Consider the following 279,979-nt stretch of genomic DNA (forward strand, 5'->3'; position numbering starts at 1 on the left):
GTACATAAAAGAAAAGATACGTTCATCAAGGTACAACATTTACAACACAATTGATGATCAATATATCAATATAAATCATATGGATTGCCAGCAACAAGTTATAGTCATACAGTCATAAGTGGAAAGAGATTGGCGATGGGAACTATGAAACGATTAATAGTAGTGCAGATTCAGTAAATAGTCTGACAGTGTTGAGGGAATTATTTGTTTAGCAGAGTGATGGCCTTCGGGAAAAAACTGTTCTTGTGTCTAGTTGTTCTGGTGTATAGGAAACAGTTGTAAAAAGGGAACGTATGTTATGTGTTTTGTGTTTGTTATGTTGCGTTGTGTTATAAATAAAAAAGTTATTAAAAAAAACAGCATGGTAGAGTCCTAGGAGATTTTTGTGGTCACTTTTCAGCTGGTCTATCTCAAAAGGCTGAGACTCGGCCTCACCTTTGAATAATGGCTGCAATCATGAGGAGATACATGGCAAAGTTCACCACAGCGTGCCAGTAGGATATCATAATGCCATATGCTGTGCCCAGATAAGGCTCACCCTGCAACCCAGAGAAGAAAACATCATCAGAAAAAAAAAATCGTCTTGAGTTTGCTCCTTTCCCAGATGCCTTCAGAGCAAGTCAATAGACTAGAATAGAATAGAATTTTTTTATTGGCCAAGTGTGATTGGACACACACGGAATTTGTATTGGTGCATATTTATTTATTTATTTTATTTTATTTAATTTTTATACCGCCCTTCTCCCGAAGGACTCAGGGCGGTGTACAGGCAAAAATAAAACAATACAATATACAGATTAAAATACCATTTAAAAAACTTATTTAAATTAGCCTAAGATTAAAATTTTTCCATACTAAAAGCCCCATTTAAAATTAATAAAATTTCCCCTTAAAACTAATTTAAGCCAGCCCCGCGCGGATAAAAAGATGTGTTTTTAGTTCGCGACGAAATGTCCTAAGGTCAGGTATTTGACGTAAACCCGGGGGAAGCTCATTCCAGAGTGTGGGCGCCCCCACAGAGAAGGCCCTTCCCCTGGGGGCCGCCAGCCGGCATTGCTTGGCGGACGGCACCCTGAGAAGTCCCTCTCTATGGGAGCATACGGGTCGGTGGGAGGCGTGTGGTAGCAGCAGGCGGTCCCGTAAGTACCCAGGTCCTAAGCCATATGCTCTCAGTGTACATAAAAGAAAAGATACGTTCATCAAGGTACAACATTTACAACACAATTGATGATCAATATATCAATATAAATCATATGGATTGCCAGCAACAAGTTATAGTCATACAGTCATAAGTGGAAAGAGATTGGCGATGGGAACTATGAAACGATTAATAGTAGTGCAGATTCAGTAAATAGTCTGACAGTGTTGAGGGAATTATTTGTTTAGCAGAGTGATGGCCTTCGGGGAAAAACTGTTCTTGTGTCTAGTTGTTCTGGTGTATAGGAAACAGTTGTAAAAAGGGAACGTATGTTATGTGTTTTGTGTTTGTTATGTTGCGTTGTGTTATAAATAAAAAAGTTATTAAAAAAAACAGCATGGTAGAGTCCTAGGAGATTTTTGTGGTCACTTTTCAGCTGGTCTATCTCAAAAGGCTGAGACTCGGCCTCACCTTTGAATAATGGCTGCAATCATGAGGAGATACATGGCAAAGTTCACCACAGCGTGCCAGTAGGATATCATAATGCCATATGCTGTGCCCAGATAAGGCTCACCCTGCAACCCAGAGAAGAAAACATCATCAGAAAAAAAAAATCGTCTTGAGTTTGCTCCTTTCCCAGATGCCTTCAGAGCAAGTCAATAGACTAGAATAGAATAGAATTTTTTTATTGGCCAAGTGTGATTGGACACACAAGGAATTTGTCTCGGTGCATATGCTCTCAGTGTACACAAAAGAAAAGATACTTCATCGAGGTACAACACTTACAACACTTAATGTTAGTCATAGGGGATTAATTTTAACACTTAATGATACAACACTTAATGATAGTCATAGGCTACAATTAAGCAATCAGGAAACAATCAATATTAGTGTACGGATACAAGCAATAAAGTTACAATCATAAGTGGGAGGAGATGGGTGACGGGAATGATGAGAAGATTAATAGTAGTGCAGACTTAGTAAATAGTCTGACAGTGTTGAGGGAATTATTTGTTTAGCAGAGTGATGGCGTTCGGGAAGAAACTGTTCTTGTGTCTAGTTGTTCTGGTGTGCAGTGCTCTGTAGCCTCGTTTTGAGGGTAGAAGTTGAAACAATTTATGTTCATGCTGTGAGGGGTCTGTAAATATTTTCACAGCCCTCTTTTTGACTTGTGCAGTATACAGGTCCTCAACGGAAGGCAGGTTGGTAGCCATTGTTTTTCCGGCAGTTCTAATTATCCTCTGAAGTCTGTGTCTGTCGTGTTGGGTTGCAGAACCAAACCAGCATCAAAACAAAACTGAGCTAAATTTTGGAAGAAAGCTCCTAATAGGACAAGCTTCCATGAGAGAACGGTAGGGTCTCCTCCATCGGAAGTCAGCAAAGCTGTGATCAGACCAAAGGATGCAAGATTCCTGAGGAGAACTCTGGATCTCTGAGCATCCTTTCAACTCGATCGGAGCTCACATGACACCTCAACCACGACAGTTAAAAACTCAGCAAGTGACTTTTCACAATGAAGCTGTACAGGTAGCCCTTGACTTATGATCACAACGGAGCTCCACATTTTTGTTTACTAAGCAGGGCAATTAACTGTATTTTTTGGCCTATAAGGATGCGCCGGAGTATAAGACTCACCAAGATTTCGAGGAGAAAAAAAAGAAAAAAAAGACGGGTTTAAGCAGGTTCTGACCAGTTCTGGAGAAGCAGTAGCGGAAATTTTGAGTAGTTCGGAGAACCGGTAGAAAAAATTATGACTGGCCCTGCCCCCAACTATTCTCTGCCTCCCAAGTCCCAGCTGATTGGGAGGGAATGGGGATTTTACAGTATCCTTTCCCTCCCACGCCCACCAAGCCACGCCCACCAAGCCACACCCAGAGAACCGGTAGTAAAAAATGTTGAAACCCACCACTGCTCCGCACATCCAGGTTTTGCCCATCCCGGCCCCCAGGAGTACTCTGTAGGCCTCCCAAACCCTTTGTGCATCCTGTTTTTGTGAAAAACGGGACTGGTTTTTTGGCAAAAATGAGACACGCGGGGCGGGGTTTTGGGAAGCCAAAAATGGCTGTATTCCACTGTATTCCAACCACCAAAGCTTTGCTGGCTGAGGACTTCTGGGAATTGAAGTCCACAAGTCTTAAAGTTGACAAGGTTGGAGATCCCTGAGCTAGTTGGTGACAGGTTGAAGGGCAAAGCAGCTGAACTGCACCACTTTGAATGGCATCCAGAACCAGCCAGTTAGCAGTCAAGGAGCACAAGGGGTCAGCTTTAGGATAAGGGTATAGATTGCTCTCAATGGGGCTGTCCTTTGGCAACAGTGCAGAACCGATCTCAAAAAGTTAACGCGAGTCAGGAACTAACGGGGAAAGAGATCCTTAGGAAATTCCAGAATGGTGTCAAAGACTGGAGGATTTAAAAAAGTATCTGAAAGAAGGCATGGTGGCTGAAATTCAGTTGGTTTTTTTTATCATGTTGCCGATCTGGGGAAGATCAAGGAAACTAATTTTCCTAACTCCCCTCCCTATCAAGCCTGAGACTGCATCTCTCAAAGGACCAATTATCCCCTAAAAGTGATCGAAAAACTCAAATAGGCAATGCACAATCAAAGCTTGCCTCTTTCTTTCTTTCTTTCTTTCTTTCTTTCTTTCTTTCTTTCTTTCTTTCTTTCTTCCTTCCTTCCTTCCTTCCTTCCTTCCTTCCTTCCTTCCTTCCTTCCTTCCTTCCTTCCTTCCTTTCTTTTACAGACATCATTGCTTCTCAAAGCAGGCTGCAGAAACAGCATTTAATGGTGGGTTTCCCCTACTTCCAAAGAGCACAGGCTGGGTCCCTGCAGACCAACCTCTCTGATGTAGAAATCTGCAAAGCTGCTGGTGTAGCCGTCTTTCTCCAAAGCGATCACAGCATCAGTTCCAGCAATGAAGCAAAGGACCATGAACACTGGCGGGAACAGAAAGAGCCAATAAGTGGGTATGCTCACATGTGTATTTTCACAGGCTTTGAACTCATGAGGCAAGACTAATATTTCTTAAACAAATTCATTAATTGGATATTTTATAGTCATCCACTCTTCTAACTCAAGCTTAAGGCAGTGAACCCCCAACCTTTTGGGCACCAGGGACCAGTTCCGTAGTTTTTCCGCGGACTGGAGGGGGTTTGGTTTCGAGTGCTGTCTTGCATCCCATGGATGAGGCTTCGCTTGTTTGTGCGGCCTGGTTTCTAGCATGCCACAGCCCAGTGGTGGTCCACAGACTGGGGGTTGGCAACTCCGGCCTTAGGGGAACTAGCAATTCTTTTAATCCACTGAAAATGATCTATAAAAATATGAGTTGTTCATTTAGTCTCCAGATCAGTGTTTCTCAACCTTGGCAATTTTAAGAGGTGTGGACTTCAAGTCCCAGAATTCCCCAGCCAGCTATGCTATGCTGGCTGAGGAATTCTGGGAGTTGAAGTCCACACCTTTTAAAATTGCCAAGATTGAAAAACATTGCTTTGATAGGTGCTGTCCTTATAATTAAAGCAAAAGGATGCAATCAAGAACAAGCCCAAGGAATTCTGGCTGGGGAATTCTAGGAGTTGAAGTCCACCCGTCTTAAAGTTTCAAGGTTCAGCAACAGTTTCAAGGCTCAACAGACTAATGCAGTCTGTTATTAACAGCAGCTGCTTGCAATTACTGCAGGTTCAAGTCCCACCAGGCCCAAGATTGACTCAGCCTTCCATCCTTTATAAGGTAGGTAAAATGAGGACCCAGATTGTTGGGGGCAATAAAGGTTGACTTTGTATATAATATACAAATGGATGAAGACTATTGCTTGACACAATGTAAGCCGCCCTGAGTCTTTGGAGAAGAAGGGATATAAATGCAAATTAAAAATAAAAAAATAAATAAAAATAAAAATAAATTGCTCCAGAGGCTCAGATCATACAAGCAGTTTGTCTCAAAATTTCCCACTGGTTCCTTAGCGCCATCTACTGAGAGCAGAGTGAGGTTAGTGGCCAAGACACTAAGCCAGAAACCAGGACCTGGTGAGTTCTAGTCCTCCCTTAGAGAAGGAAGCCAGCTGGGTGACTTCGTATGGAATAATCTTTTTCCCCATCATCGAGGTTCTAATAAAAATAATTAGCTCTCTTTCCAATGTTCAACCAACATTTCCCCAGTGGGTGAATACAGACAGTCCTTGAATTATGACTACAATTGAGCCCAACATTTCTGTTGCTAGGCAAGAAAGTTGTTAAGCGGATTTTTGCCCCGTTTTATGACTTTTCTTGCCACAGTTGTTAAGTGAATCACTGCAATTGTTAAGTTAGTAACCCGGTTGTTAACTGAATCTGCCTTCCCCAATGACTTCGCTTGTCAGAAGGTCACAAAAGGTGACATGACCCCAGGACACTGCAACGGTCATAAATATGACCTATGTTGCAACAGTCATAAGTAGTAAAAAACCAAGCATAAATCACTTTTTCAGTGCTGTTGGTCACTAAACGAATGGTTGTAAGTCAAGGACTGCCTGTACGAAAATGCAGAAAAATGTTCAGAAAAGTTCAGAAATCTCCTTTTTGTTTATCCATCCTGCAATCGTCTCCAGATATTTGACAGATACATATTTGCTTACCGTAATCGCAATCTGTTCAGCTACCTTCAGGGGCCTTATTTATGCAAAAATCACTGAGCGAAAACTTCCAAACCGATGTGATTTAATGTAAAAATATTTCACAATCACGCTTTCCTGTTCAGTGATCTAATCCAGTGTTTCTTAGTCTTGACAGCTTGACGATGTGTGAACTTCAACTCCCAGCATTCCCCAGCCAGCACAGCTTGGCTGGGGAATTCTGGGAGCTAAAGTCCACACATGGTCAAGCTGCCAAGGTTGAGCAATGCTGATCTAGCCGAGGTAATCAGGAAGCCAGCAATTAATTTCTATTTGTCCCTCATGGTCAAAGGATCAACCAAGATGGGATTGTGAGGCGAAGAAAAGTGTCATGCATGACGAACCAGACAAGTAAAATGGAAAACGAACATACCATACAAAAGAGGATCCTTGTAGGAGCGGCTTGGGAGATAAATCAGAGCAAACAAAGGCGACAGAATAATAATGCCGAGGACTGCAATCACCAGAGGGCTGTAGGGAGGAAGGAACAAGCACAGAGTTCAAATGCTAAAGTCGTTAATTAAAAAGCCACCACTGGGAACACTATTTGGGGCTCTCCAGGCATTGGAATTTTAAAATACATTTAAAGGGCATGGGATTCCCTGGGAATTGGTGCGGTGGCCTAGAGGTGGAGCTCTCGCCTCACAATAAGGCGGTTGTGGGTTCGATTCCTAGGTAGGGGCAGATATTTCTCTCTCTGGGTACAATGAGAATATATCTGCTGAATATAACTCCGCATTGGCGACAGGAAGGGCATCCGGCCAGTAAACACTCAGCTCCATTCAGTTGCCCAGATTCCACCCTGCAAGGGATTATGGAATCATTAAAAGATGATGATGGAATTCCCTGGGATAGAATACAAGCAGAGATGCTGACAGGGAGAGGGATCAACAGGATCACGATGGCAATCACCAGGCCTTCCATTCCCAGCATGGACTCCTGTTCCCAGGACTTGGCTTACATTTAGTGGTGCCCATGAGGTGGGCAAGAGGTCAACTAAGTCAAAATGGAGACCACCCCTATGTGCTCAAAGCCCTGCCCCTTTTTACATGACCCACATGAAAAAGAGGGGTGAACATACCTAATATTCCTACCTCCTCCTGTTTTCCTCACAACAACAATCTTGTGAGGTGGGTTGGGCTGAGAGAGAGTGACCAGCCCAAAATCACCCATCTGGCTTTCAGGTCTAAAAGGTAAAGGTAAAGGTTCCCCTCGCACATACATGCTAGTCGTTGCCAACTCTAGGGGGCGGTGCTCATCTCTGTTTCAAAGCCGAAGAGCCAGCGCTGTCCGAAGATGTCTCCGTGATCATGTGGCCGGAATGACTCAACGCCGAAGGCGCACGGAACGCTGTTACATTCCCACCAAAGGAGGTCCCTATTTTTTCTACTTGCATTTTTATGTGCTTTTGAAACTTCTAGGTTGGCAGAAGCTGGGACAAGTAACGGGAGCTCACCCCGTTACACGGCAGCACTAGGGATTCGAACCGCCGAGCTGCCGACCTTTCAATTGACAAGCTCAATGTCCTAGCCCCTGAGCCACCGCATCCCTTCAGGCCTAAAGCAGGATTATAATTCATAGTCCGCTGGTGACTGGCCTAAAGTCCTCCAACAACTTTCATACCTAAGCCAGAACTAGAACTCACTGATTTCTAGCCTGGTGCCTTAAAGCAGGGGTCTCCAACCTTGGCAACTTTAAGCCTGGTAGACTTCAACTCCCAGAATCCCCCAGCCAGCTTAAAGTTGCCAAGGTTGGAGATCCCTGGTTTAAGGCACCAGACCAAAATAGCTCTCTTATAGAATAGAATAGAATAGAATAGAATAGAATAGAATAGAATAGAATAGAATAGAATAGAATTTTTATTGGCCAAGTGTGATTGGACACACGAGGAATTTGTCTTGGTGCATATGCTCTCAGTGTACATAAAAGGAAAAGATAATATTATTGCTTCTATGTGATTTTTACTGGGGTGGTTTCAGGGGTGGGCTTCAAAAAATTTAGCAAGGGGTTCTCTGCCCAGTTGCTGGGTAGGCGGGGCCATGGTGGGCGTGGCCTAGTCGGCCTCCTGTACCATGGTAGGGGAGGTGTTTTTGCCCTCCCTGGGCTCCGGAGGCCTCCAGGAGGGCGAAAACAGCCTCCCCGGGCTCCAGAGGCCCTCTGGAGGCCGGAAACAGGCCTGTTTCCAGCCTTCCCAAACTTCCAGTAGGCCCGGTTTTCGCCCTCCCTGAGCCTCCGTGCATGCCCTGAACTTACCTGTATTCAAACTGGGCTGCGTGGGGACTCCTGGGAAGGGCGGGGCGGGCGAGGCCAGCCAGGAGTGGGATTTGGGGGTTCTCCGAACTGCACGGAATCTTAGCTAGACGTTCTCCCGAATCCCTGCGAACTCCCAGCAGCCCCACCCCTGGGTGGTTTGGACTCTCCCTCCAAGTGGGGAGGGATGGAGCCTTACAAATAAATACTTTATTATTCAATTTATTACATTTCTATGTTATGAACCAAAGCAGCTGTCAAGGTTCCAGAAAAACCTTTTCTGCATAAAAAAAACTCAGAAGCCATTGTCTTTCAGAGTTCTTTACTAGCATGAGGAAACTGGCACACGATGAGTGAAATTCCAAAACTGAACTTCCGGATTCTTTTCCCAGTTATACAAACCCCAAGAGTCCCACCCCCCTGACCCCTTTGCTGGTCACATGGTCCCACGTTCTCCCAGTTCATTCGAATATCTTCTCGCCACTCCTCCTGCAGATGTGAACACCATCCGACCTGGACCGCTTGAAGAATGTTACCATACCCCTCAACCCCCCTTCTTCCCCTCAGGGGAACAATGTGGCAGCGTCTGGAACCCTAAAGTCTAGTATGGTTTCCAGGCCTGACAGCAGCTCTGGGTCGCTTACAATATAGTATAATTTTGCTCATTTGTATTACGGCATGGAGTAATTCCATTGCCCATAATATAGGTCCTACCACAGAGGGTGCAGGATTTAGCCTTATGATTTTAGCCATATGACAGAACCTGCAATAAAAAAATCATTCCTTCATCGACGATCAGCTGATCATCAGATTGGGGGGGGGTGGTTGCTAAATGCCCACCTATTTATTCTTAATTGACTGGTATAAAGGTTCCACATTTGCCCATTTACAGTACTCCAAAACTGCAGTTTCCAACTTATTCTGATTTTTTTTTAAAAAAAATTAAGAGTCTAAAAGCAAAGGAAGGTCTTTTCTGCTAGGACTCCTTTCTAATTGAAAATGCGAGAGTTTGACCTGCCCCGGCTTATGCATATATTATAGCACATCCCCCAGTACTGCCCCAAACCAGACAGAAATCCCCCCTGAATGCAAACTGCTCAGCCGGTTTGGTTTATGGTCTCAGCAGCCAATGCACCGAGCTCTGAGTGGCGCTGCAGAAAACAGCTGGCGCCTGGTGTCGAACTGCAATGCAGATCCAAGCCTGGGATTTATGCAGTGAGCCCGCCAGCTGAGTGAGGTCAGAAAAGGCCACTTAGCATCTGCAGAGCTGCATGGGGTCTCCAGATTAATAGTTACAGCTGAAGAGGCAAAAGAGGATATGACAAGGGGAAACACAGGGCTGCCTCCCATCCCCGTGGTAGTGTTTTTTTTAAGAGGAACTCAAAGCTCAGCTCCCTTTAAGCAGGCAAATGCTGATCCAGCCAGCTCAGTATTTAGCTAAGCATAAGACGGCTTTCTCTTTGCCTGTTGAGTTTTTCTGTTCTCTACAAGTATTGAGAGGGGGGAAGCATTTTTCACTGCTTCTAAAAAAAGTATGCCTCACAAGTATGTTTATTTATTTATTTATTATTTATTTATTTATCAAATTTTTATACCGCCCTTCTCCCGAAGGACTCAGGGCGGTGTACAGCCAGAGATAAAACACAGAATATGTACAATTAAAACCAAATTAAAAAATAGCAAATTACAAAAAAAGGCTGATAATCAAAATTTAAATTTAAATTTTTTTAAAAAAAAATATTAATAAAACCCCAATTTAAAATCAAACTATTATGCCAGTCCCGCTTGAATAAATAAGTATGTTTTTAGCTCACGATGGAAGGTCCGAAGATCAGGCACTTGACGTAGGCCAGGGGGAAGTTCATTCCAGAGCGTTGATGCTCCCACAGAGAAGGCCCTACTCCTGGGGGCCGCCAGCCGACACTGTTTGGCGGACGGCACCCTGAGGAGACCCTCTCTATGAGAGCGTACGGGTCGGTGGGAGGCATAGGGTAACAGCAGGCGGTCTCGTAAGTACCCGGGTCCTAAGCCATGGAGCGCTTTAAAGGTGGTAACCAAAAGCTTGAAGCGCACCCGAAAGACCACAGGAAGCCAGTGCAGACTACGGAGCAGTGGTGTTACGTGGGAGCCATGAGTGGCTCCCATTACTACTCGCGCAGCCGCATTCTGGACTAACTGCAGCCTCCGGGTGCACTTCAAGGGCAGCCCCATGTAGAGAGCATTGCAGTAATCCAACTGAGACATAACCAGAGCATGAGTGACTGTGCATAAGGCATCCCGGTCAAGGAAGGGACGCAACTGGCGCACCAAGCGAACTTGGTAAAAGGTGTGTTAAAAATGTTAAATGTGTCTCAAAGCTTTGCTGGCTGCATTGTTCCTCTTTCTCTTTCTGCAAGGGTCAGATCATTCCTTGAATAAAAGCAGTCCTTAGGACCATGATTTGAGACCAAAATTTCCACTGCTAAGCAAGGCAGTTGTTAAATGTCTACTTTAATGAAAAGAAGGACTAGGGGTGACATCATAGCAGTGTTCCAGTATCTCAGGGGCTGCCCCAAAGAAGTGGGAGTCGGGCTGTTCTCCAAAGCACTTGAGGGTAGAACAAGAAGCAATGGGTGGAAACTAATCAAGGAGAAAAGCAACTGTAGAACTAAGGAGATATTTCCTGACAGTTAGGACAATTGATCAGTGGAACAACTTGCCTCCAGAAGCTGTGAATGCTCCAACACTGGAAGTTTTTAAGAGATTGGATAACCCATTTGTCTGAAGTGGTATATAGGGTTTCCTGCCTGTGCAGGGCATTGGACTAGAACAGGGGTCTCCAAACTTGGCTCTTTTAAGACTTGTGGACTTCAAATCCCAGAGTTCCTCAGCCAGCTTTCTATTCTATTCTATTCTATTCTATTCTATTCTATTCTATTCTATTCTATTCTATTCTATTCTATTCCATTCCATTCTTTCTCTATTCCATTCCATTCCATTCCATTCTTTCTCTGTTCTATTCTATTCTACTCTACTCTATCCCATCTCATCCCACCCCTATCCAGTGGTGGGTTTCAAAAAAATTTTACTACTGGTTCTGTGTGTGTGGCTTGGTGGGCATGGCATGGCTTGGTTGGCGTGGCTTGGTGGGCATGGCAGGGGAAGGATACTGCAAAATCTCCATTCCCTCCCAATCAGCTGGGACTTGGGAGGCAGAGAATAGATGGGGGCGGGGCCAGTCAGAATTTTTACTACCGGTTCTCCAAACTACTCAAAATTTCCGCTACCGGTTCTCCAGAACTGGTCAGAACCTGCTGAATACCACCTCTGCCCTATCCCTATCCTATCTGTGTAGTGCCCAATTTTATGACCGTTTTGTCACAGTCGTTAAGGAAATCACTGCAGAATCAATTAAGGGGCCTCTGGTGGCTCAACAGACTAATGCAGTCTGTTATTAACACAGCTGCTTGCAATTACTGCAAGTTCAAGTCCCACCAGGCCCAAGGTTGACTCAGCCTTCCATCCTTTATAAGGTAGGTTGTTGGGGGCAATAAAGGTTGACTTTGTATATAATATACAAATGGATGAAGACTATTGCTTGACATAGTGTAAGCCACCCTGAGCCTTCGGAGAAGGGCGGGATATAAATTCAAATAAAAAAAACCAAAAAACCAAAAAACTGTTAAACCAAGCATGCAGTCGTTAAGCAAATCCAGCTTCCCCCATTGACTTGGGGGGGCCGTTGTAACTTTGAACGCTCACAAAATGAACTGTTTTAAGTCGAGGACTACCTGTAACGGATTCATACACTGGACTAGATGTTCTCTAAGGGACCCTTGAAGCCCTTGTGTTCTATAGCAGTTTGGTGTAGCGGTTAAGGCATCAGGCTAGAATCCAGGCGACCTTGAGTTCTAGTCCCTCTTTATATCACCAAACCAGTTGGTTGATTTTTTCAGCCAGTCCCTCTCTCTCAACCTCGGGAAGGGGACAATGGCAAAGCATTCCTGAAACCTTGCCTACAAGGACCAGCTCAGGTAGTTGCCAGAAGTCAACACTGAGTCAAAGGCATTAAAAATGTTAGGGAAAGGCTGTTTTGACCAAATGTTGAAGGCTCAATGTTTGAGGAACTTCTCCCTGCAAGAATCATTTCCACAAACCCTCTCTTGTTAACCAGGTTTCAAAAAGTGACAGGTCCCTCCCCCTTGTTGTGTTAGATCCTTGTAGCTCTGGGACACATTTCAAAAACCCTCTGCAAGAAATCAGCCTTCCATTCAACTGCTGAGTCTAATACACAAGAGTGAGCTGCTTTTTGAAAGTCTTTATGTTCAACGAAGATGATTAGGGGACTGGAGGCTAAAACATATGAAGAACGGTTGCAGGAACTCGGTATGCCTAGTTTAATGAAAAGAAGGACTAGGGGAGATAGCAGTGTTCCAATATCTCAGGGGTTGCCACAAAGAAGAGGGAGTCAGGCTGTTCTCCAAAGCACCTGAGGGTAGAACAAGAAGCAATGGGTGGAAACTAATCAAGGAGAGAAGCAATCTAGAACTAAGGAGAAATTTCCTGACAGTTAGAACAATTAATAAGTGGAACAACTTGCCTGCAGAAGTTGTGAATGCTCCAACACTGGAAATTTTTAAGAAAATGTTGGATAGCCATTTGTCTGAAATAGTGTAGGGTTTCCTGCCTGGGCAGGGGGTTGGACTAGAAGACCTCCAAGGTCCCTTCCAACTCTGATATTATTATTATTATTAAAAATAAGAAGATGACACACTATATTCCTTTATGCCCTCTGCATATATTGCTCTGCGGCCTAAAATATAATGAAAAGCTTAATAAATGCATTAATTTTGTAACATGTATTATTTATCCTATGGATGTTTCATCTGTTAATTAACTTTGGGTTATGTTTAGTTCATTTTAATTACTGTAACACACTTTTTTTCCTTCATTGCACAATTGCTATTTAATGGAGGCATCGTAGGAGGAGAGCTATGCTGTTTATGATAGCCAAAATTAAGCAAGAATCTGATAGCATCTTTACGGATTAACAGTTTTTCTTAAAGCCATCAACTTTCACGAGCTGCAGCTCACAAAAGCTTCTGTCTTTTAATAAAATATATTGATTGGAAAAGCTGCTACTTGCTTCCTCTTGAGCAAAGATAGTCCTTGCTTAACAACTGTCTCATTTAGCAACCATTCCCAGTTACAAAAATGCTAAAGTGACGTTACGACTAATCGTATTTACAACCTTCACAGGTCTGTAAAGCAAAGCTCAAGCAAGATCATAACTTGTTAACCTCCTAACCTTTGAATTTTTAACCCTATTTATTTTTTACTTGTAAGTTTTAACTTGTTTTTAACTCTGTTAAAAATCTGTTTAAGCTATGCTTTTATTCTCGTACTAATCTGGTTTTATTGTGCTGTTGTAAACCGCCAAGAGTCACTTAGGTGAGATGGGCAGTGTAGAAGTTTAATAAATAAATAAACACAGGTGTGGTTTCACTTAGTGACCACTTCACTTAACAAAAAAGTTACCAGTTTCAATTGTGATCACTAAATGAGGACTACCCGTAGATCTTGGTTGTCCAACTTTTTGGCTTCCCTGGGCCACATTGAGTGAAGACGAATTGTCTTGGGTTGCGATTTACAACCACAACATTTGAGCCCAACATTTATGTTGCTAAGTGAGACATTTGTTAAGTGAGTTTTGCCCCGTTTTACGACCTTTTTTGCCACAGTTGTTAATCACTGCAGCTGTTAAGTTAGTCACATGGTTGTAAAATGAATCTGGCTTCTCCATCGAATTTGCTTGCCAAAAGATCGCAGAAGGTCATCACATGACCCAGGGCCTGTCATAAACATGAACCAGCTGCCAAGCATCCGAATTTTTATCATGTGATCATGAGGATGCTGCAAATTTTGTAACTGTAAAAAAAAATGGTCATAAGTCACTTTTTTCAGTGCCGCTGCAGCTTTGAAAGGTCACTAAATGAACTGTTGTAAGTTGAGGACTACTTGTAATATAAACGGACAACATTAGGCCTATACCTCTATGTAGATCATCAGCACCTCCATTCTGAGCTCAGAGAAAACAATCTTTATAAACTTGCAGGACGCTGTGTCAGCTTGCAAGTTGTGTCAGAATTGGGTCCAAAGGGCAGCTGAGTCATCAGCTCCAATCAATCTGTGTAACATCCAGTTAAGCCGGTCCTTCAAAAATTGGCAGCTTGTGAATTAGTCAGATTATTGTAAAAACCTTCTGTCTTGAAATCTTTTATCATATCTGGCGTGTATTTGCAAGTAAGAAAATCAATTCATTTTTATACCTTGTGTTTCTAATTCTTGCCTATTTTTAAGTTCACCCTTTTCATTCAACAATTCACTATATCTAACAATTTGTTCCTTTCTAAATGTTATTTTGTATGAGAATGCCTCAATGGTTGATAATCAGACTGGAATTTTTAACTAATGATTTCTCTTGATCTTTTCCCAATTTAATAACAAAGCCTCTCTTATAAAATGTCTTCTGAAGTACCCTTGCGTTTTGCTTCCTTATACCATAAAAAGGCATGCCATCCCAATAACAATGCTGATGCATTGCGTGACCTTATGGACTAGAAACTTGGAATGTTGGATTTTGGGCTACCGTGGACTACCAAGACTCATCTATTTTATTTATTTATTTTATTAATCATATTTATATACCGCCCTATCTCCCGAAGGACTCAGGGCGGTTTACAGGCACTTAAAAATACATAACACAAATACAATATAAAACAATTAAAAAACTTATTCTAAAGCCCGTTATTAAAATATAAAAACAGAACCCAATTAAAACCCATAAATTTAAAATCTAGCTCAGTCCTGCACAATTAAATAGGTATGTTTTAAGCCCGCGGCGGAAGGTCCGGAGGTCCGAAAGCTGACGAAGTCCGGGGGGTAGTTCGTTCCAGAGGGTGGGAGCCCCCACAGAGAAGGCCCTTCCCCTGGGCGTCACCAGACGACATTGCCTCGCTGACGGCACCCTGAGGAGACCCTCTCTATGAGAGCGCACGGGTCGGTGAGAGGTATTCGGTAGCAGTAGGCGGTCCCGTAAATAACCCGGCCCAATGCCAACGTTCTCCCAGAACGTTTCCTTCTATGGAAAATTCAAAGGGAATTCGAGGGGATGGAAAATTAAAGGGGAAGTGTGGAATTGAACTTGTTGATGGTGGCTTTTTAAGCATGCTGCTGAGGAATTCTGGGAGTTGAAGTCCACACATCTTCAGGTGGTGAAGGTTCAATGTTTTAATGCATTAATTCAATGCAAACTCAGGTACCCATCCAGAGTAGGATTTAATGCAGAGGTAGCATTTTAATATGGACATTTCAAAAGTGCTTTTTTTTCTCTTTTGTTTTAAAGAAGGAGAGGAGATCATATGTTTTAAGGATTGCAGTGAGTGACTTCATCACCTGCGAAGTTTTGGGTCCTAATATTGCTCCTTAAAGGCTCCAACATTAAACTAACATAAACATAGCAACATTTTGGCCACACCTGCTCTGGGGTAGTCCAGGAGGGCAAAAAAGGGTTGCATTTGGGTTGTATGATGTCATACCTAGGCTGGTTTTCTAAAAAAATCTCCAGCCTGGAGTGCCATGCAAACATATTCGGTGGGTAGAAATGATGGCGCTGTAGTGGCAAAGTGGTTAAAATACAGTACTGCAGGCTATATGCCGGCTACCTGCAGTTTGATTCTCACTGGCTCAAGGTTGACTCAGCCTTCCATCCTTCCGAGGTGGGTAAAATGAGGACCCAAATTGTTGGAGGCAATAGGCTGATTCTGTCAGACGCTTAGAGGGGGCTATAAAGCACTGTGAAGCCGTATATAAGTCTAAATGCTATTGCTATTTTGGGAAGAGAGAGAAATGCTGCGGAAATAGAAGGGAAGGGAAGGGGAGGAGAGGAGAGGAGAGGAGAGGAGAGGAGAGAAGGGAAGGGAAGAGGAGAAGAGAAGAGAAGAGAAGAGAAGAGAAGAGAAGAGAAGAGAAGAGAAGAGAAGAGAAGAGAAGAGAAGAGGAAGGAGAAGGAGAAGGAGAAGGAGGAGGATTTTGGAGGTCTTGTAGTCCAACCCCCTGCTCAGGCAGGAAGCCCTATACCGTTCCAGACAAATGGTTGTCCAAACTCTTCTTAAAAACTTCCAGTATTGGATCATTCACAACTTCTGGAGGCAAGTCGTTCCACTGATTAATTGCTCTGTCAGGAAATTTCTCCTTAGAAATGACTTCAGTGTCAAGCTCTAATTAATAGTATAAAGTTGGAGCTATCGCTGCCCTGCATTCCTTCGGAATTGCTTTACACCAGCAACGGGCAAATTGCCACAGCATAGATTATCTGGCAGACCCCGGAATATATTTTTAGGCACAATCATTAATGATTTCCCTATTTCCTGCCAAAGGAGGCAGGCCAGGAGCCCTGGCAAGCCTGCTTGGCGAGAAGCAGTGAAACTAAAGATCAGACGGATCATCGTTGTCTACAGTGGCATTTCGTTAATAACTACATATTGCTCAACTTTCGACTCAAACCCTGCCACTGAATCCTGGGATTTGATCCCTGGATTTGAATTGGACTCTTGCTCTATGGTCAAGGATGCTCTCTACAACAAGGCCCTCCCTATTCACCAGGGCAATGCGCAACCCATCACCAGATTGAAACCCTTTAGGCCAGCTTGAAAAACAGCTGTTCACTTAACTTCTACCAGTTTAACCCCTAGAATGCCTGGAGAGAAGAACAATCCAAGGTAGGGGTCTCTAACTGTGGCAACTTTAAGACTTGTGGACTTCAACTCCCAGAGTTCCTTGGCCAGCATGTGTGTGCGCCTAACGTGCTTGCAAATACAGCAATTTGCTTCAAATACAGCAATTTGAAGCTCAGCTGCTTACCTTCCAAGGCAGTGAAGGCTAACCTTTTTGCCGCTGCGTGCCAAAAGCAGGTGGAGCACAGGGGGTCACGCGCGTGCGTGCCCACACCCATAATTCAATGTGCCCTGCCCCCCACATAAGCGTGATCAACCCCACCCCCAGTGCTCCTCCCACTTTTGGCACGCAATGGCATGGTGGGCCTAATAGGCCTGTTTTTCGCTCTCCCCAGGCTCCTAGAAAGGCGAAAACAACCTTCCCCACCTCCCAGAGGCCCTCTGGAGGCTGGAAAAGGCCCATTTCCCAACTTCTGGTGGGCCCGGAAGGCCCGAAAATCAGCTGGCTGGCATGCTCATGTGCACTGGAGCTGAACTAGGGCAATGCTCGCATGCCCACAGATATGGCTCCACGTGCCACCTGTGGCACGTGTGCCATAGGTTGGTCATCACGGTTTTAAGGCATCCCCGGTAAGTAGAACAGCGGAGGTGCAGAAATCAGCTGAGCCAGAAAGGAAATATAGGACAGGATAGGGCGGAGGTGGGTGGGCGGGGCCAGCTGATTGTTGCAACTACCAGTTCGCCCGAACCGGTCTGAGCCGGCAGCAGCCCACCATTGGGTTGGAGACCACTGATCTAAGGTACCTTCTTGTGGCCTGACCATTACTTGGTCCCTCTGCCAAACCACCTGATTTTAAGCTGCCTCCTTTTGTCTTTTTGAACAGAATTAGGTGTGGTACTGGAAGAAGCACCTCTGCCCTGTAGCGGTGGGGATGGAAAGATTTCTCTTGTCATGATTGTGGTGCTGATCTGCAAACTATTAAACACTTTGGGCAAGATTGCCTATGATGGGTGTGCTCCGGTTCGCTAGAACAGGTGTCGTGTCCCACTCCTCCGCTGACGGCCGGGTCAGGGAAATCCGAATCAGGCTTGCCTCTGCAGCTCTGCCCAAAGTCCTAGCAAAGTCCTCAGAGCAGGCAGGAGACCAGTAAGTGACTTCAGCAAGATAAGTTCGATTTTTGCCTGACTCAGAGACTGCCAGAAAGCAGATCCTTTATATAGGCCATGGGGTGTGGCTCCATGACTCAGCACTCATTAAGGCCTGCCCCTCCCTTCCTTCTGTTGCCTCCGCCTATCCAATCTTCTGATGCGAGGGTCACTCCAATCAGCTGTTGGTAATAAACCCTCCTCAGGCTCACATGCTGTGGAGGAGGGGTCTAGCTGCTCCGTTTGCCTGGGCATGGAGTCAGGGCTGGGGCCGGGAGGTGCTCCTTCTTCTGCAGTTTGTCTGGGCATGGAACCAGGACTGGGGCTGGGAGGCATACAGTCCTCCGTGTTCGGGAGCAGATAAGAAGGCCCCGGCTGCTCTGAGGGCGGGCAAGACACAACAACAGGACTCCCCAACCTGTCGACCGCGGCCTATTTGCAACCAGGCTTCACTCACGCAAGTGTTGAAGGGGCTCGTGGCCACAATCACACAAATGTTGCAAGGGGGGTCTTGCCTGCCCCTCCCACAAAACCATCCCTCTTTCCCTCCTCTCCCCCACTCCAGGCACCCAACCCAGGGGTGAAATTTTCCTGGTTCAGACTAGATCGCCCGATCCGGTAGCGATGGCTGCAGGTGGCTTGGAGAATCAGTAGCAAAAATCCCTGCCCACCCCCAATCCCAGCTGAGGTGCGGGATCTTCAGAGATTTTTTGTTTTTATTTTTAAAAGCATTTTTTCTTCGGCCAAAAAATGCTTTTAAAAGTAAAAAAAAAAAAGCCCCAGATGATCGTGTGGCTCAGCTGGGATCTTCAGAGCCTTTTAAAAGCATTTTTTTCTACAACCTCTTGAGCCGAAGAGGTTGTAAATAAATGCTTTTAAAAGGCTCTGACAGTCCCAGCTGAATTGTCTGATAGGCAGAGGCTTTTTTTTTCTTTTAAAGGCAAAAAAAAATGATTTTAAAAGAAAACAAAAGCCTCTGCCGATCAGGCAACTCAGCTGGGATCGTCAGAGCCTTTTAAAAGCATTTTTTTACAACCTCTTCAGACGAAGAGGTTGTAGAAAAATGCTTTTAAAGGTAAAAAAAAAAGTTGGCCACGCCCACCCAGTCACATTATCCCTCCCACCAAGCAACGCCCACAGAACCGGTAGTAACAAATTTTACATTTCACCACTGACCCAACCTGGAAAGATCGGACAACCCTTCCTAAAAGTTCTTCATGAAGCAAGGCCAGAGGCCTTGATAGCTGAATTGGACATCCGGTTATAAGCCCACTGCGATACCCCCATAGAATTTTTACTTATAATTACGTGGACTGTGTTTACAGGTAATCCTCGATTTATGACCACAACCGAGGCCAAAATTTCTGTTGCTAAGTGAGACATTTGCTAAGTGAGTTTTGCCCCCGTTTATGACCTTTCTTGCCACAGTTGCTAAGTGAATCACTGACACTTGCTAAATTAGTTACACGGTTGTTAAGGGAATGTAGCTTCCCCATTGACTTTGCTTGTCAGAAGGTTGCAAAGGGGGGGGGTCATCTGACCACCCCCCCGGACGCTACAACCGTCATAAATATGAGTCAGTTGCCAAGCATCTGAATTTTGATCACATGACCATAGAGATGCTGTAATGGTTGTATGTGTGAAAACCGGTCATAAAGTCATTTTTTTCAGTGATGGGGTAACTTTGTACGGTCACTAAAGGAACTGCTGTAAGTTGAGGGCTACCTGTATATATTTATTTCTGTCATGCTCTCATCATAGGATAAATAAATAAATAATAATAATTCCTGGATTTGAACTGAACTCTTGCTCTGAACTCCAGATAGAATAGAATTTTTTATTGGCCAAGTGTGATTGGACACACAAGGAATTTGTCTTTGGTGCGTATGCTCTCAGTATACATAAAAGAAAAGATGCCTTCATCAAGAATCATAAGGTACAACACTTAATGTTAATCATAGGGCATAAATTTAACACTTAATGATACAACACTTAATGATAGTCATAGGCTACAATTAAGCAATCAGGAAACAATATCAGTATAAATCGTAAGGATACAAGCAACAAAGTTACAGTCATAAGTGGAAGGAGATGGGTGATGGAAACGATGAGAAGATTAATAGTAGTGCAGATTTAGTCAATAGTTTGACAGTGTTGAGGGAATTATTTGTTTAGCAGAGTGATGGCGTTTGGGGAAAAAATGTTCTTGTGTCTAGTTGTTCTGATGTGCAGCGCTCTGTAATGTCGTTTTGAGGTAGGAGTTGAAACAGTTTATGTCCAGGATGTGAGGGGTCTGTAAATAGGGATATTTATAGGGATTTACAGGGATAAGCAGAAAATGAGGACCAATTCCGTAAACCAGAACATCTCATCCACTGACCGACCAAAACACTAATCTCATTTGTCTTCTTCTCGCGGAATAGTTTCCTGCTTCTCATTTTAATAACCACCATTTAATTAAGAGAATTAAGCGAAGAGGTCTCTCCTCTCCCCGACCCAATGCTCTTTCCCTCTGCTGTGACTTTTTCACGGGCAAATTGTGAGGCGCAGCAAATGACAGGCAGATGCAGTTGGAGAACATTACCAGATTGGGCGAGACGCAAACCTGCGGATTTTATAAGGAGGTTCAGGCCTGCCAAAATTTTTAAATTTAGGGGTTCCCCTTCCCCAGCGATGATTTTAAATAGGATATACCTGCCCGAAGGAGAGAAGGCACTGGGGCAAATTGGCAGTCAAAATTGTAGCTATGTCAAGCAGGACTCTATTATTATGGTGGTGGTTGTTACTATCCTTATGCAAACATCGTTCCCTAAAGGCATTAAATTTTAAACTACCTCATTTAAACCCCCCTACATTCAACTCCCTGCCTTTAAACAGCCTACATTACATTATATTTTAAAGCACCGAAATTTGCTAAAACAAAACAACGGCTTTAAATCAGGGTAAAATTGGAATTGAAACTAATGAAAAGCTACTAAAACGATCAAAAGTCAGGATTTTTTCCCCCCAGGCTTATTTAAGGATCACCCGAAAACAATCCAGCCTTACAGGGAAGGTGTGTGCCTTTACCGAAAACCAAAAAGCTTCGTCAGAACTGAAGAAGCTTCCTGGATGAAGAGTGAGATATCTTCAAAGAAAAACCAGAAAGTCCAGTTGTCTCTTGGAAGAAAAAAAAAAGCACCTTTGGGACAAACCTGGCGCTAACATGGCCATAAATGTAGGCGCTACCGCAATCACTGATGGTTTCCATCTTTGCAATTTCTCTCTTGTTCTTTATCCTGTGTTTCCTTCCAGTGGTGGGTTTCAAAATTTTTTTGAACCGGTTCTGTGGCGTGTGGCTTGGTGGGCGTGGCAGGGAAAGGATACTGTAAAATCTCCATTCCCTCCCCAATCCAGGGGAAGGTTACTGCAAAATCCCCATTTCCTCCCAATCAGCTGGGACTCGGGAGGCAGAGAATAGATGGGGGCAGGGCCAATCGAAATTTTTACTACGGTTCTCCAAACTACTCAAAATTTCCGCTACCGGTTCTGTGGCGTGTGGCTTGGTGGGCGTGGCAGGGAAAGGATACTGTAAAATCTCCATTCCCTCCCCAATCCAGGGGAAGGTTACTGCAAAATCCCCATTTCCTCCCAATCAGCTGGGACTCGGGAGGCAGAGAATAGATGGGGGCAGGGCCAATCGAAATTTTTACTACGGTTCTCCAAACTACTCAAAATTTCCGCTACCGGTTCTCCAGAACTGGTCAGAACCTGCTGAAACCTACCTCTGTTCCCTTTCCACAACTCCACCTGTGACAGGTCAAACCAGGGCGTGCCAAACTTTCTAAGCCCTTCTTCCTGGTTCCCCAGAAGTCATGGGAAAAAAGTTTAAACCAGGGGTCTCCAACCTTGGCAACTTTAGTCCTCCAGGCTTAAAGTTGCCAAGGTTGGAGACCCCTAGTTTAAAAGGCTCAGGGGAGGATGGGATGAAAACAACAACAACCCCGGGGCGAATCCGTGTCTTTGGTGCTTCGTTCACACACGACACTTACCTGTGCAGGGCTGCGACGGTGTTCAAGAGGTAGAAGAACGGGAAGGCGGAGAGGAAAAGGCCGACGGCGGCCCAAATTGGATGCAGCCGCATGGCCAGAGGCGCGGAGAGCAGACCTGGAAGAAGAGGGTCGTGGGAATGGGCGATCGCTCCAGCAGGAAAGGGGTCGATCGGCCAAGCGGCGGGTTCAACGGGCGTTGACACAAACCTCCTCGCCGCTCGTGCGATCCTCTCGCCCAAAAAAGAAAAAAAAAAGGTCTTTTTTTTTTTTTGTCCTCCTCTATCCAAAGGTCGTGACAATTGGCAGCTTTTCTTGCTCAAGCGATCCCCGGGGGAAAAAAAAAAGCACCTTTGGGACAAACCTGGCGCTAACATGGCCATAAATGTGGGCGCTACCGCAATCACTGATGGTTTCCATCTTTGCAATTTCTCTCTTGTTCTTTATCCTGTGTTCCCTTCCAGTGGTGGGTTTCAATTTTTTATTACTACCGGTTCTGTGGCGTGTGGCTTGGTGGGCGTGGCAGGGAAAGGATACTGTAAAATCTCCATTCCCTCCCCAATCCAGGGGAAGGTTACTGCAAAATCCCCATTTCCTCCCAATCAGCTGGGACTCGGGAGGCAGAGAATAGATGGGGGCAGGGCCAATCGAAATTTTTACTACCGGTTCTCCAAACTACTCAAAATTTCCGCTACCGGTTCTCCAGAACTGGTCAGAACCTGCTGAAACCTACCTCTGTTCCCTTTCCACAACTCCACCTGTGACAGGTCACACCAGGGCGTGCCAAACTTTCTAAGCCCTTCTTCCTGGTTCCCCAGAAGTCGTGGGAAAAAAAGTTTAAACCAGGGGTCTCCAACCTTGGCAACTTTAGTCCTCCAGGCTTAAAGTTGTCAAGGTTGGAGACCCCTGGTTTAAACTTTTAAAGTCCTCCAGGCTTAAAGTTGCCAAGGTTGGAGACCCCTAGTTTAAAAGGCTCAGGGGAGGATGGGATGAAAACAACAACAACAACCCCGGGGCGAATCCGTGTCTTTGGTTCTTCGTTCACACACGACACGTACCTGTGCAGGGCCGCGACGGTGTTCAAGAGGTAGAAGAACGGGAAGGCGGAAAGGAAAAGGCCGACGGCGGCCCAAAGTGGATGCAGCCGCATGGCCAGAGGCGCGGAGAGCAGACCTGGAAGAAGAGGGTCGTGGGAATGGGCGATCGCTCCAGCAGGAAAGGGGTCGATCGGCCAAGCGGCGGGTTCAACGGGCGTTGACACAAACCTCCTCGCCGCTCGTGCGATCCTCTCGCCCAAAAAAGAAAAAAAAAAGGTCTTTTTTTTTTTTGTCCTCCTCTATCCAAAGGTCGTGATAGTTGGCAACTTTTCTTGCTCAAGCGATCCCCGGGGAAAAAAAAAAAAAAGGGCAAGACACACCTTTGTTGGTTCTCTCTCCCCTCTTCCCTTCCCCCAGCCAGCACCCCTTCCAGGATCGTTTATTGGGTGGCTCAGTGGCTAAGACGCTGAGCTTGCCGATCAGAAAGTCCGGCGGTTCGAATCCCTAGTATAGGTCTATAGAGTAGGGGGTTGGACTAGATGACCTCCAAGACACCCCCTCCCCTTCCAACTCTGTTACTGTTACCGCCTTCCTGCAAACCGACTCGGAAAGAAAACAGCGCAGAGGACGCTTTTATTAAAAAAAACAAATGTGTTTTTTCGCGGGTACTATAATCCCGGGTAGACTCAGGTCCCGGGTTGGCGCAGGAGACTCTGAATAAACCAACCGCTGCAAATGTTACCTTTGCCAAGTGTGGTTCAGCCTCTGGCTGGCATAACGAAGCCCTAGCAGCGGGATTCCTCCCCTCCCTTCCTCCGCCCCCCTTTAAGATTTGCGCAATTAGCTGCAAAGTCCAAAACCAACGTGCCTTTGCATCTATGGAGATTTTCAGTCATCCCGGTCAAGATTGTCCCAAAGGTGCTTTTTTTCCAGCTGAGCTTTCTGGTTTTTCTTTGAAGGCGTTTCGCTTCTCATCTCAGAAGCTTCTTCAGCTCTGACTGGATGGTGGAGAATGGAAGGATTTATACTCCTTGCAGACAGCTGGTCGTTTGTTTGTTTGCTTTTTGCATTCTTTTAACCACTGGCTTAAAAGGATGCGAAGGAGCAGCTGTCTGCAAAAGCCTATAAATCCTTCCATTCCCCACCATCCAGTCAGAGCTGAAGAAGCTTCTGGGATGAGAAGCGAAACGCCTTCAAAGAAAAACCAGAAAGTCCAAGTTGCCTGTTGGGAAAAAAAAGCACCTTGGGGAAACGTGCCGGTGTGGTTTCATATTGTCGAAACTGCCTGTCAGTGAGATGTTTTAAATTCAGACGTTCAGCAATTCAAGTTTGCAAGTCCCCGTGGCTAGGACCAAACAAAGACGGGGGTTAAGAAAGGCATAACGCCCTAAATGGCAAGTCACCCTAGAGGTCATCCAGTCCAACATCGCCACCACCCCCATCACTGCTGGATTTGCTACAGCACCTCTGATCGAAAAGCATATTTAGGAACGGCCTTGTCATCTTTTTCAGGGTCACCAGGTATATATTTTGCTCTGCTGTGCAGTTTACTGGGAGGCCAGTGTTAAAAATACTTGACAAGAGAGAGAGCTGCCTATCAAGGCAGAAATGTCTCTGGCAGAGCTTTTCCTATTAATCCATCATTTCCAGTGCGAGCTTCCCCTGTTTCGGCTTTGTTGTGCTGGCAGATTGCTGTTAAAGTCATTGCAAAATATATATACGGGTATATGTGCCAGGGTGGGTTGCAAATCATTTTTTTTTTTTAAAAAGGAGAACCTGCATGGTTATAAGCTGGCTAGCTTTTAGATTATTCTACAATGCTTTCCTGACTCTGAATTTAGAACAGTAATTTTTAAAACTGGGGGGAATTTTCCCTGAGGGAGAAATTTGGGCACATCCTGGGGGGTAATGGAGCAATTTGCAATTGCTTATTTGTGAGTCGAGGATCCATTTTGGGATTGCTGTGGCTGAGACGCTTGTTTAAAACTAGTCTTTTTTTTTTTTTTTAAATGGGCGTAATAGTATTATTTGAGAAAAAGGGATAATTGGCTGCGACAATTTAAGTGCCACTCTTTTAGATTACATTTTAAGGCCTTGCATCTGTTCTCTCCTCCCAAATCGGTAATGTTGATTTTCCTCATCAACTGCTTTGTTAATTCTTTTTATGTTGTATGATAGTGAGCAGAGTCTCATTTTGAATTGGGCAGACTTACAAATCCAGTGCACGGAATTAAAATAACATAAACTGCTTTTGACTTGTGTTTCCAAGTAGTCCTCGACTTGCGATCACAATTGGAACCGGAATTTCTGTTGCTAAGGAAGGTGCACCCGATTTTGTGATCTTTTTTTTTTTGGTGGCCACCAAACAGTGTATTGCTGTTAATACAATGAATCAGGCAATCGTTAAAATAAATTTGACTTCCCCCACTGACTTGGCTTGTCATAAACCAGCTGGGAAGGTTGCAAATAGTGATCACATGATCCCGGGACCCTGAAACCATATAAATACATGCCGGTTGCCAAGTGCTTGAATTTTGATCACGGGACCATGGGGGTGCTACAACAGTTGTAAACGCGAGGACCAGTTATTTTCAGTGCTGTTGTAATTTCAGCCGGTCACTAAAGGAATGGTTGTAAATCGAGGATTACTTGTATTTATTTTGTCTGGGCCATTCTTGAGTTCAGAAAGCTATGTTTCTTATTTCATTCATGGTGCTCTTTTTGTCCTTAAATATCTTAATGCAGTGTTTTTTTAAATCTGGTACGTTGAAGACATGTGGACGTCAACTCCCAGAATTCCCCAGTCAGCATCATAACAACTCCCAAGTGCCCCAATCCCCCAACTATCTTGCTAGGATTGAGTTGCAGCTGGTTTGTCCCCATACGGGAAAAGGGGAGGCACCTGAGCAGGTTATACAGTCATAGCTTCATGTGTTTTATTGATTGATTTTACTGTAATTTATAGCCTACCCCAAACTTGATGGACTCTGAGCAGAGTACTGCAAAATTCCCTCCCAAAATTCATTAAAAACAGATATATATAAAATAGAAATCTGTAAAAGGTTTTCGCTGATACAGGATGGTACAGTAGTGGAGGTGTTGAATTATGAGTGGGGCAACCCAGATTTTAGTCTGCCACAGAAGCAGACTGTGCCTCAGCCACAAAAGCTTATTGGCTGAATTTGGACTAATCCCACCCTCCCAGTAGAAGAGCCAATCGGGGTAGTCTGGGCTGCACTAGGAAGCTCATTGATTCGTCTTTCAGCCAGTCCTGCCCCTCTCAGCCCAGCCTACTTTGCAGGAATGTTGTGGGGAAAAATAGTGAACTCCCCCAGTTAGACTATAACTCAAATAAATAAATATTCAGGTACATCAAAGGTGCCATTTACTTCACTTGAGGGTTAAATATATGACAGAACAATTGCTGCTTTGGTCAGTATTTTCAAAATACCTGAAAGGCCTTCCACAAATTGTGATCATCACATCAAAGAAACCTGTCACTTGACCAATGAAAGTGGTGAGCAACAGGGACCCAGTACAGGCCTTCTTTAAATCGCCAAAATGTGATTAATTAAAATATGATCCATGAAATCATTGTTTTGCAACGGGCCGTTGTTGCGTGGATCTTTTTTTTGCCTCCATTAAAAGACAGACTGTAACAGATACTTAATGCAGGTAGTCCTCGACTTAGGACCACAATCGAGGCCAAAATTTAGGTTGCTAAGTGAGGCCTTTGCTAAGTGGGTTCTTCTCCAGTTTACTTTCTTGTCACTGTTGTTAAGTGAATCACTGCAGTTGTTAACTTAGTAACGCAGTTATTAACGGAATCTGGTTTCCCTGATGTGACACTGCTTGTCAGGTTAGAAAAGGGGATCACGTGACCCCAGGACACAGCAACCCATCATAAACATGAGTCAGTTCCCAAACATCTGAATTTTGATTATGTGACCATGGGGAGGCTGCAAGGTTTGTGTGAAAAAAATGGTCATAAGTCACTTTTTTCAGTGCCGTTGTAACTTCAAACGGTCACTAAGTAAATGTTGTAAGTCGAGGAATACCCAAATAGAAAGCTGCTTTCAGACCAACCATTGGTCCAGCTTAACGGTAGTATTTTCTACACCAATAAAATATAAAGCATAAATACAATGGTCTTGCTTTTCCCTGCCCCAGAAAACGTGAAAACTGCAGCCAAAACTGAGAAGAGATGAAAATTAAATCCAGTGGGATTCTTATGTGCTTATAAAAAGCCGGTTTCCCGACATCTAAAGAATTATTATGAATGTACTGCAGACTGTAATCTTTCCTTTTTTAAAAATGTTTTTCATCTTGCAAGGGTACAGAGAATTTTCTTCTTGTTAGCAACTGGGACATTTATCAAGAGAATAATTTTTTTAAGCTGCCCTGGAGGATTTGGGATAATTTCTATAAAGGATGGCAGACTCAAGGAGGGAAGGAAAATATAATTTGAATGCAAAAGGATGCTTGTATCTTTATAGGCACATTTTGATAACAGGATCAAGGAACATCATGTAATCAATAACAAAACAACTGATTTTTTTGAGGGAGAGAGGGAGAGAGAGAGAGGGAGGAAGGGAGATTGATTTAATTATTTTCTTGAGGGACTAAGCGGGGGAGGAATGAGGGGTTTATGGGTTCTTACATGTGAAATTTAAAAGTTGTAAGCCGGCTGTAGTCACCCCGAGTTGGGCAGCCGTATAGATTCGTTTAATAAATACAGGTAGTTGACTTACAACCACAATTGAACCCAAAATTTGTGGTGAAGTGAGACATTGAAGTGAGTTTTGCTCCATTTTACAACCTTTCTTGCCACCGTTAAGTGAATCACTGCAGTCGTTAACTTAAGTCACATCGTCGTTCAGGAAATTTGGCTCACCCGCTTCCTACTGCTTGTCAGGAGGTTGCAAAAGATGGGGCACATGACCCGTCCCGGGACGCTGAAACCGTCATAAATATGAATCAGTTGCCAAGCGTCTGAATTTTGTTCACGTGACCATGGGGGATGCTGCAATGGTTGTTAAGTGTGAAAAATGGTTGCAAGTCGTTTTTTCTAGTGCCGTTGTAGTTTCAGACGGTCACTAAACAAATGGCTGTAAGTCAAGGACTATCCGTACATAAATAGCTGAAGATACTTGTGACCTCTCATGTGTTATTATTAAAAGATGAGATGACACCAGCAGGACAATGCTCATGTCCTTATGACCTTACTTAATGGCCAAGTACCACTTTTACCGACTAGCTGTTTCCTCCTGGCAACCAAGGAGAGGAAATTATAGAATAACAGACTTAATCCCACTTAGAAGGGACCTTGGAGGTCTTCTAGTCCCTGCTCAGGCAGGAAACCCTAGACCAGTGATGGCTAACCTTTTCTGGACCGAGTGCCCTAAGCACGCACGCCTGTGCGCGAATGCATGCTCGCACACCCAAACCCCCCCAAATGCAATGCACGTGGCTCCCGCACATGCGCCCCGCCCAGTGGTGGGATTAAAATAATTTAACAACCGGTTCTCTGCCCTAATGATTTCTTCCAACAACCAGTTCATCAAACTGCTCAGAAAGATAACCGGTTCTCCCAAAGTGGTGCGAAGTGGCTGAATCCCACCACTGGCCCCGCCCCACACGTGCGCATGGCCCCCTGCATGCGCCCCGCCTCTCGCGCATTCGTGGCAGAGACCCGAAGACCAGCTGGCCAGTGGGAGGGACACGCGCATGAGCAGTGGAGCTGAACTGAAGCGATGGCTTGCGTGTCATCAAAGAGGGCCAGAGGTTCGCTATCACAGCCCTACACCACTTCAGTCAAATGGTTATCCAATCTCTTCTTAAAAACTTCCAGGGTTGGAGCATCCACAACTTCTGGATGCAAGTTGTTCCATTGATTGTTCTGTCAGGAAATTTCTCTTTAGTGTTAGGTTATTTCTCTCCTTGATTAGTTTCCATCCATTCTTGTCCTGCCTTCAGGTGCTTTGGAGAACAGCTTGACTCCCTCTTCTTTGTGGCAGCCCCTGAGATACTGGAACACTGCTATGATGTCACCCCTAGTCCTTCTTTTCATTAAACTAGACATACCTGTAACTGTTCTTCATATGTTTTAGTTTCCAGTCTCCTAATCAACATTGCTGCTCTTCTCTGCTCTTTCTAGAGTCTCAATAACTTTTACATCATTTTATAGTCCCACCTGTCTGTTTTCCAAGTGATAAAAGCTATGAAGATGTACAGGCTATCCTCTCCTTATAACCATTTGTTTAATGACTGTTCAAATTTACAACGCTTCTGAAAGAAAGTGCCTTATGATCGTGCCTCACATATATGACCATTCCAGCATCCCCAGTCACATTATCAAATTTTGGTTGCTTGGCAACCCACAGGCATCTATGATGGTTGCAGCATCCCGGGATCATGTGATCTGTTATTAACACAGCTGCTTGCAATTACTGCAAGTTCAAGTCCCACCAGGCCCAAGGTTGACTCAGCCTTCCATCCTTTATAAGGTAGGTAAAATGAGGACCCAGATTGTTGGGGGCAATAAAAGTTGACTTTGTATATAATATACAAATGGATGAAGACTATTGCTTAACACAGTGTAAGCCGCCCTGAGTCTTCGGAGAAGGGCGGGATATAAATTCAAATTAAAAAAAAAAATATCACCATTTGCGGCTTTCCCAGCTGGCTTCTGACAAGCTAAGTCAAGAGGGGAAGCCAGGTTTGCTTGAGAGTCATTTAACAACTGTAGTTCTACACTTAGCAACCTTGACAAAAAAAAAAAAAAAGTCATGAAATTGGGCATAGCTCACTTAACAGCTGTCTTGCTTAGCAATTGAAATTCTGGTCATAAGTCAAGGACTAGCTCTACTTGCACTGAGGGATACTTGGAAGCATTGGCCCTATCTCTAGGATCCTGGCACGGTGGGTTTCTTGTGTGCATCACCTCCCAACCTTGGTGGGTAAGAAAGTCCATTTTTTCCCAACCATGCATAGAGGAATGCTGAGAGTGGCGTGGTGGCCTAGAGGTGGAGCTCTTGCCTCACAATCAGGTTGTGAGTTCGATGCTAGGTAGAGGCAGATATTTCTCTTTGGGCACACTGAGAATACATCTGCTGAACAAAACTCCTGTTGTGGTCCGCCAGCAGTCTACAGAGCTGGCAACAGAGTCGGACAGCGATGAGGCTGAGGTGGGGCCAGGTCCATCGGGAAGTGAGAGCGGACTCCAGAGCCTCCAGAGCCTGATAGTAGTGAGGCAGAGAAACAGGAGGAGCCTGTTCCTAATACACGCATGAGAAGAGCTGCCAGAAGGCAAGAGCAGCTCAAGCCAAAAGAACAACTCGGGAGTAGGGTCAAGAGATGATTGGCCCCTCCCATAAGGCTTAAAACAGACCAGCAAAGGCATTTGGGCTTTGCCAGAAAACAACGTTGGTAGCTTTGTCTTCTTCATCTAGGTCTTGCATTTATTTTTGTATCGGGGTCTTCTGAACTTTTGCCAAGAAAGGCCTTTGGCAGTTTGCCTAATTGGACCACGGTTTGCGATAGGACTGAGGAATTTGTGTTGGGAGGAATTTGCTTTAATTTAGCTGAACTACGCTGGGAATAAAGTAATTCTTAGCTGTTCGAATAAAGATGGTTTGTTTTTTCACGGACTGAGTTTCCTACTACCTACTTGGGCCTGGGTCACAACAACTCCACATTGGCGACAGGAAGGGCATCTGGCCATTAAAACATTCTGCTAGCTCCATTTAGCTGCCCAGACTCTACCCCACAAGGAATTATGGGGTCACTAAATGAAGATAATGATGGATAGAGGGATGCTGCTTCCTCATTTCTTCTCTATCGAGGACCATGTACACCCATCAATCATTCTTGGGAGTTTTGAAACAAAACCACAAGCTCATTGTCAGGACATTCAAAAGAAAAACAACAACAAAAACCTTCCTTGCATTATTTCTCTAGCTTTATTAACATGTTTGGTGAAAGCCCAACATATCGACTCTACATCATTAAGATTTAACAAAAATGAAAATAAGCATCGTTTCAGAGCCTACCTGAAGGAACCACAATTGTTTTAATGTTGGAAGATCATGGAAGAGAAGACCTTTGCCTTGAGCATGTATTTGTGCCAAGAAAAAGATTTTTTGGTTCCCCCCCACACTTCTCTAACCTTTCTCCTTTGGGACAAACCTGAAAGATTATTAAAATCTACTAATGAGAATCAGGCTAAAGATAGGTTTGGTTTTGGCCTCTGGTTTGGGTCTAAGAAGTAATTCAAACTTCCTCGCTCTTTGAAATAAGTAAAGAGCGAGAAAAAGGGGAGGAGATTGTCCTCTAAAAAGAGAAGGCTGGCCGATACACGATGGCTTTGCATGCTTTCACAAGATTACCTCAGAACTGGGATAAAAGTGACACCCTCACAGAGAGGTAATACTCTGGGATAATTTGTCCCCCCCCCAATTTAAAAACAGTTCCCTTTCCTAAATTACTGCAATCCAAATCTTGCTCTTTCGAACTGCAGCTGGAAAGCCTCTCTACCTTCCTTATTTCCACCTGTGCTGCTGCTCACCTGTTACATCCCATCCTGCGATCCTTCCCTGCAGGCCCCACCATTAACAAGGAACAGCAACCCTGAATTTCTGCGTTCATGAGGAAAGAAGCAGGGCTTCCAAAAAAAAAAACACAACTCCATGAAACTGAGTAAAATGAAGATTACGCATTATTTAACAAATGTTTTTAGGCCAATTCCCTGCCTTCTCTCAAATGGTTAGGCTATGTATGACTCGGGAACATTTTTCTGACCGTCTCAGTTCCAACTTACTCCTCTTTCTTTAATGGGGTTACATTAAAAAAAACCCCAACCAGCTCTGAGTTCTGCAACCACATCGAAAAGGTCCAACATCTGTGGGCGGGTAAACAGATGGAAAGCTAAACCTGAAACAGTCCTTCTAAATGAAAAAAAAGGGACATTTTTTTTAATAAACTTGTCACAGTAAACAATCCATCACTGGAGGACCAGGGAGTAGGTGGGAGGTGAGAAGAAACACACTGCTGCATCAATAATAAGGACGCCGAGGGTTGTTCTGGAGAGAGAAATAAAGAAGACAAAATTCAAGCCACCATGGTGACAGAAGGCCAGCAGAATCTGAGGGTCCAACCCAACACCCTCCTTTTTGAAGTGATCATCACATTGTTTGACATCACATGGGGTTTGTTTGTTTTTGTTCGTGGTTTTAACCCGTTGGATGATGCGATCACGTTTAATCCTGAAGGCTTAGAATGTTGCATCCATTCTGGTGTATCCAATAAACGTGTGATGAAACAAGCTACATCCTGTTGAAACATGTGAATCTGGCCGTTCTTTGAATTCAAGGGAGAAGCAAAACCAGAATAGGCTGACGTTGTACATCCAAGGGAACCTGCCCCCTCCCACTTCTTACAAGTAAACAGGCCTTGTCAATTGCAAAATTGCATGGTACCTTCGCAAGTCCAGTTGTTTGCGGAGTCAATGATACTGCAAATCAGCGGTTGGTGGCCAACCTAACTGAAAAGCAACCTAGGAAGGAGTCCCGGCTGTCTTAAATTCTGCTGACATCCCTCCCATCACCATTTTCCTGAAAAGGTCTCCCAAAGACCAAGGACTATCCCAGCGGTCTGGAAACTTGGCTCTTTTAAGACTTGTGGACTTCAACTCCCAGAGCAAAGCTGGCTGAGGAACTCTGGGAGTTGAAGTCCACAAGTCTTAAAAGAGCCAAGTTTCCAGACCGCTGGACTATCCCAATCTCTCTATCCTACTCCTTTATGGTAGACTGAGTGCAGACTGTCTGGAATTTCATCTCGAAAGGCGGACCTCTGGGAACGGGAGGGCACTTTCTTGTTGTTGGATGGGGCAGTGTGTCTCATGGACGAATTCCCACCGGGAAGAGATAATAGGACAAGAAACACAGAGGTAGTTAGTAACAGTAACAGAGTTGGAAGGGACTCATCTAGTCCAACCCCCTGCTCACGCAGGAGACCTGTACTAGGAATTCGAACCGCCGAACTGCCGGCCTTTCCGATCGACAAGCTCAGTGTCTTAGCCACTGAGCCACTTAGTCAGGCTAGTTAGTCCTTGATTTACAACTATTTGTTTAGTGACTGAAGTTACAACAGAACTGGGAAAAGTGACTTACGACCAGTCCTTGCACTTACAACCACTGCAACATCCCCATAGTCACATGATTAAAATCCAGGCACTTGGCCACTGGCATGTATTTATGCATCCCAAGGTCATGTGATCGCCATTTGTGACCTCCCCAGCTGGCTTCCGACAGGCAGTCAATGGGGAAAGATGGATTTGCTTAATGAACATGTAATTCACTTAGTGATTTGCTTAGTAATTATAGCAAAAAAAAAAAAAAAAGGTATAAAATTGGGCACAATTTTCTCACTTAACACCCATCTTGCTTAGCAATGGAAATTCTGTTCCCAGTTGTGCTCATAAGCTGAGAATGTCCTACACAACTTTCTCCCCGTTCTATATAGTTAAGTGAGTTTTGCTATGATTTCGCCACCTTTCTTGCCGCAGTTGTGGAGTGAATCACTTCATTTGTTAAGTTAGTCACCCAGTTGTGAAGTGACCCTGGCTTCCCCATTGACTCTTGTCAGGTCACAAATGGGATCGCATGACCCTGGGACGTTGCACCCGTCATAGATAGGAGCCAGTCGCCAAGTGTCCGAATTTTGATTATGTGACCACGGGGATGTGGCAACCATTTTAAGGGTGAAAAATGGCCATGAGCCTCTTTTTTTCAGTGCCGCTGTAATACTGGTCATTAAACAAATGGTTGTAACTTGAGGATTGCCTGGACTCAAGCTTCATTCCAAGAATGAAGAACAGCAGCTGTTCCACAACCTGCTGTTTTTGATGTTACATTTATAACTGTTGTTTGCATGTTCTATAATACTTTTCTCAACTGCTGCTATTTTTACTGTTCCCACAGTTAACATGGACTTAATGTTGCGTTATATATGCAAGATTAAATAAAAGCTGAGCTACAGAGAGAGAGCTGCTACATGTAGTTTTGAAGATTTACGTTTGAAGGATTTTCTCAAATGAGATTTAAATAGGACAGCAACATTGTGTGAGAACAGAATGGAGTCTTTGGAAAAAGAAAAGTTAGGCTAGCTGGCTGGCATCATAAGGGGAAGCCATCTTCCCCACAACAGATCAATATAGATCCCACTAGCAGGATCTCTTTCCTAAATATTCTTACGTGGATTCTTTTTGCAGAGTAAATGAATACAACATTTCAAGTGATTAACCTTATTTTGATGTTTGGTAAAACAATCCTTACCATAAAGTGCTGCAAAGTGTTTTGAATAGAATACAGAATAAAATAGAATATATAATCAATCAGGCTATATCAATATAGTCAATAGAATATAGTCAATTAGTTACAGTGAAGCAAGCAACCCGTTCATATAGTTCCTTCAATAATTTTTTTTTGCAGTCAAAGGTAACTCAGATCAGGGCATCCCAACGAAAACAGTCTGTCCTGGCACTTTTAGGGTAAAATGTCAAGAAATTAAAAGTTCATGCCTGCCCTGGTAGTGCAGTGGTTAGAATGCAGTATTGCTGGCTAACTCTGCCAACAGCCTGGAGTTTGATCCTGACCAGCAGTCAAACCTGTCTCAACTCCATAGTTGCCTGTACCTGCTTTCGTCCGCAGCTTTGCCAATCAGTGACGGGAGGAGGGTGGTGAATTCCTAGGGTGGGGGGAGGCTATAAAATGCAAGTGAACCGTCTCTTGCCGGAGACACCCCTTATCTAACAAGGCCAAGTGATGAGGAATATTTTGACCGAAGCTGACACAGAACTCAATTGGTGAACTATGAACTATGGGTGGCCTGGAAGGGAAAAAGGGGAGTTACCTATGTGGGTTTTCGTTGGAAAAACCCAGAACTGACTTTGCTTCTGCTGTGCCTAGATGGATTTTTCAATAAAGCTACACTCTTGGTTAATCTAAAGAACTGGGAGTTGTTGTGGTCCATCAGCAGCCTACGGAGCTGGCAACGGAGTTGGACTAAGGTGATGGCCAGGACCATCGGGAAGTGAGATGCAGACTCCAGAGCCTCCAGAGGCTGATAGTAGTGAGACAGAGGAACAGGAGGAGCCTGTTCCTAATGCATGCATGAGAAGAGCTGCCAGAAGGCAAGAGCAGCTCAAGCAGATAGGACTACTCGGGAGTAGGGCCAAGAGATGATTGGCTCCTGCCATAAGGCTTAAAACAGACCAGCACCGGCGTTTGGCCTTTGCCGGAAAACAACGTTGTAGCTGCGTCTTCTGCTTCATCTACGTCTTTGTTTTTGTGGCTTCTGGACGTTTGCCAGGAAGGGCCTTTGGCAGTTTGCCTAATTGGACCAAGGTTTGGACGCTGGAATGAGGTAATTCCCAGCTGTTCGAATAAAGTTTGTTTGCTTTTCCACGGACTCGGTTTATTGCTACCTACTTGGGCCTGGGACATAACAGCGGTTTCTTTTGTTGAATGTGCCAAATGGGACAGTGGCTCAAGTTGATTCAGTCTTCCATCCTTCTGAGCTGGATAAAATGAGGACCCAGCTTGTGGGGGCAATAGGCTGACTCTGTAAACCGCTTAGAGAGGGCTGTAAAAAACACTGTGAAGTCTGATTGCTAGGTTATTTCAAAAAGACTGTTCAAATTTATCCCTAACCTACTTTGGGTATAAATCAATTGTATAAGCATAATTTCTGACATGGGGAAAAGGGCCCCGAGGGGTGGGGCTTCTCTCACCAGTGGGTTGGGCCGGAATCTGTAGGCCAACATCATCCTCTTCCTAAAGGCTTCGTACTCGTCATCATCCTTGGACAAATCAGCAGGACGGTCGATTCCAAACCCTGCTCCATCCACGGCCGTCACCCCCCTGGTTGGGAAAGAGCTGCATTTACTTCTTGTGCATGGATATGAGGAAGCTGCCATAGACCAGACCTTTTAAGACAGGGCGGATTAAAACCATAGAGCAGAAGTCTTCAAACTTGGCAGCTTTAAAACTTGTGGACTTCAATTCCCAGAATTCTCCAGCCAGCTATGCTGCCAACTAAGGGGACCCTTGCCATAGAGTCATAGGGCTGGAAGGGACTACGGAGGTCTTCTAGTCCAACCCCTTTTCAAGGTAGGGGTCCTTATATCTTATTACAGGTAGTCCTTGATTTACAACCAGAACAGAGCCCAACATTTCCCCTGCTAAGCGAGACATTTGTTAAGTGACATTTGTTCCATTTTACAAGCGTTCTTGCCACAGTTGTTAAGTGAATCACTGCAGCTATTAAGTGAGTAACACAGATGTTAAGTGAACCTGGCTTCCCCACAGACTTTGCTTGTCAGAAGGTCGCAAAAGGGGATCGTGTGACCCTGGGATCCTGCAATCGTCATAAATATGAGTCAGTTGCCAAGAGTTTGAATTTTGATCATGTGATCCATGGGGATACTGCTATGGCTATGAGAGTAAACCATGGTTGTAAGTCTCTTTTTTCAGTGCTGTTGTAACTTTGAATGGTCACTAAATGAACTGTTGTAACTGTGTCAAGGTTCCGACTGACGAACCCAAGCAAAATCAGCACTCCAAAACTCGCATCTTGCAGCGTTCCGTATCATGTGATTACAATCTACGATGGGTTTCTTTTTGCCAGAAAAACTTATTTTCAGTTTCCAGCAAAAACAAAAAAACCAAAAACCCCACTGCAGACAACGGATTCATTTAATGACTACAGTGCTTAATTAATGACCGTGGTGATTCATCTAAGAACTACTGCAAAAAATATATATATATACTAAAATTGGGCGCAGACGTATGGTGACCCACTTAATGACAGGCAACTTGTTGACCATTATTCTGGGCTCAATTACAGTCATCAGTCAAGGACTACGTGCAAATATATTTAATTTCCCCCCCCCCTACACTGGGATACCTTGCTACCAAACCAAGACGTATGACTGCCAGATCTATCCCAATTGTGATCCAGTCTTTCCTCACCCCTTAAAGAAAAAAGAGCATTCATAGTGTTGTGTCTTGCCCGCTCTCACAGCAGCCGGGGCCTTCTTATCTGCTCCCGAACACGGAGGAATGTATGCCTCCCGGCCCCAGTCCTGGCTCCATGCCCAGACAAGCTGAAGAGGAGGGGGCACCTCCCGGTCCCAGCCCTGGCTCCATGCCCAAGCAGGCTGCAGAGGAGGGAGCACCCCCCGGCCCCAGCCCTGGCAAACGGAGCAGCTAGACCCCTCCCCCTCCTCCATAGCATGTGAGCCTGAGGAAAGTTTACTTCCAACAGCTGCTGATTGGAGTGACCCTCGCATCAGAAGACTGGATAGGTAGAGGCAACAGAAGGGAGGGGCAGGCCTTAATGAGTGCTGAGTCATGGAGCCACACCCCATGGCCTATATAAAGGATCTGCTTTCTGGCAGTCTCTGAGTCAGGCAAAGTCGAACTTATCTTGCTGAAGTCACTTTCTGGTCTCCTGCCTGCTCTGAGGACTTTGCTAGGACTTTGGGCAGAGCTGCAGAGGCAAGCCTGATTCGGATTTCCCTGACCCGGCCGTCAGCGGAGGAGTGGGACACGACACATAGTGACTTTGGTATGCGAAGGGGTTAGCAGGTCATCAGCAGGTTAGCAGGTGGTGACCTTTTGAGAGCTGTATGCAACAGCATTTCATTTTAATGTATGTCGATTAGTGTGCATTTAAAGTGACAGTAAAGTTATTCTAATTCACTCTTCTCTTCTCTTTTTTCTTCTTTTCTTTTCCTTCTCTTCTCTATTCTATTCCTATTCTTAATTCTAATTCCATTCTAATTCTATTCTTAATTCTAATTCCATTCCTTCCAAGCAGATTATCTAGAACAGGGGTGTCAAATTTATGTCGTCACAGTGGCGTCACGTGACGTATTGAGACTTCCCCCCCCTTTGCTAAACCGGGCGTGGGCGTGGCCAGCGTGTGATGCATCCGGCCTGCGGGCCAGGAGTTTGACAGCCCTGATCTAGAATGACCACTCATAGGCAGACTCATGGCAGCCTGTTTGTTCACAGGAGGAAGCAAACATTCCTTCCTGTGACAATGTCATTGTGTCTGGCCACATGAATACAGCGATGAAAAAAAAAAAAGAGAGATGCTTGTTTTGGTCTTCCCTCTGCAGCTTCTCCTCTCTACCATCTGCTGAAACATTCCTGATTTTTCATCTGTCTGCAACCAAACACCTGAAAAGCAAATTATTCTAAACAAACATGGACCTTCAACTGCTAACCAAGTATGCCATATCAGAAACCACTTGCTGGTGATGTTATATAAAAAGTAGACTTTATAACTGTCAATTTTGTAACTGATTTTTTTCTACACTGTTCTATATATTTTGGGGTGTTTTTTTTTTTTTTTTAAAAAACGTAAGTTTTCTAGCTTGTTTGCTGCTCTGTGTGTTTCTGAGCAGAGGAAAATGGAAGGATTTTTTTTTTCCAAATCAAGAAATGACAAAAGAAGGACCAGACACCTACTTGTTAACAGGAGCTTTGATACCCTGACCATCAGATCCCAGACCATCCCCTTCCTTCCAGCCCATTTTCATCAGCATCTGGTAACCTATGTTTTCCACAGTCAGTTTGAATTCTTTGTATTCAGAGTAATCAGGCTCACGGCCTTCCTGCGGAGGAAGAAAACAACAGCTTAAAAAGAAATCATGCATGAGGATCTGCTTCAGAGCAATGTTTCTCAACTGTGACAATTTAAAGAGAGGCGGACTTCAATTCCCAGAATTCTCCAGCCAGCAAGGAATTCTGGGAGTTGAAGTCCGCACCTCTTCTAGTTGTCAAGATTGAGAAACACTGTTCCAGGCTGTCGCTGTGATGATGAGTGATGTATTCTCCATGACCTTTTTCAGTCCCCTTTCAAAGGCCCAGGCCACCTGTCTGGAGGTAGTGACCCTTTAGTACAGGGGTCTCCAACCTTGGCAACTTTAAGCCTGGAGGACTTCAACTCCCAGAATTCCCCAGCCAGCAAAGCTTCACTTTAAGTCCACCAGGCTTAAAGTTGCCAAGGTTGGAGACCCCTGCTTTAGTAGGTCTTCTAGATCCTGGTGGGTTTTTTTTGGACAATCCTTCAGTTCAATTACTATTAGAGCAGGAGCATAAAAGAGTATTCTCTACTTTTATATAGTAACTTTTTCCAGACTGCAAAGCTCTGAACGGTTTAGGATTTCTGTAGAGAGGTGGTGCCTCAGTAAATCTCTGATTACTTTGGGTTACCCTTCTTTGCTCCTTTCCCAGTTTTGCGGCCGTGCTTTCTGGTGTGAACACGCACGACCATGAGGTGGAAAACATTCTGAATCTGAAACATTTCTAAGTTTGAAGGGGCCTCTTTGAGATTTTCAATGCTGTTCCAACTGCACTGCCGATATTTTCAGTTGCAACTGGTATGCTTTTTTTTTTTTAATTGAAAAAGTTTTAAAAAACAAAAACATTTCCCCCCTTTTTTCCCCTCCTCCAGAAAACCCCTTTCCCCTCCCCGGCTTCCCGGGTCAATCACAAGGTATTGTTATACATAAACCAAACATAGAGTAAAATTTTCCCTTCTAATCCAATTAACCTCATCCAAATCTTTTCATCTCCCAACCCCCTCCCCATTACATAAAATAATACTTCCTAATTATTCAAAGGCAATCTGATATTTCTTAATCTGATATCTGTTTTGTAGATAATCCATTTTTTCCATTCAATTAAATATCTTTCCTGCGTATTGTCTTTTAAAAAAGCTGAGATTTTAGCCATCTCAGCCAAATTAATGACTTTCAGTATCCATTCTTCTATTGTAGGTACCTCTTCTTTCTTCCAGTATTGTCCAATCAACAGTCTTGCTGCTGTTATTAAATTCAGAATCAATTTAGTCTCAATCCCTGTACAATCCGTTATAATTCCCAAAAGGAAAAATTGCGGCAGGAACTTTATCTTCTTCTTCAGTCAACTGGTATGCTTTTGATTTGAATGCCAACCCATTTGGAGCAAACCTCCTTTTGAAATGGTTTGGAATTGTTTTGCCTGTTGCATATATCTAATGCAGGGGTCTCCAACCTTGGTCCCTTTAAGACTTGTGGACTTCAGCTCTCAGAGTCCCTCAGCCAGCAGCTGGCTGAGAGACTCTGGGAGTTGAAGTCCACAAGTCTTAAAGGGACCAAGGTTGGAGACCCCTGATCTAATGTATTGCCCAAGGTTTCCCACCCCACAAACAGGAACACAGATCCTCTTCATCCTCCCCTTCCTCTTCCTCCTCCAGAAACATTCAATCACTCCGCATATGTATAAGCTGTCCTAAAGAGAAGGGCACTAAACATTTTACCTTCAGAGCTTTGAAGGTTTCCATGAACTTCTCAAGCTCATCCGGTGGCAGGAAGTCTCCAATGAAATGTTTTCCTCGGCCCATTTGAGTCAGCTGCTCCGCCCATTCTGAAAGAAGACCAGGCAGAACAGAATTACTTCTCAGCAAGATATGGTTTGAAGAACAGACAAGCGGTCCTTGGCTTACAGCCATTTTGTCAGTGACCATTCGAAGTTACAGTGGCACTGGGGAAAAAGTGATTTACAACTGGTCTTCACACTTACACCCCTTGCCAGCAACCCCAGGGTCACGTGATCAAAATCCAGGCGCTTGGCAAGTGGCTCATATTTATGACAGTTGCATTGTCCTGGGATTGTGACCACCTTCTGTGATCTTTCATCAAGCAAAATCAGTGGGGAAGCCAGATTCACAGAACAGCCGTGTTACTAACTTAACGACCGCAGTGATTCGCTTAACAACTGTGGCAAAGGAAGGTCGTAAAATGGCGCAACTGTCTCAGCAACAGAAATCTGGGGATGAACTGTGCTTGTAAGTTGGGGGCTTACCTGTACAGAGTCAATACATGTAGTCCTTAACTTACAAGCACAGTTCATTTAGTGACTGAAGTTAAAAAGGCTCTGAAAAAAAGTGACTTGCAACATTTGAACAAGCAAGGTCAATGGGGAAACCAGATTTACCGTATTTTTTGGAGTACAAGATGCACCTTTTCCCCTCAAAAAAGAGGGTGAAAATCTGGGTGCGTCTTATACTCCGAATGTAGCCCATGCAGCTTCTCAAAGGGAGGTTTCAGAGGCTGAAAAAAGTTTCAGAAAAAAAGCCCCAAACAGAGCTTCAGAAAAAAAGTCCCCAAATAGAGCTTCAGAAAAGAAGCCCCCAAACAGAGCTTCAGAAAAGAAGCTCCTAAACAGAGCTTCAGAAAAAAAGTCCCCAAATAGAGCTTCAGAAAAGAAGCCCCCAAACAGAGCTTCAGAAAAGAAGCTCCTAAACAGAGCTTCAGAAAAGAAGCTCCCAAACAGAGCTTCAGAAAAAAAGCCCCCAAACAGAGCTTCAGAAAAGAAGCTCCCAAACAGAGCTTCAGAGGCTTTTTTTCTGAAGTTCTGTTTTGGAGGCTTTCAGAGGCAGAAAAAAGCTTTTTCTGAAACAAAGTTTCAGAGGCAGGGAAAAAAAGGGGGAAAAAAAAGCAAAAAAAAAGCAAAAAAAAAAGCAAGGCTCACAACCAAGGAACCTGTTGCTAAAATTCACCTCTGGGAACAGCTGATTGGGGGTATTCTGGGAGGCCAATCCACCTGCCAATCACTTTTTTCTTATTTTCCTCCCCAAAAACTAAGGTGCATCTTATACCACGGTGCATCTTATAGTCCGAAAAATACGATACTTAACAGTTATGTTGCTAATTTAAGAACTGCAGTGATTCACTTAACATATGTGGAGAAAAAAGTTCTAAAATGGGGCAAAACTCACTTAACAAATTTTTCACTTAGCAACATAAATTTTGGGCTCCATTGTGATCGTAAGTTGAGGACTACCTGTACACACTAAGTCCATGTATTTGCTGGGATCAGCAACTTTATGTTGGATCCTAGAGAATTTCTTTGTAACATCCATAATTCCAGGCACCTGGCTTATAATTAAGGATGGGCAGGAAGTACATTCTAAAAAGCTTCTAAAATTTGAAGAAAGCTGAACTCCAACTCCCAGAATTCCCCAGCCACCATGGAGGAAGGGAAAGTCAAAACTGGTGAGTTAAGCTTTAATCCTCCTCTTGCAGTAGATTACTATAGAGCAGTGGTCTCCAACCTTTTTGGCCCAGGGATGGGTTTTGTGGAACACAATTTTTCCACGGACCATGGAAGATGAGTGCGCAATCTAGATCCTGCACATGTGCAGTTTCTATTACCTGCCGCTCACCTTCAGCTGTGCAATCCAGTTCCTAACAGGCCAGGCCTGGGCTTGGGGGGGGAACCTCTGCTAAAGAGATAGAAACTTTACAGGAAACTTTGTTAAGAGTAATAAAGAGTTTAAGCCTTGGGAAAATTCATAAAATGTAAGGGTTGAAAATGATTTATGAGAATCATCTACCATATTTTTCAGAGTATAACACACTCCCCCACCCCCAAAAGAGGCTGAATATTTGGGTGTGTTTTATACTCTGAATGTAGTTTTTTGAAGCTTTTTTCAGCCCTAATGAGGCGCTAGCGAGTGAAGTGATCTTCCGTGCTTCGCCTGCTTTTCTCATTGCTTTGCTCTCTGACAATCAGCTATGTTTTAGAAGCTGTTTTTTATCCCCAACCAGGGAATAAAAAACAGCACGCACTCAAAACCAGCGAACTAATGTGCTGAAGCTGACCAGACTAAGGACGCTAGCCAGATGAATACCTGGTAGGCAGAATTTTCCCCCCCTATTTTCCTCCCCAAAAACTAAGGTGTGTCTTATACTCAAGTGCGTCTTATTCTCCAAAAAATACAGTAGATTATTTTTGGTTTCCGGCCAAAAGCCCCATCTATTGAAGACAACGGATTCGTTTAACAACTGCCACAAAAAAAGGGCATGGTCACATAGTGACCCAAATAGCAACTAGCACAACTTATGACTGTACTTCCAGGCTCAATTCTGGTTGTAAGTCAAGGACTACCTGTATTGTCCAGATCAAGGTGGACACAAAGTCTTCCCCGTCTCCCCCCTCTAAATACTAACCACGGGTCTTGTCCATCTCCATGCGCCTCAGCTGGTGCTCCCATGTGCCTAGCTCATTGTCGATTTCCTCATCGCTGTCATAGCCGGACTGGTGATCTTTGATCGTCTTCTCCCACATGATCTGCATCTCCTGCATGGCCTGTTTGTGCTTCATGATCATGTCGTACATTTGCTGCATCTGTCGAATAGAGTAGAATTCTTTATTGGCCAAGTGTGATTGGACTTTGTTTCTGGTGCATAAGCTCTCAGTGTACATACAAACAACAAAGTGATAGATATCATAGATCGTAAGGAGAATATTTGTAAGGGGAGGGTGCTTTCTGAAGCATTTCGATAAACCAATTCCTTGATCTGGGCTCAAACCTAGATTGATGCTTTGGTAATGGATTCTCTTCCAGTCCTTCAAAGGTCATCCTCTAGTCTATACCATCTCTATATCTATATCTATATATCTCTATCTTAATTCCACTTTTATTATTTTACTATAACTGAAGGCAGTGAATATATCCAACATACCTTCCACCTCTTACTTTCTGTTGTGACTTAGAGTCACTTAGGCATAAAAGACACACTTAGTCTTAAACAAACCTATTTTATTATAATAGCTGGGAATTACTTCATTCCCAGTTTAGTACAAATTAATTCCAAAACAAGTCCTTCAGAAAAAGTCCTTCAGCCTTATTACAAACCTTTATCTGCTTTGGCACCCAGCCAAAAGCTTTTCTTGGCAAAACCCCACAAAGTTCAGAAACAAGAGATGCAGACTCAGAAAACAGGTGTAGCAACATTGCTTTCCCACAAAGAGCCCAAGAGCCCTTGCTGCTCTTTTAAGTCTTGTGGGAGGGGCCAATCATATCCTGGCCTTACTTCCGAGTCATCCTTTTTGCTTTAGCTGCTCTTGCCTTCTGGCAGCTCTTCTCATGCGTGCACTAAGAACAGGCTCCTCCCGTTCCTCTGCCTCTCTGCTGTCAGCCTCTGGAGGCTCCGGAGTCCGCACATTTTTTTTTAAATTTGCATTTATATCCCGCCCTTCTCCGAAGACTCAGGGAGGCTTACACTATGTTAGCAATAGTCTTCATCCTATTTGTATATTTATATACAAAGTCAACTTATTGCCCCCAACAATCTGGGTCCTCATTTTACCTACCTTATAAAGGATGGAAGGCTGAGTCAACCTTGGGCCTGGTGGGACTAGAACCTGCAGTAATTGCAAGCAGCTGTGTTAATAACAGACTGTCTTACCAGTCTGAGCCACAGAGGCGCATCACTCCCAGATGGCCCTGGCCCCATCTCTGTCTCCGATGCAGAACCCTCGTCTGGACCTTCCTCGGACTCCAGGACTGACCTCCTCACTGTCTGACTCCGCTGCTAGCTCTGCGGGCTGCTAGCGGACCACAACGCTTTCCCCACAACAACCCTGTGAGGTGAGTTGGGCTGAGAGACAGTGATTGGCCCAAAGTCAAGCGGCTGACTTTTATGGCTAAGGTGGCACTAGAACTCAGGCTCCTAGGTTCGAGTCTGTGTTTTCACCACTAGACCAATACACAGAAAACTGGATGGATGCAGCAGAGACACAAAAGCTAAAGAATGCAGTGGTCCCAACAAGCACACACAAGAATAAGGTGACCTTAATTTACCTCTTGCTGCTCCTTCAGCTGCTTCTTCTGTGCATCTGACAGCTCTGTCACACCCACCAATCCAACTGGCTTCCCCTTCTCGTAGCCAAGTCCCTTGAGGTCCTGGACTGGAGAAGAAACGAGGATTAGAAGAATTAACTTGCTCCTCCACTGGACCCCTCTCCCCAACTACTGTTGCTTAAAACCACCCTATCCTCCAGGGCAGGGGTCTCCAACCTTGGCAACTTTTAAGACTTGTGGACTTCAACTCCCAGAATTCCTCAACCAGCAATGCTGGCTGAGAAATTCTGGAAGCTGAAGTCCACAAGTCTCAAAGTTGCCAAGGTTGGAGACCCCTGCTCTAGGATAGGCTAGTATCTCTGATCCAGGTGCATCAAGCAGCATTTTAGCCTCGACATTCTTGAAAAACAGTTCTACTCCTTCTTTGGTTGTTCTTCAATGTGGCACATAGCTGCCATTGACAAGTTGTGTTCATGAGAATCAAGTTAACTTCTCCCGTTTTCCCTAAAGAGGCAACTGGCATAGCTTTCTGGAAGAATAAAACATTCAACATGCCCAACTCAAAAGCAATTTCTACCGAGCCCACTGAATGACCTATTTCTAGGAAGATATGTATTTGGTTGTGCTTGTGAAAGATACGTCTGTATATAGAACATAGCATTTTTCCCCAGCCAAGCGACATATTTAGTCTCGGAATGCCTTGCCAAAGTTAACCCTCTCCATAGAGAGAATTCAACTCAATAGCTCTGAGGCTAAGGCGCATAACAGCCAGAGCCACGGCTATGGTGGGACTTAAAAAAACATCACTGGAGCAGATGCGATCCCATTACAGGCAGCCCTCAACTTATGACTATAAGGACGACCCTGATTGCTGGGGGTAATATGCCGACTCTGTAAACTGCTGTAAAGCACTGTGAAGTGGTATATAAGTCTAAGTGCCATTGTGCCCATTACAGCCATAAGTCATGAGGTTGTAAAAACAGGTCAGCCATGTGATCATTCTTTGCAATGATTTGCTATGGGCACGATTTCACTGAAAAGTGGAAGTGCCCATTTTTTTTGGCAAAGTGTGCCCATAGGATTCTGCAAATGAGCTCACGCTGCCCAGTACTCAAAGAATAGAATAGAATAGAATAGAATTTTATTGGCCAAGTGTGATTGGACACATGATTGGACACACAGTTTGGTCACATGACCATGGGCGTGCCCCCACCCCACTACCATCAGAACTTCAAATCTGAGTTGTAAGTTGCCTCAAGGTACAGGCGATCCTTGACTTACAACAGTTCATTTAGTGACCATTCAATGTTACAATGCCGCTGAAAGAAGGACTTACGATCATTTTTCACACTTGTTACCATGGCAGCACCCCCATGGTCACGTATCTGTGTGTGTGTGTGTGTGTGTGTGTGTGTGTGTGTGTGTGACATGATCAAACTTCAGATGCCTGGCAACTGACTCACATTTATGACGGTTGTTGTGCCCTGCTATCATGTGATCCCCTTTTGCGACCTTCTGACAAGCAAAGTCAATGGGGGGGGGAGGCCGATTCACTTAACGACCGTATTACTAACGTAACAACCGCTATCATTCCCTTAACATCCGTGGCAAGGAAGGTGATAAAATGAGGCAAAACTCACTTCCCAACTATCTCACTTAGCGACAGAAATTTCGAACTCAGTTGTAAGTCGTTAAGTCAAGCACGGCCTATAGGTCTTTCGTAACTCTGAATGGTCAGCAAGTGACCGGCCATAAAGGGGCTGGTGAAATGAAGCTGCTTCTCTAGCACTACCCGCTGCTTGAAACAAAACTGGGTGGGTGGGTGAGAAATCTCACAACCCAACAGCCCCCTCACAAAGCCCCCATTTTAAAATGCAACAAGAGCTAACCAGACAACGGTGTTGGGGACGGTTCCTGCGTCTGCTGAGAGAGCTCTGGAGGAGGCAAGTCCACCTTCTCCTCCTCTGGGCCCCACCGGCTTTTCCGCTTTTTCTTCGCACTCGATGCGGCTGCCTGCTTTGGCAGAGAAACCGTGGGTGCTGCTGTTGAGGAGGAGGAGGAGGAAGAGGAGGAGGAGGAGGAGAAGGAGGAGGAGGAGGAAGAGGAAGAAGAAATGGAAGAGGAAGGTCCCCCCTCAGAAGAGGCCTTGCGCTTCAGGCTGGCTTCTGATATTGGCGGCATGCCCTCGATGTTACTGTTTGCTTTCCGGAATTCCTCCAGCTTCTGTTGGTAATACTTGTATCCAGAACTATTGGGCTCGTACAAAAATCTGCAAGCGTACACAAAACAAAGAAGAGTGTCAGCTGCCACCTCATGCTTGCACTTCGCTACCGTTCAGTTATCAGTTGCCATGAACCTTGGGGCAGGGGGTGGGGATGGGTGGGTTGGATGGGACAGGGGATGCTTCGAGGGAAATGAAAATGCACTGTCATCTCCCCGAGATGGGCTTCAAAATTAACTGGCTGGGAACAGGACCCAGCCGCATCACAAACCTTCGCCTGAAGTGACTGCTCTAAAAGCAACTTGCTTGAATTTGATTGGACAGGGGGGCACGAGTAATGGGAGGCAATTAAGGGAGGGAGGGGACAATTAGACTTGAGGATTTTGGCATGCGATTTTCAGTTCTGGCTATGCACCATTTGACTTCTAGTAAACTATACCTTTCTCAACCAATGGAGTTAAGGGTCGGTTCTTATCTAGAGGATCAAGCTGAAGCTGGTCTGACACAGAGACAATAAACCCAACAGCTTATCAGCTATTTTCAGGAGGGCATGGCTATCGCTCTCCCTTGATGAAAATGGCTGCTAGCTTTTGTGGGTCCATAGGTGTATTTCTATTTCCGTAACAGGAATTGCCAATACACACATACAGCCCCACCTCCACTCTGAATTCAGATCTGAAGTGTCTTAGAAGATAAACACAACTGCAATAGGAGTATGCACTTCCCACAGAAAACAGGTTTATGGCTTGACTTTGCTTTCAGTAACTCCCATATTCTCCACAGAAATCTGATCAAATCATTATCTCCTCAGATTTAAACTAAGATGACACACCAGGCTCAGGCTTGAAATCCAAGTTTAAATCATTTACCCATCTAAGTACCCATAAAAACAGAGAAAGATGGGTTTGGATGTTCAATTTGAATCAAACCAAAATTTCATTGGTCAAATGTCCAGATGGGGGGAGGGGAGGAGGGGGATAGGAACTGATTCTTTTTTTTTTTTGGCCCCACATACCCTGAAACCAGTGAAGAAGAAAGCTCCAGTCCTGAGACAGATCATCAAAAAAAAATTTTTTGGTGAGGTTTTCAGCATTTAAAAATCATTTGGGAATCTGAAAAGCTGGCATCGCTGCCAGGGTCTCCCTTCTCACCAGCTCTCTTTACCTGAATGACTGATTCTCTCGGTGGTTTTTCAGGGCAACCATTTCCACCACGGGTCCCCCGTCGGCCACAAACCGAGCCAGCTTCTCAGCACAGTCCTTGGTCTCCTCATCCTCTGGGGGTGAAACTTTAAGCAGGCTGTCAGTACGGTGTCCCCAACTCACACACCCAACAGTCACAAGATTAATCTGGCTTTAAGGATCCCAAAAGGTTGGAATAAGTGGGAAGAGGATGGTTGAAATGTTTGCTTTGTTCCCTCTTTTTTTTTTTTTTATAAATGCAAGTTAGGAAAACAAATGGAACTAACCTATGACATTGCTCTAAATAAGACTGGGAGGCGGCTAGCCTGGAGGTGTGGCAGTGATCTGGAGCAAGGGTCTCCAACCATGGCAACTTTAAGACTTGTGGACTTCAACTCCCAGAGTTCCTCAGCCAGCAAAGCTGGCTGAGGAATTCTGGGAGTTGAAGTTGCCAAGGTTGGAGACCCTTGATCTGGAGGTTTTCCTTTTACATTGCTAAACCAAGGAAATGCTTCTCAAGCAGGTTCTTAAATAGCCACAAAGGCTAAGCATGATAGTCCAGTACATTATTTCTCAATCTTGGCATCTTTAAGATATGTGGATTTTAACTCTCACAATTCCCCAACCAGCATGGCCGGCTGAGGAATTCTGGGAGTTGGTCCACATATCTTAATGGTGCCAAGATTGAGAACACTGCTCTAATGAAACCTCAGTGCAAAGGATTAATCTATCCTGATGAATGGCATCAGGATTACAGAAACGGCACAAATTGTTATAAGATACCCTCCAATTTAATGGTCATTCAAAAATTATCAACACCCCTCTCCTGAATTAATTTGATAAAAAAACAGCTTTCAACATTTTGAAGGTGCAATGCTTGGAAAGATGTTACTTCATTCAATCTAGAGCCTCATTTTCCCTTGCAATGACTACCCCTTTAGTGGTCTGAATTGTGCACAGGAGATATTAAGGGATGCAGGGTGGTAATGTAATAGGTTAAAAGTCTGTGCACTTTAAGCATAAAACATTCCCTTTTCTAACTGTAATAATAAATCTACCAGGAAAAGCAAAATATGAATGTTGAACGTAACAGAATTCTTCTTTAGAATAAGAAAACTTTAAAATACAACTGGTATAATTTAAGTATAGGGAGTCTTCAACTTATGACTGTAATTGAACCCAGAATTATACTTGAAAGTTATAAACGTTTAATTGGGGAACCAATTAAAATGCATCCAATCTCGTTAACTCTATCACATTCATTTTAACTACCTAATCTGACTAGCTCAGAAGTCTCCAACCTTGGCCACTTTAAAACTTGTGGACTTCAACTCCCAGAATTCTGGGAGTTGAAGTCCACAAATCTTAAAGTGGCCAGGGTTGGAGATCCCTGGACTAGCTGATCACAACACTGTAAGCCAGGGTTTCTCAACTTCGGCAAATTTAAGACATGTGGACTTTCAATTGCAGGGACGCCTGAGCTAGCCATGCTGGCTAGGGAATTCTGGGAGTTGAAGTCTACACTTCTTAAAGTTCTCAAGACTGGGAAACCCTGCTGTAAAGTGAAGCCAACGACCTAAGAAACTCTGAAACTTGTCTCACCTTTCTGAGAAGGGGTGGTCTCCTCTACATCTTGGCCCTTCTTCCACATCTCGGCCAGTTTCTTTCTGTAGTAGAGAAACTCTGGGCTGTTCTTATCTTGTAGGAACCTAAACGCAAGAAAGAAGGGTGAAGGGTATATTTAAGGCTGCTTTTAGGATGGGAACAGACCAATGTATCTCCAGGTCCCCAAAGTAGGAAAAGCTGATGTAAGGGGCCCTGGACATGCCCTGGGAGGAGAAGGAAGGGTCCCATGGATGGAACCACTGAGTGGGAAAACACCAGAAGCTTAGAGCTTTCGGTGATGAATGTGGACCCGATCCCTATCAAGGGAACTCTGCACATGGAGAAACAGGAAACAACATACGCAAATACTGGGTTATCCTTGCAGTCTTCCAGCGCGACCTTCTCCATTTCTGGGCCCCCTTCGGCCACCACCCTGGCCAGCTTCTCAACGATTCGGCGGGTCCGGATGTCTTCTGGGGGACAAACTTTAAGCAGGCTGTCAGTACAGGGGGCTCTCTACTCACACACCCAACAGGCACATTACCGCTAAGAGCCATGAGTTGGCAGGGAGAAGGCAGGGTGGGGAATGAGAAGAGGAGGAAATGATGGAGACATGGTGGACAGCAACGTAAGCCTGGCGCTTTTAATCCGGGAGGGGAGAAAGGAAGGTGCGTGGGAAAGACACGTGGTAGGGCTGAGGTTCATACATCTTCAGGTTTGGAGTAATAGCTACTAGATTCACCCAGGGCCCGAGGCAGCTTCTGCAACAACAGAACCCAATAACAAATCAGATCTTTGATCTGAGCTTGTGAAAGGACTGGACCTTAGACCCCGGGGCCCCAAAACCTGCAGGAAGAAAGGCTGAAATTCATCATCCTTGAGGGGTCCTTGGTGCTCTCTAAACTTGGTTGTTTTCCTGCAGATGATTCATTACCCGAACCAGGGGACATCGCTGCTTATCAGTGATTAGCACCGATTGATGTTCCCTATCTTGGGTACCAAAACGTCTGCAAGAAAACAACCAAGCTCAGAGAGCACCAAGGACCCCCTCATTTTAACCCTGAGCTACAAATATTCTCCTTTATTAGTATCATCACCCTTGAACACCTGTGAGAATTATACAAGGAGTTTAATTTCTCAGGTATCCCAAAGATAAGGCTACCAAATACAAGCTTTGCTATCTGCATTAAGGCAAGGGTGAAGAAACCTGCAACTCCAGTTATTGCTAAATAATTAACTCATAGCATCCCAAAAACAGAACAGACTGGCCGAGGCTTCTGGAATTCGGCCACAGCTTCCCTTCTACCTCCCAATTTCAGGCAATGGCTTTTGGGATTATACAGTCCTGTTCTGAAATCCGGAAAAGGCCCTCAGATTAAGTAAAGAATACAATCGTTCCTTGATTCTAGTCAAGTGAACAAAAGTCAAAAGGGGAAGTCTTGTTGTTTCTCCCCTAAACGGGCCCACTTTTTCTGGCAGAAGTCCAGCTAGAGCTGGCCTTCAGCCCCAGTTTGTCTGCCTGGTTGTGGGAGAATGGGATTAAAAGAAATTAAGTGTCTGCTTTTAAAGTACTGAGGTTTCCTGTGCCATCTGAATCAGGATTTATGACCAATGGAAACTCAGATTAGTTTAAATATATCGGCTTCAAAATTAGACAAAGCTTGTTTAGAAGCAACACCGATTAATCAGAATGACCTGATTAAATAGGGGTCAGTTCAAATCTCCTGGTTATATGTAAGGGAGATGAGATTTACGATCTGAAGGAGCCTAACAGTACCTTAATGTAACATCTGAATGCTGTCTGCTGTGCTCCTATTCTGAATCTTTTACAGTTGGCTGTTCAAAAGAATTTTGTAATTCTTTTACAAAATTCAGGAGAAGCCTGCTAGATATCCAAAGTGTAATCTGTTTTCAAAGCAGATCAGTGGTCAGGGGCAACTTCATCAAAGCTATACAGTCAGGGCTGTGAAAGTAACCTTGTCTGCCACAAGATACATTATTCCCTTGCACCGTGATGTCAGATTGTTCTGTTAAGCATTACAAGGGGAAAAACTGAAAACTGGTTTTTTTTGTTTTTGTATGATCTGAATAAATAAACAAACCAAAAAAAAAGGCTGGATTAGTACATCCTAAAAATAAAAATAACTCCTTAGTTGCCCTAGAGTAGACCTAGGAATTGTGGTAGCACAGCGGTTAGAATGCAGTATTGCAGGTTGACTCTGCCCACAGCCGTGACTTCAAGCTTGACAGGCTCGAGGCTGACTCAGCCTTCCAAGGTTAGTAACAGGAGGACTCAGATTGTTGAGGGCAATATGGTGATATTTGTAAACCGTTCAGAGCAGGGGTCTCCAATCTTGGCAACTTTAAGACTTGTGGATTTCAACTCCCAGAGTTCCTCAGCCAGCTTTGCTCTGGGAGTTGAAGTCCACAAGTCTTAAAGTTGACAAGGTTGGAGACCCCTGGTTCAGAGGATTGTAAAGCGATATGGAACATATATAGGTCTAAGTGCTACTGGTATTGCTAGACACTCAGTAACCAAGTGGATATCATTCGTTCTTAGCAATGATATGGAAGAGGTTTGTTACTGCTGTCATACCACTTTTTAAAAACAACAATAGAGTATCCACAAGCTAGTCAATTTAGCATGTGGCAAAGGCCAAACATACCTAGCTTCGTGTAAGCCATAGTTGAATTTACCTTGAGCAACTGTGCTAGCAAAAACAGTTTAGATGTTGCCATAATGTACAATTCCTGCTAATGGCCTGATTCGTGTGCCATGCTAACCATGATGAGGTGGAGCCTAGGGTAATATCTGAACCTGAGATATGGCTTTAAGTGATACTTAAGGAGGAGCACCCTCACCATGATTTGAAAATATGGTCTGAAATAAATGTACCCACCTAACACATAACTTAGATCAGTGTTTCTCAAACTTGGCCATTTTAAAATGGGTGGATTTCAGTTCCCAAAAGGCATATTGGCTGGGGAATTCTGGGAGTTGATGTCCACCCATCTTAAATAAAATATATGTGTATGTGTATGTATATATGTATGAGAGGGACACAAAGAACTTTGGGGAGGGGGAAAGAATCGTGTAGTGGTCTTTACTTGCATATTGGCTAGACTGATCCAATCAAAATCAAATCCCTTTGTATATATATATTGTTTAATATTGAAACAACTCTATAAAAAACAAACAGGAGTTTTTAGCTGAACAGCTTCTGATAGGACATTGGCTGGAGAACGCAACTGGCCCTGATTTGTCATTTTGTCCTGTATCAATTCAGTGGCTTAATATGTTGTGTAAATGTATTCAGTGATTGACTACAGGACCTTTTAGCCTGAAGCTGTCTTTTGGCTTGGCTCCTGAATCACAGTGAAATCATTCCACTTTCTTATTTGCTCCCCTTTTCTCCCTGCTATCTTTCTTATGTCACTTTTTTTAAAAAAAATTTATTTACATTTATATCCCGCCCTTCTCCGAAGACTCAGGGCGGCTTACAGTGTATAAGGCAATAGTCTCATTCTATTTGTATATTTACAAAGTCAACTTATTGCCCCCGCAACAATCTGGGTCCTCATTTTACCTACCCTATAAAGGATGGAAGGCTGAGTCAACCTCGGGCCGGGCTTGAACCTGCAGTAATTGCAGGCTGCTGTGTTCTAATAACAGGCTTCTAACAGCCTGAGCTATTACGGCCCTATGTCACTCAGCATTTGTTTTTAGCTCACAAACAAAACCAGCATCTTTTTTTCTTTAGGCATTCAAGAACTTTCAGCATCTTCTCTTCTATCCATTTTCTTTTTTTTAAAAAAAAATAAGAAAGTGCTAAAATACCTCAGGGAAGAAACCATCGCATTTTTAAGGATTCCTTGTTCACAGATGGCATTACAGAGAAATGGATGACCTCCCAACCAAGAAACTTACTTTTGATTTCCAGCCACTGCTCATAATCCTCTTCTTCCTCGTCATCTGGCGACTGGAAAACACTCAGGCGATTCGTTACCGGCGTCTGCTTGGAATGGGTGTAGTTTTTGACTTGATTCAACATGCTGCTCACGCTAAGATTGGGGCGCTTCCCAGTCAAGGTGGGTTTTTTCACCGTACTTGCAGGGGGAGGATGGGATGTTTCTGAGGAACTGGAAGAAGCACCTGTACAATTGAAGGGTTGTTTTGGTGGGGGGAGAAGAGATGGAACAAGTGATGTGATATAGCATTAGGAACATAATTTACTTCAGATCCCTGCTCAGATTTCTCAAGGATGCCTTAGCCAAGTAATTTTATTCACCTTCTATCCCACACATTTACAACATGGAAAGATTGGGGCATTTCTTAAGAGAACAAGATGGCTCTGCTGGATCAGGCCCAAAAAACCTCTCCCATCAAGCTCAAAATCTGGAGCCCAACAAACTGCATTCCTAAAATTTACCAATGTGGGCAAGAGGACAATTAAGTATTATTTTAGGGCTATCAGGAGATATTAATTTCTCATTTACAAGAAACAACTTTACTTTTTCAAATAAAAAGTGAGTATTCGTGTCCCAAGATAATGTTGCCAGATCCGATCTGGGTTGGTCATCGGGACCAGAGGTTTTTGTCTTGCGAGCTTTCGGCCTCCTGCTGAAGCCGGTCTTCAGCAGCTTACTTTTTGTTTAGTTGCCCATCCTAAGTGCTTGCCTCTTAATCAGGGCAATCTTTAACAGGTTCCGTGGTGTGAAAAACCTCTACTGAAACTATGATTCTAGATCAACGGGTGTTAATGTGACAAAACCCCTTGCCACTACCTTGTTTTTCCTTCTGTAGCTTCAGGAACTGCTGGAGGAAGCTGCCATCGTTAGCAAATTTGTTTGAAACACCACTTTCACCATCACCACTATCGTCACTTGAAGGGAAAGAGAGAAAGGATATTAAAAGTTGCAACAGCCACAGTATTGGGATTTATTTATGTTTCTCTATAAGCCCATCCACTCCATCTTCCAGCATAGGGAAGTTGTTTGAGGTGTTGGTTATGACCTTTAAAGCCCTATATGGCATAGGGCCAGGTTATCTATGGATTACTTCAGCCTGTCCTACCTGGACAGGCACTAAAGGTACGTTGCAGACCCCATCAGCTAAAGAATTTTGACTGGTGGGGTCTTTCTCTGCTGTTCCTCCACCCTATGGAACATTCTCTCTCCACAAGTGAGGTGGAACACCCACTTTCCTGGCCTTCTGGAAAGGTTCAAACCTCTGACCCTGCAGCCTTGCTTGGGGATTACATAGGGGGAAGCAGCCATGGGGCTGGTTACTGCCCTGAAGGCCCTCCCCACACCTTTTCATTAACTCTTTCAGTATAATCTATGTAATTTTAATGTTTTAATATTTTAATTATTTTTCTACCTGTTCGATCACTTCTAAGCTGCCCAGAGTCACCTTAAGAGAGGAGATGGGTGGCATAAACATGTAATAAATAAAACTTTTTAATGTTATATTATAACCATCTTTGCCACAATGCTCAGAGTTTCTCTGGGAGGGAGATGAGCAGCTCATGCGTGGGTGGGTGGGTGGGTGGACAGAGATAGAGAGGCAGGTAGGTAGGTATGGAAAGAGGCCGATACCCTTTTTTTTCTCAGCTAGTAGTTCAGTCACTCTCATCTGGAGAAAGAGCTGACTTGCTAGTTACTGGGTTAGCATAACACGGTAAGCCAAAATGCGGCTGATTGGTTTATGTCTATTGCAATTGGGTTAAATCAGGGGTCTCCAATCTTGGCAACTTTAGCAAGTGGACTTGCTAAAGCCAGCTTTGCTTTTCTGGGAGTTGAAGTCCACAAGACTTAAAAGTTGCCAAGATTGGAGACCCCTGGGTTAAATCAATAAACCACCATTTGGCATGTCGTGCAAACTCAGCCTACGGGAATCAGGAGAGTCTTTACACAATCTGAGGGCTCATCCACATAGTCTAGTTATTGTCCTGACTGGGAAAAGCTCTCCAAACTTATAGAAAAAAACTCCTCCTCACCACCTTATCCTCTTGAGCTTTTTTTTTTATACTAATCATACCAGGTCTAAGCAATTACCAATATACAACTCTTCCATCACCAATTCACATTCTTTTCTGCTGCTGCCCTCACCATCACCTGTTTGTTATTATATCACAATGGTAATTAAGAATTAATTCTACGTACTCGCTCCCCTGTGAAGCCTGCTGGGTTGGCAAGTGGTTCCGTTTGGCTTGCCGTTCCATCTTGGCTTCAATTTCCCGCTTCTTCTGAGCAATCAGCTTCTCCTGATGGAGGATGTTCACATTGGTCTTCACTGATTTAGGCATCGCAACTCCAAACCACCGGCTGGCTTTTCCTGGTTAGCAAAAAGAGGGGGCAGAGAATCATTTTGCAAGACAAGGCTGGTAGCTGAGGATTTGCTAAGATATAATTGCAAAGGAAGAGAGATCCAAAAGGACAAATTTTCCTTTCCCTCTATAAAATAAATGGATTTTAATAATTAAAAAGTGCTGGAGTGTGAATGTAGTACCTCCCTGCTTTAAGTTGTTAAATGTACTGTCAATAATATACTAATTTTTATGTGCTTTTTACTGGATTATGTTATTTTTGTGCAGCACTTAATTTTAGCATTTTAATCTTACTGCATCTGATCTTATATACGGACTATTGTAAATTGCTATAAAAAACTTAACCTGAAAGTTGATATAAAATCCATTAGGTAAACCAAGACTAACTGGATTTCAGGCTAATGGCTAATAAAGAATAGAATAGGAATAGACTAGACTAGACTGGAATAGGAATAGGAATAGAATAACAGAGTTGAAAGGGACTTTGGTGGTCTTCTAGTCCAACCCCCTGCTTAGGCAGGAAACCCTACACCACTTTAGACAAATGGTTATCTAACATCTTCTTAAAAATTTCCAGTGTTGGAGCATCCACAACTTCTGGAGGCAAGTTGTTCCATTAATTAATTGTTCTAACTGTCAGGAAATTCCTCCTTAGTTCTAGGTTGCTTCTCTCCTTGATTAGTTTCCACCCATTGCTTCTTGTTCTACCCTCAGGTGGTTTGGAGAATAGCTTGACTCCCTCTTCTTTGTGGCAAACCCTGAGATATTAGAACACTGCTATCATATCTCCCCTAGTCCTTCTTTTCATCAAACTAGACATAACAAATCTCTGCAACCCTTCTTCATGTTTTAGCCTCCAGTCCCCTAATCATATTTATTGCTCTTCTCTGCACTCTTTCTAGAGTCACCACATCCTTTTTTTAACATCATGACGACCTAGTGTTTCTTTTGGGACGTTTTTGATTAATGATATGCTGGCTCTGTAAACTGCTTAAGAGATGGTTGTAAAGCACTGTGAAGCCGTATCTAAGCCTAAATGCTATTGCTATATGTTCCAACAAGATACCCTTATGGCATGTATTATTTGAATACCGCACCTGGCAGTTCGGCATTTCGAATCCCTAGGACAGGCCTCCTGCGTGAGCAGGGGGTTGGACTAGATCGGGGGTCTCCAACCTTGACAACTTTAAGACTTGTGGACTTCAACTTCCAGAGTTCCTCAGCCAGCAAAGCAGGCCAACAAGTCTTAAAGTTGCCAAGGTTGGAGGCCCCTGGATTAGATGATCTCCAAGGTCCCTTCCAACTCTACTTTACCTATGGTTATCCATCCCATTCACCACCTGAGACATAACCCTCGTATCCTCTTCTCTTTCTCCCCCTCCCCCCGCTTTCTTTCTTGCCCTCCCCAGTACAAAAAACCACAAAAACCACTTTCAATAATTCCCAAGGGAAAGCCGTTTCCGATTACTGGATCTTTTTTTTTTCTTTTCATTTCTTCTCTTCTTCTTCTGCAGCTCCTCCAACCTTTTACAATTGAGACCCGTTGTGGTGGTGGACTAATTGTGTTGAATTAGTCAACACACACACACACACACAACTGGCACGGCAGAAAACAACCACCGAACACAAAGAGACCGAGGAAGACGAGAGGAGACCTTGCCGTCGGCGCGGCTGCTCCTGTCCCCTGGATGGGAATTGTAGTTCCCGCGCTCCATGGAAAGCCTTCGGGAGGGGATGATGGTCCCTGGCCACCATTCATAAGCAGGCCTAAGGCCTACGAAGCCACCACCGCCGGACAAAGGCCGTTGTCACTAGGCGTTGTTTCAAAAGAGCGGGGCGAGAAGCCTTCCCAGGGGCGGAGGGAGGGAAAGAGACGCTTCACCTGAGGACCGAGACTCACCTGGCGCATCTTTGCTGCTCTCCATGGCTGCAGGTTACCCCCCCTCCACACCCTCCGCTATACACGCACTATCGCTTCTCCCACAATGCACTGCGGGCGGGAACTCACCCGGATGGGCCGGGGAAGCAGAGCGGCGCGATGCATTGTGGGAGAGGAGGGAGCAAGGCGGCCGCTCAAAGAAAAGGATGCCGGGTATTGTAGTTTAACGGATTTGTTAATTTATTTATTTATTTTATAGAATAGAATAGAATAGAATTTTATTGGCCAAGTGTGATTGGACACACAAGGAATTTGTCTTGGTGCATATGCTCTCAGTGTACATAAAAGAAAAGATACGTTCATCAAGGTATTTTATTTATTTTATTTTATGTCACACAGTATATATAAGCATAAGCATGAAATAATTATACAATAAATAATTATTGAATAAGTTTCTTAAGGGTTGTTTTAATATTGTGTATGTTTTTGTTTGTATTTTACTTGCCTGTTCACCGCCCTGAGTCCTTCGGGAGAAGGGCGGTATACAAATTAAAATATTATTATTATTATTATACAGTATATAAACATATATGTAAGTATGAGTATGTAATAACTATATTAATTGGATATAACGAAAGGAAACAATAAGACAGGAACGGTAGATTTCCCAGAGTTGGGAAGTTCCAAAGGTGGTTTTTTTCAAGGAGGCAACTGGACTTTCTTGGTTTTTTTTTTCTTTTGAAGATGTTTCGCTTCTCATTCAAGAAGTTTTTTCAAAAGAAAAAAAAAAACCAGAAACAGGAAAGTCTGGTTGAATCCTGAAAAAGCACCTTTGGGACAACCATGACCTGGGTGACTTGAGAATCTCTACAGACTTTTGGAAGGGTTCTTGTAGGTCATCTAGTCCAGGGGTCTCCAACCTTGGCAACTTTAAGATTTGTGGACTTCAACTCCCAGAGTTCTTAAAGTCTTAAAGTGTTTTAAAGTCTTTTAAAGTCTTTTAAAGTCTTTTAAGTCTTAAAGTTTAAAGTCTTAAAGTCTTTAAGTCTTAAAGTTCCCAAGATTGGAGACCCCTGATCTAGTCCAAACCCCTTCCGCTCAAGTCCGTAGACCTGCAGAGGCTGGAAAATGAGTTCTCTGGGGAAGTTTTATGAGTCTGGGAGATTGTAATGCTACTGTTACATTTAAATTTTGAGTATTGTTTTGTCCACTGGGACAAAAAAGCATTATCCTGCACCAGAGGGCAGGACAAAAAACAATGGATGGAAACTAATCAAAGAGAGAAGCAACCTGGAATTGAGGCAAAAGTTCCTAACGGTGAGGAGAATGAACCAGTGGAATAGCTTGACTTTAGACCTTGTGAGTGCACCATCATTGGAGGCTTTCAAAAAGTGACTGGAGAACCATTTAGACTAGAATAGAATGAACTGGAAGGGACCTTGGAGGTCTTCTAGTCCAGCCCCTGCTCAAGCAGGAGAACCTATACCATTTCAGACGAGTGGCTGTCTACTCTAGACTCTTCTTAAAAACCTCCAGTGAAGGAGCACCCACAACTTTTGGAAACAAGCTATTCAACTGGTTAATTGTCCTCACTGTTAGGAAGTTTCTCCTTAATTCCAGGTTGCTTCTCTCTTTGATTGGTTTCCAACCATTGTTTCTTGTCCTGCCCTCCGGTGCTTTGGAGAATAATTTGTCTGGAATGGTATAGGGTCTAGAAGACCTCCAAGGTCCCTTCCAGCTCTATTTTGACACACTCCCGTCAGGCGCTCTTATGGCAACAGAGAAGGAAAAAAAATAGCGGTTCTCACTAGACTTGGTTACCGGCTGCAAAACTTCCTCTGAGTTATTCTGATCTTAACTATAGGAAACTATATTTCCCATGATGCAAAAGGAGTTAAAGGCCACTATTACTAAAGAATTTAACATTGTTTTGAAATGTGTCCTCTCTGCCACTTTAAGGTGACTGCTTTCGAAATGACTCCTATGATGAAAAAATCACTTTTCATCCCCGTAAGAATCAAAGATCCAAAACTCTAATAAAATGCAGGCAGTATAAAGTGAATGACTGTAACTTTGTTGATTTATACTGATATTGTTTCCAGATTGCTTATTTGTAGCCTATGACTATCATTAAGTGTTGTATCATTAAGTGTTAAATTTGTATCCTATAACTATCATTAAGTGTTGTACTTTATGATTCTTGATAAACGTATCTTCTCTTTTATGTACACTGCGAGCATATGCACCAAGACAAATTCCTTCTGTGTCCAATCACACTTGGCCAATAAAAAAAATCTATTCTATTCTATTCTATTCTATAAGCGACCGATCTCTTCATTATTTGCTAAAGTTCTAAAAATAAGCTATGCACTTTTTAAAACAATTAATCCCCAACACACTTTTGAAAATGAGGACCGGTGGATAGAGGTGGACGCGCATCCCATGTCGGTGCAAGGAATAGAATAGAATAGAATACAATTTTATTGGCCAAGTGTGATTGGACACACAAGGAATTTGTCTTGGTGCATATGCTCTCAGTGTACATAAAAGAAAAGATACGTTCATCAAGGTACAACATTTACAACACAATTGATGGTCAATATATCAATATAAATCATAAGGATTGCCAGCAACAAGTTATAGTCATACAGTCATAAGTGGAAAGAGATTGGTGATGGGAACTATGAAACGATTAATAGTAGTGCAGATTCAGTAAATAGTCTGACAGTGTTGAGGGAATTATTTGTTTAGCAGAGTGATGAAGGTGTAGTTTTGTTTCGATGTGATGCACATTTATTTATTTTTTTCAACGGAAAAACAGAGATCTAGAAAGCGGAGGGGATGAGATTCAACCTCTCGAGAGGAGGACCTGTTTCCTGAGCCGGGGAGGGAGAGGTGGGGATGGAGAGAAGAATCCTTTTGTCTCCCAACTCAAGTTTCTCCACGCGTGATGGGGGGGGGTTGGGGGGGGTTGGAATAAGCCACCGCCGTTTCCAAGGACTCGCTTTCCCATCAAGCGTTGCGGCGCCTGCGCCTGCGCGGTGAGTCTCTGGAGTCCGCCGCGCAGCGACCTCCCGTTGGCTCCCGGTCCTTACGGAGGCCAAGCCAAGATGGCCGCCGTCGGGGCGTCGGGCGGCTCGACGGAGACGGCGGGCAACGGGGGCGGAGCGCAGGCTTCCTCCTCCTCCACCGCTGCCGCCGCCGCCACGACGGCTCCGGCCTCTTCCTCCACCCCTTCGTCGTCTTCCGTGGCCGGGGGAGCAGCGGCGGCGGCGGCAGCTTCAGCCGCCTCGTCCGTAGCAGGACCACCTCAGCCCGCGGTGGGAGGGAGCGCCGGGCCCGGCTCGGGGGCGGCGGTCTCCGGCGGGGCTGAGGCCACGGCAGGAGGAGGAGGAGGCGGTGGCTCCGCTGGTTCCTCGTCGTCCACGTCCTCCGCGTCCGGGGCCGGCGGCGCTCCGGTGTCTTCGGGGGCCTCCGAGTCGTGGTACGTGGCGCTGCTGGGCTTGGCCGAGCACTTCCGCACCTCTAGCCCGCCCAAGGTGCGGCTCTGCGTCCACTGCCTCCAGGCCGTGCTGCCCCGCAAGCCCCCCGCTCGGGTCGAAGCCCGCACCCACCTCCAGCTCGGCTCCGTCCTCTACCACCACACGCGCAACGGAGAGCAGGCCCGCGGGCACCTCGAGAAAGCGGTGCGTCCCCGGGGTGAGGTGGAAGGGATGCGGGGTGACCCCCTCAGATTGGCCCAGGGAGGGAAGGAGGACTGGTGGGCTTGTGTACAGGTGCGCCTTGGATGTGTGGTCCCAGATAGGGGGAAAAAAACACAGGTAGTCCTCGGCTTACGACCACAGTGGCAGCTCCCCCCCCCCAAAATTTCACTTGCTAAGTGAGATGTTTGTTGAGTTTTGCCCAGTTTTTACCAACCCTTCTTGCCACGTTTTTTTTGTTAAGTGAACAGCTTCAGTTATGAATTTAATAACGGGGGGCTGATAAGTGAATCTGGCTTCCCCTTGACTTTGCTCATCAGAAGGTGGCAAAAGTTGGATCCTACAGGAGGTTCATAAATATGAGTCCGTCACCAAGTGTCTGAATTTTGACCGCGTGTCCGTGGAGATGCTGGAAATGGTCGTAAGGGTGAATAATTGGTCGTAAGTCACAGAAGCACCTCACGATCGAAGATTGTAACTTTGAACGTTGTACCTTCGAACAGTCACTAAGCAGGCTGTTGTAAGTCGAGGACTTCCTGCATTTGTATACCCAGGTAGACAGACTTGTGTATTTTCTTGACAGAAAAATTAATCTGTGGAATAACAAGCCTTCCAACGTTATGGGTGCTCCATCAATGGAAGTTTTTAAGAAGAGACTGGACATCAACTTAAATGTCTTAAATGATATAGGGTGTCCTGCCTGAGTAGGGGTTGGATTAGAAGACCTCCAACGTCCCTTCTAACTATGCAGGCCATTCTTAGAGTCAAAACTGCTGCTGTCCAGACGTGCTGGGCCTTCTCAGTGGTGGCCCCACAATCTGCAGTAGTTTCTCCTGAAGCACATCGGGTGCCCATTATAGCATTTTTTATCCTCTTCATCTGGGTCTTCCAGCCTGCAGGTGAAGATACGAGCTCCGTTCATGTTTTGATTCTGTTTTTCTTTTCATCCCTGCCCCTGACTTTAAAAATCTTTTTTTCCTCATTAGATTTTTATCTTGCCTTTTGATCAGTAGTGCAAGGTTGTTTGTTTAGCACTCCTTTCTCCTCCTTGTCCATAGAAGGACAAATATGTTACTGTTGTAGATGTTACTCCTAAACTTTTCCTGGTGCTGTGTTTGAGCTATTAAGAGGCTTTGAGAATTCAAGTAACAAAAGTGACATATTTTAAGTGGGAGTGATGTCGATTGTAAACCAGCACATCTGGAAGACATCAGGTTGAGCAAGATAGTTCAAAAGGAATCTGGCTTAGTGGTTGCTGCTTTTGCACATAAACTTGCAGAAGCCTAAGGATGATTGTACAGTTCTCTCTATTGTGTCACATATTGCTACGTTGTTATAAACAAATGAGTTTAAGGTACATAACTTTTTCCCCCATTTTTTTCTCTACATGCATAACTGGATAGATTTTTAAGGCAGTTGTACAATAAAAAAAAAAAGAGTTTATAGCTAAACTAAATTATTTCTAGGTATTAGCAAAGGAGGCAGGAGCTTCTCCAAAGAGTCTGGTGGAGAATAATGCACAGCTCTTAAATCCTGACATTTGAAATAAGATAAGAATGGAGTTGAACGGAAAAGAAAACATCTATTCTAGGAATAAAAGAGAGAAAATAAGTAGGAACACAGGAACTTTGTTTATACAGGTAGTCCTTGACTTACAACAGTTCATTTAGTGACAAAGTTCAAAGTTACAATGGCATTGAAAAAAGCGATTAGTGACCATTTTTCAGACGACTTTTGTAGCACCCCCCCATGATCATGTGATCGAAATTTAAATGCTTGGCAACTGACACATACTTACTACTGTTGCTGTGTCCCAAGATCATTGTGCGACCTTTTGACAAGGAAAATCAATCAGATTCACTTAACCGTGTTACCAACTTATCAACTGCAGTGATTCACTTAACAACTATAGCGAGAAAGGTCGTAAAATGGGACAAAATTCACTTAACAAATAAATGTCTCACTTAACAGAAATGTTGGGCTCAATTGTGGTCATAAGTTGAGGACCGCCTGCAATGAAATCAGACCCTCGTCTTGCATTATAAACTAACATTAGAAAGGGATCCCATTTCAGCCTCAGGGCTGCCTTTCCTTGTGGATAATCACCCGAGATGGCCTTGTGCCAGCAGTGGGCAGAATCAGTGTTCACAGACTCAGAAATATCAGTGAAAGCCGATAGCCTCTCCTTCAAGAGCAGCTTGTAACAATATTCCCGCCTTCCAGTCTCTTGGTTGTTTCCCAGCAATCAGGTTTTGAAGAGAGAAAAACAGGTGAAAATCCAGATGAATACATGTGTATTGGCCTGCCAGCTAATTTCCCATTCATAGTTTACACTGATTAGTAATGATCTTTCTGAGTCAAGCCTGTCCATCCAACTTGGGAGCTTCCAGAATTTGAATATTGGGGCTTCCGCTGAGCTTATTATAGCCCCTTAAACAGATACAGCATTTTAAGAGTGAACTTCAGGAGGTACAGGAAAAATGAAAAGTGACTATTTCAAGGAATAAAAGAATCAGCATTTCAAGAGGATTGTGAGGGTGAAGTCTGGATAAACAAAAATGATCTTTTCTAACTTTTGAGACTACAGGAAGAGTTCAGTTTGGCAGGAAGGGCAAGGACAGTGCAGTGCTGACACTTCACTGTGTCTTGATTAGCCATAAACCATAATAAAAATTATTTGTTCATTTGCTGCGTTTCAGAAATGCATCATTAACTGTTCCCTTTAGAGCAGAGGTCTCCAACCTTGGTCCCTTTAAGACTTGTGGACTTCAACTCCCAGAGGAAGTCCACAAGTCTTAAAGGGACCAAAGTTGGAGACCCCTGCTTTAGAGATTGCTGTAAATTCCACAGGGAGGGGATTTCAGGAATTACTAATTTTTTTCTCTCTCTTCTTTTTACAGTGGCTGATATCACAACAAGTATCCTTTTTTCTGATCTCATGAAAACTGGAATCATCTATTCTCAAATTTTTTTAGGTTGTTTTGAAAGTTAACACTAAACTTGGCCTGATTTCCTCACCACTTGTGCAAGTAAGGATGCGCATACGCGCGTTCACCCACCACTTCCACACCCTGGTAGTGGGCTGAGGCCCAGGGATTGGGGATCCCTGATTTAAAAATATTAGGGCCTAACTTTGCTGAAACTATTCAAGCAGGCTGGAAATGGGGTGGTCAGTTAAATACATTACAGACAGGAACACTGAGAAGTTACAGAAAGTATAGTTTCAGTGCTTGGCATATCCTACATTAAACACAGCGTTGGATCTTTTCCAACTAAAAATGTCTATTGTTTTAACTTTTAACAGAAAGTGTTATTAGCTTAACTTGGATACTACCAGATTCCGCAGTTTGAGGATGTCAAATTTGAAGCTGCCAGCCTCCTGTCTGAGTTGTACTGTCAAGAGGTAAGAAGAGTGTCTTTCCTATGCAGTTCTTCAAATGCTAATATTTAATGGATTTGATATATAAGACTTTCTTCCATACAAAATAGAAAAGAGCTAAGAGCTGTTCATCTTTACTGACTTATTTGGATGTCAATAGCACTTCCATTAAAATGAACTGAGTGTTTGTTCAGTCTGATTATGTTTTATTATTTTGATATTTAAGATGACACAATTGATAGCAACAGTAATTTATATAACGTCCCTATAGTGCTTTTACAGCACTCTGGGTGGTTTACAATGTCAGCATATTGCGCACAACAATAGAAGTCCTCATTTTACCAACCTCAGAAGGATGGAAGGCTTGAGAGTATCAGGATCAAACTCCTGACTGTGGGCAGAGTTAGCCTGCAATACTGCATTCTAACCACTGTCCCACCGGGCTCCTAACTCCTTAGAAGTAGACTTAGCATCTTGGTGCCCCTTTTTGGGAGCTTCTGGGTGTTAGGTGTTCAGAAGCAGATGTCATTTTGGGTGAATGCAGAATATCTGTTGTGGCCTGCCAGCGGATCTGGCAGCAGATTCAGACAGTGAGGAAGTTGGGGAGGAACGAGGGCCAGTCCTGGAGTCTGGAGAAAGCTCTGATGAGGGCTCTGTGTTGGAGGCAGAGAGGGGGCCAGGGCCCTATGCCAGTTATCGGCTGCCTTTGGAGGCAGACATCAGTGAGGCAGACAAACAGCTGGAGCCTCTTTGCATTGTGCTCGTGTGCAGGGTTGCCAGACGAAGGGAACAGCTAAAGAACAAGGGTTAACTTGGGAGTAAGGCCACAGGTGGACAATGAATGGCCCCTCCCAGAGGGAATAAAAGAGGAGCGAAAGGGGAGTGCAGGAGACAATTAGTTCATTACTGCATTCTTGCCAAGTGTTTCAGTGTCTGAAAGATAATGGCCTGGCCACTCTCCAAGCCTGATAAAGGTCGGTAATTATGAACTACCTTGAAAGACTGTGGGAGAGGAAAGACTTTGCTGGAGAGGAATTCACTGTAAATTAAAGGTGTTTATCAGGACAAGGACTCGGCTTTGTGCTGCTGGGGAAGCCTAGGTCAGAACAATAGCTCTCATAGTGTTTCCAGTCATTTATTCTGACTGTCCTTCTCTAGAAAGGTAAAACAATCTGCCCAGCGGATCTGTTTGGAATGCATTTAACTGTAGATACCATGGATGGAATCCCTTGGTTGACTTTGCTTCTTTGGACCTCTTCACACAGCTTTTACACAAATATATTTGCTACAGTGTGTTTTTGGAAAAAGTGATGTGTCATTTCTGCAAAATTGTGCACGCTCCAATTAATAGAATGGTATTCCATTTGCTTTACGAGGTGTGACTTTTTCCAATTGATTTTGTGTTTGAGTCCTTCTCCATCTCTGTATGATAATTTGATTTTTATTGTACATACTTTCCAGAATTCTGTTGACACAGCAAAGCCACTGCTGCGTAAAGCCATACAGATTTCACAACAGACTCCTTACTGGCACTGTCGCCTTCTTTTTCAGCTTGCGGTAAGCTCAGTTTCACTATTCTCAAATGGTTTAAGTTATAGCTAGACCTCGGTTAACAAACTTACTTGGAGCTTGAATTTCCACCACTAAGGGAAGTGGTTATTAGGTGAAACATCGTGCGATTCCACTATTTAGCGACAGCAGTTAATGGTAGTCCTGGTTGCAGTCTTTAGGTGAGGACCTCGCACTTCTGCCCTGCTGCACTGGCCTCTATTTCAACTCCCCTCACCCATTTTTCTTTTCCCATCACTGCTGTCCATTCATGCACACACACCCCCCTCTACACAACTGTTGTCCCCCACTGCTGACCTTCATTATCATCTTCTTCCCATGGGTGGTGAGATGTACCCTGCCATGGGAGCCGCTGGTTCACGCTGTGGATGTAAACGTGGACAGTTTTGCCAGGCATCCAAATTTTGTTGATAGGACCGTGCAGACACTGCAGTGGCTGTAACTTTGAGAGCTGGATGTAACTACCATTTGTTCAGTACTGCTGAAAAATGGTTGTTAAGTGAGGACCACTTGTATGAAAAACAGCTTAGAGTTTGGGGGGATTCTACAGGGAAACACATAAAGAGAGATTCTGCTGCGTTAAAAGCTTCAGGGTCGAAGTTATCACTGAGACAGAGTGTCCTTGCGGAAGAGACAAAACAACCCCAAGAATCTGCCCATTGAACAGCAGGAGATAAAGCAAGCAGGACTGCTCTCGGCTGTGTAAATTACTATTATTATTATTGCTTTTATTTCTGTAGCATTCCTCCTTCCGGGGGAGCCCAAAGTTGTTTATAATAAAGTAATAAAGCCTTCAAGAAAGGCTGCAAGAACTCCAGCACTGTTTAAAAACAATAAATACAAAAAAAGTGAAACAAGATTCAGTGGCAGGGGTATGAATAGAATGGAGGGGGGAAAAGCAGCGAAAGAGAATTTAAAAGAGAGTTTGGTCCTGAAGTAGCTACTTCACAAATGCCTAGCCATATCTTCTTTTAACCTCAGAAAGAAGATAGCACGGAGGCCTTCTGAATTAATCCTTAGGAAAGAGCTTGGTAACTGGGGTGCCTGTCCTTTGGTACAAAGTTTTATAAGTGAGCGGATGAGGGGTGACTCGTAAGCTCAGTTCTAAGTATTGAAGCAGTAATGGCACCCTCATAGTGGGTCAAAAGAAACAAAGTCATGGTTGCACCGTTGCAACCAAACCCCCAACCTCTTTGTCCTGGTATGTAATGTCACCACACAGACAGAGAGGAAATTTTATTACAGTGCTGTGACCACCATCCTGCCTGTCTTAACATCTGCCCACCTTACAGACTTTGTTCTACGAGAAAAATGTAAATAGGACATTCTTGAAGAGGTCAGTTACGTTAGTGACTTTTTGCTTTGTGGTACCAATGCTTAACAGAAAATAAATGGGGTTGTGGCATCAGCATCACTTTAGAGGTTGCAGAACCTTAAAAAAAGTTTGGGCTTGGAAAGTCTTCTTTGAAAATTTATTTCTTTGAATCCTATTTTTATAATTTTTACAAATAAAGGCAGTGAACACATCCAATACACCTTCCTTCTCCTATTTTCCCCACAACAACAGACCTATGGAGTGTCCCAAAGGTGTTTTTTTTTTCAAAAAGCAACTGGACTTTATTGGCTTTTCCTCATCCAAGAAGCTTCTTCATTTCTTGGATGAGAAGCAAAATTTCTTCCTTTGGGACAACCATGGCCTGGATGACTGAGAATCATTATAGACAATTCTATGGAGTGGTAAATTGGATTGAGAGAGAGAGTGACTGGGCCAAGGTCACACAGCTGGCTTTGAATGCATCCTCTCTTAGTTTCTAACCTGGTGGTCTTAATCAGTAGCCCAGCTGATTCTCAAAATCAAAATAAATGGCTGTCTGGACTGTTTCAGAGTTGTTTCAAGGTTAAGTGTGTTTCTCTGTGTATTCCTCATTAGCAACTTCATACGCTTGAAAAAGATTTGGTCTCTGCCTGCGACCTTTTGGGAGTTGGAGCAGAATATGCTCGTGTGGTAGGATCAGAATATACAAGGTGGGTGGCTTTTTCATTCACAGGGAGAAAGTGAACAGATAGAGTTATGAAATATGTTGTGTACTCTTTTGCAGATTGCAATATTTTTAAAAGATTTTATTGACGTCTGTCTTAATGTAAAATACAAATGAAAGAAAAAATAGGAAAAATGGGAAAAGAAAAAAAAGGGGAAAGATGTGAAGGAAACGGAAAAGAAGAAAAGCAGTGACTTCCACCTTTTTTTGGTGCAATAGTTGCAAAATAAAGTTACAGTCTCAACTTTTTAGTTTCATATAATCAGAAACTTAGCCATTTCTATAATAACAACAAAATAATCACAAAAAGTTACAGTTTCATTTTTTTCTGAAATATTTTTTGATGCAGTTTTAGGGTTAATGTGAGAATACATTGTATTTCTGGGATATCTCTACAGTGTTGGAATTTTAATAACTTTCCTTTCTTTTTCAGAGCGCTGTTTCTATTAAGCAAAGGCATGGTAAGTTTACTGGGGCTTAGACAAAATAATATTTTACTTATATATTACTTTAAAATCTGCAGTCTCGTTTGTTTTCCTTATTCAGATATAGAAGCAATGAATAATAAATAGATTTTGGTCTTGTAGAGCAGTGTATCTCAAACTTGACAACTTTAAGATTTGTGGACTTCAACTTGCAGAATCTTCAAGTTGGTATTTTGGCTGGGGAATTCTGGAAGTTTATATCTATATATTTTAAAGTTGCTGAGGTTGAGAAACACTGGTCTAGACGATTGATAGACGTCTGTTGAGACGAGCAATAGCATTTTGTTAACCCACACATCATTTCAAATGTGTGACTATCCCACCTATGTTTTAATGTTTGGTGTAGTTCAAAACCATGTGGAAACTTCTTGGAAACTTTTAAAATGCAATAAAGAGTCTTAAGAGGGGCAACCATAAAAAGGTAAATTTGTCTCTTGGATTGGAATAATTAAGATTCCATGAAATTAGGATATGGGAAGGTGATAATTACACTTCTGCTTGTTGCTGCCATTTTTACCAGTAGTGCTGGACTAAGCTGATCTCAGATTAATTTAGCAAATAAATTATATTTTGTGTGGATTAATTATACTTGCACCTGTTAAACAAAGGGTGGGCAATTTTGGGGTGGCTAGAGGCTGCATTTAATTGTTTCAAAGAACCTGTGACTATGGAGTAATGGGATAAAATGTGGGACTCCACCTTGCCTATAATTTTGAAAGTATTTTTTCTGGGTTTTTTTTTATATTTGGGTTTTTTTTGGGTCATCTTTAAAATTTTCTAGACTACCTGAAGACTTAAGTTATGGTTTATATACATTCTGCTCCAGAATGATGGGAAATCACACTGCTGGTTTGGAGCAACTGTGCTGTGTGTTTTTAACAGCTCAATCAGAGAAATCGCTGGAAGCCACAACAATGTGTAGACTGTTTTCTCATATCTTAAACAATCATTGAGAATAAAAGAGATAGTCCCCAGGGACTGAATCAGTGTTAGAAAGTGTCATTTAAAGCTCTGAAATGTCTATAATACCTAGGATTGTGTGCGTAAATAAGTTCCAAGCGATTGGCATGGAAGGTATAAATTGTAATGTCAGTTGGTGTTGCACATACAGGAGAACCACTGAGAGAGAAAAAACCTTCTTTGAACTTGTAGTTGAATTTTTACTGATTCCTGTTCTAACTGGGCTACCTTAATTTATTTTTGATGTCTTTGTTTTTTTGTATGTTCTTTGGGATTATCTTGAAATGATGAGAACCAAAGTTAATCACAGAACTGAGGACTTAGAAATTACTCTCCTTCTCACTTAATACAGATAGTCCTCAACTTGCAGCCATTCACTTAGTGACCATTCAGAGTTGCAATGGCACTGGAAAAAAAGTGATCAATGGCCATTTCTCACACTGGCAACTGTTGCAGCATCTCCATGATCACATGATCAAAATTCGTGTGCTTGCAAAGTGATTCACATTTATGACGGTTGCAATGTCCCAGAGTCCCGTTATCAACTTTTGTGACCTTCTGATGAGCAGTCAGCGGGGAAGCCAGATTCACTTAACAACCATGTTACTAATTTAACAACTGCAATGATTCACTTAACAAGTATGTGGCAAGAAAGTTGTAAAACAGAGCAAAACTCACTTAGCAACGTTCTCCCTTAGCAGCAGAAATTTTGGGCTCAGCTATGGTCATAAATTGAGGATTACCATACTATTATTTTTTGTTTTACTTCTTTATTTGAGGAGATCCAATCCAAGACTAAGGAAGCCTGAACTTGGAAAAGAGGTGCTTATCATTCTTTTCTCCTTCCTTCCTTCTACACAGCTGCTCCTCATGGAGAGGAAACTGCAGGAGGTGCACCCGCTGCTGACACTCTGTGGGCAGATTGTTGAGAACTGGCAAGGGAATCCCATCCAGAAAGAATCATTGCGGGTCTTCTTCTTGGTACTGCAGGTGACGCATTACCTGGATGCTGGTCAGGTGAGTTGCGAGCAGTTCAGGTGATCTTGCATGTCAAAATGCTGTCAAAATGACAGGTGCTCCATTACGACTGAACAGCCTCTCCTAAGTTGGCGATGGACATAAAGTGGATCCCCCATGCGATCGATCCAACTTTAGGATCTTTTTTTGTGTGTGGTGGTTGTAACATGACCATTGTAGTCATGAAGGAAATGAGTCACAATCACTATCGGGCCCGGAAGTCTGGTTGTCACTTGTTATAATTGTAAATCGAGGCAGCAGTGTGATTTGACCTTTTTCACGGCAGTCACTAAACAAATGAAAGGTACACTTGTTAAGCAAACCCATTATTCCTGGTGGGTGGTTTTTTGCCGGAAACCAGCAAAAAAGTCGCAAATCAGTGTCATGTAACTGCAGGATGTTGCAACCGATCTTAAAGGTAAGCAGGTTGCCAAGCACTCAAAATGTGATCACTTGATTGCTACAGGAACACCTTTTATGAGGGCTGGAGGTACTTTATGGGCCATAAAGCACCTGTTACGAGGCTGTCGTATAACTCTGAACTGTTGTAAAACGACAAGTCATAAGTCAAGGACTATCCAAGAATAGAATGACAGAGCAAATATATGAAGGAACAATGAGTGGAAGAAGACCAAAAAAAAAAAAAAGAATAATTAAGCTTGACAGGAACCTTCGGAGTTCTTTAATGTTCCATCTTTAGAGAAGATGAACTGAGAAGAGGACAAAAGCCATCAGGATAATGTGTGTGCTTGACCTTGGAGGCAGGGTGCCTTTGATTTGGGTGTCATGTTTGGTTTTGACTTTGTTGAGGCAGCTTCTCCTTTCCTCAGGTGAAGAGTGTCAAGCCATGTCTAAAGCAGCTGCAGCAATGCATCCAGACCATCTCAACCCTTCATGATGATGAGATCCTCCCCAGCAACCCTGCAGACCTCTTCCATTGGCTGCCCAAGGAGCACATGTGTGTGCTGGTTTACCTGGTGAGATGCTGCATCTGATCTTGCCAAAACAAATTGTACAAACTTGGCTTCAGTGATCCTTCCAACAGGGGCTTTTTAGGATCGGGGCCCAGAAAGTAGTCTTTTGCACATAAAGAAGGAGATCTCTATTTCTCCTTTAACATCGTCATGGCAATATCCTTTTGGATTGAAAGGATGAGTCGGTGACATTACCATTGCCCAGAGGAGACCCAGCTTGGGAGCCTCATTCATGTCCCCAGCAGGAGCTGGAGCAAAGGACGGGAACTCACCCTGCCCCACAGCAGCACTCGGGTCTCAAACACCAGGCTTGCTAGCTTCCAACTCAGCATCCTAACTACGTGAGCCACAGTGCTCCTCTAGTATCCCAACTTATAATTGCAGTAGCTAGCAGAATAGGGATGCATTACTGGCTTTCCTTTAAATTGCCTCTGGGTGATCTTTGTTTTTGTTTTCAATATATTCCAAATAATTGATGTCTTGTTTAATTACCAGCATTTCTAGGCAAGAGGTGGTAAGAAAGGCCTCCATACGTGGCTTTGAAAAGCCACCATTCATGCTAATAGACAATACTGAGTTGAATGGGCTCAGAAGATGGCAAGGTTTCCCGACAGCTTCATAGCTCATTGATGGAGTCCTTTCTTTGCTTGCAGAAATGTCCCAGTTTTAGTCCCTGGACTTTCAGCTAGCAGAATGTCTAGTAGCAGAGGGTTTTTTTTCTTCTACAGACTTTGGGGAGTTGTTATAATCGGGTATTGTCAGCATTGGCTTGATTGGGGGTGTCCAACTGTGGCAACTTTAAAACTTGAGGACTGCAAATCCCAGAATTCCCCAGCCAGCCAGTATTCCTGGGAGTTGAAGTTCATAAATCTTAAAGTTGCCAAGATTGGACACCCATGGGCTAGATGGGCTAGATGGTCTAATGGTCTAATCTTTAGGTGCCAGGAATTCTGAAATAGTGGTTTGGAAACGAATTTCAGACTTTAGCTTAAAACTGAAAGAAATGAAAATATAACCTTGGGAGTTGATGAGTAGAACTGTTTTTAACTACAGAAATATTTTGTGATATGGCTTAATCTACTTGCATTTTATGCTTGTATCTGTACTAGAGAGTCGGAAATTACTTTTTGTTTTCTCTCTGCACCATCCAATTCTGTGTTTTTCCTGCTTTCTTCTCTTTTTTCTCCTTTTTAAACCATTTAAACCATCTCTTCCTCCTCCTATTGATGTTTTGAAATTCGATAAAAGTTTTGTTTTGTTTTCTTAACAAAAAGCACCCTGCAATATTAGAAACTAAAGACAGAGATTTTCTGTGGGGTTTTTTTTTTGTACGTTAATTGCATCATTGGCGAGAAGGCTTTCTCAACGAGGGCAATTTGGCAGTGCCGCGTGCCCTGTTGTGAGGAAGATGAATGTGCCTGTTTTAATTGCACAGGTGGCGTGTCAGCATGGGCGTTCACAGTGTTGCTACCTGCGTGTTTTCTCGTTTAGAACTGTGCCCTGTCTTTGTATTTCATGTAAAACGAGTCGTGTTCCTTTGCAGCAGGGAGAACATTGAAGCAATTTGTTTCAGGATTGCAAAATAATCTGCCAAACAAATGCGGTATGGTTTCTTTTTCTTTTTTGTGCCAGGTGACTGTGATGCATTCAATGCAGGCTGGATATTTGGAGAAGGCCCAGAAATACACCGACAAAGCCCTGATGCAGCTAGAGAAACTCAAAAGTGAGCAGAGTAAACTTCTTTGGTGTGTGTCTTCACACAGATTCTGTTCTTCAATGCCCAGCTTGCATGCTCCATTTCTCTCTATTCTCCCTTTTACATTTATTGTTGCCTTTTCAGGGCACCTGTGCACCACTTTTTCAGGGCCGGTGATAGGTCCCCTCCTAAGCACCAGAAAACCCTGTTCTTGGTTTAGGCTCATTCAGAGTTGCATAGTCAGCCGAGATCTTTTCTGAATTTAAGGAAAGGAACCGATATCACTTAGCATTTCAATTTAGCAGTGCCAGAAAGAATTCCTCGATTCTTAATGATGGGAATATTTTTGGCATATTTCTTTTTTCCGCACTGAGGGAAGGATAGGATAGGGCAGGGGTCTCCAACCTTAGCCACTTTAAGACTTGTGGACTTCAACTCCCAGAATTCCTCAGCCAGCAAAGCTGGCTGAGGAATTCTGGGAGTTGAAGTCCACAAATCTTTAAAGTGGCTAAGGTTGGAGACCCCTGGGATAGAGGGTGTTTTTGCCAGCCTGAGCTTTAGCAAAATGCCTCATGCCTCATCTCCCTGCTTCAGAAAAACAATTAAAGGTAGTTCTTGACTTAACAACTGTAATGGAGGCTGCCCATTATGGTTGTAAATCACAATAGACATTAAGCAGGTCATCACATTCACCGACCTGATTTTACAACCCTTTTTGTGGTGCTTCAAACACCAGAAGTAAAAGGCTGGTTTTTGGTTTAAAAAAAGGTCATAATTTGCGGTCACGCGACCACAGGACAGTGCAAATGGCCACAAATTTAGGCCAGTTGCCGAGTACCCAAAATTGGTCACATAATAGTGTGTGTGTGGGAGGAGATTGGATGTCAGAACTTCAGAACCAGGTTGTAAGTACCATTTTTTTGGGGGGGAGGTCCATCATAACTTCGAACAGTCGCTAAGCAACTGGTCTTAAGTCGAGGACATTCAGCATGGCCATTCCACCAAATAAAGAGCTGTTCCTTTTCTCCCTTTTCTTTTCCTTAAACTGCATCGTTTCTTTCCTGCCAGTGCTTGATTGCAGCCCTATCTTATCATCTTTCCAAGTCATCTTGTTGGAACATATCATCATGTGCCGGCTGGTCACAGGGCACAAAGCTACAGCCCTGCAAGAGGTAAAGAAAATTGCTTTAGGGGCAAGGTTTCTCAGCCCTGGCCATTTTAATAAGGCCTGTGGACTTCAACTCCCAGAATTCCCCAGCCAGCCATGGTTGAGAAGTGCTGCTTTAGGGCAGAGGTCTCCAACCTTGGCAACTTTAAGCCTTGCTGGCTGGGGAATTCTGGGAGTTGAAGTCCGCCAGGCTTAAGGTTGCCAAGGTTGGAGACGCCTGCTTTAGGGCATTCGGTGTCCTTTGGAATTGCGGGTGGTGGTGATGGTGGTGGGAACAGATATATGGAGGTTCAACTGAGATCACCACTCTTTGTGGCTGTTGAAAAGAAGATAGTCTTGGAAGAGCTTGGAATGTCATTGCCACAATTGTTCTCACTGTCAAGAAATTTCTCCTTAGTTCCAGGTTGCTTCTCTCCTTGATTACTTCCATCCGTTGTTTCTTATCCTGCCCTCAGGTGCTTTGGAGCAGGGGTCTCCAACCTTGGCAACTTGAAGACTTGTGGACTTCAACTCCCAGAATTCGAGACCCCTGCTTTGGAGACCCCTGCTTTGGAGAATAGGTTGATCCCCTCAAATATTGGAAGGCTGCTATCAGGACTAGAGGTGACATGATAGCAGTGTTTCAATATGTAAGGGGCTACCACAAAGAAAAGGGGGGTCGATCTATTCTCCAAAGCTCCTGAAGGCAAGACAAGAAACAATGGAAGGAAACTAATCAAGGAGAGAAGCAACCTAGAACTAAGGAGGAATTTTCTGACAGAACAATTAACTAGTGGAACAACTTGCCTCCAGAAGTTGTGAATGCTCCAATACTGGAAGTTTTTAAAAAAGAGATTGGACAGCCATTTGTCTGAAATGGTTAGGATTTCCTGCCTGAGCAGAGAGTTGGACTAGAAGATCTTCAAGGTCCCTTTCAACTCTTGTTATTCTGAGGGCACCCAAGAGTCATGCATGGGCTTATTCTGGCCATTTCCAGCATCACAGATTATTTGAAAAGCATGGTGAAATGAAATGAAAGCCGGCCAAAGCCCCCCCAGTGAAGCTTTATCTGATATTTTTTATACCAGAGAAGGAGGGGGTGTTGCAGCAACAGAAAAGTGATTTTACAAAATAATTAAGCAATCCCAAAAGTGCAACTGGAATCAGCAGTTGTGTCAGAAAAGAGGAAGGCAAAGAAAGGAAGTGAACCCTTCTAGGCTGGGTAAGTCAGAAGAATCGTTGTGAATCTCCTAAGATATTAAGTCATGTTCCCTTCTGTTTACACCAAGATTTCACAGGTATGCCAGCTCTGCCAGCAGTCTCCCAGGCTCTTTTCTAATCATGCTGCCCAGCTACATGCTCTTCTGGTGAGTATAACTTCCCAGTTCCCAAAGCATACCGTGATGCATGTAAATCTAGGATTTTATTCAGTATTTTATTCAGTGTAGGAAACTCGAGTTCCATTCATTGAAAAGCTGCCAGTTTTCAAATAAATGGAGCCCCACAAGGCTTTAGTAACAAGTACAGGTAGTCCTTGACGTACAGTCGCAACTGGGACCAGAATTTCCATTGCTACGCAAGGCAACTGTTAAGTGAGTCACACCCCATTTTACAGCCTTTTTTTTTCTTTGCCATGGTCTTTAAACAAATCACTGCAGTTAAGTGAATCATGCCATCATTGAGCAAATGCAGCTTTCCTCATTGGTTTTGCTTGTCGGAAAATCCCAAATGGCAATCACATGATCCCAGAATGTTGCAGCATTGTAAATACATACCAATTGCCAAGTGCATACATTTTGACCATATGACTGCAGGATGCTGCGACGGTCGTATGTGTAAGGATAGTGACAGGATTCCGACTGATGCACTAATTAAATCATGAGCCTCAAGCCAAGCTTCAAAAGGAGTTATTTATTAGGAGTTTCATGTCGGCATGAACCAAGTGAAGCCAACTCTGACCTCACTTAATTTGTGCCTTGGCTCTGACCCTGTTTCCCACCCCACCAAGGTGTGTCATCAGTCATATTCCCCAACAAAGCAATTTAACGGGTTGTAGAAGTCACTGTGTGTCACCCTGGAGATGACCTTGATGTTGCAGGCTGGAATGTGCTTTGTTTTGACTGAAATGCAAGTTCCTTGATGCAGCTGCGAGGCTTGATTCCCCATCCCCCTGCCTATGGCAACTCAAGAGCAGGTCAGGAATGCTTCACAAGTTGACAGATAGGTTGTAAGTCACTTTTGTCAGTGCCATTGTAACTTTGAACAGTCACTAAACAAATGCTTGTAAGTCAAAGGCTACCTGTACAATTCAGTTGCCCCTGCATAAACAGAGGGGGAAGAGCTGTCTAAGTTGGCTATTCCTCTCATTTTCTAAGAGTGTGGCCTTGCTGAGAATTTGTTGAAATTCTTTCAGTTCCTATAGATCGGGATGGGGAACCGTGACCCTTTTATGACTGGTGGACTTCAACTCCCAGAATTCCTGAGTCAGTTGCTCAGGAATTCTGGGAGTTGAAGTCCAGCAGTCATAAAAGGGTCATGATTCCCCACCCCTGATCTATAGATCACGTGGCCTTGAATAAATCCTCCTTAATCCTCATCAGCAGGGATTGATGTTGACGGTTTCCCCCAGTTATCTGTGCTGTTTATAGATAGAATTTTATTGGCCAAATGTGATTGGACACACAAGGAATTTGTCTTGGTGCATATGCTCTCAGTGTACATAAAAGAAAAGATACGTTCATCAAGTTACAACATTTACAACACAATTGATGGTCAATATATCAATATAAATCATAAGGATTGCCAGCAACAAGTTATAGTCATACAGTCAAATGGAAAGAGATTGGTGATGGGAACTATGAGAAGATTAATAGTAGTGCAGATTCAGTAAATAGTTTGACAGTGTTGATGGAATTATTTGTTTAGCAGAGTGATGGCCTTCGGGAAAAAACTGTTCTTGTGTCTAGCTGTTCTGGTGTGCAGTGCTCTATAGCGTCGTTTTGAGGGTAGTAGTTGAAACAGTTTATGTTCAGGATGCGAGGGATCTGCAAATATTTTCACGGCCCTCTTCTTGATTCGTGCAGTATACAGGTCCTCAATGGAAGGCAGGTTGGTAGCAATTATTTTTTCTGCAGTTCTAATTATCCTCTGAAGTCTGTGTTTTTCTTGTTGGGTTGCAGAGCCGAACCAGACAGTTATAGAGGTGCAAATGACAGACTCAATAATTCCTCTGTAGAATTGGATCAGCAGCTCCTTGGGCAGTTTGAGCTTACTGAGTTGGCGCAGAAAGAACATTCTTTGCTGCCCTTTTTTAATGATGTTTTTGATGTTAGCTGTCCATTTTAGATCTTGCGATATGATAGAACCCAGAAATTTGAAGGTTTCTACTGTTGATACTGTGTTGTCTAGTAGTTGTCTAGCAACATTTCTATTGCTAAAATGCTGGCGGTTTCCCTCAAGACAACTAGATAACCTTAAGTTGAGGATAAGTTTAAAAGGCCAGGAATAGGAAAATTTGGATCTAATATCATGAATGTTCATCAAAGCTATGGAAAGCAGAAGCAGAATATGAATTGCTGTGATTGACTTTATTGGGGAGCAAGACTGACAACAGAAGGGTTTAAATCAGGGGTGTCCAAACTTGGCCCTTTGAAGAATGGTGGACTTCAACTCCCAGAATTCCCCAGCCAGCATGAGCTATAAACATGAGCAAGTTGCTTGCTGGGGAATTCTGGGAGTTGAAGTCCACCAGTCATAAAAGGGTCATGATTCCCCACCCCTGATCTATAGATCACGTGGCCTTGAATAAATCCTCCTTAATCCTCATCAGCAGGGATTGATGTTGACTGTTTCCCCCAGTTATCTGTGCTGTGTATAGATAGAATTTTATTGGCCAAGTGTGATTGGACACACAAGGAATTTGTCTTGGTGCATATGCTCTCAGTGTACATAACAGAAAAGATACGTTCATCAAGGTACAACATTTGCAACACAATTGATGGTCAATATATCAATATAAATCATAAGGATTGCCAGCAACAAGTTATAGTCATACAGTCATAAATGGAAAGAGATTGGTGATGGGAACTATGAGAAGATTAATAGTAGTGCAGATTCAGTAAATAGTTTGACAGTGTTGATGGAATTATTTGTTTAGCAGAGTGATGGCCTTCGGGAAAAAACTGTTCTTGTGTCTAGTTGTTCTGGTGTGCAGTGCTCTATAGCGTCGTTTTGAGGGTAGGAGTTGAAACGGTTTATGTCCAGGATGTAAATATTTTCACAGCCCTCTTCTTGATTCGTGCAGTATACAGGTCCTCAATGGAAGGCAGGTTGGTAGCAATTATTTTTTCTGCAGTTCTAATTATCCTCTGAAGTCTGTGTTTTTCTTGTTGGGTTGCAGAACCGAACCAGACAGTTATAGAGGTGCAAATGACAGACTCAATAATTCCTCTGTAGAACTGAATCAGCAGCTCCTTGGGCAGTTTGAGCTTACTGAGTTGGCGCAGAAAGAACATTCTTTGCTGCCCTTTTTTAATGATGTTTTTGATGTTAGCTGTCCATTTTAGATCTTGCGATATGATAGAACCTAGAAATTTGAAGGTTTCTACTGTTGATACTGTGTTGTCTAGTAGTTGTCTAGCAACATTTCTATTGCTAAAATGCTGGCGGTTTCCCTCAAGACAACTAGATAACCTTAAGTTGAGGATAAGTTTAAAAGGCCAGGAATAGGAAAATTTGGATCTAATATCATGAATGTTCATCAAAGCTATGGAAAGCAGAAGCAGAATATGAATTGCTGTGATTGACTTTATTGGGGAGCAAGACTGACAACAGAAGGGTTTAAATCAGGGGTGTCCAAACTTGGCCCTTTGAAGAATGGTGGACTTCAACTCCCAGAATTCCCCAGCCAGCATGAGCTATAAACATGAGCAAGTTGCTTGCTGGGGAATTCTGGGAGTTGAAGTCCACCACTCTTCAAGGGGCCAAGTTTGGACATCCCTGGTTTAAATGAATTATTTGTGTGGAGAAAAAAACCAGGGCAAAATCATTCCAAAGCTTCATGCCATGTTACAAAGAGAAGGAATAGGTTTACAGGTAGTCCTCAAGTTACGACCACAATTAAGCCCAAAATTTCTGTTGCTGAGCGAGACATTTGTTAAGTGAGCTTCACCTCATTTTACAACTTTTCCTGACACAATTGTTAAGTGAATCGCTGCGGTTCTTAACTTAGTAACGTGGTTAAGCGAATCTGGCTTTCCCCATTGTCTTTGCTTGTCAGAAGGCCACAAAAGGTGGTCACGCTGCACACGGGACACTGCAACCGTCATAAACATGAGTCAGTTGCCAAATGTCTGAATTTTGATCACATGACCATGAGGATGCTGCAACAGTTGTGTGAGAAATGGTCAGAAGAAGGGGTGAAATCCAGCAGGTCCTGACAGGTTCTGGAGAACCGGTAGTGGAAATGTTGAGTAGTTCGGAGAACCGGCAAATATCACCTCTGTCTGGTCGCAGAATGGGGTAGGAATGGGGATTTTGCAGTATCCTTCCCCTGGAGTGGGGTGTGAATGGGGATTTTGCAGTATCCTTCCCCTGCCACGCCCACCAAGCGATACCACAATCACCAAGCCACACCCACAGAACCAGTAGTAAAAATTTTTTTAATTTCGCCACTGGTCTCAAGTCTCTTTTCTTCAATGCTGTTGTAACTTCAAACAGTCACTAAACGAACTGTTGTAAATCAGGGGCTACCGGTATTTCTCTTCTGGAATTCCCGCTGCATTCTCAGGTGGGAAGAGAAGTTAGATTCATAACTATTAAAGCAAATCAAACATGAACATAGATCTATATTAGGAACATAGATCTTCTACACTATGTGCACTGTGGTACAACCTCCTCCACCGAGTCCTCATTCCTAAAACCCAAAGTATCTTTCCTTCAACTTTTTCTGTTTTCCTTTGAAGGGGCTGTATTGCATTTCTGTGAACTGCATGGACAACGCAGAAGCACAGTTTACCACAGCACTTCGGGTAAGATGGCGCTCAGTAGGGGGTTTCTTCTTTTGGTTTGTCCTTGTGGGTGTACCTCTCCTCTTCTAATAATTTAATTAATTAAATAACTCGGAAGACTCATGCAGCAGTCTTTGGCTTAAGTCCATAACGGGGACTGGAATTTTGGTTGTTAAGTCATTGCGGTTGTTGAGCGGTGGTGGCACAGTGGTTAGAATGCAGTCCTGCAAGCTAATTCTGCTGCCTGCCGACTGCCTGCAGATCGCTGGTTTGAGTCTCACCAGGCTCAAGGTTGACAAATCCATCCTTCCGAGGTGGATAAAATGAGGACTCAGATTGTTGGGGGCAAGAGGCTGACTCCGTAAATAAGAGAGGGCTGTAAAAGCCCTTGGAAGCGGTATATAAATCTGCTATTTCTATTATTTATTATTTTATTTATTTTATTTATTTATTCGCATTTTTATACCGCCCTATCTCCCGAGGGACTCAGGGCGGTTTGCAGCCTGATAAAAAACATACATATAAATACAGAATAAAACATCAATTAAAAAACTTATTAAATAAGGCCGAATATTTAAAATAGCATTAAATAAGGCCGAATATTATTAAGGCATCCATGTGACTGGGCCTGATTTCAACGGCTTTTATGACATTCATTAAGCGAATCACATGGTTGTAAGTTGAATCCTGCAACTGTAAAGCAAAAATATTCTGAATGTGCGTTGTTTGCCAGAAACCAGCAAAAAAACCTATATAGCAAATCTCAGTCACGTGACCCTGGGAAGCTGCAACCGGTCATAAATGCAAGCCGGTTGCCAAGTCCTTAAAATGTGCTCACGAAACCATTAGGGGGCAGCACAATTTTTTTTTACAATGGCTGGAAGTGTTTTTACAGGCGATAAAACACCCTTCACAAGGATGTTGTCACTTCAAATAGTTTTTAAACAATCAGACGTAAGTTATTTATTTATTTATTATTTATTTATTTTTTCGCATTTTTATATCGCCCTATCTCCCTAGGGACTCAGGGCGGTTTACAGCCAGAATAAAACATACATATAAATACAGAATAAAACAACAATTAAAAAACTTATTAAATAAAGCCGAATATTTAAAATAGAAATACAAATAATAAAAACCCATTAAAACCAAATTCAAAATTTAAAAAATTCTAGTCCAGTCCTGCGCAAATAAATAGATGTGTCTTAAGCTTGCGGCGGAAGGTTCGAAGGTCAGGAAGTTGGCGGAGTCCTGGGGGAAGCTCGTTCCAGAGGGTGGGGGCCCCCACAGAAAAGGCCCTTCCCCTGGGTGTCGCCAGTCGGCACTGCCTGGCTGATGGCACCCTGAGGAGTCCCTCCCTGTGAGAGCGCACGGGTCGGTGAGAGGCAATCGGTGGCAGCAGGCGGTCCCGTAAGTAACCCGGCCCTATGCCATGTTGAGGACTTCCTGTAAGAAGGGGAAAATGCTTTAACCTTTTTTTGGTTATATGTGTCTTTTCCGTGCTGTAGCTCACCACCCATCAGGAATTGTGGGCTTTTATCGTGACAAACTTGGCAAGCGTCTATATCAGGGAAGGAAACCGGCATCAAGAGGTAAATGTCTTAGCTATAATACTGGGGTTTAAATGAAATGTGAATGGTTGACTGCATCATATAGAGCACAACAGAGGGAAAGCAAGCGTTAACTTTATCCATGTTTTTAAAAAAGTCATTTCAAGATGTTCTGTAAACAGCATCTTTTTTTACGTCTTCTTCTAAAACGTTGTCTTCTTCTAAACTACAGTACAACTCATAGAACAATTCCAAATTTGCATTAGTGCTGCTCAGAATTTAGTACATTTATCTAGTTGTGAATAGAATGTTTTTATTTTATTTGCCTAAAATAGAAATCATGTGAAATTATCAGAAGCCAGGCAGGCTGGTTTGTAAATGTGGAAATCCTTTCACTTTATAAAAAATATTCTAAGCTGTATCTGAGAGAGAATTTTTGGCTTCCTCAGAAAACCTCTAAGCCCAGGGAGCCTTGGAGAATATTCACATGATAAACTCAAACTGGGACAAACTGCCTTCGTCCTATATAACTGTAAACATGATTTAAAAACTAACTAACTTCCTCATGTCTTTCTCCTCTCCAGCTTTATAGCTTGTTGGAAAGGATAAACCCAGACCACAATTTTCCAGTGAGGTAGGTAAATCAGTAATTCCCATTACAATATAATATAATACTATATAAGCCATATAAAGCCATTATATTAGATGGCTTGTAAAATTATTCTTTGGCACCAGCAACACTTTTAAATGTTGTAGGACTCTGGTGAACTCTCTGTTTCAGGACAACATTTTTATATGCCAGGAATTTAGATAGGTAATTTGATCAACAACAGTAACTTAGTAGTAGTCCCAGTGGACATTTAAAACAGTTTAATATGCCTTGTCAGTTTGCACTTCGATCCCTGTCCCTTCTTTTTACTTTAGTTATCAATTACATTTAGATTAGATTAGATTAGGATAGGATAGGATAGGATAGGATAGGATAGGATAGGATAGGATAGGATAGGATAGGATAGAATAGAATTTTTTTTACATCCTGCTATTCAAAGAACAGAAGTGACATGCACATTCTGGTATGAAGGCACAATACGGAAAGAATAAAACTGAAACCTGAATAACCTGAAACAATAAAACTGAATAATGGAGTGCATAGTCTGAAAGGTTGTGTTTAAATGTGGTGCTTCATAGCCCACATAAAATCGAGAGATTTTACCAATAGTTCTTCCTGGTGGAACACTTTCTGAGTAGGCCTTTGAAACTGACCTGAGGGCTTGGATAGCTTCGGATTTTAAAGGCACACTAAAGCAAAAGAGAGATGAGTAATTTGTCAGGAAGGTTGTGTGACAATTGTTCATTATTCTACTCCGAACTGCGGTGGTGCAATGGTTAGAGTGCAGTACTGCAGGTTACTTCTGCTGACTGCCAGCTGCCTGCAGTTTGGCAGTTCGAATCCCACCAGGCTCAAGGTTGACTCAGCCTTCCATCCTTCCGAGGTCAGTAAAATGAGGAGCCAAATTGTTGGGGGCAATAGGCTGACTCTGTAAACAGCTTAGAAAGAGCTGTAAGGCACTGTGAAGTGCTATTGCTATTGCTGCTCTCTCTACAAATCCTCTGCTCTTTAAAGAGAAGTCATAGAGGCTGTCTGTGTTAAACAGTACATCATAATCAGGCTGGAGGCCTTGAAACCCATCAGTTTTTGCCTCCATTCCAAGTTTTTCAAAACTTCTATGACCTCAAAACAAGCCTGTTCCAAGTTCCTGGACAGTTCTATTTAAGGTTTGAACTAGTTTAGCAGCCCCCAAAACATACATACATACATACATACAGGTCCTTGGTACTCTCTGACTGTGTTTGTTTTCTTGCAGAGATCTCATTATCCGAACTAAGTGACATCATCAGCACTGATGATTTTACCTTGTTTGGGTAATGAAATGTCTGCAAGAAAACAACTAAGCTCAGAGAGCACCAAGGGCCCCTTCATGCCAGCCCTGAGCTACAAATATTCTCTTTTATATATGTATGCGTACATAACATTCATTGTCAACTTTTATATGGCACTTTTAAAAAGTGACACGGGGACATTTTGCATTCAGCAAAATAATAAAATGGTAAGCATGATTTTTTAAAAAAACAAGCGCTTTTGCTTCCAGCACAGAACAATCCCTTGAGATGATTTGCTTGGAGCTTGAAATGTTTCATATGGGATGTTTTATTCTATATTTTCCATACATGCATAAAGATGTGGAGGCTAATCCCTCTGGAGAGGCAGAGAAGCAGAGAAATCAGGTTTCGGCTACTATTTCCGTTCATCTTGAGAAAAGCAACGCCAGTGGCAAAAGATGCGAAAAAGCAGTGGAAATAAAAAAAAGAGGAATAGATGAAAGGAACAAGAGTGGGTCAGATGCCTATTTTAGAAATGGGCTATAAGGCTAAGAGGCTCTCTAGAGCAGGGGTCTCCAACCTTGGGCCGCTTCAGGGTTGTGTTTGCTCCTCTGGCAATCCCAGCTGAGCTGCCTGATCATCAGAGGCTATTAAAAACATTTTTTACAACCTCTTTGGCCAAAGAGGTTGTAGAAAAAATGTTTTTAAAAGTTACAAAAAAAAAAGTTGGCCACGCCCACCCAGTCACATTACCCACACACACCAAGCCACACCCACAGAACTGGTAGTAACAAATTTTACATTTCACCCCTAGGCAGCAGCCTGCCTTGTCTAGGCTGGTGCTGTGTGAAGACTCAGCCCGCTTAGTCGTCATGAAGGATTTAATATAATGTTGACAGCTGCAGGTTGTGGTAGGTAATCTATGTGTTGATAAGAGAGATTCAGTAAAGAGGATTTCATTGAACCAACAAAACAAATACATAGTCGTCTGCCTATAATTTTTGTCTGGCCTTCTCCTTAACGTTTATCAATCCAATAGGAATCCATATTCCTAAATCCAGCACTTTATAGATAATTTTGTAGAATGATACACAACAGTGGTGAGTTTCAAATTTTTTTACTACCGGTTCTGTGGGTATGGCTTGGTGGGCGTGGCATGGCTTGCGTGGGTATGGCTTGGTGGGCGTAAAATCTCCATTCCCACCCTACTCCAGGGGAAGGATACTGCAAAATCCCCATTTCCTCCCGATCAGCTGGGACTGGGCCAGTTAGAATTTTTACTACTGGTTCTCCAAACTACTGAAAATTTCCGCTACTGGTTCTCCAGAACTGGTCAGAACCTGCTGAAACCCACCTCTGAAACACAACCTCTGTGGGCAAGTCTGACAACAATGTTTCAAAAGCAAGCCTCAATATTTTGAATAGCGTATCGGTTGGTAGGGTTTCCTTGGTAACCTAGAATTGGCCGGTTGGAATCCGTGATTTCCCCCTTGGGCCATTAATGCTGGCTTACTTGCCTGTGTGTCTTCTCTGTTCCCCTCCAGCTCTCACTGTCTTCGAGCTGCCGCTTTCTACATCCGAGGACTGTTCTCCTTCTTTCAAGGAAGGTACAATGAAGCCAAGTGAGTCACAAAGCATTTTTTCTTTTTTAGTGAAAAGACAGGTCAAAAGTGGGAGTCTGCTCAGTTGCACTGCTGTTTGATAACAGCTAAATTCTCCGCTAAGACTCTGCTTAACTTAAACAGGAAACGGGTTTTTTGTACTGAACCATCTGAATGAGGGCTCTCCCATGATCAAGTTAAATGTAAGGATGCCAGCAAGTCCCTCTTTTTATATTCTTACCATCTTGAGAGCTTACTTGGTCCTCCCCAGTTTCAGCGTGCACAGGTAGTCCTTGACTTACGACCACAACCGAGCCTAGAATTCCTGTTGTTAAGCCAGACGGTTAAATCTGTTTTGTCCCATGTTATGACCTTTCTGGCCATAGCGGTTAAGTGACTCATTGCCGTTGTTTAGTTAGTAACATGGTTGTTAAATGAATCTGGCTTCCACGTTGATTTTGCTCATCAGAAGGTTGCAAAAGACGATCACATGAGCCCAGGAAGGGCACTGTGAGCGTCCTAAATATGAGTCTGTTTCCAAGTGTCTGAATTTTGACTACATGACCATGAGGATGCTGTAGCGGTCGTAACTGTGAAAAATGCTCAAAAATCATTTGTTTCAGTGCCATTGTAACTTCAAATGGTCACTAAATGGTTGTAAGTCGAGGACTAGCTGTAATCTGTGTGGTTAGCAGACATCTCACTTAATTGCAACCGAATAAGTATAAAAATTAAATATTAGTAAAACTGTCTGAATTTTGTTGAGCTATCCAAGTCCATTATTGCAGGGACAAAATGCCTCCAGGCCACTACTTCACTATTGGTGCCGAATTTGAAGACCTGTAATAAAATTACAGTAATAGAGATACGTAAAAGATTTTTTTAAAAAGCAGAGTTACAGATACTACGGGAATGTCTAGATTGTGCAAAGGAGGTGCTGAAGTAGTTGCTGGAAGAGGCCGGTTTTTTGGTTAAACCTCTTACATTGCCCAAAATGTTTTCTTTCTTTTAATCTTTTGTTTCCATAGACGTTTTTTACGAGAGACACTAAAAATGTCAAATGCAGAAGATCTAAACCGATTAACAGCGTGCTCTCTTGTTCTTCTGGGTCACATCTTCTATGTGTTAGGGAATCACAGGGTAAGTCATAAATCCTTTTCAGTGGTGTTGTTTTGATACTTCCCTTTTTCTCTTGCCAATGAGTGTGAAATTAATCTTAACGCAAAGTTTTGCCAATGTGCTTACCAATGGGCTGATGGGTGGTGATGGTAGTCATATGGTGTGCTGGAAAATTTGAGGCATCTGCAGTAATTGAATCTTCAAATTGTAATTTATTTACGGTATTTGTTACAGTGTGGGGCAATCGCATACATATAGATATCAAAAAATAAACTCCAAACGCTTTCTGAAAAATACTTGTAACTATAAATCTTCCCATTTTTTTCCTCCTTATGAAATGTGAAAGATTGATACTGTATTTCTTTGCTACGCACCAAAGTATTCCACAAACACCGCCATTTATCTGCTTATTGCAAATAGTCAAACTGATGCCCTAAAGTAAAGTGTGAACTTGCAGTGAGAAATTAATTATGAATAATCCTCATTTAACGGCCACAGTTTTGACCAGCAACTCCATTACTAAGGCAGACATAGTCACTAAGGGAAATATCCGGCAATTGCACCAAATTTACATCAGTTCCACTCTGGTTGTTAAGCAAATCCAATCAGGGGCTCCAGCACGAATCCTAAAGCTTGGAAGACTAAACCTCTGGTCCCAGTGATTGACCCAGATTGTATCCTGCAACATTATCCTGGGACACATAAATTTGCCTTTATTCGTTAAGCAAATCACCCATGGTTGTTAAGAAGGACATTGCATGATTTTGCAATGCTACTGCCAGCTCCTTCATTTACTTTGCTTGTTGGATGTAAGCTGTGAAGCTAAAGAATGGCAATTGTATAACTGCAGGGATGCTGCAGCTTTTGTAAGTTTGACAATAGTTGTGAAGTTACTTTTTCAGCACTGTTGTAACTTCAGATGGTCACTAAACAGGGCAGTTGTTAAATATCTACAATGAGATTATTTAGAATAGAATAGAATAGAATAGAATAGAATTTTATTGGCCAAATGTGATTGGACACACAAGGAATTTGTCTTGGTGCATATGCTCTCACTGTACATAAAAGAAAAGATACGTTCATCAAGGTACAACATTTACAACACAATTGATGGTCAATATATCAATATAAATCATAAGGATTGCCAGCAACAAGTTATAGTCATACAGTCATAAGTGGAAAGAGATTGGTGATGGGAACTATGAGACGATTAATAGTAGTGCAGATTCAGTACATAGTTTGACAGTGTTGATGGAATTATTTGTTTAGCAGAGTGATGGCCTTCAGGAAAAAACTGTTTTTGTGTCTAGTTGTTCTGGTGTGCAGTGCTCTATAGCGTCGTTTTGAGGGTAGGAGTTGAAACAGTTTATGTCCAGGATGCAAGGGGTCTGTAAATATTTTCTTGTTGCGGTTGTTATCCCCATGCATAGCCTGCAGGACTCTGGATGTTAGCCTTGCCGCCTCTAATGATTTTTGCTGCATCTTTGAATGTTATGTGGTGACAAAGAAATAATAGAATCATAGTTGAACACTCAATAAGAGATTATCCATCATGTCCTGTCTTGCTTCTTTCAGGTTTTCTATCAGACAGACAGAGAAATGTTTGAAACAGACTCGATTGATTCACATGAGACAAACCTTTCTGAAAGAGGCTGTTTCTTACTCATTTATATATTTAGATAAAACTTTATTGAAAGGAAAAAGGCATTATTGTTTTGCTGGGGGTGGGGGGAAGTGAAATGAAGGCAGCTGTCTGAATAGGACATTTTATTTTATTTTTTTTAAAAAACAACATTTATATAGTCACCCAACATATAAATAACCCTTGGCTTCTCCCAGTCAAAAGTTAAAACAACATATAAACGTTAAAACTAAACATATTAAAGCATTAAAAGTAACAGAAATCTGGTGCCAAGGCAAACTTCTAATGTGCAGGAATCTAATGCTATCCCAGGACTTGGGGGGGGGGGGAGGCAGAACTTCAAAGCTTTATGGAAGGCTAGGCAGGTAGAAGCCTGCTGAGCTTCAGGGGTCAAAATGCTTCATAGGGCAGGGGCTGCCACAGAATAAGCATGCTTCCTAGTTCCCATCAGATTATTATTGCTATTTATTAAATTTGATTGCCGCCCATCTCGCTGCAAGGTGACTCTGCCATGGCAATATTTAGGGGAGAGGACTTGGAGAGGACCTGCATAGCTAACCTGGCTGGTTGGGTAGGTGGCCTTAGGGAAAGGTGGTCCCACGGATAAGCTGGCCCAGTGCTATATAGGCCTTTAAAGGTAATACCCAGAATCTTGAATTGCACCTTAAAAGAAATTGGAAGCCAGTGCAGCTCATGCAGTGAAGCTGTTAAAACATGGGCCTTACCTTCAACGAGAGATGTATTAAGTATAATGTCCCCAAAGGTGCTTTTTTCAAGAGGCAACTGGATTTTTTGGTTATTCTTTGAAGACTTTTTTGCTTCTCATCCGAGAAGCTTCTTCAGTTCTGACTCTGAAGAAGCTTCTTGGATGAGAAGTGAAATGTCTTCAAGGAAAAACAAAAGAAAGTCCAGTTGGGTCTTGAAAAAAAGACAACCATGATGGATGGCTTGAGAATCTCCATAGATATTTATAATATATTTATAAAAGTGGTTAGTGTTGATTGGTGACAGACAGTGCCTTGCAAACTCGTGTTTGATTTGTATGTGGTGGTCACAGTCAGTAAATTCAAGGAAAAATAACCACGTCCAATTTGCCATCTTTGTTTGATGAAGACCCCTTTTATCTCTAGGAGAGTAACAACATGGTAGTCCCAGCCATGCAGTTGGCCAGCAAGATCCCCGACATGTCTGTGCAGCTGTGGTCATCGGCCCTCCTGAGAGGTCAGTTAATGCAATGGATCATAATTCAGTGGATGTGTTTGTACGCTGTGATAAACTACAGTTTCTTTAATGATTGAACCTGGGTTGTTCAACCCAGCCCCAGGGAGTTGGGTTGAACAACATGCTGAGACATGAACCACCGTTTGCAAACCACATTGGGCATGTTGTCTTAATTAAGACAGATCATTGATTTTGCTTGTCAGAAGCAGGCAGTGAAGGTTGCAAATGGTGACCACGTGACCGCAAAGTGCTGTGACATCACAATTGTGAATCAGTTGCCAAGTCCACAGATCATGATCACATGACTGTGGGAGCACAGAAGACCACTTCTGTGAGTATCACTCATTCAGCACCACCGTAAAATTGAATAGTCGCTGAATGAGTGGTTTTTAAGCAAGGAGCACCTGCAGTCTGTTTTCCATTAAATATCATTTTTGTTTCTTGCAACTTACTCAGCACTCTTACACCTGTGTCAACTTGGCTATTCAGAATAGTTTAATCATAACTTACATTGCCATCTTAACGTAACCCAGGAGATAATAGCTTAGTATAAAAGTATGATGCTTCCTTTTTTTTCATGTACGTTTTAGAAAGACATGAATTTTTTGAAGAAATTGAAAGTGTAGATAATTAAATAAAAATGGATTTAGATTCTAGAGTACTACCGGTACTATTTTCTTTAAAAAAAAGTTTTATATCGACTTTTCTAATTCTTGATGCTTTTAATATTTACTTATTATTAGAGCCAGTTCGATGGTGAAATCCTACCGGTTCAAACCAGTTCGGGCTAATCGGTAGTAATAAAAGCTACTGGTTTGTCTGAACCGGTATTTCCGACAATCAATTGTGCAGTGCAATTTATATTCGCTAGAAAGCAGGAAATCCTGCTTTCTAGCAAATCTAAATAACGCGGCACAGCTGTTCCCCCCCCTCGCTGTTCTACTTACCTTGTTAAGTATCCTTTTTCGGTGTGAAGCGCGTGTTTGGCGTGCACCGCACATGCGTGCAGGCAGCCAACTGGTGGCAAACCGCAGAGGATTTCACCACTGAGCCAGCTTGATGTAGTGGCGTTATATACCAGGCCTAGAAACCAGTAATGAGGTCTAAGTTTTCCTTACGTACTGTATGAAAGCAGACTGGGTGACTTTGGGTCAGTCCTTCTCTCAACCCAGCCAAACTCACAGAGTTATTATGGGTGGGAAAACGAGCAGGTGGCAGCATTACGTATGCTTGAGTTGACCCAACATTTTTTAAAAGGTAAGATAACAATATACAGGTTGTCCTCATCTTAGGACCACTATTGAGCCCAAAATTTATGTTGCTAAGTGAGAAATTTGTTAAGTGATTCTTGCCCCATCTTATGACTTTTCTTGCCACATTTGTTAAGTTGATTCAGCTGCAGTTGTTAAATTAGTAACATGGTCGTTGAGTGAATCTGATTTCCCCATCGACTTTATTTATTTATTTATTTATTGTTTAAATTTCTATACTGCCCTTCTCCCAAAGGACTCAGGGTGGTTTACAGCCAAAGTAAAACAATTAATACAAAAATTAAAACCAGTTTAAAAAGGAAAATTTAAAATTGGCTGAACACTTAAAACCAATAAAAACCCCATTATTAAAACCCCATTAGGCCAGTCCTGCGTGACAGAACAGAAATGTTTTCAGCTCGCGTCGGAAGGTCCGAAGATCAGGGAGTTGGCAGGTACCTGGTGGTAGCTCATTCCAGAGGGTTGGTGCCCCCATAGAGAAGGCCCTCCCCCTGGGTGTCGCCAGCTGACATTGTCTGGCCGACGGCACCCTGAGGAGACCCTCCCTATGAGAGCGCACTGGTCGATGGGAGGTCGCCGGTAGCAGCAGGCGGTCCCGTAAGTAACCTGGTTCTATGCCATGGAGCGCTTTAAAGGTGGTAACTAACACCTTGAATTTGACTTTGCTTGTCAAAAGGGCACAAAAGGGGATTTTATAAAAAAAAGTATTTGCAATCTGATGGCTCTGTTTCTCTCTCCCTCCTTTCCAATGAAGACCTAAACAAAGCATGTGGGAATGCCATCGACGCCCATGAAGCAGCGCAAATGCATCAGAACTTTTCCCAGCAGCTGCTCCAGGATCACATTGAGGCCTGTAGCCTCCCAGAGCACAACCTTATCACCGTATGTTGGCCACATTTTTTCCTTTTGCTTTCTGTATGCCAGGGCTGGCGAATGATGGCCTCCCCTTTATGACTCGTGGACTTCAACTCCCAGAATTCCTGAGCCAGCCATGCTGCCTCAAGAATTCTGGGAGTTGAAGTCCATGAGTCATAAACAGGAGGGGATCATTTCCCACCCCTGCTGTATGTTAACCTGAGTGGGTGCCATGGGGAAGGGGGTGGGAAAAACAGAAGATCCCAGGAGAAAGATCCTCTGTTGCCTAGCTGCTCAAATTTAATATGGTAGGTAGTCCTCGACTTATGACCCATTGCTTAGCAATTGTTCAGAGTTACGACAGACTTCTCTGAGGGTACTTACGGCCCGTTTCTGAAGTTCCAGTGGTTGCCCTCCATCCACGGTTAAGTGACCGCACTTCGGCCACTCAGCAATTGGCTCTCATTTACATCTGTTTGCAGCGTCTTACAGTCATGTGACCATGTTTTACAGCATTTTTGCTGAAATCCAGTATTTCTGATTTTCGACAAAATTTGCTTACAGCAAAACCATTACCGTATTTTTCGAAGTATAAGGCGCACCTTCCCCCCCCCCCAAAAGGGGCTGAAAATTTGGGTACTACATTCACTTATACAGTGAATGTAGCCCTGCCCACCCTTTGGCCTCTGCCTCCCAGCAATTTACCTCCTTGCAGTAAGCAGCAAGAAGAAACAGCCCATTTCAGCTTCAGCACAGCATAATTAGCACAAGTTGATTGCCTTCCAACTCTCAGCTGTTTCAGGCTGCAGGGATTGCCATTGCCTATTGCTGCGGAGATGGGGTGGGGGTGGGCGGCTCTGCTGCTTGCTGCGAGGAGGTAAATTGCTGGAAGCAGATTTTTTTTCTTGTGCTAATCAAGCTATGCTGAAAATGAAAATGAAAGTAAATCAGACTGTTTTCTGTTTTGCTCCAACAAGGCAAAATTGCTGGGAGGCAGAGGCAGATTTTTTTTTCTTGTTTTCCTCACCCAAAAAGATAGGTGCGTCTTATAGTTCGGGAGCATCTTATACTTCAAAAAATACGGTATGTTGCTTAACAACTAACAGCTGCTGTGAAAAAGGTCATAAAATTGGGTTTGTCCTGTGGATGGGCCCTTTGACAATATGATGGGTAGGCTCCATTACAGTAATAACTAGAGGGCTACCTGTATTGAAACCTGTAGAATAGGTGAGAGATTGTGGGCATTCTTTTCCCAATTTTAATACTGGCCTCCTCGTTTTAGGACAGTAATAGCCTTAAGGAGTACAGAAAGTAGTGGATGGGCGGTTTGTAAAACAGCATATTTTTGGCTTTTGATAGAAATCACAATGTCTTTTGGGAATTTTTTTTGTTTTGTTAAGAAAACAAGCCAAAGCTGTTGATTTAATCTCTAGATCTTATGTTCTCTTCTGGGTATTAAAACCATCCTATTCTTTTTCTCCATTCATTGAGATGAATCGAAAGGTCTTGACCAGAGGCTTATTTAACAACATTTATCTGCTATCCTCCAAAAACTATTCAACTGGGCAGGCCCATATTAAAAAAAATATATGAGTAACTACGATAGTGAAATCCAGCATTATAATAATTGTAACAGACACAATTTAATATATAGCTCACAAACAGCAAAATGTTGCAAAGCTCTAAAATTCATAAAATGTGTATGATTTTAGAGTACTTGTGGGAAGGCTTAAAAAATCACAGAATATATTAATTATTTTAGAATTCTGGTTCATATTTGTTGAAGGGTGGTGACTGAAATCTCTGCCTATAGTTGAAAAGTAGTATCAGATGAATCACCACGCACCAGTCAATAAACTTCATCTACTGCTTTGTTTTTTCCCCCTGCCTGCAGTGGACAGATGGGCCCCCACCAGTACAGTTTCAGGCACAAAATGGACCTACCACCAGCCTGGCCAGTCTATTGTGAACCTACTGTCTTCACTTGGGAAGAAGATGGAAATCATTTTGTACACTGAGCTTTTTTTTTAAAACAACAACAACAAAAAAAGGATGGGCAGCGAACACTTCTCCAAGCCCTCTAGGAGTTGGCGTTGAGGTGATCTTTCTTAGACCCACAATTTGGCATGGCCATTCTGAGCTCTTTTTTAAGGTGTGCGAGTGTGTGTGTGTGTGTGCGTGTGTGTGTGTGTGGATCACCTACGTTGCAGGGATGTCTAATGTAAGTAAACACACAGGGCTGTAAGAGGCAGCCCTTCTTATTTCTCAGAATTTGATTTTACGTGACGTGGACAAAACAAGGGCCCCTTCAGATGAGATTTATTTAAAAGAGAAAGAAATCAGCCCATCTAATGAAAGTATACGGAGGCTGGGATGGAATAGAGAAAGCCATGCCTGCTTCCTTGCTAATTAAAACTGCCCCTGAAAATGCCATGTGCCTATATTTTTATGAAGGCTCTGTTGCCCTTTGTATTATCCAGGCTGCTAGATTTGCTTCTTGAACACACTTGCTCTAGAAATACCTGAAGTTGGGGCGTTTAAATCAGGGGTCTCCAACCTTGGCCGCTTTAAGACTTGTGGACTTCAACTCCCAGAATTCCTCAGCCAGCTTTGCTTGAAGTTGAAGTCCACAAGTCCACAAGCTTTGCTGGCTGAGGAATTCTGGGAGTTGAAGTCCACAAGTCTTAAAGTGGCCAAGGTTGGAGACCCCTGATCTAAATAGCATAGGCCCCATTCTCTGGCAGGAAATCTGTTTTATTGTGTTTCAACCTTAGCAACTCCCAAAATGCGTGGCCTCACATGTGGAAGTCCAGACATCATAAAATCACTAAGATTGACAAAACACTGCTCCATTTGCTTCCCTTATCATAGAAAGAACTCCGCAAATTGGTTACGTAATGTGGGAGGTGTTTCCTTCCTTACGTCACTTTAGGGCACTTGGGCTCTACATTCTTCAGAACAATTCTTCAGATAATTCATATTGGAGCAAAGCTGATGGTAATCAGCCTCTGACAGTGTTTCAAGTGCCTGTTTGGTTTCTTAAAAGAGGGGTCTCCAACTTTGGTCCCTTTAAGACTTGTGGACTTCAACTCCCAGAGTTCCTCAGCCAGCTTTGAAGTCCACAAGTCTTAAAGGGACCAAGGTTGGAGACCCCTGCCTTAAAAGGTAATCCTTTGGGTTTTTTCCCCTCAAGACACATTACCCATCTGGGTTAAAATCATGATCATTTTCATTTTTTCTTTACGGTAAAGGTGACTCGATTCACCTCTCTTTTTCAACTCTTGGGTCAGAAATAAGGACAAACGGTGGCTTGGAAAAAACAAGCTGGCCTGATCTGGATTTGTGTGATTTGTTTGAGACTAGGGTACAGTCGGGTCTTCCAAGACTCTTTAATTAGAATGTAGAATGTTGTATCTGGTGCAGAATTCAGCTTCTGAGAATCTTGGCATTCAGGATCTTTTAATGAGAAAGCTTTTAGCCCCTAATAGCTGCAAAGATATTTGAAAGGATATGGGAGATAACTTCCCATATCATGGACTCAACGTGGGAAGCTTAAACAAGTTTTCCAGTGATGTGGGTAGGAATTCTGTGCCCTTAGCCTTCCCGTGGTTAGCAAAATGATCATATATTATGCAAAGTACCTAATTTGGAATGATTATGCAAAACGAATATGCAAGTGACTGCATAAATCACGTTACACTAGAATCCAGCTTTTCCAACTACTGGTACTTTTTTTAATTATTATCTTATTTTTAAGGCAGGGACACAAACCCTGCTTCTAGTATGGTGTGTGCTGTACCAATTTCAAAAGGAGATAGTTTATCTTGTTACTACAGTAGTTCAGTGAGTTCTTAATTATGGATTTTTTAGCACAATCTATCATCCAAAAGCCATAGCCAGTATCCCCTAATCATGCGTTCTTGATATTTTCAGGAATAATGCAATCCAGTTGCTTTCCTAAGTAGGTTCGTGTAAAAAGAAAAATTGTTTGTAATATACTGGGAGAGAAATAGGGAGGAAAGTACAGGATAAGTTAGTAGTATCTAAAAATACTAAAAGAGGAAGAGCTGAATTCAAACTTTAATTTTGCCTATTATTTGGAATGTAGGTGTGTTTATAACATTCCTTAACAGATCTTGGCAAAAGGCAGTCGTCTCCCCCCCACCTTTTTTTTTTCTTTTCCTTCAGAGAATAACAAATCATGTCAGCATAGACTGTTATTTCATGTCAGCATAGACTGAACATTACTTACTCTTGAAGAAATGATTTGCTCCATGTTTTGGATCTTAAAAAAAAAATCCTGCAAGGGCCCCTCTCACATCTATTTAGGATTAAAAAAAAAACAACCCCATCTGAGAGGTCTCAACTTGGTCCCTTTAAGACTTGTGGACTTCAACTCCCAGAGTTCCTCAGCCAGCTTTGAAGTCCACAAGTCTTAAAGGGACCAAGGTTGGAGACCCCTGCCTTAAAAGGTAATCCTTTGGGTTTTTTCCCCTCAAGACACATTACCCATCTGGGTTAAAATCATGATCATTTTCATTTTTTCTTTACGGTAAAGGTGACTCGATTCACCTCTTTTTCAACTCTTGGGTCAGAAATAAGGACAAACAGTGGCTTGGAAAAAACAAGCTGGCCTGATCTGGATTTGTGTGATTTGTTTGAGACTAGGGTACAGTCGGGTCTTCCAAGACTCTTTAATTAGAATGTAGAATGTTGTATCTGGTGCAGAATTCAGCTTCTGAGAATCTTGGCATTCAGGATCTTTTAATGAGAAAGCTTTTAGCCCCTAATAGCTGCAAAGATATTTGAAAGGATATGGGAGATAACTTCCCATATCATGGACTCAACGTGGGAAGCTTAAACAAGTTTTCCAGTGATGTGGGTAGGAATTCTGTGCCCTTAGCCTTCCCGTGGTTAGCAAAATGATCATATATTATGCAAAGTACCTAATTTGGAATGATTATGCAAAACGAATATGCAAGTGACTGCATAAATCACGTTACACTAGAATCCAGCTTTTCCAACTACTGGTACTTTTTTTAATTATTATCTTATTTTTAAGGCAGGGACACAAACCCTGCTTCTAGTGTGGTGTGTGCTGTACCAATTTCAAAAGGAGATAGTTTATCTTGTTACTACAGTAGTTCAGTGAGTTCTTAATTATGGATTTTTTAGCACAATCTATCATCCAAAAGCCATAGCCAGTATCCCCTAATCATGCGTTCTTGATATTTTCAGGAATAATGCAATCCAGTTGCTTTCCTAAGTAGGTTCGTGTGTAAAAAAGAAAAATTGTTTGTAATATACTGGGAGAGAAATAGGGGGAGGAAAGTACAGGATAAGTTAGTAGTATCTAAAAATACTAAAAGAGGAAGAGCTGGAATTCCGAAACTTTAATTTTGCCTATTATTTGGAATGTAGGTGTGTTTATAACATTCCTTAACAGATCTTGGCAAAAGGCAGTCGTCTCCCCCCCACCTTTTTTTTTTCTTTTCCTTCAGAGAATAACAAATCATGTCAGCATAGACTGTTATTTCATGTCAGCATAGACTGAACATTACTTACTCTTGAAGAAATGATTTGCTCCATGTTTTGGATCTTAAAAAAAAAATCCTGCAAGGGCCCCTCTCACATCTATTTAGGATTTAAAAAAAACAACCCCATCTGGAGCAGGGGTCTCCAACCTTGGCAACTTTCAGACTTGTGGACTTCAACTACCAGAATTCCTCTGGAAGTTGAAGTCCACAAGTCTGAAAGTTGCCAAGGTTGGAGACCCCTGATCCGGAGTGCCAAAAATATAGGCTTGGGTTGGTAGGGAAGAGTATCGAGAAGCAGTTGGAGCTGTACAATGATTTTACCCTTTTGAACGAGCTTACTCTCTCAATTTTCCCACTGCATCTTTAAACTAGATGTAAATAAATAAGTCGGAAGGCTAGAAGCTTTTTTTTTTTTTAACAAATCTTGGGTGAAAATGGATTTATTCTTCCAGTCCGTAATTCAGGGATGTCTGTTCTCCATATTCCTAGGCTCTCTTCTCCATGTATAATTGAGGGACAGAAGCTATATATTTTCCAATTAACAGATTGTTCCCCCCACTTTCCTAAGCAGTGTTCAGCCTCCAGAACAGAATTACTAATGCATTTGCAATCAAGATTCATATTTAGAAAAGACTTCCTTTCCTATATAAAACCAAAAAGTAAAAAAAAAAAATTTCTTACCGTAAAGACGCTTAGACACGCGTCCTTACTAACAACCTGAGCAGACCCCGATAGATTGAATCTAGCTTTCAGGATGCTAAGCAGGCTGTCTTTGTTAAAATACACATACCTCATTTCCTTCTCAGCCCCTTCCCAAAGAATATACCCCTTGATATACGCTGTCCCATCTTCCTAGAAATCTGCATTTTAGCTCAATAGAGGGTGGGCGATTAGATCACTGAACTTGTGATTTTGCACAGTTGAAATGTGGAGTCTGCCAACACGCGTGTGAGTTCTTGCTGTTCACACTTCTGAGACACCTGCAGCTGTTCATTAACACTCTTTATGAAACAGTTCTTTTTATGTACTTAAAATGTGTTTTAGTAAATTTGTACAGTTTTGTCTTTTAGCCTTTTTTCCAAAAAGTGTTTAATCTTTCTTAACAATAATGTGTAAACATAAAAAAAATGTACAGGGGGAAGTAGAGTTTTTGTCTTGTTTTCAGGCTCAATTTTCTTCCTAATCCTGGGTGAGAAAATATCTGTGGGAAGCATATCTTTAATTCCACCCAGAGTTTATATAGGCCACTAAAGGCAAGAGCTAGGTAGAGCTTCATCTTTAAAATATTTTTACAATCTAGTTGTACAGGTATGCAAAAGAAGAGGAGGAGAAAGAAAGAAAAATGAACCCCTAATTAGAATAGATGTAAAATACTAACCTTGTGCCCATAGTTAGCTTTTGGGTTTTTTTCCCTATCACTTGGCCTGATCAAGACTTACATATTTTTTGTGATATTTTAGTGGTTGAAAAAAATAGTATTCCCAAATTATGCAGGGGAGAGAAAAACAGTCTCAGGATGCTATCATTACTTCTTCACATTTAATGATATAAACTTGGCAGCAGTTAAAAAAAAATGTGAAGCAAGTACAGATAGTACTTGACTTACGGCCACAGTTGAGCCCAAAATTTCTGTTGGTAAGTGAAACATGTATTAAGTGAGTTTTGCCCTTTTGACCACCTTTCTTGCCAGAGTGGTTAAGTGAATCACTGCAGTTGTTAAAGTGAGTAGCACGGTTGTTAAGTGAATCCGGCTTTCCCACTGACTTTGCTTGTCAGAAGGTCGCAAAAGGTAATCACATGACCCCGGGACACTGCAGTTGTCATAAATATGAGTCAGTTGCCAAGCATCTGAATTTTGATCACGTGGCCTTGAGGATGAGGCAAAAGTTGTAAATGTGAAAAATGGTCATAATTGCTTTTTTTACTGCTATTGCAATTTTGAGTGGTCACTAAGCGAACTGCTGTAAATTGAAGACTACCTGTACCATCATTGGAATAAGATCTAGTTCGGCGCTTAAGACTTGTGGACTTCAAATCCCAGAATTCCTCAGCCAGCATGACTGGCTGGCTGGGGAATTCTGGGAGTTGAAATCCATAGGTCTTAAAATTGCCAAGGTTGGCAATTTTGGTAATCCAAAGGTTGGATCCTGATTTAGATCTTAATAACTCTGAAAAAATACTGCATGTTTGGGTAGTCTATATCAGGGGTCTCCAACCTTGGTCCCTTTAAGACTTGTGGACTTCAACTCCCAGAGTTCCTCAGCCAGCTTTGCTTAAGGGACCAAGGTTGGAGACCCTTGGTCTGTATTGTTGGGGGCAAGATGCTGACTCTGTAAATTGCTTTACAGCCCTGTAAAGGACTGTGAAGTGGTACATAAGTCTAAGTGCTATTGCTGTGCTATTATGTAAGAGGTTGCAGTGGGAGATGATTTTGATTGGGCTTATCTAACTTCATTCTTCCAAATGTGCAACTCCCATTATCTCATGCCAGCACATGACCAAGTGGAACCAATCCAGTCTTTCCCCCCTCTAAATTATTAATATGATGTGTTTCATTACATGGGTACAGGTAGACCTCAACTTACAACCATAAATCAGCCTCCAGTTACAGTTGCAACTCTTGCTGGTCAACTTTACAAATTTTTTTGCTGTAGTTGTTAAGGGAACACTACACTCATTAAGAGAATGCCACAGACATTAAACAAATCCATTGTTTGCAATGGGTGTTTTTTTTTTTTGCTGGAAACAGGAAGCAAACACAGGATTCCAGAAAAAACAACAACCCATAATTTGCAATCATGTGACTTTGGCATGCTGCACACAGCTATAAATGTGGACTAGTTGCCAAATGCCAAAAACACAATCTTGTAAGGGGAGGGCAGAAGTCAGAAATTCAAAACTGGGTCTCATGTATCCTTTTTGGGGTCCGTCACAACTTCAAACAGTTATAAGACACCAGTCACTAAGTGAGGCCCACCTGTAGTAGATACTATGTTATAAAAGGACTAGTTTTTCTTCCTCAAATAATTTCCTTTTATGGGTCAACTTAAATTTCCTGAGCATACAGTAATAGGGTTGGGTAAAAAAACCAACTTTTGTTGCTTTTTTTTTTTGCTTTTGTTAACCAATCTTTTATGGGGAACAGTGGCAGCTTTTTAGACGAGTAAGTTTATGTATTCCTTAAAATCTTATTCATGCTTTCAGTAGGGAACTTAAAAGAATGCAAGATGTACAAGGATCTTGTGACTTTGGGCTTATCTCTCCATCCTTGTTGCTGCTTTGTCTCCATAAATATTCACCCACCACTGCAGTGATGATAAACTCAAGATTCTCTTGTAGAAGGATGGTCAGCTGCCTGCTCATTTTCCAGAATTGCATGGAGAAGTCTGGTACTTTCATCCTGGAGAGTAATTTTGTAGTAACCATGGCACAAAGCTGTGGTGATTGGATCCCTTTTTATGACCAAACATCTGTCACTCACCACAATTTAGCAGGAATTCCATTTCTTCAAATTCTCATCAGGTTCTTTGGATTTTGAGAGAATACAGGCAGTCCTCAACTTAGCAACAAATTGTGGCTCAGTTGTGATCATAAGTGAGAAATTTGTCAAGTGAATTTTGCCTCATTTTATGACTCTTCTCACTTTTGTTAAGGGAATCACTACAATTCTTAAATTAGTAACACGGTTGTTGTTCAATGAATCTGGCTTCCCCGTTGACTTTGCTTGTCAGAAGGTTGCAAGAGGATCATATGATTCCATGACACTGCAACCGTCACAAATGTGAGTTAGTTGACAAGCATCCAAATGTAAGTCACATGACCAACTGTCATATATGTGTGAAAAATGGTCGTAAGTCCCTTTTTTTCATGCTGTTGTAACTTTGGTAACTAAATGAACTGTTGTAAGTTGAAGACTATCTGTATAGGAAGATGATTTTAGTAAAAATGGAACTAGCACAGGGGTCTCCAAACCTTGGCAACTTTAAGCCTGAAGGACTTCGATTCCTAGAATTCCCCAGCCAGCTTTGCTGGCTGGGGAATTCTGGGAGTCGAAGTCCTTCAGGCTTAAAGTTGCTAAAGTTAGAGACCTCTGAACTAGCACACTGCTAATATTGCATGTTTCCTGGTGAGCTAGCTACCGTCATCAGGAGATCTCTTTTTATTTATTTATTTATTTATTTGATCATATTTATATACCGCCCTATCTCCCGAAGGACTCAGGGCGGTTTACAGGCACTTAAAAACACATAAATACAATATAAAAGCAATTAAAAAACTTATTCTAAAAGTCCGATAATTAAAAAATATAGACATAAAACCCAATTTAAAACCCATAAATTTAAAATCTAACTCAGTCCTGCGCAATTAAATAAGTATGTTTTAAGCCCGCGGCGGAAGGTCCGAAGGTCGGAAAGCTGACGAAGTCCGGGGGGTAGTTCGTTCCAGAGGGTGGGAGCCCCCACAGAGAAGGCCCTTCCCCTGGGCGTCGCCAGACGACATTGCCTCACTGACGGCACCCTGAGGAGTCCCTCTCTATGAGAGCGCACGGGTCGGTGAGAGGTATTCGGTAGCAGTAGGCGGTCCCGTAGATAACCCGGCCCTATGCCATGGAGCGATTTAAAGGTGGTCACCAAAACCTTGAAGCGCACCCGGAAGGCCACAGGTAGCCAGTGCAGTCTGCGCAGGATAGGTGTTATGCGGGAGCCACGGGGGGCTCCATCTATCACCCGCGCAGCCGCATTCTGGACTAACTGTAGCCTCCGGATGCCCTTCAAGGGGAGCCCCATGTAGAGAGCATTGCAGTAATCCAGGCGAGACGTCACGAGTGCGTGAGTGACCGTGCATAGGGCATCCCGGTCCAGAAAGGGGCGCAACTGGCGTACCAGGCGAACCTGGTAGAACGCTCTCCTGGAGACGGCCGTCAAATGATCTTCTAGAGACAGCCGTTCATCCAGGAGGACGCCTAAGTTGCGGACCCTCTCCATCGGGGCCAATGACTCGCCACCGATGGTCAGCCGCGGATTTAGCTGACTGTACCGGGATGCCGGCATCCACAGCCACTCTGTCTTGGAGGGATTGAGCTTGAGCCTGTTTCTCCCCATCCAGTCACAATCCCAGCAGTACGAAATGAGTTTAGAACCCCCTCCTTTAACTTCAATTTAAGCGAGTATTATACTTGAGGGAGTTTTATTTTCCCCTTCCCATTTGAAAAATTCCTTTTGGAGTTCTTTTTGTTATAGTTTTAAGGTCGATGATAATTTGGGACCATTTACAGTCGTTTTCTTTTAGTGGAAATGAATGGCAGGGCAAAGTGGGGAGGGGAAGGTAAAATGAAATGAGGTGAATTCAGATTATAGCAATCGGGGCGAGGCTCTGATGGTTTATATCCCGCCCGTTGCCCTTCATTGGCTCCCCGTCACGGTCCGGAACTTTTCATTGGTGGAATAACTTTGGTCGTCACCCAAGTTGGCGAATCAAAGTGAAGGCGAGCCAAGCGGGTGTTGCTTTGTACCAAGCGCAAGAAGATGGAGGCGCTCGGTTGCGGAGGCGGCGCTCAGAAAGAGAGGAAGGGGCGTGACCCAGGAAAGAACGAACTCTGAGACAGAGGGCGTGGCTTGATCGGTGGAAGGCTGACGTAGAAAGAGCGTTTCAGGAGGAAGGAGGCGCCCACAAGAGACGTGAGGGGAGGCGTCTCCAAACAAGCACAGCGGAGGAAGAGGCGTGGCCCCCCAGAGGGCAAGCGAACCTCTGAAGAGGCGTGGCTTCAAAAATGGGAGCGCGGAAGACGACGAAGAGGAGGAAGAAGAAGAGGAGGAGGAGGAGGAAGAAGAAAAAGAAAGAAAGAGGTGCCGGCGGTCCGCTGCGTCCGCGCGTGCGCAGACACTGGCAGCCAACTGAGGGAAGCGCCTGAGGAGATCGCTGAAGGGGGAGGGGGCGGAGCGTCGCTCGGCGCGAGACTAAAAGTTGCTCGCCCGCCTTTTTCCCCCCTCCGTCTTGAACGCTCCCCCCTTCTCGCGGCTTGTCCTCGCGCGTGCGTACTTCACTCGTGACCCCTCCCCTCCACGGCATCCCCTGTAGTCGTCCGCGTCCTCCTCCTCCTCCTCCTGTCAGTGGCCACCTGAGGGAGCCGCTCTCTCCTCCCCCACACCCCCCAGCCAGGCCCGGCCCTGTGAGTTGGAGAAGGAGGTGGCGGCGTCGACGACTTGAGGTAGTGCGGGAGAAAGGGGAGCGCCGAATTGGGCTGAGGTGGGGGAGAGGGAGAGGAATGGGTTTGTTTTTCTTATTATCGTCGTCTGAGTCAAAGTGGTGGGGGGAAGGGTTTCCCCTCGGGTGTGTAGAGACGAGGGCGCGCGTGGGGTGGCTCAGTGACTAAGACGCTGAGCTTGTCGATCAGAAAGGTCGGCAATTCGGCGGTTCCAATCCCTAGTATAGGTCGTCTGCGTAAGCCAGGGGGTTGGACTAGATGACCTCCAAGGTCCCTTCCAACTCTGATACTGTTCTCAGATCCCCCCCCCCTCCCGTCCTGCGTATGGGAAAGAGCCGTGTGATTGACAGGGGTGGGGTGTCTTCACTGGGAGGATGAGGCTGGAAATTGTTTTTTTGGGGGGGACGACACACACATTTTGGGATGGGGGAAAACATTTTGATCACGGTACTAATTAAAGCGCGGCGCGTATCGGCCCCTCAACCCGCACAGAAAACTTGAGTTGACTTAATTAAGCGCTTGGATGGGCGACCATCAGGAAATGCTCGGGCTGTCGGCTGGCCTGGAAAATTGGAAAAAAAAACCGTCGTGGAAGAAGGCGGTGCCAACCAAACTACTTCCATATTGTTGACAAGAAACTACATGGACTCAGTGAAGTCAATCGGAGGGTCAAGCTCAACTTGAAAAAAAAAAACCGCCAACTTTTTCTTAAATACCTGTCTGTTTCAGATAGGTGCCTGTGACTCCACCACTGATGGCTGGGGGAGAATTACAGTTAAGATGCCAAAAGTTTTTTGAGTGGCTGCCTGTTTGATCCTTCCTTGGTCAGCACTTTTTTTTTTTTTAAGGATTTTCTGTTGGGAGGTTTTAGCTGCACAAAGAGGCGTAACTAAACTTTCAGACCTCTTCGAAGAGGGAAGAAGATGTACTGTATTGTTCCCTCTTCGGTCAGTAATTGATACGTGGAGAAATAACTCTTCTGCTTGATGTTTAAAAAGTGTGTTGTGAAAGAAAAATGTACATTGGTGGAATTTTTATTTATGCAATCCCCACCTCAATCTGGAGGGACTTGAGGCAAGTTTTAATAATTATAGTATTTAAACACTACTTGTTAATACTTGTTTTCTTGATAGCTTGTAAAAAACATTTTAAAGAAATATCTGATTATGTCTTAACAACTGCTTCTTTTGTAGTAGTCTGCTATTTTTATGTTAAGAACATATTACCAAAAAGGGAATAGAATACTGTAGCTCTGAAATTTAAAGTTGATGGGTGTGTGGCTTAAAACTTAAACATGGTCACCTATTGTTTTAGATATTCATACAGAATGAAGGGAATTTACAGGACTGTGCCCAAATTGGGGACATACAGATTAAAGGATTCTTGATAACTGTTGATTCCATTGTGTTGCATGTTAATACTAGATTCCAGATGAAGAAAAAAGTTAACAGTCAGTGAAATAGTAGGATCAAAAAATAATTTGATCCAGTCAGCTAATCCATAAATAGTTAAGGTTAACTTAAATCAGACCTAATAATACACTGAATAATTTCATCTAGTCAAGACAACACCTAAAACCAATCAGTTGACCTGTTTTGCATAATCAGTCCTCCAAGAAAAAGAGCTGGGGAGAAAGAGTGACTGGGAAAAAAAATACAGGCTGCTTTGTTACAGAACTCAGGTGCCAAGTCCTGGCAGTACAAGACACACTGATTGGCTGTGATGGTCAATCTTCTTTTTCTTACCTGACCAATGGAGAAGGGGCTAGTGATGGGCTGGACTCTGGAGAATTGCCAGTATTGTCTTAGTTCAAGGGATATTAAACATTTCTTGAGGAAGATGAATGAGAATGTTGTATATGCTAATTTTTGATTGAGCTGGTAATTGGATGTTGGGACAACCACTATTAAGAAAATCTGATTGGATTAAATATATTGTAGAAATAAGGACTGCTAAATAATGAAAAATTGAGAGATTTTTTTATCCTTAAAGCTACTGTGGCAGAAGCTGTGGAATAAGACCACAGAGAAATATGCCAGTAGTCTGTGAAGAAAGTTGACTTTGGCATAATTGGAGGAGAAAAGAGGAAGCTGATTGATCTCAGTCAAAATCTAATTTTTAGCAGAGGGAATAGCTAGAAGCTTGTTACAGCAAGTTGTTTCTTTTGTGTAAGAATATACAAGGTTTAGGGGATGTGTAAATGAGCATCAGAGTGTATTTTTGCAAGGTAAAATTGTATTTAATCTTCTGGTTTATTCCTATTAACTCCCTTGAGAGCTAGTTTAAGAACCTCACGGGAATAGTTGGAAGAGGCACATTAAATGCAAAGTGCCTTTTGGGAGGTAATTGCTTGTGCTTTCATGGTGAATGTGTTCCAAGTGCAACAAAGTTTGTAAGGATTAGGGCTATTTAGATGTATTTCATGCATTTAGAACGAAAACCGGAATGGAGTATATCTGCCTGGAAGAAAAGACAGGTAGCAAAATAACATTCAGGAACATGAATGGAAATGCTAGGAGCACTAATAACTATGTAGGGGGAAAGAAAGGTAAGTACTCCATATTCACACTAATTGTTGAGCAAAATTGGCTGTACTCATCATGAAGTATAGAAATTGTGGCTGGGCATTTTGGACACTAAGACACAAGGAATTGGGCAGCGTTGGCTTAACTAGCTTGAATCCTGGTGACTTTATAGGAACAATGAATAAATTTGGGAGGAGACAATTTTGTGTTTCAGTGGGGAATCTTTAAAAGAAGAAAAGGCAGTAGTTATAAAGTCATTTTTCTTGTTTCTGGAGTATAAATGTTTAGAAACAAAATAAACCTATTTAAAAGATAAGCCTAAATGATTCCAGGAGAAAATAGTTTAGTTTCTTGATTTAAAAAATATAATTCTTGATTTAAAAAATATAATTCCAGTAGTTTTGAAAATTCAAATTCTTCATTTACTGGCTAAAAAATCTCTATCATGAATGGCTGTGAAATAACCATTGCATCACATCTGGATGAGAACTGTAAAATCCAAGGCCTATCTATGGAATGGTTAACAACATCCCCACCCATTGATTTGTTTCTAAAATAGCTCTGGAAGTGAGACATTTCCTTCCTTTTAAATACAATGACAGGGATGGGTTTTCAGGTGATGAGAATGCTCTATTTTTCAGGTTACTCAGCTGGGACATTCTGGGGGCACCAAATTAGGAAATTATTCTCTCATTTTGATACCCATTACCTTAAAGGAATGTTCTTATGAGAAAGACGTTTTCTGAATGAGATTCTTACAGGATACTTACAGGATACTAGAGATATACCATTTCATGCGAATAGAATAGAATAGAATAGAATAGAATAGAAATATAATTTTTTATTGGCCAAGTGTGATTGGACACAAGGAATTTGTCTTGGTGCATACTCTCTCTGTACATAAAAGATACGTTCATCAAGAATCATAAGGTACAACACTTAATGATAGTCATAGGTACAATTTAAAATTGTTTTTATGTAACATTAAAATTTTAAAATGAAAAATGACAAACTAATATTAGAATAAAGAAAAGAAAAAAGTGCAGAAAAAAATATAAAGAAATAATATCTGATTTTTTTTGCAGCAGTTATAAATATATCCTCTTACTCTATAGGAAAAAATAATTACAGGTAGTCCTCAACTTACAACAGTTCATTTAGTGACTTCAAAGTTACAACAGCCCTAAAAAAGTGACATCATTTTTCACATTATAGCATCCCCATCGCCACATGATCAAAATTCAGATGCTTGGCAACTGACTCATATTTATGACGTTTGCAGTGCCTTGGAGTCATGTGATCAGCTGCTGCAACCTCCTGACAAGCAAAAGTCAGTGGGGAAACCAGATTCAGTTAACCATTTTACTAACATAACTGGCAACAAAAGTTGTAAAATGGGGTAAACTTCACTTAAAAATTGTTTGGGTTCTAATATGATCATAGGTGGAGGACTACCTGTAATGTAACCATAATTGGGTTTTTTTCTAATCATCAAAACAAAATATAATTTCAGGTTTTTAGGTTCACACAAAGTCAGTAAAGGGTTTCCAATTGATATTAAACTTGCCTTGTCTCTAATTAAAACTATCAGTTTGGCCATTTTAACAAGCTCCATCATCATCTCTTCCTCCATTGTGAGTAGTCAAATATTTCCACCTTTAATAGTCTTGCCGCATTTGTCATAAAACCAAGTTCCAAGAGGTTTTTTCTTCTCAATTGCTTATCCATCAGTCCCAAAAGAAAAGTTTCTGGTTTCAAGTAAAATATTAATCCTTAAATTTTTAGGTATATGTAATTGAGTCTCTTTAAAAAATAAGTTGTACACTTCACTGTATGGATTTTTGTCTGTCTAGATCTCTAATATCAACTGAAAAAAGTTAGAATGGTTATAAAAATGTTTTACAACCATACTCCTCCTTATTTTTCTCCTGAACAAATTTAAATTGTGGGTAAGGATATGGGAGGGAACAAAGGAAACTAATTGTTTATACAAAGATTAACATATTTTATGGTATGCGCCTTTTTACTGTCTTTTTTTTACATCTGCTTCCTTTAAAACAAGGTATATTTATGTACTCAGAAGTTTGAAAAGTGGAATCTTTAGTTACTCAGAATAGAGCTGGAAGCTCCCTTGGAGGTCTTCTACAAACCCCTGCTCAAGCAGGAGACCCTATACCATTTCAGACAAGTGATTGTCTAGTCTCTTCATAAAAATCTCCAGTGATAAAGCACTGTTTACTTCCCTCCATGTAGATGTAGTTTGTACATGTACGTGTAGTTTGGGTATACCCCACCCCACCCCACCCGCTCACACATAAATTTCAGGTTGTTCGATAGGGCCCATTGTTCAAGTCTGTCAAGATCTTTTTGGATCCTGAGCTTGTCTTCTGGGGTGTTGGCTATTCCTGCCTGCTTAGTGTCCTCTGCAAATGCAATGAGTTCCCCTTCTATTTATTTATTTATTTATTTATTTATTTATTTATTTATTTATTTAATCAAATTTTTATATTCTATTCCCTCATCTAAGTCATTTATGAAGATATTGAAGAGTACTGAGCCTAAGATGGAATCCTGTGGCTCCCCACTGCTTACTTCCCTCCATGTAGATGTAGTTTGTACATGTACGTGTAGTTTGGGTATACCCCCCCCACACACACACACATACAGAATGCTACAAATTTTTGAAGGTACAGGACAAAATATTTGATAGAATTGTTGTTTCTAACATGTCATGGTACAGGTACTCTCTTAATGACCACTGTTGAATCTGGAATTTCTATCGTAAGTCTTTATGGTTATTAAGCAGGTCACTATGTGACCTGACTCGTTTTATGTGGGCTGTAAAGTAAGTCACCACAATTAAGGGAACCACAGGAGCATTAAGTGAATCCATTCTTAATGGTTTTTTTGTGCTGGAAATTGTCAAAAACAGTAGAAAGACAAATATGTTTCAAATTGTGGTCACATGACCACAAAGTGCTGTAACAGGTTGTAAATGTGAAGCAAGTGCTAAGTTCCTAAAATGCAATCATGTAACTGTAGAAGGGTAGATGTGGCAGTCATAACCTAAGAGGACTGGTTGTAAGTACCTTTATGTCTGTGTATATTTACCTATGCAGTGTGGCTGTAGTATTAATATTTATCCTTATTATTTTCTTTACTTCGTCCCTTTTTTTTTTTAATTTACATTTATATCCCGCCCTTCTCTGAAGACTCAGGGCAGCTTACAGTGTGTAAGGCAATTATTTTATTGGTATTATAATTATTATTCTGTTGGTTTGCATGTACACTAAATTATTCTGGACCATAGAAAAATTCCTTGTGTGTCTAATCACACTTGGCCAAAAAAAGTCAATTTAATTTTGGGATCTGATGTAACTTCAAATGATTGTTAAGCAACTGACCATTAAGTGACAGCTACTGGTGCTTAACATAATTATATGAACAACAGCAATGGTAAGGACTGTCTTAAGAAACTTACAATTTAAAAGTTAACAGAAGAAAGTTGGAGGAATGGTGAATATTTAATACTTTAAGGCACCCAGAGTAATCTCAAAGCAAAATGGATGGCAAACAAATAAATTTTATTTATTTAAAAATAAAATTAATATTTGGAAGATAAATTGGCACGAACCATTAGGGTTACATACATTTTAGATGAAGAATGCATAAGTCAGGAGGAAAAAATGGAACAGTATTGGGCAGAGAGGGAAGTTTTATACCTGTGGCAATTAACAGTTTCCTGAAGGAGGGCATGTTATCCTCACTGGAGGTGGTCCCCAATTACCCCAAAAACTGGGGTAAACTGGGACCTGAGTATAAGCCGAGGTGGGAAATGAGGCACCTACTTGGGGAAACCCTCCTCCTCAGCTGAGAAGGCTGGCCCCGCCCCCGCCTCTCACTGCACCGGCAGGGCTTCCGTCTGCAAAATGTGAAAAAAAAAACTCGAGTATAAGCCGTATATACTGAGTATAAGCCGAGCTTTAAAAAAAAAACTGAGTATAAGTCAGGAGGAAAAATGGAACAGTATTGGGCAGAGAGGAAGTTTTCAGCACAAAAACGTGCTGAAAAAATGGAACAGTATTGGGCAGAGAGGGAAGTTTTATACCTGTGGCAATTAACAGTTTCCTGAAGGAGGGCATGGTTAGCTGCCTCACTGTTATAAGGTGAAGATCACATTTTATTCCAGGTTTCTATTACTACTATTAATACAGGATTTAGGGTATGACCTGATGCATACTTGTGTCCCTAGCCTTAAGTATGATGTTGCTACCTGAGGTGGTGAAATAGTCAAGTATACAATATCTGTTCTATTTTCTGAGTATTCTGATGTGTAAGGGAAGCTAAACTTACCACTGTGAGCAAAACAAAACTTTTATTATTTCTTGGCTGCCACAAATTAATGTACAAATTCTGACCACAGCATAGGGTTTGTCTAGAGAACTCATTACTTCTGCATGTGTGTTCTGGACACATTAATTAATATTCAGGAAAGCAGGTGATGTAATCTTTGCTATTTCTGTCCTTAAACAGAACCTAAAGGGAAAATCCACTCTGGGTTTTTTTGTTAGCGTTCCACTAAGGTACCCCACTTGGCATGATGTTCCTTTGAAAGCTTTGATGTATAAATAGTAAAAATTGATTCTCCCCCCCCTGAAAATGCATGCTCATAATTTGTGATTCTGGCCATGGCTCATTATTATATGTAGAATTTGCATAACATATTAGTCTGCTTCAAGTCAATCTGCTTCAAGTTAATCTGGTAGTTGAAGAAGGTGCTCATCTCAGTTTGCACAAACATGTAGTTCTTGACTTATGGCCATTCTTTCTGTTTGACTGAAAAAAGTGACTTGACATTCCCTGAAGTAGCAAGTGTGCCCACAGTAACATGATCAAACTAAGGTGCCTTGCCCACAGTTGAGACAACAGGGGTGCTTCAATTCCCCCCACCTGCCTATCTCCCCCCTCCCATCTATGCCCTTTTGGTAGCACTCCTTGGAGCAGGGGTTTGCTGGCTGAGGAACTCTGGGAGTTGAAGTCCACCAGTCTTAAAGTGGCCAAGGTTGAAGACCCCTGCCTTGGAGGCAGTAGTGGGGCTGGGGCTGAAGAAGAGGCCCAGGGCTTCAGTGGCTGCCCCTGCGGGCCTCTGCTCTTTACCCTGCCACACCCAGCTGGTTTTCACCATCTTCCTCCCGCTGCTAGTGAGGTGCACCCAGCCTAGCCTGTGCAAAACAGCTGCTGACCATGCCAGTCCTTCTTCCTGAGGCTGTTTGCGCCATTCTCCAAATCACGTGCCTGTTCTCATGAGACCTGGGAAAGACGGCCTCTTGTGGCCAGCAGCCAGGACAGGCACAGCAGGAACAAGATGGCAAAGGTCAGCTGGGATGGCAAGGATGCAGAGTGGCTAGGACTTCCTGGAGCACTTGCTTTATGCAGCAGCAGCAGCTTTCATTGCACTGCTGGAGATTCCTGGGTGGCTGTTTTGCACCATGCTGCTTCACTGCAGCTCAGGGGCTTCTGATGGCGCCAGAGCTGGAGCACACCAAGAAAACTCCTGAGCCGCAAACTGTTCTTTTCCTGATCTTTTCCCGTTGCATTGCAGCTCACTTCCCAACTTGTTCAGAGTTTCTGCTGCACACACACAACAGCAGTCACCCATATTCTTTACTTTGGACTCTCCTCTTCCCACTTAAGGAACTGCACGTCTAAAGTTACGACGACAATAAGGACTGCTTGGATTTCCATTGCTAAGCGATGTGGTCACGTGACATCACAATTTACAACCACATCACTTAGCAATGGAAATTTTTGTCCCAATTATGGTTGTAAATTGGGACTACCTGTATTCCTGTCAGCTCATAGACAGGGTTCAGATATTTGGCCTAATGTGCTATGCAAACTGAATTATGTGCCATCACATCAGTGTCAGCCCTTAGAACTCAAACCTGAATGAAAGCAGGAAGCAGTAATTAGGTTCACGTAAAATGTTAAAATGTGGTTTGCTTGTTTGTGACTTAGTTTGCTGCATGGATCAACTATATAATTCAATAAACCCTGATTAATCAAACCATAATTTAATATGTTCTCTGAATACATTCACTGATGTGGGAAAAGGTAAAAGGAATAAATTTTGAGATAAAATTAAATCTACTTTGGGTGCTCCTAGTAATCAGCTGTTCTCAAATTCAGCAAAAGGACTACAGATCTATATGTACTATGAGCAATAAAACTTTCTCAAAAACCGTGACAAAGCTTCTGTAGATAATTTACTTTAAAATAAGTATCTGAAAGAGGCTTTTGTTGTGTGCCTTGAAAATTTGGATTAAAGACACATGCCTGTCTTTTCATGATGGATTGAGGAATGTCTAAGTACTTGGCTATATGCATAAGTTATCTGGCTATGAGCCATGGTAGCCCAGTGGTTAGAGAGGAGTACTGCAGGCTACTTCGGCTGCCTGCAATTTGGCAATCCAAATCTCACCAGGCTCAAGGTTGATGCAGCCTTCCATCCTGAGGTCATTAAAATGAGGACCCAGATTTTGGGAAGCAATATGTTGACTCTGTAAACCGCTTAGTGCTGTAAAGCACCATGAAGTGGTTTATCAGTCTAAGTGCTATTGCTATGCATAAGGCAGGCATTGAGGCACAAACTAGCTTGTGATGTTATCCTAGTGTATATATGCAGAGTGGCTGCAGCAGATATTGATCACCCATGTTGATGTCCTTTCATTTCAAATAAAGGTTAAAATCAGTTGCCAATCAAATATCCTATATTTAACTATCTCTTTGCATTAGGCAATAAAAGTCTCATTTCTATAACCTTTAATGGGACAAAATGATGCACCATAGAGCAAAGCATTTTGAACCAAGGTACCTCAAATGGGCTGATGTACAGATTCCATCAAAAACCCAGGACTCTTGAAGGAATGAATTCTAGGAAAGTTGTAGCTACTTCAAGTTGCTGCTGTGGTCACATGATCCTCATCTTGAACATGAGAGTCTCCTACCTACTGTCACAATCCCTCACTCATTGCCTGCTGGAAAGTGAAGAGAGAAGGAAAGAATAGTGAAAGAGAAAGAGGAAAAGGGAAGAAGGAACCACCTGTGCATCCTTCCTGGCACACTACCCTGTGAACCCTCCCCAACCCATATGGCACCTCATGCACATCCCCATGCACTCATCATTGTTGTGGTCCGCCAGCAGCCCCTGGAGCTGGCAGTGGAGTCGGACAGTGAGGAAGCTGGGGAGGACAATGGTTCAGTCCTGGAGTCAGGGGATGGCCCAGATGAGGGCTCTGCGTTGGAGGCAGAGATGGGGCCAGGCCCATCTGGGAGCAATGCATGGACTCCGGAGCTTCCAGAGGCGGACAGCAGAAAGGCAGAGGAACAGGAGGAGCCTGTTTCTGGTGCACGCGTGCGAAGAGCTGCCAGAAGGCAAAAACAGCTAAAGCAAAAAGGACGACTTGGGAGTAAGACCAGGAGATGATTGGCCTCTTCCATAAGGGTTAAAACAGCAGCAAGGGCTCTTTGTAGGAAAGCAACGTTGCTACATTTGTTTCTGGTCGGTGTCTCCTGTTTGTTCGTGGGGTTCTTGCCAAGAAAAGTTTTAGGCAGGGTGCCAAAGACGACAAAGGTTTGTGATAAGGCCGAAGGACTTTTTCTGAAGGACTTTGTTTTGGACTTAATTTGGACTAAGCTGAGAATGAAGTAATTCTCAGCTGTTCTAATAAAATGTTTGTTTAGGACTGTATCTGGTAATAACCACTTAGGCCTAGGTCAGAAGAATCATCTGCACACCCCAGCATGCCATCAATGATTCACACCACTCTCACACACTCCCGAGCACCACCAGGTACTGTATCTATGCCTCCCCTGCACCCCCCAGCCGACTTGCACACTCACAACACCCATGCAGCTTTCTTAAGCTGCACTACTGCCCCCTTCACAGCCTACACAACTATACAGCACCTCTTGGGCATGTTCTTCCCAACCTGCACTACCTTGCTCCTTCCCCCTACCCAGCAGCAGCTACTTACCTGCTTGTTGGCCTTAGAGTTGCAACTTCCTGCTGGCTTCCCCACTGACTTTTTCTCTCTGCAAGCTTCCCACAAGCAAAGTAAATGGAGAAGCCACCAGGGAGGGAACAGTCAAGAAGGGAGGGAAGACAAAGGGAGGAAGGCTTTCTGATGCTCTCTGTCAGCTTCCCACAGGAAAACTCAATGGGGAAGCAGGCAAGAAATTGGAAAGCACTGCTGTTCTCAACTGCTTTTTTGCCCACTTGTCGTTCTGTTTTTCTGTCTAGGTACATCTGAAATGGCCCAGCTGGGCATGAGTGTCCAGTTGTTCCATGAAATTCAGGAATAGCAAAAATTATGACATGAGATTCATTCCTGCTCCACCTCAGTTTCAAGGGTTTTGGATTTGAAATATGCACTGCACCAAATAAGTAGACTGGAAAATGTCTACGATACATTTATCCATCTATTGAATTTAACCTTCAAGGAATTGGTGTAGTTGCTGCGCTAAAGGACAAAACAAGTCCATCTCTGTTCATTTTCCCTCTAGAGCGATCTTGCTACTGCTGATCCACAAGGGAGTGTGATTAACAGAATCCAGCTGATGCCCTCCTGTATCTCCAAATATGATGTCATGTTAGGGATATGCCTTAGGATTTCACACTTCAGGGACCTTGGAATGCTGGCGGACATTTCAAGGCTTAGGACCAACTAAATTATATGTCTTTAATGATTTTGGATCTCATTTAGTATATTTGTTAAAAGGTAGTCATATCACATGTATTATTTCTGCTTTTTAGTATTGTACTAAGGGACGCAGTGGCTTAATGGGTAAGACACTGAGCTTGTCGATCGAAAGGTCAACAGTTCAGCGGTTCGAATCCCTAAGTGCCATGTAATGGGGTGAGCTCCCGTTACTTGTCCCAGCTTCTGCCAACCTAGCAGTTCAAAAGCACATAAAAAATGCAAGTAGAAAAATAGGGACCACCTTTGGTGGGAAGGTAACAGTGTTCCGTATGCCTTTGGTGTTTAGTCATGCCGGCCACATGACCACGGAGACGTCTTCAGACAGTGCTGACTCTGGCTTTGAAACGGAGATGAACACTGCCCCCTAGAATTGGGAACAACTAGCACATATGTGCGAGGGGAACCTTTACCTTTTAGTATTGTACTGTTCTTGCTTCGAATTCTAGAAAGGAAATCATTTAACAAACCAAGATAATGGGGATGAGGAGGGAATAAGTTATTAATAGCTTTTTAAATAAATAATTGAAAAATATATAATAAAGGAAGCTCAGGTTAGTTATCAATGGAAAACCTGGAAAGGGTCAGCATTCAGTTTTGGAGAATTGCTTTGGTTTCACATTCAAGAAGTTTCAATGCTATCCCCAGAATCTTAAAAGAAGTCCTGGCAACAAAGATGAGGGGAAAAAGCTCTTGTAGCTGAAAGACAAGAGGCAGAGCAACTCAATGTAGAAAATATTGGACAAAGAGACTGCCATGATAACTAAACATTCAGAGTAGTAATTATAGAGAATATTTGTTATACCTCTGTATAATTAAGTGTTCAAGACTCATTTCCTTTTGATTAATTTATGCAAGGACCTTGTCTTAATATTAAACTGATCCTCAACATTCACTCATTCCTAAAGCAGAAATCATTGGCACCCAGAAGTTGTCATTTGCTTCTTGGCTTGAGTCAGTGCTCTGTGTTTGAGTCTTTGATTACAAAGCACAATCAGGCTGTCAATGGATTCTGAGAGCAAGGGATCTCTAAATGTCTATTCTTTTAAAAAGCATGAGATTTGCTGAGTGAGATTTGAACAGCAAAAGTTAACATGTACCAAATCTGAATTTCAGAAGGTGTCTTAATAAGTTGGACCATTTTGGAATTTATAGTCTTTGACGGCATTGTCACAATTAAGAATTTTTATTTTTTTACTTGAACCCTCAGGTCCATTAACCAGATCCAGACAGAAAATAGTGTCTTGAAAGGATAGAATTGTCAACAAAGTGCTTTTGAACATATACTTTACTTAGAAATTTCTTTTCAATTCCAGAACTTAAGCCTTTTGCGTACAGTTCAATAGGTATTTCCCATCCATTCTTAAAAACTCAACTGATATTTTTAATAAGGAAAAAAAAAGTAATTGTGAGCCAGAACCAGTGCTAAAACACTACACATCACCAATAAATCCTGATTCATCTTCTGTTAGGCCCTTATCTAGTCCAATGCAATGTGTCACAATTCTTCTTCAAATCCCCTTTTCTTTAAACTAGAGACATTAGGAACGAAACCTTGGATTTAAGTCCGTGCAAAATATCCATTCTGTATCCTGAGCTATCTAGCATATTTACTCTGCAGGCTTTGGTTTCTTCATCTGCCAGAACCTGAATTCCCTTCCAACAGGGGTCTCTTGTTAAATTTGACTTTCAATAATTAATTTTCATTAATTAGAATCACCAAGTTGGGATCATTTAGACCAGTGGTGGAGAACTATGACCCTTTTATGACTTGTGGACATCAGCTCCCACAATTTTCCACCTCTGGTTTAGATTATCCATTCCCATCCTCTGCTCAGTACAGGAATCCAAATTAAAGCATCCACAACAGGAAGATATGGAACCTCCACTGAATAACGTTTTGCTGGGTTATTGGTTCCACTACAGAATTGCTGTTGCTGTTAGAAAGTTCTTTCTAAATTTCAGTTAGAATCTACTTTCCTGATTTGCATGACAGAAATCCCCAAGAATATCCATTCGTCAATGGATATTCCTGAATAAGGAACCCCTCTTCCACCAATCAGTTCATTAAAATGGAGTTTCACTCTTTTGACTTCTACTCAGTACTGCACATGTTCCTATTAAATTTCATTCTGATAATGCCCGCTAGTTCTTCAAGGTTTTGAATTCTATTTCTGCCTTCAAAAGTAGTAGCTATCCCATCCAAACTTGTTTATATTTCAAACTTCTTAACCACCCATCTCCTTCACAGAGGTATATACTTGTCATATATACATTTCATAAACACTTTCTTCACACCTTTTCATTCAAATTAATACAAATAATGACAAAATCCAGGACTGATCCTTGTGGTATTTATTTAATATCCTTCTCCAATTTGATGAGGCTCCATTAATTGAGCACTATTTAAATACAGTTTTCAAGAAGTTCTGTATCCACTTAAACTGTCTTGCTGTATCCAAGCTATCCTCCATTAATGACAATTAGGACTGAAATTGCCATTACTGATTCAGTCATAAAACACAGCATCATGTGACCACGCTGCTTGCAACTCCAGCAGTCCCAGTTTGCCATCATTAAGCAAAGACCTCACATGACTACAACTTCCTGCCAGCTTCCCCACTGATTCTGCTCATGGGAAACTAGCAGGGGACACCAGGAATCACAATCATGTAATAGCAGCTCACTGCAATATCATAAACTGCAAATCGGGCACTATGCACTCAGATCACCATCACAGGGACACTGCAACAGTTGGAACTGTGAGGACTGGTCGTAAGTACCACTCATTTAGTGCACAGTTGCAAGTTCAAACAATAGCTGAACAATGGATGCACGCCAAGGACTACCTGTGCTTAATTAGTTTGTTAATCAAGATAGCATGGGATATTCTGTCAGAGGCTTTGTTGAAATCAAGATACACCTAGTCCCAATATCAAGAAAATTACTCAATCAAAAATAAGCTAAGATTTAATCTGGGAATCTTACTTTTGAAGGCTGGGATACTAGTTATCCTCCAATTGCCTGATATGTCACATTAAAGATATTCTATAGTGATTAAAACTGATGCAATTCTGATCCCAAATAATTACATTCATTAAGGTAAACAAGTATTTTCTGATCATTTTTCTGTCAGTTGCAAACTTCAGTTCCGGCCTTTATTACAATTTTATGATGAAACACTTTTTGGTTAAAGACTGATTAGCCTTTGTCATTTCTAACCTGTTAAAACATTTTGTTTTCATTGAGGAGTTGGTATAGCAATTTTATTTTAGTTTGAATGTATCGAAGGAAGCCCTTTGTTATTTTTAGTATTCTTTACTAACATCAGCACATTCTGATAATTTTTACTGTATTTACATGAGCTCTGCGGTTCTATATTACCTGACTGTATATTGTGACTTGGCATTCTTGCATTTTCTGACAAGTCCTTTAAAAAAAAAATCTGGCATCAACAGTCAGCATCAACCACCCATTTTACTTTTTGCAACTCATAAAATCTCCATTAGAAATTTTCATCCGCCTTCAGCTTTCTTTCCTATTACCTGATTCATGTGGAATCTAATAAATACTTGGACAAATCCAGTTCTTAACATTCCAAGATGTGTGCTTAGTTTTGGATTCTTTTCGAATCAAGAACTCCAGCATTTACATAGTGACTGTTCCATAATGTTCCTGCTCCTTCCATGAGGCGCAGGGTGCCAAGGTGGTGTAGTGGTTAGAGTGCAGTACTGCAGGCTACTTCAGCTGACTGCTAGCTGCAGTTCAAATCTCACCAGGCTCAAGGTTGACTCAGCCTTCCATCTTTCCCACGTGGGTAAAATGAGGAACCAAATTGTTGGGGGCAATTGGCTGACTCTGTAAACTGCTTAGAGGGCTGTAAAAGCACTGTGAAGCAGTATGAGAGTCTAAGTGCTATTGCTATGTCCTCTTAGCACTAAATCCAGTATAGCTGATCCAATTGTGCCTTACTCTTAACATCTTTCAAAGGAGAAAACTGTCAGCAAGGCATGGCAAATTTCTCCTGGAAGGACCACGTTTTGCACAATTTCTCTCAACAGATTTAAGGGTACAGTTTGCTATCACTCTGGGCTTCATTATTTATTTATTTATTTTTATTATTTTAATTTATATACCGCCCTTCTCCTGAAGGGTGGTTTACAGACAAGTAAAACAAGGAATCACAAAAATTAAAAACTTTAAAAAAAAAAAACTAATTCAATTTGGCTAAGAAACTAAAAACTTTAATAACCCCCCCCTCATTAAAACTATATTAAGCCAGCCCTGCACGATGAAACAAAAATGTCTTTAGCTCGCTTCGGAAGGTCCCTGGAGGCAGCTCGTTCCAGAGGGCAGGAGCCCCCACAGAGAAGGCCCTCCCCCAGGGGTTGCCAGTCCCTATGGGAGCGCACAGGTCGATGGGAGGCAATTGGTAGCAGCAGGCGGTCCTGTAAATAACCCGGTCCTATGCCTTGGAGTGCTTTAAAGGTGTTGGAGTGCTTTAAAGGTGGTAACCAACACCGGAAGCTAGTGCAGCTTGCGCAGGAGTGGTGTTACATGGGAGCCTCGAGTTGCTCCCTCTATTACTTTCTTCTTGGAAAGATCTACCGTTTGCTTTTGAAACGCATTGTTTATTTTCTGATGGGTTGGATGGACATTGGTACCTTACAATGGCAGAAAACATCACAAATGACATTGTTCTAAACAAAATGTGATGGAAAGCAGGGTCAGGATGCTTGAATGCGCACCACCTGAGGGGGAAAAATTTCCCATTTTAGTGTTCCATTTTCTTTCCTCACCATTTTCTGGAAGGAATCTTTACTTGAAATTTACTTAGGAAACGCTAATGTTCTACACTATTTGCCATTCTAATGCAGAAGCACCGCTTAAGAATATATGGATCACACGAAAGTATAGGAGACAACACTGCTACTTATAGTCACAATAAAGCTTATGCAATATTTTTAACCCCAAGGACTTTTAAAAAAAAATATGTGCCATAAACATACAGTTCTATCCCCACCGGAATACTGCCCAAGGGATTTGGGGGCACTTAGTAAAATGTGAATGCAGATTACGGGCAGCATTCGCTCTCGCGAAGCCGAAGAGAGAGCCAGGTAGCATTCATAGCCTTCCAATGATGAGAATCCGTCTTCAGACTTAACTATTCAACGTGTGAAATAACATGCATCGATGGGAGTTAAATAAGCAATCAAAGTCGATGTCGGTTGTCGTCCTCACTATTCCTAGAATAAAAACGCCAGTGGTCTTGAAGAAAATTAAAATGACACACAACGGGGGGGGGGAACCCCTCCCACCATGCATAATAACAACACAGCAAAAATCCCAACCCGAGAAGAGCACTTAAGAGCGATCTAGCCTGTCGAAGCCTTTCCAAAGAATTTGCAAAGCCCGGTCGCGATTATGCAGCTTTGTCCGGTGAGTCCATTCCGGAGAGGCTGCCGTTTCAAGTTTTTGCAGCCGGGGATCCGATGAACGCCGACGGGAGGCAAGAAATCCCTCCCTCTTATTTTTTTTTCCTTCCTCCCCGAGCACGCGTTGCCAAAGCCCGTCGCGCTCCCGTTTAAAGAAACTCAGGGAGAAGCGACGCCACCTCGGTACGGCTAATAGGCTCGAGTAGGCCGCGCGGGATCCGAGCCCTACTTCGTCCTTCCCTCGACGAGGCCATCCCGGACAATCGGAGCGCCCTCGGAAGCACCGCCCTGCCCGGGCTTGACGGCGGGCGCTCCTCCTCCGCCTTTCAGGAGGCTCTGCAGGGCCGGATGTATCAGCCGCCGCTACCTCGGCTCTCCTCGGTGGGAGCTGCGCGCCCCAACACGTGGAAGGAAGCGCCCCCCCTCCCCAATCGCTCCGGCCACACACAAGCGGGCTGCGTGAGCCCTATTAGTCCGGCCTCTCCACGTGGCCCCCAAACTGCCGCGTAAAGAAAGAAGGGCGGGAGGGGGGGTTGGCTTTGCTGCATCATCAGCTCCCCGTTCTCCAATCTCCGGGCCGGCCTTCCGAGGCCGATTTCTTTTTAACCCTCGCCTAGTTCCAGGTCCAACTCTTACCAACTGTTACCTCTCTCTCCGCCCCCAACTCTTCCATTTTACGCCAAATAAAAAAGGGAGGGAGGAGGAGGAGGAGGATTTTTGCCAATGCAATCTAATTAATAGCTTGACCGGGAGGAGGAGGAGGGGGGGGGACAACCCAAGTGGAATTAGGCACCGTGTGCGCGCATGCTCTTCCGACCGACTGCACGTGTAAGAAGCGCATTCGGTAAAGGAGGGGGCGACGGAGCAGCAGGATCAGAAGGAAGGAAGGAAGGGATCTAGCCGGCTGATTTAAAAAGAGGAGAGGCTTCTTTTATACATTGTCCCCCCACTTTTCCCCGCGATTGTGGAGGACGAGGTGGGGGGTCGGAGGGAAGAGAGAAAGGAAGCGGATTCTAGAGGACGGGATCTTTCTTTTTTTCCCCTCCTTCCTCTGGATCGCGAGCCAGCAAGTCTTGTAAGTGCATCCTTTTCAAAGTTTTTTTTTCTTTTAATGAAACCGGGGTGGGGGGGAAAGGGAGGGGTGGAACCTGCGTCAAAAAGCCTTTGGCTTAAGGCCTCTCTTCAAGTTCGCTTTGCAGTTAGTTGGGCGACCCTAAAGCTCCCCCCCCCGACAAGTTGGAAGAGCGGGGGGAAATGTGGCGGTGGGGGCTTCTGCGGACCTCTACGTAGTCGCTTCCCCCCCCCTCCAAGAGCTCGAAATAAAATACGTTCTTGTACGAGGTTGTTTAAAAAAAATAACTCCAAGGAAGTTTGATTCTGGCTTACTTAATGGAGGATAGGAAGGGAGGTGGGGGAGAGAACCAGAAGCGATGATCTGGAGGGGTTTTGTCCTCCCTTCCTCCCTCACTCTTCTCAATGTTTTTATTTTTATTTATTTATTTTTTTAAAAAAACTTTTTTTCATTCCAAAACAAAGCCGCCTTCGGAAAACGCAGCATAGCGTGGGGGCTGATCCAAAAATGACTGTCTGATCGGTAGCCCGCCGGCCTTTTGCTGGTTTTGGGGAGGGGGGATTTGGGGGGCGGGGGAGAGAGAGAAGAGAAACAATATTTGTTCGGAAAGTTGTAACGGCTCCCTTCCCCCTTTGGCTGCCCGTGCTTGCTTCCTCTTCCACCATCACGCACGCTTGGGAAGCGAATTGTAGAGTTAAGATTTGGGGGGGCGGGCGGAGAGCAGAGGGGGGGGGGAGAAGGAGAGGGGTGATCCTCCCCCACCCCCTCCTTTTTTTTTCTTTTTTCTTTATAAAGCCGAGGTTTTAGAAACGAGCCCTCGTGGGACCGTCCGCTCTTTTGTTGCCCACCCCCACCCCCGAGGTGTGAGTTTTGGGGCCGCTTCGTTTGGAGGAGGCCGGCCAAGGGCTTGAAAACGGGGCTTCGGGGTGGACAATGGTGTCCTGTGTGTTCCAGAGATGATGGCCCTGGAGAAGAAGAGATCGCCGAGGCAGCTCTCGGGGAGTTTGAGGGGGGGGGAGGGAGGGAGGAGGGAGGGGGGGCGAAAGCAGCCTTAAGAGAGGGGGAGGGGGAGGGGAGGGGCAGGAACCTTAAGGGGACACCTCGGTGTTTTCTTCTGGCCCTTAATCTGGTTTGCAGCCGGAAAGAATCTGCTGTCAAAGTAAAAGTCCTTTTTTCTCTCCCCCCCCCCCAGTCCCGGTCCTGCTCGGGTATTATTTTTGCCTTCGCTTGAAACATGCGTAAAAAAAGTAGGGGGGGTGTATTGCAAGCTTCCCCCCCCCCCCAGGAGTCTGGTCGACCTTGTAGTTCCCCCTTTCTTGCCCCACCCCTTCCTGGATGCTCGTCCCCTCCCTCCCTGCCTTCCAGGACGGTTGTGGGTGTTCCCCTCCTAAAACCCCTTGCATTTTTTAAAACGTTCCACCGAAGTTTAGTAGAATTGCAACGTATTTTAAGAGATGGCACTCTTGGCAAAACTTTCCCTTGGTATTTCTAGGGGAGATACTCCCGTTCCAAGCCATAACTGACATACCTTTTTCAAAGTCGTGAGGGAGTCCCCCCCCACCTTTATTTAAGTTTCTAAAATTGCAAATGCAACATGCTCTTCTTCGTGTCTTAAAATATAAATGGTCACTGAGGAAAGAATTGGCACCACGGTTGTTCTTGCCCGACACAGTAAAACAGCAGCGGCCTCCAATTTAAGATGACGAGGGGGATGAAATCGGGAGAATGTTGACAGCCAACTATAGAACATCCACATATAGTAGCAGTGTATCTGTGAATATTTGACTGGAAGTAAGCCTGAGTGCACTCATTTTTATTCCCTAGCACCATAGATTCATTGTTCTGAATCAGTTTAGAAGCCTCTAACCATCATTTGCAGGATCCCAAATTAACCCAAGTTTAGATTCCTCCGGGAGATTTCTCTTAATGCTAAAAAGGCAGATGGTTGCTAAGCCAACCCAATGTAAAATGAATGAAAGGTATTTGGGGGGGAGGAGGGTTGATACTTGGAATTGTGGAGGGGAGACCTAGTAATCTTTCAATGCCACATAGAGAATCTTGATGGCACTTGACGGTGAGATGGGCAGCATGTAAATTTAATAAATAAATGGCACAGGGTGTCTCATATCTACTGAATTTCACAGATTTCCAGTGGGTGGGCTGAGATGACAAGCAAAATAGTTTGTAGGTAATGTAAGTACTTAGATTTCTTTAAAACAATGAAGTATATATGTTGTGTGTTGTAACATTGAAGGGCAAGTCTGCCTATTAATTAGCCACGGAAGTTGAAGACCATGGTTTTCTCTAGCCATAACACAATATATTATTAGAGCAATCGCTGGGAGCAAAGTGGTGCCTTCTTGTCTTATTTGTATACTTTGGAGGAGCATCAGACTGGTCAGAGTTTCTGAAGTCAGCGAAATTTTGCTGTGATCCAGCAAGTCTTTTACAGTATGATTGGAAATGTCAGGGGCCACTTGCAGAGGCCAGCAGTAAGCAAATTAAGTCACTTATTAGCCATGATAAATTTCTATGTTCAGAAGCTGGTCTATCTTTGAACACTAGGGGCTGAGAATACAGAAAAGAGAGAAGTCTTGCTGTAGGCTTTTCTACAGCAAGACTATTTCTATTTAACTGACCACTTTGCAGACTTTTTTGGTCTGAGTTTGATATCAGAGATGCAGCTTTGGTTTTAGAATTCAAGTCTTGACTGCATTTTCTTCAGTATAAGAAAACTGGGTTCTGATGAAGTCTAACTTGTGAAATGCGCAGGCCTAGAGTTTGGGGATTGAAGTTAGTTCGCATGCAACATGCTTATATTGGTTTTGCTTTTGGTTCTGAATTTCTGGACTTCCGCTTGCTTTTCATCTGTGAAGTTGAGATGTGTGGTTAATTTAAACCTGAACTATTCTGTTTAGCTGTTGCTTGATAGAGATAACTAAAGAAGAGTCAAAATAAATATCTTCTTCCAGAATTGTTGGAAACAGAGAGACAAGGGAGGAAGAGCAAACCCAAAGATTTGGAAGAATGTACCTAACCACTAAGGAGATTAGCTTAAAAGGGAAAATTGATGATCTCAGTTAACATTACTTCCTGGGGGGGAAATGTCCTCTCTAGTTTATAACATGAGGTTAATATCTTCAACTCTTACTGGTGGGAAGAGAATGCCTTGAAAGAACTCAAATGATTGAATCACTGCCATTCACAGGTAGTCTTCAACTTATAACCACAGTTCGTTTATTTTATTTATTTATTAAATTTATATTGCCGCCTATTTGCCCATGGTGACTCAAGGCAGTTTACAGAATATAAAAACCACATTTAAAAACAGTAAAACTAAAAAAAAAATCAATAAATTAATGTAATAAAATCACCAGCGACAGCCGATCACATGAGCCATTTAATGTGCTCCATCCCGTTTTGTGTTCCCCAGGCACACTGGCAGAACCAGGTCTTCAGCGCCTTTCAGAAGAGCATTAGAGAGGGGGCCGTTCTAATCTCTGGGGGAATGATGTTCCAGAGAGAGGGAGTCACTACGGAGAAGGCCCTTCTTCTGGGTCCCACCAGGTGTATCTCCCTCGGGAATGGGACCCGCAGCATTCCCTACCTCTCTGCTCTGATGGGTCAGGTCGATGTGACCTGCAAGAGACGGTCCCTCAGATAACCTTGTCCCAAGCCATGAAGGGCTTTAAAGGTCACAACCAGCACCTTGAATTGCACCTGGAAGCAAATCGGCAGCCAATGCAGCTGCTACAGGAGAGGTGATACAAGGGGTCTGCACAAAACCATGTGGGCTGCTGCATTTTGCTCCAACTGGATCTTCTGGATGCTGTTCAAGGGCAGCCCCATAGAGTGCAATAGTCAAGACGGGAAGTGATTAAGGCATGAGTGACTGTGAGTAGGGATTGCCGGTCCAGGAAAGGGCATAACTGGCGCACAACAGTTGGGACCAGAATATCCATTGCTAAGCAAAACAATAGTTAAGTGAGCTGTGCCTGATTTTACGACCTTTTTGCCACAGTGGTTAAGCGGATCACTGAATTTGTTAAGTGAATCATTCGGTCGTTAAAAGAATAAAACTTCCCCTTTGACGTTGTTTGTCGGAAGCCATAGGAGAAGATCGCAAATGGCGATCACCATAGCCCAAGATTCTTCAACCGTTGTAAATATATGCTGGTTGATTTTGATCATGCTGCTGTGGGCTCTTTCAATGGTCATAAGCCGTGATGTGGCTCAGGCTGTAAGAAGCCTGTTATTAAACACAGCTGCCTGCAATTATTGCAGGTTCTAGTCCCACCAGGCCCAAGGTTGACTCAGCCTTCCATCCTTTATAAGGTAGGTAAAATGAGGACCCAGATTGTTGGGGGGGCAATAAGTTGACTTTGTAAATATACAAATAGAATGAGACTATTGCCTTACACAATGTAAGCCACCCTGAGTCTTCGGAGAATGGCGGGATATAAATGTAAAAAAAAAAAAAAAGTGTAAGGACCAGTCCCAAGTCATTTTTTTCAGTGCCATTGTAATTTTGAATGGTCATCGCTCGAATGGTGGTATGTTAGGACTATCTTCATTCATTGTGTCCTCATTTGTTACATGTGGAGAGGTACTTTTCATAAGGTCTTTGATGTTGGTCTTTGGCAGCAATAACAGCAGCTAGTCCTTGTGGTACCCTGAAGACCCAAACATTTATTTTTGTTGTTAGTTGCGAAGTCGTGTCCGACCTATCGCGACCCCATGGACAACATTCCTCCAGGCCTTCCTGTCCTCTACCATCCTCTGGAGTCCATTTAAGCTCATGCCTATTGCTTCAGTGACTCCATCGAGCCACCTCGTTCTCTGTCGTCCCATTTTTCTTTTGCCCTCAATCTTTCCCAGCATTAGGCTCTTCTCCAGTGAGTCCTTCTTTCTCATTAGGTGGCCAAAGTATTTCAGTTTCATCTTCAGGATCTGGCCTTCTAAAGAGCAGTCAGGGTTGATCTCCTCTAGGACTGACTTGTTTGTCCGTCTTGCAGTCCAAGGGACTCGCAGGAGTCTTCTCCAGCACCAGAGTTCAAAGGCCTCGATTCTTTGGCGCTCAGCCTTTCTTATGGTCCAACCTTCACAGCCATACATTGCAACTGGGAAAACCATAGCTTTGACTATACGCACTTTGGTTGGCAGGGTGATGTCTCTGCTTTTTAGTACGCTGTCTAGATTTGCCATAGCTTTCCTCCCCTTGCACCCCATCTGCGGTGATCTTGGAGGCCAGGTAACATTTATTACTTCACTTTATTATTTCACTTCAGCCACGTGGAACAGATGGTGTCCTCTTGGATTAGAAAAAAGTGCAGGTAGTCCTCAATTTACAACACTTCATTTACTACTGTTCAGAGTTAACAACATTACTGGGAAAAAGTGACTTAACGATCGTTTTTCACACTTATGACTGTTGCAGCATCCCCATGGTCACGTGATCCAAAATTCAGGCTCCAAGTAATGCACCCGTCACGAACTCCACGAACTCCAAGGCATCGCTTCTCCTGAAATAACGAATTTATTTAGATATACCATGGCAACTGACTCACATTTATGACAGTTGAAGTGTCCCAGGGTTATATGTTACAACCTTCTGACAAGGAATGTCAGTGGGCATACCAGGTTCACTTTAACAAACACGTTAACTAACAACAACTGTGGCAAGAAAGGTTGTAAAATGGGGCAAAACTCACTTAACATATGTCTTGCTTAGCAACAGAACGGTTGCGCTCAATCGTAAGTTGAGAACTACCTGTACTTGTAGAATTGAAATTTGTAGTATCTTCCTTCCAGTAATAATGAGCTTGCTAAAATGGTATCTTCCCCTGAGGCACTTGCTGGGACGAGCACTTGTCTTCTTTTTTTTTTTTGCATCTCAGGTGGAGGAATGGTCAAAGAGGAAAGGGAAGATGTTGCACAGTAAAGCTGTGTTGTTGCATCAGCATCTGCTTGTCTTTGGCACGCTTCCCAAACCTGGATTGCTCACCTAGTACTTTTCCCAACTCTTTGCTTACTTTAACATCTGGATCTTAAAGAAGCCAGTGGGGAATGAGTTGGCACAAATGCCGCAGTGTAAAGAAAGAGACAGATTCTCAGCATACAGTAGATTTAGTGTTCAGGGCTACGTCATTCCTACCAGTTGTCCGGGGAGCTTCACCAATCTATGGCATTCTCCAGCATATCCCATTTCATTATTCTTAGTCATCTGATGGCCGCTTTTCAGTTACGGGCTTACAGAGAGGCTTAGACTTGGAAACGGTGGTCATGTAATGTCGTGGGCTACGTTTCATGTCCAGTGAAAAAGATTTCCACTTGCAAGGACGGTAGTTTTCTCTTCTAAACCCCAAACCTTCCAGTTCCCTCGACATTCTGGGGGCAGATAAGAAAAGAACATCCAATCCCCCAGATGATTTCGTTCTTAAAATTTGGTAAAAGACAAATTGTATAGGGTGAAATTAAAAACCTTAAAGCGCAAAGCAAGAATGAAAAAACAAAAACAAAACCTGCTAGGAGGAGGGTTTTATGAGTGTGAGTGAGAGAGAAAGCAAGTTTTCACCTGAAACTGAAAATAAAATAAAGATGCCATCAGATGACTCAGGAAGAGAAATACCAAAGAAAACATGCCGCAATTAAAGAATTAGGAGCAAGTAGCCCTAAAAGCACATTAGTCCTGACCAGGAAAAGCTATCTGCTGAGATTGGAGTTTTAGGGCTGGGTGAGTATGTTGTTACGTTGAGTTGACCATGAAATAATGGGGTCACTGGTCACAACTTTAATTGTTTCAAAACTGGCGTAATATTCTCTCTATAGCCCATCCCGATTAATAATGGCAGGGCTGTATTTGTCATTAACTTTAGTTTCTAAGCACCCTTTCAAAGGCAGCTCCAGGTAGAGGCATTGCAAAACTTTCTTACCCAGGTAGTCCTCAACTTACATCTGTTCATTTAGTGATTGTTTGAAGTTACAGCGGCACTGGAACAAGTGACTTATGACCGTTTTTCACACGCGTGACTGTTGCAGCATCTCCACGTTCACATGATCAAAATGCGGATGCTTGGCAACTGACTCGTATTTATGATGGTTGCAGTGTCCAGGGTCATATCATCGCCTTTTGCGACTTTCTGGCAAGCAAAGTCAACGGGGCAGGCAGATTAAGAACAACTTAACTGTTGTTACTAATAGCTGCAGTGATTCACTTAACAACTATGGCAAGAAAGGTAAATTGGGGCAAAATTAACTTAACAATTGTCTCGTTTAGCAACAGAAATGTTGGGCTCAATTGTAAGTCGAGGACTACCTGTACTGCATTCTCCCTTTATTGTCTGATGGGATTCCAGAACACGCTGAAAAGGTGTTTGCAAAAGATCTTTTTTTTCCTCTTGATCCTACAGCTTTTGCCTGCTGTTTGTCATTAAAAAAAAATACTCAAAATTTGTCGAACATCTAGAAAAATAATTAGCAGTTCAAGAGCCTGCTAATAATATAGTAAGCTGCCTAGAGTAGCCCCATGGCGAAATGGGCAGCAAATAAATTTAACAAATAAATAAATGAAAAGATTATTAACTATTCCCTAAGTTTTGTTTTTTTGGCTCAAAACAGATGTTTGATTGATTTGTTTGATTCTGGCAAGGAGTGCACCTCATCCATTATCATGATCATCCTGTAAATATTCCCCCGATTTATTTTCTTCCTCCAGAGTTCTTTTGAGGCCTCTTGTTTCTTTGATTTTGGTTGCCGCTGTTTTCCATCCTGATTTAATCGTGGACAGTAAATAATGTCGTTGGGTAATTTACCTGGAATTGGTCAATCCTGAAGGGTATCAACTCTTGACTGTTCTTTGGAAGGACAGATACTGAAGGTGAAGCTCAAATACTTTGGTCACCTAATGAAAAGAGAGGATTTATTGGGAAAGATACTGATGTTGGGAACCACGGAAGGAGAAGGGAACGGCAGAGGAGGAGATGGCTAAGTAATGTCATCCACACAATGAACATGAATTTAGGCAAATTCCAGGAGACAATGGAGGACAGTGGGGCCTAGCTTCTATGGTCCATTGGGTTGTGAAGAATCCAATACAACATAGCAACTGAACAACAACAAAATTTACCTCGACTGAAAGTTACCTTGAGGGAATTGGATTTTTTTCCTCTGGGAATTAACGAACAAATACCTATTAGAGGCTGCCAATTTCTTTTTAACGGTGCTGGAGATGTTTATCTGAAAACAGTTGATTCAGCGTGGGCCACAGCTTCTTTGTCGCATCACATCAACCTGTCCCACCCAGTCAGTCAGGGAAGGAATATTGTGGATATTCCCTGCCGTCTGGACTGTTCTCCCCCCACTACTCTCACTGTACACAGTTTTAATGTTTTATGTTTTAATATTTTATTTGTATACCGCCAAGTGTCCCTTTTTGCGGAAGATGGGTGGTTTCGAAATTTGATCAATCAGATGATCCACTTGATTAGTTTGAACTTCTATCTTGAATACCACATGTATTCAGGACTATTGAATTACCACATTATCACATTCAAGATCATTGTGATATAATCTTGGAACGTTATCTTGAGATACGTAACTGTATTGACTAAGAATTCTGGCTTTGCTTTTTCCTTTAGAGTGGACAAACCATGTGCTCTCTGGCATCTTGATAAACTTCAGAGAGGATCTGAGAATTGTTCCATATCCTTGTCCTTTCTTGGTATTACAGTAGCCTGATAATTTTTGCCCATAAATGTTAAATGTTAAATTTAAAAGGGTCCTTGAGTGGCGTAGGCTGCTAAACAGCCTGTTATTAACAACAGCTGCCTGCAATTATTGCAGGTTCTAGTCCCACCAGGCCCAAGGTTGACTCAGCCTTCCATCCTTTATAAGGTAGGTAAAATGAGGACCCAGATTGTTGGGGCAATAAGTTGACTTTGTATATAATATACAAATAGGATAAAGACTATTGCTTAACATAGTGTAAGCCGCCCTGAGTCTTCGGAGAAGGGCGGGGTATAAATGTAAATAAATTAAAAAAAATTTTTTTCCAAATGGAAGCACAATCTAAGAAAACTATCCAAAAGGTCTCACACCTGGAATTTGATTGAAAAACTTCCATTCCCATGTCCACACCCACAAAACTAGTACAGGTAGTCCTTCAATTTACAACCACAATTGGGACCAGAATTTCTGTCACTTACCAAGGTGGATGTTGCGCCCAATTTTACAACCTTTTTCTTTTTTTTTTGCTGCGGTTTTAAGCGAATCACTGTTGTTAAGTGAATCATGTCATTAACTGAATCTGGCTTCCCCCATTGACTCTGCTTATTAGAAGACAGCTGGGAAGGTCGCAACTCCTCGGGACGCTACAACTGTTAATGATACATGCCAGTTGCCAAGTGTCCGAATTTTTATGACTATGAGGATGCTGTGATGTTCAGAAGCAGGGGTCTCCAACCTTGGCAACTTTAAGACTTGTGGACTTCAACTCCCAGGGTTCCACAGCCAGCAAAGCTGGCTGTGGAACTCTGGGAGTTGAAGTCCACAAGTCTTAAAGTTGCCAAGGTTGGAGACCCCTGTTTGTGAGGACCAGTCATAAGTCACTTTTTTCAGCGCCATTGTAACCTTGAACAGTGGCTAAATGAATCGTTGGAAGTTGAGGACTGCCGGTATCACATGGCTGTGGTGATTTTTTTTTTGCCAGTGTATGGTCAGCTGCTTTCTGTGGTAGTTAGGGTTTCAAAAGATGAGCAGTTTCGAAATGCAAAAATGGAGATGGGCCGTTCCAAAAATGGAATAAATAAAATAAATGGTTTTCAAATAGACTTCTGAGGCAGCTCTGTGTTGCAGCCATCTAGCCTGGGGGAGATAAAGTCACGTTTCATCACGTGTCACCATTGCCAAAGTGTAGAGGCTTGTGGAGAGAGCCTTGGAAGAAGGAATGCACAGGCAGATACCTAAACACCATCTTAGCCTTGAGGAGAGATAATAAAGAAATTCGGGATTACTCTGCCTTGATTTCTCTTGGATATAAGAGTGGAGGAGGGAGGGAGAAACTCTCAGGCATTCAAGACTCAATCATTGCTTCCATAAATTAAAAGTTCCAGCAATCCTTATAGAGTCTCTTTCCAGATCTTGCTTAATTTGAAGGCTTGACGCAAGGCGTCCTGCCTCAGAGGATTATCACAGGTCGCCCCACCAAATCTTGCCAACGGCAACCACGAATCCAAAGGAATGCCTACATGGAAGACCTTGAAGAAGTAGCTATAGTATTCTCCTTCAGAAGAATACTACCCTGTTTCCCCAAAAATAAGACCCAACCGGAAAAAAAGGCCTAGCATGATTTTTCAGGATGCTCGTAATATAAGCCCTCCCCCCAAATAAGCCCCAGTTTATTTATTTATTAATCAAATTTGTATACCACCCTTCTCCCAAAGGACTCAGGGTGGTTAACAGCCAGTTTAAAAAACACAACATAATACAAGTTAAAAACACTATAAAATTAATATAATTTTATGGCCGAAAATACTAAAAACTAACAATAACAATAAAACTAAAACCCCATTAAAATTACATTTTTAGGCTAGCCCTGCTCGATGGAATAAAAGAGTCTTCAGCTCGCGGCGGAAGGTCCGGAGGTCGGGGAGTTGGCGAAGCCCCGGAGGCAACTCATTCCAGAGGGCAGGAGCCCCCACAGAGAAGGCCCTCCCCCTAGGGGCCGCCAGTCGACATTGTTTAACTGACGGTACCCCGAGGAGGCCCTCCCTGTGGGAGCGCACAGGTCGATGGGAGGCTGTTGGTGGCAGTAGGCGGTCCCGTAGATAGCCCGTAGTTAAGATTGTCAGCCAGATGGGTGCATTTAGTACCATATTTCCCCCAAAATAAGACTAACCAAAAAATAATGCATCTGTTGGAACAAAAATAAGACCCAGTCTTATTTTCTGGGAAACACGGTATAACACATCCAGAACCAGCATAGGAGCTGACAGAGATGCAGGCAGATTTTGGACAAACAATAACACCATCTTGCCAGGATCCAGTTTACATTGTTTTTCCCCACTCATTCTGTCCCTCCAGACAACAGACCCTGAGTCAAGACTTCTGCATCTCCAATCAGCAGACAAATGATATCTCACTCCAAATTGGTGGATTAGGTGTCGATGGTTTTTGATAAACGGGAGCTGAACCCAATGGCATTTCACAAAAGAGAGATCAGTTGTCTGATCACCTTTTCTCCGTACTGTTGATAGAGACAGCCCACTTGTGGGGATTGGGACCCCTGTTCAACCTTCTTCCAACCCCTGTAGATGGTCCAGAAGGCTATCCGTCAATAGTATTGAATGCCATTGTGAGGTTCAATAGGCCAAAGTCTTCCATAAAAAGGGGGAAATGGAGAGTGCTTGAAGTTGTCTAATATAATTAGATCAAGGCATGGCTCTTCAGAAGTGGGTTCACTATCACTTCCTTTTAAGGTAGTTGGTACTTTCCATGTACAACTTCCCAAATTGAACATATGTCATCTGGCAGCCCAAAGGAGCAAATAAGACATTGGTCCAGTCCACTGATGACAAACCTTTTGCTGTAAAAAAAAGATTATTCACTCACACAGGGAACACATGGTCAATTTAAGCCCATGTAACTTTGCTCCAGTCACATCTGGGCCTACTCAGATGTGGGTAGGTCCAGATGTGACTGGATTGAAATTTACCTCTACAGCTTGCTCTGATCTCTTGTTTAGATCGGCCAGAGCCAGCATGGCAAATTCAATGGCCAGAAGAGCACCTTGTGATCAGTTCAAGCGGGATTTAGCAGGTCCCAACCATTGTTTTAGAACACGGGTGTCAAACTTGATAGCGTCACATGATGTATCGCGACCTATGAGGGCGATAAGGGTGGGTGTGGCCTGCACGTGACGTATCCGGCCTGCGGGCCGCCAGTTTGACATCCGTGCTTTAGAAAAATTGCAGAAATCTGTAACACACATTTTTTGTTGTTGAAAGCCATCAGAAAAGCATAGTAAATATAGAAGCAATGCAGAGGATGGGGTGGAGAGTAACAGAAAATCTTGGGGAGGGATTATATAGCAGTGTAGCTTATTTTTTATTTGGGATGCAAAATAAGAGTATGGGAATGCAGTAGGCATAATAGATCTTGATTTTAGGGAACTAATGGACGGCCCTATTTATCTATCTACTACACTGCTGAATCCTAATGGCAGTTGACAATAGCAAAACAGAACAGTCTAAAATAAATATATGATTAGGTTTAAAACCCAAAAAAAGTGAGAAAAATATATTTAAATACATAGGTGTCATAAAGATAGCTAGCCTTGAATACCAATTCCTCTGAAGAATAATTTGGTTTTTACTGTTTTGTAGAATAGTGTTAAAGTCTGTGTTGGCCTACCCTCAAGAGGGAGATCAGTAGGTGTGGGCTGGATGGCATGACATACACAACTGGCTTGAAAATTACATTCAAAGATTAGTTAGTTCTGGTATTGAAAGGTATAAATGGGGTACTGCAAGGTTTGGTCCTAGTCCAGTAGTCTTCAACATTTTTATTAGTGACCAGTTGGAGAGAGTAGTTTTGAAAGTTGCTATGTGTGCAAAACTAGGTGGAACAGTTAATACTTAATGGGAGAAATGCAAAATGTTTTTTTATTGATTAGAGTAGTGGATCGAACAACATAAACTAAGGAACCAAATGCAAAGTTACTTGCTTAGGAGAAAGAAATCGAATGAACTAGTAGAAAATGTGGGATATCTACCTTGACTAAAGAGCCTCTTGATGCGTGTGAAGAAGAAGAGTGGAAAGTTGGCTTGAAACTCAACATTAAGAAAACTAAGATCATGGCATCTGGCCCTCTCATTTCCTGGCAAATAGATGGGGAAGAAATGGAGGTAGTGACAGATTTTCTTGGGCTCCAAGATCACCGCAGATGAGGACTGCAGCCAAGAAATTAAAAGACGCTTGCTCCTGGGGAGGAAAGCTATGGCAAATCTAGACAGCGTAGTAAAAAGCAGAGACAAAGTGCGTATAGTCAAAGCTATCGTTTTCCCAGTTGCAATGTATGGCTGTGAAAGTTGGACCATAAGGAAGGCTGAGCACCAAAGAATTGAGGCCTTTGAACTCCGGTGCTGGAGAAGACTCCTGCGAGTCCCTTCGACTACAAGGCAATCCAACCGGTCAGTCCTAGAGGAGATCAACCCTGACTGCTCTTTAGAAGGTCAGATCCTGAAGATGAAACTGAAATACTTTGGCCACCTAATGAGAAGGAACGAGACTCTGGAGAAGAGCCTAATGCTGAGACTGATTGAGGGCAAAAGAAGAAGGGGACAACAGAGAACGAGGTGGCTGGATGGAGTCACTGAAGCAGTAAGCATGAGCTTAAATGGACTCCAGAGGATGGTAGAGGATAGGAAGGCCTGGAGGAATGTTGTCCATGGGGTAGCGATGGGTCGGATACGACTTCGCAACTAACAACAACAACAATAATAACAACCTTGACAATGGAACTTGCAAAAATTTGGAATTGTAGTTAATCATAACTTCAATATGAGTAATCAGTGTTCCATATTTGCAAAAGAAGAGAAGTACGAATTGGCTGCCTCAATAGTACTGCAGGTAATCCTCAATTTACAACCATTTTTTTAGTGACTGAAGTTGCAGTGGCACTGAAAAAAAATAACTTACAAACAGTCCTCGAAGTTACAACCATTGCAGCATCTTCATGGTTACATGATCAAAATTTAGGCACTTGGCAGCCAACATATATTTATATTTATAGCATCACAGGTTCATCTGTGACCTTCCCAACTGACATTCAACAAGTAAAAATGGGGGAAGCCAGCTTTGCTTAACATCGGTTGCATAAAAGGCAATCAAATTGGGTGTGACTCACTTAACAGCCACCTTGTTTAGCAATAGAAATTCTTATCCCAATTGTGGTCATAAGTCAAGGACTACAAGTATTGTGGCCAAATCACAGGAGGTTAATCATTTCATTTTGTTCTATGATGCTTAGTTACTGTCTGTCTTGAGTGTTGTGTCTAGTTCTGGGTACCACCATACACAGAGTAAGAATTCAGGTAAACAGGTTGCAGAACAGAACATCAAGGCAGATTGGGCTCCTTCCTGTTCAAAAATATGATCGTTAATTTGGTTAGCACGGTTTTGACTTAACCACCTTCTAAGTGCAGTTTATTTGGCAGACTAAGCCTATATTGCCAGCAACAGATGAAACAGTATGTTGTCTATGCTTTGTATTCTGTCACACATACAACAAAGCACCATAAAACAACAAATAGGTCTTCCTCATTGCTTTGAGAATTAGCATGTCAGCAAGTAAGGCCCAGTTGTGTTGATTCAAGAAGCAGCTAGACTAAACAAATGGATTGCTGTAACATCTCTGTCCCAGCAATTGAGGTCGTATTATTGTTGATTGTTGTATATATATCCCACCGTTGAGGGTTGAATTGATTGCACTACATAGAAATTTGATAAATGTCTGCTTTGGAATCTACATGATGGGAAATGGGTGGAACACTTGCAGTTTACAGTTGCTAAATTTGCATCATAGAGACTCATTTTTTTAGCAATTTTTTTAGCAATCCAGCAATTGGATTGAAACAATACATCGAGCCAGATCCAAGCATACCTCATCATTATTGTTTCAGGCACATTGTGAACTATCCATTCGCTGTCTTTACACCTGATTTATCCTAAGAGTAGACATTCTAGGAAAGCCACTCTAGTCTGTTGGTGCAAAATAATAATAATAATAATAATCAGGAATCTGGTACACCTACTCCTTGGCTTTTGACCACAATTGAGCCTAAAATATATGTTGCTAAGTGGGAGAGTTGTTAAGTAAGTTTTGCCCCATTTTACGACCTACCTTGCCACAATTGATAAATGAATCAGTGCAGTTGTTAAATTAGTAACACGGTGGTTTAAGACTTGTGGATTTCAACTCCCAGAGTTCCTCAGCCAGCTTTGCTTTGCAGGCTGAGGAACTCTGGAAGTTGATCCAGAAGTCTTAAAAGAGCCAACTTTGCAGACCCCTGGTTTAAGTGAATCTGGCTTCCCCGTTGACTTTCCATGTCAGAAAGTCGCAAAAGATGACGGTCTTTGTCATAAAGTCGCAAAATGGACACTGCATCCCTCATAAATATGAACAAAAATATGCCAAACATCCACATTTTAATGAAGTGACCATGGAGATGCTGCAACAGTTGTAAGAAAGTCACTTTTTTCAGTAGTGTTATAACTTTAAACAGCCACTAAAGGAATGATTCTAAGTCAAGGACTACCTGTAATACCAATTTTCTTTACAAGTGTCAGCTTTCGTGAGATCCCGTGTTACCCCATTAAATGCATCCAGTAGCCACTATGCGTCGGATGAAACGAACTACAATATATATAAGCTTATGCCTTTTAATAATTTTTGTTTCCCAGAGTAAGACTGCTGGGTGCTAGTAACTTGAACCAAGCTTGGAATCTCACTACCATTTTGTAGAAGGATGACCAAGTGTCCCCTTGACAAAAACCAAGGAGCAGAAGGGTGTTGGTTTTGCCATTCCCTGAGCGATTCCTCTGTCTTAAAATTGGGGCAAATTAGTGGGCTAGCAGGACGGCCTTTTCATTGGGGTAATTATGCTGCCCCCTTTTGTCTGTCACCACAATCAACCCGTGTGGGCAAATTAAGAATGTCACTTTGATGATAATGACCCCCCTTCAATGTTTTCTGCCTTTTTCCCTCCCCCCTCTGCAAAGCTGGGCCTCAAGCAAACTTTGCAAAGATTTGCCTCTTTATAGGTGAGCTCATGTAAAGATTATGGAGGGGCCTATTAGGCCTCTTAAAATGGTGTCCATGGTGCAAGGTCCCCAAGGTGGTTGCTAAGCAACCAGAGGAGTTCTCTGGCGACTTCCTCCCAAGAAATTTAGAAGAAGTGGGAAGACAGAGATAATCCTGGAGAAGGCCAGGTCAGAAGATCCCAGCTGGTATTCTCTCGAGTCAGTGGGTCCTCTCTTAAAAATGAACAAAGACGAAACTTGTGGGAGTCCCGAAAGGCGGTGCATTTTTAAAATGCCAATGGGGTGGGGACAATTGTTCCTCTACTTTTGCTTGTGGATGCAAGAAATGGTAATTGCGTTAATACTGGGAAGGATTTTATTATGCAGGTCGTCCTCTACTTACAACAGCGCATTTAGTGACCATTCAAAGTTACAACAGCACTGAAAAATGTGACCTATGACGGTTTTTCATACTTATGACCGTTGCAGCATCCCCATGGTCACATGAACAAAATTCGGAGGCTTGGCAAGAGGTTCCTATTTATGACGGGATCATGTGATCAACTTTCGCAAACCTTGCAAGCAAAGTCAAAGGGGAATCCAGATTATTACTTAACAATCGTGTTGCTAACTTAACAAATGCAATGATTCCCTTAACAACTGTGGGAAGAAAAGCCGTAAAATGGGGGCAAAATTCACTTAACAAATGTTTCATAAATTTTGGGCTCAATTGTGGTTGTAACTCAAGGACTACCTGTGTTTGCACTGATGATAGAATATGTCTTGTTTTAACTAGCTACCTGATCCTCTAAAGTAGTACTTTTCTGCTCCATTTAATGATGCACTTGAGTTATTTTCTCTTAGAAGAATCACTTACACAAGCTTGGAGTTGTTCCGGTTCCTTTCCTCAGTCCCCCCATCCTCCTAACACACACACACACGGGAGTGACAACAAAGGTTCTTGTTTCCATGAGAACATGATGTGGGTGAAGTGAAGACAAAGGCTCATGGGAGGTTCCAGTCCAGCCCTCTGAAGACTTTAGGAGAAACATAATAATAACCAGAGAGGTGTTGGCCTGATTCATTGCCGTCCTTTTCAATAGAATTACAGGGCTGGATGGGACCTTAGAGGTCTTCTAGTCCAGGGGTCTGCAACCTTAAACACACAAAGAGCTGTTTGGACCCATATCCCACAGAAAAGAAAACACCGGGAGCCACAAAACGCTTCCCGTGACTGACTATTTCTTTAGCAGCCACAAAACTAGCATATGTAGTTAAACGTTCTGTTTTCTTCTGAAACTTTTCTTTTCTTGGATTTATCCATGGTTGGCCAACCAGGGGTTGAAAAGCTCAATAAATTGCGTGCCGGCGGGTGTCGCACATTGGCGGTTGTGACGCATATTTTGGGTGACGGAGCCACAGCAGAGGAGTGAAAGAGCCACATGCGGCTCCAGAGGCGCAGGTTGCTGACCTTTGTTCTAGTTCAACCTCCTGCCCAAGATATCCTGGACAAACGGTTGTCTAGCACTCACAACTCCATGGGGAAAGCTGTTCCATTGTTTAATCGTTCTCACTGTCAGAAAATTTCCTTATTTCCAGGTTGGATCTCCATTTGGCAACATCCATTCATTGCTTCTTGTCCTTTCCTCTGGTGCTTTGGAGAATAAATCAACACCCTCTTCCCTGTGATAGCCTTTCAAGTATTGGAAAGTCTCCCCCCCCCCTTCTCTTTATTAGGCTAAACATTTCTCTTAGCAGTTCATCATACAGTTTAGCCTGTAGACCCCTTATTATCTTTGTTCTTCTCTGCACTCTGTCTAGGATCTCGGAATCTTTTTTTATATTGTGAGGACTGTGTTGTGATCCGTCAGCAGCCTACGGAGCTGGCAACGGAGTCGGACAGCGATGAGGCTGAGGTGAGGCTAGGGCCATCAGGAAGTGAGGTGCGGACTCCAGAGCCTCCAGAGGCTGATAGTAGTGAGACAGAGGAACAGGAGGAGCTTGTTCCTAATGCACACATGAAAAGAGCTGCCAGAAGGCAAGAGCAGTTCAAGCAGAGAGGACAACTCGGGAGTAAAGCCAAGAGATGATTGGCCCCTCCCATAAGGCTTCAAACAGACCAGCACTGGCGTTTGGCCTTTGCCGGAAAACAACATTGTAACTGCGTCTTCTGCTTCATGTACGTCTTTGTTTTTATGGCTTCTGGAAGTTTGCCAGGAAGGGCCTTTGGCAGTTTGCCTAATTGGACTAAGGTTTGTGAGATAACTGAGGAATTTGTGTTGGGAGGCATTTGTTTTACAGCTGTTCGAATAAAGTTTGTTTTTCCACGGACTAAGTTTATTACTACCTCCTTGGGTCTGGGTCACAACAGACTGGGAGCAGTATTTCTAGTGCGGTCTTGCTAGTGCAGTATAGAGCAGGGGTCTCCAACCTTGGCAGCTTTACGACTTGTGGACTTCAACTCCCAGAATTCCTCAGCCAGCATGTGCTGGCTGGGGAATTCTGCGAGTTGAAGTCCACAAGTCGTAAAGTTGTCAAGGTTGGAGACCCCTGGTATAGAGTGTTCCTATCACTTCTTGTGGACTTCATACGATCCCTCTGTTGATGCAGCCTAGGAGCGCATTGGCCTTTTTGGCAGCTTCAGCACACTGATGGGACATGGAGTATTGCAATGGGATGAAAACATCAGGAGGATTCAGTATGGCAGACTTCAGCATAACTGCCTACTTTTATGCAGGAAATATGTGGATCCAGGTCATTTAAATATTTTCCTGGTTGCTATGTAAATTATTAATCACATAGTTTATCCCCACAGTTACCATGTGAGGTACTCAGGAGGCAAGGAAATAAATTTATGGCCAGGCATAAATAATACGAAGCTGGATCTCTTTGGATTGCATTCAACACTGTAAATGCTATTATAACTTCCTTTTTTTGTAAAAGATCCTTGGAATTCTCTGGCTGGCTGTGTCTTCGTTAGACTCCATTTATTTATTTAAATCGTTTATATACCGCTTCGCTTGGAAGGTATATTAAGAGTGAAATTTAAAAGCAGTATAATCAGATGACAGTAAATTTAAGCGAGCCACATAAAACGTGTGCATTAAAACGAACTGGGATGAAAAGAAGAAAATAACTCTCTGCCACTCACAAGAGAAAATGCTAGGTGAAAACAAAAATTGGCTACATTAGATGCCTAAATAGTATAATAGTAGGCCTCCTTCAAATATCAAAGAGCAAGCTAACGCCATTCACCAAATGAAAGTGAAAGTGATGTCCAGTTTACAATGCCTGTTGCAGAGCCCTCCCAAGTGATCGTTACGATTATTCAGGTTCTAATGCAGCGGTTCTCAACCTGTGGGTCGGAACCCCATTGGGGGTTGAATGACGATTTGCCAAGGGTCGCCTAAGACCATCGGAAATATGGGAAGTATACTTGCAAGTCGAAGAATCGCGCTCCAATGGTTGACTCCACAAGCCAGCTGCAGGCTTATAATAACAACAGAGTTGGAAAGGACCTTGGAGGCCTTCTAGTCCAACCCCCTGCCCAGGCAGGAAACCCTACATCATCTCAGACAGATGGTTATCCAACATTTTCTTAAAAATTTCCAGTGTTGGAGCATTAAAAGGCTCTTCAAATCACTAGCCAAATTCGGCTTCAGGCACGATGAATTAAAAAAGAGAGAAATCTTTGCTCTGATGTCTCCCTCTCAAGCCAGCTGCAATCATTCCCAATCGCTAGCCTAATCTGGCTTCAGGCACCATAAACTTAATAGGGGAGGAGTCTCGACTTTAATGCCTCCGTCCTCAAGGCAATCGCAAGCAGTTCAGATCACTAGCCAATACGCCTTCAGGCACGATAAATTCAAAATGAAAATAATTTTATGGTTGGGGTCGCCACATTGTGGGGAATTGTATTAAAGGGGTCGCAGCACTATCAAGGTTGAGAACCACTGTTCTAATGCCTTAGAGCAGGGCTCCCAAACCCTCCGGATAGTAACAAGCAGGGGTGAAGTGCTCTCAGTTCGGACCGGATCATGCGATCCGGTAGCGATGGGAGCGGGTCGTTCGGAGAACCGGTAGCAAAAATCCCTGCCCCCCTCCCCCACTGCCCATGCCTCGCTTTTCCTCTTCTATGTCCCTGAAGCTCTTGGTGGTTATATAGCTGCAAACGGCCTTAAATGACTGCTGCAGCACTTCAGAGGGCTGCACTACAGCTGATCAGCGCTGTAGGCAGCTAGTAGACCGGTGCCTCTATTTTTAAAGAAGGTAGCCTGGTGCGCTCCCAAGTTTTGTATACTTTATTATTTTTATTATTTATTATTATTGGCCATGCCCATTCAATCACCTGACCACCAAGCCATGCGCACCAATTAAGCCACACCCACAGAACCAATAGGGAAAATTTTTAGATTTCACCCCTGGTAACAAGTGAGTGTGTGCACAGTTGCACTTGTGCGAGCAACGGGTGAGTGCGCACACAAAGCTCCATTTGTGCGAGTGGCAGATGTGCATGCCCACCGCTTGTGCAAATGGAGCTGCACGCGCGCACACCCTTGTGTGGACCCATCCCCTCTCTTTCCTGTCCCCCCCCCCCAGTCCACAAAACCTTTAGAAAGGTTGGGGAACAGAACATTCACATATATATTCATTCATCTCTCGAAGTCCAGCCTCATAAAATCTTAGAATTGGGAGAGGCATTGAGTTCAACCCAGGGGTGAAATGCTCCTGGTTTGGACCGGATCGGCTGTTCCGGTAGCGATGGCAGTAGGTGGTTCAGAAAACGGGTGGCAAAAATCCCTGCCCCCCCCCACCCATGCCCACCCAATGCCCGGTCGCCCGCTTCCCCAGTTGCCACTTCTTTTAAAAAATGCTTTTAAAAGGTAGAAAAAAGGCTCTAACAATCCCAGCTGAGTCGCAGGATCGTCAGAGCCTTTTTTTACTTTTAAAAGCATTTTTTTTACAATGTATTTGGCTGAATAGGTTGTAAAAAAATGCTTTTAAAAGTTAAAAAAAAATCGTGTGCCACAGCTGATCACACACACACATCCGCACGCTATTCTACTTATCCCTTGCCTCCTTTTGGCATGCAATGCGCATGTGTGGACCTTGCATTTGGTGTGCACTATGCATGCACGCAGCGCAGCAAGTGAACCGGTAGTAAACCGATTCAATTTTCACCACTGGTCCAACCTTCTCAATACAAGAATCCATATTAAAGCAATTAATTGCAAGTGGCTTCTAAATCTTGTTTAAACACATCCAGTGAAGGGAAACCTTCTACCGCCTCTCATGGTGATCGGTCCCACTGTTGATCTGTTCATATGGTTCACATGTTTTGTCCTAACATCTGGCTCAAATTGACTTCCATGTCCTGTATTGGGGTGTGTGTGTGTGTGTGTGAAAGTGAATGGATTGTAAGTGAAACTTAACAACTATTTGAAGAAGGCTATCACATGCTTTTTGAGGCTAAGCAAACCTAATTTATTATATCTCTCCTCATAGAATATAGTTGGTAGAATGCAAAACAGTAAGTGTTCTGCATCGTTGATCGCCTTGGAGGGATCTCACTGCCCGCTTCTCACTTCTTTAGCTTGCTAGCACTTTTTTGGGGAAATCATTCCTTCCAAACTGACATGAAATCTCTAATCCTCTTCTCCATAAGAAGGAAAAACTACAAGGAATCAGCACGGCTGGCTCAGGAACTCTGGGAATTGAAGTCCAGGGGTTGTAAAGTTGCCATAATTGGCCACGCCTGCCTTACCTCTTTACAAGAAACTTCTATCTTAGTTACCAGATACCTAATCCATGAAAGTTTACTGGGTGAAATTTTGTTGTCTCAGCCCAACCTATTTAACAGGGATTTTTTTTTTCCTAAGGGGGAAAAAAGCAAAAATTGCCATATTAAACAGTCTTGAGCTCCTAAAAATAACACGGGGGTGTAAAATCAGTATAGAGGGATGGACTTGGTTCGTTGTACAAGCCAAGTAGAGATTCATATATGGACTTTTTTCATATTTGCAAGATAAGGAAACCCCACTTATCCAGGTTTTTTTAAGCATCTTCTCCTTTTAAGTCAAGCTTACTTCATTATCGGCAGGCAGGAAACAAACATCTGGAGCCTTTGTAGCAGCAGCTGTGGCAGCAGATATTCTTACAATCCAGGATTTTTCATTTAATGTAGCAGAACAAATATAGTATAAATATTAACCTCTGAAATTTTGGGGCAGCTAACTTAGGCCTCAGTTTATACATACTCTAAATTTGCCATACTCTGATCTTCTAGTCCAACCCCATCAAGCAGGAGATCCTATACCAGTGATAGCTAATCTTTTTGCCAACGTGTGCCAAAAGCGGGGGTTGCACGGGGGGGGGGTCACGTGCACATGCCCACATTCATGATTATATGCGCCCCGCGCATGCGTTCATGACACCCCCTGCACTCCCCCCACTTTTGGCACTCGATGGCCAAAAACTCGATGGTTTTTTGCTCTCCCCAGGCTCCAGAGCCTCTCTTGGAGCCTGGGGAGGGTGAAAACAGCCTTCCCCATCCCCCCAGAGGCCGGAAACGGCCCATTTGCTGACGTCAGGTGGGACCAAAAAGCCCGTTTTTTGCTCTCCCCAGGCTCCAGCACCTCTCTAGGAGCCTGGAGAGAGCAAAAACAGGCTTCCCCATCCTCCTGGAGGCCAACCGGAGGCTGGAAACAGCCTGTTTCCCTACTTCTGGTGGGCCCAGAAGGCCCGAAAATCAACTGACCAGCACGTGCATGCGCGCCAGAGCTGAGGTCGCCTGCCCATCAGTATGGTTCCGCATGCCACCCAGGGCCACACGTGCCATAGGTTCCCCCTCACAGTCTTATACCAGAGCCCTCTCTGCAGACACGCAAGCCGGCACCCCAGCCCAGCTCCACCACGCATGCACGAATGCCTCCTGCCAGCCAGCTGGTCTTCTGGTCTCTGCTGTGCAAGCGTGGGGGGTGGAACACAAAGGGGGATGTGGGGGGCAGGGCGCATGCAAGGGGGTGCTCGCATTGCATTTTGTCACCCCATTTTGGGCCTGGAAGGCCTCCTGCACCAACCTGGAAGCCAAACAGGGCACAGGGGTCTTGCACGCCCTCCCCCCCGTGCCCCGTTTTGGCCCTGGAAAGCCGCCTGCACCAAAAATGGGCGAGGGAAGGACGGAGTGCATGCGCAGGAAACTCGCGCATATGCAGGGGGCATGTGCAGAGGCAGGGCTCATGCGCAGGGATGAGGCGCGTGTGCAGGGGGCGCTCAAATTGCATTTTGGGGTTTCCGGCACACACGCACTTTGGGCACTCGACACCAAAAGGGTTAACCATCACTGGTGTAGACTCTTCTTAAAAACATCCAGTGATGGAGGGCCCACAATTTCTGAAGGCAAACTGTTCCCCTTGTTAATTGTCCTCACTATTAGGAAGTTTCTCCTTAATTCTAGGTTGCTTCTCTCCTGGATTAGTTTCCGTCCCTTGTTTCTTGTTCTGCCAGGAGAATAATTTGACCCCCACTCTTCTTTGTGTATCATGTCACCTCTAATTCTTTTTTTCTTTCGACTAGTCACACCCAAATCCTGCAGCTTTTCTTCATGTGTTTTAGTCACTTTGCTTGTCCAAAGAGTGCAAAAGTTGATCACGTGACCCTGGGACACTGCAACCGTCATAAATGAGTCAGTTGCCAAGCATTTGAATTTTGATCACGTGACCCTGCAGGAAATTATTATAAGTATGAAAAATCATCGTAACTTTTTCAAACAGTCACTCAACAAGTATCAGTGAAGGACTACTACCTATATTCTGTGGACCGCCAGAGAAAAAAAAACTTGACATTGAATTAGCAATAGTCAAATGCATGGGGTATATATATGTGTCCGTTTTGTTGTTCCGTTGATAGTCGCAGTATGTATAGACAGCGCCATCACTTACAATAGACAACTTGTGCATTGTAGCCAGACAATAGGTACTTGCTTGGGAGTGGTAGTTCAGCAATCTAATTAGTTAAAATCCAGTAGAATGAAAACTGTAGTTACTACTTTTCATTCACAATAAATTCGTACAGGTATGTGTCCATTGATTTGTTTATTTTGGTGCTTGGAGAAATTCCCCCAAATGGATATTTCCTGTCAAGCAGCTTTTTACTTGCCATATGATTTAATTAAATATTTTCTCTCCCCCTTCCTTCCTTGTCAATTTTTTTTTTTTTTTTTGCAGTAAGTCAAGTGACTTCTTCCTGTGTCATCTGTTTATAGGATACGGTGAGAGAAGGGGGAGATCTGGCATTTTAGAATGAAAGTGTCTGAATTTGGCAGGTTGGCGATGGTGTTAATGGCCGTGAGGAAACTTTTGTATTAAAAGAAAGGAGTGCGGCTTGGTTGACACTATAGGCCTGAAGCAGCGGGTGTGGCTTTTGCTATATTAAGTCCTGGACTGGTGCCAGCGTAAGTCTTGCAATGTCCATTTAAAGGCCTTGTCTCACGTAATGGATCCAGGCTGGCTTTCTGTAAAACCTTGGAATTTTATTATAGTTTATCCATACAGTATAAGATTTGAATGGCATCATTCTAGTTTTCCTGTACTTCTCAGGGATTGGATAATAAGTATTAAATAATCCCTATGAAATCAGACAATCAAGAAAGGAGTTGGGGGAGGGGAAGAGTGTATTAAAAGCAAGCAGTTACAGTACCTAAAATCAAATTTGCCATCCCTGCAGAAGAAGAAATTCATTCTCTCCTTACAAGAGAGAAAGTCTTAACCAATCAGTGGAAGAGCATCCAGAGCCATGGAGTTGTACAGTTTAGATCAGGGGGTCTCCAACCTTGGCAACTTTAAGACTTGTGGACTTCAACTGCCAGAGTTGGAGACCCCTGGTTTAGATGAGGTTATCAAGGATCTACTACTGTAGGTCTTGTCCCTCTGCCACAGTTGGATCCCAGATAGTTTTTCTGTCAGATGTCACGGGGCCAAGCAGGGTGTTAAGGAAGTGATCCCCCAAAATTATGCTAAGCCTTTTAGAGTTTCTAAATGAACCACTGAAACTTTCAGAGAGTCAGGAAGTGATAACTAGATTACAGGATTGGTGCAAATGACAGAATCTCCTGCCAACAATGCTGTCTACCATTTGAGTGATATTAGACAAGGCATTAGACTAGGCTAAGGAAAAAAGGCAGGTTGAAATTCATCCTCAGTGTCACTAGGTGATGTTAGGTCTTGGATTAATCTACCTCCCCAGGTCTTTCTGCTATAATGGTCAGAGAAGAATCTTTCCATACATTGCAATAGTCACATACTTTGGAATATAATGTCCTTATTAATGGTCAGGAATGTTGGTTCTTGCATATTCAAAACATAAGAAATGCCTTGTATGGATAATCCTTGACCCAAAAGTGCCTTTTTCAAGAGGCAACTGGACTTCCGGTTTTTCTCTGAAGATGTTTTGCTTCTCATCCAAGAAGCTTCTTCGGCTTTGAGCTCTGAGCTGAAAAAGCTTCTGGGATGAGAAGGGAAACGTCTTCAGAGAAAAACCAGAAAGTCCAGTTGCCTCTTGAAAAAAGCACCTTTGGGGACAACCATGACCTGGATGACTGAGAATCTCCATAGACAGATAATCCTTGACTTACAACCATTTGCTTAGCAACCATTTAACAGCACTGAAAAAAGTGACTTAGGACCAGTCCTCACACTAATGACTGTTTATTTTATTTATTTATTTATTTTATTAATCAAATTTCTAGACCGCCCTTCTCCCGAAGGACTCAGGGCGGTGTACAGCCATATTAAAATACATAGATAGACAATGAATTTAAAATAATTTTAAAATGAAATATTTAGCCGGCCAATTGAACTAAAAATAATAAAACCAATTAGAATCAGTATAAAATTTAAAATTTAAAATTTAAAAGCTAAAAAATCTAATCCAGTCCTGCACACCTGAATAAGTGTGTTTTAAGTTCACGACGGAAGGTTCTAAGGTCCGAGAGTTGGCGAAGTCCTGGGGGGAGCTCGTTCCAGAGGGCGGGAGCCCCCGCAGAGAAGGCCCTTCCTGGGTGTCGCCAGGCGACACTGCCTAGCTGACGGCACCCTGAGAGTCCCTCTCTGTGAGGCGCACGGGTCGGTGAGAGGTATTCGGTAGCAGAAGGCGGTCCCGTAAATAGCCCGGCCCTATGCCATGGGCGCTTTAAAGGTGATCACCAACACCTTGAAGCGCACCGGAAGGCCACAGGTAGCCAGTGCAGTCTGCGCAGGATAGGTGTCACCCGGGAGCCACGAGGGCTCCTTCTATCACCCGCAGCCGCATTCTGGACTAACTGCAGTCTCCGGATGCCCTTCAAGGGAGCCCCATGTAGAAACATTGCAGTAATCTAGGCGAGGGCGTCACGAGGCGTGGTGACCGTGCATAGGGCATCCCGGTCTAGAAAGGCGCAACTGGCGCACCAGGCGAACCTGGTAAAAGCTCTCCTGGAGCGGCCGCCAAATGATCTTCAAAGGACAGCCGTTCATCCAGGAGGGCGCCCAAGTTGCGCACCCTCTCCATTGGGGCCAATGACTCGCCCCAACAGTCAGCAGCGGCTGCAGCTGACTGTACCGGGATGCCGGCATCCACAGCCACTCTGTCTTGGAGGATTGAGCCTGAGCCTGTTTCTCCCCATCCAGACCCGTCGGCTTCCAGACACCGGGACAGCACTTGATAGCTTCATTGGGGTGGCCGGTGTGGAAAAGTACAGCTGGGTGTCATCAGCGTACAGCTGGTACCTCACACGAAGCCACTGATGATCTCACCCAGCGGCTTCATATAGATGTTGAACAAGAGGCGAGAGAATCGACCCTGCGGCACCCCACAAGTGAGGTGCCTCGGGCCGACCTCTGCCCCCGTCAACACCGTCTGCGACCGATCGGAGAGATAGGAGGAGAACCACCGATAAGCGGTGCCTCCCACTCCCAATCCCTCCAACCGGCGCAGCAGGATACCATGGTCGATGGTATCAAAAGCCGCTGAGAGGTCTAATAGGACCAGGGCAGAGGAACAACCCCTATCCCTGGCCCTCCAGAGATCATCCACCAACGCGACCAAAGCCGTCTCAGTGCTGTAACCGGGCCGGAAACCGGACTGGAACGGGTCTAGATAGACAGTTTCATCCAGGTGTAAGGGAAACTGATATGCCACCATACTCTTTACAACCTTCGCCGTAAAGCGAAGGTTGGAGACCGGACGATAGTTACTTAAAACAGCCGGGTCCAAGGCAGGCTTCTTGAGGAGGGGTCACACCACCGCCTCTTTCAAGGCGGCCGGGAAGACTCCCTCCACCAAGGAAGCACTCGTAATTGCCTGGAGCCAGCCTCGTGTCACCTCCTGGGTGGCCAGCACCAACCAGGAGGGGCACGGGTCCAGTAAACATGTGGTGGCATTCAACCTACCCAACAACCTGTCCATGTCCTCGGGAGCCACAGGGTCAAACTCATCCCATAAAATATCACCAAGACCACCCTCGGACGCCTCCCCTGAGTCACTGCAGCATCCTTACAGTCATGTGATCAAAATTAAGGTGCTTTGGCAACTGGCGTGTATTTTCGATGCTGGCAGTGTCCTAGGGTCATCTAATGAACATTTGTGACCTTCCTAGCTGGTTTCCAATGAGCAAAGTCAATGGGGAGAGCCGAAGAATCTCACGATTCATTCAACCATTGCAGTGATCCGCTTAACAACTTTTTTTTTTTAATTCACATTTATATCCCGCCCTTCTCCGAAGACTCAGGGCGACTTACATTGTGTAAGGCAATAGTCTCATTCTATTTGTATATTTATATACAAAGTCAACTTATTCCCCCCCCCCAACAATCTGGGTCCTCATTTTACCTACCTTATAAAGGATGGAAGGCTGAGTCAACCTTGGGCCTGGTGGGACTAGAATGTGCAGTAATTGCAAGCAGCTGTGTTTAATAACAGGCTTCTTACAGCCTGAGCCACATCGCGGCCCACAACTGTGGCCAAAAAGGACAAAATTGGGTGTGACTCATTTAACTGCTTTGCTTAACAATGGAAATTCTGGTCCTAAATGTAGTTGTATGTTGAGGACTACCTATAGCAGTGATGGCGAACCTTTTTGGCAAACAAGTGCCAAAAACACCGAGTGCCAAAAAGATTGTAGGGAAATGTTGCGGGCGCGCACTTGTTGAGGCCACTCTCCAGAAAAGCCGAACTTCCGGGTTCTAGCGCACATGAGTGCCCGATGATCAGCTGGCCGGCGCACATCCGCATGCTGGTTTTCGGCACTGCCACATACACAAAGGACAGCTGATCGTCGTGCGCACATGCATGCCAGAAAACCAGAAGACAAACAGGCAAGGCCACGCGTGCCAGGCAACATGGCTTCGTGTGCCATTTTGGGCACGCATGCCATAGGTTCGTTATCATGGACCTATAGTTTATTTTTATTTTATTTATTTATTTTTTCACAGCAATATATGTAACTATCATACAGAAAGGTTATATAGTATATAAAGGTATAGAAGAAAAGAAAAACAATAGGACAGGAACGGTAGGCACGTTTGTGCGCTTATGCACGCCCCTTATGGTCCTCTTAGGAATGGGGTGAGGTCAATAGTAGAAAGTTTTTGGTTAAAGCTTTTAGGATTATGAGAAGAGACCACAGAGTCAGGTAAAGTATTCCAAGCACTGATGATTCTGTTACAGAAGTCATATTTTCTGCAATCTAGATTAAAGCGGTTGACATTAAGTTTAAATCTATTGGTTGCTCTTGTATTATTGCAATTAAAGCTGAAGTAGTCTTTGACAGGAAGGACATTACAATAGATGATTCTATGAGTTAAACTTAGGTCTTGTCGAAGGCGACGGAGTTCCAAGTTTTCCAAGCCCAGGATTTCAAGTCTAGTGGGATAAGGTATTTTGTTGTTTACAGAGGAATGGAGAACTCTTCTTGTAAAATATTTCTGGATACGTTCAATTGTATTGATGTCAGAGATATGGTGAGGGTTCCAAACAGGTGAGCTGTATTCTAGAATTGGTCTAGCAAATGTTTTATATGCTCTGGTTAGTAGTGTAGTGTTTTTGGAAAATATAGTGTTGAAGCATGGGTTTCAAATCCCTACCTCAGCTATAAAGCTCAGTGGCTTAATTTAGATCAGTTATTTCTCAACCTTAGGAAATTTAAGGTGTGTAGACTGCAACTTCCAAAATCCCCCAGCCAGCATTTTTCCCCTATTCGTTACATACTGTTGTTATTTGAACATGATGTCCTCAGTTGCATGTCAGATGGACAACTGTATACATTGAATGAACGAAACAATGAATGAATGAAACAATCCTTTCAGGAATGTGATGGTTGTGATAATGAGTGTTTATTCTTCTTCCTAAGGAAGCTCAGAATGGTGAAAAAATAATAATAAAAAATAGGGTACTAAAATAGTGTGCACTATTATCTCAATCTAGTTAGGCTCCTGTTAGAATATATATCAAAGTATGCTTAGTTGTACTTTATGAATGGTGAATTTTGTAACACATGCTGCATTTGGCTATCTGGAAATATTTCCTTCACTGTTTTTTAAAGCTCCTGGTCTCAAAAACATACTTGAAAATTATCCCTCTGTTTCCTGTGACAGCTTAGTGAATTTCTAATCTTTCTGAAGATTAACAATGCAAAGCATTAGCAGGAAAAATCATATTCTGGTAACACAGCCCTCTGTTTTCATATTATCATAAGGGGGTTGTTGTCCAAGTAAGAGCTTCACCAAGTTTTGTCTTTAGTTCCTTGTGGTAGTAGCAGAAGATAAATGGTGCTGTAGCTTCTAATTCATATTTTTGTGTTTTATAGTATCTATATGACACCTAGGATATGATGATGTTGTTAGTTGCGAAGTCGTGTCTGACCCATCATGACCCATGGACAACGCTCCTCCAGGCCCTCCTATCCTCCACCACCCTCCGGAGTCCATCCAAGCTCACGCCGACTGCTTCAATGACTCCATCCAGCCACCTCATCCTCTGCTATCCCCTTCTTCTTTTGCCCTCAATCTTTCCCAGCATTAGGCTTTTCAGTGAGTCCTTCCTTCTCATTAGGTGGCCAAAGTATTGGAGTTTCATCTTCAGGATCTGGCCTTCTAAAGAGCAGTCAAGGGTTGATCTCCTTTATGACTGACTTGTTTGTTTGCCTTGCAGTCCAAGGGACTCGCAGGAGTCTTCTCCAGCACCAGAGTTCAAAGGCCTCGATTCTTTGGCGCTCAGCCTTTCTTATGGTCCAACTTTGGGATATGATATTATCCCAGAATAAAAACCAAAAATTATCAAAGGAAACGATCTTAAATGAAATCAATGATCACCTACAGCCCTGGGAGAAAGTTCCTTGAAAAGAAAAAGAGAAAGAGGAGGTAAGGAATCCAGACGACACCAGAAAGGACTGGTCAGTTGGTTTCCTTACCCCCAATAACATTAATTAAGCTGTGGGTTTGTTTTGATTATAGGTATCGAACACTGTAATATATTAGAATAGGAAGATATAGATATTTATACCTTCCTATTCTCTTTTGTGTGTGCGTGCGTGTAGGAAGAAGTTTCTTGGATGAGACGCGAAATAAATGTCCTCCTCAAGGAAAAACCATAGTCCAGTTGCCTATATATCAGTGATGGCGAACCTTTTAGGCACCGAGTGCCCCAATTGCGCATGCGCGCCAAAACAGCAAAGCTCCGCCCACCCGCCCGGATGTCATTACTTCCTGGTTTTAACCAGGAAGTAATGCGCTTTTTATCTTCTGCGCATGCACAGAAGGTTTTTCGCATGCTCAGAAGGTCGGTGCGTGCATTTGATGCACACGCAGCATGTGCACTTCTGAACTGGTAAGGAAGGTAAGTAGATTTTGCCCCTGCCGTGCATGCGTGCGCATCCCGCGCATGCGTGGCGGAGACCTGAAGACCAGCTGGAAGTACTCAAAAGTGCTTCCTATTTTTTATTATTATTATTATTATTTATTATATTTGTATACCGCCCATCTCCCGAAGGACTCAGGGCGGTTCACAGCCAATAAAACAACAGAAAACATATAATACATATAAAACAGCAAAAAAGAATAGAAAATTAAATTCAATTGATGCCCTAAAACTTTTAAATACAAATTTAAAACCCCAATTTAAAATCCCTGATTTAAAAACCCCAATTTAAAACTACGTTCAAGCTAGTCCTGCTCTTCGAAACAGCAACGTCTTCAGCTCGCGGCGGAAGGACCTGAGATCGGGGAGTTGACGAAGCCCCAGAGGGAGCTCGTTCCAGAGGGTAGGGGCCCCTACAGAGAAGGCCCTCCCCCTGGAGGTCGCCAGCCGACATTGTTTAGCTGACGGTATCCGGAGGAGTCCCTCTCTGTGAGAGCGCACTGGTCGGTGAGAGGCTAATGGTGGCAGTAGGCGGTCCCGTAAATATCCTGGCCCTAGGCCATGGAGCATTTTAAAGGTGATAACAAGTACCTTGAAGTGAACCCGGAAGACCACCGGGAGCCAGTGCAGATTACGCAGGAGGGGTGTTACACGGGAGCCACAAGGTGTTCCCTCTATCACCCGCGCAGCCGCATTCTGGACCAGTTGAAGTCTCCGGGTACCCTTCAAGGGGAGCCCCATGTAGAGAGCATTACAGTAGTCCAGGCGGGATGTAACAAGGGCATGAGCGTAATTTTGTTGAAATTACGAGCGCCTTGGAAAATGAGCAATGAAATTGGCGATGAAATGGGGGGGTTAATGATCACGTCATATGGGGCACAGCTACCATCTCTTAGCACTATATGACCAGCTTTCTGCTTTAAAGAAATCTATATCCATTTCTTCATATAATGTATAGTCATAAATCCATGTTTTTTAAATAGCTGAATGAAGCGTTTCAACCATTGTTGATTTTCTTCTGCTGTATTGAATGAATGAAATTAGATGCAGGGTTTAATGCCACTTACTGCATAATATCTCTCAACAAGCTAAAGTGTTTAAAGTGGATGTTAGACTAAGAAAATGATTCTATAAACCAGGGGTCTCCAACCTTGACAACTTTAAGACTTGTGAACTTCAAGTCCCAAAATTCCTCAGCCAGCTTTGCTTGGCTGAGGAATTCTGGGAGTTGAAGTCCACAAGTCTTAAAGTTGCCAAGGTTGGAGACCCCTGCTATAAACCATAGTAGCAACAGCTTTGTGGCTTTTTAAAAACTAACACATTTTTCTCATGAACTTTCATGGAAATTAGTTTAGACTATATTGGGTTGCAACGTGTGGATAAGTCTACTTAGCAGTAAGACCCACTGACTGGGGCTAATTTTCATGGAATAAAACAGGTATACGTTTTCATTTTTAATATGAATTAAGCTGCTTTGTTAAAACAAATTCCAAGCTTACTCTGACACTTGTATCTGAAAATGTGCCCTGCGATTATTTTTGGAACTTCCCAGTCCAAGTGATAATATATCTGGTTCTTGAGTTGCTTGCAAAATAGCTTGAAAAATAACAGGTTTCAAATGAGCGGGGGGAAAAACAAAAGAAGTTGCAGAACATTTGCAACAAAAGATTTTTTTTTTTAACTGCCTGACCCTTCAACAATTTTCAGTGGGTATCGTTGTGGTCGGGGTCCTTTATAAGGACTGCCAGCACACCGCATCATACATTTTATAGACTGAACTGTTTGCCAGACTCCTTTAGCAGAAGGTGCAATGTCCTGTTATATACCATTGTAGAAAAGGCTTCCACATAGCTAAGGCCTTGATATCTGGGGTACAAAAATAAGGATAGCCACTAGATGGCAATCAGTGTTACGTTTTCTGTTTTTTTTTGCTGCCATCTTGTGGTGGTCACAGTTTATGTATCCCTAACATACTAGTAACTGAGAATGTCTGAATCATTTTGAAACAGATTGCAGGTAGTCTTCGTTACAACTATTTGTTTGATGACTGCTCAAAGTCACGATGGCTCTGAAAATGGGACTTGTGACCGTTTTTCACACCAATGATCGTTGGGCATCCCCATGGTCACGTGATCAAATTTCAGATGCTTGGCAACTGGCATGTATTTATGACAGTTGCGGTGTCCTGGAGTCATGCGATTACCTTTTGCAACCTTCTGACAAGCAAAGTCCATGGAGAAGCCAGATTCACTTAACCTTATTACTTGCTTAACAACTGTGGTGATTCACTTAACAACTGTGGCAAGAAAGGTTACAAAATGGGGCAAAACTCACTTAGCGACTGTCTTCCTTAGCAACAGAATTTTAAGTTCGATTGTCACCTATACAGGTGGCCCTCGACCTACAACAGTTCATTTGGTGACTGTTCAAAATTACAACAGCCCTGAAAAAGGGGCTTATGACCGCTTTTCACACTTAGCAATCATTGCAGCATCCCAATGCTCACATGATCAAAATCCAGATGCTTGGGAAGTGGTTCATATTTATGACGGCTACAGTGTCCTGGAGTCATGTGATCCACTTTTGTGACCTTGTGACAAGCAAAGTCAATGGGGAAGCCAGATTTGCTTAACAACCAGGTTACTAATTTAACAAATACAATGATTCAGTGCAATGATTCACTTAATAACGGTGGCAAGGAAAGTCGTAAAACGGGACAAGCTCACTTAACAAAGGTTTCACTTAGCAACACAAATTTTGGGCTCAATTGTGGTCGTAACTAAAGGGCCACCTGTGCTAGCAACCAAACTGAAGAAAAACATGAATTAGCAATAATCCAGCAATTGGCGTTCCACTCACTAAAGCAGGGGTCTCCAACCTTGGCAACTTTACGACTTGTGGACTTCAATTCCCGGAATTCCTCAGCCACCATGCGCTAGCTGAGGAATTCTGGGAGTTGAAGTCCACAAGTCGTAAAGTTGCCAAGGTTGGAGACCCCTGCACTAAAGGGCACAAAAAAAGAACTGGTTGAAGTTAACACCCAGGTGTCTTATCAAGATTCTGAATCATCCAGGTCATGGTTGTCCCAAAGGTTTTTTTGTTTGTGTGTTTGTTTTTCTAAAAGGCAACTGGACATTTCTTGTTTTTTTTTCCTTTGAAAACGTTTCGCTTCTCATTCAGTTCTCATCAGAACTATAAAAGCTTCTTGGATAAGAAGCGAAACGTTTTCAAAGAAAAATAAAAACTAAGAAAGTCCAGATGCATTTTGGGGGAAAAAGCACCTTTGGGCTTAAGACCCAGGTTTTATATGACAAACCTATCCTGAGTCCGAAGCAGTGGTCTAAACCAGGTAAATATTTTCATTATTGGCTTGCTTTGTGCATCCACCATGCAAGTCTACTCAGGAGCAATACTGGCTGCCTAATGTCTTTTCCTACAGCATCGTAGGTTTGTGTGATCTTCAGCCTGTTGAGGTCCTCTCCTGCAGATTGAGAGGCAGGATCTGCAGGAGATTCTGGGATCTTCCTGATCAGGATCCAGGGCCTTAGGTTCTGTACAAACAGGAACCCACTCCTCCTCCCAGCTACACTGATCCTATATAATTAAAACAATATTTTAAAAAACATGGAAAGGGTGGGCTTGGGCCCAAGCTGCACCCCTGCAACAAAATACTGGACAAGGTTGCAGACAAAGCCTCTGTGGCTCAGACTGGTAAGACAGTCTGTTATTAACAGCAGCTGCCTGCAATTACTGCAGGTTCTAGTCCCACCAGGCCCAAGGTTGACTCAGCCTTCCATCCTTTATAAGGTAGGTAAAATGAGGGCCCAGATTGTTGGGGGCAATAAGTTGACTTTGTATATAAATATACAAATAGGATGAAGATCATTGCTAACATAGTGTAAGCCGCCCTGAGTCTTCGGAGAAGGGCGGGATATAAATGCAAATTTTTTAAAAAAACAGGCAAGAAACGTTTAATATGGAAGTTCGTGGTAAAACTACCAGCTGAACTCAAATGAAAAACAGGTCTTTAACTTCCTTAATCAGAAAGTCCTTGAAAACGCCTCCAACTTTCTTCTGCTGGTGTGTTTCACAAAGAAATTGCAACCTATCATTAAATCCGGACAGAGTCTTTCAAAACAAACAGGGAATAAAAATGATCTGTGTTCATTGCGGCTGTTTACCTCCTAAAAAAATGTTTCCTCAAAGTTATGAGTAATTTCCAAATTTTGTTTTCCCTGCTAAACCTTCCTCCCTCATTCTGCCATTAGGAACTGTCTGATAGGTATAAAAACAGCTATGTGTGAACAGCAGTTTTCGGAAAACTTAAAGACAGCAGATGGTCCATATTTGGTTACATAATCAGAACGGCATTTAGTTCCAGGCTCTCCAAGGTGGATATTGCTCTCATGTCTTGCTTCTTGGCTCCCCAAAGACATCAACTGGTCGCTGCAAGGAATTGAATACACAATCGAGCCCAAAATCTATGTCGCTAAGTGAGACATTTGTTAAGTGAGTTTTGCGACCTTTTTTACGACCTTCCTTGCCACGGTGGTTAAGTGAATCTCTTCCGTTGTTGAAGTTAGTAGCACGGTTGTTACGCGAATCTGGCTTCCCTGTTGACTTTGCTTGTCGGAAGGCCACAAAAGGGGATCACATGACTCCAGGACTGTCATAAATATGAGTCGGTGGCGAAGCGTCTGAATTTTGATCACATGACCACGGCGATCCTGCCATGGTGTTAAGTGTGAAAAACGGCCACGAGTCACTTTTTTTCAACGCCGTTGTAACTTCGAACATGAACGGTTGTAAGTCGAGTGCTGCCTGTATTTACAGTAGGCTATTTTATAGGCTTAACTTAGTTTTAGTGCAGGGGTCTCCAACCTTGGCAACTTTTAAACTTGTGAACTTCAACTCCCAGAGTTCCACAGCCAGCTTTGCTGGCTGAGGAACTCTGGGAGTTGAAGTCCACAAGTCTTAAAGTTGCTAAGGTTGGAGACCCCTGTTTTAGTGGGTTGATGTGTTAGCGTAGTTCGGAAACAGTCATTGTTTTACCGTAGCCTGTCTCGTATCAAATCACAGAGAGGGCTGTCTGTGTCACAACCTGTTTGTAAGACTTTCTGAGTCATCTGGTTGTTTACTGTGGGGGATGTAAGACGTGGCTTTCAGTCTGATAGAGCAGGAGTGGTCTTTTATCAGTTCTTGCGCAAGGAGGCAGCCTGGTGAAACCTCCAGGTTCAGAAGGCGTCCCTTTAAGAATATCAGCTGTGCCAGAACAAAGATGGGAGAAATCCTTGTGATTTGTCATGGTTTAGTGCGGCGGTCACCAACTGGTGGTCCATGGACCACTGGTGGTTCACGAGAAAATTTTTGGCGGTCCCCAGAAAAATTATTTGCATTTTTTATATTGCAGTAAATCAGGGGTCCTCAAACTATGGTCCCTGGGACGGATACATGCAATCAATGTTTGTGTTGCTGCAGAGAGTCTTCCCCTTCAGGGTCTTTTTGTGTGGGTTGGGGTCTGCTTCAGTGTCCTGGTGTGGGTCTTTGGGCAAAGGCTGGTGGTGAAGAGCCGGAGGGCTTGTTCCAGTGGGACTGCATCATGGCCTGGAACTGGCTGACCATCTCAGCCCCCTGAACCTCCAGGCACCGGTATCTGGCCTTGCAGTACTGCAGGTCTTTCCTCTGCTTGGAAAGCCTATGCTCCTAGTCCTCAATTAGGTGCTTCTGCTGAGCTTCCTTCTCAGTCAGATCCAATTTGAACTGAGCTGTTTTGCCAACTCTTTCTCATGGTGGCTGCTTAGTTCCAACAACTGCTTCCTGTTGGGGCCCTATGGAGCCCGAGCAGGCAGGGGAGGAGTGGGGAGGAGGGGAGGAGCGAGTAGAGGCCGGCAAGGCGCCCTTCGACGTGAGTGACATCAAGTTGGTCATGCCCACCCAGTCACATGCCCACCTAGCCACACCCACCCAGCCGGTCATTAAGCAGATCATATTAGTGGTCCTCGGGATTTAAAATTATGAATTTAGTGGTCCTTGATGTCCGAAAGGTTGGGGACCCCTGGTTTCGTGTAGTCTTTTGTCTAGCTATTGTTGGAAGTGGTGAAACAGACCAAGTTGTGTTAGTAGGCAAGGGGACTTTTAAGTGGAAGATCCCTTCATGTATTGCGTTTCCCATCTTTACGATGTGTGGAATTCAACTCTCAAAATTCCCCACTCAGCATACTGGTTTGGGGAATTCTGGGAGTTGGAGTCCACACACTTGAAACAAAGTTTAAGATCAAGAAACACTGAAGAAGAAGGCCCCAAACTTGTTCACTGACATTGTCTGTTACCGAAGACACATCTTGGTGGCTTTGTAAAGACAAATGAGTTCCAGGGGATGAGCCCCAAGTTATCTTTAATTCAGCATTCAGATCTCGCATCTTCCAGATCTCTTGTTTCAAAATTTCTGCGGATGATGCTCCCAAAATTCAGCAACTTGCCGGATGTATGTTTACTTCCCTTTTTTTTCCAAATACCACAAATTTACTTAACATTTTTGAAAAGCTTTTGAAAGGCGTAGATACATGCCTGAAAAACTCAACTTTGCCTATCTGCAGCACCGTCTCCATTTCAAGGCAATGGTCCTGGGCAACTTTTTAAAAGAACACATCCCCAAGTTTTAAAACTGACAAAAGAAGGGGAAAAAATGCAAGCGCAGTCCCAAAACATTTAGAGGGCCTGATCTTGTTTTCCAAGGTGCGTAACTTTGTCTCTTAACACATCATCCCTTGTGCACTGTTTTTCTTCCTTCAAGAAGAAAGTTGCAATCTTTGTTTCCAAATGATCGTTTCAGTAGAGTTCTGTAGCCTGGTCAGTTATCATTTTAAAAGTGACCCTTCGTTGTTCGATGCTGCCTGGTAAAAATCTTCCAGTTCACCTTTTCTTCCTGCCTTGGCTGTGCAACTCTTCAAGGCCTTGGCTTCTTTGTAAATCCAGCTTCTTTAGCACAATTACATCTCTCTCTCTCTCTCTCTCTCTCTCTCTCTCTTTCTCTCTCTCCCCCTCTCCCTCCCTCTCTCTCTCTCTTTCTCTCTCTCTCTCTTTGGAGTCCTAAGGTCATTCCTGCAACTGCTCCGGAAGCGTAAGCCAGCTTAGAGGGGCAAGAGCCGGCCTCGTTTATTGGCTCCCTTAGAGGAGGAAGCTTCTTCCCGGAGTCTCTCCCTGACTTTTTTCGGAACGCCCACTGGAAACAGCTTCCAGTCTCTGATGTGACACTTGAACGCATAGATAACCTCCTCGTTCCACGCTGGGATATCCTCTTTTTCTTTTTCTTTCCTTCCACCATCACTTCATCCCCCCCCAGAAAAGTGGGGAAGGGGGCTCTGTTCTGAAAACCACCGAGCGCTTTTGAGACCTCTTCTTTTCCTTGGTCGCTAAAGCTTTTGGAGGAGGTCGTCCGCGTCGAGCGGCTCTTTGCGTGAGAAGTTGACTCGGAGTTCTCCAGGCTTCCCTGCCGGGAAGAGGAGGAGGAGGAGGGGAAGCTACGAAGTGGGGCAGGGCCCTGAGCCTCCACTCAGCTGGTAATTTCCTCTTCTTCGTAAGCAGTGTGTGGGTCAGACGAAGGCAAGGAGCTGGGGAAGCGAAATGTGGAGCGTTGTGGGAGACACCTTTGTCATCCTGAATTCCTCGGGTGTTGTTGTTTTTTTCCTGAAGAAACAGAATTAGGATTCCCAACTCACTCGTAGCTTCTTTGTATCCTGTTGGGGCATTGTTTTCTCCACAGTGTCTTTGCGTTTGGCTCTCTTTGCTCTTGGGTGAGAGGAAGGAGCTTGGTGGTTCAACTTTTGTTTCAAAATCTTTTCCGCTTTCTGTCTCTCTCTCTCTCTCTTTCTGTGTATGTGTAAGTAATACTGTAAAGCCGGGTCTTAAAAGACACTGATTTTAGATTTAACAGGGGAAATGAAGATGTTGGGTATTAATAAAAAGTAAACAATCGCTTAGAATTTTTTTTTCTTTTTTTTTGCCAATTTCTACGGGGCCGTTTCCTCCATTTCAGTTTATTTACTGAAATTTGTCGTGTGCTGCATGAGGCCGGTGGGGTTTGCCAAAGCGAGTGAAAACCCTGCCCCACCCCAGGTTTCTGAGATCGCTGCATGCATTTTGTCCCTACCGAGGGCTTTTCGAGCTGCCAACAGAACCTCGAAAAGCAGGTATTCGGATTCCTGTTAAAAACAAGAAGGAAAATTTCACACGCTATTGAATTCGGCAGCCCATGCTAACTTCTGGGATGCATCTTTTAAAAATGGGCAAGGAGCGTGATTTAATTAGGAAGTCCCAATCATATTCATTCTCTCATTCATTTATTTATTTCTTCCTTCCTTCCTTCCTTCCTTCCTTCCTTCCTTCCTTCCTTCCTTCCTCCTTCCTTCCTTTCCTTCTTTCCTTTCTTCCTTCCTTCCTTCCTTCCTTCCTTCCTTCCTTCCTTCCTTCCTTCCTTTCTTTCTTTCTTTCTAGGTTTTTTTTTTAATTTTTAGTATGTGGTGGGGAGAGTAACTAAGGCAGCTATCCTCAACCACCAATATGAAGGGAGTGGGGTTTCATAGAAAGTTTGATTCTTAATTTTTGAATTGGTTTGATGACTCCTTTTTTTCCTCATCCAAGGCAAACAAATTATAATAAAAGCTTAAAGCCCAGGAGTGGGGGGGGGGTGTTTCCCAGCATTTTGAGTTCTGCTGAATGAAATAGACAAAGGAAAATAGAAGAGGAATGCGCATGTTATATTAAAAAGGGCAAGGAAAAAGGGTGTAGGCTTTTTCATATGAAAGTTGTAATTTAAACAACTGATTGATTAGTCATAAGGTCTACTCTAGCATTCCACAACTGAATGCCCTCCAGAGGTCTTGGGACCACAATTCCCAGAACCCTAAGCTGGAATGGAGCACACCAAGATAACCCCAAAATTGCACCTTCTCTTTCCAGCCAGAATGGTAGTGTTTGAAAATTCTGGTTATTGATATTTGCATATATGGATTATACCAAGAAGGCATTTTTAGAATTGGGGGGCCTTTTCCATCTCCCCCCCCCCAAAGATACCAGGCATTGAATTTGGGAGTTTTAAGCTGTCAGAGCTTCTGTTCTGCCATTGAACCATAATATAGCACAGAGAAAGTCTACCCTGTCTGACATCAACCTAAAGAATTCTCTGTGATACATATTGAAAGGAATTATACAATGCAAATTAGGTTAGGTGATATTCTTGTGTACTCAGGAAAAATGGAATTTTTCTGTGAAACTCATAGTAAGACAAGTGCTGGGATGAGTACATTTACCCTATGCCTCCCATCGACCCGTACGCTCCCACAGAGAGGGTCTCCTCAGGGTGCCGTCCGCCAAGCAATGCCGGCTGGCGGCCCCCAGGGGAAGGGCCTTCTCTGTTGGAGCACCTACTCTCTGGAACGACCTTCCCCCTGGTTTGCGCCAAATATCTGACCTTCGGACCTTTCGTCGGGAATTAAAAACTCACTTATTTATTCAAGCAGGACTGGACTGATTTTTTAGACTTTTTAAATTTCTAAATTTTAATTTTAAATTTTTAAATCTTCTGTAATTTTATATGGGGTATTTTAGGTTTGTCAATTTGACGGTTTTAATTCGGCCACCATTGAATAAGTTTTTTAAATTGATTTTTAACTTTGTATATTTATTGCTTTTTATCTTGGCTGTACACCGCCCTGAGTCCTTCGGGAGAAGGGTGGTATAAAAGTTTAATAAATAAATAAATAAATGTGTAGGAATGTTTTGATTACCAAAACGACTCTCTGAGTAGCTTCACCAGGTGGGCCATGCATAATTCCCAGGTTGTCAAGCCAGTGTGTCTGCGACTGAAAGAACTGCTAGCTTTTGGCTACTTTTAGGGTGAGGTCAGGCTGTAGCTTCAAACCCTGGGCTTCCTAGCTTAGCCTCTTACCTGCTTTTCAGGAGCTGCCATGTTTGAGATTTCCTTTGGACATGGTACTAAGCCTGTGTTAAAAAATAACAACACCCGATTCCCGACAGAACTACCAAAAAACTCCTTATCTTTCCTTGAACCATTTCATACTGAAAGAAGAGACTACAGGTCGTCTTTGACTTGTGACCACAATTGAGCCCAAAATTTCTGTTGCTAAGCGAGACATCTGTGAACTTTTGCTCCATTTTATGATTTTTCTTGCCACCGTTGTTAAGTGAATCGCTGCGGTTAACCCAGTTACACGGTTGTTAAGTGAATCTGGCTTCCCCATTGACTTTGCTTGTCAGAAGTTTCTCAAAAGGGGATCACATGACCCCTGGACACTGCAACTGTCATAAATATGAGTCAGTTGCCAAGTGTCTGAATTTCGATCGCGTGACCACGGGGATCTGTGCAACAGTCGTAAGTGTGAAAAACAGTCCTAAGTCACTTTTTTTCAGTGTCGTCGTAACTTCTAACGGTCACTAAATGAACTGTTGTAAGTTGAGGGCTACCTGTATGGTCGGGCCTTGCTTGATTCTGTATTCCCAGAATCTAGTGAGCCACTGTCAAAAAAGAAGATAACTCTGAGCAAGATATTCACAGCCGATTCTCTTCTAATCATAGCTCTGGGACAAAATGATACATTTAGAACAGGGGTATCAAACTCTTATTTCATTGAGGACTTCCTGGTTGGCTCCGTTGGCAATGGAGGTGATCTGTTTGATCACCAACCTCTGGATCGTGTTGGACCGCTAAGACAGCGACAATCAGCTGTCCAGCGGTTCGAAATTCCCCCTCTTTGAGCGAAGATACATTTAGAACAGGGGTATCAAACTCATTGAGGGCTGCATCAAGGTGTTTGACCTTCAGGGGGCCAGAGTGGGCGTGACCAGCTCGACATCACTCGTGTCGGGGGCGCCTGTGGCGGCCCGAGCGCTCTGCCAGTGAAAATGGATTCCCAAGCTCCGTTTTCAGCTGCGACTACATCCTGCATTCCTCTGCCAGTGAAAACGGAACTCGCCCTCCTGTGCTCCATTTTTGCTGGCAGAGGCACCACCGGCTGGTTCTTTGCTGTATATCCAGGGCAGCTCCACAGGCCAAATCTAAGCACCCCACGGCCCGAATCCAGCCCACGGGCATTGAGTTTGACACCCCTGATTTAGAACATAGTAGGTTCAACTCCAGTTACAACAGGTCAGACAGCCATAAAGGACTGCTAGCAGGTGAAATGCAGTACAGTTAGTCCTTGAGTTAACAACCGTTGGTTTAGCACCCCATTTGAAATTACAACCGTACTGAAAAAAGTATATTGCAACCGGTCCTCGTACATAACGACTGTTGCCGCATCCTCACGGTTCACGTGATTAAAATTTGGTCGCTTGGCAAGCAATATGTAGTTACAATGGCTGTAGCATCCTGGGATCCTGCAATCACTCATTTGCGACCTACCCAGCCAGCTTCCCTATCCCCCTGACAATGTCAGTAGGAAAAGCCAGATTTGCTTAACAACCGTGTGATTCGTTTTAACAACCATGGCCAAAAAAAAAAAAGGTCAGAAAATCAGGCTTGACTTACCTTAACAACTTCCTTGCTTAGCAGTGTAAAATCCTGGTCTTAATGCCGTTTGTAAGTCAATGCCTACTTGTAAATGCTTGACTATCTAACTAAGCATCATAAATCGCAATAGAAAACTTCCTGCAGTTTGAAATGAGGTCCCGTAGGGCTTCTGTTTTGGGAAGAGAAACCCCAGTTCCTTTAAAGAAGCTATGAATCAAGAGGAGATAGTTTTTTTCCCCAGCTATTGGGTTTTAAGTAGGCAATCCATGGGGGGCTGTGGGGGGGCATTAAAAAATCTATTGTTGATCTCAAGAGGTTGAAACTATGCAGTAAAAATGATACTCCAATCTGCAGTGAGCTAGTTTCAAATCGGGTAGCTTGTACTTTATTACTGCTTTTGCACCCTCACTCTAGCCACTGACTAGTGTGAGGGGACCAGGATATCCAAAATTCACGTAACTTCAACACCGTCTTTGTCTTCTTGGTAGATTCCTTGACTTTTGATCACCCTGCCTGCCAAAAGAATTATATGGTTCTTCCTTCAGAACTCATGAACATCCGGAGCAGGTAGGTACACCTCCTATATATGGTGTGTGTGAGTGTTTGTGTGTTAGCGCCTGTTGGAGCATATGCAGCTGTTGTGTTAATGGCAGTTAAACTGGGATCTTCCACCTTCAAAGATAATCTAATGTTCATTGCCACCACTTGTCGGATTGAACTAAAATGAAAAGGTATTTTTGTCACGATTTGCTTTGTGTCCTCATAAGAAATATTTGCCCCTCTGTAGCACGCAGCAAAATACTGGCCTTAAAACGGCCCTGTCTGTTACTCAGGCTACCCTTACGCAGTGGTGGGATTCAGCCAGTTTGCGCCCCTTCGGGAGAACCGGTCGTTAATTTACTAAGGAGTTTGGCAAACTGTTGGTTGAAAGAAATCATGAGGGCAGAGAACCGGATGTTAAATTACTTGAATCCCACCGCTGCCCATATGCTATATTAGCAGCTTACCTTGCAGCATTCAAAATTCATAGGAAGATAGTTCCTGCGTTTCAAAGAATCCCCAGTACTGCATTTGATTTCCCAGGTCCCATACCCCTTGCTTCTGTATAGTCCCCTTTTCCTGTGTGATGAAATGCGTTGCTAAGTGAAACAGTGCTAAAACTTAAGTTGTTGATCGTAATCTGACCTATGCTAGAAATAAGCACTCTACTAGGGGAGGCCCAGATTCTTTCATTACTAAAACAGCAATTACATTGCTGTAATTGACCCCCACCTCCATCCCATCTGTATACTGGTTCTTAAAATACCTAATTTCTGTTAACTTTTGATATTTAATGTGTGCCGTTCTGCTTTTATGATGTAAGCTGGCTGCCTACAGTCACCTAACTGTGAGGTGGGCAGCATATAAATGTAATCAATAAATACATTTAATAAATAAAATAACTGATGCTGGGGTTATACAACTAATTATATGATTTATCATCCCACACATTGATATACCTGCACACCTGGAGTTGAAACATCCGTTGTTGGATGCTGCCTTAATTCCAAAGTGGTTTTTTTATGCAAACATGGTTTAAGAGTATTGGTTAAGACTGTGGAGTTAAGGGCAATGAAGTGCCTATCTTGGTCTTCGCAACCTGGACATATGTGTGTGCTTCAGAGCAGGGGTCTCAACCTTAGCAACTTTAAGACTTGTGGACTTCAACTCTCAGCTTTGCTGGCTGAGGAATTCTGGGAGTTGAAGTCCACAAGTTTTAAAGAAGCTATGAATCAAGAGGAGATAGTTTTTTTCCCCAGCTATTGGGTTTTAAGTAGGCAATCCATGGGGGGCTGTGGGGGGGCATTAAAAAATCTATTGTTGATCTCAAGAGGTTGAAACTATGCAGTAAAAATGATACTCCAATCTGCAGTGAGCTAGTTTCAAATCGGGTAGCTTGTACTTTATTACTGCTTTTGCACCCTCACTCTAGCCACTGACTAGTGTGAGGGGACCAGGATATCCAAAATTCACGTAACTTCAACACCGTCTTTGTCTTCTTGGTAGATTCCTTGACTTTTGATCACCCTGCCTGCCAAAAGAATTATATGGTTCTTCCTTCAGAACTCATGAACATCCGGAGCAGGTAGGTACACCTCCTATATATGGTGTGTGTGAGTGTTTGTGTGTTAGCGCCTGTTGGAGCATATGCAGCTGTTGTGTTAATGGCAGTTAAACTGGGATCTTCCACCTTCAAAGATAATCTAATGTTCATTGCCACCAGTTGTCGGGATTGAACTAAAATGAAAAGGTATTTTTGTCACGATTTGCTTTGTGTCCTCATAAGAAATATTTGCCCCTCTGTAGCACGCAGCAAAATACTGGCCTTAAAACGGCCCTGTCTGTTACTCAGGCTACCCTTACGCAGTGGTGGGATTCAGCCAGTTTGCGCCCCTTCGGGAGAACCGGTCGTTAATTTACTAAGGAGTTTGGCAAACTGTTGGTTGAAAGAAATCATGAGGGCAGAGAACCGGATGTTAAATTACTTGAATCCCACCGCTGCCCATATGCTATATTAGCAGCTTACCTTGCAGCATTCAAAATTCATAGGAAGATAGTTCCTGCGTTTCAAAGAATCCCCAGTACTGCATTTGATTTCCCAGGTCCCATACCCCTTGCTTCTGTATAGTCCCCTTTTCCTGTGTGATGAAATGCGTTGCTAAGTGAAACAGTGCTAAAACTTAAGTTGTTGATCGTAATCTGACCTATGCTAGAAATAAGCACTCTACTAGGGGAGGCCCAGATTCTTTCATTACTAAAACAGCAATTACATTGCTGTAATTGACCCCCACCTCCATCCCATCTGTATACTGGTTCTTAAAATACCTAATTTCTGTTAACTTTTGATATTTAATGTGTGCCGTTCTGCTTTTATGATGTAAGCTGGCTGCCTACAGTCACCTAACTGTGAGGTGGGCAGCATATAAATGTAATCAATAAATACATTTAATAAATAAAATAACTGATGCTGGGGTTATACAACTAATTATATGATTTATCATCCCACACATTGATATACCTGCACACCTGGAGTTGAAACATCCGTTGTTGGATGCTGCCTTAATTCCAAAGTGGTTTTTTTATGCAAACATGGTTTAAGAGTATTGGTTAAGACTGTGGAGTTAAGGGCAATGAAGTGCCTATCTTGGTCTTTCGCAACCTGGACATATGTGTGTGCTTCAGAGCAGGGGTCTCCAACCTTAGCAACTTTAAGACTTGTGGACTTCAACTCTCAGCTTTGCTGGCTGAGGAATTCTGGGAGTTGAAGTCCACAAGTTTTAAAGATGCTAAAGTTGGAGACCCCTGCTTCAGAGTATCCCCAAATCTTCACATTTCTGGGTACTATTTAATTTTGTTTAGCACTGCATCCTGGAGTCGTGGAACAGGTTACTTAGAAATGACATGGCAACTCTAATTTAATGCAGCCTTCTATAATTCACCATCCTCTTCTTTCATCATGGCTAAGGTCTGGCAGTGGAAATGTTTTCAAGTGGGGTTTAAACATGGAAATTTATAAGAATATAAACCAATTTGCTAATGGCATGATTAGCTACCAGTAGTAAGCTTTCTTTCTTCACTGCTTGAAGCCTGGTGCATAGAAACCTTTAACTGGTTTGTAAATCTTTTCAAACTTTGTTTATGAGCGCAGGGTCTCCAGTTTCTCTAAGGGCAGGGAAATTTGCTAGGGCTTTAAGTTCAAAGATGTTTGGAAACTGAACCGAATTTCACAAACCATTTTCGAGATTCAGTGCAGCAAGAGTAAACTTCTTTCCATGTGAAACGACGGAAGAAGGAAACAGGAGGTGCGCCCGTGGAAAGATTGCAGAATTTTAGAAGGGCTTAGACCACGCGCGCTTAACCCCTCAAATGTCATGGCTCAGATGAGAGCTATGGGGCAGATTGATCTGGAATGCCTTTTTGTTAGGGTTGAGTAGGTCAGCCCCACCCAATTTGCACATTTCTACTGTTTAATCATACCCAAAAGGATGGCTGTTGCAAAAAAATAAAACGGAATAATTCTAATTTCAGCTCCGTAACAGAAGGCCAAGGCAAAACTCATAGATAACATTTCAAAGACAGTCTAGGACCATGATGGCGAACTTATGGCACATGTTCCAGAAGTGGCACGCAGAGCCATCTCTCCAGGCACGCAAGCCATCACCCGTTGCTCTTCCGGGTTCTGGCGCGCTGGCCAGCTGGTCTTCACATGCACAAGAGCATCGGAAACTGGAAGAGCAGCCACCTGGTGTGCATGTGCACACCTGGCGGTTGTTCTTCTGGTTTTATTTATTTATTTATTTATTTATTTATTTATTTATTAGATTTCTAGACCGCCCTTCTCCCGAAGGACTCAGGGCGGTGTACAGCCTTATTAAAACACATAGGAACACAATAAATTTAAAATACATTTAAAATGAAATATTTAACCGGCCAATTTAAAACTAAAACGGTCAAACGACCGATATAAAACCCTAAACTATAAAATTATAAATAGATTAATACAGTTTAAAATTCAATTAAAACTAAGTTAAACTAAAATATCAAATTAAAATAATATTTAGGCTAGTCCCGCCTGATTGAATAGCAGAGTCTTCAGTTCCCGCTTGAAGGTACGGAGGTCGGGAAGTTGGCGTAACCCAGGAGGTAACTCATTCCATAGGGTCGGTGCTGCCACAGAGAAGGCTCTCCCCCTGGGGGTCACCAGCCGGCACTGTTTGACTGATGGCACCCGGAGCAGGCCCTCTCTGTGGGAGCGCACACAGGTCGTTGGGAGGCTATCGGTGGCAGAAGGCGGTCTCGTAAATAGCCCGGTCCTAAGCCATGGAGCGCTTTAAAGGTGAGCACTAACACCTTGAATTGCACGCACATGCGCACCGGCCAGCTGGTCTTCATGCATCCATGCCAGAAACCAGAAAACCAGGTGGCTGGTGTGCATGCACACACACTCCCATTTTGGCACTCGGTGCCGAAAAGGTTCGCCAACACTGGTCTAGGAGCTTCTTCGGCATTGACTAGGTTGACAACCATTGACTGAGAGTCCGGGATGCTTGGCTAAGATTACTGGATTAACACACTCATGATCAAAATTGCTGGTGTTTTGTCAGTTGGGCTAGGAGACCAGTGCAATCTAGCCTAAATCAGCGGGTTGAATGTGGCAATGCCGTGTCCCTTCGGGAGTGCAGCATTGTTCTAATTGCTTGGATGTTCCTGCTTTGGTCTGTGGACTTCCCTGCTAATCTTGGCTCATAGGGAGATGATCTGCAGAGCAGGATGTCCATCATCAGTCTTGACCCTCTCAGGGGGGTGGGGGTTGCGGATCATAATAGCTGGAGTAAAATTAGGTGGTTTAATTAGATTGGAGCAGAACTAAACAGAAGGATGCACTGTATCATTTGCCGAGCTGGAAGAAATTGTAATTTTAGTATATTGTCACGGTCCTTTTCCTCTTCTGGAAAGCATAACATTATAATTGGTTGTGAGCTCTGTGCCTTGCTTTTTTTTTTTTTTTTTTTGCTTTTTTTTCTGCCTCTGAAACTTCTGAAACTCCGTTTCAGAAAAAACGTTTTTTTTCTGCCTCTGAAAGCCTCCGAAACAGAGCCTCAGGGGGAAAAAAGCCTCTGAAGCTCTGTTTCTGAGGCTTTTTTCTTGAAGCTCTGTTTGGAAGCATTTTTTCTGAAGCTTCATTTTCATTTCTGATGCTTTTTTCAGCCTGTGAAACCTCCCTTCGAGAAGCTGGGTGGGGCTACATTCAGAGTATAAGACACACCTAGATTTTCACCCTCTTTTTTTGGGGGGGAGGGGAAGGTGCGTCTTATACTCAGAAAAATATGGCAATTTTATCAACCTTTACACTTTTATTCCTGTGGGTAGTTTTCGTAGGAGCCCCAGTACGCTGCTTTGCCCGGGGCCCATAATGCTGTTAAGATGGCCCTGCGTCAACCAGGAAACATTGGGGGACTCTGCTATAGAGAAACAAGTGCAAGAGAAGAGTTATTCCACTGACATTACCCCTTGGGGGCTAAACAGAGCCTCCATGCTACCAAGCATTGTACATCACCGCTGTAATTAGCTGCCGGAGAAGAGCAGAAGGAGAGAAAGCTGTTAATTTCATAGACTGCTTATGGGTTTCTTTAAAAAAAAAAACCACTTTAGAAATAAGGCTGCTGGTTTAGAGCAGGGGTCTCCAACCATGGCAACTTTAAGACTTGTGGACTTCAATTCCCAGAGTTTCTCAGCCAGCTTTGCTGGCTGAGGAACTCTGGGAGTTGAAGTCCACAAGTCTTAAAGTTGCCATGGTTGGAGACCTGGGTTTAGAGAGTTGTGGGATCCCTCAAAAGCATAGCCTGACAATCAGACCATCGGGAGAAAGCTGTACAGGTAATCCTCGACTTACAACCACAATTAAGCCCAGAATTTTTGGTGTGAGTCCTTACGGTCGCTAAGTGGGCCTCCATGCGACCTGAATTGGTTTTGCTAATGTTTTTTTACAATGGTCGTTAAAGCAATTTACATGATCACTAAGTAAATGCCATCAGGGGACGGTTTTTGCCATTTTCAGCCGGGGGAAACCTGCAGGAAGTGTGACAGATTGTGGTCTTTTGACTGCAACCAGTCACAAATGCGACCTAGCTGCCGAGTGCCCAACATGCTACCATGTGACCGCTGGGTGTACAGCAGTCATAACTTTGAGGATGGCTCATAAATAGCACTTTTCAAGTCTGTCATAGCTTCAAACGGTGGTTAAGTGACTGATTGTTAAAGTGAGGACTGCCTGTTCTGTGATTTATTTACTTAAGCATGGTGTAGAACAGGGGTCTCCAACCTTGGCAACTTTAAGACTTGTGGACTTCAACTCCCAGAATCCCTCAGCCAGCAAAGCTGGCTGAGGAATTCTTGGAGTTGAAGTCCACAAGTCTTAAAGTTGCCAAGGTTGGAGACCCCTGGTGTAGAACATGAGTGCAGAATGAAGTTCCTTGTTACACTTTTAAGTCTTGATTGCTTACATTTCAGTGGCCCTTGTATTAGGGGGGAAAAAGGGCTGATACGAGCAAGTTACTTTACAATGGAGCAGAGGGGCCTCTGGTGGCTCAACAGACTAAGTCTGTCTGTTATTAACACAGCTGCTTGCAATTACTGCAAGTTCAAGTCCCACCAGGCCCAAGGTTGACTCAGCCTTCCATCCTTTATAAGGTAGGTAAAATTAGGACCCAGATTGTTGGGGGCAATTAAGTTGACTTTGTATATGATATACAAATGGATGAAGACTATTGCTTAACACATTGTAAGCCGCCCTGAGTCTTCGGAGAAGGGCGGGATATAAATTAAAAAAAACAACCAAAAAACAAAACAAAAAAACAATGGAGCAGGTAGAAAATAGGCATAGAAGAGGCCTGTGCATTATATTTTCAGGTGATTTCAACACTTTGCCCCATTTTTCCGTTTTGATGATGAAGCCAAGGGCGCACTTGCAATGCTGTTGTGTCCATAATTGCTGCATCTCTCATTAGGATTGACTCATAATCACACGTGGGGAGAGATGGGGGCTAGAAAGGTGCCCAGCTCTGGCTGAGAAGAAACTTAACAGGAAGAAGTGGAAAATGGAGGAAAATGTGAAGTTGGCAGTACAGGTAGTCCTTGACTTACGACCACAATTGAACTCAAAATTTGTTGCTAAGTGAGAAATTTGTTAAGTGAACTTAATTAAATTATTAATTAAAAAAATTAAATTATTATTATTATTACTAAGCCCCCTTTCACAAGTTTTCTTACCACATTTGCTAAGTGAATCACTGCAGTGGTTAAATTAGTAACACAGATTAATTGAATCTGGCTTCCCCATTGACTTTGCTTATCAGAAGGTGGCAAAAGGGGATCGCATGACCATGGGACACTGCAACTGTCATAAATGTGAACCAGTTGTCTGAATGTACATCTGAATGTGATTTACATTCACATTCATTCCTGACCATGGGAATTGGGCAACAGTCATAAGTGTGAAACATGATCGTAAGTCACTTTTTCCCCAGTGCCGTTGTAACTTTAAACGGTCACTAAATGAACTGTTGTAAGTCAAGGACTACCCGTAGCACATTTAAGAGGATTCCCTGGATGTCATCATCCATCACAAATTAAATGCGAGCCAGCAGGGTGATGCAAAAAAAGGCAAATAACTGTTGGGGTGTACCAGCAAAAATATAGAGTTCAAATCAGGGGTGAAATGCTGCCGGTTCGGACCGGATCGGCTGATCTGGTAGCGATGGCGGCGGTTGGTTCGGAGAACCGGTAGCAAAAATCCCTGCCCCCACCCCTAAGACCCAGCTGAGCCATGCGATTGGCAGAGCCTTTTTTTTTTTACTTTTAAAAGCATTTTTTTAACCTCTTTTGCCGAAAAAGTGTTTTAAAGGGTTAAAACAAGGCTCCGATGATCCCAGCTGAGGTGCCTGATGGACAGAGGCTTTTTTTAAAAAATCTTTTAAAAGCATTTTTTAATAGGTAAAAAAGCTGAAGCCTGCTAGGCAAAAAATGGGATGGGGGGGTTCATTTGAGAGAGAGAGAGAGAGAGGGAGGAAAAAGGAGAGGAAGGAAGGACTACAAACCTGGCACTAGACACATCTTCAGAGGATAATCCAGGGGTGGGAGGGACATGGAGGTCATCTAGTCCAACCCTGCTCCAGTAGGACATTGTTAGTGAGTTGGATGGGGACGAACAGGCTTCGACTCAGCCCATCCAAAACGGAGTGGCTGTGGATGCCGGCGTCCCGGCACAGTCAGCTTACCCCATTGCTGACTGTGGGGGGGCGAATCGTTAGCCCCCAGGGAATCGGTGCGCAATTTAGGCATTCTCCTGGACGCACAGCTGTCTTTAGAAGACCATTTGACGGCCGTCGCCAGGGGAGCTTTTTATCAGGTCCGCCTGATTCGCCAATTGCGCCCTTTCCTGGACCGGGACTCGTTATGCACAGTCACTCATGCCCTTGTCACTTCCCGCCTGGATTACTGCAATGCTCTCTACATGGGGCTCCCCTTGAAGAGCATCCGGAGGCTCCAACTGGTACAGAATGCGGCCGTGCGGGGGATTGAGGGAGCTCCTCGTAGCTTCCATGTAACACCTCTCCTGCGCGGGCTGCATTGTTTGCCGGTGGTCTTCCGGGTGCGCTTCAAGGTGTTGGTTATCACCTTTAAAGCGCTCCATGGCATTGGACCGGGATATTTACAGGACCGCCTGCTGCCGCCAGTTCCCTCCCATTGTCCGGTGCGTCCAGTGTGCTCTCACAGGGAGGGCCTCCTTAGGGTGCCGTCGGCCAACCAATGTCGGCTGGCGACCCCCAGGGGAAGAGCGTTCTCTGTGGGGGCCCCGGCTCTATGGAACGAGCTGCCGGTGGGACTCCGTCTTCTCCCTGATCTTCGGACCTTTAAACGCGAGCTCAAGACTTTCTTCTTTCACCAAGCGGGGCTGGCCTGATTGATTGATTTTAATATTTGGGGATTTTAGCGGGTTTCTTAACAGGGGTTTTTATCTTTTGTAATTTTTATCTAATATTTTTAAGTATACAGCGGTTTAATTAGATTTTTAATTTTGTTATGGTATTTTAAATTGTTTTTGGATTATTGTCGTTTTACTTGCTGTGCACCGCCCTGAGTCTTCGGAGAAGGGCGGTATAAAAATGTGAATAAATAAATAAATAAATAAATTTCTGTCTTTTGACCCACCCACCCACCCCACCCACTACCTGTTGCAAAGCCACGCCCACCCAGTGACATGACCCCCACACACCACGCCCACAGAACCGATAGGAAAGAAATTTAGATTTCACCACTGAAATCTAATTATTTCAAATCATGGGAATAATTGTTTCCATGCTGTTCTGCCCTGGTCAGACCTGGCTTGGAGATGTGTATTCATTTCTGGGCAGCACCATTCAAAAAGGACAGTGAAAAAATAGAAGAGGACTACCAAGATGACAAAAAGCTGCAGATATGTAGCCCAATGAGGAATAGTTAAAGGGTCGGAGTATTTGCCTACAGAAAAGACAAATCAGGAAGGTACAATATTAGCCTTTGGTTATCTGAAAGGGTCTCACCCAGAAGAGAGAGGGGATATTCTCTGTTGCTCCAGTGAGCAGGGTAGTATAGTATAGCCTTTATTGTCATTGTACATCATGTATAAAACAAAATTGGTTAAATTTAGGACTGAAACCAGTGGACTAAAATTAAGAGGAAGGAATTTCTGGCTAGAGGAACTTCCTGTACAAGCTGTCAGCCAGGGGAACAGCCTGCAACATGACATCATGAGCTCACCTTTACTGCAGGTCTTCAAATAGAAGCTGGATAGTCACATGTCTAGAGATGCTGTGGGTCCCTGCATTGGCTTATATGGGGGGAGGGGTCAGCTGACCTATGTTTCATCAACCCCAGATGAGGCTGGTGATGGTTTTAACCCTCCCTTCACTTAGCAAGGTTCAGCTGTAGATAATGCCTACAACAGCTTCTCTAAAGTATTTGGACTTTTAATCTTTAAAATGTATGGGACTTCCAACTCCCAGAATTCCCCAGCCGGCATGCTAAGGTTGAGAAATGCTGCTCTAGAGCAGGGGTCTCCAACCTTGGCAACTTTAAGACTTGTGGACTTCAACTCCCAGAATTCCTCAGCCAGCTTTGCTGAGTTGAAGTCCACAAGCCTTAAAGTTGCCAAGTTTGGAGACCCCTGCTCTAGAGACTTTCCAAATTATAACCCAGAAATTGAGGTGGGGGGGCAGCAGATTGCAACAGGCTTAGCTTTCAGTGCTTAAAGCTGCTGAGGAGGGGATAATCTGTACTTTTTAGGGGTGTGGGGGGGGGGAATCTGGAAATCTGTGAATATGGGGTAATTTTGGTAGTTCCAAATCTCTGCCCAGCATACCTGACACAAACTTAATGCATTTCCATGTTCATAGAATCAGTTTGCTTCCCCTGCTAAGAAAAGCTGGTTTTGTTAGCATGAAAACTTCTACCTTTTTTTTTAAGAGTTAAAATATAAAATTGAAGTCAGGATGTTTTTTCCTTATACTTCTTTTTTCGATTTGTTGTTGTTCATTAAGTTTAAGTGTTAAAGCCTTATTTTTTAAAAAAAAAACACTTCTAAAACGCTTTTAACTGTTGCTCTGACCATTTCCCCCTACTTTCTTGCAAGCAAATTACAATATCTCATAAACCCATTCAGCCTTGGGAGTTTTTCTTTAGGTGCTTTTAATTCAGCCTGGCTGAAGTGTGTGACTGACAGTGAAAGGAAGTGTGGCAAGGAAAGGGTTAAGGTCTGCCATTTTGTTATGTAACACCCTTAATGGACATATCAGTGAATGGCATGAAGATGGCAGGACTTAACCCTTTACATGCTGCAGCCAAGGCCTTTCAGTCAGCCAAGCCTAGGAGTTGTTGGGCAACTGAGGCTATTTTTTTAATATCCCAAAAAAAAAACCTTGATTTTTTTTTCCTTTCAAAGGCTGCACATCCTTATCTCCACCCCTTTTTCATCTATTATAATTATTATTAAGGTTTGTTTGGGTAAATGAAATTAAACTTTATTTTAAAATTAGAATAGTAGTAACAGGCATCCATAAATCACTGGAGACCATTTTTAATAAAAGGTTTTGGAAGGAAGCAGTAATTTAAATAGACTAATGCCAGAATCACAATGTTTAGAAAAGCAGTATAAATGAGTTGAAGGAAGAAAAAAAACCCCCAAGCCTTTAAGTACTTCAGAACTTCTGCACTTTACTAGCAGTTTGAGATATGGAAGATTGCTTAGGATTTAGAAAGCTGAGGGTTTTCTGACCAAAATTATTGGCAACCTAAGGTTTTATTTTACTGATTGCTCAGTATAAGATTGCTCTTATAGTAAAGCAAGTTTAAATTGTATTCCCTTAGTACTTCCTGCTTGTTTGTATTCCATCCTGAGGTGTTAAAAATATTAGTCACTTTCAGCTGTCCAGCCTTTAGCTCATTTGAGAAATATTTCTGAATATACATGAGGATTCATGACAGTAGGTAGCATTTGTGGATAACCATTTGACTGAGATGGTGTGAGGAGAGCCCTGCCGTGGGTTGGACTAGAACAGGGGTGTCAAACTCAGATTCATTGAGGGCCACATCAGGGTTGTGGTTGACTTTGGGGGGGCCGGGGGAGCATGGCTGGGATGGGCATGGCCAGCTCAATGTTGCTCATATCAGAGGGGCGCTTGTGGTGGGCTGGGTAGGGCTAGGGCAGGGGTCTGCAAAGTTGGCTCTTTTAAGACTTGTGGACTTCAACTCCCAGAGTTCCTGGGAATTGAAGTCCACAAGTCTTAAAAGAGCCAAGTTTGCAGACCCCTGGGCTAGGGGGTCCATTGTCTCCAGCATGCACCCAGGAGGCGGCGGAGCCCCCTCACTGACTCCACAACAGCCCTGCAGTTCTCCTGCCTGATAGTTTGAGTGTCCAAGAATGGGTTAAATATTATCCTCCCGCCCATAGACTGAGTATCAATCTCATTGCCACACCCCATTGCCTCTCTTTCCAGCTCCAGTTTTCAACTCTGGCCCAGATGGCCGCCACCACGTTTTAGCTCAGTGCCTGGCAGACCTGGGCCGGGGCTGAGGCACCAGGGGCCAGTCTTTCACTGTTTCCAGGGCAGCCTTGCAGGCCAGATCTAACCACATCGTGGGCCTGATCTGGCCCCTGGGCCTTGAGTTCGACACCTCTGGACTAGAAGACCTCCAAGGTCCTTTCCAACTTTTTGTAAAAGAGGATATATTTTCCTTTTTAAGTTTAAAAAAAAACTAATTACACACACACATGAGTGTCTGTGCACCTAGGTAGGTAGGTAGTCTTTGACTTACACTTGGGACCAGAATTTATTTATTTATTTATTATTTAAATTTTTATACCGCCCTTCTCCCGAAGGACTCAGGGCGGTTCACAGCCAGATAAAAAATACACAATAATACAATATAAATACGATTAAAATACAATTTAAAAACTTATTAAATTGGCCAAGATTAAAAATTTAAGATAAAAACCCATTAAAAACCCATAAATTTAAAAACTAACCCAGTCCAGCGCAGATAAATAAGTGAGTTTTAAGCTCGCGACGAAAGGTTCGGAGGTCCGGAAGTTGACGGAGTCCTGGGGGGAGTTCGTTCCAGAGGGCGGGAGCCCCCACAGAGAAGGCCCTTCCCCTGGGCGTCGCCAGACGACACTGTCGCGCCGACGGCACCCTGAGGAGTCCCTCTCTGTGAGAGCGCACGGGTCGGTGAGAGGTATTCGGTAGCAGCAGGCGGTCCCGTAAGTAGCCCGGCCCTATGCCATGGAGCGCTTTAAAGAATAACCATTGCTGAGCAAGGTGGTTCTTAAGTCAGTCAGGTCTGATATGATTTTGTTGCCCTGTTGTCAAACAAATCACTGCGGTTGCTAAGTGAATCATGCAGTCGTTAAGCAAATGCACCATGTCACCGTTGTTTGTTGGAAGCCAGCTGGGAAGGTCACAAAGTGATGATCCTGGGACATTGCAACTATCGTAAGCCTATGCCAGTTGCCAAGCGTCCAAATTTTGTTCACGTGAGTGTGGGGATGCCGCAGCAGACCTTAGAGCAAGGACTGGATATCATATACCGTATTTTTTGGTATATGAGATGCACTGGAGTATAAGACACACCTTAATTTTGGGAGAGGAAAACAAAAAAAAAAAGAATTTTGCCTAGCAGAGCCATACCGGTCTACTTGCCTTTTTTAGGAGTGCACCGGTCTACCTTCTTTAACAATAGAGGCACCGGTCTACTAATTGCCTTTTTTTGGGAGCGCACCGGTCTACCTTCTTTAAAAATAGAGGCACCGGTCTACTAGCTGCCTACAGTGCTGATCAGCTGTAGTGCAGCCCTTTGAAGCGCTGAGGCAGATGCAAGACCGTTTTCATGAGGATGCGCGGCTATGCAACGCACAGAGGCCGACAACCTCCAAAGGGTGAGGGGTGGCAGATGGGTGAGGCTACATTCGGTGTATAAGACACACCCAGATTTTCACCCTCTTTTGGGGGGTAAAAAGGTGCGTCTTATACACCGAAAAATACGGTAAGTCACTTTTTACGATGCCATTGTAACTTACGAGTGGCTGAAAGTCAACGGCTATATTATTATTTATCTGATCTTTTCTCTTCAAGAAACCTTTATCTCTGGTCCCGTGTGTGCAATATATAAGGACCACAGCCCAGTGGGAACAGAGCACAAGCTTCACCAGCATCTCCAGTGAAAAGGGTTTCTGGTAGCCCATTGTAGGCAACTCTCATCTTTATCCAGGCCCCTGGAGAACATTTCCCTCTCAGTAGTTAAGAGTACAGATCTTTCCACAATGTAGGGCAGTGGAGAAGGTGCTGGAACACTTGGAACAAAGACAGGGGTCTCCAACCTTGGTAACTTTACGACTTGTGGACTTCAACTCCCAGAATTCCTCAGCCAGCATGTGTTGGCTGAGGAATTCTGGGAGCTGAAGTCCACAAGTCGTAAAGTTGCCAAGGTTGGAGAACCCTGAACAAAGAGATCTAGGTTCTAGCCCCCTTCAGCCTCAGAAGCTCATTGGCTGATTTTCGGCCAATTCCTCCCTCTCAGCCGAAGAACCAATCAGGTAGTGGGGAAGATGACTGGACTAGGGGCAGAGAGACCCCAGTCCTAGTCCCCCTCTGCCACAGAATCGGCTAACCTTTAGTAGAATAGAATAACAGAGTTGGAAGGGACCTTGGAGGTCCACTAGTCCAACCCCCTGCTCAGGCAGGAAACCCTGTACCATTTCGGACAAATGGTTGTCCAATAACCAAACAGGATTAAACAAGATCAAAGATGGAGGGCTGGCATCTCTCTGTGAGTGATTAGGGTATTTCAAAAGATGGATGGACAGACAGATAGAAGCAAGCCCCTCTGAGGGTATATAGGCCGGTGTCTGCCTTTCAGCCCATCCTATCTCACGGGCTAGGAAAAACAGGAGCGAACATTACTGAGCTGCTGCATAAAAAGTGGAATATAAATCTATAAGGAAACAGTGTGCTGTATGGCCATTTCCTGAGGAGAACATTTGTCTTAACATTTGGTGGGTATTTTCCATACCTGTGTAGCCTTCAGATATGTGGGACTGTACTTCCCAATAAGCCCAGCTAGATGCATTTCCACAAGTACAAAAATGGGATAAAACTGATTATTTAAACACATAAGAGCCAAATGAATACAGTACTGAAAAGAATATCTTCGCACATGGTCGTTGTTGAAAGCTCACATTGTTTGGATGTATAAGCTGTTGCTTACTTGTTCCCAGGGTGGTACCAGAGATGGCCTAATTTACTTCTTGGCAATTTCATCTGGGGAAAAAAAAATCAGGATAGCAGGGGATTGGGGGGGGGGAACCTATTAGGAGAAAATATGAAATTTCTGAGTCCTGTGGATGAAGAATGGTGAGATGACGCATGGCACAATATAAAAACAAATGATACCTTTTCCCATATCAATTTCAAGCAATTTCTTTGTTAATTGAATGCAGACGATAGATGAAAATCTGTGGGATAAATGAAGATGTGAGAGTTCCTTGGTGCTCTCTGAGCTTGGTTGTTTTCTTGCAGAAGTTTCATTACCCAGCTAGGTAATACCATCAGTGCAGAGTGCACCAAGGACTCCTCCTTTCAACCCTGAGCTACAAATATTCTCCTTTAAATGAAGTTTTCTTTGAACTGGACAGCTAACCTTTCTTTTGACACTGTGATGTAGTCTACTTTGGGAAACTTGGGTGTATGCCTGATTCTTCTTCTTGTATCTTAAAGTGGAACTCATTTCTACTTTTATGTTTTCTTCCTATAACTTTCCCTACAGTGGCGAAAGAAAGCAGTAATTGCCCAACAAGGTCCCTTTTCTCTGCCTGTCTTCAAGCAGGAGGTGGTTCAGTCAATATGTGATAAAATTCTGTCACAGACACCCATGTTGGAAAAGACACTGCCTGAATTATCCCAGGTTGGTCTTCTTTTCTTTAAGGGAGAGGGATGGTCCTAAACACATTTGGGGGCTGCCAATGCAAATATGGCTTTCCAGTGTTGGAGCACAGAGAATAAATGGTCTGCGATAGGTTGTTTCTATGCATAAATTTATAAGCCAAGAAAATAGTAGAAAGTAGCACTGAAGAAAAAAAGTCTAAATCTCAGTCTGGTTGCCAGTGGTGAATTGAGATTTCTCTCCCAGTAACTTGGTGAAATAATTTTATCAAAGCTGTAGATTTCTCCATACAAATATAACTAGGCCGTAATAGCTCAGGCTGGTAAGAAGCCTGTTATTAGAACACAGTAGCCTGCAATTACTGCAGGTTCAAGCCCGGCCCGAGGTTGACTTGGCCTTCCATCCTTTATAAGGTAGGTAAAATGAGGACCCAGATTGTTGGGGGGGCAATAAGTTGACTTTGTAAAAAAATATACAAATAGAATGAGACTATTGCCTTATACACTGTAAAGCCGCCCTGAGTCTTCGGAGAAGGGCGGGATATAAATGTAAATAAAAAACAAACAAACTAGAATATGTAAGTGGCCTACTTTGAACTAATGATATTTTAAGAAGGACAAATCAAACGAAAATGAGTATGACTTGGAGTACTTACCTGTCTTGTCAAGTCAAACAGACATTTGATGTCCTCTGTGTTTGGGCTGAGAGACAGAATAACAGAATTGGAAGGGACCTTGGAGTTCATCTAGTCCAGGGATATCAAACTCGCGGTCTGTGGGCCAGTTGCGCCCCGCCCCTGCCTGCTTTAGCGAAGGGGGGGGGAAAGTCCCGATACATCATGTGACGATGTCATGACGACGCGAGTTTGACACCCCTGATCTAGTCCAACTCAAGCAGAATTTCCTAGGCTGACTAGAAATTACTTGAGGATAACCAAGCAAAAACTGAACAATTTCCCAGTATCACAAAGGTGTGTGCTATGTGCACATATGTTTGTGTTGCAAGTGGGCTACGAACTTCCGTGAAGTTATATACAATGTGAGTCACAAACTCTGTGTTCACCACAGTCCAGTCTTTTGCAATGGATGATACCAACAAACGGTAATTTGAGTTAAAAGAAGTTGTAGCAGGAAACTTTCTGGCTCTGTTGACATATATTCTGGCCCACGTAGAGCAGCCTTCCCCAAGCTGGGCTTCAGTACAGGTAGTCCTTGACTTACAAACATATGTTTAGTGACGGTTTGAACTTACAATGGAACTGAAAAAAGCGATTTATGACCTTTTTCATACTTACGGCTGTTGCAGCATCCCAGTAGTCCTGTGATATTTATGATGGTTGCAGTATCCTGAGGTCATGTGATCACCTCTTGCTGCCATATGACAAGCAAAGTCAATGGAAAAGCCAGGCTCACTTAACCATTGTGTTACTAACTTTAACAACTACAATGACTCACTTAACAGCTGTGTCAAGGAAGATTGTAAAAATTGAGCAAAGCTCACTTGGACCACTGCCTTGCTTAGCAGCAGAAATTTTGGGCTGAATTGTGGTCAGAAGTGAAGGATAGTAATCGATAGCCAGCTATGCCTAAGGATTCTGGGAGTTGGGAGTAGACTATATTGAAAGCATTAAGTTGTGGGTTGCTAATATATAAAGGAAATGTCCACTGGCTTATGGCCCCCAGGGAAAGGTGAAGCATTTGCAGGTGGTATACAAATTACTGTAATAAGGAAATAAAGAACTCTGCTAAGCAGCAGGTATCTAAGATGAAGGTTTAGCCTACAAGTTTCATTGTCTCTCAAGGGTATTGCTCCTATATGAAAACACTCTTTGCCCCAAGATGGATGTGGACTAAGACTGGGTACACAGCATTCTGTTAGGATGAAGCTTTGCTTTTGACTCTAGTGTAATGGGAGCTGGAAGCTGAGATGTACAAGGTAAAAACTTAGATAGGGCATCATTGCTACCTAGAGGTTTAAGACAGGGGTCTCCAACCTTGGCAACCTTAAGACTTGTGGACTTCAACTCCCAGAATTCCTCAGCCAGCAAAGTTTATGACTGGTCCTCACACTTATGAACAGGGGTCTCCAACTTTGAGACTTGTGGACTTCAACTCCCAGAACTCTGGGAGTTAAAGTCCACAAGTCTTAAAGTTGCCAAGATTGGAGACCCCGGTTTAAGAGGATCCTTTACTAGGATAGAAGGAGAATCAGTGGTTAGGAGCTCTTTGCGGTCTCTTGCTTGTTGTTGGTAAAAGGCTGTTTATTTGATATTCTGGGCAAAATATGCCCCAATTAAAAACAAACTGATTGATTCGCTAGCTGGAGTTCAGGAAGAATTGGATCCTTGTTGAACCATCTTTATCTTTGTTCTGAATATTATTTGTTGGTCCCACACCCTCTCTTATCTTCAACTTGCATGCCTCTAACTTCCATTTTCTATCGTTCTCTCTACGTCCAAGCATTTCCCAGTCATCCTTAACCAGCAAATGTATTCATGGAAAATGAGAACGAGGCACCATAACTTGTGAGGTAAAACCCTTGACACTCAGTTTTGGCTGTCTCTAAATAGGGCTGGGAGAGATTCTGGACAGGGCAGTCAGATAATGACTGGGTGGCTTAATTACCCTGTGGAGTTTGTTTTGCCTTTTGTTCCGTATCTGCGATCTCAGCCATTGTGGCTTATTTAATAAATCATGGTTGAAACAAGTTGTTGGTTAGCATAAGCCCACCCACCCCCCGCCCTTTTGCGGTAATGGACACATCTGGAGGTGAACGTTGTGGGCAATCTCGCAAAATCATTAAGTAGCAACAATCGGAGAACCTAACTTACCCAAAAGTAAATAAAACGTTTGGTTGTGTCTGCCCAACATGGATATTTTTTAATATTTATTTATTTATTTATTTATTTAATCAAATTTTTATACCACCCTATCTCCCGAAGGACTCAGGGCGGTTTATAGCCCGATAAAAATACAAATATAATACAAGGTAAAACACTAAATTAAAAAACTTATTTAAATAGGCCAAAATTTAAAATTACAATTAAAATGATACAAACCCCATTAAAATTAAATTTGAAATTAAAATTCTAGTCCAGTCCTGCACAGATAAATAGATGTGTTTTAAGCTCGCGGCGGAAGGTTCGAAGGTCAGGAAGTTGGCGGAGTCCTGGGGGAAGTTCATTCCAGATGGTGGGAGCCCCCACAGAGAAGGCCCTTCCCCTGGGTGTCGCCAGTCGGCACTGCCTGGCGGACGGCACCCTAAGGAGTTCCTCCCTGTGAGAGCGCATGGGTCGGTGGGAGGCAATCGGTGGCAGTAGACGGTCCCGTAATAAATACCACCAGAGTCCACATGGGTCCAGAAGCGTTGTTGGAAAGACTTTTCTGCCATAGTTCCTGCACTCTGGGACATCTTGCCGCTGTGAGATCAGCCATTACCCTTTTGGCCTTCCAGAAAGGCCTTAAAACTTAGTCTCTGATGTATCTTGGGACTTAAGAATATTGTAGTGCAGGTGTGTCCAACCTTGGCGACTTTAAACTTCCAGAATTCCCCAGCCAGCTCTGGCAATTGAAGTCCACAGGTCTTAAAGTTGCCAAGGTTGGACACCCCTGTTGTAGTGTATGAACCCAACTCTTATAATAATATAATATCGAAAGCAGTGGACCAATGAGGCAGTTTCCATTGATCCCCGGTACATTAGTTCTTCAAAATGAAGAGGTCATTATAAACCAACAATGTAAAATAGCAGCTGCCAGTTATTTAAGCTGGTGTTGACCTTCATTCACCTAAAGTTCTCTCTAAGAACCTGGAATATCAAAATAATATCAGCTTGTTATAAGTATAGATCCAAGCAGTGTGGCCTTTTGGAACTGACAGATGGAAATTTTATCAATGCACAAATTATTAGTATTATTATTTGGGTTTTGCCTGCCCAAAATCTTGCTTTAGTCTTTTACCATTTCTGCAAACATTCGGAGAAGAACCCCTCCTGTCTGAAACCAGATGCTGGTCAGTTTTGACTAGATTGGGTTCTGCAGACAGATGGCCAGAGAGGAGGGCAGGTGGGAAACAACTGGGACCAATTCCTAATAGACTTATTTATCTGAACTGCTGCCACGTGTGTCACACATGACCTGAGAGGCTACGGGACCTGTGTAGCAGTTGCAAACTAAAAAGCAGTACAATATCCCTTCGGGTGAAGCAGGTCCACGCTAACCCAAGACTCTTGTGGCCGTATTATGGCTTATGCGCCGTGTGCCCTATGAAATAGCATATGTCGTAATTGGAGAATCAAATTAAAGAAATGTAGGTTTTCCTCACATATTTTTCCTCAGAAAATCCAATCGTCAATGGGCAGAGAGACTTTCTGTATTTCCAGGGTGTCGCGGTCTGAAACCTTCAAAATACCTTCGCTCCAAACCGAGCTTTCCTCAGGATGTTTTTGCTGAACTGTTACAGATCAGAAAAGAAATAAGGATTTTGTTTGGTTGGTTGTTGGTTTTATGGTGGGGGGCTTTTTGCGGGGGAGGGGGAGATATGGAGAATTTGAAAAGAGCAAGGACTATCATGGAGTCAAAACTCAAATGTCTTTGAAAGTAAAAGCCACTTGCCTTCTTCGCTTTGGAATCTTTTCTCCTGAAATATATCCTCTTTTTACTTTCCAAGGCTTTTTTCTCCCTTCTCCCTCTCTTATGCCTGTCTCTAGTTTTTGTCATAGTTTCACTGAGAAAGTTGCACTGCCTTTGCCAACTATTTGCGCCCCCCCCCCAAAAAAAAGTCTCTCTGTCCCCTTCCTTCCTTTTAATTCTGAATTGGATCTTCTTTTCCCTAGTTGGCTTACTTTTTTTTAATTATTTTTTTTTAAAGATCTCCCCCCCCCCACCCCCTCCAAAGTGGCTTTCCCTGGCGAAGTAGGTAGTGGTGGTGTCCGGGCAGCCATTGCCGCTGCGCTGGTGTCTAGTGCGCTGCCCCTTTAAGAGGAGCAGAGGGGATGGTCCCCGGGACTTCTGTTGTGGAATGCCAGCTGCAGCAGATGCCGCAGCCGCCGCACGCCAGCACTGCAAGATGGTGTCTCCGCTAGGGTTAACGACACTTAGCTTGTTGTCTGGAACCAGTTCAGACCGGTTTTCTGGAAAGTGCTTTGTGTCTCCGACTGAATCCTGGGAAAGGGTCATGTGTAGATCCAGTGATGTCATGGGATCACAAACTGACTCAGCTCTCCTCCCCCCACCCCCATCAGATATGTGTGTTTCTTGCAGGTAGGGCTGGGGAGGCTTGGTCAGAAGCAGGCCTCTCTCCAGTGCATGTTCCCCTCTTCCAAACAAAACTTTTTAAAGCCCCTTTCCCTTCAAAATCTCCCCCCCTCCCCCACACCCCGGTTCCCACCTGATCCCTCAGGATCCGGAGCACTTTCAGAACAGACTTAAATTGTTGGGATGGGAAGAGTTACCCAAGCTCCTGGTTTTTAAAGGACGTCGCCGAATCAGGTGCCTTATTTTCAGCATCACTTTAAAAGTTTCTCCAGTTTTTAGCCAGGAAGAGTTGATGGGGCAGCAGGGGGGAAAGGAGTCCCCCCCACACACACACCCTCTCCGACCCTCTTAAATAGGAGGGACTTTTTCACAGAACTCTGGAGCACTTCACAAGAAATAAAACTTTAAAGAAAACCGGGTATTTAAAATGATAAGGAAAACAAGCTGCGTTGTCGGAAGGAAGTGCTCCGGATTTCCTATGGGAAGTTAGGCATACTTGCACCTGTTTTCCCCCCTCCTCCCCAAACAGTCTTGGTTTTTGATTATTTGATTTCCACTCAAGGATGCGATGGGGGAAGGGGAGTGTGAGAATAGGATCGGAGCCGAACAACTTGATTTGCCATATATGTGGTAATATATGTTAACAGTACACCTGGTTGGTGTACTGTTAACATATTCTCATTCTATCTATCTCTCTCTCTCTCTCCTTCTCTCTCTTTCTCTCCCTCCCCCACTCCCCCCCCCCCGCCTCTTTGTGCTACTTTTCCAGCGCACCATAATGACGGAGGAAGCTTGCAGGACACGAAGTCAGAAGCGAGCACTTGAACGGGAAATCACCCAAAACGACGTGGACTGTAAAAAAATGAAAATGGACAAAGGGCTTTTGGGGGGCCCCGAGGCCAACTCCGAAGGGGGGGACCTTAAGCTAAAGACTGACTCTGGATCTAGTAAAGTCCAAGGATTATTAAAAGGAGGGGAGATGAAAGCAACCATCAGAGTGGAAGTTCAGACGGGAGATGAGCCGGTGGATATGAGCACCTCAAAAAGGTAAGCGGCCGTAAATGAGTTTTAGGAAGCGAGGGGCCGTGCCTCTCATTCATTTGTCCAGGCATTTGGGGAGATGGGGGTGCAGGGGTGGGGGTGGGGGACAGAAAATGTGATGGTATATAATAGAAACCAAAAGACAGGAAACTGAAGGAAGCATCTGGTTCACATTGGTATCGGTGGAACTCCCTGCCACATCATTTTTTAAACTAGATTGGTTTAATATTTGCTCCGCTATTGGGTTTTAACAATCCCGGTTCTTTAGGGTTGTTTTTCCCAACAGCATTTCTTCTGTAACTGCTGTTGTTTCAATGGCTTTTGCTTATGCAGTTAACCAAGCAGACAGACTCCTATCTCACAGGCACGCACTGGGAAACTTTGGGGAGAAATGAATGAGGACTGAGGTGTATCTGAAGAAACAAAAGACTGAAGTGGCTGCCAGGCCGAGTTGGAAGGGGAACCGAAGGACCGTTCTGGAGGAGGGGAGGGTTGGTTGCAGCAGAGGACAGAAGCAGGGGTAGTATTCACTTACCTTCGCTACTGATTTGCAAATATGAGTGCACGCGCACCTCCATGCATGAGCAGAGCCTTCTGCACATGCACAGAGTTATGGGATATGATGACGGGCGGGTGGGCAGAGTCTCCCACCACACTGGTGCTACCAGATCGCGCGCTCCAGATTGAATCGGCTGAATTTCACCACTGGACAGGAGAGCTTCCGATGGCTATTTGCTGATCCCAATTGCCACATAGTGGAACTTCAGACCCGATTTGCTTTGGCATTTCAGAAGCTGAGGGACAAACAGGATTGGATATTGTTCTTGTACTCAAGAGTTGGGAAACTATGGGCCCTTTATGACTTGTGGACTACAACTCCCAGAATTCCTGAGCCAGCCAAGAGTTGAAGTCCACAAGTCATAAAGGGCCCATAGTGCCCCACCTCTGTTGTACCTGAAAAGTTTCCTAGGAGTTTCTGACTGGTTGTTCTGACCAAAGTGCTGGCCTTGGTCTCCCAAATATCTAATTATAAATTGGCCTGCAAGGCCCTAGTCAATGAGATTGTTTCTACCTAAGATTCTCTGATAAAATAGGGGGGAAAATTAGTTTACAGCATTACTAACTAATTTAAATTCAAGTAGTAAATAGTAAATAATTCAAGCAATGAGGAAATATTATTTGTATTAATTACCCTGAATAGTTGCAGTTGCAAATCTCTTCCTTGCCTCTCCCACATCCCCCAAAATTAATTTGTGCATTAACTGGATTCCATTGCACAATCAGCCTGCTCATTTTAGGAGTTGCAGGTAGCCCTCAACTTGCTATCACAGCTTGGACCAGCATTCCGTTACTAAGCAAGAGCGTTGTTAATCAAATCACACCCAATTTTAAAATCTTTTTTGCCATGGTTTTTAAGCGAAACACTGCCGTTAAGTGACTCACATGGTCATTAAGCAAATCTGGCTTCTCCTCCATTGACTTGTCAAGTCAGCTGGGAAGGGCTTAAATTGCAATCATGTTACCCCAGCTCATCATAAATATATGCCAGTTATCAAGCGCCTAAATTTTGATCACATAACCCTGAGGTTGCTGCTACAGTCATAAGTGACCAGACATAAATAACTTTTTTCAGTGTTTTTTCACAAATTCAGACGCTTGGCTACTGGTTCATAGTTATGACGGTCGCAATGTCCTGGAATCACCTTTTGCCACCTTCTGACAAGCAAAGTCGATGGGGAAGCCAGATTCACTTAACAACCATGTCACTAATTTAACAACTGGAGTGATTCACTTAATTGTGGCACGAAAAGTAAAATTGGGCAAAGCTCACTTAACAACTGCCTAGCTTAGCAGAAATTTTGAGCTCAATTGTGGTCATACGTCAAGGACTACCTGTATATTGCTCAGAGCTGAGAGAGATACATAATACCGTTTACTTATTTAATCAATCAATTAATCCTGTCTTTATTATTTTTATCATTACCTCAAAGTGGCAACTAATCTTTCTTCCTCATGTTTTCCTTACAACAACAACAACCCTGTGAGGTGAATTGGGCTGAGAGAGAGAGTCACAGCCTTCATGCCTAATTCACAGTTTCCTACTTTCCAGACTGTTGCTTCAACGACTAGGCCAAAGTGGCTCTCTATATAGCATCACTGTGGATTGGAGATTTACAATTTGGTGTAAAATAACAAAAAGTTTCGTAAAATGGAGTTACCTAGAGAGCCAAATAACACTTGATTCCAACTCACCTGAGGGATTTGGACCCTAAACTCTCTGGCAGAAATCTTGAAGACAAACTGACTATGACAGTTTAGAAGGGAATGGTGTCTTGAACTCCTTGGAAAAACAATGGAATTTAAATGAAGATTAATGAATGAATTAATTAATAGACACTGACAAACGCAGTGAGAAATTCCACTCAGTGCATTGAGAAGAAAAAATAATAATACAGGTAGTCCTCGACTTACAACCACAATTGAGCCCAAAATTTCTGTGACTAAATGAGACATTTGGTAAGGAGTTTTGCCTCCCTTTTATGACCTTTCTTGCCACAGTTGTTAAGTGAATCACTGCAGTTGTTACATTATTAACACCTTTGTTGAGTGAAACTGGGTTGAATTTGCTTGTTAAAAAGTTGCAAATGGTAAATCACATGACCCTGGGACACTGCAACCGTCATAAATATGAGTCAGTCGCCAAGCATATGAATTTTTTTTTTAATTCAAAAAGTTTTACAAAATTTCCCCCCCCTTCCCCCCCTCCCCCTCCCTTCACAACCCCCCTCCCCGACTTCCCGGAACGAACACAAGGTATAGTTAAAAATAAAACAAACATATGCTAAAAAAATTTCATCCCAACTTAATTATACCCCTACAATCATCAATTCCTAACTTCCCCCGAAAACAATCAAAAATAATACATCATAATCATTCAAAAACAGTCTGATAACTCTTAGTCTGATATCTACGTTGAATATAGTCAATCCATTTTTTCCATTCCTTTAAGTATCTTTCTTGCGTATTGTCTTTCAAAAAGGCTGATATCTTCGCCATCTCAGCCAAATTGGCAACCTTCAATATCCATTCTTCTATTGTAGGTACTTCTTTTTTCTTCCAGTATTGTCCTATTAGTAATCTTGCTGCTGTTATTAGATTTAAAATCAATTTAGTCTCAATTACTGTACAATCCGTAATAATTCCCAACAAAAAAAATTGCGGCAGGAACTTTATCTTCTTTTTCAAAACATTTTGTAAGATCCACCAAATTTTTATCCAAAAGGCCTTTATATCCTTACAAGTCCACCAAATGTGAAAATATGTAGCGTCATCACAATTACATCTCCAACATTTTGCTTGCATATCTGGATACATACACGATAATTTTTTAGGATCTAAATGCCATCTATAAAACATTTTATAGCCAAGCATATGAATTTTGATCACGTGACCGAGGGGATGTTGCAATGGTTGTAAGTATGGAAAACGATCATAAGTCACTCTTTTCAATGCCGTTGTAGTTTTGAACAGTCATTAAACGAACTGTTGTAAGTTGAGGACTACCTGTACCCTGTTTCCCCCAAAATAAGACATCCCCTGATAATAAGCCCAATTGGGCTTTTGTGCACATGGCGATAAGGCCAAGCGCTTATTTCAGGGTTCAAAAAAATATAAGACAGGGTCTTATTTTCAGGGGAACACGGAATTTTGAGGAGGGGTGAAACAGTTTCAGTTGGACGTGTATATAGAGAGCAAGCACTTTCGGCCATTCAGAAACAAAAACATCTATTTCTAAAATAATATTGCGTATTGGGAGGCGCCTGTATTGTTTGGGCAGTTGTTGCTGGGCGATTTTTCGTCAAGCAAAGTAAAGGAATGCCAAAGATAAAGATACTTTATATTTTGCTAGGGGTAAAAAAATAGCAATTCATACTAACTCTGAAAGACTGGGAAGAGTGTTAATAACTTGATGTAGGCCACTGTCCTCTATGGTAGTGATGGCTAACCTTTTCCAGACCAAATGCCCAAAGTGGGCATGTGCATGCCCAAATGTGTGCCCGCCCGAACCCCCAAAATGCAATGCTCATGCGGCCCGCATCACATGTATCCCACGCATGTGCCTATGTGCATGCAGCTCTCCGCACATGGACGTGTGCCCCCACGCATGTGCGGCAGAGACCTGACGACCAGCTGGCTGGCGGGAGGTGCATGCATGGCAGAGCTGAACTGGGGTGACAGCTCGCGTGCCCACAGAGAGGGCACTGCATGCCACCTGTGGCACACAAGCTATAGGTTCACCATCATGGCTCTATGCTTCCTCATAGGCTTTACCAGGTCACAAAGGCCCACGGTGGCCCCTGTATGGTAAGGCATTTGATAGTGTGCCAACTGGGCCTTAAATTTTACCTGTCCCCTCCCCCTTCACGCCAGCACCTGCTGACACGTCAGTTTCTGTGTTGCATATTGCAACCACCAGCTTTTCTATCACTTTTGATGGACTTCCCTTGTGGCTGCGGCAATCTAATGAGCAAGGAGCCATTCTGGCTGGGAACTGAACGAACTGCAGTCCCAGCACATTTAAAGTGGGGAAGGCGATGCTGGGGATTCAGTTGGAAATTTCCGAGACACAAAAAAAGTGCATTCCCTTGAGCAGTGCTGAGCCCTGTAGGCCTCTGCCTAGTAATCTAGTCATATGTAATGTTGGCCAAAGAATGGGAGCTTTTCAGGGGCCATACTGCCCAATTATAAAATAATGATCAAGGATATAGATAATCCTTGACTTATGACCACAGTTGGGTTCATCATTTCCTGTAGGAAATGACTAAGCTGAGTCCAAGGGAAGGGCCAAACGCGTCATAAGTTATGAGTCCTTTTGCACCCGCAAGAGATCTAAGTCCAGCCCACCCTGAATGACTTGTCTTATCTTTCCTGCATTTCTCTTAATGGTCAGTTGGCCAGATTCTTGTAGAGAGCTTAAGCTTGCAATAAATCTTTATATACCCATTTGAACTGCCCTAATCTCCTGTTTTCCTGGGCGCTTGACATTGCCATTGCTAAGCAAAGTGGTTGTTAAGTGAGTGGCACCCAATTTTACCACCTTTTTGCCACAGTCATTAAGCTCTATAACTCTAGTTGTTAAGTGAATCACACATTCATTAAATGAATCTGGTTTCCCTCTTTGTCAGAAGCCAGCTGGGAAGGGTGCAAACGGCAATGATAATGAACCTGGGACATTGCAACCGTCATAAATACATACTGAGTTTGGATCACTTGACTGTGGGGAATGCTGCAATGGTCATAAGTGCGAGGACCAGGATATAAGTCACGTTTTTCAACGCCATAAACTTTGAACAATCACTAAATAAATGGCTATATGTGTCAAGGACTACCTGTATAGCTGCTTTTCTTTCAATATTTAACCTCAGGATAAAAGTATGGATGCAGATTTAGTACTGATGGGGGGCGGGGACAGTGAGCTCTGATTGGGGTCTTGGTTTTATGAATCGTTCATGAGTTCATGCCACTTTCGGTCCTGTTACCCTAAAACGGCCTTCTAAAATATCTCACACTAGCCAGTCCGTGTTTGACAGTCAGAATTTTAAATAATCCCATTGGAATTAAAAATGGGGATAGTTGGTCAACCTGCTTTTCTGGGTAGGCAGGTTATGCTGATGAAGCACACACACACACACACACACACACACACACACACACACACACACACACACACATATTGTGTGTGCGTGCTTGCGTGTGTGTGTATCATCCCACCCCACCCTCCAGCTACTTTTCATTATGCACAATTTTATTTTGTACTGGATATGCCTCTGATTTTTGGAGGAAGGGAAAGATGGCAGAGTGGCGTTTTCTTTTTCTTTCTTTCTTTTTTTCTTTTTTCTTTTGGCTTCCTGTTTGCAAATAAGTTATCTTCCTCTTTTTGTTTATTTGAAGGGGAAGATTTTTTCCTCAGATGTTCTGGTGGGTGCACAGAAAATTTTCACAAGTTTTCCAAATGACCCACATTTTCCAGAGGTGTTTTTACATTGTAAATATGCAGGAGCCTGTGCACTACTGGTATATGTGAGGAACACCCCAGATTTGGAGACCAGGAGACCAAACTGAATACCAGTTTGTGAGAATTTGTTTCCTTCAAGTCCTAACTTCTTTTCTTTTTCTGAGACATCTGGGTAGCCAGGGTGGAAAGCAGGAAGCGTTGCAAAATGGACCTGCACTCTTATCGGAAAGGGCTGCTGCTAAAATTTCTAAGGTGATGCTGAACATACAATTCAGTTTCCTGATAACCTTTTCTTTGAGAAAGTTGCCAAGATATATTTGAAACTGTGTGGGCACCATTTGATGAAATCTCAGAGGCAAAATGCTGTTTGTATGACTGGTTCAACAACTTGAGTCTTTTTTCTCTCCCCTACCCCACCCCGCCTCATTTATTTCTCTTGTTTCTCTTAAGATTCTAGTCAAGGGAAAGAAAATCCATAGTTCTAAAAGTAGCTAAACTATCAGTTCCCAACAGCCTTGGCTTCCATGGCCAGAGATGAGGTGTAACTCAGCAATATCCATCTTTTTTTTTTTTTGTAGTCATGTTTGCCTTGAAAGGGTTGCTAATACACATAGACCTTACTTAGCAACCACAATTGGGGCCAGCAACTCGGTCTGTCTACCTGCCAGAGTCACGAAGTGGAAAGTCATGGGAGGACGACAGATTTATGACCTTGCTTCCGCTTTGGTCATTAAGCAAAACGATCTGGTCACTAAGTGGAAGATCATATAACTACAACTTCTTAATTCTGCAATCCGTAATTACGGCTTGTCACAAGCTGGGTGTGAAGCAGGGGTGAAATCCAGCAGGTTCTGACAGGTTCTGGAGAACCGGTAGTGGAAATTTTGAGTAGTTCAGAGAACCGGCAAATGCCACCTCTGGATGGCCTCAGAGTGGGGTTGGAATGGAGATTTTGCAGTATCCTTCCCCTACCATCCCATCAATCCATGCCATGGCCACCAAGCCATACCCACAGAATTGGTAGTAAAAAAAAAATTTGAATTCCACCACTGGTGTGAAGTATGCATATGTTGTGACCCAGGCCCAAGTAGGTAGTAATAAACTTAGTCCGTGGAAAAACAAACTTTATTCGAACAGCTGGGAATTACTTCATTCCCAGCGTTGTTCAACTCAAAGTAAAACAAATGCCTCCCAACACAAATTCCTCAGTTATCTCACAAACCTCAGTCCAATTAGGCAAAGGCCCTTCCTGGCAAACCTCCAGAAGCCACAAAAACAAAGCCGTATATGAAGCAGAGGACGAAGCAGAAGTTGTACAATGTTGTTTTCCAGCAAAGCTGAATCACCAGTGCTGGTCTGTTTTAAGCCTTATGGGAGGGGCCAATCATCTCTTGGCCTTACTCCTGAGTTGTCCTCTCTGCTTGAGCTGCTCTTCCCTTCTGGCAGCTCTTCTCATGTGTGCATTAGGAACAGGCTCCTCCTGTTCCTCTGTCTCACTACTATCAGTCTCTGGAGGCTCTGGAGTCCGCATCTCACTTCCCGATGGCCCTGGCCTCCCCTCAGCCTCATCGCTGTCTGACTCTGTTGCCAGCTCCACAGGCTCCTGACGGACGACAGCAGCATATGATGATAATGTGATTGAGACATGGGACTCCACAGTGGTCATAAATATGTGGATTAGTCGCAAAGTTGTTTTTTTAGCACCAACATAGCTTCAAACTATGACTGCACAAGGCAGTTGGTAAGCAAGGACTGCTTGCGTTGGTACTTCTTGAGTTATCGCCACAACTGAGCCCAAAATTTGTGTTGCCAAGTAAAACATTTGCTTCAGTGCGTTTGCCCCATTTTGCAACTTTTCTTGCCACGGTTGTCATGTGAATCAATGTATTTGTTAAATTAGTAATATGGTTTTTATGTGAATCTGGATTCCCCATTGACTTTGCTTGTCAGAAGGGGATCATGTGACACTGCGACCGTCATAAATAAGAACCCCTTGCCGAGCCTCTGAATTTTGACCACGTAACCATGGGGATGCTGCAATGGTCGTAAGGAGGGAAAAGCGGCCGCAAGTCCCTTTTTTCAGTGCAGTTGTTACTTTGAACGGTCACTAAATGAACTGTTGCAGGACTGGCTGTACTAAAATGTTGGCAACCTCCGAGGATGAAGATAAAAAGTTTTCTAGTGATTGGAAATAAGCAGCTCTGCCGAGAGGCCCCTCCCCAGGAAAAAAACAAAAACCACCAGCATAAATTATGCAATATAGCTGATTATCATGCTAAGTTAGCATGAGATATTGGTTGCAACATCCAGCCTGAGTGCAAGGTTTTAATTCACTCCATATCTCCATATCCTAACTGGATGGCTTGCATGTGCCAGGATATGGGGCTAGTTTTACCACTTCTTATGCCCCGAAGTCACTATCATTCCAAAGTGGCAAGGCAGGGCTTCCTTGCGACTCTTTTGTTCTGGCGAGTTGAGTCAGGCAAATTAAAATAACAGCAAGGAGGAGGAGCGTCAGTTCAGCTGCTCCCTGAATCGGAGTGGACATCTTGCTGAGTGAGACCTGGCCCCAGACAATGCAGACCCACCCCTCAAGCGGAAGCGTTCATTGATGATTCTTCTAGTGTTCCAGCAGACACAAGAACATCCAATGATTCCCCGGGTTTTTGGGGTTTTTTGAGGAATAGGCCATGGATTCTGTAGCTTTCCCCCTTATTTTATTCGGCTTCTCTCTATATGTGTGTGTGGGGGGGGGGCTTCCATTTAACAGCTTGCTAAGAGCAGAAGTTTGGTTTCTCAAACTAGACTCCTAGAATTATCAGATTGTCCTCCGACTGGTTGTTGAGGAATTGGCTGAGGATGCAGGGAGTGGCGAATCATAGGAACCCTAATTTTCTCCTGGGTCAAAGGCAAGAGAGCTACGATGCCTCTTCATTTGTTTTATTTATTTATTTTTTTAGTTTGAAAGGCTATAACACCAACCGTAGCAAATAGCTTGGAAGGATGTTATAACTATTCTTAAAAGTAATAACAGATGCAAGGAGCTGAAACATTCTTGCTTCGTTGTTATATCTATTCTCGTGTGTGTGTGTGTGTGTGTGTGTGTGTGTGTGTACAACTCAAATACATATGCTGTTTCTGTCTCCTCCCCCCCCAAAAAAAAATTTGGTGTTTTGTTTTTTACTAAAAAAAAGTGAGCAAATCTGTAATAAAAAGGTTGGTAAGATATCCCTGGAAAATAATAATAATAATAACAACAACAACAACAACAGAGTTGGAAGGGACCTTGGAGGTCTTCTAGTCCAACCCCCTGCTGAGGCAGGAAACCCTACACCATTTCAGACAAATGGTTGCCCAACATTTTCTTTAAAATTTTCAGTGTTGGAGCATTCACAACTTCTGGAGGCAAGTTGTTCTAACTGTCAGGAAATTCCTCCTTAGTTCTAAGTTGCTTCTCTCCTTGATTAGTTTCCACCCATTGCTTCTTGTTCTACCCTCAGGTGCTTTGGAGAATAGTTTGACTCCCTCTGCTTTGTGGCAACCCCTGAGATATTGGAAGACTGCTATCATGTCTCTCCTAGTCCTTTTTTTCATCAAACTAGGCATACCGAGTTCCTGCAACCGTTCTTCATATGTTTTAGCCTCCAGTCCCCTAATCATCTTTGTTGCTCTTCTCTGCACTCTTTCTAGAGTCTCAACATCTTTTTTACATCGTGGTGACCAAAACTGAATGCAATATTCCAAGTGTGGCCTTACCAAGGCATTATAAAGTGGTATTAACACTTTACGTGATCTTGATTCTATCCCTCTGTTTATGCAGCCCAGAACTGTGTTGGCTTTTTTGGCAGTTGCTGCACACTGCTGGCTCATATCTAAATGGTTGTCCACTAGGACTCCCAAGATCCTTCTCACAGTTGCTACTATTGAGCAAGGTACCACATAATACGGTACCTGTGCATTTTGGTTTTTTTGCCTAAAAATAACAGTGATACTTTTCCTTGACAATGCTTCATCAAGTCTATGTCCATTCTTAGCGATTACATAGGTAGATTTTATCCATGACGATCTGTCCCTAACTTGGTCTCCCCAAGGTGCCCCCATCACCCCTGGGGGTCCATCACCCTTGCTGAGGGTTGTCCTTTTTTCCTTCACCTTTTCCAGTCGATTCTTGTCTAGAGAGCTAGGCTTTTTGCATACAGGTAGTCCTCAATGTATGGCCATAATTGAATCCAAACATTTGGTTGCTAAGCAATGCACTTAAAGTGACTGGCGTCTCATTTTACGACTTTCCCCCCACTGTTGAGTGAATCACTGTAGTGATTAAGTGACTCCTGTGGTCATTACGTGAATATAGCTTCCCTCAATGCCTTTGCTTGATAGAAGTTGGCTAGGAAGGTTACAATTGGTGATCACATGACCTGTTCTGTCCCCTCCCAACCACAACCAAAAAGACACGCGAGCTGACTATCTTTGCCAGCAATTTACTCCGACGACAGAAAACAGTTCTGGCAACGAACCTGCAATTGCCTGCCAAGTTCTCCTCAGACCAGCGTAATTGCAATTCAGAAATAAACATAAGCCAAAGTCTTAATCACAAAATAGCACAGCCAAAGCTCCCAAAAGTCTGTTTTTGTCCGTCACGAAGCCCAATGGCAGCTCCACCTCCTTTTATACCCTGTGGGGTGTGGCTCCGTGACTCAGCTCTCCCTGGGCCGGCCCCTTCCTTCCTTTTGCTGCGCACGCTTCACTCGGCGTTGCTGCCTTGCATCTAGCCACGATTGATTCTCCTCAGCTGGCTCTTGGAGCTCTGCCAGGGAGGAGGAGAAGGGGTCGGGGGAAAGAGGCCGTATCAGCTCCTCCTCCTCCACCTGGCCTGCCTCTGGGACCTGGAACGGAGCCAGAGAGGAAGGTCCCGCAGAGGGAAGCCCTGTCGGCTCTTCCCCCTCACTCTCTGAGTCACTCTCAGCCAGGAGGCTGGCTCGGGGGCTGCAGCAGACACAACATGACCCGAGAACAGTGCAGTTGTCATGAATACAAGCCAGTGGCCAAGTGCCTGGATTTTGGTCACATTGACCATAGGGATGCTGTAACAGTCGTCAAAAATGGTCATAAGTCACTCATAGCTTCAAACAATCACTGAACAAATGGTTGTAAGGCGGGGGCTGGCTGTACAGATAGTCTTCAACTTACGACCACAGTTGAGCCCAAAATTTTATGTTGTTAAAGTGAGTTTTGCCCCATTTTTAGGAGTTTTCCCGCCACCTTTGTTAAGTGAATCACTGCCGCTCTTAAATTAGTAACATGGTTCTTAAGTGAATCTGGCTTCCCCCTTGACTTTGCTTGTCAGAAGGCTGCAAAAGGCCATCACAGGACCCCAGGGACACCGCAACCGTCATAAATGCGAGACAGTCGTCAACCATCCCGCTGTAAATCACATGACCATGGGGATGCTGCAACGGTCATTCATCTTTTTTTTTCCCAGTGGGTTTTGTAACTTCGAACGGTCACTAAGTGAACTGTTGTAAGTCGAGGACTGCCGGCAATGTGTCCAAAACAGTATAACTTGAGCCTAGACTTACCTAAGTGACAATTTCAGGTTGATCTCTCTGGTAATCTATTTGTTTATATTTTTTGGGCTACCCATGGGGATTCTCAAGAGTCTTCTCCAACACCAAAGCTCAAAAGCATGAATAATCTTACTGTTCTGCTTCTTCAGAGTCCAACTTTGGCTTCCATAGAGCAGTGGTCACCAACTGATGGTCCGTGAGAAAATTTTGGTGGTCCGCAGAAAAATTATTTGCATTTTTGATATTGCACTAAATTGGGGTCTCCAACCTTGACAACTTTAAGCCTGGTGGACTTCAACTCCCAGAATTCCCCAGCCAGCTTTGCTGGCTGGGGGATTCTGGGAGTTGAAGTCCACCAGGCTTAAAGTTGCCAAGGTTGGAGACCCCTGCACTAAATCAAGGGTCCTCAAACTACGGCCCCTGGGACGGATACAGACAGTGAATGATTGTGTTGCTGCAGAGAGTCTTCCCCCTTCGGGGTCTTTTTGTATCAGTTGGAGGGGGGCAGAAATTCTGACTTGGGGTCTGCTTCAGCCTCCTGGTGTGGGGCTTTGGGTGAAGGCTGAAGGGAAGCGCCATTGGTGGCGAAGAGCTAGAGGGCCTTGTTCCAGTGGGACTGCATCATGGCCTGGAACTGGCTGACCATCTCAGCCTGCTGAGCCTCCAGACGCCGGTACTTGGCCTTGCACTATCGCAGGTCTTCCCTCTACTTGGAAAGCTTATGCTCGTAGTCCTCAGTGAGGTGCTTCGGCTGAACCTCCTCCTTGGTCAGATCCAATTTGAACTGAGCCAGCTGTTTTCTGCTTAGCTCCAACAACTGCTTCCTGTTGGGGCCCTAAGGAGCCCGGACAGGCAGGCAAGGAGGGGCTGAGTGGGGAGGGGTGAGTAGAAGCTGGTGAGGCACCCGACATGAATGACATCAAGATAGCCACACCCACCCAGTCACATGACCACCTAGTCACGCCCACCCAGCCAATCATTAGGCAGATCATATTAATGGTCCACAGGATTAAAATTATGAATTTAGTGGTCCCTGAAGTCCGAAAGTTTGGTGACCCCTGCCATAGAGGGTTATGGGAAATACCACAGCTTGCAATATTCTGATCTTCGTAGGTACAGGGAGTCCTTGACTTATGACCACAATTGAGCCCAACATTTCCATGGCTAAGTGAGACTGTTGTTAAGTCATTCCCCCCCCCCCCCAATTTTACAACCTTGTCATAGCTGTTAAGTGATTCACTGCCGTTGTTAACAACAACATTCGTATAGTGAATCTGGCTTCCCCATTGGTTTTGCTGGTCAGAAGGTTGCCAAAGGCGATCACATCACAGACACGGACACGGACACTGCAGTCGTCATAAATACAAGCCAGTGGCCAAGCATCTGAATTTTTATCATGAGACCATGGGGATGCTGCAGCAAACAGCCGTAAGGGTGAAAAATGGTCATAAGCCACTCTTTTCCCTTGTAACTTGCGGGTCGCTAAACAAAAGATTGTAAGTTGAGGGCTGCAGGTATAGGCACATTGTATGCATTTCACAGAGAGAGAGGGTATCCTTTGATTAAGTCACAGAGGTGGGGAACTGTGGCCCCTTTATGACTTGTGGATTTCAGCTCCCAGAATTCCTGAGCCAGCATGGTTGAAGTCCACAAGTCATAAAAAAGCCGCAGTTCCCCACCTCTGGATTAGGGAAACAATTTACAATTTTTCCTCAAAGCACAGAAGGCCACATGTGCAGAGTATTAACCTCTTCTAACAGTCTAAACCAGGGGTCTCCAACCTTGGCAACTCTTAAGACTGGTGAGGAATTCTGGGAGTTGAAGTCCACCAGTCTTAAAGTTGCCAAGGTTGGAGACCCCTGGTCTAAACTCAGCCAACAAGGTAAGCCATATTCTATCTCTCGGCATCTCCATTACAGACATATTTGTTTGTCATTATAAATGGCCACTCAACTCACAGACAGGTGACACTTAGGTAAGCTTACAACATTAAAAAGTCACAAGCTTTAAAAAAAAAAAGCACAAAACCTTACCTTCACCAGGCCCACTGACAAAACTACCATCTTCTGGGCCTTTCAGAAAAATAACAAGGTGGGGGCCTATTTGTGTAATATTGGCAACAGAGACCAAAGCTTGCCCCCGCTACTTTTCTTCTTGCTGAGATTTATTTTGGAGAGAGAAGGTTGCTTCTGCCACTTCATTCATCAAGTCGTGCAGTTGCTTGCTGCAAAGAAAATCCAATCCTCAATCTGGATAGCCCTATTGGTAAATAAATACAGGTGGGGGGGGAGAGAGCAATCAAGGGTGGGTTGACTTAAGGTTATTGGGTTGATGGTTATCAGACATCTATCGCAGCAGGTGATATCACTTAGGTGGCTTAGGTGATCTTAGCAATGTTAAATTGGGTCAGATCTGATAAGTATCTGGAAGGGAGGCTACTAGGAAATCCCAGGGCTGCAGGCTGGACTGAGAATAGAAAGAAAATGTCCTCTGACCATTTTTCTGATATTTCAGGTGTTGCACTTTGCCATTGTGTTGATATTTTATTGTGTTAGACATCCAGAGTTGTTTTAGGTGAGATGGGCAACCGTATAACTCATAATAAATTTTAAAAAAACACATTGAACCAGAACATATCCTGAGAAAAGATAATGGCAAACCACTTTCATGTGTCCAAGATGGTACCTGAGCTACTTAAAGAGTTTATTTATTAAAATTCTATGCTGCCCACTGTCCAGTAACTCAGGGTAGCCAAGGAAGCTACCTAGAATTATCCAGGGAGTCCCTAAGAGTCAAATTGGACTCAATGAGACCTTTACCTGTATTTCCTTAACTGGGGCGTAATACAGAAAACATTCTGGGTCCAAGCATTTTTTTTTCTGGGTCTCTAAAAGTGAAGTGAAGCGAAGTTCATAATTCCCCCCTTCCTCATCAAAAATCAAAAACCTCCGGAGGCTCCAGTGACGTCACCCTCCTGCTGGGTGCTCAAACAGAGCACTCCGTGTTAGAAGATTGTAAAAGTCAGTGAAACAGAAAATAAATCACTGTTCACTGAGCTTAGCATAATCTCTGGGTGAAAGAGATTATCAGAATTGTGGAAGAGTGGCAGGTCTGACAGGGGGTTTGCTCTTAAGAGCGAATTTTCCTGGATTTATGACCCCACCGAATTCCACTCCTTCCAACTTCAGCACGCCCCTGTTTTTATCAGGGAAAAGGAGAGGAATGTTGCTTCTGCTCTAGAGAACTTATTAAATTGATTGATATTCCAAGCAGACGGGAATTTCACAAGCATTCGAACTTTGATGTAGAATCAGCACGGCAAGTACCGACTCCCTTTTTGAAATTTGAAACCTTTCTTTGTCTTTGATTAATTGACTTTTAAAATGGCGTCTAAAAGTGAAAGTAAAACTTTTTAGTACGATGAAGCAGCGTTACTTGTGGATTGTTACAAACGGAGTTTTTTTTATACTGAAAGGAGGGAAGGAGAGTTATTAAGTTTGAATTCCTGATTCTTTTGAAGACAGAATGGCAGCTAAACCTTTAAAGCCTTCTGGAAGAAGGGGATCTGAACCAAGTCTTGAGGAAATATTGAAAGAACAATTAAAACTTTCTGAAGATAGGCAAAAAGAGATGATGGAGAATTTTAATGCAAAAATAAGAGAAGATATTCTTATGGCAGTTCAAGGACTGAGTAAAAAAATTGAAGGATTGGAAGTGGAAATGCAACAGATCTCTCAGTCAAATAAGTATTTAGAAGATGAAATGAAAGGTGTTCAGAAAAAAGTGGATCAAAATGAAGATCAGGTTGTGATATTACAATATAAACTTATGGAAGGAGCTCTTAGAATTCGTGGTATGCGAGAAGAGCGTGGAGAAGACTTAAGAAAACTTATATCAGAAGCATTGGCTGAATTTATATATGCTAAACATAATACTTTTTGTAATGCAAATAAACCTGGGAGATGGTTGGCATATAATTTAAGGAAGAAACAGAAAGCACGTGTCATACAAAAAATAGAATATAAAGGTAAAGAGACATATCAACAGGATAAAATTAAAAAGGCATTCTCAGAATTTTATACTGCACTATATGCAAAAGACAAAATATTGGATAGGGATATTTATGATTATTTGAAAGATTATAAGGTGAATATTCTAACATTAGAACAGAGGGAGGAGCTGAACCGGCCGATAGCTACTGGAGAAATAGTGGAGGCAATTAAACAATTAAAAATGGGGAAAACCCCTGGTACAGATGGTCTTACAGCAACTTATTATAAAAAAACACAGGATGAAATATTAGGCCCACTTAAAGAATTATTTAATCAGATACAATTAGGAGTGGGAATACCCCCGTCATGGAAAACATCTTTTATTTCACTGATACCGAAAGAGGAGCAAGACTGCTCTAAACCTGGTAACTATAGGCCGATTTCACTTTTAAATAATGATTATAAGATTTTTGTAAAAATAATAGCAAATAGATTAATGTTAGTTTTACAACAAAGAATTCATACTGATCAATCTGGTTTTATAAAAGGGAGGCAGATGAGGAATAATGTTAGACAGATTATTAATATATTGGAATATTTGGAAAAGAAGAATACTTCAGCGGCACTTATTTTTTTGGATGCAGAGAAAGCCTTTGATCGATTGCATTGGGATTTTTTATTTAAATTAATAGAGAAAATGCAATTTGGAGACTGTTTTATTAGAATAATTAAAGCGATTTATGGAGAGCAAACAGCACAGATTATAGTAAATGGTAGTTTGACAGAAGTTATTAAGATTGCGAAAGGAACAAGACAGGGATGTCCCTTATCACCATTATTGTTTGTTTTGACTCTGGAACCATTATTAGATAAAATCGAGAATTAATGAAAATAGAGGAATTAAGATTAGACAATATGAGTACAAAGTTAGAGCTTTTGCAGATGATGTAGTGGTTACGTTAATGAATCCTATAAATTCAAGTAGATTTTTGTTGGAAGTAATTGATAAATATGGAAAGGTATCAGGATTTAAAATAAATCAGAAAAAACAAAAGTGATAATTAAAAATATGTCTATACAACAGAAACAAAACTAGAGGAAATGACAGGATTTGAGGTAGTAAAAAGGTTAAATATTTAGGGTCTATATTAGCTCATCGAACAAGAAACTTTATAAGAATAATTATGACTTGCTATGGCAAAAGTTCAGAATGATATGAATGGCTGGAAGAAATTGCAGTTATCCCTATTGGGAAGGATTATGCTATTAAAATGAATGTGTTACCTAGATTTTTGTTTCTGTTCCAGATGATACCTATAATTAAAAAGGATAAAAATTTGGAAGATTGGCAGAGTGGGATTAATAAATTTATATGGCAGGGTAAAAAGGCGAGGTTAAAATGAAAATAATACAGGATTCACGGGAAAGAGGTGGTTTAAGAATGCCTAATTTTAAACTATATTATGAAGCAGTAACCCTCTCAGTAATAAGTGACTGGTTTAACTTAACAGAGGAAAGAATTTTGAATATAGAAGGTTATGACTTGGTATATGGATGGCATGCGTACTTATTTTATGGAAAAAAGTGGATAGGGCTTTTAAGAATCATGTGTTGAGAAGTGCTCTTTTGGTCTGGAATAAATATTCCTATAAATTAGATTATAAGATTCCTATATGGGCGAGCCCTAGACATGCAATAGAGAATATAAATATAGAACAGAAACAGGAAATGATTACATATAAAGAACTTTTGTATGCTGAAGGAGGTAGATTGCAATTAAAATCATTACAGGTATTAAATGAAGAAGGGAGGAATTATACTTGGTTTCAATATGGGCAAATAAGTGCTAGATGGAAAGAAGATCAAAAATTGGTATAATGCAAAGGAGGAAAATTTAATAAAGCAAATTAGAAATCAGACCCAGGAGCATATAAAGAGATTGTATAATGTGTTGCTTGAAATAGATTCGGAAAAGGATTTGGTAAAGGATTGTATGATAAAATGGGCACAGAATATTCAGGAACCAATAATGTTGGAAACATGGGAGAAAATTTGGGTTAGAAATGTTAAGTTTACACAAGCACAGAATTTAAGGAAAATTTTTATAAGATGTTTTATAGATGGCATTTAGATCCCAAAAAATTATCATGTATGTATCCTAATATCCAAGCGAAATGTTGGAGGTGTGATTGTGATGATGCTACATATTTTCATATTTGGTGGACTTGCAAGAAAATTAAGGTCTTTTGGATAAGAATTTGGTGGATTATTCAAAATGTACTGAAGAAGAAGATAAAGTTCCTGCCACAATTTTTCCTTTTGGGAATTATAATGGATTGTACAGGGATTGAGACTAAACTGATTTTGAACTTAATAACAGCAGCAAGACTGTTGATTGGACAATACTGGAAGAAAGAAGAGATACCTACAATAGAAGAATGGATATTGAAAGTTATTAACTTGGCTGAGATGGCTAAAATCTCAGCGTTTTAAAAGACAATACGCAGGAAAGATATTTAATTGAATGGAAAAATGGATTGATTATCTACAAAACAGATATCAGATTAAGAAATATCAGATTGCCTTTGAATAATTAGAAAGTTATTTTATGTAATGGGGAGGGGGTTGGGAGACGAAAAGCTTTGGATGTGGTTATTTGGATTGGACTTTACCTTGTGATTGACCGGGAAGCCGGGGTGGGGAGGAGGGGTGTTTTGTTTTGTTTTTTTTTTTGGGAGGGAGGGGGAAAAAAGGGGGAAAATGTTTTTGTTTTTTTTAAAACTCTTTCAATAAAAAAAAAAAAAAAAAAAATCAAAAACCTCCCCTCAAGATTTCTTCACTTCATCAGTGTTATTCGCAACAGTCTCTTTCTCCTTGGTGCCTTTTAGTGTCGGGACTGTAGCTGATAACCTTTGGCCATTTCTGGAATCCGCATTCTCTGGACATTGCTGAACGCCAGGTTGCAGATTGATTTATGGTGGGATGGCCATTTCCCCCCCTTCCCCTTTTTTTTTAATTGTGAGCTTGTTTCGCTACAGATCTGAGAAAAGTGTTGTCTCCTAAGACCTCCAGCTCCTTGAAAGTGTGTGTGTGTGTGTGTGTGTGTGTTTGTGTGTGTGGTTTGTCCCCCTTCCTTCCATTTTCTTACCGTACCTGTCTTAATCATCTCCCCCCCCCCCCGCCTCACCATTCCACAAAATGAAAGCGATGTGTCACAAAACCAGTTCCAACCGGTTTGTTACCATAGCTTTTCCACTACGTGGGAAGGAATGGTTAAAAGAGTCACGTGAGTGGCAAAGCATGTCCCAATCGGTCACATGGCTGATGCTGTTGGTGTTGGATGCTTGTTAGAATAGAGGAAATCAGCTTTTTGTGATGATAGTGGATCAAGGAGGTGGCTCAAGTGACCCACCTAACCACCCACCCACCCCATCCCCCCTGGCCACGTGCATTCCTGAATGAAAAACTTCTTGCAAATACAGGAAACTTGCCACTTTTTAAATTTATATTCAAAGGTTTTACATCTATCATGAGGAGTACTTTCAAAGCAAAAAGTACAGTAAATGTGAAAGTGAAATAAAGGGAGAAAAGAGAGACAGAGAAAGGCAATAGAAGGAAAACAAAAAGAAACCATAGAACAGAAAACAGAGTCCCTCTTTGAGAGAGATGGGAGGTAGAGAAAAGCGGGAAAAAATAAAAGAAATAAAAACGTGAAAAGAAATATAAGATGGTTTCCGATTTTTCTTTTGTCTGTTATACATACAATTCTATTCAAACCTCTCTCTCTTAATTACAACATCATTTTCTTCTTTCTATAATCGATTGTTTCTAATCCTCAAAACCATAAGTACGGTATCATTTTCTTTTTTTATGCAAAAAGTCCATAAAGGGTTTCCAGTCCTTGATCAGGAAACTTAATTCTGTCACATCTGGACTATGAAGAGGAGCAGCAATTTCTCTGTTGAAAGCAGAGACTGGGTTTCAGACATGAAATCCCTCTTACAAACCTCTCCCAAACGCAATTATTTCAGGATCTTCTCAATCTCTCTTAAATATCAGGCAAGGCAAATCCTCCAGTTGGCAAATGAAAAGTGTCTAGGGAAATTACATCTGCAAGTTTTATGAGAGGATTGATCTCAGGCACAAGTACAGGTAGTCCTCAACTTACGACCACAACTGAGCCAAAAATTTACGTTGCTAAGTGAAACATTTGTTAAGTGAGTTTTGCTTCATTTTATGACCTTTATTGCCTTTCTTGTTGTTAAGTGAATCGCCACGGTTATTAAAGGTAGCAACACGGTTGTTAAGTGAATCCGGCTTCCCGTTGACTTTGCTTTGACAGAAGGTCGCAAAAGGTGATGCCGTGACTCTGGGACACTGCAACTGTCATTAAATCCGAAACCAGTTGCCAAGCATCCAAATTTTGATCACGTGTCCATGCTGCAACTGTCAGGAGTGAAAATTGGTCATAATTTACTTTTTCCAGTGCCATTATAAATTTGGACGGTCACTAAACAAACTGTTGTAAGTGGAGGACTACCTGTAACCAGGAACAGGTGTTGAGTTTAAAGTTTATTACATGCTCCTATAGAATAGACCAGGGGTCTCCAACCTTGGCAACTTTAAGGCTTCTGGACTTCAACTCCCAGAGTTCCTCAGCCAGCTTTGCTGGAAATAGAGAATCTACTAAGGGTCAAGTCAAATTGGTGCTAGATAAGGGTCAACAGAATTCAGGGGATTGGGGGGCTGAATTTGGATCTCCTGTGGGAGCGCAGTGACTCATACTGATAACATGCTTGACCTCACTCAACCCAGTTCATCTCCCTACAATTGATGCCACACATACTGACAAAAAACTTTTCCTGGGAGTTGCCCTTTTTTCAAAGGAATTGGCTTTCAATGCATCAGTTACTTCTAAGAAATCTTACACTGTTGCACTACTGCTTTGAAATTAATCCTGGTTATTGAGGCCTTTGAACGCTGGCGCTGGAGAAGACTCCTGCGAGTCCCTTGGACTGCAAGGCGATCCACCCAAGTCAGTCCTAGAGGAGATCAACCCTGACTGCTCTTTAGAAGGCCAGATCCTGAAGAGGAAACTCAAATACTTTGGCCACCTAATAAAAAGGAAGGACTCACTGGAGAATAGCCTAATGCTGGGAACGATTGAGGGCAAAAGAAGAAGGGGACGACAGAGAACGAGGTGGCTGGATGGAGTCACTGAAGCAGTAGGCATGAGTTTAAATGGACCCCAGAGGATGGTAGAGGACAGGAAGGCCTGGAGGATGTTGTCCATGGGGTCGCGATGTGTCGGACATGACTTCGCAACTAACAACAACAATTCCTTTCCAAACTTCTCACTCATTGCAACCTAGTCCCCTTCATCCTTCCTCTCCCCTCCACTTTTACAATAAAATTGAGTGTGTTGTTCAGAGGAAGCTTCAGTATTCTCACTGTCTATGGAGATTCTCAGTCATCCAGTCATGGTTGTCCCAAAGGTGCTTTTTCAAAAGGCAACTAGACTTTCTTCCTTGAAGTTGTTTCGCTTCTCATCCCAAGAAGCTTCTTCAGTTCTTAAGAAGACTGAAAGAAGCTTCTTGGATGAGAAGCGAAACATCTTCAAGGGGAGAAAAAAAAAGTCCAGTTGCTTTTTGAAAAGCACCATTGGGAGTTTAAAATTCTCAAGACCTTTTTCTTTAGGTAAGGTGATAATTTGAAAATGAATTTGGGCAAACTTTGGGAGACGGTGGAGGATGAGGGAGGGGGAAAAAAACCTGGCATGTGTGGTCCGTGGGGCCATGAAGAGTCGGATATGACTTAGCAACTGAACAACAACAAATAGGTGATAATTGGGGCTGGCAAGGGATTGGCAACAATTTTAGATTCCGTATCAAGTATGCAATCAATCATACATGTCCATTCAATCGAAATAAAATTACCTAGAATCCCAAAAAAGTATTAGAGCCATTAGAATTTTTCGCAGGAAAATTAGGAGAAAAGAGACATATGTCCAGTTACATATCAAATCAAACCTTTAGTGCGATCAAAGAACAGTATAAACAGTTACATTATAACACGGGAAGGAAAGAAAATATAGCATTCTCAGAACATTTAGGGTTTGTTTTCTCCACAAACACAGTCTCTCAAAGTCTTAATTTTGCAGAATTCTATATACTTAGAGGTTCCTCGTATCTTCATAATTTAAAAGAAATGAAATATTTAAATGTTGCCTTGGGCTGAAGCCCATTCGTTGTTTGAAAACATAACTAATAGTATGTAGTATAAAAATGTCCTCTGGTAATATTAATTTGGATCTTGTGTGCCATGCCTTTTCCAAATTCAATTGTCCATAAACCTGATGTAAGAAGTAGGGGGGAAAACTCCCCCTCCCCTTTTGATTCTGGATTTTAACTTTTAAGGCTCAAGAGTGAAAATACTGCTTTATGAGGGTGCCCTCTAGGGGAATTTTTATGTATTGCCATTTTCACCTGAGATGGCTTAAGATCAGCTGTTAACAATCCTCTTCTTGGGGTGAAAGTTTCACTTCCACATAAACTTCTTGGTATATTTCCTTGTTAAGCACTTAGTGATGCCCCCTCAGACTATTCCACTGCAGAAATGATTGGGGGGAGGAAGGACAGTCAGTTGAAACCATCTGGGGGTAAGTACTACTGTACTGACTTGTTCAAACTCAGAAAGAAGCCTTTAATTAAGTAACTTTCTGCAGTTGCCTCCAGGAACTTTTTAGATCGGGGTCTCCAACCTTGACAACTTCAAGATTTGTGGACTTCAATTCCCAGAGTTCCTCAGCCAGCTTGGCTGGCTGAAGAACTCTGGGAATTGAAGTCCACAAATCTTAAAGTTGCAAAGGTTGGATACTCCTGTTTTAGATTATAGTTTGAAGGCATGCAGGTTATCTTAGTGGCAATTGGCTATCTTGCAGCTCTGAAAAAATCTGTATGTTTCTTACTCTTGCAGAAAATCAGTGAAGGTGAACTACTTTCTTCTTCCTATGAAGAAGAAAAAAAGGGTTTTCTTTGCTAGTTTTCAAAATGTGAAATATTGACAAAACATGAAAAAAAGCCACTTTAACAATACAACGAAATATAATAGTTCTCAAACTTAAAGAACAGAAAACGAAAAACAAAAATGATAAAGATAAAAAACAAAGAAAAATCTATCTTGTATATTAAACTTCAGTAATCACTGATTTATTAATAAATATTATTATAAAATCAATAGAAAATATTATTGTAAAATTTCACAAAAATCTGTGCTAAAGCAGTACATTTTGCTTCATTATTTGACTGGCAGAAAATACTACTTTTTCCAGGATGGATAAATCTTATATTTCCAAAAGAAATTCTGTTCTTTAACATCTGGAATATTTCCTTTCCAATTTCTCAGTATAATTCTTTTAGTCACCCCGCCATGCTTGATCAACCATAATTCTTGATAAACCGGTTCCAAAGCTTTGTACATAATTTCATATCACATCAACATCTTTAACACTTAAGAGATTTCTCATAAATCTACTTATATGCATTAAAACACACCTCAAAAATAGACAGCAGATGATCACATGAATGTACCATATGCCATTTCAAATTCTCTGCGTTCAAAAGGCAGTTTATTCAACTGCTTCATAAATTGCAAATGTACTTTTATATAATTCATAACATAACATAATAACAGAGTTGGAAGGGACCTTGGAGGTCTTCTAGTCCAACCCCCTGCCCAGGCAGGAAACCTTACACCATTTCAGACAAATGGTTATCCAACATTTTCTTAAAAATTTCTAGTGTTGGAGCATTCACAACTTCTGCAGGCAAAATTCATTTATTCTGGTTTTCTGTTAGCCTTGCAAAGTCAAGAATTATCATAAGCCCTGGTTCCCTTATGGCAGAGGTCCTCAAACTTGGCAGCTTTAAGACTTGTGGACTTCAACTCCCAGAATTCTCCAGTCCACAAGTCTTGAAGCAATAGCTGGCTGGAGAATTCTGGGAGTTGAAGTCCACAAGTCTTGAAGCTGCCAAGTTTGGGGACCCCTGTCATGCAGAATCCCTAGTTTGCTTTCTGAATATCTCTCACCCTCTTGCAGCCACATTAAGTAGGATCTGGAAGGCGGAAGTGGCATTTTGGTTCCCCCACCCCCAAAGAGACCTGAAGATACACATTGAGGAGTGGGGGAAGGAGATCTTAGGATTTATTCATCCTTTTCCTTAAAAATATCCCTGTTCCTGTACTTTCTTTTTCTTCCAGTGAGGTAAAGCGAGAGAGGAGAGTCCCTTCGCCTGATGTAATAGTACTATCGGACAACGAGCCGTCAAGCCCAAGAATGAATGGATTAACCAAAATAGCATTAAAAGAGACCAGCGCAGAAGTGCTAATGGTGAGTCTGACCCAGCAGTCATAAAACTGAGAGCAAACTGACTGCCCCACCCCACCCCACCCCACCCCCACCCACCTTGTTATGTTCAGATCTTCTGGCCAGAGAAATCACAGGTTCACCTTGGGGGACTCCTCCCATCTGCACCATGTCATTTCTTCAGTACATTCATCGACTTTCCTCTCTCCATTGGCAAAAACTAATTGTGTCCTCTGCTTTGTTGCTAGGAGCAGTGGTGGGTTTCAAATTTTTTTACTGCCGCTTCTGTGGGCGTGGCTTAGTGGGTGGGGCGTGGCTTGGTAGGTGTGGCAGGGGAGGGTTACTGCAAAATCCCCATTTCCTCCCGATCAGCTAGGACTTAGGAGGCAGAGAATAGATGGGGGCAGAGCCAGTCAGAATTTTTACTACCGGTTCTCCGAACTACTCAAAATTTCCGCTACCGGTTTTCCAGAACGGGTCAGAACCTGCTGAAACCCACCTCTGTCTAACAGGGTTTTCTCCACTGTGATTCCTCTGCTGGTTTCCTATCTCCCTTGTCTTTTGCTCTCCCTCCTCATCCAACCTCCTGCTTCATTCTATTCCTTCAATCGAAGTGCATGAATTTCTCCTCCATTTCAGGTGCACCAGCTACTCAAAATTCTCCCACTACTCCCATATCATGACTTTTCTGTCCTTTGTGCCTGGGCCACTTACATGAATTACCATCCGCCTGTCCCTTTTTGACCCTCATGCCTGGAATTTCTCCTGCAGCACTAAAGTCGTCCTTCCCCTGCCTTATACCCTCCTGGGATGATGTCAATCCTGTCACTGCTGGCTGGGAACTTTGACAGTTGTCCTTTAACATATCTGTAGGACACTGGGTTAGAGGAGGCCGGCCAAAGTCATATTGATTCTCCCTCTCTCCCCCCCCTCTTTCTCCCCCTCTCTCGGTCTGTCTCTCTCCATCCTCCTCTCTCTCTCTCATCTTCAAATCACTCTTTTAAGATCAGCCCTTCTGTCATCCTCTCTAATTTGTCTATTCTCCCTCCTTCCTTCAACGAAATTCAACCTTTTTCTTCCAATCACGTGTGTCCTTGTAGAAAAGCAGCCCAGAGGAACGGGAACGAATGATTAAACAGCTGAAGGAAGAACTGCGGTTAGAAGAAGCCAAACTTGTCTTACTGAAAAAATTACGACAAAGTCAGATACAAAAGGAAACAACAGCCCAAAAGGTGAGCAGATTCTGCCTTATTTTTTTATTTTCTTCTTCTCTACTTGGAGTTGATATATGTCTATCTCACCTGTCTATCAGGTCTTTCTCACCTGTCTATCACCCAGGCATTGATTACCTCATTTGAAGACCATTTCCGGCCTTCGAACTTCCTCTCCCTCCCCGTTAAGCACAACTTTTTAAGATTTATTTATAGAACTCCCGGTCACTGGATTTTGAGCTATAAATGATGCTGTAAGGCTGGGCAGAGAGAAAGGAGAAGTAAAGATATAGAAAGAAAAGACATGCTAATTATTCTAATAGAGGCTACTAGCATTTTTTTTTTTTAAACTCTCCATCCCTGACTGCCAGATATGGGGATCTGCGAGAAGCCATTCAGTAATAAGGTGACATTCCACGAGTGGCACAGTGTGTTCCTTGTTTTTTTTTCTTTTCCAAGGATGTAAATCAATGTAAGCTGACTGGGGAATTCTGGGAGTTGAAGTCCACAGGTCTTAAAAGTTTGTTGAAGGCCCATGATGTAAATGAAAGCAGCATTCTTCCAGGAAGCAAATTGCCATCTTTATTCCACTTCTCTCTCCTACTCTTTGAAAAGAATAGAATAGAATAGAATTTTTTATTGGCCAAGTGTGATTGGACACACATTTGCCTTGGTGCATATGCTCTGAGTGTACATAAAAGAAAAGATACCTTCATCAAGGTACAACACTTACAACACTTAATGATAGTCATAGGGTACAAATTTAACACTTAACGATACAACAGTTAATGATAGTCATAGGCTACAATTAAGCAATCAGGAAACAATATCAGTATAAATCGTAAGGATACAAGCAACAAAGTTACAGTCATAAGTGGAAAGAGATGGGTGATAGGAATGATGAGAAAATTAATAGTAGTGCAGACTTAGTGAATAGTTTGACAGTGTTGAGAGAATTATTTGTTTAGCAGAGTGTTGGCATTCGGGAAGAAACTGTTCTTGTGTCTAGTTGTTCTGGTGTGCAGTGCTCTATGGCGTCGTTTTGAGGGTAGGAGTTGAAACAGTTTGTGTCCAGGATGCGAGGGGTCTGTAAATAATTTCACAGCCCTCTTTTTGACTCGTGCAGTATACAGGTCCTCAATGGAAGGCAGGTTGGTAGCCATTGTTTTTTGTGCAGTTCTGATTATCCTCTGAAGTCTGGGTCTGTCTTGTTGGGTTGCAGAACCAAACCAGACAGTTATAGAGGTAATAAATAAATAAAACTGGGCTAAAGTTGTGCAATCAAAAAACCACAGGCATTTTGGCACCACATTTTGGCAGTGAAAACCCACTGCCCATCAATGGAGACCCAAAAGGGAGCGTTCAGAATAGTCTGCTTCTCTTCTAATACCTCTCTCTTCTAATACTGTTCCCCGTGTGTGTGTCTGTTTCATAGCCTGCTGGTTCTTCAGGAAATGCTGTAGCAACACCTCCCCCATTAGTGAGGGGAACACAGAACATTGCATCCAGCAAGTCGGCCCTTCTACAGGTGAGGACGTAAGAAAGGTCTTTGTTAGTTAATTCAGTCGTACAGGCTGCTTCAGTACAGGTAATCCTCAATTTACAACCGTGATGGACCTTCTGATTATGGTCATCAGTTTTGACAGTTGTAAAACGAGTCACCTGTGCAGCTGCTCTGATTTTATGATATATATATTTTTTTGCATCAATCATAAAGCAAACACTGTTAAGCAGACTCATGGTTTCAGCATTTTTGCTGAAAACTGGAAATAAACACCGGTTTTCAGCAAAAATGTCATAAATCACGGTCATGTAGCCTCAGGATGCTACAAACAGCCGTACATGTAGGCTGGTTGCCAAGCACCCAAAATGGAGTCATGTGACTGTGGGAACCAGGTGATAGGTACCTTTTGAAGGAACTTTAATGAGCCGCTAAGCAACTGGTTGCAAGTCAAGGACCACCTGTAGCGTCTGTGCTCCTACAGTGGTTCTGAGCGGATAAAGAAACTGGAAATGAAGCCGTACATGTATTAATCTTAATAGGTAAAGGTAAAGGTTCCCCTCGCACATACGTGCTAGTTGTTCCCGACTCTAGAGGGCGGTGCTCATCTCCGTTTCAAAGCCGAAGAGCCAGCAATGTCTGAAGATGTCTCCGTGGTCATGTGGCCGGCATGACTCAACGCCAAAGGCGCACGGAACGCTGTTACCTTCCCACCGAAGGTGGTCCCTATTTTTTCTACTTGCATTTTTATGTGCTTTCGAAACTGCTATGTTGGCAGAAACTGGGACAAGTAACGGGAGCTCACCCCATTACACGGTAGCACTAGGGATTCGAACCGCTGAGCTGCCGACCTTTCGATCGACAAGCTCAACGTCCTAGCCCCTGAGCCACCGCGTCCCTTTAATCTTAATACTGCCTTCAAATCAGGGTTGACTCCTGGTGTCTGCAGGAATAAGTCCTTGCAGTTTTGCTGGAACGATTTCAGAAGTGGTTTGCCATTGCCTCTTTTAGAACTTAGAATAGCTTGATTGTCACTTTGAATCGGCATACATTAAAATGAAATTTCGTTGCATACAGCTCTCTCTTTTTTTAAAATAAATTTTTATTAAATATATTTCAACCTTTACACCACATTTCCACTCTTTACAGTGTTCCAATATTGGTATCACTCATAATTACATAGTTTCCAATTTTATAGATTATTCTTCTATATATTATATAATTATTTAATTCTATAAATTTAATTATATTATAATTATTTATTTATGTACATACATGTACTGTAGCAATATTTACAAATATATACAACTTTCAAAGGGTCACCACCTCCAATATACACTATATAAAAATGACTAGATAGATTAGATCAGCGGTTCTCAACCTGTGGGTCGCGACCCCGTTGGGGGTCGCCTAAGACCATCGGAAAAATGGGAAGTATACTTGTGAGTCGAAGAATCGCGCTCCAATGGTTGACTCCACAAGCCAGCTGCAGGCTCTTCAAATCGCTAGCCGAATTCGGCTTCAGGCGCGATGAATTAAAAAAGAGAGAAATCTTTGCTCTGATGTCTCCCTCTCAAGCCAGCTGCAATCACTCCCAATCGCTAGCCTAATCTGGCTTTAGGCGTGATAAACTTAATAGGGGAGGAGTCTCCGCTTTAATGCCTCCGTCCTCAAGGCAATCGCAAGCAGTTCAGATCGCTAGCCAATACGGCTTCAGGCGCGATAAATTCAAAACGAAAATAATTTTACAGTTGGGGTCGCCACATCGTGGGGAATTGTATTAAAGGGGTCGCAGCACTATGAAGGTTGAGAACCACTGGATTAGATAGATAGATAAATAGATAAATAGACAAATAAATACAAAATTATGCATATTCCCACATATAATATATGAGACAGAGAAACAATACAGTCTAGTTTGGCTATATACATGTACATGGCAAGAAAAACGAACCTTGCGAGTTTACCAGACTTTTGCCGTCAATATTTAATTCAATATTCAATTCAATATTGAAGGATATTGCCTTGAAATCAGGGTTGACTGCTGGGATAGGTCCCTGCAGTTTTGTTGGGAAGACTTCAGAAGTGGTTTGCCATTGCTTCTTTCCCTTGGTCTGACAGTGACTAGTCCAAGATCACCCAGTTGGCTTTGTGCCTGAGGTAAAATTAAAACTCATGATCTCCAGGTTTTTTTGCCTGGTATCTTAACCACTACACCAAACTGGCTCTCAAATCTATATTAAAAAGTTGGTTTATGAGCACAAGGGAAGTAGGGAGAGAATGCCCTTGATGGATCTTTTTTTTTTTACAAGTTTTTCTTTTACAAACATATCAATGCGTGAACAGTGTGGTACTTGAGTATCATGCATTCTATACAAATAGAACTAGTAAAATCAGTCACAATTATTACATTCAATCAACTTATATATTTCTAATAATAATAATAAACAGTTGTGTATTAAGTTACAGTCTATCATTCAATTATTCCATATTTTTTCTTGTCATTGCTTTTATTTCATTATATAAAAATGTATACACTAATATTCCCCCTATCTTATTTCTCTTATTCTAACTTTTAATCATATCACCCTTTATTTAAAAACCGTTTTGTTTCTATCCTCCCTAACTTCTAGTCATGTCACCTACCTAAAAAAGGAAAGAGAGAGAAAAAAGCAAAGCAAATCAGAACAACAACAAGAAAATCATCTATCCATCGTCTCTTGCCCGCTTCAATACTTTAATTGCTATGCTTTTTTTTTTGACTTGCCTCCCATATTCCTCTCGTGGATCTTTTATCTCTGTCTGTATCTACTTCTTGGCAGTTCAGTCTAGATGTTTCTTTGACCCTTGATGGATCTTTGACGGTCTGCAGTTACAAAGCAAAACCATTTTTTTTCTCTCTCTACTCCCTGTCCTCCTCAACCCACCCCTTCCCTCCCAAAACAGAACGCTTCTTCGCGTATTCCTGGGACTGTTATTCCTCCTCCTTTGATCCGGGGTGGGCAGCAGGCATCTTCAAAGCTGGGCTCTCAACAGAACACGCAAATAGTCATGCCACCTCTAGTCCGAGGAGCACAGGTAAGCTATTGTACCTTTCATTCTTTCTTTTTTTTTTCCTTCCTCCACACATCACCTTTCCTCTCCCAAGATCCTGATTATCTCTGCCTAACTGGGAAAAATCCCTTTCTGACTGAAACCCCAGAGAGTTGCTGCTTGCTGGGTTATTGTTGTGACCCAGGCCCAAGTAGGTAGTAGGAAACTCAGTCCGTGAAAAAACAAACAAACTTTATTCGAACAGCTGAGAATTACTTCATTCCCAGTGTAGTTCAACTAAATTAAAACAAATTCCTCCCAACACAAATTCCTCAGTCCTATCACAAACCTTGGTCCAATTAGGCAAACTGCCAAAGGCCTTTCTTGGCAAACATTCAGAAGACACTGATACAAAACAAATGCAACAAGACAAAGCTATCAACATTGTTTTCCGGCAAAGAGTCCAAACGCCGTTGCTGGTCTTTTAAGCCTTATGGGAGGGGACAATCATCTCTTGGCCCTACTCCCGAGTCGTCCTCTTTGCTTGAGCAGCCCTTGCCTTCTGGCAGCTCTTCTCATGCGTGCATTAGGAACAGGCTCCTCCTGTTCTTCTGCCTCACTACTGGAGGCTCTGGAGTCCGCACCTCACTCCCCGATGGCCCTGGCCTCTCCTCAGCCTCATCGCTGTCCGACTCCGTTGCCAGTTCCACAGGCTGCTTGCGGACCACAATAGTTATACTGGGTAAGGGAGGCCGAGTCGGGTCAAATAACTGGTTGCGTTTACTGTTGGAATTCTAAATCCTTGGCAAATTAAAAGATGCACGGACTTCAACTCCCAGAATTCTCCAGCTAGTCTTGCTGGCTTTGTAATTTTGGGAGTTGAAGTCCATGCATCCTAAGCTTACCAAGGTCGAGAAACAGGAATATTGCATAGAAGAAAGAGTTTGGGTGCCCTTTCAATGGAATGGCATATCTCCAGAAGCAGTGGATGCTCCATCACCAGAGGTTTTTTAAGAAGAAACTGGACAGCCATTTGTCTGAAATGGGGTAGGGTCTCCTGCTTGAGCAGGGGGTTGGGCTAGAAGACCTCCAAAGTCCCTTCCAATTCTGTTTCCTTGATAGTTTCCCCTGCACAGGTAGTCTTTGTTTAGTTATTGCCTTGTTTAGTGACTATTCACAGTTGCGACGGTGATGAAAAAGTAACTCTGGGGCCAATTCTTGCATATATCGCCTTCACCGACCTGTAAACCAAAGGAAAGCTGAAGAAAGATCATAAGCACAGTCACAATTTCACTTAACAACTGTTTTGTGTAACAACTGAACTGCCAGTTGCAAATTGTCACTAAGCCAGGATTACTTGTGCAAAGCAAATGCATTGCTGGCCCATGCCCACTTCCTGAGAAAATGCCATGTAAGCAAAGGCTGATAATTCAGTTAAAAACACTTCATATGAATTGATTCATTTATGTATGCCGTGCTTTTCTTCTGGGAGACAAATCTATGACGGTGTTCTGTCTCCTTCCCCACTTCGGAGTAATGAGCTGGCCTTCAGCCAGTGGATTCACAGCTCTTATCAGTCCTGGCAGAGAAATTGCAGCTGCTTGCCAAAGTTCAAACAAATGACTCGCAGAGTAAGACTTCAGCTCTCTTTGAAACGTTCAGCTAATCTTTTGCTCCCCATGGAGTGGGAGCAGTCCCAAAGCTCCTTATATATCCTGTGGGGTGGGGCTCCTGCCCCACCCTTCCCTTTGATGACGCCACCTCTCTAATCTTCTGAAGCGCGGGTCAAGCCAAGCTTGAATATTATTATTATTATCAGCTGGGTCTGAAGGCATAGCCTGAGGAAGGGAGGAATCGGGGGATGACGGCCTCATTACGTCCTCCGACTGGCCTGGTTCTGGCTCCTGGAGCCAGGCCAAAGGCATCAGTGCTCCCAAGGTAAGCTTTACTGGCCCTTCCCCCTCACTCTTGGAGTCACTTTTAGGCATGGAGCCAGGTTCGGGGGCTGGAGTCACAACAGATGGCTTTGGCTTCATTTGACTCTCTACAACACTGACCCTGTGAGGGAGCCTCAAGTGATTTTGTGACGGAGGGGACATTAGAATTTGGATCTGTTGTTTATTATTTATTAATTTGAGTTATGCCTTATCCCAGTGATGGTTAGCCTTTTCCAGACCAAGTGGCCAAAGCATGTGCTCTCCTGACCCCCCAAAATGCAATATATGTGTGGCTCCCACGGATGGGCATGCCTCCTGCATGCGCCCCCCCCTCCGCATGGGCAGCAGAGACCCAAAGACCAGCTGGCTGGCAGGAGCTGAGGCAGAGCTGAGCTGGGGCAATGGCTCGCATGCCCACAGAGAGGGCGCTGGGTGCCACCTCTGTCCCGCGTGTCATAGGTTCGCTATCACGGCCCTATCCTTTCTCTTCTGGCCAAAGTTAATGCAGCTGACCTGTATGCGTGCATACATGATGTTGTTGCTTTTGGAGTATTCCCTCAAGCGCAGAGAAAAATAAGGCAGAAGAAATTAAATTACCTACAAATTGGCAAGATGAAGGAATTGAAGTTGTAAGAGAAGAAAAAGAAAACTAGTTAAAAGTATTTTGCACATTCACTGTACCTCTCCGTGCCGTTCTGTTCTGGCAAACCATTCTTGCTTCCTGCTGTATCATTCAAGCACCATCCATCACTTCTTCCTTCGCCTTTTGTTCACTAAACTTCTCACCTCTCTCTTTTCAAGAGCTCATCAACGCCATCAAACTGCAGCTTTCTCAGTCCTTCTCTCTCTCAAGACGTTTCCTTCTTCCGTATATTTGTTCTATACTTTGAGCATCATATATTGTCATGATTAAGCCCTTGTTTTTGTATTCCCTACATGTTTCCTCAAAATCCTTTCATTCTTGAAATCCTTTCTCTCCTACGTAACACTTCTTAAGTACCCTGTTTCAGTGGTGGGATTCAGCCAGTTCGCACCACTTCGGGAGAATTGGTTGTTAACTTTCTGAGCAGTTTGTCGAACTGGTTGTTGGAAGAAATCATTAGGGCAGAGAACCAGTTGTTAAATTATTTGAATCCCACCACTGCCCTGTTTCCATTGCTTTTCATTTAGATACATTTAATAAAACATGACAGTGTCTCTTGTCATATTCAATTTCTACTCTGTTTAACAAAGGAGGCAAAATTGGTTGTATGTGTATCCATTTTTGCATCTTTTAACCAAGAGAAATACCATATACTACTCACCAGCTTTCTACCAGTACATCTTAAAATTCATCTTTTCTAGTTTTTTTGTCATTGATCTACATTTTACCATCCCTGTCAAACACAACTGCCTTGGACTTCGATGCATTAATTATCAGATTCACACACTGTCTAATATTTACTGCAAATAATTTGTGTTTTCAGTCAAGAGCATGGTATTGCCTGCCTGCAAACGTATACACACACACACACACACATTCATATTCCCAACAATACATATGTAACATTACACATCCTTGCCTTGCCCCCCTGCCGTTGTTGTCGAGCCATTTGTTGAGTTGGTCTCACGCCTGCTTTGCTTCCATTATCCACTGCTCTTAAATTCCCCCAGCCTTTCTGCCATTCAGGCCTATTCATTACAGGCAGTCCTCATGTAATGAACATTCATTTAGCGACCCTGTGGAGTTAAAATTGTGCTGGAAAAAAAAGGGGGTGCAAATCGAAGCGTCTTTATGAAGCTTATTTTTTCAGGTTTCTATTAAATTATTTGATTGTCTGAGCAAAACAAAACAAAAAATGCACTTCCTGTTAGAATCTGATGCATCCTGAAAAATTCTTCCAACCTTTCTGAAAATAAAGCTACACACTGTTGGCTTGCGGAGTTTTCCTATTTCTTGATTTAAAAATAAATAATAAACTAATAGTTTTTTCCTTCTTACTTTCCTTCTTCCCCCATTTCGCATTGCTCCCACGGCATCTTGTTGTTACCATCCCACCCTTCCTCTTCCCCCTCGCTTGGCCTTCCTTCTCCCCCCCCCCTTTTTTTCCTGCCCTCCTCCCATCTCGTCCTCCCACGTATCCATCCGTATCAGTCCATCTCTGTGTCTCCCCAGCAAATCCACAACATCCGCCCGCACTCCAGCTCGGGACCTCCTCCGCTGCTCCTAGCTCCACGGGCTTCCGTTCCCAGCGTGCAGATCCAGGGCCAGCGCATCATACAGCAGGGTCTCATCCGCGTCGCCAATGTCCCGAATACGAGCCTTTTGGTCAACATCCCGCAGGTAAGCAAGGCAGCAATGTTGCCCTGAAGCCTTTCTCCCTCCTGACGTCATTCAGGAAAGGCGACTGGTCCAATCAGGAGCATGCATGCATTGCAGGCTGCAACATTTTTACTCTTTTAACTATTACATCCTCGTAAGAGATGCAAAGGCCCATTCTAAAAGGCAGGGGCATTTCTCACTTTGTCTTTGGGGCCAAGGAGTGGGAAGGCTGCCATTATCCCCCAACGGTAGGCAGGCAAATCCGGCTAAGGTGTTGGTTACCACCTTTAAACTGCTCCATGGCATAGGACCGGGTTATTTACGGGACCGCCTGCTGCCACCAATTGCCTCCCATCGACCTGTGCGCTCCCATAGGGAGGGTCTCCTCGGGGTGCCATCAGTCAAACAATGTCGACTGGTGACCCCCAGGGGGAGGGCCTTCTCTGTGGGGGCTCCTGCCCTCTGGAATGAGCTGCCTCCCGGGTTACGGCAACTCCCTGACCTCCGGACCTTCCGACACGAACTTTTTGTTAAAGACCTTTTTGTTTTATCCCGCAGGGCTGGCCTAATGTAATTTTAACGGGTTTTATTATGGTTTTATTATAGTTTTAAATTTTTGTTTCAGCTTATTGAATCAGATTTTTAAATTGTTTTTTAATTTTTGTTTAATCTATTTTTGTGTAATCTGTTTTTATTTCGCTGTAAACCGGCCTGAGTCCTTCGGGAGAAGGGCGGTATATAAATTAAATTAATAAATAAATAAAATAAATAGCTTAATTTGTCTTGCCTCTAACAAAAAACAAAAACAAAACCAAGAGACGTGTAAAAAAAAAAGTCAAAGAGAAAGAGAAAGGTGGGGAGAGACGGAGAGGAAAAAGGGAAATATTACAGAGCCACTTAAGCATATGTCTCTTCGTGTCTCATTATAACATTTAAATGGCAAACATTTCAAGTCAAGTTTGCTCAACAATGGGAAACAAATGGGAAATTAAATGGGAACGAATATATACAGTCCACGTTTCTGGCCAGTTCTCAATTTATGACCATGGAAGAATCCCGACAGTCAAGCGATCAAACTTCAGGTGCTTGGCAACTGGCATGTATTCACGATGGCTGCAGCATCCCAAGGTCCTGGGATTGTCCCCTGCAACCTTCCTAGGGAGCTTCTGACAAGCAAAGTCAACGGGGAAAGACAGATCCACTTAAAAACCCATGGCAGAAAGGTCATAAAGCAGGGCATGGTGACTCACTTAACAATTGCCTGGCTTAGCCATGGAAATGTTGGGCTCAGTGGTGGTCGTTAGTCAAGGACTACCTGTAGGGGGATGCTTGTAGGGTCTTTTCGTAACTCAGTGGTTGTCGTGTTCCATTCCTCCTCTGACGGCCGGGTCTGGGAAGTCTGTATCCAGCGTGGCCACAAAGCCTCTGCAGCTTTGCCAAAGTCCTGTCAGAGTCCTCAGGGCAGGCAGGAATCCAAGGTGTGACTTCAGCAACCAGATGAGACTTTGCCTGACTCAAGGAATGCCAAAAAGCAGATCCTTTATATAGGCCATGGGGTGTGGCTCCATGACTCAGCACTTATCCAGGCCTGCCCCTCCCTTCCTTTTGCTGACGTCACCTCTCCATTCTCCAGAAGCGGGGATCTGTCCACGTTTTGTCCTCCTGCTCAGCTGCCAGTAATTCTAGCTCGTGGCTGGCTTCTTGCTCAGTCTGTCCGGGCATGGTGCCAGGGCTGGGGGTTGGAGGCATGCCAGGCCATTCTTCTTCACTCTCAGTCTCTGGCTCAGATAACAGGAGATGGGAGGGGCCCGGCTGCGGAGAGGGGGGTGGGCGAGGCACAACAGTGATCTAGTTTTATCTCCTTTTTTTTTGTTTTGTTTACATTTATACCCCGCCCTTCTCCGAAGACTCAGGGCGGCTTACAGTGTATAAGGCAATAGTCTCATTCTATTTGTATATTTTTACAAAGTCAACTTATTGTCCCCCCAACAATCTGGGTCCTCATTTTACCTACCTTATAAAGGATGGAAGGCTGAGTCAACCTTGGGCCGGGCTTGAACCTGCAGTAATTGCAGGCTTCTGTGTTCTTAATAACAGGCCTTACCAGCCTGAGCTGAGCTATCCGGCCCCTTCCTATTTTCTATAGCTATAGAGTGGGTTGAATGAGCTGATTCTGTTGTGAATATGAGGGATATTCCCTCCTCTAAAACGGATCTCCAACCTTGGTCCCTTTAAGACTTGTGGACTTCAACTCCCAGAGTTCCTCAGCCAGCTTTGCTGGCTGAGGGACTCTGAGAGTTGAAGTCCACAAGTCTTAAAGGGACCAAGGTTGGAGACCCCTGCTCTAAAACTCCCTTTTTATGCCCCTGTAATCCCTTAATTCAAGGTAGAGTCTGGGCAACAGAATGGAGCTGCATGGGGCCGGATGCCCTTCCTGACGCCTATGACGCGGATATTTTTTTCTCTTTTCTTGCCACGGTTGTTAAGTGAATCTGGCTTTCCCCCTTGACTGTTGCTTGTCCGATAGACACAGAAGGTGACCACGTGACGCCAGGACACTGCAATGGTCATAAATATGAACCAGTTGCCAAGCGTCTGAATTTTGATCCCATGACCAGAGGGATGCTGCAATGGTCATAAGTGGGAAAAATACTCATCAGTCAATTTTTTTAAAAAAAAAATCCTGTTGCAAACATCAAACGGTCACTAAATGAAGTGTTGTAAGTCGAGGACTCCCTATAATTTTGAAAGAGCCAGATTTTCCATTTATGAGTTAGGTCTCTGCTTGTACGCAGGAAGTGTCAGATTCCGTTTCCTCGACTGAGAAGATCCCCACCTTATGCATAGATCTCTGCTTTCTTTTGAGTAGCGCATTGTGGAATTGGATGGGTGTAAGAAAGACTTTTCTTCCTCCCCACCCCCACCCCCCGTTTCGTTTCCCAGGCCTCCCCAACTTCATTGAAAGGTGCGGCTGGGACGTCCGCCCAGGTGAACGCTTCGACCGCCACCAGCGTTGCTTCCATCGTCAACTCGAACGACTCTCCTGCCAGTCGGCAAGCGGCGGCTAAGTTGGCATTGCGGAAACAGCTGGAGAAAACCCTGCTGGAAATTCCTCCGCCCAAACCTCCGGCTCCTGAAATGAACTTCCTGCCCAGTGCAGCTAATAATGAGTTCATCTACTTGGTTGGATTGGAGGAAGTGGTGCAAAACCTACTAGAAGCTCAAGGTGAGGCTTGTTAAGGGGCCAAACATTGATGCCTTCAAACTTAGAACTCTGGGAACTGTAGTCCTAGCTACAGGAGGCTACCTAGAGAGAAACAAGGCTGAGATTTACATTGCTTAAGAGTTGTGAGTTGTTGCTGGACTTCAGTTCCCATCATGCTTGATTGTCGTGTCCCACTCCTCCGCTGACGGCTGGGTCAGGGAAATCCGAATCAGGCTTGCCTCTGTAGCTCTGCCCAAAGTCCTAGCAAAGTCCTCAGAGCAGGCAGGAGACCAGTAAGTGACTTCAGCAAGATAAGTTCAACTTTGCCTGACACAGAGACTGCCAGAAAGCAGATCCTTTATATAGGCCATGGGGTGTGGCTCCATGACTCAGCACTTATCCAGGCCTGCCCCTCCCTTCCTTCTGTTGCCTCCGCCTATCCAATCTTCTGATGCGAGGGTCACTCCAATCAGCAGATGTTGGAAGTAAACTTTCCTCAGGCTCACATGCTGTGGAGGAGGGGGAGGGGTCTAGCTGCTCCGTTTGCCTGGGCATGGAGCCAGGGCTGGGGCCGGGGGATGCCCCCTCCTCTGCAGCTTGTCTGGGCATGGAGCCAGGACTGGGGCCGGGAGGCATACATTCCTCCGTGTTCGGGAGCAGATAAGCAGACCCCGGCTGCGGTGAGAGCGGACAAGACACAACACTGATTTTTAGTCATGTTGAGTAGAAGACGTTGATAGAACTTTAGACCAACAGCTTCTCTGGGGGATTCTAGGATGGGAAAAGCAATTTTAAGAGTACCTTAATTGTCTGCTCTCAATAAAGCTGAGATTTTCACCTCCATTGCTTAATGCAAGCTGGGTGATATACATATGTAACAGGCAGCAGTGGGTTTCAGATTATATTACTTCCGGTTTGTCATGTGCATGCGCACCTGGTTCACCTGTGCGCCTGCCTTCCACTCATGCACCTGGCCTTCCGTGCATGCACTTTGCTCGTGCTTGCGCCTTCTGCGCATGCACCCAGCCTCAAAAATGCTTAAATAGGATGGCATAGAGCGGGGGCAAATGAACGGGCCCACCCATGATTTCCGCTACCGGTTCGATTGAACCGGTCCAAACCATCTGAATACGACCTCTGGTAACAGGGGGAAGATAGGTTGGCATTGTTTTATTATTGGCTGTTCGTTTATTCAATAGATTTTTATCCGGCCTTTATTACTTTATAAATAACCCACGGTGGTCAACATACCTAATACTCTTCCCCCCTCCTATTTTCCCCACAATAACTCCTGTGAGGTAGGTTGGGCTGAGAGAGAAACCTGCTGGGCTTCATGTCAAAGGAGGGACTGGAATTCACAGTCTCCTGGTTTCTAGGTCAGCGCTTTAACCCACTATACCAAACTGGCTCTCACGTTGTATGGTTGCCTTTATGTCCCACCTATCCTACTAAGAGTTTAAGGGCAGTATACATAATAGAACCTTTTCCAATTACATCGCCATGACAACCCTGTGAAGTAGGTTGGGCTGACGGATAATAACCAACTCAAAAGCCACTCTCTGAGTGAACAATGCCGAGAATGGGCTTGAATCTAGATCACCTTAACCTGAGTCCACTGCCCTAACCACTACACCACACTATTGACACAAGGTATGAAGTTGTATTGAAGTCTTACCTTGTCACTCTTTTTGCATGCAAACCATCACAGGTTCAATCTACAGCCTCTCCAAGTGGCAGAGTTGAGAGAATTCTCCTCTCTGTCCAAGAGCCGTTGCTGTTTAGAGCAGGGGTCTCCAACCTTGGCAACTTGAAGCCTGGAGGACTTGCAACTCCCAGAATTCTGGAAGTTGAAGTCCACCAGGCTTAAAGTTGACAAGGTTAGAGACCCCTGGTTTAGAGTATGCGGGAACCTGCTTTGGGGTTTAAATCATTTCATGCCCATTCTTTAATCTTCAGTAAAAGATGTCAGAGTGACAGGTACCTAGGATGAGTATGAGACCCAGTGACATGGAATCATCCCAAACAGGAAATAGAGTGGTACCTTGGTACTCAGCTGTTTTGAAACGCATCGAATTTTGCACTCAATGCATTTTGAAAATTTTATCTTGGTACTCAACACACAAGCTAGAAATTGCTCTAGCACAAGCTAGAGTTGTCCGCTGCCTTGTGACTCACTACATTATTCCTATGGAAAAAAAATTGGTACTCATCGCACCTCCTGAAACCAATTAACGATGAGTACCAAGGTCCCACTGTACATCAGTCTCCATCATGCTAAATTCTTTTCAAATAGAAACCTCAAGCTACCTCTGATTTGGGGAATCATTTGATTAACTGATCTTTTATTTATTAAATTTATATGCCGGCCATCTCATCATCCAGAGCAACTCTGATGGCTTACAAGTAATCAAAAGAGCAATATAAAATCAAGTATAAATATAAGAACAATTAAAATTATTGAGGAATTAGATATAGACTTTTAAAAAAACACCAAATGCCTTCCCTTTCATTGCACCCAAACCATTTCCATCCTAAAGGGTCTACATTGGGAGGCTCATGCCAATCGGCAGGGCCAAGTCAGAAGGCCGCTTCAAAAAGCCAGAAGGGTAGGGGCTGGCCTCACCGCTGGAGGCAGGATATTCCAGAGAGCAGGGACCACGGCAGAAAAGGCTTTTCTGTTAAATTCCGCCAGCCGAAATTTTAATTGATGGATTAGTAATATATCCCTTAAAGAGGGAACGTGATCTGTTGGCTTTTTGTGTTATTTTTGGTGGGACTTTTTTTAGGCTTGGAGTGGTGTTTTTAAGAGCCACCAAGAAAACCTTGATTCTGTAGAGCAGGGGTCTCCAATCTTGGCAACTTTAAGCCTGGAGGACTTCAACTCCCAGAATTCCCCAGCCAGCAAAGGTGGCTGGGGAATTCTGGGAGTTGAAGTCCTCCAGGCTTAAAGTTGCCAAGATTGGAGACTCCTGCTGTAGAGATCAACTACTTGCTGTTTTAAAATTTTCCTTTGTAAAACTCTGTTGCTTCTGGGCTGTCTCCAAGTCTTCTAAAACTTAACTCCCGTCCATTGCACTGTTAAATTGGCTTGAGGAATAGAGAGGATGACCGTCCTACTCTTATTCTTTCCACTTTTTGCTATAGCTTTTTCCCGGCCATCTTTAAGAACTCCAGCCAGAGGTCAGAAGCCCTTGGTTGATCCTTTCTGTCTCCTCTTGCGCAGGTAAAGTCTCCGTCAGCCCCTCCTCGCAGGAGCCCTACACCTGCGTCCAGTGCAAGACGGACTTCACCTGCCGCTGGAGGGAGGAGAAGAGCGGCTCCATCATGTGCGAGACGTGCATGTCCTCCAATCAGAAGAAGGCGCTGAAGGCCGAGCACACGAGCCGGCTGAAGGCCGCCTTTGTGAAGGCCTTGCAACAGGAGCAGGAGATCGAGCAGCGGATATTGCAACAGGCCGCCTCCCCGATTCAGAGCAAGCCAGAACAGATAGCTCAGCAGCATCACTCGCTCAAGCAGGTAGGCATCTTCTGGCTTGCTTTCTCAAGCTTTACAGGCTGAAGAAGAAGTCCTCACAGCGCTAGTGGATACAGGGAGTCCTTGACTTGGTGGCGCAAGTGGTTGGAATGCAGTACTGCAGGCTACTTCTGCCAACAGCCTGCAGTTCGATCGTGACCGGCTCAAGGTTGACTCAGCCTTCCATCCTTCCGAGATCAGTAAAATGAGGACCCAGATTGTTGGGGGCAATAGGCCGACTCTTTAAACCGCTTAGAGAGGGATGTAAAGTGGTATATAAGTCTAAATGCTATTGCTATTGCTACAACAGTTCATTTAGTGACCGTTCGGTTATAACGGCACTGAAAAAAGGGACTTACTATTTTTCACAGTTACGGCCTTTCCAGCATCCACATGATCATGTGATCAAAATTCTCTATGACCATTGCTGTGCCCCAAGATCATGTGATCATCTTTTGCGACCTACTGACAGTGGGGAAACCAGACTCACTTAACGACTGGGTTACTAACGTATCAACTGCCGTGATTCACTTAACAACTGTGGCAACAAAGGTTGTAAAATGGGGCAAAACTAATGTCTCACTTAATAACAGAAATTTTGGGCTCAGTCGTGGTCGTAAGTCAAGGACCAACTGTATTTGCTGCCTGTTCTGTCCCCTCCCGGCCTCAGCCATGCGAGCTGGCTAAACGAGCCAGTAATTGAGTTCACGGCTGCTATCAGTCCTGACAGGGAATCTGCAGCTGCCTGCCAAAGTCTCCCTTTTATCTTGGGGTTGCCAGGCAACCAGGAAGTCAGCAGTCCAGGCCGAGTGTTCAGTTCAGTTCTCCAAGAGTCAAAGAGTTCAGCTCACTCCTCCACGAGTCAAATAGTTCAGCTCAATTTTTGCTCGTCACGGAGCAGAAGAGCAGCCAGGGCTGCTTTTATGCTCTGTGGGGTGTGGCTCCGTGACTCAGCACTTCCTAGGCCTGCCCTACCCCTGCTTCTGTTGTTCCCGCCTCTCCTGCCTACGAAACCTAGGGTCCAGCCAGGCCTGATTGCCATCAGCCAGGTCTGGAGGCGTGGCCTGGGGGGGAAGAGTCAGGGGACGGAGGCCTCATTATCTCCTCCACCTGGCCTGCCTCTGGCTCCTGGGGCTGAGCCAGGGAAGCCGGGGCTCCAGAGGTAAGTCCTGATGGCCCTTCCCCCTCACTTTCCGAGTCACTTTCTGGCAGGGGGCCCAGCTCGGGGGGCACAGACACAACACTGCCTTACAGGTAGTCCTCGACTTACAACCACCATTCAGCCCAAAACTTGTTGCTAAGCGAGATGGTTATTAAGTGAATTTTGCCCCGTTTTACAGCCTTTCTTGCCACAGTTGTTAAATGAATCACCTCGGTTGTTAAGTTGGCATGTTGTTAAGTGAATCTGGTTTCCCCCTTGACTTTGCTAGTCAGAAAGTTGCAAAAGGTGATCACACAACCCAAGCACCCACAACTGCCAATGTCATAAATTTGAGCCGGTTGCCAAGCGTGTGAATTTTGATCATGTGGAAGATAGGGGTGCTGCAGCCATCGTAAGTGTGAAAAATGGGTCATAAGTCACTTTTTTTTCAGTGTGGTTGTAACTTGGAACTGTCACTAAATGAATGGTTGTAAAGCAAGGAGTACTTGTACCTGGTATGGTCTGTATGCAGAGGCAGAACATTTCTGGATAAGCAGGTTTTCTCTTGGATAATAATGGAATCTTCTAACGGCTTAGAAGATTCAGGCCAAAAGTCTCTCCGGTTAGCATCAGCTTTTCAACTAGGTCTATATCCCAAGTTCTCCCAGAAAGTCCTCAAGAAGCTGCACAGGTATTCCTTGACTAACAACCGTTCAAAGTTACGACAAGAGTGGAAAAAAAGGGGCTGGCCACCATTGTAGGCACCACTGCAGTCAACATGATCAAAATTTGGCTGCTTGGTAACTGGCATGAATGTACAATGATTGCCGGATCCCAAGGTCACATGATCACCATTTGTGACCTTTCCAAAAGTCTTCTGACCAGCAAACTCAATGAGGAAGCTGGATTCAGTTAACAACTACAGTGGTTCACTTAACAACCGTAGCAAAAAAAAAAAAGTTTGTGAACTCAGTTGCAACTCAGCCGCATTATTGAATGATGGAAGTTCCGGTTCTAGTGTTGGTCGTAAGTCAAGGACTAGCGATACTACCTCTGTTGCTCTCCAGTGATGTCATCCAGGGCTCCACCAATAGGAACCTAATCGCAGAGAATTGGAACTATTTTAAATTGCCCTCTTTTCCCAAACCACTGTAGGCTTCTTGTAACCCAATACTATCCAAATTTTGCTGAATTCTTCTGAGAGATGTTCGCCTAAAGCAGGGGTCTCCAACTCCATGCTGGGAGTTGAAGTCCATAAGTCTTAAAGTTGCCAAGGTTGGAAACCCCTGGCCTAAAGGATATTCTACTCCTTACTGTTGTGGATTATTTGCTATGCCCTGGCTTGTACAGATTTTAAGCATAATTAGGACCAGAATTCCCTTTTCTGAGCAAGGCAGTTCTCAAGTCAGTCATGCCCGATTTTACAGCCATTTTTGCCACAGTTGTTAAGTGAATCCTGCGGTCATTCAGTGAACCTGGCCTTCCGCATTGACTTTGTCGAAAGCCGGCTGGGAAGGTTGCAAATGGTGATCAAATGACTCCGGGACAGTGCAACTGATGTAAATACATTTGCCAATTGCCCAAATTTTAATCATACAACTGCACGGATATTGTGACAGTCGTAAGTGTGAGGACCGGGTCATAAGTCACTTTTTTCAGTACCTTTGAATGGTTGCTAAACAAATAGTTGTAAGTCAAAGACTACCTGTATGGGAAAGAAGTGGGAGGGGAGAGCCTGTGGATACTGGGACATACATTTTATTTACATATTTTTATATATTTCATGGATGTGTGGATGAACTCATCCACAATAAAGGTGCACAACTGAACTTTTTGATACTTTTCCAAAAGTTGGCACAAAAATAATTTGGAATGTAATACGAAAGAGGTGATCAAAAACATGAATGTTTATTTCTATGCTTATTTAATGTGATTTTTGTTGTACAACTCCCCACCATGTTATTCTAAAAGCAAATTCAGTCCTCCCTCCCTCCCCTGTTGCATGTGAACAGCCTAGAAACCCATCAGTTCCCCTGAGGCATAAACTAGAATCTACCCAGCAAAGGTGACTGCCCAAAATCTGGACTGGGCACATGAAAATAATACTAACACAACTAATTCACTTTTTCCTGTTTGGGCATGGGAGCTAAAGAACTCATAACTAAGATGATTAAAGGCCTGGAGACAAAAAAATATAAAAAATGGTTGCTGGAATTGGGTATGTCTAGTTTAATGAGGACATGATAGCAGTGTTCCAATATCTCAGGGGCTGCCACAAGGAAGAGGGGAGTCAAGCTATTCTCCAAAGCACCAGAAGGCAGGACAAGAAGCAAAAGATGGAAACTAATCAAGGAAAGAAGCAACCAGGAATTAAGGAGAAACTTCTGAACATTGAGAACTATTAACCAGTGGAACTTTTTGCCTCCAGAAGTTGTGGTTGCTTCAACTCTGGAAGTTTTTAAGAAGAAATTGGAGAACTATTTGTCTAAAACCGTATAGGATCTCCTGCTTGACCAGGGGGTTGGACTAGACGACCTCCAAGGTCCCTTCCAAATAGATTCTGATCAGACCAGTGTTTTTCCAAGCGTAGGAACTTCGAGATGTGTGGACTTCAGCTCCCAGAATTTCCCAGCCAGCATAGCTTCAACTCTGGGAGTTGAATGTCCACATACCTTAAAAGTTCCCAAGCTCGGGAAACACTGCTCTATATGATTCCAAGAATGTGATTCTACTCTGGCCTCCTTTCCAGCACTTGAATTTCAGGGTTTTATTTTCTCTTCCTTCTCTTGATCATTGTTCAGGCCTCCAGCCAGCTGTCCCGAAGTGCCAGCACCCCTCGTGGAGTCTTGCATGCATTTAGCCAGTCGCCCAAGTTGCAGAACGCCTCCGGTGTGGCCGTACTTGGTGGCAGGCAAGGTAAGCGTGCTCAGAGACCCATCGGCAAAGGAGGTGCTTACACTTGGAAGAAGACACCCGTCAACGCAGGTAGATGACTCGCTCTCGAGACTCCTTGTCTTTATCGCTGCTGGCCGCGCTCCCTTGTCCGGCCAGCGTTCTTTCTGAAAGGAAAAAAAAAAAACAATCTCTGGGTGAAAAGGGTGTTTCTATTTATTTCTCTTCCTTTCTTTTTGGTGCATTCACTCTTTCAAAGCAATATCAGTAGGCTAAGGCCTCCCTCCCTCCACTGTTGTGAAATATTAAAGGTAGTCCTCAACTTATGACCGGAATCGAGCCCCAAATTTATCTTGCTGAGCGAGACATTGGTTGAAGTGAGTTTGGCCTTACTTTGCAACCTTTCTTGCCACAGTTGTTAAGTGAAATATCGTTGCAATTGTTTTAAGTTAGTAACCCACGGTTGTAAAATTGAATCTGGCTTCCCCATTGACTTTGGCTGGGTCAGAAGGTTGTAAAAGCTGATCGCGTGACCCCCCAGGACACGGCAGCCGTCGTAAATACGAGTCGGTTGCCAAGCGTCTGAATTTTGATCATGTGACCCCGGGGAATGCTGCAACAGTCACAGGGGTGAAAAATGATCATAAGTCACTTTTTTCAGTGATGTTGTAAACGTTGAATGATCGCTAAGTGAACTGTTATAAGTGGAGAACTACCTCTTTATGGATTCTGAGCCACCCCATGACTTCCTTGGAAAGGGATCTTGAGAAATATCAGTGTCCTTTTGGTGATTCTCTTAGAGCTACAAATGATAAAAGCTCGGTCTATTTAATTTATATTGCTTATTGTAAAAGCCAAATAGCCCAGAAGTGGTATATTTTTCTAGGTTCTTCTGACGACAACGGAACCCATTCTGGGGTCATGTGATGAAGTCCTGTCTCTTATTTTGAGATGGGGAGGGGCAGCACGTTCACTTCATGCGCGCACCTGCCTTCCGCTAATGCAGGGGTCTCCAACCTTGGCAACTTTAAGACTTGTGGACTTCAACTCCCAGAATTCTGGGAGTTGAAGGCCACAAGTCTTAAAGTTGCCAAGGTTGGAGACCTCTGCGTTAATGCACTTTGCTCGTGCGTGCGCCTTCCATGCATGCGCCTGGGCTCAAAAACGTGCCTGAATAGGATGGCATAGAGCCGGGGAGGGTGGGGGCCCCCCACCCTGTGATTCTCGCTACCAATTTGGGCGAACCGGTCTGAACCGGATAAATACCACCTCTGGGAGAGGGCCATTGAGCAAACTATTGCTTTGGGGAAGTATAAGTGATCAAATTTCATTATCATCATCATCATTATTATTATTATCCCCATCATCATTTAAATTTATTACAGGTAGTCTTCTGACCTTATGACCACAATTGAGCCCAAAAGAAATTTTGCTCCTTTTTACGACCTTTCTTGCCCCGGTTCTTAAATTTACTTACCGCGGATGTTAAGTTAGTAATATGGTTGTTAAGTCGATCTGGCTTCCCCATGGATTTTGCTCCTCAGAAGGTGGTGAAAGGTGAACCACGTGACCCCAGGACACTGCAACTGTCATAAATAACACGCCAGTTCCCAAACGTCTAGTATTTTGATCCTTTGGCCATCGGGATGCTGCAACGGTCCTTCGAAAAATCATCAAAAGTCACTTTTGTTTTTCAGTGCCATTCTAACTTCCAACAGTCCCTCAACGAATGGTTGTAAGTCAAGGACTACCTGTATTTGAAGTCCTCCATAAATGGAAGTTCTATATTTTCAGGGTTTTAATGGTGGGACTTAAGCTTCAGGGAGACAAATGGTTGTCGCCACAAAATTAAAACCCCCAAAATACGGCCTGTATTTTGAGCTTATTTGGAGGCAGTTGAAAATGGGGATAGTTTGCCTCCCATTCCCAATTCCGTCCTTAATTAATGGGAGACGATCAAAAGCGTATGGCCAACATTTGACCATTTTGCCACCAGAATGGTGAGCGCGCAGGGCCTACAACCAGCATTGTAGATGGAGACAAGGAGGCCTGGCAAGAAAGCATCAGGTGATTTTCTCGGCAGTTTTTCTGTGCTAATGTCCTGCCTGTCACCTGACTAGCCAGCTGTTACTCACCATATCTCTTCTTCCAGCTGTGTTTCAGTGTTACAGATAGTCCTCGACTTACAACCACAATTGGGACCAGAATGAAATGGTGGCTAAATTATTATTATTATCTCTTTTATTCATTAAACATGAAACTCAGTCAACTGAATATTATTATTATTATTATTATTATTATTATTATTATTATTATTATTATTATTATTATTATTATTAACCATATGATAAGAACATGACAGAAGAGGAGTAAACATACATCCCACAGTCCACATAAAATTTCTGTGGGGCTACCACAGTGGCCTTATAACTGAATGTCCAATTCAGCCACAGTTGAACCCAAAATTCATGTTGCTAACTGGAACATTAGTTGAGTTGAGTCTGCCCCATTTTATGACTTTTCTTGCCACCAGTGTTAAGCGAATCCTTGCATTTATTAAGTTAGTAACACGGTTGTTAAGTGAATCTGGCTTCCTCTTTGACTTTGTGGGTCAGAAGGTCGCAAAAGGGGATCACATGACCGCAGGACACTGCAGCCGTCATACGTATGAACCAGTTGTCGAGTGTCTGGATTTTAATCGTGTGACCATGGGGCTGCTGCAACGTTTTTAAGTGTGGAAGAATCATCATAAGTCATTTTTTTCAAAGTTGCTGTTGTAACTTTGAACGGTCACTAAATGAACTGTTGTAAGTCGAGGACCACCTGTATGCTTAATACTTTGCCTATCAGCAGAATTGCCACTAGGGGGACCTTTCCATCCCCATTGGCTAAGTGATGGCAGACATTAAACAAGTCATCATGTGACTAAGCCTAATTTGATGACTTCTTACGGTGGTCATTCAGCGAACCATGCGGTTGTTAAGTGAATCGTGCACTTATTAAATGAATCGGGCTTCCCCAATTAACTTAGATTCTCAGAAGCCAGCCAGGATGGTTAGCAATTTGAATTAAGTGACCGCAAGATGCTGCAAATGGTCATAAATGCGAGCCGGTTGCCAACTGTCCGAATTACGATCATGTGGTGCGACGGTTGTAACTTTGAAGACAGGGGTCCTAAGTCACTTTTTCCGAGGCCGTCGTGACTTCGAACCAATGTTAAAACAAAATGGTCATAAGTCAAAGACTATGTGCATCTCATGGCAGAATGTGTTCGATGCTCAGGGTTTTTTTCCTTTGGGCTTTTCTTCATCTGTGTCTGTCTCTTGTCTATAGTTTAATTAATTGTATTTTTTTAAGATTTCCCCTTTTGATCTCTCCCCCTTATTCTATGCTGGCTTTGTCCCCCCAGATGGGGATGTCTTTTCCCAATCTGGTTGTTTCTCAATATTACTGAGAATGAACAGTTCCTCATGGGAATTTTAATTTTAATTTTGATACATCTGAGGAAAGCCAGAAAGGTGAGAGAGTGTCTAGAGCGGTTTTTCTCAAGTTTAGCAGCTTGAAGATGCGTGGACTTCAACTCCCGGAATTCCCCAGCCAGCCATGTTGGCTGGTTGGGGAATTCTGGGAGTTGAATTCCGTGCATCTTCAAGCTGCTTGTTCTGTCCTCCCTCGCCTCCATCCGAGTGATGGCTTAATTAGCTGGCACTATCAGCTCTGGTAGCAGAATAGCCAGCGTCTGCCAAGAGCCTCCGTTATTTTCCACGACGTTGGTGAGTCACCCAGAAACAAACTTCAGCTCTTAATCAGTGGATTTGCCTGTTACAAAGAGACACAGCAGTGCTCACTGCCTTTATATCCTGTGGGATGTGGCTCCATGACTCAGCACTTCCTAGGCCTTGGTTCTGTTGTTCCCTCCTCTCCTGCCTACGAAACCTAGGGTCCAAACAATCCTGATTGCTGTCAGCTGGTTCTGAAGGCGTGGCCTGGGGGGGGGGAAGAGTCAGGGGACGGAGGCCTCGTTATCTCTTCCACCTGGCCTGTTTCTGGCTCCTGGAGCTGAGCCAGGGAAGCTGGTGCTCCCGAGGTAAATCCTGACGGCCCTTCCCCCTCACTGTCCAAGTCACTTTCTGGCAGGAGGCCCGGCTCCGTCACTTTCTGGCAGGAGGCCCGGCTCGGGGGGGGGCGCAGACACAACACTGCTAAACTTGAGAAAAACCGCTCTAGACACTATTAGAAGGGGAAAGTTGCCTCCACCATTAAGAGTTCATTTCAACGCACCCTTTGTGTTCCTTTTCTCCAGGAGGGACGTTGAACTTTGTTAACCCTAGTCTGACCGTGCACAAAACCACCTCCTCGGCCGTAGATCGCCAGCGCGAATATCTCTTGGATATGATTCCTCCACGGTCCATCCCTCAATCGGCCACATGGAAATAACGCAGGAACCTCCGCCCCGAGTGGAAGACTTCCAAAAAAAAAATTTTTTTTTTGTCTATTACATCTTCTTGGGTTTTTTTCTTCTCCTTCTTCTCCTTTTTGATTCTGCCATCTTTCCCTCCGAAATTTCTCCACGCAGTGGAAAAGCCGCTTTCAAGTCTAACTGGATCTGCCCGCGGGGTTTGCCGGAAAGTATTTTTTACATATATATGTATATTTTACATATATATATATATATATTTGCGCCAGTCCCATCAGGGGCTACTTTGCTTCCTGCTGGATAGAAATGGACGCTCGAAAGGGTGGTAATGAACATTTAGGCTACCGAGTTCTTGCAAACTTTTTTTTTTTTGGCTGATGGTTGAGACCATCCCCAAGGAGAATCTCAATTTAATATTATTGTTTTCTCTGTGTATTTTGTCTCTTTAGTTTGGGGTTTATTATTATTCTCTCTCTCTCTCTCTCTCTCTCTCTCTTTTTTTTTTTTTTTTTGATCAGCACTAGTATGGAACAAGGACTCGCGCAAGAGATTTGATGGCTCAATGGCTTCCGGTCTCAGTCCCTTCCCTTCTTACATACCATCTCTTTTTTTTTTTTTTTTTTTTAGTTACCTTAGCTGAATTTTAGTTTGGTTGATCATACAGTGGCCCTTCGTGACCAAGGATGTACTTCTTCACCCGTTCATAGAAAGCAGAAGTGGGACCTGGCAAAATTTTGTGGTTGGGGGGAGAAAAACCCCAGAAAGCTGGACCGGTTTCCTCACGGCCTTGTTTTCTCTAAACCCCACTATAATTCCTGAGACGGCACTATTCCAAAGGATAACAGCAGGAGTTTGGTGTTTTGAGTTTGGAGGTTTTGTTTTGTTTTCTTTTTAACCCAGTAATAACTTATACTATGAGCAAATGCAGACAGACTTGCCACCGCCAGAAGAAATGGAGCAACCGAACACAGGATGTGCATCTCCTTGTTTTCGGGATTTTTTTTTTTTTTAAATAAATAGAATCTTGTTTCCGACAGATGTTCTGCTCTGGACCTTTGCTGGTTTAAAGAATTACTGGACAGTTTATATAAAAACAGCTCTGTTGGAATCTCCTCAATCTGAAACGAACGAACAGGTTGTTCTTTTTTTTGTTTTTGTTGTTTTTTTTTAAAAAAAATGAAAAAAATGAAAAAAAAAATAAGTCTGACGCTCCCAAAGAGAAAAGTGAGCCGTGTGGAGATGAATATTTTTTTTTCCTACAAAAAAAAAATAGACCCAATATCTGATTGAATCTCCCTTTCCCTTTTCATTTTTTTTCTAGAAAGGTTTTTAACTTGCCTGTCTTAAGAACAGTGTGCAATTTAGTCACGTGGAGCAGAAGGGACCAGAGGAGTACATTTTTTTGTGTTAAAAAAAAAGAAAAGAAATAAATAAAAACAACACCACGAGACAAAAGTCCACATCTCTCTTGCTACCAATTGTTGTGGGGGAAAAGAAAACAGCCTTGCCATAGGTGAACCATTATATTACTGCTGCCCTCCGTATATGTTGGACTAAGCTCCCACAATTCCCACAAGTTAGAGGGTGCCTAGTGTAGGAAAAAAACAAAACACAACACAGGATCTCCGGCTTTATAAAGCACAACATGGGTGCAAACAGCTGTTGTCTCTGGTATGTTCAATCCCATCCTTAGAAATGTAACCAGTTTTTACTATTAGCATCTTGACTAATGTTGGCTTTAAACCGCACTTCCTCTTCCCATGCCTCCTGCCAAATTCAGTGAAATACGGGGAAAAAAAGTCAGTCTTATTTTTCCCTTTCAATGCCTTTTTTTTTCAAGTAGAGGCAGAAGTACAGACCTTTCTATACCTATTCATACTAGCGTATTGGTACTAGATCTAGTGCTGATATAAGAGTTTGTTGCAAAAAAAATTGATATATAAATAAATGCATATATAAATATAAATATATATAAATATATATATATATATATATATAAGACTATATATAAAGCAGGGTGGGAGGGGATTAATACTGTGCAGGCAAACCTTTTTTTGGAGTCGGGGGTCTGGAATTTTGTTAGCGACAAGCGAGATGCCTAATTTAAGAAGAGACCTACAAATGTTACTGTATCAGGAAGGGCTCCCATTCCAATGACAGCCCTTGCATTTTAATAAAAAAAAAAGTTCCTCCTAATTCCCCCTTTTTTCCCCTTTTTCTGTAAGCTTGAGAATATTTAGATATAATGTTTTAAAGTTCTGGTGGGTAGCAAGCGTTATAGGGTTTTAATTTTTTTGTACACAGTTCTTCTGAATTTCAGTGTTCATGGTGGGGCCTGCTTTTGTTTGTACATCAGAAACTATTGCTTTATTCTCCATCCTTACCCCTGTTTGAATTTAGTGGGCTTTAAAAGCATTCTTGTTAATTTTCTACCCAAAGTTAAGATACCTTAATACCGGGGGCGGGGAGGGGTTCTCTCTTGCACTTCAGTTCCATATAGAATTTTGCACCAGTATAAACAATTGGAGTTCCATTCTCCTGAAGAACCTATCTCGTTTCCAGATTAACCCCAAGACTTCTCTGATGGGTCAAGTAGACTTAAAAAAACTGATATGAAGCTGTAGTGTAGACATAACTTGTTCGATTTCTCTCGCCTTTTTTTTCATATTTGCATCATTGGTCTGCCGTTGATCGGATGCGAATCGAGGTTTGCATTTCTGATAATTCTAGCCTTGCTTTTTGCGTAGGAGCTGGATTAAATTTACAAATTCAGGAAGGATAGGTTTGTCCACATGAAGTTGTAAAGCTGGAGCAGTTCGACCAACAGTTGTGAACCTGTGTTTCCAAAAGCCATTTCTTTTTTTAAAAAAAAGATGAACCACCACCACCCAGCCGTGTCAGAAATCTCTTTTTGATCGGGTTGGAATTGTCCAGGAAATTTTGGAGGTCCAGAAAAATAAATCTTTAACTTGAAGCAATTCCTGTGTTGGATCTTTTAAACCTTGGGTTGAATTACCAGACTTTGATACGTCGTCATTTGGGGGATTAGAATGTCAATATCACTCAAATAGGCATCAAAAGGTGGTTAGGGTGTTCTAGAAAACAAGCAATATCCTGTGACGATGCCTAAGAAAAAAGACTTTGATATTCATTTAATGTTGAGGAAATTTGAAATATAGCTGAATACAATAAGCAAAGCTTTCTGATATTCCCTTTCATGCATTAACAGGTAAACGTAACGGTGACAAAACTCCTCATCATTATTTCTTTTGATTCCTCTTCACCTGCAATTCATTTACTTGCTAGGAAGAGAAACATTAATGTAGTTTTGCTAATGACACAAGTATGTTTGTATGTGCACTCCTGTCTGAAAACGGACTAGGATGGAAAGCAGAGAATAGAAATGACTGAAAAGTCATAATAAAAACACTTACATTTGCATCCAAGATCAAAATCTCTGGAGCACAACAACTGCACTAAATATATTAAAAGCCTGCATACTTTTGTCATCTGAGATTTTTATTTCACGGCTTTCATTGTGAGCCACTCGAGATGTATTCTTAAGGTGGACAGCCATATAAATTGTTTAAATAAATAAATAACCTTAGCTTGCAATCCAAAAACTTCATGCGCCATGCAATGCAAGTGTTTGAATACAGGTATTCTTACACACTAAATTGAATGAGCTGGTAGCCTGCCACTTCGCTCATGTTGTAAACATAAAACATGAATTCTACAGGTTGGAAGTGAAGGATGCACTGAGATTTTCATATTTTTCCCTGAGATCTGGAAATTATTTTAAAGATTCCTCCAAGGTTACCATGTAGCAAAATGAGTGGCTAATAACATTTTACAAATAAATGAATAAAAAGTTGAGAACACCTGCTTTAGAGTTACCTTTGGAAGAAAACAGGAAATAATTTTTGCTGAAGAATTATGCGTTCTTGGCTGTGTTTGGTGTTGAGTACTGGTAGTCCTTGACTTATAACCATAATTGAGCCCAAATTTTCCAATGCTGGCAAGGCAGTTGTTACATGAGTTTTGTTCCGTTTTACGATCTTTTTTGACACAGTTAAGCAAATTTGGCTTCCCCCCCATGGACGTTGCCAGCCAGAAGCCAGCTGAGAAGGTTACAAATGGTGATCACATGGCCCTGGGACAGCGCAACAGTCAAATACATGCCAGATGCCAAGCGCACCAATTTTTGATCACATGGGGATGGGGATGCTGCAGCAGTCATAAGGGTGAACACCGGTTATAAGGCACTTTTTTCCGTGCCATCGTAACTTTCGTCACTAAACAAATTGTTAAATTGAGAACTACCTCTACTGTGTCATGAATCATCTAGCCAGATAAATTTTGTTTTGTTTTTTCCTGTTTGCTGATGGCATTTGATTATGGGCCTTTCAATCTTGGCATTCCCAGAATAAAGTATACTGTATACAGTGGTGGGATTCAGCCAGTTCGCACCACTTCGGGAGAACCGGTTGTTAACTTTCTGAGCAGTTTGGCAAACTGGTTGTTGGAATAAATCATTAGAGCAGAGAACCGGTTGTTAAATTACTTGAATCCCACCACTGACTGTATATTAATATAGTAAAATAACTTATATAGTTATTTTTATATAACTATAGTTATATAGTTATACGGGCCTCTGTGGCTCAGGCTGCTAATGCAGTCTGTTATTAACAGCAGCTGCCTGCAATTACTGCAGGTTCTAGTCCCACCAGGCCCAAGGTTGACTCAGCCTTCCATCCTTTATAAGGTAGGTAAAATAAGGACCCAGGTTGTTGGGGGCAATAAGTTGACTTTGTATATAAATATACAAATAGAATGAAGACTATTGCTTAACATAGTGTAAGCTGCCCTGAGTCTTCGGAGAAGGGCGGGATATAAATGCAAATAAAATAAAAATAAAAATATAGGGCATAAGTGAGATGACTGCCTAAAGTTCCATTTATTTCGACAAGTTTAAGATTAATGGAGCAGGAAAATCTATGAGAGTTCTTAGCCATCACAACTAGACTAAACCTTCATGGACAGAGATAGTATACCCTTAAGTGTTGGAAATCAGGATAAGAAAAGTGTTGTAACTTCAAACAGTCACTAAAGGATTACCTGTACTAATCAGATATTAGGGGACTGGAGGCTAAAACATGAATGGTTAGCTAGTCTAGTGAAGAGAAGGACCAGGGGAGACATGATAGCAGTGTTCCAATATTTGAGGGGCTGCCACAGAGAGGAGGTGAGGGGTGTCAAGCTATTTTCCAAAGCACCTGAAGGCCAGACAAGGAACAATGGATGGAAACTGATCAAGGAGAGATTCAACCTAGAAATAAGGAGACCTTTTCTGACATGGGAACAATCAATCCATGGAACAGAAGTTTCCTTCGGAAGTTGTGGGAGCTTCATCACTGGAGGCTTTCAAGAAGAGACTGACAGCCATTTGTCAGAAATGGTGTAGGGTTTCCTGCTTGGGCAGGGGGTTGGACTAAATCAGGGGTCTCCAACCTTGGTCCCTTTAAGACTTGTGGACTTCAACTCCCAAAGTCCCTCAGCTGAGGAACTCTGGGAGTTGAAGTCCACAAGTCTTAAAGGGACCAAGGTTGGAGATGCCTGGACTAGATGACCTACAAGCAGTGGTGGGATTCAGCCAGTTCGCACCACTTCGGGAGAACCTGTTGTTAACTTTCTGAGCAGTTTGGCAAATTGGTTGTTAGAAGAAATCATTAGGGAAGAGAACCGGTTGTTAAATTACTTGAATCTCACCACTGCCTACAAGGTCCCTTCCAACTCTGTTGATGTAATCTAATCTAATGTAAATATTAATCACTATCCATCTTGAATACATGGTGGAAAGAGGAAGCTTGAGAATTCACAAGGGTGCTAGGGTTTCCTGCTTGGGCAGGGGCTTGGACTAGATGTCCTACAAGGTCCCTTCCTATTGAAAAAGTTTTAAAAAACAAAAACATTTCCCCCCCTTTTCCCCCCCCCTCCCAGAAAACCCCCTTCCCCCCCCCTTCCCGGGTCAATCACAAGGTATTGTTATACATAAACCAAACATAGAGTAAAATTTTCCCTTCTAATCCAATTAACCTCATCCAAATCTTTTCATCTCCCAACCCCCCCATTACATAAAATAAAACTTCCTAATTATTCAAAGGCAATCTGATATTTCTTAATCTGATATCTGTTTTGTAGATAATCAATCCATTTTTTCCATTCAATTAAATATCTTTCCTGCGTATTGGCTTTTAAAAAAGCTGAGATTTTAGCCATCTCAGCCAAATTAATGACTTTCAGTATCCATTCTTCTATTGTAGGTACCTCTTCTTTCTTCCAGTATTGTCCAATCAACAGTCTTGCTGCTGTTATTAAATTCAGAATCAATTTAGTCTCAATCCCTGTACAATCCATTATAATTCCCAAAAGGAAAAATTGCGGCAGGAACTTTATCTTCTTCTTCAGTACATTTTGAATAATCCACCAAATTCTTATCCAAAAGGCCTTAATTTTCTTGCAAGTCCACCAAATATGAAAATATGTAGCGTCATCACAACCACACCTCCAACATTTCGCTTGGATATCAGGATACATACATGATAATTTTTTGGGATCTAAGTGCCATCTATAAAACATCTTATAAAAATTTTCCCTTAAATTCTGTGCTTGTGTAAACTTAACATTTCTAACCCAGATTTTCTCCCATGTTTCCAACCTTATTGGTTCCTACAAGGTCCCTTCCAACTCTGTTATCTGTTAGAACCGGGGTCTACAACCTTGGCAACTTTAAGCCTGGTGGGCTTCCATTCCCAGAATTCCCCAGCCAGCTTTGCCAAGGTTGAAGTCCCCTGTGTTAACAGTACATCCTTAATTTGTCATCCTTCAAATAATAGGTTGGGCCACCTTCTGTCCTCGGACTGCTGCCTTGCAAAACCCCTCCAATGCTAGCATTCTGCATATCATAAACGTTTTCCTGCAAAGCGTTGGGCGATAGAAAGAGGAACAGCTTCCAAGCGCGCTCCGGGTCCCAAACGCACAAACAGCCTCGCCGTCCGAGTTCCTTTCTTTCTCACCCCCATCCCGGTCACGTGACCGCCAGTCTTCGGCCAAGATCGCCTTTCATTGCGGCGCTCCCGTGACGTCATCCGCAAGAGACGAGCGGCAGATCGGGGTAAAGAAGCGCTGGGTCGGGAGAGAGCCGCCCGCTTCCAAGATGGCGGCGGGAGCCTGGAAGGTGAAGCAGGACATGCCGCCGCCGGGCGGTTATGGACCAATCGACTATAAGAGGCGATTGCCCCTTCGGGGGCTCCCGGGTGAGGATGGGGAAGACGGGGTCTTGAAACTCGGGTGCTTCGAGTCTTCAGGAAGCGGCTGGCTCTCGGTCCGTCGCTTAAGCTAAGGGATGGCTGTCTTGAATAAGCCTCCGTTGGGCTTATTATATGCGGGGTCCGTGCTTTTCCAACCCTTCACAGGACGTCCTAAACCTGGTTTGTTTATTTATTTAACGTATGGCAAATACATGGACTTATAGTAGTTCAAAACCTATAAGATGAGCCCAAACAGGGCAGCTTTAAGACTTGTGGACTTCAATTCCCAGAATTCCTCAGCCAGCTTTGCTTTGCTTTGCTGGCTGAGGAATTCTGGGAGTTGAAGTCCACAAGTCTTAAAGCTGCCAAGGTTGGAGATCCCTGAGCCCAAAGATATTTATTCAGGAGGCAACTGGACTTTCTTGTTTTTTTCTTTTGCTTCTCATCCAAGAAGCTTCTTCGGCTCTGACAGGATAGTGAGGAATGGAAGGATTTATACTCCTTGGAGACAGCTGGTCCTTTGCATCCTTTTAGAGCAGGGGTGTCCAAATGAGGCCCCTTGAAGAGTGATGGGCTTCAACTCCTGGAATTCCCCAGCCAGCATGAGCTATAAATATGAGCAAGTTGCTGGCTGGGGAATTCTGGGAGTTGAAGTCCACCACTCTTCAAGGGGCCAAGTTTGAACATCCCTGTTTTAGAGGGTTGTGGAAGCCCTTGGAGGTTTATCTGTGTTCTCAGGGTCACCTGAGTGGTGCTTCTGGTTCCTGTAGTCTGCAATTTTTTTCCCCCTCCTGAAATCCATTCCTACTCTTCCCCCACCATTCCAGCAAATTGTATAGCTAAAGGTCGGTAGAGATTCTCAGTCACCCGGGTCATGGTTGTCCCAAAGGTTTGTCTCAATCTGACTTAAGAATGTCTTCAGACCTGTAAGATAAGCCTTGGTCTTTCTTGCAGCTTAAGGCCTGCTGCTGTCGACCCAGCCAGTCGTGGCTTATTCAACAAACCATGATTGGGTGGGTTGTGCAAGGCATCTGAGCAGCTGGATGATAGGGGTCTGCAAACTTGGCTCTTTTAAGACTTGTGGACTTCAACTCCCAGAGTTCCTCAGCCAGCTTTGCTTGTGTGAGAGTTGGAAGTTCTCCACAGGTTCCCAAAGGAAATGGGGAGGGGGCACAGCCTTTCAACCAACTTAACTCATAGATCACCCGTTAGAGCAGCTTCTGAAGAGAGTCTCTTATTATCCTTCCCATTCAACAGATTATGCAGGCTGGATTCCTATATGGGTAGTCCTCAACTTACAACAGTTCATTTGGTGACAGTTCGAAGTTGCAATGGTGCTGAAAAAGGGGACTTTTGACCGTTTTTCACACTTAATGATTATTGCAGCATCCCCACGGCCGTGTGATCAAAATTCAGACATTTGGCAACTGACTCATATTTATGACGGTTGCAGTGTCCCAGGTTCAAATGATCCATCTTTTGCGACCTTCTGACAAGGCTGGTTAATGAGGAAGCCAGGTTCAGTTAACAACCCTGTTACTCACTTCACAATGGCAGTGATCAACTTAACGACTGTGAGCAAGAAAGGTCATAAAATGGGGCAAAGCAAAGCTCTCTTAACAACTGTCTCACTTAGCAACAGAAACTTTGGTTTGAATTGTGGTCGTAAGTTGTAGAGTACCTGTGTGTGACACTTCAAAATAAACCTTTCAAAGTATCTCAATGTGTTAGTTGTGATTGTTTAATCTGGATCAGGATGTAGTGCCTCCTGCTAATCCCCCAAATTTACCTTCTGAAGATGAGCAAGAATGATTGCCTTAATATATCTGAGAGGAAAGACCTAACCTTTTTGGTTTTTTGGGTGGGGGGAGGGGAAATATTCTCAAGATATCTCCAGATATTTGCCAGAAACAGCTCCACATAGCAGGTTCGTTGAATGTATACCCATCATCTGAGATAACTGTTTACTGACTAGACGGTAGCTGTGTTTGGAAATGTGCTGGCTGGGAAAAGGAAGAGCCATTTGGTGGTTAGATCTGTTCATACAGATAGATGCTTTTGTTTTATAGCCGTGATGGTGAACCTATGGCAAGAGTGTGCCAGAAGTGGCACACAGAGCCATCTCTCCAGGCACGCGAGCTGTCACCCGTTGCTCTTCTGGGCACACCAGCCAGCTGGTTTTCATGCGTGCGGAAGCACTGGAAACTGGAAAAGCAGCCGTCTGGTGCGCATGCACGCACGGGGAAGATGATATTCTGGTTTCCACTGGTTTCTGGGAAACGTGCACGCAAAGACCAACTGGCCGGTGTACATGCGCATGCTGGAAACCGGAAGATCATCTCCCCTGCGCGTGTAATGTGCACCGTGTGGCTGCTGTTCCGGTTTCCAGCGTGCACGCATGCTGCAAGGTTCACCAACACTGTTCTATAGGGATGACTGATAATGATACGGTTGAGAAGATGTGTGTTCTGTCTCCGTCCTCACTCTGGAGTAACGAGCTGGCCTTCAGCCAGTGGAAACACGGCTCCTATCAGTCTTGGCCGGGAAAACGCAGCTGCCTGCCAAGAAGTTCAAACAGATTAAGACTTCAGCTCACTTCGACACGGTTCAGCTAATTTGCTTCCTGTAGAACTGAAAGCAGTCCCAAAACTCTTTATATATCCTGTGGGATGGGGCTCCTGCCCCACCCTTCCCTTTGATGACGCCGCCTCTCTAATTTTCTGAAGCGCGGGTCGATCCAGGCTTGATTGGTATGATTATCAGCTGCGTCTGTAGGCGTAGCCTGAGGAAGGGAGGAATCAGGAGATGTCGGCCTCATTACATCCTCCGACTGTCCTGGTTCTGGCTCCTGGAGCCGGGCCAAAGGAATTGGTGCTCCTGAGGTAAGCATTACTGGCCCTTCCTCCTCACTCTCAGAGTCACTTTCGGGCATGGGGCCAGGTTCAGAGGCTGGAGCCACAACAATGTGAAAACGTAGGAGCCAGTTTGTTCTAGCGGCTGAAACACCAGGCCAGGGGTCTGCAACCTTGGCTCTTTTAAGACTTGTGGACTTCAACTCCGACAAGTCTTAAAAGAGCCAAGTTTGCAGACTCCTACACCAGGCTACAAACTTGGAGGCAGTTGAGTTCTGATCCTACTTTAAGCATGTGAGCCACTTACCTCAGTGAATTTGGCCAGTCCCTCATTCTCAGCCCAATTCACATCCAAGGGTTGTTGTGTAATAGGAGGAAGGAACATTAAGTATGTTCACGGCCTTGAGTTATCATTGAAATAAAACCAGGATAAAATAAAATAAAATTCTGACTTACAACCATTCATTTAGTGGCTGTTCAACGTTACGACGGCACTGAAAAAAGTGCCTTATGACCGCTTTTTTAGACTTACAACCATTGCAAGCATTCCCGTGGTCACGTGATCAAAATTTGCCCACTTGACTGCTAGGTCGTATTTATGACGGTTGCACTGTCCCAGGGTTACGCGGTCACTCTTTGTGACCTTCTGATAAGCAAAGTCAGTGGGGAAGCCTGATTCGGTTATCAAGTGCAGTGATTCACTGAAACAACTGGGGCACGAATGGTCAGAAAATTGGGCAAAACTCACTTAACAACGGTCTCACTTAGCAACAGAAATGGGTTAGGGCTCAATTGTGTTTGTAAGTTGAGGACTACCTATAAAATAGTCATGATGAAACACTGCAATGTGGCCGTGGAATCAAGCAAGCAGGAATCTCCCTGAAATTGTCTAAAGCAGAGGTCTTCAAACTTGGCAGCTTTAAGACTTGTGGAATTCAACTCCCAGAATTCTCCAGCCAGCTATGGAATTGAAGTTCACAAGTCTTTATTGTGACCCAGGCCCAAGTAGGGTAGTAGGAAACTCAGTCAGTGTAAAAACAACAAACTTTATTTAACTCATTCTCAGCGTAGTCCAACTAAATTAAAGCAAATTCCTCCCAACACAATTCCTCAGTCCTATCACCAGCCTTGGTCCAATTAGGCAAACTGCCAAAGGCCTTTCTTGGCAAAAGTTCAGAAGACACTGATACAAAACAAATGCAACAAGACAAAGCTATCAACGTTGTTTTCCGGCAAAGAGCCCAAATGTCATTGCTGGTCTTTTAAGCCTTGGCCCTACTCCTGAGTCATCCTCTTTGCTTTAACTGCTCTTGGCTTCTGGCAGCTCTTCTCATGCGTGCAGGCTCTTCTCATGCGTGCAGGCTCCTCCTGTTCCTCTGCCTCACTACTGTCAGCCTCTGGAGGCTCTGGACATCACTCCCCGATGGCCCTGGCCCCACCTCTGCCTCCGACGCAGAGCCCTCATCTGGGCCTTCCCCAGCCTCCAGGCTTGGCCTATGTTCCTCCGCTGCCAGCTTCGCAGGCTGCTGGCGGACCACAACAGTCTTAAAGCTGCCAAGTTTGAAGACCTCTGGTTTAAAGAAACAAATCCAGGTGTCCTGGTGGCCTTTGAAAGCTTAGCCACCCTTGGAGATCTTTTTTTCTTCTTGTTTTAGAGTCATTGGTGGTTGCTAATAAACCCGAGGCTTCCATTTTGTTGTTTCTAGGTTACGGCCTCCTTGCCATGGGCTTTGGGACTTTTATTTTTGGAACTTACGTTCTTTTCAAATGGAACTGGGAGAGAAGGTAAGTTTGCAATCGTTCCCTTCATTTAATGGGCCCGAAAAATATGCATGACACTCTTCTCAGGCTGCTTTTGGTCCTCCACTTACAATTGTTCATTTAGTGACCGTTACACTAAAGTTACAACGGCGCTGAAAAAAAGTGACTGATGACCATTTTTCACATGGTCACGTCATTCAAATTTGGATGTTTGGCAACTGGTTCATATTTATGACGGTTGCAGTGTCCCAAGGTATGTGATCACCTTTTGCGACCACCTGACAAGCGAAGTCCGTGGGGAAGCCCGATTCACTTAACAACCAGGTTACGAATTTATCAACTGCAGTGATTCACTGAACAACTGTCAGTGGCCGTAAAATGGGGCAAAACTCACTTAAGAACAGTCTCCCTTAGCAACAGAAATGTTGGGCTCAATTGTGGTTGTAAGTTGAGGACTACCTGTACCTTAACCCAGGGGTCTGCAATCTTGGCTCTTTTAAGACTTGTGGACTTCAACTCCCAGAGTTCCTCAGCCAGCAAAGCTGGCTGAGGAACTCTGAGAGTTGAAGTCCACAAGTTTTAAAAGAGCCAAGTTTGCAGACCCCTGCCTTAACCCATCAGTGATTTGTCTGGGTTTCTTTCCGTACACATGGCACTCCTCTAATTGTGATTTACTCATTAATCTATGATTAAGGGAACCTTTTTTTTGTTGTATGACAGATGCCTGTATATGCAAAGCCGGGGAGAGTTCTGCAGAAAATGAGAGTGATATAGGTTTAATCAATGGATCAAGTTTTATATGGAGAATTTTGAGATACTGATGAAAACAGTTATGTGGAGAAGTTTAGTACCACATGGAAGTAGCATCCACAGGACTCAACTGACTGTTTTGCCTCCTCTATGGATGCTATGGTTGGAGGGACGCGGTGGCTCAGTGGCTAAGATGCTGAGCTTGTCGATCGAAAGGTCAGCAGTTCAAATCCCTAGTGCTGCGTAATGGGGTGAGCTCCCGTTACTTGTCCCAGCTTCGGCCAACCTAGCAGTTTCGAAAGCACGTAAAAAATGCAAGTAGAAAAAATAGGGACCACCTTTGGTGGGAAGGTAACAGCGTTCCGTGCTCCTTTGGCGTTGAGTCATGCCGGCCACATGATCACGGAGACGTCTTCTGACAGCGCTGGCTCTTCGGCTTTGAAACGGAAATGAGCACCGCTCCTAGAGTCGGAAATGACTAGCACATGTGCAAGGGGAACCTTTACCTTTACCTTTATGGATGCTGAAGGAACTTTGAAAGATGAACTTGCTTATGTTCCTGCTTTAAACTGGGATAAGGAATGTATCCCCCCTAAACTAGGATAAGGAATGTTCCTGGGTGTTCTGGATAAGGTTGCAGTTGTTTTGGAGGAAAGCCAAATATCGACTCAGGATGTTTTTATAGGTCAATATTTTCTATGCTCCTCAGTTTTTTCAGACAGGTTTCTTTCTCACTTCATATTCTGTCCCCCCCTCTTACCTCATATAGGAAGACACACAAGCAAATGACGTCTACCAGTAATTTATTTTTACAAGCCGACCTGAATCCCTTTAGCAGATAAAAGTGCTGGCAGCTACTTTCCAAATGCCTGCCAAGTTTCTTATCACCTCTGTATCTGTAGTCCGTTGCTGGAGCAACCAAGAGTTCAAAGAGTAGTCATTTACAAAGTCCAAGCCTTAATTCCAAAAACTATCCTATCCGAAACTCATGATATGCAGTTTTTGTCCATCACAGAGCCTGCAGAGCAACCCCACCTACTTTTATCCCCTGTGGGGCGTGGCTCAGTGACTCAGCAATCTCTGACCCTTCCACACCCCTTCCTTTGCTGCGCACGCCTCTCCCTCTGATGGTGCCTGGGATCAATCCAAGATTGATCTTCATCACTCCCTATTAGTGGGTGCTCTGACATGCCTTCCTCCTGGCCTTCAGCTGGAACCTGAGGCGTTGCCAGAAAGGAGGGTCCTGGAGAGGGAGGCCCTGTCGGCTCCTCCCCATCATTTTCAGAGTCATTTTCCACCGTGACGACAGGCTCAGGAGCCAGAGTCACAACACTTCAACCTATAAATGCCAGGATTTGAATCTGAAGCTTTCTGAAGGGAAAACATTTGTCCTTTTAGCACTGTAGGCTGTTTCCCATCCTGGTGCCTTAAACTATGCTGGGAGGGGTTTTGTGAGTTGACATCCCCTAATTTTATAAGGTGGAGGACGCTCAGATTTTCCAGAAGCGGAGATAAGAAATCCCAAGGTCTCAGAAGACCTGGATGGTGTCCATAACTTTTATTTCCTCTTTACTGAAGGCTGAATGAGGTCTCCTGTTTCTTCCAACCCTGGTAACTTTAATAGGTGTGGCTTTCAATTCCCAGAGTCCCCTAGCTAACATGGGTAGACTTTCAATTAAGAATTCTTCAGCCGCCATGCTAAGAATTGAAGTCCATATATTCTAAAGTTGCTGAGATTGGGAAACCACCGTGTTACAAGGCCTGGAAACCAGTTTTGTCCTTTCTTAGCACGTTTTGATGTCACCTCCCTGCTCTTTCCCTGCCTTTTCTAGACTGCTGGCCTTTGAGGATGCGGAAGCCAGGATAGCAGTCATGCCTCTCTTGATGGCTGAGGAGGACCGCAAGTAAGTTCAGCTCTCTAGGCTTGGGCGCTGAGGGACTTTTCACCTCCCCTCTTCCTTTTATCGCCTCAGCAACTTTAAGATGTGCAGACTTCAACTCCCAGAATACCCCAGCCAGTCATGTTGGCTGGGGATTTCTGGGAGTTGAAGTCCATCTTAAAGGCACTGAGGGTTTGCAAAACACTGGTCTAAGCAGAAAACAGGTTTCTCCCTCCCCCAATGAGATTGCTTGTCCTTAACTGTCACCCACTTCCAAAGTACTAAGGAACTTTTGAGTTCCTCAAATACAGGGGGGTCTGCCAGTAAACTAATCAAGGAGAGATGCAATTTAGAACTAAGGAGAAATTTCCTGACAGTGAGAAACAATAAATCAGTGGAACAACTTGCCTGCAGAAGTTGTGAATGCTCCAACACTGGAAGTTTTTAAGAAGATGTTGGATAACCATTTGTCTGAAGTGGTGTAGGGTTTCCTGCCTGGGCAGGGGGTTGGACTAGAAGACCTCCAAGGTCCCTTCCAACTCTGTTGTTGTTGTTGTTGTTGTTATGTTGTTGTTGTTGTTGTTGTTGTTATTATTATTATTAGTTCTGTGTATCTGCCATTTCTTCAGGGAAAGGGGGGATCTTTAATTACTTTCTTTACTTATTACTTTCTTTCCTATGTATCCTGCATCCTGCAATTTATTGATTTATAGCCTAAGCGCCCTGGAAATGTTCGCACCTTTTGGGGAATGTAAGGGGAGGGAGGGCCATGTGGGCGGAGGGTGACCCTGAGAAAGAGCAGCGTGTACAATAACATCTTTGCACCTGTGGATTGGCTGAATCCACACTGGACTGTTGGGAGGGGTTTCTGATTCCTTTATTCTAACTGTATGGCCTGAGGGCCCCTCAGAGCCTGCTTTCTTTTTGCCCTGCTATCACCCCTGTTCACTAAAAGGTTCCTTTTGAAATGCTAAGTTTCAAGAGTCTTTACTTTTCTTGAATAAGGGGCAGCGGGTTGGGCCTTACAGGGTCCTTGACTTACAACCGTTCATTTCGTGTCCATTCAAAGTTACGACGGCATTGAAAAAAGGTGACTCCTGACCAGTTTTTACATGATCATCCCCAAGGGCACATGATCAGAATGTGGGCATTTGGCAACTTGGCATGTATTTATGACGGTTGCACTGTCCCAGGGTCATGTGACCACCATTGGTCACGTAACCTTCCCAGCCGGCTTCTGACACACAAAGACAGTGGAGGGGGGGGAGCCAGATTCACTTAACAGCTGCTTTGTGAATTGGGCTGCGGCAATGGTTGTTAAATGATTGTGGAAAACGGTCTTCTTCTATGCCGTTACAACTTCAGACGTGTTGTGACCCAGGCCCAAGTAGGTAGTAGGAAACTCAGTCCGTGAAAGAACAAACTGACTTTATTCGAACAGCCGAGAATTACTTCATTCCCAGCATCGTTCAACTCAAATTAAAACAAATTCCTCCCAACACAAATTCCTCAGTCCTATCGCAAACCTTGGTCCAATTAGGCAAACTGCCAAAGGCCTTTCTTGGCAAACGTTCAGAAGTCACAAAAAGAAATGCAAGACGTAGACGAAGAAGAAGATGAAGCTACCAACGTTGTATTCCGGCCAAGCCCGAACGCTGTTGCTCGTCTGTTTTAAGCCTTATGGGAGGGGCCAATCATCTCTTGGCCCTACTCTTGAGTTGTCCTTTTTGCTTGAGCTGTTCTTGCCTTCTGGAAGCTCTTCTCATGCGTGCATTTATTTATTTATTTATTTATTTATTTATTTATTTATTTATTTATTTATTTATTTATTTATTAAATTTATTAAATTTATTAAATTTTTATACCGCCCTTCTCCCAAAGGACTCAGGGCGGTGTACAGCCAAAAGATAAAAAACACAAAAATATACAATTAAAACAACAATTTAAAACCGAGCATATTAGAAAAAATGGCCAACATTTAAAATTTAAAATTATGAACCCTAAAAATAATAAAACCCCAGTTAAAAATTTAAAAATATTAAAAATATTATGCCAGTCCCGCTTGAATAAATAAGTGCGTTTTCAGCTCACGGCGAAAGGTCCGAAGATCAGGCACTTGACGTAGTCCAGGAGGAAGTTCGTTCCAGAGCGTAGGAGCTCCCACAGAGAAGGCCCTGCCCCTGGGGGCCGCCAGCCGACATTGTTTGGCGGACGGCACCCTGAGAAGACCCTCTCTGTGAGAGCGTACGGGTCGGTGGGAGGCATGAGGTAACAGCAGGCGGTCCCGTAAGTACCCGGGCCCTAAGCCATGGAGCGCTTTGAAGGTGGTGACCAAAATCTTAAAGCGCACCCGAAAGACCACAGGAAGCCAGTGCAAGCCATGCAGGATTGGTGTTACTGTCAGCCTCTGGAGACTCTGGAGTCCGCACCTTACTTCCCGATGGCCCTGGCCTCACCTCAGCCTCATCGCTGTCCGACTCCGTTGACAGCTCCGCAGGCTGCTGGTGGACCACAACAAGACGGTCACTGAACGAATGGTTGTAAGTCAAGGACTATCTTTGTTGCAGGATTTGGTGAGGTTTTTAAAGTGAAGCGTTCGTGCAAGTTCATATACTGTGATGGACCCCAGCAGGTTAAAAATTTACAGGCCAGAGGGGCCGGGTTTCCTGACACTGAATCGAGCCCCACATAACTTCATGTAAGGGCCAAAGGCAGGAAATCATTTGCAGGAATACCCAGCATGCTTCATTCCGCCCCAGTCTCTCTCGCTAAAGACAGGTAGCCCTCAATACTTACGACTCTTTGCTGCAGTAACAGACCCTGAAAAAGGGACTAACAACCTGGTTTCAAAGTTCCGACATCACCCCTCTCCCCTGCAGTCACGTGATCATACTTTGGACGCTCAGCATCTGGCCTGCATTTATGGCCATTTGCGGTGTCCCACTGTCAACAACATCATTGTGATTTACGACACATTTGCCGGAAGAAAATCGGCATTGGCTTGCAGTTTACAGCAAAACCCAATCCATAGCGAACAATGGGTGATGTAATGATCAGGCGTTCACATAACGACTGCTGTGTTCTCTTAACGACCACCGTGGAAGAGTTCATAAAATTGTGTCGGGGGTCATACGATGAGCCTCTTTATAACTGTCACAACTTAATGACCATAATTGCTAGGCTAAATTACTGGTGAGGCTACCTGTATGTTAGCCAGATCATCCTGATTCCCTCTTTATCTACTTCTCCCTCTCTCTCTCTCTCCCCCTCCCTCCCTCTCTCTTTTTGTTGAAGGACACTACGCCTCATGCGTTCTAACTTGGATGAGGAAGCCAAGATCATGAAAGACGTCCCCGGCTGGCAGGTTTGAATCTGTGGCAAATTTTATAATAAAAGGAATTTCTTTTTCCCGCCTGTTGCACCCCTACTTTTTCCTTTGCCCCCCCCAAACCCTTGCCTGCCCCCCCCTGCCCTCCCCCTTTGTGAAGTCTTTCCCTACAGAGCTATAATATATGGGCCATTTATGAGTGGGTTCTTCTGGGTGGCCCTAGACAAATTTGGGGGCAGTCGGAAAAATCTCGATACCCTCTTTCTACCAGGTGGCCAGAGGTATTTTTGAAGACTTTTGGTAAGGCACACTTGGAATACTGCATCCAGTTTTGGTCGTCATGATGGAAGAAAGATGTTGAGACTCTAGAAAGAGTGCAGAGAAGAGCAACGAAGATGATTAGGGGACTGGAGGCTAGAACATATGAAGAACGGTTGCAAGAACTGGGTATGGCCAGTTTAATGAAAAGAAGGACTAGGGGAGATACGATAGCAGTCTTTTAATATCTCAGGGGCTGCCACAAAGAAGAGGGAGTCAAGCTATTCTCCAAAGCACCCGAGGGTAGAACAAGAAACAATGGGTGGAAACTAATCAAGGAGAGAAGCAACCTAGAACTAAGGAGAAATTTCCTGACGGAACAATTAATCAGTGGAACAATTTGCCTCCAGAAGCTGTGAATGCTCCAACACTGGAAGTTTTTAAGAAGAGATTGGACAACCATTTGTCTGAAATGGTATAGGGCTGGACTAGAAGACCTCCAAGGTCCCTTCCAATTCTGTTATTCTGTTCTGATATTAATCTAGCTTGGGGGAGGGGGGGCGCGGATCAGTACCAGTCCATGCCCTGTTAGGAACCGGGCCATACACTTGGAGCTGAGCAGGGCCGAGCGAGCAAAGCTTTATCTGTAATTTTCAGCTGCTCCCCAGTGCTAGCATCACCGCCTCAGCTGCACCTCAGATCATCAGGCATTAGATTGTCACAGGTGTGTGAGTCCTCCTGGAAACAGCGCGTGTGAGAGATCTAGGTTGCATGTTCCTCTCCTTCCCCCCCTCCCAGTCTGTGGAAATATTGTCTTCCATGAAACCGGTCCCTGGTGCCAAAAAGATTGGGGACCACAGATCTAGCGGAACTCATACATACTGGTGATTGGCCCAAGATCACCCAAACAGTTTTCATGCCTAAAGTGGGACTAGAATTCACCGTCTCCTGTTCCTAAGCTGGCCCCTTAACCACTGGATCAAACTGGTTTTCCTTCCTGTGTATTGTCTGACTTGTCCCCTTTCTCTTCTCCCAGGTTGGAGAGTCTGTCTACCATACCACACGCTGGGTGTCCCCCAGAGCTGACGAGCTGTATTACCTTCAGCCAGCAAAAGTTCAGGAAGATATCTTCTTCGGTTACACTTGGAGCACATAAGCAGACATGGGTTGCGGAAGGACCCACGTCTCTTGCTTTCCCAGAACGGAACATATTTCTTAATAAACTAATGCTCTCTGGAGCATCGATCCATTGCTGGCTGCCGTTGTATTTTCTCGTCTTCCATTTTGCCTCCTATTTTATTGCCATAAACAGTCAGCAAAAGGAACCAAACGAAAATTGGGCAACCGTCAATATGCCTCACAAAAACAACGAAAACCTTCAGCTTTAATCCCAACAAACGCATCAAAATAAGCTGTGTGAAAAATGGGCAAACGAATAGAGACAAGTTCACTCTTAATATATTTTTAAAAATGTATTACGACTGTTTAATGGGGAAATCACCAAACCAGCTTGCCCTCCCCACTTTTACAATCCTGTCTCCCCTGTTGAGTTCATCCCAGGACCATCAAAAGGCCAGCTGGTTTTATGTACAGGTAGTTCTCGAGTTACAACCATTCGTTTAGTGACCGTCTGATGTTACAACAGCCCTGAAAAAAGTGACTTGCGACCAGGGATGGGTTTCAAAAATTTTAGCAAGGGGTTCCCTGCCTGATTGCTGGGTGGGCGTGGCCATGATGGGTGTGGCCTAGTCAGCCTCCTGCACTGCAGCGGCAGGCGTGTTTTTGCTCTTCCCTGGGCTCCGGAGGCTTCCCTCGAGCATCCGGGAGGGTGAAAATGGCCTTCCCAAGCTCTGGAGGTCTTCCCGAACTTCTGGTAGGCCCATTTTTTGCCTTCCCCTAGCCTCCATGTGCGCCCTGCACTTACCTGCATCCAAAATGGGCTACGTGAGGACTCCTGGGAGGGGTGGGGTGGGCGGGGCCAGCCAGGAGTGGGATTTAGGGGTTTTCCAAACTGCACAGAATCTTAGCTAGAGGTTCTCCCGAACCCCCAGCAGCCCACCCCTGCTTATGACTGTTTTTCATATTTACAGCCTTTGCAGCATCCCCATGGTCACGTGATCAAAACTCAGACACTGCCAACGCGTTTAGGAACCTTCAGTGTCCCAGGGTCACGTGATTCCCCCTTTTGCGACCTCCTGACAAGCAAAATCAATGGGGAAGCTAGATTCGCTCCGCTGCCATGTTACTAACCGAACAACCACAGTGATTCAGTCAACAACTGTGGCAAGAAAGATCGTAAACTCGGGCAAAACTCATTTAGCACCTGTCTTGCTTAGCAACCTAAATTTGGCGCTCAGTCGTGGTCGTATGTCGAGGACTACCTATCATTGGGAACACACACACATACCCTGCCCCACAGCATTCTATGAAATTTAGGTTTGATTCTTCCAGATTAAGCGCATCCAAAGCCAAATTACTTTAATATTTCATCATAGCAGAAACTGCTATGTTAAATATTTCTGTCTCTGGGCACACTGAGAATATATCTGCTGAACAAAGCTCTGGATTGGCGTCAGGAAGGGCATCCGGCCATTAAACACTGCTGGCTCCATTCAGTTGCCCAGATTCCACAACCACAAGGGATTATGGGGCTATTAAATGATGATGATAGCAGGAACTGGGTACAGGTGATAGTTTTCCAGCTTTTGAATGTGTTTCTATGGGAATCCAAGCCCCGAAAGGAGTGGGTTGTTTTTTTTTTTAATCCAGCAGGATTCTTCTAAGGTAGCAGTTCAAGGTCCTGGGGCCACCTGTAACACACCTGTGCCTTGAGGAAAGCTGTTGTGATTCCTGATCAATCTAATTAATCTGTTCTTGGCTGTCTCCATATCAGTGACATAAAATGCCTTCTCTCCCATGTCTGTTTTGCCATATTTCCAGGACTGAATCCGAGGAAGCTCCAGGAAGTCCTTCTGTTTCTCCCTAAAAAACATGGGGGAGGAAGAGAGAATTTGTAGGAGGAAATTCATAAAATTGGCCCTATTCTTTTCACTGTATGCCTAGTCCTTTAATTTACCACGGAAATTGAGCCCGGAATTACGGCCATAAGTCATGCCAGTTGTTAAGCAGGTCACCCTCCCACTCGTCCAATTGTCCTACCATATTTTTTTGCAGCAGTCATTAAGCGAATCTCCATGGTTGTTAAGCGAATGTGGGGAATGTCAACTCGCAAAGCATCCATGGCCTGCTCTCAAGTTGCCATAGGCAAGGGGGATGAGAAAACGAACTTTGCAGCTGCAGCAAGGGAGCATTTCAGTCAAAACAAAAGCACATTCCAGCCACCTCTCTGTCAAGGCCATCTCTGCGGTTACCTACAGTGGCCTCAGGGGAGTGATTTCTACAACTCGAGAAATTGCTTCATTGGAGAATGTGACTGATGACACACCTTGGGGGGAGCGGGGGAAACAGGTCAGAGCTGGGACATAAATTAAATGGGGTCAAAGCCGGCTTCTCATCTAAGAAGCTGCTTCACTTTTACCTCCTACCTTAAACTCAAATAGGAAAATGGAAGTGAAAACAGCCTGAAACTCTGCTGCCCAATTCAGCCATTTTGCTGCTTAATACGGGCATTTGACTGCTGGCTTATGACCGTTTTTTCACACTTACGGAGCATCCCCATGGTCATGTGATCAAAAACCAGATGTTTGGCAACGGACTCGTATTTATGACCGTTGCATTGTCCCCCGGACATGTGATCCTTCTTTATGACCTTCTGACAAGCAAAGTCCACAGGGGAAGCTTACGTTCACTTTGTTCACTTAACGACCGTGTTCCTCACTTTACAACTGCTGTGATTCACTGTAATAAGAAAGGTCGTAAAATGGCAGAAAGATGACTCGGCAGCTGTCTCGCTTAGCAAAGGAAATTTGGGGCTGAATTGTAAGTCAAGGATTGTCCGCAATGGATTTCTCACCATTCCTGTTGGCTTTCTTCTGAATGCATTGCATTGTCCATGTCCCCCAAGATAGACAAGGAATCCCCACCTTCAACCCAGACACCCAGTTTGTGGGAACACAACCGGCCAGCCCCCCAAAGTGCAAAGGTTCCCCCTGGCTCCCAAGAAGCTTCTTCACTGAACCGTGAGGACAGAGGTGCTATTCAGCCGGTTCGGACCGGTTTGCCCGAACCGGTAGCGGAAATTGCACCATCCATGCACCCTGGCTATATGCCATCCTATTTAGACACATGTCTGAGGCTGGGCGCATGCGCTAAAAGTGCGCACGTCAGCAAACCAGTGGTAAAATCTAAATTTCTTTCCTACCGGTTCTATGGGTGTGGCTTGGTGGGGGATCATGTGATTGGGTGGGCGTGGCTATGTAACCATGTGACTGGGGGATCAAAAGACAGAAACTCACTAATAATGTGCTGCTGGAGCAGGGTTGGACTAGATGACCTCCAGGTCCCTTCCAGCCCTGGATTATCCTCTGAAGCTGCGTCTAGTGCCAGGTTTGTAGTCCTTCCTTCCTCTCCTTTTCCCTCCCTCCCTCCCTCTCTCTCTCTCTTTCTTTCTTTCTTTCTTTCTCTCTCTCTCTCTCTCAAACGAACCCCCCTCCCCCTATTTTTTGCCTACACCCCCCATTTTTTGCCTAGTAGGCTTCAGCTTTTTTACCTTTTAAAAAATGCTTTTAAAAGTAAAAAAAAGAAAGGCTCTGACGATCGCACGGCTCAGCTGGGCAAGTGGGGTGGCAGGGATTTTTGCTACCGGTTCTCCGAACCGCCTGCTGCCATTGCTACCAGATCGACTGATCCGGTCCGAACCGGGAGCACTTCAGCCCTGCAGCAAACCACATGCACAGACAGCTGTACGCATGCGTGGACATTTGCAAACCAGTAGGGAAGGTAACTGAATACCACCCCTGCGTGAGAAGCTTCATCAGAACTGGAGAAGCTTCTTGGATGAGAAGAGAAATGTTTTCAAAGAAACAAGTCAAGAAAGTCCAGTTGCCTTTTGGAAAAGCACCTTTGGGACAACCATGACCTGGATGATTGAAAATCTCAACGGCTCAGTGGCTCAACGGACTAATTCTGTCTGTTATTAACACAGCTGCTTGCAATTACTGCAGGTTCAAGTCCCACCAGGCCCAAGGTTGACTCAGCCTTCCATCCTTTATAAGGTAGGTAAAATGAGGACCCAGATTGTTGGGGGCAATAAAAGTTGACTTTGTATATAATATACAAATGGATGAAGACTATTGCTTAACGCATTGTAAGCCGCCCTGAGTCTTCGGAGAAGGGCAGAATATAAATTCAAATAATTAAAAAAAATATATACCCTGTGAGCACTGGGTGCCAGCGACAGCCAGCCAGTGGATGATGGAACAACAGGTCCAGGATAATCAATGGAAGATGGGGCTACAGGAGGCTGCTGGAATGGCTGCTTTAGGCAAACAGATGCAATTACTGTTCAGCCTGTAGAAAAGTGCCAGAAAGGCAGTGGTGAAATCCACATTTTTTTTACTACCAGTTCTGTGAGCGTGGCTTGGTGGGCGTGGCAGGGGAAGGATACTGCAAAATCCCCATTCCCACCCCACTCCAGGGGAAGGATACTGCAAAATCCCCATTTCCACCCCACTCCAGGGGAAGGATACTGTAAAATCTCCATTCCCTCCCCAATCTAGGGGAAGAATACTGCAAAATCCCCATTCCCACACCATTCTGGGGCCAGCAAGAGGTGGTATTTGCCAGTTCTCCAAACTGCTCAAAATTTCCAATACTGGTTCTCCAGAACCTGTTGGATTTCACCCCTGCAGAAAGGTATTGGCAGAGGAGGAGGAGGAGGAGGAAGAGGAGGAGGAGGAGGCAGTGGCTGATTCTTACCTTTGATCTGATTCACATGCATGGCTCCCCAGCAACTCTTCCCGCAAAGAACGCAGGGCTTTTGCAATCAGCAGATGGTTGCTACTAGTTGTAGTTTCCTGCAGCTTTTGCAAAAGCAGTTGGGTGGGAAGTTGAAAATCCGGTGAGGAAGCAGTGGGCTGGGGAAACGGAAAGCAGAAAGTTGGCCGCAGGATTTGTCTAGCAAATCAAGTGGACTTCTGTGTTTTCAATCCCTTTCTCACTGGCTATTTAATACGGGTAGCAGAACATAGCACAAACGTTCTACCTCCTGTACAGAGAATAATAGAAGTTGGAATAGAGTTTGGAAGGGACCTCGGAGGTCTTCTAGTCCAACCCCCAGCTCAAGCAGGAGACCCTACACCAGCGGTTCTCAACCTGTGGGTCACAACCCCGTTGGGGGTCGAATGACGATTTGCCAGGGGTCGCCTAAGACCATCGGAAATATGGGAAGTATACTTGCAAGTCGAAGAATCGCGCTCCAATGATTGACTCCACAAGCCAGCTGCAGGCTCTTCAAATCGCTAGCCGAATTCGGCTTCAGGCGCGATGAATTAAAAAAGAGAGAAATCTTTGCTCTGATGTCTCCCTCTCAAGCCAGCTGCAATCACTCCCAATCGCTAGCCTAATCTGGCTTCAGGTGTGATAAACTTAATATGTCAAATGATCTAAGTGCCAAAGCCCACTGCAACTACATAGCAAAAAAAGCTCTAAGAGTTGTAAACCTAATTTTGCGTAGCTTCTTTTCCAAAAACACCACACTACTAACCAGAGCATATAAAACATTTGCTAGACCAATTCTAGAATACAGCTCACCTGTTTGGAACCCTCACCACATCTCTGACATCAATACAATTGAGCGTGTCCAGAAATATTTTACAAGAAGAGTTCTCCATTCCTCTGAAAACAACAAAATACCTTATCCCACCAGACTTGAAATCCTAGGCTTAGAAAACTTGGAACTCCGTCGCCTTCAACAAGACCTAAGTTTAACTCACAGAATCATCTATTGTAATGTCCTTCCTGTCAAAGACTACTTCAGCTTTAATTGCAATAATACAAGGGCAACCAATAGATTTAAACTTAATGTAAACCGCTTTAATCTAGATTGCAGAAAATATGACTTCTGCAACAGAATCATCAGTGCTTGGAATACTTTACCTGACTCTGTGGTCTCTTCTCATAATCCTAATAGCTTTAACCAAAAACTTTCTACTATTGACCTCACCCCATTCCTAAGAGGACCATAAGGGGCGTGCATAAGCGCACAAACGTGCCTACCGTTCCTGTCCTATTGTTTTTCTTTTCTTCTTTTCTAATAGGGGAGGAGTCTCCGCTTTAATGCCTCCGTCCTCAAGGCAATCACAAGCAGTTCAGATCGCTAGCCAATACGGCTTCAGGCGGGATAAATTCAAAACGAAAATAATTTTACGGTTGGGGTCGCCACATCGTGGGGAATTGTATTAAAGTGGTCGCAGCACTATAAAGGTTGAGAACCACTGCCCTACACCATTTCAGACAAGTTGACTATCCAGTTGCTATCTGGAAGCATCCAACGATGGAGCACCCACAGCCGCTAAAGGCAACTTCTGTTCCATTGGACGCTTGCTCTCACCATTAGGAAGCCTTCAGGTGCTTTAGAGCCGGGCTCTCCAACCTTGGCAACTTTAAGACTTGTGGACTTCAACTCCCAGAGTTCCTCAGACAGCTTTGCTGGCTGAGGAATCCTGGGAGTTGAAGTCCACAAGTCTTAAAGTTGCCAAGGTTGGAGACCCCTGCTTTAGAGAATAGGTGCCCTCCCCCATCTTTGCAGAAGCCCCTCAACTTATCTTCAACTTATGACCACAATTGTCATTGGAACTTTTGTCGCTAAGGGATGCAGTCGTGAAATGAGTTGCGCTCACTTTGTGACTGCTGGCTTACGACCATGTTTCACAGTTACAACCCTTGCAACATCCCCATGGTCATGTGATCGAAATTCAGATGCTTGGCAAGTGACTCCTATTTACGACGGTTGCAGTGTCCCCGGATGTGTGTGTGTGTGTGTCACATGATCCTCTTTTGCGACCTTCGGGCAAGCGAAGTCGATGGGGAAGCCAGATTCACTTAACAACCGTCTTCCTCGCTTAACAACTGCAGTGATTCACTTAGCAACTGTGGCAAGAAAGGTCGTCAAATGGCCGAAAGGTCACTCGACAACTGTCTCGCTTAGCGATGGAAATTTGGGGCCCCAATTGTGGTCTACCTGCAATGGATTTCCCACCATCCCTGTTGGCTTTCTACTGAATCGATTGCATTGCCCAGGTCCCCCAAGACAGACAAGGAATCCCCACCTCCAGCCCAGACACCCAGTTGGTGGGAACACAACCGGCCAGCCCCACCACCACCCCCAAAGTGCAAAGGTGCCCACCGGCTCCCAAGAAGCTCCTTCTGGTCCTCCTGGTTCTCCGTGTCTCTTTTCTTGGAGTGGAACATGGTTCTGGAGGTTAGCCTTGGAGAAGACAAGTGGCACTTGGAGCTCTGGTTGGAAAGCCTGGATGGCGGGCAAGGTGATTTTCCGAAGCTGTGTTGATTCTCCCGGAGGTGCCCAAATGGTTCTTTTGGAGATCTTGCTCTTCTTCCGGGAAAGCTTGGAGGCTCCAATAGGAGGCAAGAAAAGATGAACTCTGGGAATCTCACGATCCTTGGGAAAATGAGCAGGTAATTCAGTAGCCTGATCTTCCCCTCCTCCTTCCAAGCTACCTCCATCTCTGGAGTCACCAAAGGTAGAAGGAGGACACCTCTCCTGCAGAGGCTGCTTCTCCGATGGTTTTTTCCCCCCAGAGTCCAATGGATCCATGACATTCTCCAAGAGGGGTCGAAGGTCGACTAAGATCTTTCGGGGGGGCTGTTTATCGGAGGTGACCAAGGTTTTTAGGGCTGGGAAAAGTGGGGGATTCATATCTTGGGATCCAGATAATGTAGACCCAGGACCGTCTTGTGGTGCATCTTCTTGGCTGCAACCTGTCCAGAGGGGCAGCGATATTCTTTCCCTCTTCCCTTTGTTTATGATTCCATCTTCACTCCTGAAGCCTTGTTTGGATGCCGCTGTCAAATTTCTGTCTTGCCTCCTGATTTTTCTAGTTGTCACTGAAATTAAAAGAGGGGGAGTGAGAGAGAGAGAGAGGGAGGGAGGGAGGGAGGGAGGGAGAGAGAGAGGGAGGGAGAGAGAGGGAGGGAAGGATGGGAAGAGAAAGAAAAAGAGGGAGAAGGGGAGGGAGAGAGAAAGAAAGAGGGAGGGAGAAAGAAAGAGAGGGAGGGAGGGAGAGAGAGAGAAAGAAAGAGGGAGAGAGAGGGAGGGAAAGAGAAAGAAGGAGGGAGAAAGGGAGGAGAGAGAAAGAGGGAGGGAGAAAGAAAGAGAGGGAGGGAGAGAGAGAGAAAGAAAGAGGGAGAGAGAGGGAGGGAAAGAGAAAGAAGGAGGGAGAAGGGGGGGGAGAGAGAAAGAAAGAGGGAGGGAGAAAGAAAGAGAGGGAGGGAGGGAGAGAGAGAGAAAGAAAGAGGGAGAGAGAGGGAGGGAAAGAGAAAGAAGGAGGGAGAAAGGGAGGGAGAGAGAAAGAGAGGGAGGGAGGGAGAGAGAGAGAAAGAAAGAGGGAGAGAGAGGGAGGGAAAGAGAAAGAAGGAGGGAGAAAGGGAGGAGAGAGAAAGAAAGAGAGAGGGAGGGAGAAAGAGTGGGAGGGAGAGAGAGAGAAAGAGGGAGAGAGAGGAGGGAAAGAGAAAGAAGGAGGGAGAAAGGAGGAGAAAGAAAGAGAGAGGAGGGGAAAGAGTGGGAGGAGAGAGGAAGGAGGGAGGAGGAGAGAAAGAAAGAGCGAGGGAGGGAGAGAGGAGGAAGGAAGGAAAGAGAAAGAAAAAGGGAGGGAGAAAGGGAGGGAGAGAGAAAGAAAGAGGGAGGGAGAAAGGGAGGGAGAGAGAGAGAGAGAGAGAAAGAAAGAGGGAGGGAGGGAAAGAGAAAGAAGGAGGGAGAAAGGGAGGGAGAGAGAAAGAAAGAGAGAGGGAGAGAGAGAGAAAGAGTGGGAGGGAGGGGGAGAGAGAGAGGAAGGGAGGGAGGGAGGGAGAGAGGGAGAGAGGGAGAGAGAGAAAGAGAGGGGGGATTATTTATCTATCTGCATCATCCTTACGTAATCTGGAACTCTCCAGATGTTTAGATCTTCAACTCTCAACATCCATGGCGGATCGCTAAAGAATTACTGCTATACAGGTACTCCTCGACTTACGACCTCAATTGAGTCCAAACATTTCTGCTACTAAATGAGACATTTGTTTTGGCCCCTATTACAACTTTTTTTGTGCCAAAGTTAAGTGAATCATTGCAATTGTTAAGTTGGTAACACGGCTGTTGTTAAATGAACCTGGCTTCCCCTTTGACTTTGTTTGTCAGAAAGTCACAAAAGGGGATCATGTGACCCAGGGACACTGCAACCGTCATAATAAATATGAGCCAGTTGCCAAAAGCGTCTGAATTTTGATCGTGTCAAAATCAGGTCAAAATCAGGTAAAAAATCATGTCATTTTGATGACACGCAGCTGTACATTTCCACCCCGGACCACCCCAATGAGGCCGTCGAAGTGATGTCCCAGTGTTTGGAAGCCGTACGGGTCTGGATGGGGAGGAACGGGCTCAGACTCAATCCCTCCAAGACTGAGTGGCTGTGGATACCATTGTCCCGGTATAGTCAGCTGGTTCCATCGCTGACTGTTGGAGCTGAGTCATTGGCCCCTATGGAGAGGGTCCGCAACTTGGGAGTTCTGGATGCTCGGCTGTCGTTTGAGGAACATATGACGGCCGTCGCCAGCCGAGCCTTTTATCAGGTACGCCTGATCCGCCAGTTGCGCCCCTTCATAGACCAGGATTCCTTGTGCACGGTCACTCATGCCCTCGTCACTTTCCGCCTGGACTACTGTAACTGTTGTGTCTTGCCCGCTCTCACCGCAGCCAGGGTCTGCTTATCTGCTTCCGAACGCTGAAGAATGTCCTCCCGGCCCCAGCCCTGGCTCCATGCCCAGACAGGCTGAGGAGGGGGCATCTCCCGGCCCCAGCCCTGGCTCCATGCCTAAGCAGGCTGCAGAGGAGGGAGCACCCCCCGGCCCCAGCCCTGGCTCCATGCCCAGGCAAACGGAGCAGCTAGACCCCTCCCCCTCCTCCACAGCATGTGAGCCTGAGGAAAGTTTATTTCCAACAGCTGCTGATTGGAGTGACCCTCGCGTCAGAAGACTGGATAGGCGGAGGCAACAGAAGGAAGGGAGAGGCAGGCCTTAATGAGTGCTGAGTCATGGAGCCACACCCCATGGCCTATATAAAGGATCTGCTTTCTGGCAGTCTCTGAGTCAGGCAAAGTCGAACTTATCTTGCTGAAGTCACTTTCTGGTCTCCTGCCTGCTCTGAGGACTTTGCTAGGACTTTGGGCAGAGCTGCAGAGGCAAGCCTGATTCGGATTTCCCTGACCCGGCCGTCAACGGAGGAGTGGGACACGACAGTAATGCTCTCTACATGGTGCTCCCCCTGAAGGGCACCTGGAGGCTCCAACTGGTCCAGAATGCGGCTGCGTGGGTGATAGAGGGAGCCACTCGTGGCTCCCACATAACACCTCTCCTGCGCAGGCTGCACTGGTTGCCGGTGGTCTTCCGGATGCAATTCAAGATGTTGGTAACCACCTTTAAAGCGCTCCATGGCTTAGGACCGGGCTATTTACGGGACCACCTGCTGCCACCGATAGCCTCCCACCGACCTGTGTTGCTCCCACAGGGAGGGTCTCCTCAGCCAAACAATGCCAGCTGGCGACCCCCAGGGGGAGAGCCTTCTCTGTGGGGGCACCTACCCTCTGGAATGAGCTTCCTCCGGGGTTATGATCACTCCCCGACCTCCGGACCTTCCGACGTGAGCTCAAGACCCTTTTGTTTCACCGCGCAGGGCTGGCCTAATGTGTTAGTGGTTTTTAGTTAGGGTTTTATTATTGTTTTAATTAGTTTTAACGTTTGCCAAAATTGAATTAGATTTTTATAGCGTTTTTTAACCTTATTTATGAATTATTGTTTTACGTTGGCTGTAAACCGCCCTGAGCCCTTCGGGAGAAGGGCGGTATAGAAATTTAAATAAATAAATAAATAAATAAATAAATAAATAAATAAATAAATAAATAAATAAATAAATAAACTTTGAACAGTCACTAAATGAACTGTTGTAAGTTGAGGACTACTGTTCTGACCTAGCCTTCACTAAATCACAAAACAGACTCCTTGTCCCCCAAAAAATCCTTTTTAATTGGCTAATGTACTTACAAGACCGCCTGCTGTTACCCTATGCCTCCCACCGACCCGTACGCTCTCATAGAGAGGGTCTCCTCAGGGTGCCGTCCGCCAAACAATGTCGGCTGGCGGCCCCCAGGAGTAGGGCCTTCTCTGTGGGAGCATCGACGCTCTGGAATGAACTCCCCCCTGGCCTACGTCAAGTGCCTGATCTTCGGACCTTCCGTCGTGAGCTAAAAACATATTTATTTATTCAAGCGGGACTGGCATAAATAGATTGATTTTAAATTGGGGTTTTATTAATATTTTAAATTTTAAATTCATTTTAATTCTCAGCCATTTAGTAATTGTTATATTTTAATTCGTTTTAATTATATATATCCTGTATTTTATTCTGGCTGTACACCGCCCTGAGTCCTTAGGGAGAAGGGCGGTATAAAAATTTAATAAAATAAATAAATAAATAAAAATAATGTGAATTCCTAGCATTCACGTCCAGCAAAAGTCCCAGCAAACAGTCTTTCAAGGGTGAATTGCAAGCACAGACCCTATCAAGCTGACAGGCCAAAAGCTTCCAGGCGCAACGCTGTACAAGGAAATACTTGGCAATGTGTCTCTCAGATAAGCAAATCTTTACACTAACGAACTAATGGCCTCCTCCAAACACCACTCTGGTGGCTCAGACTGCTAAGACAGTCTGTTATTAACAGCAGCTGCTTGCAATTACTGCAGGTTCAAGTCCCACCAGGCCCAAGGTTGACTCAGCCTTCCATCCTTTATAAGGTAGGTAAAATGAGGACCCAGATTGTTGGGGGGGCAATAAGTTGACTTTGTATATAATATACAAATGGATGAAGACTATTGCTTGACATAGTGTAAGCCGCCCTGAGTCTTCGGAGAAGGGCGGGATATAAATTCAAATAAAAAAATAAAAAAAAAACTCCCCTTTCGCTCCTATTTATTCCCTATTGGGGGGGGGGGGCATTCAGCATCCCCTTGTGCCTTTATTCCCAAATTGACCTCTGTTCCTTAATTGTTCCCTTCTCCTGACAACTCTGCGTATGTGCGCATTGGGAACAAGTTCCAGCTGCTCGTCAGCTCCACTTATCTCCAATTCCGAAGGTAGCGGATAACTGTCGGAAGGCCCTGGCCCCATCTCTGCCTCCAACGCAGAGCACTCATCAGAGCCTTTCCCAGACTCCAGGACTGTCCGAGTCTCCCGCCAGCTCCCCTGGCCTCTAGCGGGCCACAACAACTACCTGTATTATCAGCCTCAATCAATCCGCTGCTGGATGAAGGCCAATTATGGACCATTATCTACCACCCTATTCCAGGGAAGGTTGATAAAACAGGTTTTTCAACATCTTAGTATTACCGTAGTAAGGGAGGGACGGCCCTAATCCCTCAGGAGCCTCTGTGGCTGGGAACTTGGAACCTGGGATTTTTTATTTTTTTTTTATTTTTTTACATTTATATCCCGCCCTTCTCCGAAGACTCAGGGCGGCTTACAGTGTGTAAGCAATAGTCTCATTCTATTTGTATATTTACAAAGTCAACTTATTGCCCCCCCAACAATCTGGGTCCTCATTTTACCTACCTTATAAAGGATGGAAGGCTGAGTCAACCTTGGGCCTGGTGGGGCTTGAACCTGCAGTAATTGCAGGCTACTGTGTTTTAATAACAGGCTCCTTACAGCCTGAGCCACCACGCCCTTTTCCCACCCTTGGTCCAGACGTCACCATCTATATCACCCAACACATATAAAGCCCAACACATCTGGCCAGAGGTGAAATTAGGGGAGGGTGATGCACATCCTGTGGCTTTTTCATCTGTACACACGACTCAGAATGAACCAAGGTGTCAAAATATCAATCAATACCTAATTCTCTAATAACAGGTAGTTCTCGACTAACGACCACAATCGAGCCCAAAATTTCTGTGGCTAAACGAGACATTTGTTAATTGAGTTTTGCCCCCATTTTACAACCTTTCTTGCTGCAGTTGTTAAGTGAATCTAGCTTTCCCCATTGACTTTGCTTGTCAGACAGTCACAAAAGGGGATCACATGACACACACCCCCACACACCCCCGGGGCACTGCAACCGTCCTAAATATGAGCCAGTTGCCAAGCGGCTGAATTTTGAATCACGTGACCATGAGGATGCTGCCACGGTCGTTAAGTATGAAAAACAGTCAGGACAAGTCACTATTTTCAGTGCCTTCATAACTTTGAACGGTCACTAAATGGTTGTAAGGGAGAAGATGGGGATGCAGTGGCTTAGTGGGTAAGACACTGAGCTTGTCGATCGAAAGGTCGGCAGTTCAGCGGTTCGAATCCCTAGCGCCGCGTAACGGGGTGAGCTCCCGTTCCTTGTCCCAGCTTCTGCCAATCTAGCAGTTCGAAAGCACGTAAAAAATGAAAGGAGAAAAAATAGGGAGCACCTTTGGTGGGAAGGGAACAGCATTCCATGCGCCTTTGGCGTTGAGTCATGCTGGCCACACAACCACAGAGACTTTTCGGACAGCGCTGGCTCTTCGGCTTTGAAACGGAGATGAGCTCCGCCTCCCAGAGTCGGGAACGACTAGCACGTATGTGCAAGGGGAACCTTTACCTTTACCTGGAGATTCACATCTAGCTTTTTTAAAACAGCAAGGCAGACACTACCGTTGGGCAGCTCAGTCAAAATGGAAACTGCACACACACACACACACACACACACACACACACACACACACACACCTTCGGATGGGATCTTACGCTGGGGAACCTGGAAGACAAGGTTGGTCCAAACGATGCGTGGCAGCTTCAGCTGATCCCGGCAATCTTGGCCTGAAAATCCCACAGCAGTTGCCTTCATCTTTCCCAAGCTGGAGGGTTTTTAGCCTGTAGTGGGAGTACAAAACAACAGAGTTGGAAGTTTATGGAGATTCTCAGTTATCCAGGTCTTGGTTGTCCCAAATTTGCTTTTTCAAAAGGCAACTGAACTTTCTTGGGTTTTTTTTTCTTTGAAGATGTTTCGCTTCTCATCCAATTGAACGTGTCCAGAAATATTTTACAAGAAGAGTTCTCCATTCCTCTGAAAACAATAAAATACCCTATCCCACCAGACTTGAAATCCTAGGCTTAGAAAACTTGGAACTCCGTCGCCTTCGACAAGACCTAAGTTTAACTCATAGAATCATCTATTGTAATGTCCTTCCTGTTAAAGACTATTTCAGCTTTAATTGCAATAATACTAGAGCAACTAATAGATTTAAACTTAATGTCAACCGCTTTAATCTAGATTGCAGAAAATATGACTTCTGTAACAGAATCATCAGTGCTTGGAATACTTTACCTGACTCTGTGGTCTCCTCCCATAATCCTAAAAGTTTTATCCAAAAACTTTCTACTATTGACCTCACCCCATTCCTAAGAGGACCATAAGGGGCGTGCATAAGCGCACAAACGTGCCTACCATTCCTGTCCTATTGTTTTTCTTTTCTTCTTCCTATATATATGCTTATACCTCCTTATATTTACTCATATATGTGTTTATTTACTATATAATTTTTTTGTATGATACCTACATATATTGTTGTGACAAAATAAAATAAATAAAATAAAATAAAAATCCAAGAAGTTTATAAGATGAAGAAGCTTCTTGGATGAGAAGCGAAACATCTTCCAAAGAGAAAAACCAGAGAGTCCAGTTTGCCTCTTGAAAAAAGCACCTTTGGGACAACAGAGTTTGATGGGACCTTAGAGGTCTTCTAGTCCAGAGGTCTCCAACCTTGGCAACTTTAAGCCTGGCGGACTTCAACTCCCAGGATTCTGGGAGTTGAAGTCCGCCAGGCTTAAAGTTGCCAAAGTTGGAGACCTCTGTTCTAGTCCTACACCATTTCAAACAAATGGTTGTCTAATCTCTTCTTAAAAACTTCCAGTGTTGGTGCATCCACAATTTCTGGAGGGAAGTCATTCCACTGATTAATTGTACAGATAGTTCTCACTTAGTAACCGTTTGCTTAGAAACTATTCAAAGCTGTGATGCCTCCCCCCCCACCCCCACCCTCCCGAAAAGATCCTTATGACCTGGGTCCAGAGTTCCAACAGCAGCATTCACATGACCCCGGGGGTGAAATGTAAAATTTGTTACTACCGGTTCTGTGGGCGTGGCTTGATGGGTGGGTGGGGTAATGCGACTGGGTGGGCGTGGCCACCTTTTTTCTTTTTCTTTTAAAAGTGTTTTTTTCTACAACCTCTTCGGCTGAAGAAAAAATGCTTTTAAAAAGGATCCTCTGGCGATCCCAGCTGAGTTGCCTGATCATCAGAGGCTTTTCTTTTTTTTTAAAAGCATTTTTTTTTGCCTTTAAAAGAAAAAAAAAAGCCTCGGACGATCAGGCAACTCAGCTGGGATCGCCAGAGGATCCTTTTTAAAAGCATTTTTTTTACAGCCTCTTCGGCGGAAGAGGTGGCAGACAAAATGCTTTTAAAAGGTTCTGACGATCCCAGCTGAGCCGCGCGATCATCAGAGGCTTTTTTTTTTAGTTTTAAAAGCATTTTTTCATCCGAAGAAAAAATGCTTTTAAAAGTTAAAAAAAACAACCTCTGATGATCACACAGCTCAGCTGGGCATGGGGGGGGCAGGGATTTTTGCTACCGGTTCTCCGAACCACCAGCTGCCATCACTACCGGATCAGGTGTTCCGGTCCGAATTGAGAGCATTTCACCCCTGCATGACCCCATTTTGGGCACTTGGCAACTGGTTCATCTTCGCAACTGGTTGCAGCATTCGGGTGCCATGTGATGCAATCTGCGATAGAACAAAATGTCCCTGAAAACATATTGATTCACTTAACGACCACTTACGATCTCAAAATTAGGTCAGTCATATGGATGCCTCGACTTAAAGTGTCATGACTTATAGTGAAAATTCCGGTCTCCATTGCAGTCGTTAAGTGAAGAACTATCTGTATATTTACTATCTAAGTAAAATGAGAGAAATTGTTTCTGGGAAAACAGGAGGCCCAAGGTGATGTCACGTTCACACATTATATTTATGACAAATGAGTCTGCCCAGCTACTCCAGCAGTTCTTGCACTGAGCAGAGGGTTGGACTAAATGACCTTTGAGGTCCCTTCCACTTCTATCATTGCAAATGTGCTTTTCTGGAAACCAAACCAATGTACTAAATCTTTGAGGTTTAATATAGGTAACAAGGTATTTATTTCTTGATCAGCTGAACAGAATAACAGAGTTGGAAGGGACCTTATAGGTCATCTAGTCCAACCCCCCCGCCCAAGTAGGAGACCCTACACCAGGGGTCTCCAACCTTGGTAACTTTAAGACGCATGGACTTCAACTCCCAGAGTTCCTCAGCCAGCAAAGCTGGCTGAGGAATTCTGGGAGTTAAAGTCCACACGTCTTAAAGTTGCCAAGGTTGGAGACCCCTGCCCTCCACCATTTCTGACAGACGGCAGTCCAGTCTCTTCTTGAAAGCTTCCACTGATGAAGCTCCCACAACTTCCGAAGGATAACTAGAGTTGAGATTGGAACTTCCATCGCTAAGTGAAAGCAGACGTATTAAATAAGTGATGTCCAATTTTACAACTCATTCCTATGGTCGTTAAGTGAATCTAGCTTTCCTCATTGACTTTGCTTGTCAAAACGTTGCAAAAGCTGGATCACATGACCCCAGGACACGGCAACCGCCATAAATATGAGTCAGTTGCCAAGCATCCAAATTTTGATCACGTGACCGTAGGAATGCTGAAACAGTCACAATTGTGAAAAATGGTCATCATAACTCACTTTTTTTCAGTGTCATTATAACTTCGGACGGTCACTAAATATATAGTCTACACTATATCTTCTACACTATTAATCTTCTCATTTTTATCACTAATCTATTTCCACTTATGACTGTATGACTATAACTTTTTATTGCTATTGGTAAGGGTTTAATTGCAACCTATGACCATCATTTGTGTTGTAAATGTTGTACCTTTAATGAAATTATTTTTTTCTTTCTTTTTCTTTTCTTTTCTTTTATTTGAATTTATATCCCGCCCTTCTCCAAAGACTCAGGGCGGCTTACACTATGTCAAGCAATAGTCTTCATCCATTTGTATATTATATACAAAGTCAACTTATTGCCCCCAACAATCTGGGTCCTCATTTTATCTACCTTATAAAGGATGGAAGGCTGAGTCCTGGTGGACTGAGTCCTGGTGGTCCTTGGGCCTGGTGGGAATTGAACCTGCAGGAATTGCAAGCAGCTGCTGTTAATAACAGACTGTCTTACCAGTCTGAGCCACAGAGGCCCTATGTACACCTTTTATGTACATTGAGAGCATATGCACCAAAACAAATTCCTTCTGTGTCCAATCACACTTGGCCAATAAATTCTATTCTATTCTATTCTATTCTATTCTATTCTAAATGAATGGTTGTAAGTCAAGGGACTACCTGTACAGGTAGGACCCTCCTCACGTCCAGAGTTGGAGGGCAAATTTTGACAAGAAAGAGTTAACGGCCAATTTCTCAGCGGATGAATTTTAGGACACGAAAACGTTTAACTGCTACCTCCTTTTTAAAGATTCTGTCCCGTTGGTTGAGATCAAACAATTTACCTGCCAGCTTTGGAGCCTAGCCCTATTTTTCACTCCTCACCTGTCACAAAGCCGCTGGAAAGAGACGAAGCCGTTGATCGATGTATTTCCGTGCGGTCATCATTAAAAACTTCAGATTTTAAAATAAACCAGGTTGAGTGGAAAAAAAGAGAAGCAAGCAGCAAGGAGATTCAGATCTAAAAGATGAAGGGATACGAATCTCCCCTAATCAAAATTTACAGGTTACTTAGTGGGGAGATTCCCCCCTCCCCAATCTGTATGCCAATGAACTGATCCACGGGAATCTAGCCTGAGCTGTGGATTTCTGCAGTCCCAGATCTCAAGAGTTTGTCTTTTGTTTTTTTCTTTTCACCTGTTTGTATGCCTGCTGTATTTGAACACCTCTAGTAACTAAGCAATGGGGACAGACACACCGTTGCAACCACCAAGACAAAAACCATAAACCATATTTAAATATCCAATAATAGCCTGATTATTGCGTGGCTGGGAGCGGACAGAAGGCAGGGGCAATTCTTAAGGCGGAATAATATTTGATTTTTCTGAAATAGATCAGGTTGCCAAAGCATTAAAAGAAATACGGCACGTGAGTTTCTTTATTATAAAACGTTGCACGAAAATAACCAGCAAGATCCCTTTTAATCAACTTACAAAACAGAATAACAGAGTTGGAAGGGACCTCAGGAGATCCTATACCATTTCACACAAATGGTTATCCAACATCTTAAAAGCTTCTAGAATAGAATAGAATAGAATAGAATAGAATAGAATAGAATAGAATAGAATAGAATAGAATAGAATAGAATTTTATTGGCCAAGTGTGATTGGACACACAAGGAATTTGTCTTGGTCCATATGCTCTCAGTGTATATAAAAGCTTCTAGTGTTGGAACATCCACAACTTCTGGAGGCAAATCATTCCACTGGTTCATTGTGCTGTCAGGAAATTTAAGGGGGAAAAACAGTTTTAAAAATACACAGTCAAAAATTGCAGGCATACACAAAATGGTTTACTCTAATGATTTTAAAAAATCACACCTCATAATTTCATTGATGAATGTGATAAAGAAAGATGCATAATTTTGTATTGGGATTCCACCAGGCTTTGAAATTCATCAAAAGTGAGAAATATAAATTGAGATTTCAGGGAAGCTCTTAGCTACACCAAAGTAGATATCTCGTCTGTGTTTAAAAAGACTATAAATCCCTCTATTTATGCCTTCTGCAGGCCTAGGCAGAAAAATACTAACTTTCAGCTTACCTTTCTCCCAGCACATTCCCACGCAATCCCTAAATCCAGATGAAAGTAAATACAGCTTCTTTGTTTATTAAAACATCAGCAAAGATCAACAACCGTAAGTGGGGAAAACGAGGTTAGAAAGCAAGCAGGCAGAGTGAAAAACATGTACAAAAGATAAGAATTTAAATTATCTATAGTACACAGGTAGTCCTCAACTTATGACCGTCATGGTAGACAGAATTTCTGTTCTAAGTCATGATAGTTCTAAGTCAAGGCACTCACACGATTGATCCAATTTTATTACTTTTTTTGGGTTGGTCATTAAGTGAGCACAGTGGTCATTAAGTGAATCAATTCATTCCTATGGGTATTTCTTTTGCCAGAAACTGGCCAAAAAGCCCCGTTTGTGGCAGCAATACAACATAAATCATGTCACATGATTGCAAAATGCTGCAGTTGGCCAATTACAACATAAGGTTCACTTTGTTATAAACAAATCTTTACTAAACAACAAACACATATAGCATAATTTCAATTTTTTCAGTTTTGCACGAAAAATCCAAAAGGGACTCCGGGTTTTCCTATCTTAAGTTTTCCTATCTAAGAATAAAAAACCATGCAAGTTTTCCAGGTTTTCATCTATCAGCTTCAACAGAAATGCCTCTGGTCTTGGATGTATAGTAACCTTCAAAATTGTATGAATTAATACATACACAGTGTGTGTATGTGTGTATGTGTGTGTGTACACACACACGGGGGGATTGGACTCACTAGAACAGTGGTCACCAACCAGTGGTCCGTGGAGAAAATTTTGGTGGTCCGCAGAAAAATTATATGCATATATAGCACTAAATACTATTTATTTTTTAAAAAAATTCATGTTAGTGGTCCTCGGGATTTAATATTATGAATTTAGTGGTCCCTGAGGTATGAAAGGTTGGTGACCCCTGCACTAGAATACTTGCAAGGTCCCTTCCAACTCTATTATTCTGATTATATATGACTCATCTCTCTCTCTCTCTCTGTGTGTCTCATCTCTCTATATCTATGTATCTATGTATCGTATCTGTGTACCGTATCTATCTATCTATCTCTCTCTTTTTTGTCTGTCTCTCGCTCTCATCTGTCACCTGTCATCTCTCTCTCTCTCTTTTTGTCTCATCTCTTTCTCTCGTCTCTCTCTCTCTCTCTCTCATCTGTCTATTTCTCTCATCTGTCATATCTCTCTCTCTCTCCTCCCCTCCCCTCTCTCTCTCTCTCCCTCCCTACCTACATTAGTGTACATTCCAAGTGACAATAAAGTTATTCTAAATCTAAAGTGGGTGGACTTCAATTCCCCAGAATTCTCCAAATGGGAGCATGCTGGCTAGGGAATTCTGGGAGTTGAAGTCCATATGTGTTAAAGTTTGCAAGGTAGAGAAACACTGGATTAGACTGTTTTTGGGGAATAGTGGTGGGGAAGGATGAAGAATGAAGAAGTAGGAAGATCTGAGCTGCAACTTTCCAACAGAGGGAAATGTTCAGGCAGAGGTTCTTTCAAGGCTAAAGGAAACTTTCAGAATAATCCACAAAAGGAATCCAGGACAAGAACAGACCTGTTATTTTTGTCTGCAACAAAAATACTGAAAAAGAGATTGTTTGTATATGTATATACATATATACATATCCAATATCTATTCCTATAAGGAGTCGTGGAGCTTCCCCTGGGGGACAGGCTAAGCTATTGCAGTGGCTACAATAACAGTCCTTATTTTCCCAATTTTAGCTACTTTAATATGTGTGAACTTTTAACTCCCAGAATTCCCCAGCCGGCTGAGATTGGGAAACATTGCCTTAAATAATGATTTCAAAATTGATCTTTGAATGTTGCCAGTTCCCATGATCTCTATCAGAGTTCATCAGAGTTGGGTGACAAACCAACCAACAATAGAATTCTTTATTGGCCAAGCGTGACTGGACACACAAGGAATTTGTCTTTGGTGCAAATGCTCTCAGTGTACATAAAAAGACAAGATACACTCGTCAAGAATCACAAAGCACAACACCCAGTGACAGTTATACGGTACAATAAGCAATCAAATCATACTAGGAAACAATATCAATATAGAATAGAATAGAATTTTATTGGCCAAGTGTGATTGGACACACAAGGAATTTGTCTTGGTGCATATGTTCTCAGTGTACATAAAAGAAAAGATACGTTCATCAAGGTACAACATTTACAACACAATTGATGATCAATATATCAATATAAATCATAAGGATTGCCAGCAACAAGTTATAGTCATACAGTCATAAGTGGAAAGAGATTGGTGATGGGAGCTATGAAACGATTGATAGTAGTGCAGATTCAGTAAATAGTCTGACAGTGTTGAGGGAATTATTTGTTTAGCAGAGTGATGGCCTTCGGGAAAAAACTGTTCTTGTGTCTAGTTGTTCTGGTGTGCAGTGCTCTATAGCGTCGTTTTGAGGGTAGGAGTTGAAACAGTTTATGTCCAGGATGCGAGGGATCTGCAAATATTTTCACGGCCCTCTTCTTGATTCGTGCAGTATACAGGTCCTCAATGGAAGGCAATATAATATCAATATAAATCGCAAGGATACAAGCAACAAAGTTACAGTTATGCAGTCACAAGTGAGAGGAGCGACAGGAACGATGAGAAGATTAATAGCAATAGTAATGCAGCCTAATGTGAATAGTTTGACGGTGTTGAGGGAATTATTTGTTTAGCAGAGTGATGGAAAAAACTGTTCTTGTGTCTAGTTGTTCTGGTGTGCAGTGCTGTATAGTGTCATTTTGAGGGAAGGCGTTGAAACAATTTATATCCAGGATGTGAGGGGTCTGTAAATATTTTATTTATTTATTTTATTTTATTTATTTTATTTTGTCACAACAATAAATGTAGGTATCATACAAAAAGATTATATAGTAAATAAACACATATATGGGTAAATATAAGGAGGTATAAGCATATATATATATATATAGGAAGAAGAAAAGAAAAACAATAGGACAGGAACGGTAGGCACGTTTGTGCGCTTATGCACGCCCCTTATGGTCCTCTTAGGAATGGGGTGAGGTCAATAGTAGAAAGTTTTTGGTTAAAGCTATTAGGATTATGGGAAGAGACCACAGAGTCAGGTAAAGTATTCCAAGCACTGATGATTCTGTTACAGAAGTCATATTTTCTGCAATCTAGATTAAAGCGGTTAACATTAAGTTTAAATCTGTTGGTTGCTCTTGTATTGTTGCAATTAACTCTTAAAAATATCACCGGCTATGGCTAACCTCCTTCCCAGGCTGAAGGTAATCAACAACTGGCAGATGACCTGAATGAGTTTTACTGCAGGTTTGAAAGGAAACTACAGCCACCTATCTCCACAACCCCCATCTCAGACACACCAACAATAGCCAAGCCTCCTACAACTGACCCCATTTCATTGGGTTCACAATCCCTAGTGATCACAGAAAAGGAAGTGCAGGACCTATTTCACAGACAAAAGCCAGGAAAAGCTCCAGGCCCAGACAAGATAACTCCTTCTTGTTTAAAAGTCTGTGCTGACCAATTGGCCCCCATCTTCACCCATATTTTCAATAAATCACTAGAGATGTGTTATGTTCCTTCTTGCTTCAAACGCTCTACCATCATCCCAGTGCCGAAGAAGCCCACCATCAAGGAACTGAATGACTACAGACCAGTTGCTTTAACATCTGTAGTCATGAAAACCTTTGAAAGGCTAGTGCTTTCCTACCTGAAAACCATCACGGATCCGCTGTTAGACCCCTTGCAATTTGCATACCGAGCAAATAGATCAACAGATGATGCTGTTAATATGGCTCTGCACTACATCCTACAACATCTTGAGTCTCCAAAGACCTATGCAAGGGTCCTTTTTGTAGACTTTAGTTCAGCATTCAATACCATCATTCCAGACATTCTTCTAACTAAGCTAAACCAGCTACAGGTACCGGAACAGGCTTGTAAGTGGATCACAAGCTTCCTAACAAACAGGAAGCAGCAGGTGAAGCTAAGCAAGATCACATCAAATACCTGTACAATTAGCACAGGGGGCCCCCAAGGCTGTGTGCTCTCCCCACTTCCCTTCTCTCTGTATACCAATGACTGCATCTCCAATGATCCATTTGTTAAGCTACTGAAGTTCGCAGATGACACAACAGTGATTGGTCTCATTCGAGACAATGACGAATCCGCATATAGACGAGAGGTCGAACGACTAGCCTTGTGGTGCAACCAAAACAATCTGGAACTGAACACACTCAAAACCGTAGAAATGGTGGTAGACTTTAGGAAAACCCTTCCATACTTCCACCTCTCACAATACTTGACAACACAGTATCAACAGTAGAAACCTTCAAATTTCTGGGTTCTATCATATCGCAAGATCTCAAATGGACAGCTAACATCAAAACATCATTAAAAAGGACAACAAAGAATGTTCTTTCTGCCAACTCAGTAAGCTCAAACTGCCCAAGGAGCTGCTGATCCAATTCTACAGAGGAAATTGAGTCTGTCATTTGCACCTCTATAACTGTCTGGTTCGGCTCTGCAACCCAACAAGAAAAACACAGACTTCAGAGGATAATTAGAACTGCAGAAAAAATAATTGCTACCAACTTGCCTTCCATTGAGGACCTGTATACTGCACGAATCAAGAAGAGGGCCGTGAAAATATTTGCAGATCCCTCGCATCCTGGACATAAACTGTTTCAACTCCTACCCTCAAAACGACACTATAGAGCACTGCACACCAGAACAACTAGACACAAGAACAGTTTTTTCCTGAAGGCCATCACTCTGCTAAACAAATAATTCCCTCAACACTGTCAGACTATTTACTGAATCTGCACTACTATTAATCGTTTCATAGTTCCCATCGCCAATCTCTTTCCACTTATGACTGTATGACTATAACTTGTTGCTGGCAATCCTTATGATTTATATTGATATATTGATCATCAATTGTGTTGTAAATGTTGTACCTTGATGAACGCATCTTTTCTTTTATGTACACTGAGAGCATATGCACCAAGACAAATTCCTTGTGTGTCCAATCACACTTGGCCAATAAAAAATTCTATTCTATTCTATTCTATTCTATTCTATTCTATTAAAGCTGAAGTAGTCTTTAACAGGAAGGACATTACAATAGATCAGAGGTTCCCAATCGTTTTCGCCCGCGGCTCCCCCGGAAATCCGACCTGCAACTGCGCATGCGCACCAGACGCCCCAGAAATGGCGCATCAGCGCCAGACCCAGCGGGCGCAGATATTCCGCGGCGCCCCCATGACGATAGCGCGGCTCCCTGGGGAGCCGCGGCTCACACTTTGGGAATCACTGCAATAGATGATTCTGTGAGTTAAGCTTAGGTCTTGTCGAAGGCGACGGAGTTCCAAGTTTTCTAAGCCTAGGATTTCAAGTCTGGTGGGATAGGGTATTTTATTGTTTTCAGAGGAATTCCCAGCCCTCTTTTTGACTCATGCAGTATACAGGTCCTCAATGGAAGGCAGGTTGGTTGCGATCGTTTTTTCAAACAAACAAGCTGCCAAGTGTGGTCTAGCAAGTCTAGCAAGTCTGTGTTGTAAGTGTTGTACCTTGATGAAGGTATCTTTTCTTTTATGTACACTGAGAGCATATGCACCAAGACAAATTCCTTGTGTGTCCAATCACACTTGGCCAATAAAATTCTATTCTATTCTATTCTATTCTATTCTATTCTATTCTATTCTATTCTATTCTATTCTCACATGCTAAAACAAAGCCTCCTCTTCTAGGAGCAGTCCAACTTTTTGTTCCACTTGTTGAGGATCTAGCATAAAGTTTAACTTTTGGAAAGCAATGGACGGGCTAATGGGATGCATTGCTTCAATCCAGTAAAACCACGTTGATGGCTGCATGTTTTAAGCTATTACAAAGATTTCGTTTTTTTGAAAAACAGAGGAGCTGAAATTGCTGCTGCTGTGGTTTGGAATTTAGATGAGATGATGTCTGCAATATTTCTCAAAGCCACAGACAACATCGCAAAAAATAGCAACAACAGAGAAAACAGTAGTAACAATCACAGTAGACCCGGGTGTGAGAAGTACTGTATGTTGCTAGGTGGAGACATCGATGGAAGGAGGAAGGAGAAAAAGGATCAAAATATGGAACGCTTCACGAATTTGCGTGTCATCCTTGCGCAGGGGCCATGCTAATCTTCTCTGTATCGTTCCAATTTTAGTATATGTGCTGCCGAAGCGAGCACAAACTAAACCCTATCGGAAAAGCTATATAAGCTCCAAGTTGTCAGACTATTGTAAGCTATGGTGATCACATATGTAAATTCATATGTAATTTTTAAAAGATCTAGTTTATATTAACTCAAAACAAGCTGTGTCTCTTTTATAGCTCGAAATTTCGAATAAATATTTTATAAATTCAGAACAAACTGCATTTTCAGCAGAGGATGACCGGCAAGGTCGGGTTATGGAAATTAAGGGGCGTGGCTCCGGAATGGGTGGGGGAATATGAGGACAAAGAGGTGAGTAAAACGTCGAGCGTTTCAAGGTGTCCAGCATGTGTGGTTCAAATCGCCCTAAGTCGAATCCTCGATGTGAGGTCTTAAAGGGGTAAGGTGTGAAATTAAAGAGGCAATAATTAACCAATGTAGTTGTATTGAAGACT

The 279,979-nt window shown here is 43.4% G+C and overlaps 6 protein-coding genes, 1 long non-coding RNA gene and 1 other non-coding gene across 22 annotated transcripts in view; 3 read left to right on the plus strand and 5 right to left on the minus strand.

Annotated features, from left to right (window-relative positions):
• TM6SF2 (transmembrane 6 superfamily member 2) overlaps positions 1 to 22,014 on the minus strand; it is a 53,632-nt gene extending 31,618 nt beyond the window's left edge. The window contains exons 1-4 of the mRNA XM_058162499.1: positions 21,923 to 22,014; positions 6,155 to 6,252; positions 3,975 to 4,072; positions 1,610 to 1,713 (exon numbers count right to left, since the gene is read on the minus strand). Coding sequence (XP_058018482.1) covers positions 1,610 to 1,713; positions 3,975 to 4,072; positions 6,155 to 6,252; positions 21,923 to 22,014 — 392 coding nt within the window. The remainder of the gene's footprint in view (positions 1 to 1,609; positions 1,714 to 3,974; positions 4,073 to 6,154; positions 6,253 to 21,922) is intronic.
• An 8,880-nt stretch (positions 22,015 to 30,894) lies between these two features.
• Positions 30,895 to 58,018, minus strand: SUGP1 (SURP and G-patch domain containing 1). Of its 2 annotated transcripts, none has more exons than XM_058162501.1 (14): positions 57,895 to 58,018; positions 55,831 to 56,002; positions 54,451 to 54,548; positions 53,594 to 53,818; positions 50,027 to 50,138; positions 49,663 to 49,769; positions 48,044 to 48,167; positions 46,548 to 46,927; positions 44,659 to 44,765; positions 43,022 to 43,199; positions 40,327 to 40,433; positions 38,493 to 38,638; positions 35,747 to 35,876; positions 30,895 to 32,036 (listed from the first exon to the last, which is right to left on the minus strand). In XM_058162501.1, the coding sequence occupies exons 1-14, from the start codon at positions 57,917 to 57,919 to the stop codon at positions 32,010 to 32,012; spliced, it is 1,938 nt and encodes a 645-aa protein (XP_058018484.1). In that variant the 5' UTR covers positions 57,920 to 58,018; the 3' UTR covers positions 30,895 to 32,009. The 2 variants fall into 2 exon arrangements, with proteins under 2 accessions (XP_058018484.1, XP_058018483.1); XM_058162500.1 differs by having other exon boundaries at positions 50,027 to 50,150.
• A 2,911-nt stretch (positions 58,019 to 60,929) lies between these two features.
• On the plus strand, positions 60,930 to 95,954 carry MAU2 (MAU2 sister chromatid cohesion factor). Of its 2 annotated transcripts, none has more exons than XM_058162502.1 (19): positions 60,930 to 61,559; positions 64,475 to 64,492; positions 64,912 to 64,977; positions 66,415 to 66,510; positions 68,453 to 68,547; positions 68,995 to 69,022; positions 70,868 to 71,023; positions 71,854 to 72,000; positions 73,630 to 73,720; positions 74,762 to 74,865; positions 76,130 to 76,207; positions 80,804 to 80,869; positions 82,357 to 82,440; positions 82,983 to 83,032; positions 85,824 to 85,901; positions 86,909 to 87,020; positions 89,772 to 89,862; positions 91,888 to 92,015; positions 93,883 to 95,954. In XM_058162502.1, exons 1-19 carry the CDS (start codon positions 60,984 to 60,986, stop codon positions 93,955 to 93,957), a joined length of 2,139 nt encoding a protein of 712 aa, XP_058018485.1. In that variant the 5' UTR covers positions 60,930 to 60,983; the 3' UTR covers positions 93,958 to 95,954. The 2 variants fall into 2 exon arrangements, with proteins under 2 accessions (XP_058018485.1, XP_058018486.1); XM_058162503.1 differs by having other exon boundaries at positions 61,309 to 61,357.
• Positions 95,955 to 103,244: 7,290 nt separating this feature from the next.
• On the plus strand, positions 103,245 to 236,141 carry GATAD2A (GATA zinc finger domain containing 2A). Of its 12 annotated transcripts, none has more exons than XM_058162514.1 (13): positions 103,245 to 103,733; positions 165,782 to 165,860; positions 179,633 to 179,770; positions 185,771 to 186,048; positions 209,877 to 210,006; positions 211,083 to 211,214; positions 212,629 to 212,721; positions 215,641 to 215,772; positions 219,820 to 219,987; positions 222,910 to 223,192; positions 226,395 to 226,687; positions 230,627 to 230,741; positions 235,021 to 236,141. In XM_058162514.1, the coding sequence occupies exons 3-13, from the start codon at positions 179,738 to 179,740 to the stop codon at positions 235,152 to 235,154; spliced, it is 1,791 nt and encodes a 596-aa protein (XP_058018497.1). In that variant the 5' UTR covers positions 103,245 to 103,733; positions 165,782 to 165,860; positions 179,633 to 179,737; the 3' UTR covers positions 235,155 to 236,141. The 12 variants fall into 12 exon arrangements, with proteins under 12 accessions (XP_058018497.1, XP_058018498.1, XP_058018493.1 ...); XM_058162504.1 differs by having other exon boundaries at positions 103,248 to 103,733; positions 230,627 to 230,810; XM_058162505.1 differs by lacking the exons at positions 103,245 to 103,733; positions 165,782 to 165,860 and adding exons at positions 121,247 to 121,524; positions 164,224 to 164,302 and having other exon boundaries at positions 230,627 to 230,810.
• Positions 117,355 to 121,098, minus strand: LOC131187833 (uncharacterized). Its single transcript, XR_009152638.1, has 2 exons — positions 120,366 to 121,098; positions 117,355 to 120,260 (listed from the first exon to the last, which is right to left on the minus strand). It is a non-coding gene; the product is annotated as an uncharacterized LOC131187833 (long non-coding RNA).
• A 6,151-nt stretch (positions 236,142 to 242,292) lies between the features above and the next one.
• On the plus strand, positions 242,293 to 254,523 carry NDUFA13 (NADH:ubiquinone oxidoreductase subunit A13). Of its 2 annotated transcripts, none has more exons than XM_058162517.1 (5): positions 242,293 to 242,450; positions 247,003 to 247,081; positions 249,640 to 249,711; positions 252,982 to 253,051; positions 254,310 to 254,523. In XM_058162517.1, exons 1-5 carry the CDS (start codon positions 242,351 to 242,353, stop codon positions 254,427 to 254,429), a joined length of 441 nt encoding a protein of 146 aa, XP_058018500.1. In that variant the 5' UTR covers positions 242,293 to 242,350; the 3' UTR covers positions 254,430 to 254,523. The 2 variants fall into 2 exon arrangements, with proteins under 2 accessions (XP_058018500.1, XP_058018501.1); XM_058162518.1 differs by lacking the exon at positions 242,293 to 242,450 and adding an exon at positions 242,464 to 242,624.
• A 119-nt stretch (positions 254,524 to 254,642) lies between these two features.
• Positions 254,643 to 262,109, minus strand: LOC131187843 (uncharacterized). Its single transcript, XM_058162539.1, has 3 exons — positions 261,579 to 262,109; positions 259,151 to 259,308; positions 254,643 to 256,255 (listed from the first exon to the last, which is right to left on the minus strand). The coding sequence occupies exons 1-3, from the start codon at positions 262,107 to 262,109 to the stop codon at positions 256,066 to 256,068; spliced, it is 879 nt and encodes a 292-aa protein (XP_058018522.1). The 3' UTR covers positions 254,643 to 256,065.
• A 17,344-nt stretch (positions 262,110 to 279,453) lies between these two features.
• LOC131189433 (U6 spliceosomal RNA) lies at positions 279,454 to 279,560 on the minus strand. Its single transcript, XR_009153038.1, has one exon. It is a non-coding gene; the product is annotated as a U6 spliceosomal RNA (small nuclear RNA).
• Between the last annotated feature and the right edge of the window lie 419 nt (positions 279,561 to 279,979).

This window comes from Ahaetulla prasina, chromosome 1 (genome assembly GCF_028640845.1).
Source record: "Ahaetulla prasina isolate Xishuangbanna chromosome 1, ASM2864084v1, whole genome shotgun sequence".
NCBI lineage: Eukaryota > Metazoa > Chordata > Lepidosauria > Squamata > Colubridae > Ahaetulla > Ahaetulla prasina.

Coding starts and splice junctions, on each gene's coding strand:
- SUGP1 (XM_058162500.1), bottom strand. CDS start 57,919: ATGGAGAGCAGCAAAGATGCGCCAG. Junction 43,200..44,658: donor AGCTGAAGGAGCAGCAAGAG/GTAAATTAAGGT, acceptor TCTATTCGACAG/ATGCAGCAAATGTACGACAT. Junction 40,434..43,021: donor GGAGATGGACAAGACCCGTG/GTTAGTATTTAG, acceptor GTCTTCTTTCAG/AATGGGCGGAGCAGCTGACT.
- MAU2 (XM_058162502.1), top strand. CDS start 60,984: ATGGCCGCCGTCGGGGCGTCGGGCGGCTCGACGGAGACGGCGGGCAAC. Junction 66,511..68,452: donor GCCTTCTTTTTCAGCTTGCG/GTAAGCTCAGTT, acceptor ATTCCTCATTAG/CAACTTCATACGCTTGAAAA. Junction 82,441..82,982: donor AAGGAAACCGGCATCAAGAG/GTAAATGTCTTA, acceptor TCTCCTCTCCAG/CTTTATAGCTTGTTGGAAAG.
- GATAD2A (XM_058162504.1), top strand. CDS start 179,738: ATGTTGGAAAAGACACTGCCTGAATTATCCCAG. Junction 215,773..219,819: donor CTCTAGTCCGAGGAGCACAG/GTAAGCTATTGT, acceptor GTGTCTCCCCAG/CAAATCCACAACATCCGCCC. Junction 223,193..226,394: donor AAACCTACTAGAAGCTCAAG/GTGAGGCTTGTT, acceptor CCTCTTGCGCAG/GTAAAGTCTCCGTCAGCCCC.
- NDUFA13 (XM_058162517.1), top strand. CDS start 242,351: ATGGCGGCGGGAGCCTGGAAGGTGAAGCAGGACATGCCGCCGCCGGGC. Junction 242,451..247,002: donor GCCCCTTCGGGGGCTCCCGG/GTGAGGATGGGG, acceptor TGTTGTTTCTAG/GTTACGGCCTCCTTGCCATG. Junction 253,052..254,309: donor AAGACGTCCCCGGCTGGCAG/GTTTGAATCTGT, acceptor CTCTTCTCCCAG/GTTGGAGAGTCTGTCTACCA.
- LOC131187843 (XM_058162539.1), bottom strand. CDS start 262,109: ATGAATCCCCCACTTTTCCCAGCCCTAAAAACCTTGGTCACCTCCGAT. Junction 259,309..261,578: donor AAGGAGCTTCTTGGGAGCCG/GTGGGCACCTTT, acceptor CCGTTTCCCCAG/CCCACTGCTTCCTCACCGGA. Junction 256,256..259,150: donor GCATGTGAATCAGATCAAAG/GTAAGAATCAGC, acceptor CATGTTTTTTAG/GGAGAAACAGAAGGACTTCC.